The 288,358-nt window shown below is 39.8% G+C and overlaps 1 protein-coding gene across 1 annotated transcript; it reads left to right on the top strand.

Moving 5' to 3' along the window:
- Nucleotides 1-75,168: 75,168 nt before the first annotated feature.
- On the top strand, nt 75,169-229,227 carry NYAP2 (neuronal tyrosine-phosphorylated phosphoinositide-3-kinase adaptor 2). The gene is given in 9 exon segments (XM_088841221.1): nt 75,169-75,372; nt 105,106-105,410; nt 163,063-164,154; nt 202,216-202,466; nt 202,469-202,545; nt 205,450-205,525; nt 213,332-213,460; nt 218,205-218,379; nt 229,094-229,227. Coding segments are annotated over 9 exon segments (2,253 nt in total). The 5' UTR covers nt 75,169-75,358.
- The last annotated feature ends 59,131 nt before the right edge of the window (nt 229,228-288,358 follow it).

Genomic DNA, 288,358 nt, shown 5'->3' with positions numbered 1-288,358 from the left:
ATGGTGCTGGTGTATATACGCATTTTAGTTTGTCCCTGGAAAGTTGAGTAAGAATGTCCTAAAACTGACTTAATTGGTCTTCAATTTTTTTTTTTTTTCAAATGAAACTGGGTAAATAGCTTTCAAAAAATGTTACAGTCAAGCAGTATGAATCTTGATGTCAGCTATTTCATTAAGCTGTATTTTGCAAAGATCAGTATTTATGGAATCTAGAACTGACTGTGAATAGAGTGAGTGGGAAAAACATGCATCTCTATAACGATCAAACCATGAGCCAATATATTTTAATAAAATGATGACTGTCATTTGGCTGCTTGTGCGTTTCTCCCATCCAGTGATAAGACAGGGTCTGTGTGACTACTGAAGGAGGTGCTCTTTGTGTTCCCTTCAGAGGAGTGAGGGAGGAGAATGTGGCGAAGGCTTTCTTCTGTGTTGTATCGGATGCTACATAAAGACAATTGAGTACCCAAATGAGGATGCTGCAAAGGGTGGGATGGGGAAGATGAGCATTGCACAAGTGGCCTCGGGGACAGCTGCCACTCTGCCCTCTGCTACAGCAGCTTCCTAGGGAGGGCTTAAAAACTGCTTAGGAATTTCTATCAGTCTACAGCCACGGTAGGACCAGTCTTTCCACACGTAAATTAGGGGAAATAAACCTATTGCTTTCTTAAAATTCTAGCAGAACTTTGAGTGTTTTAGGGCAAAAAGGGTCTGTTCTTTGAGTTAGGAAGTGTGATCATGTGTTAAAAGGAAATACTTTAAAATATAATGCTTTAGGCTTCTATAATAGGAAAAGAAATTCCTTTATTTTGAAAATGTTTATGCATTCACTCGATATGGGTGGATTGTCCATTGGGTCCCTCTATTAATAGTAGACACTGGAGTGTACAGCATGAATTTGAGGTGCTGTATGAAGCCAGCTGGCATTTCCTGATAATGCATTTTTGTTGTGAACGCTTTCTTCTGAAGACTATGCACCCAGTTATTTCATAACAGATAAATGCACTGATGGTGCCATTGTTGTGGACAGTACAAGGCTATGTATTATAAATTAACATGTTTACTGTGCTTCTATAAATACATCCACACACACATGTATACATCTATACAGGTGGAAAACGAATGTTGGCATGATTAAAAAGCCCCTTGAGAACTTGAGACCCTTCAGATATGATCAGACTTGCCCATCTGTGCCAGACATCAACGCTGAATCCATCTTTTGTTGGGCGAAACACTATTGTTCTCAAGAGCTATCGAACAACCAGCTGAAAGTGCCCTCTGGGACAAGTCCAAAAGGTGTCCTGGGATATGAGAAGGTTATTGTATTTCACAATACTGCTCTTCCTGCATCCTGACCCACAGTTTGTGATTCTTTACTAGCCATATGTATATACAATATTGTTTCTTTGTTTTGCTTTTTTAAGAGACATTTCTCCTCTGATTTTGCAGCCCTGATAGTTGTTATTTACCCTCAAAGATCTTCTGTAATTAAAAGAACATTGAAAGTAAACTAAGCAGAGATAATTTTAGTATCATTTTATATTATTCAGTATATACAGCAGCAAAGGATTAGGTAAGAAAAGGAAAGTGATCTATGTAAAGAGATAAAGAGTAAAAGTTTCTTAAACTCAGTTGTCCTTGCATTATAAATATAAATGAAAAGTGAAAGTGTTGGTCACTCAGTCATGTCTGACTCATTGTGACCCCAAAGACCGTAGCTCCCTAGGCTCCTCTGTCCATGGAATTCTCCAGGCAAGAATACTGGAGTGAGTTGCCATTTTTTTCTCCACAGGATCTTCCCAATCCAGGGATTGAACCTGGGTCTCCCACACTGTGGGCAAACTCTTTACGGACTGAGCCACCAGGGAAGACTGTAAATGTTTAGAGTGCCGAAACCTGGGATATAAATGAAGATGAATTAAAATGAAGGACCTTGATAGTCAAATGATGTGTTACATATCAGTTAAGATCTGCAAAGATAGTAGTCAGAGTGGAAACTAAATGAGTTTAATTTTTTAATTTGATTTGACTGGTTAAATACTCAGACCTCCTTATGCCCATAGCTACAATCTGCTTATTGATTCAGTTTTCTTTTAACAGAATAAATTGTTTATCATTCCTAATTATTAAAATGCTTATGAATTTTCAACACATTGATATTCCTTTTACTAATTAATTTCTCTGTAAATTATCCACTTTAGTAACCCAAAGGGATGAATTTATATTATAGCAGTTGCCCTTTTTGGCTTTATTTCGCAATCATACTTATGCTCAGGCATACAAACACAGCACATAATCTGCATTCATTCAGCTATTACACGTAAATTTATTTCAGGATCACATATCATAGTGGTAAAGAACCTGGACCCTATAAACAGACAGATCTGGATTTAATATTTGGCTCCATCACTCACTCCTTTGGAGCATGACTTTACTCATTTGTAAAAGGGAGATATTTGATATTACCTCCTTCATGGGATGGTTGTAAGAGTTCAATGAGGTGATGCATATAATGTGCCAGGTATTAAGTACTAGTAAATGTAAAATTATTGATCACTTCCTAGGTGCCAAGCACTGGGACTTTCAGTTGTGCTATGGACTTCTTACTGGGCTCACTGTCTCTAGTTTGTATATAGTCAAATTAACATGTGCCTGCTCAGTCTCTCACCCAGTTGTGTCTGACTCTTTGCAACCCCATGGATTGTAGCCCACCAGAGTCCTCTGTTCATGGAATTTTCCAGGCAAGAATACTGGAGTGGGTTGCCATTTCCTACTCCAGGGGATCTTCCTAACCAAGGGATCGAACCTGCTTCTCCTGCATGGGCAGGCGGATTCTGTGCCACCTGGGAAGCACGAAATTGACATGCAACAGCCAAATTAATTGATCAGAGGAAGTCTCTTCCCTGGCATTTTTGTGCTTTCCTTTTGCCTGCAAAATAAAGGTCAAGCAATCCTGAGTCCAACATTCAACATAAATTCATTTACTAGGGCTGCTATAACAAAGTACAGTAAAGCTGGATAGTTTAAAAAATAGTTATCTCACTGTTCAATATCAAGATAATGGTGGTGGTTCTTCCTGAGGGCTCTGAAGAAGAATCTGTTTTGTGTTGCTCTCCTGGCTTCCAGTGGCTTGCTGGCAATTGGCATTTCTTGACTTATAGATGCATTACTTCCATCACTGCCTTCATCTTCACATGGTGCTTTCCGTCCACATTTCGCCTTTTTATAAGGACCCCAGTCATATTGGTTTAGGTGGCCACCCTTCTATAGGACCTCATCTTAACATCTTCAGTGATCATATTTTCAAATAAGGTCACAGTATGAAGTACTGTGGGGCTTCCCTGGTAGTTCAGCTGATAAAGAATCTGCCTGCAGTGTGGGAGACCTGGATTCTATTTCCGAGTTGAGAAGATTCCCTGGAGGAAGGCATGGCAACCTACTCCAGTATTCTTGCCTGGAGAATCCCAGTGGACAGAGGAGCTTGGCGAGCTGCCGTCCATGGGGTCACAAAGAGTTGGATAGGACTGAGCAACTAAGCACAGCACAGCAGCACATGAGGTACTGAAAGCCAAGATTTCAACACATGAATTTGGAGGTAGCACAGTTTAATTCATAATAAAAAGCGTGCCATAACCTGGCCACATATCAAAAAAATGCTGACCGACCTCCATACATACTATATTTGCCTGCCTTTTATATAAGCATAAAAGTTATCAAAGTGCCCTTTTCCATATTTATAGTTCTCAGGTCAGATTCTGCCTTCTTCATATGCATTCCTTCTCTCTTTCTCCATGACCCCTGCTATTCTGCCATCCCTTTCCTGCTTAAAAGACTCTCTTTCTCTGAACTTCTGTCATATCAGACCTTCATGCTCTTATTTGGGGTCTGCTAGTGGGGTTTAGAACCCACTCCTGTGTTCTTGCCTGGAGAATCCCAGGGATGGGGGAGCCTGGTGGGCTTCCATCTATGGGGTCACACAGAGTCGGACACGACTGAAGTGACTTAGCAGCAGCAGCAGTGGGGTTTAGGGAGAAGATACCCACAGGGAAACAGATGGCTTGAGTAGCCACATGATTTACCTCAATAAATTATCAGAATGAAATAGGCTATGTGTAGGAAAAGATGAAGTGAGCTGTGAAATGAAAAATAGAATTTAGCAAACTATACTGCACCTTAAAACTATAAGAACAATTATGTTATCCTGTGTCTACCGTCTAAAATGAAGCATCTGGGACTTAGGTTCTGTGCTGGGTTGGAACATGGGCCAGAACATTGGCACTTCACATGTGCTCCTCCAAAGCCACTTGGAAAGGCTTAGTGGTAGCAGTAAATGCTTTATATTTATGGAGAAATCAGTATATGACAAAGGAATTTCCTACTTTTTCATGTTCTAATTATCTAAAGATTAAAGCTGGTATGAAATATCAGTATTACCGTATTTGGGAGTAGATTTGTGTTAGTAGTAAGTAGTAAAGTCGCTCAGTCGTGTCCGACTCTTTGCGACCCCGTGGACGGTAGGTTACCAGGCTTCTCCGTCTATGGGATTCTCCAGGCAAGAATACTGGAGTGGGTTACCATTTCCTTCTCCAGGGGATCTTCCCGACCCAGGGATCGAACCCAGGTCTCCCGCATTGGAGGCAGACGCTTTAACCTCTGAGCCACCAGGGAGCTAAAAGACAGCTAGGTTGTCCCTTTTCACAAATAAAACCCAACATATCTAGCTGTAATATTTGAGGATGCTTAGTTCTCTACTCTCAGAACACACTGCTTGCAGATCATAATTGTCTCATTTTCTTCCCCCTTCAATTCACTAAACAGAATAAAAGTAATACTACAGGATAATTCTTTGAAATTCTCTCAGAAAAGAAGGGCATTTCACCACCATTTTAAATAAACTTAAACCAGCATGTCTGCAAGTCAAAATGAGATCTTTTCTCTAGACACAGACACTGGGTTATATGCTTCATATACATCATCAACTTTAGTCCACCTTCCAGACGAGGCTAAGGAGGTAAAGTAAGGAACCCAATGCGAAAGAACTAGTAAGTGTCAGAAAGTATATCAAACCTAGACCTGTCTGTTTTTAAGCATTGTTTCATGTCAACTCTATTCTTTTAGGTAATTTATGGGTGAGAATTTCAATCCAGATAACCACAGATGAAATGATGGTTGATAATGTCTCTTTCTTCCTCTCTCTGAACTTATGTAGAACATACATATGCTGAAGTAACCAGCTAAAAACATGATTGCTTTCTTGTGATTTCATGCCAACCTTCTTATTTAGATCCTGAGTATGTTCCTAAACAACAAGTTTCCCACCATATCTTAGTTTGTGTCTCCTCTTGGACCCTTTACAATGCCAAGTGCCAGAATGAGTGACTAGAAGGTGTATTCAAACTATGGGTGGGTTTTGAATTTTCAATTTTCCTGGGGACAAATGACTTTTATTGCATATGGATGAATTTCATCTGAAAACTACCACATTAAACAATGCCATGAATAAATTTGAGTATATATACAGTGCTATTACATTGATGTAAAGAAGCCGCCATAGAATAAAAAATTCTGGCAAGTGCATTTGCTTCATCAAAGATAGACCCAGGCTCCCCTTTTCATAAAGCACTGCCTTTACTATGGCACTACAATGGGAGGCTCATCCCTGAGCTCTAAACTGGGAATTCTAAGACCTTATTTGGCAAGAATTATAAAATCATTGACAAATGACTGATGGTTTTATACAGGTCTTTCCACTGATTTCATTCCTAAAGATAAAAATATCAAAATGTTTCAGTAGATAATAACTCACATTTCACATAATATCTTTCTTTGTTTCTAAATGAAAGAATTAAAGCTAGTAGGTATTTCTAAAATATTATCATCATACATCCAAGGGTGAAATAAGAAGGCAATCAAAATGATTTGTTCATTCATTTACTCATACACTCAAATCATTTGTTGAACACTGACCAGTTTTTGGCATTAAGAATTATGATAGTGGACTTCCCTGGCAGTCCAGTGGTTAAGACTCTGTTTTCAATGTAGGGAGCATGGGTTCAATACCTTCAATGGGTTCAATGGTTGGGGAACTAAGATACTGCATGCTGCGGGGCACGGCCAAGAAACAAACAAAAATAAAATAAAAACTTTCTTATTGAAACAAAAGAAAAAGAATTATGATAGGGTATGCACATGTTTTGGAAGGACATTTGATTGTGCAACCAGGCCAGAATTAGAGTGTCAAGTAAGTCTTCCTGGGAAAAGTAATAAATGAATTAAGACTAATATGGTGAGTAGAAGTTACCTAGGATAAGATTCACGTCACTTCAACATTTTGGGTTTCCCTTATAGCTCAGCTGGTAAAGAATCCACCTGCAATGCAGAAGACCTGGGTTCAAAGGGGAAAGGCTACCCACTCCAGTATTCTGGCCTAGAGAATTCCATGAACTGTATAGTCCAAGGGATCACAAAGAGTCGGACACGACTAAGAAACTTTCACTTTCATTTCAAGTTTACCAAAAGATTTACATCTTCTAGATCAGTGAAGGCAAGTTTGCCCAGACTTCTAAGAATCCTGCTCAGCTTGGGTAAATCTACGCCTTGTGTAAAGAACAATAGGAGAGCCCATTTCCCATTGCATTATATAAGAGTATGGACATTTAGTTAACCTGAGGCTATCACTGAGGGACACATCCATTCCTTGTATACAAACAGATGAGGTTCTGAGCCTGGAAGAGGAACAAAACCTCTTACCAGGGACAGGTTCACACCTGTGTGTAGGGAATGACATGACCAGGACTTGAGTGCCATTTGAAGGCCAAACTTCAACTGAAAATCTGCATTTGCTTATTGAGAAGTATCACATGGAAAGGATTCTTGCACATGACTGTGGGGAATTCACCAAGCATTACCAAGCCCTGCAATGAGGGTGTGTCTGGGCTACCGCCAGGTTTTTCTGGGATGATATCCTTCTGGATTGCCATGTGTTCATTAGGAATTTTCAGCTTTGACATGCCTACAGAATTAATCTGCATGAGTTCCAAATCTTGTCTTGGGTTTGTGCAGTGATTTTTAGATTAAAAATATAAGTCATTGATGCTTATGATGTGATATGCTGTGAGATGCCTCTCCCTAAAGCCTCCTTTGCTCACAACCCACTTCCTGTCTCTGTTCAAACTGGCACATAAATGGGTTGTTCCTGCCAAGTGACGCAGTTAAAAGAGGAACAATAATTAATTTAAGTGGACTTAAGTCGATGTCATTTCGGAAAAGGTGACAGAGTGCCACATGGGTGCTTGGCATCATGTACAAGTCCTGGGATTGCAGTTAAGAGACAATCCTTGTAGAAGCTGCATAATTCTTAAAATCAGATCTTCAATTCCAGGAACTACAATGCTACTTTCCAATGATCACTTGGAATGATTCACAGTTGATGAATAACTGATTTTTTTCAGACACAATAATTTTTAAAAGTTACAGCTTTTACAACACATATTAATTTTCTTAAAGTTACTAAGCTATTTACTGATAAAATATTAAATTCTAGTGAAGATAATTCATTCAGTGAAAGATATAAAAAAGGACATGCATAATGTTTGCATAAGAACTTCATGATCTTATGGATTAGAGACAGAAAGCAGGGAATTAGGATTAGGAAATGAAGCTAAGACTAAACAAAGGGTAGAAAATGAATTAAGAGAGGGGAATCAGTTCAGTTCAGTTCAGTCGCTCAGTCATGTCCAACTCTTTGTGACCCCATGAATCACAGCACGCCAGGCCTCTCTGTCCATCACCAACTCCCGGAGTTCACTCAAACTTATGTCCATCGAGTCGGTGATGCCATCCAGCCATCTCATTCTCTGTCGTCCCCTTCTCTTCCTGCCCCCAATCTTTCCCAGCATCAGAGTCTTTTCCAGTGAGTCAACTCGTCGCATGAGGTGGCCAAAGTATTGGAGTTTCAGCTTTAGCATCAGTCCCTCCAATGGACACCCAGGATTGATCTCCTTTAGAGGGGAATAGTTGGACTCAAACAAGGATCTAGAGTATGTCAAAGGTCATCTCAGTTCCAGAGATTGAAAAAGGAAATTCTAGATACCCTAGGTCAAAGGAAGGTGGCTGGTTAAAGATAGGGAGGTATGTTAGAAACCAAAAGATACAAATATTGACAGGTATCAAAGTAAACATTTAGAAAAAAATAGTCAAGGGCCTGTAAGTCAACAGGAATCCAAGGGCAAGATGGAATAAGAAGACTTGAATAGCAATAAATTAGGTGAGATTAGGACTGAGATTTCAATGAGAAAGGCTAGTTTCACCCAAGTACAGAGCTTCCACAAATCAAAGAATAAATACAGACTTGCTCAGGCAAAGAATGATCGTAAAAGAGTGCAGGAACTCAGAACCCAAGAAGTAAGGGAACAAGCTTTCACAATATGGCAGATGAGCTTCCAGACTGGAGAATCTAAGCTAAGTGGCCAAGTAACAGGTAGAGAGAGGGACAACAGAGTTTGTACTAGTGCAAGAGCTGTGTATGCCTGAGCTGCAGACTGCAGTTTCCTCTCTGTAACAAAATAACCTCAGAGTGTGCATAAGTTTAGTCTCTCAAGCAGATTCACCTGACTGATGTGACAGCAATAAGAGATGGCATTTTCCAAAGTCTGTTCTGTGGGATACTAGTCCTTTGGAAATGCTCTTTGTGTATAAACACTCTCTGATTTTTACCCTCAGGTGATGACACCGATACTGCTCTGTCTTTAGTATACATGATGTGGTTCCTCATATTAGAAGGTCTGAGAAGTTGTGTGGGGGAAAAATACACACACACACATTAACTATTAGGAAACTGTTTTTTGGAAATGTATTTGGATGGGAAAAGCCTGACCTTGAATTGCATCCCTGCCACTGATTCTTGGCAAATTATTAATTTTCTGAGATTTAGTTTCTTCACCTATGATTTCGAGGTAATTACTAATTTGATAGAGCTGTAGTAAGGCTTAATGAGATTTTACAAATGAAGGCATCCACCAAAGGTACTTAAATATCATTCCCTCTCCTTCCTAATGCATGTTCAAGCAGCATTTTAAAATGTGGTACATATATGCAATGGAATATTACTCAGCCATAAAAGGGAACAAAGCTGGGTCATTTGTAGAGATGTGGATAGACCTAGAGTCTGTCATACAGAATAAAGTAAGTACAGAAAGAGAAAAACAAATAATGTATCAGTTCGGTTCAGTCGCTCAGTCATGTCCGACTCTTTGCGACCCTATGAATTGCAGCACTCCAGGCCTCCGGGTCCATCACCAACTCGCGGAGTTCACCCAAACCCATTAATGTATATATATGGAATCTAGAAAAAGGTACAGATGAACCTATCTGCAGGGCAGCAATAGATGTAGAAAATGAATGTGTGGACAAGGGAGTGGGGAAGGAGATAACATGAACTGGAAAACAGATTGACATGCGTGCACTGCCCTGTGTAAAACAGATGGCTAGAGGGAAACTGCTGTATAATCCAGGGAGCTCAGCTCATTGCTCCATGGTGACCTAGAGGGGTGGGATGGGAGAGGCTGAGGGTGGTCTAGGAGAGAGGGGATATATGTATACATATGTCTGATTCACTTCATTGTATATAACACAACTTGTAAAGCATCTATATCCACCCCCTCCTATAAAAAAAGAAAAAAAAAAAAAAGACTTCAAGCACATAGCTCTGGGAGCAGACATAGTGTGCCAAGTGAGGGACCTCTCTGATGCTCTACAAGCAGAAGTTCCTTTACACATCGATATTTGTGGCATGAGTAGAATTAATTCTGGGTCTGGGGCAAAATGACAGTGTGATTCACAATTGGTGAATCAGAAAAAAGATAAATGTATAATCTCATTAAAAATAGAACTAGACCTTCAAGAAACTATCTTTAAAATAATAACTTCTTGTTTATCATTGTGCCATCTATGTTTGCTTAGAACTACATACAAATATTATACATAGAGTTTTGAATTTTCTCTTAAGGAGCAGCTGCATATTCATTTTTCCACACAATTTAGACCTTTTCCCCTTTGGACTGGTGAAGTACCTTTATGAAATGCTTCCTCAGACTTAAAAGCAACAATCACTAGCCATATAGATATGGAAATTACCTGGTGGCTCAGACCGTAAATAATCTTCCTGCAATGCAAAAGATGCAGGTTTGATGCCAGGGTCAGGAAGATCCCCTAGAGAAGGGAATAGTTACCCACTCCAGTATTCTAGCCAGGAGAACTCCATGGACAGAGGAGCCTGGAGGGCTACAGTTCATGGGATCACAAAGAATTAGACACGACTGAGAGACATCCTAGAATGCACAGTCAAGTGGGCCTTAGGAAGCATCACTACGAACAAAGCTATGGAATTCCAGTTAAGCTATTTCAAGTCTTAAAAGATGATACTATGGAAGTGCTGCACTCAATATACCAGCAAATTTGGAAAACTCAGCAGTGGCCACAGGACTTGAAAAGGTCAGTTTTCATTCCAATCACAAAGAAAGGCAATGCCAAAGAATGTTTGAACTGCTGCACAGTTGCCCTCATCTCACACGCTAGAGAAATAATACTCAAAATTCTCCAAGACAGGCTTCACCAGTACGTGAACAATGAACTTCCAGATATGCAAACTGGATTTAGAAAAGGCAGAGGAACAAGAGATCAAATTGCCAGCATCCGTTGGATCATAGCAAAAGCAAACGTGTTCCTGTAAAATATCTACTTCTGCTTTATTTACTATGTGAAAGCTTTTGATTGTGTGGATCACAACCTGTGGAAAATTCTTCAAGAGATGGGAATATCAGACTGCCTTACTTGCCTCCTGAGAAATATGTATGCAGGTGAAGTTAGAACTGGACATGGAACAACAGACTGGTTCCAAATCAGGAAAGGAGTACATCAAGGCTGTATATTGTCACCCTGCTTATTAAACTTATATGCAGAGTGCATGAGAAATGCTGGGCCAGATGAAGCCCAACCTGGAATCAAGATTACTGTGAGAAATATCAATAACTTCAGACATGCAGATGACACCACCCTTATGGCAGAAACAAAGAAGAACTAAAAAGAAGACTCTTGATGAAAGTGACAGGAGAGTGAAAAAGCTGGCTTAACTCAGCATTCAGAAAACTAAGATCATGGCATCCAGTCCCATCACTTCATGGGAAATAGATGGGGAAACAATGGAAACAGTGAGACATTTTATTTTGGGGGGCTCCAAAATCACTGCAGATGGTGACTGCATTCATGAAATTAGAAGACGCTTGCTCCTTGGAAGAAAAGCTATGACCAATCTAGACAACATATTAAAAAGCAGAGACATTACTTTGCAAACAGAAGTCCATCTAGTCAAAGCTATAGTTTTTCCAGTAGTCATGTATGGATGTGAGAGTTATAAAGAAAGCTGAGTGCCTAAGAACTGATGGTTTTGAACTGTGGTGTTGGAGAAGACTCTTGAGAGTCCCTTGGACTGCTAGGAGATCCAACAAGTCCATCCTAAAGGAAGTCAGTCCTAAATAGTCATTGGAAGGACTGATGCTGAAATTGAAACTCCAATACTTTGGCCACCTGATACCAAGTACTGACTCATTGGAAAAGACTGTGACGCTGGGAAAGATTGAGGGCAGGAGTAGAAGGGGATGACAGAGGATGAGATGGTTGGATGGCATCACCAACTCAATGGGCACAAATCTGAGTAGGCTCTGGGAGCTGGTGATGGACAGGGAAGCCTGGCATGCTTCAGTCCATGGCGTCACAAAGAGTTGGACATGACTGAGTAACTGAACTGAACTGAGACATAAACACTATCACTCTCACTTTCATAGAAAGATATGTAAGAGAATTAAACACTTGTAGAAATCACATTCCTGGTTTTGTGTGATCTGCTGGCTCCCAAGGAGTTTAATACATTTCTTTGCACCGTCTTGTGCCAAAGCAAGATGGCAAATGCTAGTTGGATTCAAGCGATCTCAATGGGCAGTTCATATTGGATGAGTTAAAATTAGTGGTAATCATCTTCTCATGTTATACTTTTTTCAGATGACCTTGGAATTATTTTAAAAGGTTTAAACTCTGTGTACTCAAAAGGCAGCCAACTACTCAGAATTATCATTCAATCCATTGATTCTCAGGGAAATTTGTTTCTTCTCTCAGTTATGGCATTATCAACACTTCCCACAGAAACTCCACAAACGTGCTCTCATGCCAACCTAGCCAGAATCAATATGAGTTAAATTATGTGCACTGGCAACTATGCCCATCCTGAGTTCAGTGTTTTTCTCTCTCAGCACACATGCTGTCTGTGTCCCATGCCATCTGTGGTATTTTTAAATGATGTGAACATATATGAATATTAAAATGTGATACAGACTGAAGTGCTTCTAAAATGTAAAGTCTTGCTGCAAAGATTTTCATAGAAGCCTATATACATGCCACAATTATTTGATTTATTATCTTTATACATATTCATACTTATAAAGGTGACACAGTAATGTAAAATATAGGAGTCAAAATTAAGAGAATAATATGTGTTCAATTTAATTTACTTGAAGTAAACTTTTTGAAGAATGTGGATCTCTAGAATTTTTACTCGCTTCCCTGGTGGTTGAGTGGTAAAGAATCTGCCTGCCAATGCAAGAGACACATGTTCAATCCCTGGGTCAGGAAGATCCCCTGGAACAGGAAATGGCATCCCACTTCAATATTCTTGCCTAGGAAATCCCATGGACAGAGGAACCTGGAGGGCTACAGTCCATGGGGGTGCAAGAGTTGGACATGACTTAGAGAATAAACAAAAACAACAGCAAGAATTTTCTGGTGGTGAGGAAGGAAAAGTGTATTTCTGAGTTTATTTCAGTCATAATGGGCCAAGTGTTACTGAAACAATATCACCTTCCTATAAATTTGGTTGCCAAGTTAAAATGATAAGGTGAAATAACACAAAACCTTAGCAACACAGATACTTTGCCAATCTAATTTGGTAATATATGTTAAAAACTGATACCACTTATTTGTGTTATTCATTGGCTTCTTCCATCAAGTTTCAAAAAGTAATTTAAAAAACCCGCAGCATTTTCCTCCTCTATCCCTATAATGGCACAAACCATATAGATTGAAAAGTAAAGTCATTCCGTGTTCTATGTTATTGACCTAGCTATGAGTTATGCTAATTTACGAAAAAAAATAGGAGTTTTGCTAAAAAAAATACAGAGGTATATCACTGATATGTTCTGCAGCAAAACATTAAATACATGTTTGAGTTACTCATAACATCTGCAGATGTTTCAACCACTCTTACTAGAAAATGTTGATGTCTTTACTATACACAGTTTTTCTAAAATACTACCTATACCAGATTGCTAATGTGTATCGAAATTTTGTTCAATATTTTAGAGAACAACAAAAATTGTACCAAATGAACATAAAAATGGCTCTCATTCATTGATATTTCTTGTGCTTCATTTGAGTTTGAATTTATATCAAAACAGCAAAAAGATCTTAGAATTAGGGAATAACTGAGTTTTAGGGGTACCATCTGGAAAAGACTGTGCTTCTCTCTTACTCTACTTTTTGACACTGGATGTGATATATTTATATATTTTAATCCAGAGTCATGTACATATTGGAATTTGAATTAACTGAATTCTGATATGAATGCTAACCTGTGGTTTATGTGACCTAAAGTGAGACTATAGAGAACGAGATGGTTGAACAGCATCACTGACTCAATGGACATGTGTTTGAGCAAACTCCAGGAGATGGTGAAGGACAGGAAAGCATGGTATGCTGCAGTTGGTGGGGTAGCAAAGAGTCAGACATGACTGAGCAACTGAACAACAAAATATATATACACATACATATATACAACACACACACACACACATATATATACACATATATATATGTGTGCATAACTTAAAATCTGAGTATCCCAATTTAATACTAGGCTAAAACAAAAATGAATTAGAATATCTTTTAAAACATAGAAAAGAAGGTATTAAGAATAAAACATTTTAAAGAGATGTATAGACATATATATGAAAGTTAATTTTTCCAAATATTTTTAAATAAAATATTTTATTTTACTTACTTATTAGTAAAAATATCCAGTCTTACCTTAAGCTATAGCCTTTTTCTGTCTAAATTTCCTAATCTATAAAATTAGTACCAGATGTACAGAATTATTAAGATAATTGCAAATAGTATATGAGACTAAGAAAGCATTATAGAATATTAGCTCCCACAATTTTCCATTTGCTCATTTATTTATTAACTCATTCATTCACTGAATCAATTATCCTCTACTGAATCTGGAACACAGAATCAAATTATTCTCTCCAGTGTGAATAACTAATTTTACCAGGTAGACAGAGATGTGAAAAAAAATTACTTGTTCACTTGAAAGTGAGAAAATATGAAGTTACCTGGAACCACAGAGGAAGAAAGTACTAGCTGAAGGAGAACCAAAATGAGAAGACCCAATACCATGGTGTTCACAAATATTAACCATTTTTAGTAGTGTTTCATTGTAAGATCCAATTACATAATATTGATTTATTAAAGAGGGCATACGTGCTCAGTCACCAAATCATGTCTGATTCTTTGTAACCCCATGGACTGTAGCCCTCCAGGCTTCTCTGTTCACAGGATGTGCCAGGCAAAAATACTGAAGAGGGTTGCCATTTCCTTCTCCAGGGGATCTTCCTGACCCAGGGATTGAATCCATGCCTCCTGCATTGGCAGGGGGATTCTTTATATACTTCAAGGCAATTAAAATTTCCCTGTTAAGATGTGAAGTAGTCAGTATACAGCAGCAGGGTTTTTAACAGCGTCACAAGGATTACTCCTGCAGCTGTTACCTTTGGCTGGTAAGGAGACAATGAACCCAAATGGATTCAGACAGTTTATTACACATACAGACCACAAAAGCAAGATCAGAATGGTGTTTGCTCCCCATGGTCCTAGTCCCAGAGAAAGCTTTGAATCAAAGAAGCCATATGAGAGACAGTGCAAGCTGGATCTTTTCCACTAAGAAAACAACACCAAGCTACAGTGAGTATTTCAGACCTTTACAGAATCTGACAGCTATAGCCCAGGATCAGTGAGGACATAGCAAATTGATGAGAAACTGCCTCATGGCAGCTTCTCTTCAGACTGCTTACCTCCAGTGACTGCAGCAGAAATTGAAAGATGCTGGGCCAAGACTCTGGGAAGACTGTGGTCCAGCCTTGACCACGTGGCCCCACTGGAGACATGCAAGGTCATCAGGACACCTCCTGCTGTAGATGTGCCCTTTCACCCCTGGATTGGCCCCATTGTTCTTTGGTTCCCATAACAGATAGCCCAGCCTCCCTCAGGTCTGTTTAAAAACAATTTTTACTATAAAGTCCATTTATAAATTATTTATATATAAACTTGTTAGTCTTAAAATATTATAACATTTGATACTAATATCAAAGAAATGTGAACTTCATTACCTAGAGAGTTCAATATTGAGACAATAAAAATTGTCTAAAAATGAAGTAATTTGAGTTGCAAACCCCAAACCTGCCGTGAAATGCTAGTACTGAAGAAAAACTCTAATAAGAGAACATAAATAAGGAGAATGTTGAGTACATTCCAAACATGAGGACTAGAATCTTAAATCTACTGTCAATTCTTTAAATTATATGGAATGGATGAAAAAAATTCAGGCAAAATGATTAGATAAAAGGGGTCGAAAGATCAAATACAATAAATCTATGCTGCTCAGAGCCCTAATCGAGAAGAAACTTGGCAATGGCCAGGGAACAGTAAAATCAATGTTTTCTACGATCCACTGCATCATTTGTGCTTAATTCAATATGAACAATTTGAACTTGTCGTTCCTTAACCAAGAGATTATAAACGAAGATTGTGCATACAGTGAGAGTAGTTCTAAACAGCTGTTCAAACAAATGTATTTTCTGAGAATGTTCTTGATGTTCTTTGGTCTGATGTTTAGTTTAAAAAGAACTCAGGTGGGGATTCCATTTGAAGTGGAATTTAGGAAGATTGAACTTGTGATGAAAAAGCAAATGAACCTGGGAAGCTGTCCCATTTTGTTGCCACCTGAGATTGGCCTTTTCAGCTTTGCTGGCAAAATACAAGCACACGGCCATGGCTGGTTAGTGATGGATTGAGCTCTATAGAAGAAATATAGAGTAAGAAAGAATTTTGGTAAGAGAAAAAGAAACAAGGGAGACTAATCTCTTCAGCTAATTAACACACCACCTCCTGCTTTTGAGGACACAAACTGTAATCCAGTGACAGTCATCAATAATTGTTAAAGATCTGGAAAAGTGACACCATTGTGGTGGTGGAGGGTCGCGCTGGAAAGAGATAGGAGGAATTATAGGCAACAGAGGATGATTGATTTAAATAAAAATATTCAGGGGATGAGGAGCAGGGAAGGATGCTAGATTGTTTAAAGTGTTAGTCATTCAGTCAAGTCCGACTCTTTGTGACCCCATGGACTATAGCCCACCAGGCTCCAATGTCCAAAGAATAACAGAGTGGGTTGCCATTTCCTTCTCCAGGGGATATTCCTGACCCAGGTATCAAACATAGATCTCTTGCATTGCAGGCAGATTCTTTACCATCTTGGTTACCAACGAAGCCCTAGATTATTTGAACAGATATCTTTTAATGAAATAATTTATGTGCTCATTCCTTCCTTATTGACTTTAAAAAGGTATATGAACAAATTTGTCCTTAAAAATAAATCTCTTGGGGATTTCCCTGGTAGTCAAGTAGCAAAGACTCCATGCTCACAATGCAGGGGGCTCAGGTTCGATCCCTGGCCAGGGAACTAGACCCTACACACTGCAACTGAGAGCTTGCATGCAACAAATAAAACCCAATGCAGCCAAATGAATAAACATATTTAAAAAAAAAAAACTCTTAAACTAAAATTACAGGAAATGAATTCTTCTGCTCTATTGATTTTTAGAACTCAAGTAATATATGTGTTCACATCTCTGGTGAATGGGCACAGGTGCATCCAGGTCTAAATATTCCCAGTCATGATGGTTCTCATTTCCTCCAAAAAGGCTCACACATTAAGCTACACCTTCCAAGCTATCAAATTATCATCACTGTTTAGAAGCACTGAGTGGTGACAAGCCATCATCTTTGTCATGCTTCAGAATCAAAATTAACCAGCAGAGATGCAGTGAGCAAGTTCTAAGTTTAGGTTGTTAATTTTCAAATTGGTTTGCAAACTGCAAGCTTCGTTTCTGCTTCGTTGGTGTCCATTCAGATCTCCCTCGATTCTGGTGAGTGAAAAGGACACATATGTGTTTATGACATAGCACTTCTACACCAATTGCATGATGAATTCCTTGGGGACAGTGTCTGTTATAGCATTTCATTGCATCTCATAGTATTCAACATAACATGCTGAACATATACTTTTAATGATGAAGAAAGAGAAGAGCCAAACAGATATATATTTGTTGAACATCTCCTATGTGACATATACTCTATAGGTCATAAAATGACAAAAAAGAAGAGTGGAACGTTTTATATTGTGATAATAGGTGTCCATGCACTAGCAGTTATTTATCTTTGAGTCTAATTACCTTGACTGAATAAGAGAAGTAATAGTACTGACCTCACAAGTAATGGTCAAATGAAAACAGTACGTATTCTAGATAGTATAAACTCTAATATGCTATGCAAATAAAGAGGGTTCTTATAATACTATCGAGATGAAATGTGGTCCACTGGGAAGAAAACTTTACCATATATTTGAAGATGTGAGAGCTGATTCTTGATACAGCAAAAAATATGCAGTGATGAGTCATATAACAAGGAGATCATTTAACGTATATAAGTAAAGCAAAAGCAAACTACAGTCTAGACTAGTTTCTTTACAAATGTATTTTCATTCTGAAACATTCTTTTCTACAGGAAAGGAGATCGTTCTCAATTCATAGCACCGAAGCCAGACCTCACATTTTTCTGTGTACCATAACCAGTTCTTACAATCTGATGCCTAATAAGTATTGTCCTACCAATTTTGTAGGACATACTGTGTGGAATCAGAGAAAGATAATATGTAGTCTTGTTCCTTACCTTAAGGACATTTTTGGGGAGGGACGGAAAAGAAGGTGACACAGACATTAGAAATAATGCAACACCATTAAGGAAAATGCTTGGTGTAGGCACAGACTGGAGGGTATGAGGAGAGTTATGTGCTGGAAATGTGGCTTCAGTAGGAATTACTCAGCTAGAAAAACAGATCAAGTGGAATAATTCTAACGTCAGTAAATATGAACCGTGAAACACACGAGATGTGCTTTTGTTTCTGAGGAGACTGGTCTGGATTTTGGCAATGACAGCAAACCCAACTCAAAATGTCCTAGTGGGATTCTCTTTTTGCTCAGTAAAATAAAATTCACAAAATAAAACTGGCTTCAGCTAAAAGGATGGTGCTTGAAGAAGCAGACGACAGTGATTAAGGCTGTCCTCCTGGAATCGCGTTTCTAAGGTTCAAACACCTAGTTCTGTTTCTTGATGACTGTATGTCTCTTCAGTTCAGTTCAGTTCAGTTCAGTCACTCAGTCGTGTCCAACTCTTTGCAACCCCGTGGACTGCAGCATGCCAGGCCTCCCTGTCCATCACCAACTCCCGGAGTTTACTCAAACTCATGTCCATTGAGTCAGTGATACTGTCCAGCCATGTCATCCTCTGTCATCCCCTTCTCCTCCTGCCCCCAAACCCTCCCAGCATCAAGGTCTTTTCCAATGAGTCAGTTCTTCCCATCAGGTGGCCAAAGTATTGGAGTTTCAGCTTCAGCATCAGTACTTCCAATGAATATTCAGGACTGATCTTCTTTAGGATGGACTGGTTTCATCTCCTTGCAGCCCAAGGGACTCTCAAGAGTCTTCTCCAACACCACAGTTCTTCGGTGCTCTTCTTTCTTTATGGTGTAACTCTCACATCCATATATGACCACTGGAAAAACCATCAGTTCAGTTCAGTTCAGTCGCTCAGTCGTGTCCGACTCTTTGCAACCCCATGAATCACAGCACGCCAGGCCTCCCTGTCCATCACCAACTCCCGGAGTGCACTCAAACTCATGTCCATCTAGTTGGTGATGCCATCCAGCCATCTCATTCTCTGTCGTCCCCTTCTCCTCATGCCCGCAATCCCTCCTAGCATCAGAGTCTTTTCCAGTGAGTCAACTCGTCACATGAGGTGGCCAAAGTATTGGAGTTTCAGCTTTAGCATCAGTCCTTCCAATGAACACCCAGGACTGATCTCCTTTAGAACGGACTGGTTGGATCTCCTTGCATTCCAAGGGACTCTCAAAAGTTTTATCCAGCACCACAGTTCAAAAGCATCAATTCTTCGGCGCTCAGCTTTCTTCACAGTCCAACTCTCACATCCATACATGACCACGGGAAAACCATAGCCTTGACTAGGCGGACCTTTGTTGGCAAAGTAATGTCTCTGCTTTGTAATATGCTATCTAGGTTGGTCATAACTTTCCTTCCAAGGAGTAGGCGTCTTTTAATTTCCTGGCTGCAATCAGCATCTGAAGTGATTTTGGAGCCCAAAAAAACAAAGTCTGACACTGTTTCCACTGTTTTTCCATCTATTTCCCAGGAAGTGATGGGACCAGATGCCATGATCTTCGTTTTTTGAATGTTAAGCTTTAAGACAGTTTTTTCACTCTCCTCTTTCTCTTTCATCAAGAGGCTCTTTAGTTCTTTTTCACTTTCTGCCATAAGGGTGGTGTCATCTGTATATCTGAGGTTATTGATATTTCTCCTGGAAATCTTGATTCTATCTTGTGCTTCATCCAACCCGGCATTTCTCATGATGTATTCTGCATATAAGTTACATAAGCAGGGGACCAATATACAGCCTTAATGTACTCCTTTCCCTATTTGGAAACAGTCTGTTGTTCCATGTCCAGTTCTAACTGTTGCTTCTTGACCTGCATACAGATTTCTCAAGAGGCAGGTAAGGTGGTCTGATATTCCCATCTCTTGAAGAATTTTCCACAGTTTGTTGTGATCTACACAGTCAAAGGCTTTTGTGTAACCAATAAAGCAGAAGTAGATGCTTTTCTGGAACTCTCTTGCTTTTTCTCTGATCCAATGGATGCTGGCAATTTGATCCCTGGTTCCTCTGCCTTTTCTAAATCCAGGTTGAATATCTGGAAGTTCACAGTTCATATACTGTCTAAGCCTGGCTTGGAGAAGTTTTTGAATGTTACTTTGCTAGTGTGTGAGATGAGTGCAATTGTGCAGTAATTTGAACATTCTTTGGCATTGCCTTTCTTTGGGATTGGAGTGAAAACTGATCTTTTCTAGTCCCGTGGTCACTGCTGAGTTTTCCAAATTTGCTGGCATATTGAGTGTAGCACTTTCACAGCATCATCTTTTAGGATGACTAAATACTAGGCAGTAAATGCAATGAGTTACTTTTGCAAGCTTGAAAGGGAATAATAAAAATAAATTAATTAAATTAAATAGGAAAGTTGGAATCAGGTTGTGAAAGTATTTGCTTCTTGGCATTGGAGAGAATAGGTGAACAGCAGGAGGAGATACTGAGGACAGGAGACCCAGCTGCAGCTGCCAGGCAGCAGAGAGATAAGGAATTTCTGGGATCCATTTGAAACCCTCCCCATGATCTGTTCTTGTCCACAGTGAATGACAAGAGCCTTATCTGATTTCTGATGCCCTTGACCTTTCAATAGTAATATTTGCCTTGTTTATATAATATGTATATATGTATGTGTGTATATATATATCTGGGAACCCAAAATATATCTATTTTTATGCAAAGAATAATTTCATTGCAGTTAAGTGAAATCAAAGAGGTTTTATTCTTACACTGTAAAGATTTAGATGTGGCCAAGCTCTGTCACTCTGTGTAACAGTAATTTAGAGAGTGGAAATTATTGCTCTTCTTTTAAAAATAAAATTGGAAACAGAATGAACGCATTTACTGGACCAAGCAGATGATGTCCACATTATGGAAACCATTATGAAGACTTTAATTTGAAGTACCAGATGGACCACTTTAATGCAGGCAGAAACCTCTGGCTAATTCTAGATCAAATGATCATGAAACCTCACACGGTGCACATTTCTCATTTTACTCAAGTACACATTTCTGTGGCATTTAATAAAAATAAGAAAAAAATAATGGACCAAGTAATGTTTTTCTTAGCTTCAAAACTCTGTTACATGATGTGTTAATATGAATGGAAAGTTGATTCTTTTGTACTTTCATTCACCAAACATTTTTTGAATTTATTCCAAACCATATGCTCCTGCATTGTTTTATTAATCCATTGACCTGTATGATCATCACAATAACTGTGCAATAAGTACACTAACCTCACTCTCTCCTTTCTCCATATATATATCCATACATAACTTGTAGTAAGAAATATTGAATGATCTGCTGCTTCTGCTGCTCAGTCACTTCAGTCATGCCCAGCTCTTTCTGACCCTAGGGACTGTAGCCCTCCAGCTCCTCTGTCTTCCATTATCTCCTAGAGTTTGTTCAGATTTATGTCCATTGAGTCGGTGGTGCTGTCTAACCATTTCATCCTCTACCGACCCCTTCTCTTTTTGCCTTTAGTCTTTCTCAACATCAGGGTCTTTTCCAATGAGTCAGCTCTTGGCATCAGGTGGCCAAAATATTGGAGCTTCAGCTTCAGCAACAGTCCTTCCAATGAAAATTAAGACTTGTTTGATCTCTTGCAGCCCAAGGGACTCTCAAGGATCTTCTCCAGGGTCTTCTTCAGTTTGAAACCATTAATTACCAGGAATCAATGTTCCCACTGAGGGGATGATGAGGTTCCGAATCCATCTTATTTCATTTGAAGTGTCTTGTAGCTCAATAATCTGAGGGACTTGGATTCAAATTCTGTCCCAACAACTCATTACTTCACTTCTTTTAGCCTTTGTTTAAAATGATGAAAACAGTACCCATCTTACACAATGGGGATCAAAGGAGTCAGAGTTGTCAGTTGCAATAGCACCTCACCAGCCTCTTAGGAAGGGCTCTTAGTAAGTGATATCTGTCATTAGTTATTAATCTTCCGAGAGAAACCTGAGTCCTCTCTGCAGCGCTTATTTCAAATGATCATTCTGCCTAAAGTTATACACTTAAGGCAGAAGAGAATTCATTAGCTCCCAGTCCAGCTCATTTCATCTTTAAACAGCTCTCTTGATGGTTAGAAAACTATTTCTTGTAAGAATAAAATCCTTCTCTGTGTACCTTCTTCACATTGATTTTTGTTCTGTCCCAAGACAACTTTCAAGTTTCCCACTGAATTTGTTTTGCTCTAAGCAATACTTTGGCCACCTTATGCGACGAGTTGACTCACTGGAAAAGACTCTGATGCTGGGAAGGATTGGGGGCGGGAGGAGAAGGGGACGACAGAGAATGAGATGGCTGGATGGCATCACCGACTCTATGGACATGAGTTTGAGCAAACTCCGGGAGTTGGTGATGGACAGGGAGGCCTGGCGTGCTGTGATTCATGGGGTTGCAAAGAGTCGGACACGACTGAGCAACTGAACTGAACTGAAACTAATAAGCAGCCCAAGAATGCCTGAGGTTGTTAGGTTGATTAGTCTTTTGTTATTTTTTATTTTGATTTGTTTCCTTTCCAAGTCCATGTTAAAAGGTAATAAAATGTACTAATGCACACGAATACACACACAGAAAATTCAGCTTCACTTTAATGTTACTCTAAAATCTTTTCTGGTTTTGGCTTTATCCTGGGCCTTTGGAAGGCAAAGCAGCAAGATACCTGTTTCAATGTAATCCCTAGAATTCCTAAATTTCTGTGTAATCAACCATTATGAGATATTTTATGATATTCTCAAATCCAATCAGCATACTCAGTTCAGAAATTGAACAAGGCATGCCATTCAGCTCTCCTGTGTATTTACCTCTGAATATTCACTTTCAAATGTAGGTAAGCATTCTGAATGTAACTCAGATCATAAGTCTTTTTCTTTCTTTATGGGCTGAAAATGTTATCAATGATGTGCCATGTTTATTTATTATTGTGCAAATAAAACTATGATTATGAAAGATGTTAATTTTATGCACAAAACATTAATGAAAGTCTTTTTTTATGGCATTTAAAATAGTTAAACAGGAAAACATATTGATAGCTAATGTAAATGTTTACAATAAGTAAGAAACTCTGCTGTATCAGTGTATCTCATGCTTTAATCTGCTGACAAATCAGCTGGGAATCTTATAAGAATTCAGATTCTGGTTCAGTTGGTGGACCCTAAGATTCTGTTACTTCTATCAAGTTTCCAAGTGATGCCTATTTTGAAGAATATTAAATCCTGTTTGGGGCAATGAATGCTTATAGAAACAAATATATATACATAGCAGAAAAACAGGATGAAATATCATAATTTTAAGAACATTCTTTTAATATTACAGCCAATGAGATCACTTTTGTTTGAAAATTTCAAGTTTATGGCGATCACATAGGCATGTTTTGGACAAAGTACTAGTCTATTACCTTTTTAAACAAATAAATTAGTGGTTTTGTGTTACAGTGCAAGACTTTTGAAACTTGACTAAGATTTTTTACAGTAAATCTCAATAAAAATTTGTCATGTGTGCATGATCAGTCGTGTCTGACTCTTTGTGACACTATGGACTGTGTGTGCATACTACCAGACTCCTCTGTCTATGGGATTTTCCAGGCAAGAATACTGGAGTGGGTTGCCATTTCCTCCTCCGGGGATCTTCCCAACCCAGGGATCAAACCTGTGTCTCCGGCACTGGTTGTCAGATTCTTTACCACTGAGCCACCTGGGAAGTCCCACTAATAATTATTTTTTTATAAAATTACATATTTATTCTAGTGTCTCAGGGGCTCCATTTTGATGATGATAATGGCTTGAACTTTATAGCACAGCCGGCAGAACAATGACTCTGCAGAAATGTCCGTGTCCTAATCCCTAGGGCTCATGCATATGGTATATTATATAGCTAAGTGGAATTGACTGACTGTAAAATAAGGAGATTGTTGTGCATTATCCAGGTGAACAGAATGTAATTACAGGAGTCCTTAAATGGAGAAGAAAGAGGCAGAAGTGTCAGAGTGATAGGACTTGAGAGAAGCTTCAACTCATTGCTGATTTTGAAGATGAAGGAAGGGCCATGAGCCAAGGACTACGAGCAACCTTTAGGAGAAGGAAAAGAAGGAAAACAGATTCCCCCCTAGAGTCTCTAAAAAGACCTTCAGATGCCTTGGTATTAACCAGCAAGACCTATTTTAAATTTTTGAACTCCAGAAGTACAAGAAAATGAATCCCGGTTGTGTTAGCCGCTACATTTGTTGTCATTTATTCCAGTAATAGTAGCAAACTAATATGCTCATCTTTGGCCAAAAAATTATTCTAATCCTTAGCCATGCAGCACACATCTAAAACATGAGTCTCTTCACATTCATAGTCTCAACAATACATTCTCTGTGCAAGGTACCACTCAATGCCCAAAACTCGAGAAACAATAAGTGGCATACACCCTTCAAAATACAGTCCAGTGAAGTTATCCTCACAATTAGTCATAAATTTTATCAGCAATGAAGTGGATAGAAAATGACCATGACTTTGTCTGAAACTCAGGTATAAATGTCCTTCATTTTACCCACAAGTGTGACTAGGGTATGTCAAGTGAGAATAAACATGATGCATCTTCGCAAAGCATTTTATTGCTTTTATATGTTCAAGTGACTATGTGATGAAGATGAAACAGGACCATAGATTTTAAGGGGAAATAAAGGGAACATTGGCAGGCTGTAGGGTCTCCTCACATTCCTCTTCCCTTCTCTAGGATGGTCATTTCACACTTCTCAACTCTTAAGGTTACTGGTGTAAACACTTAAGCAACTTACTTCTTTTGAAGGAGTTCGGAGATTGTCATTCCAAAATATGCCGTATTGATACATTGGATATTTTGAATTAAAGGCACTTGAGAAACAGCAGGTGGAATAAGAATACTCTGACCTTCCTTTTCCTTCTTAGCAGAAGGAGATACAACTCTCATGTGCAAGATGCTCTCCTGGACTGGGAGGTACAGTGACATTTTTATCTTTAAGGACAAGAAGTTGAAAGAATTCTGTACCAACAGACCTTGTTAAAATAATTCTCATCTTCTCATAGCCTCCACACATAGTTTGGTCATTTCTTCACAGTTGCCTCTCTTTTTGCATCCTATTAATAAAACAATTAGGTTTTCTCATTTCTTTAGGTTATTTCCTTATATGACAACACAATCTCTCAGTCATGTCCAACTCTTTGCAACCCCATGGACTGCAGCACATCAGGCTTCCCTGTCCTTCATCATCTCCTGGAGTTTGCTCACACTCATGTCCATCGAGTTGGTGATGGCATCCAACCATCTCATCCTCTGTCATCCCCTTCTCCTCTTCCCCTCAATCCTTCCCAGCATCAGGGTCTTTCCAAATGAGTCAGCTCTTCACATCAGGTGGCCAAAGGATTGGAGTTTCAGCTTCAACATCAGTCCTTCCAATGTACACCCAGGATTGATCTCCTTCAGGATAGACTGGTTGGATCTCCTTGTAGTCCAAGGGACTCTCAAGAGTCTTCTCCAACACCAAAGTTCAAAAGCATCAAATCTTCGATACTCAGCCTTTTTTTACGGTCCAGCTGTCAGTTCAGTTGCTCAATCGTGTCTGACTCTCCGCGACCCCATGAATCACAGCACACCAGGCCTCCCTGTCCATCACCAACTCCCGGAGTTCACTCAAACTCATGTCCACAGAGTCGGTGATGCCATCCAGCCATCTCATTCTCTGTCGTCCCCTTCTCCTCCCGCCCCCAACCTTTCCCAGCATCAGAGTCTTTTCCAGTGAGTCAACTCGTCACATGAGGTGGCCAAAGTATTGGAGTTTCAGCTTTAGCATCAGTAAGGGCACTCAAATCATGTAAAACTTATGTTAAATGAATTTGTATGCTCTTCTGTTGTTGGTTCATCTTTGTCAGTTTAATTTTCAGACACAGTCAGGGTCCCAAAGAAGACTGGAGAAAACTTTTCTTGTCTTCACTTTGGTTAGAGGCTCAGCTTTCACTAAGCTTATTAAAGATTATCAACAAATTCTTAAAATTTAAGCTTGATTAGGTAATACATGGACATCTTTAGAAAATAATTTTTTAAAAGTCTTATGATGATCCACTCTCTTAATCAGGAATTGCATGAGAAGTCCTGGGATTTTCAGAAGCACTGGTCCATATGAGATGTAAATATTTACCAGACAGGATGGGGTTTCCCGGGTGGCTCAGTGGCAAAGAATCTGCCTGTCAATGCAGGAAATGAGGGTTCTATCCCTGGGTAGGGAAGATACTCTGGAGGAGGAAATGAAAGCCCATTACAGTATTCTTGCCTAGAAAATCCCTTGGACAGAGGGGGCTACATTCCATGGGATGGCAAAAGAATCTGACATAACTGACCATGCGCACACGCACCATGCAGGTTAGTCTTCAAGAATCCAAACATTAAAAAACATTGTTTTCATAACGTTTTTGGAGGAGTTCTCAGATGAAAGCCTTTTGTCACACATTTGTCAATGGGTTTAATTTGCCTCTCAAAAAAAAAAAAAAAAAGTAGGTCAACCTGATCAGTCAGTTCAATCACTCAGTCGTGTCCAGCTCTTTGTGAGAGTTGGTGAAGCTATCTAACCATCTCATCCTCTGTTGTCCCCTTCTCCCACTTTCAATCTTTTCCAGCATCAGGGTCATTTCAAATGAGTCAGCTCTTTGCATCAGGTACTGGAGTTTCAGCTCCAACATCAGTCCTTCCAATGAATATTCAGGACTGATGTCCTTTAGGATGGACTGGTTGGAACTCCTTGCAGCCCAACGGTCTCTCAAGACTCTTCTCCAAGACCACAGTTTAAAAGCATCAATTCTTTGGTGCTCAGTTTTCTTTATAGTCCAACTCTCACATCCATACATGACTACCTTGACTAGACGGACCTTTGTTGGTGTCTTTGCTTTTTAATATACCATCTCAGTGAATTTGAGTCGCTCTGGGTCTGACTTTCTTCCTGAGACCTCATTTCCCGATGAACCATTTTGTCACCAGTATGTTCCTCATACTGACTTCATTTCATAGTGCAAGATCTAGTGCATGTCTGACTTGCACTGTGACACCTTCTCCTCTGAGATGAGAATGGGATTTGGCTTTGATTTCTGCCTTTGCCTTTCCTTCCATCCTCTCCTTCTTTCTTCCTTGATTCAATATCTATCGAAACTATCCTGCAACCAGGCCCTGGCCCAACACTGTTCCAGAGTGAATGCAGTGCACATCCTTTAAGTTTCCTAAGCTGTCTTTTGCCTCATGTGGATCTCTATTCAGCTCTGAAGGTATGGAGGGACAGTGTTTTATTATATAGATTTAATGACAGTTGTTAACATTCTTTTCAAGAGGCTCTCAGGTTTATTGCTGGATGGCTTGCTAATGTTTGTTGGTAAAGTGTGGAAGAGTCCATGAGGCCTGCTGTAAGTCTTTTATTGATAAAAGAAAAAAAAAATCACTTTGAACTAATCTCACTTTAACTCCTATTGTGGTTGCCTTTGTGACTCAAACAAAGGAACAAAAACTCTAATGCTATATTATAGAAACACCTGATGTAAATGCTACAAGCAAAATAGGAAAAACTGAATGTAATTATACCTAAAGCAAGGACCAGAACAACATCTTAACCCTTGAATCTGAAGAACAATATGGGCTCTCGTGAACTTCCACCAGGCTGAAAGTGTTTAGCTAATAATAATTATGATTGAACAGATGACTCAGTTATGCCATATGCCATTTTATTGGTCCCCAGAGTGTATTTGTGAATACACAGAGATAAATGTAATTCATTATTATGTTAATCAAGACCAAAGGTAGGAAAATGATAGTGCCTAATGAAACGTTTGCTTTTCTGTGTTCAACATCATGAGAGGATAACATTCTTAATACCCAAGTGAGTCAACAGTGACAACAGTGCTAATATATGAGGTTTTCTAGAACAAAAGTGTTTGATCAGGCAGAAATAATGTGGTATCATTTTTAGGGTTCTTTGGCGACTAATTTTTTGGACTTTAGTTCTCTCTCCTTTTACTTCAGTTACTTGATTAAGTGTTACAATAGAAATAATCTCCACTAATATTTAGGGAAAAAAAAAGCAACATGCAGAGTACACAGGAGATTTACTTAATGGATCTCTTAAGGAAATTCTTCTAGATTAAGGCATTCTCTTTAGCTTTAACATTTCAAAATGCAAATCAGTTTATAGGTAAGATTTGATGGTAAGTTTTTGACGAAATTAATGTGAGTATAGTTTTAATCTTTTCATTTAAAAAATAAAATCATTTAAAGTTTAAAAAATTTTTTTTTAATTTTAACAGAATATAACAAAGACTTAGATTTATCTGAATGCCAGAGTAATACTGCTTTGTTCAGGAGACAGAAGAGCTCTGGTTCATACTAAAGAAGAAAATTCTGCTAGATTTGTGTTCCACTGGAGCAGAAGATTCTGCTTTGTTTTACAATTTTTCACATATTTATACTAAAACTCTTATAAGTGGGTGCTCAGTTAAATGTTTCCACTGAATGTGTCCCACCATTAGCAACTACAAATTTAAATTTATGACTATTTGGTTTATTGGAAATATAAATGTTTACTTTGTTCTTACCAGTTAGTCAAGAATTTATAAGCTGGTTCTAAACTAGCTCTTTGTTGATAAATTTAAATCCATTTCTTCTTTATCTGCAGACACATGTGAAGATAATGAAGAACAGTCCCCTTTTTAGAACTAAGTAACACATTTTGCTTGAATTTCATTATTAGATTTTTATTGGTCATTTCTACTTCCAGTTTTACAAGCTTATATCTAGTGGCTTTGCAATTTCTCTTTAATCCTTTAAGAAACAGAAAGATGAAATTCACCCAAACTTTCAGGAAGTGAGGAGAGTAAGTGAGGGGGAGAGATATTTATAGTTACTCCTGCTCTTATGTGTTATAACCCCTACAAAAGAAAGACTCATCTCATATAGCTGAACAATTTAAGTTGTTGGTAGAAATGGTTTTAAATTATGTGTACTTTAAAAAAAGTTATTGGAGTATAGTTGCTTTACAGTGTTGTGTTAGTTTCTGCTGTAGAGCAGAGTATATCAGTTATATGTATACATATATCCCCTGCTTTAGATTTTCCTCCCATTTAGGTCACCACACAGCACTGAGTTAGAGTTCCTCGTGCTATACAGTAGGTTCTCATTAGTTATCTATTTTACACATAGCAGTGTATATATGTCAACCCCATTTTATCCACCCCCTTCCTCTGTTGGTATCCGTAAGTTTGTTCGCTACATCTAAGTCTCTGTTTTTTCTTTGCAAATAAGTTCTGCACCATTTTTCTAGATTCCACATATAAACAATATTAGATGATACTTTCTTCTCTTTCTGATTTATTTCTCTCTATATGACATTTGCTAGTTCTATCCATGCTTCTGCAAATGACATTATTTTTATTCCTCTTGATGGCTGAGTAATAAGCAAATGGGACTTAATTAAACTTAAAAAGCTTTTGCACAGCAAAGAAAGCCATAAACAAAACAAAACAAAAAATACAGCCCTTAGAATGGGAGAAAATATTTGCAAATGAAGAAATTGACAAAGGATTAATCTCCCAAATATACAAGCAGCTCACTCAGCTCAATATTAAAAAAAATAAACAACCCAATGAAAACATGGGCAGAAGATCTAATAGGCATTTCTCAAGAAGATTTACAGATGGCCAACAAATACAGATATTGCATATATTTTACTGTTTATTTTTTATTGAGCTATTCTACATTGTGCTATTGTTTTTGTTTTGGCCATATCATGGGGCATGTGAGGATTTTAGTTTCACAATCAGTGATCCAAACCCATGTGTATTCTGTCTTAATCACTGGACCACCAGGGAATTCCATACTTTGTCCTATTGTTATTCATATATGTCATCTTTCTCACCAGAATTTGGCCCCCTGGTGCCTCAAATGGTAAAGAATCTGCCTGCAATGTAGGAGACCCTGGCTCCATCCTTGGGTCGGGAAGATCTCCTGGAGAAGGGAATGGCTACCCACTCCAGTATTCTTGCCTGGAGAATTCTATGGACAGAGGAACCTGGTGGGCTACAGTTCATGGGGTTGCAAAGAGTCAAACACTACTGAAGCGACTTTGCTTGCACGTACACACACAAGGTAGCATCAGGATGCCCTGTCCATCTTTGCATTACCCAATGACTAATGTAAAACCCATCACGCCTCACCAGAATCTCACAGAACCTTATATTCTCTCAAGAGTAAGACGGCCAGAAGAGAAGATATCCTCATATCCTGGACCTTCACTTTTGAATTTAAAACTGGCATTTAGAAAACACAGGATGAGTACTTCGCTCCTGTGGAATGGATTCATTGTGCCAGGATAACTGGGATGACGGAAAGAGAAAGGAACTTATCCATTAAGTGAATAATGCTTCTTTTAAAAATGAACATTAGTGATTATTTGCACACAAGCATGGTGAAAGTTGCTTATATACTACTTCAAAATTGTTTTACCAATGCACACATTTCTTAAAGCTGAAAGATGACTCACCCTAAATAAATGTTGGAGGCACCTTATCTGTTTTTTCTATGTAAAAACTCTCACTAGGTTATCCTAGATTCTGTCCCTAAGAAGTCTGTGTCCAATTTTTCCAGGGACTTGAGAACGTATCACATTTTTTCCCGTCAAGTGGGTAGCTCTGAAATTGCCGCTCTGGCTATTGTATACAATTCTCCATCCATTTATTCTCATTGTCAACCATCCTTGTAAAGTGGCATTTGAACACTTCACTGAACATGAGAACTATTTTATGGAGGAAAGGATTAATTGCCAGATATGATAAGAATGGAGACCAGTAGAGAAAAATCTGTTCCTGGAATAGACTTTGGGGAGTGGAATTTGAAAAATAAGTTAGTTTTCCTGTGCTTTAAGAGATGGAAGTCCTTGCAACTTCCACCTTCACCTTTCATCACTGGGACCTGTATGTCTCTGTCCTGCTTTTGGCTTCATAGCTTCTACCATGTTTAATTTAGGGACCATCATAGGACAGTAAGGAAATACAAGAATGCTTCTAAAATTCCATTTATCTTAATGGATTGAAGATGGGAGAAAGTTCACTGACAGTGATAACAAGGACTATAGACTTAAAAAAAAAATTAAGCTGAGTGTTTACAATTAACTGAAGAAAGAAAATAATTTATGTACCTTTGTTGTATTATTTATTTGAGTTAAAACATGTATCTTCTTCTGCCACAGATTGCAGTATAATTAATGTGGGTCTCTCAACATCAACACTAATTAGTTAGAAATGTAAATTTCCAGATCGCTTGATCCTAATTAGAAAGTGATTCTCCCCCTAAAGTTTGCATGTAAATCATGTAAAAAATACTAATTAAATAACTTGAACATATAAATGCATATGATGCATCTATATGTTGTATCTTTGCACAGGTTACTTATCAATATACTATTTTAGTTCATTAGATTTGCTATTATACATATGTTTCTGTAGAGATTTCAAATAAATGCACAAGACACTGAATTATCAAACTTGAAAAAAGTCTGAAGGTTTAAGCCATGACAATGATTAAAAACTGGATATAAAGAATGAAATGAAAGGTACATTTCTCTCTTCTCTCTTCATTTTTCACTCTCTAGCCGTGAACTCTTTCCCTGGCCTCTCTGTTACTCCCATCATCTTTCTACCAGGATCTGACTTCACCGTTCCTTTGTATCTTGTTACGTTTTACCTGTTTTCCTGACCACTGCACCCACTCAGACTAGAAGACTCCAGTTTCCAATTCTTCCATCCCAATGAATGGCTTTATAACTTGGATGATGTTATATATGGGTCAGAGGAGAAACACATCTGCTATTCATCTTCTTGATCTTATTAGATCATCTTTTTCCTGGCCAGCTCCAAAGAAATTTAATTCCTCTTAAGTTCAGTTCAGTCACTCAGTCGTGTCCGACTCTTTGCGACCCCATGGACGCAGCACGCCAGGTTTCACTGTCCATCACCAACTTCCGGAGCTTGCTCAGACTCATGCCCATTGAGTAAGTGATGCCATCCAACACTGAAATCTCTGTCTTTGTAAATGCAGATGACCTGAATCAGAATTAAAAACAATTGAAGTATTTTTTAGAAATTCTGAGCTCTAGTCAGATCAGAATATTATTTGAGTTCCTTCAAATAGCTTCAGTTGGTGCCTTAAAAAAATCCACTTTATGTTCTAGTGGCCTGTGATTGTATATATCAAGAGCATTTTAAAATGTTGATTGAGATGATTTAATTTGAGCCATCTTAGTGATTGATGCATTTTTAAGTGGTAGTGATCAATTGGTTCCTATTTAAAAATGATCCGTAGCAGGAGGTTCAAATTTACCACCTACTGGGTCCTGATGTGTAAACTTACATAATGAAGCATCCCAGGTTAGAAATGAATAGATGAAGACTAGTGATCCAGTGAAGGATGCCCCGTATGTGTCTGTCAGTTGCCTCTCAGCCCTCTCTGAATAACATACAGTAAGTCCCCTACATTCAAACCTTCATGCTGAGAACTTTCAAAGGTGCAAATGTGCATTTGCATGTCCATTCACGTAAGCTTCTCCAAGTGTCTGGTGTACACCATCACACGAGAGCATCCTTTACAAGGGTTTGTGCTTTTGAGTACTTTATAGTGCAGCACTGTACAGAGCACAGTAGCATAGTATCTTTATGTCAAGGCCAGGATGTCCAGAAACAAGAGTAAAAGCAGCAGTAATGTAGCTAGTACTAGTATATTTTTCACGGTACTGTACAGTAAGAAGATGAGATGATTTGATAGCATCATGGACTCAATGGACAGAATTTGAGCAAACTCTAAGAGATAGTGAAGGACAGGGAAGCCTGTCATGCTGCAGTCCATGGAGTTGCAAAAAGCCAGACACGACTTAGAGACTGAACAACAATTGTTAAGATTACAAATGCTTTCTTTATCTTTTGTGTTTGTTTTTTACGTATTATTTGTGTGAAAAGTATTATAAACCTACAGTACTATACAGGTGATTGTGTTAGTTGGGTAACTAGGCTAACTGTTGGACTTACAAAGTTGAACTTATGAGCACACTCTCAGAACAGAACTCGTTCATATGTAGGGGACTTACTGCATGCATAGAATACGTTTCAGCACCACAAATTCCAAATAAACATTGCTGAGAAAAGGATTAAACTTGAACCTAAAAAACCTTAGGCTTGAATTTAACTGCCATCAATAGGGCCAAATCCTTTGGGTGGTCCTGCTGTTGGTACTGGGGTGTGGGATGGAGTGTGGGTTAAGGACAGGCCCAGTTCCGTCTCTGGCATTTGAAATGATTTTGCAGCAGATTCTTGAGTGGCAAACAAATCTGCAGAAATAATTTTGTTAAACTGAATAGGTCACCAGTCAATCAATCATACTTTAAATAATAAATTTGTAGTTTTGATTAGCATGTCATTTGTGAATAATAATTTTGTCCATCGTTCAGAATTTTGCCTACTTTAAAAAATGCATTGCTCAGCTTTATTTGTGACAGTTAACACTTCAGGGCGGGGGAATCTGCCCCTAGTGTACTCTAAAGTTACCAGAAAATTCATTAAAACAATGTTTAATTGTGCCATTTGGACAAATTGCTTTTTAGCCAAATCATTTGGAATAATTTTCCTGCACATCACTGTGCCCTTTCCTTTACACCCAGACTCCAAATCCCTCTGAAGGTCCTTTCCAGGAGACTCAGAAAGCACTCAGGTGATAGAGTGGCAGGCAGAAGCAGGGTAAGCAGAACAGTCTCTCTGGGCCTGTACACTCCAGCAGTCCTGGAGAACTCTGCTTATGTGGAAAGACAGCTAGATAGACCATCCTGGTGACTCTTCTGGGCTAACAAGGCTTGAGTCCGCCTAGCAGTTGTCCTAATATAGGTAGTGCACAGCAAGGACCCGTCAGTGTCTCCTTAAATATTAAATCAGGTGGGAGGGGCTGAGGGATGAGGCAGGTGCAAACTGGCCTCTTGGATGTGATTTGACAGACTTGTCAAGGAAAGGCTTGTCTTGCTGAGGGGAGTACAGTCAGAAGGACACAGCCCACATTCAGCAACTGTGAACGGCAGGGACTAGGCCAAACTTAGGACCAATCTGACAGCCATTTGCACTCCAGAATTCCTTGTGGGGTCAGTCAAGAAACCTTCAGAACCATGTTGCAGCTGGAACTTCATGACCTGATATCACAAAGCCTTGGGATAAAGCAGAGTGACAGGGCCTATTGGAGAAGGTGCTCATACATAGGAACATATTTGTTGCATCAGAAACAACACAGAGTCAAAAAACCTTGAGGGGCCCAGAAAGTAGCATGAGTAATGAAGTGTTGCAGGAAGGGGGACCCCTCCCAGGGCCTGGGAGTGGGCTCTTGTCTGACAGCCAGAAATGAATTCTCTGAGGAGAAGCACGTGCTGACAATGAGACTTTATTGGGAAGGGGAGCCCAGGCAGAGAACAGCAGCATAATGGAAACCAGAAGGACTGCTCTGCCTTGTGCCCCCAGTCTTAAGTTTTATGGTGATAGGGCTAGTTTCAGTGTTGTTTTTGGCCAATCATTCTGATTCAGGGGCCTTCCTGTGGTGTGCGCATTGCTCAGCCAAGATGGATTCCAGTGAGGAGGATTCTGGAAGGTTGTTAGGACATATGGACTGGCATTTCCTCTCTCCTTTTGACATTTTCTGTATGGTTCAGATGGTAAAGAATCTGCCTGCAATGCAGGAAACCTGGGCTTAATCCCTGATTTGGGAACATCCTCTGGAGAAGGGAACTGCTACCCACTCCAGTATTCTGGCCTGGAGAATTCCATGGACAGAGGAGCCTGGCAGGTTACAGTCTATGGGGTCGCAAAGAGTCGGACATGACTGAGTGATTTTCACTTTCACTTTTCGTATCATTCTGGTAGGTGGAAGTTTTGTCAATTCTGCATTTTTTACCAGGACCTCCTGTTGTAAGATAACTCATGCAAGTGGTTGCTCTCATGCCTGACCAGGGCAGGTGGTTTAGGTCAGTGGTTCCCCAAACAGAGGCATTCTAATTCTGACATTCTAATCCAACATAGAAGGGTGCTATCTGCAGTCAACTGGAGGCTCATACACCCTGCAAGGGTCTCACCAAACTCAACTCTATCCTACTTCTGCATCAGAACCATGTGATTTTTTGTAGACACACCTTCTTTACTAAAGGAGATGTCACAATTTTATTAATGTGAACTTTTAAAATTCTTATAAGTGTAGAAATTATGAGAAAGTGATCAACTTGTAGTCTTCTAACACTTTCCATCCTATAGGTGGTTTGGGGGAATGGTAAGTGCGTGGACTGTGAAGCACAGATGTCCCCTTATTTTGCACAGGGAAAGAGATGATCATTGGTTAAGCAGGTTCAAGAAACCAAGCAGTCTGACTAGCATCTGTAATTCTTGCTTCTTTCCCTTTTTGCTGCTTGTTCACTGCAGTGCTCTAGATCGCTTTGGGAAAGCATTTGTGCAGCAAAGTCAACATGGGATGAGTTATTTAAAGACTTTTAATCCGATTACTGGCAAAAGTTGTATTTCCATCTCGCCTTTAGATAGGGTATAAATTTAGAAATCCAATATGTCGAAGGCAATTAAATGCCATTTTTAGTACAGAAAAGAGCTGTTCCAGGGGGAATAGTGAATTTCCTTAGGTTCCCCATAAAATCAAGAGCAAAGGAATGAGCAGTGGGGAATGGACTTTCTTCACCAGTGAAAGCCAAGAAGTCTGTTTGCCTGAACATGGGATGGTTTCCTAAAAGTGGACTTTCTACCTATGCAAGAACGTGGTCCTGGCACAGGTAGGCCAATTTGTATCTTTTATCAACCTCTAAGCCTCTATGTTTCTACCAGAGTTATAGCTCTGAAAGAGACTTGTGAAGGAATTTATACTGTTGGGTCTTTCCTAGACCGGCATACATTCTAAACCTACTCTCTGTGTGCTTGAGAGATTTGTGGAAAAACATGTCTGACATGCCATGAATTCATTTCAGTGGACAAAAATCTGAACTCTCTTCGCAACCACAATAACCATACTTACTCTTTCACATGCAATCACTTCTGTCCATTGGGAGGATTCTTGTGAAATGCCCGGTTTCTCAACCATTCAGGCATTCCTTAAACACAAAATCACTGCACCCTTAAGAAGCAATCAGCAGGCTTATTAAGGCTCACCTGCAATTGAAGGCACCATGTTGTTTGTTAATTTGCATTGCAAATAAGGTGGCCTGAACCAGACCCTTTAATGGCTTGAGGGCTTTGTGATACAGGAAAGAGTCTGCCCTATGTGTGTGCTATCACACAATACTCAACTGAAAAAGCAAAAAAAGAACACAAACACAAATTTCCCAAAAGTACCATTTCCCCAAAACATTTTCACCTCAAACATATGCAGAAGATTTATGTCCACTTGACAAATCCTGTTTTCCCTTTCTTCATCTGTGATTTATGGGAATTCGTGCAGTTTCTTTTATTTCCTTTATTTTCTGTGGGTGGCATGGATGTCTGTTAAAATTTGCAGATATTTAATCAGCAGGGTTAAGAAAATGAGCATTTGGACTTACTTTTGGGATAAAGAGACTACTTAACTAAAAGCATTAATAGAAAGATGGAAATTGTTTAATTCTCTTATTTCAAGTATTCTTTGTCATGTTTACGACCCCAGGTGTGAGGCTTCTTCTGTTCCCCATTGTGAAGCTGATGAGGAGTTACGAAAAGTTAATAGTCAAGGCTGCGGGAGTTGTTCTTATGATTTTCTAGGTAAAATGCTACTTAGCAGTAAATTGGGTATATAAACAGATATTTGTCTTTTTTTCCTAATAAAACATACAAATGGAGAGAAAAACATATCATCAAAAAAAATCAAAACTTAAAGTCTGCAAGATATGTCCAGATGGTTATCTAAACAATTCTAATCAGCTAGATATCTGGAATTTTCTCTAATATTGAAAGACTTTGCATTTAGTTTAAGCAAAACATTAATCACCAGTCTATTTGGCTTTGCTTTCATCTCAATAGGCCTTTTCCTGCCTGAAATAGCCTTCCACTTTTATAAATGTCTCTAAACAGGCGATTGATGTCTCAGTGCCTTTCAATCAGATTTTTCTAGACCAATCAATTAGCAAAGCACTTATCAGATTATCATCTACATGGGAATCCTATGCTGGACTCTGTGACTCTGAAATTGAAAACAGGGATAAAACAGTGTCCTTCACATTCTTTTAGAGGAGCAATTAATTTAAATAAAGCAAATAACCCTAAGCCACTGGGTCCAAAAATAACTGAATTATATAGTATAAATTCATTTGCTTGTTGAATATAGTCTTTCATTCAACGAATACTTATTGAGTTCTTACTATTAATATGTAGCAGCCACTCCAACCTCCTCGAGTACAGGGATGAACAAACCTGTCATAGTTAATGCCCCCAGTGAATCAATCAATGAAAATTCGGGAAAGTATGAGCTGAAGAAATGAGAAGTGTCTCCTTGATGGAGTTGGGGCATATTTTGAGCAGTGAGAGATGGTATTTTCTGAGTTGAATTGTGTCCCTCCAAAAGATGGATTGAAGTCCCAACCTCCTGTGAATGTGATCTTAATTTAGAAACAGGATCTTTGCACACACAGGCAAGCTGAGGTGAGGTCGTCCTGAATTGAGATCTTAATCCAATAGAAATGATGTCCTTGTAAGAAGAGATGAAATCCAGACTCAGATACAGAGAGAAAACAGCCACGTGAAGGCGGAGGCAGAGTTTGAATTGATGGGTCTACAAGCCAGCAAAAGCCAAGGAGAATTGCTGGTAACATCAGGAGCTAAGAGACAGGTGTGGGACAGGTTCTCCCGGAGAGACTTCAGAGAGAGTCTGGCACTGCCAGCATGCCTGGATTTCTGACTTCTGGCCTCCAGAACTGCAGGAGAATTTCTGTTATGTGAAGCCATCTAATTTGAGCTATTTTGTTATGGCGCCACCAGGAAATTTATACAAGAAACAGAGGACAGTGAGAAAGGAAGGTTCAACAAACAGAACAGAAACAGAAAGAGGGGAAATATGATCGCTGGAACTACAGGTTCAATTCAAGTGGGCAATATATTGTAGAGACTATTGGCATTTAGATTAAGAAAGTGACTGAATGACAAACAGAAAAATTTAGACCTAGACAGTAAAAAAAATCATTGAGGAAATGGGATATTGGGATTGATGTAAGCACACTACTGTATATAAAATAGATAACTATTAAGAACCTACCCTATAGCACAGGGAACTCTACTCAGTACTCTGTAATGGCCTATGTGGGAAAATACTCTAAAAAAAGAGTAGACATATGGATATGTATAACTGATTCACTTTGCTGTACACCTGAAACCAAGACAATATTGGAAATCAACTATGCTAGTCATTTTAACAAATACCTGAACAACATCCACCATCCTAATAAGAAAGAAAGAGTAAGCCACTGACGACATGAAGAAGTCATAATGGAAAAAAGAGGAGGCTCTAGCCTACTTTGGTAATGAGTGATTTCGTGTAACCTATAAATTCAACAGCTTTGAGTATATGTTTAAATTCTAGCCTTGATATTTATTTATTTATTTATTTTTTAGCCTTGATATTTAGAATTTCTCTGTCAGATGGGTAGGTGGTACTTCAAAACTCTGATTTCAGACTGAAAAAATAAAGGGGGAGAAGTGCTAATTAATAGTTAATAGGTTATTCAGAATTCAAAAAAAGAAAAAAGGATCACTGCGGAAGGTGACTGAAGCCACTAAATTAAAAGCCGCTTGTTCCTTGGAAGAAGAGCTATCACAAAACTACACTGCGTGTTAAAAAGCAGAGACATCATTTGCCCACAAAGGTCCATATAGTCGAAGCTCTGTTTTTCCTAGTACAGATGTGAGAGCTGGACCATTAAGAAGGCTGAACGCTGAAAAACTGATACTTTTGGACTATGGTGTTGGAGAAGACTCTTTAAAGTCTGTTGGACAGCAAGGAGATCAAACCAGTCAATCCTAAAGGAAATCAAACCTGAATATTCATTGGTCTGATGCTACAGGTGAAGCTCCAATACTCTGGCTACCAACTCATTTGAAAAAGACCCTGATGCTGGGAAAGATTGAGGGCAGGAGGAGAAGGGGATGACAGAGGATAAGATGGTTGGATGGTACCACTGATTCAATGGATATGAATTTGAGCAAGCTCTGGGACATGCTGAAGGACAGGGAGGCCTGGTGTGCTGCAGTCTAGGGGGTGGCACAGAGTCAGACACAATTTAACAATTGCACAAGGTTATTCCAAAGATTTCACAATAAAATATGTTTCTGCTTTCTTATCTATTAGGCACTGTATAAATGGTAAATAATTGCATTGTGTGCTTCCCTTTTGGAGCCCACACAGCTTTAAAAGTTGGTGTGTTTTCCTAATGTTGCTTGTGACCTAGTTTTTTGTGGCTGAAGTAATATGTCTGGTAAAACTCTTCTCTTGAAATATTACCACAGAAAAATCCTGCCCTTCCTTATTGTCTAAACATCTCTTTATTTTTATATTATATGCAAACACATAAACGTCCATTCTCCTAGTAGTTAGAAATAAAATTAAAGCCCATTAAGTTTATTTGGACTTATTCATTAGCATCAATTGAAACCGCAAATTTCAGGACAGAAGTGAAGTCTGGCATGCATAGTATAGGCTCTTTTGAGTTTCTGTTAAGTCTTGCTAAAATCTGTGTCATGACTGAGAAAAAGTGCACTCAGCATTTCTCTTGGGTAAAAAACAATCAGAATAAAAACATCTTGGGTGGGAGGGGAGCCTGTTTAGAAATTCTCCTTTCCCATAGAATACAGGGCATTGTATGCTCTGTTTCACATGCATTCTAAAATAATGCAACCTCTAAAATAATAGCCAACCCTTTACTAGGACTGTAGTGAAAAACAAAAGCTTAGTGCATGTGGTGGCCTTGGCCTGTAAGGCCTATACAAATATAAGTAAAATTTTACATATATCTATATATATGTATATATACACATATGTGTAGGATCTTACAAGAAACATAATTTTTATTTGACAATGCAAAAAATGTTGCTGAATCTTATTATTTTGCATTCGCACCTTTGAAAATTTGACCACAGTATATATTAAAGCAATATGGAAGATCAACTTTCAATAGTGTGGAGGAATTTAAACAAATCTCCAATGTCCACGAAAATTAAACAGGCTCCTCTAACCATTCTGCTCTAAATGTCTGCCAGAAACCGTATCTGTATTGTTGAGTGTGCTATACACATGTTTGTTCCAAACAAAGATGCAGGAATCAGTTTAAAAACAAAGGCTGAACAGCTATTCAAGTCCTGAGTTGTGCATAACCATGTGTGTAAATGAATATGTGGGAAGCAGAGAAGTTTGGATGAATCTTAACGTGTGAACAGTGAGTGCTCAGTCATGGTCGACTTTTGCAAACCCATGGACTGTAGCCCCCCAGGCACCTCTGTCCATGGAATTTTCCAGGCAAAAATACTGGAGTGGGCTGCCATTCCCATCTCCACAGGATCTTCCCCACCCAGGGATCAAACCCTTGTCTCTTGTGAGTGAAACTCGCTCAGCTGTGTCCAACTCTTTGCGACTCCATGGACTATACAGTCCAGGGAATTCTGCAGGCCAGAATACTGGAGTGGATAGCCTTTCTCTTCTCCAGGGGATCTTTCCAACCCAGGATCGAACCCAGGTCTCCCAAATGGCAGGCAGATTCTTTACCAGCTGAGCCACAAGGGAAGCCCAAGAATACTAGAGTGGGTAGCCTATCCCTTCTTCAGCGGATCTTCCCGACTGAGAAATCGATCCAGGGTCTCCCGCATTGCACGATTCTTACCAACTGAGCTATCAGGGAAGCCCACATCTCTTATATCTCCAGTATTGCAGGTGCTAGCGCCATCTGGGAAACCTTGAATTTTAATAAGGAAGCTGCTTTAAAAAAGCCTCTGTGGCCTTGATCCTTGGATATTGCCGTGGTGATAGATTAAGAAAAATATATCTGAAACTTTTTGAAAATAATGCTTTTTTTTTCCTCAAAGATTTTTTGCATCCTCATGTACAAGAAAATGTTGAAGCAGAGTACTACTTAGATATTTTTTTTATTAACTTCGTTTACTCAAATTTGGAGTGGTACTCTAGATGTATAGTAATAACATGAATTAAATATGAATAGAAATAACCTGGAAAGTCACCCTGTGGAAACACTGCATGTCTGCAGTAATTTTGGTGAACACATAGAGCCGGTTTTCACAAGGTTCCAGGTTTTGGGTGAAGGCGCTATACATGCATTATCTTATTTAATTTCCATGCAGCCTCTGTGAAATGTTACCTCATCTGACACAGGAGAAAAGAAACTGAGAGGGCAAATGGCCCACAATCAAGGATGGTGAATAGGAAAACCAGGACTGAATTGTCTCTGTTAGCCTTTAAAGCCAGCCTCCACTCTTTTCTGCGTAACAGTGAAAATGCTTTCATGGAATGCATTAAAATGCAGCATAGCAACAGGGACACCACTTAAGTTGCTAATATTTTAACATATAGAACTTAACGAAGAGGTCAAAAATAATGACAAGAAATACCACTTAATGAGTGTTTATTATATTTCCTGCCAAATGTGTATTATCTCATTTAATCTCCCTACAGCTCTTTAAGGGAGCTACTGATATCTTGTTTTATGAACGGATTAACTAAGGATTAAAGAGGTGAAATAATTTGCCTAAAGTCATACATCTAGGAAGAAGCAGAGCCAGGATTTGAATCTTGAAAAACTGACTTCTAAGAACATACTGCCTCCTGAGAAGAAGAAAAGTGATCAAAATCAGCCAAATTCAATGTTCTAGCTCTGAGATTCATGCAGGTCTACTCAGACCCTCAGGTTCAGACTCTCACCTGGTTGTTCTTGACTTTCAATTGAACTTATACATGTTTATGGTAAAAATTTTTGAAAGTACATATAAAACAAGCAAAAGCATAAGAAAAATGATCAATGAAATGAATCAATGTATTCACTATATGTCTTTTGGAATATGTCACTCTGAGGAAATAATAAGCTTCCCTCATGGACAGTTTTTCGTTTTTGTAACAGCCAAGGTTTAGACTAATACTAAACTAAACCGACGGAGAAGGCAATGGCAAGCCACTCCAGTACTCTTGCCTAGAAAATCCCATGGACGGAGGAGACTGGTAGGCTGCAGTCCCTGGGGTCGCTAAGGGTCGGACATGACCGAGCGACTTCACTTTCACACATTGGAGAAGGAAATGGCAACCCACTCCAGTGTTCTTGCCTGGAGAATCCCAGGGACGGGGGGAGCCTGGTGGGCTGCCGTCTATGGGGTCGCACAGAGTCGGACACGACTGAAGTGACTTAGCAGCAGCAGCAGCAAACTAAACCGAACTAAGCCATTCATGGTATAGTGAACTGATGCTTCATTCACTTTTCTCAAACAGCATCATCTTCTCTTTGCTCCCATAATACTTGCTAAGTTGCTTCAGTCCTGTCTGACTCTTGGCGACACTATTGACAGGAGCCCACCTGGCTCCTCTGTTCATGGGATTCTCCAGGCAAGAATACTAGAGTAGGTTGTGTGCCCTCCTCCAGGGGATCTTCCTGACCCAGGGAACCTGTGTCTCTTATATCTCCTGCATTGGCAGGTGGGTTCTTTTCCGCTAGGGCCACCTGGGAATTGCATGATACCATAATACTTAAATTTCTCATTATTTTGTTAAGGATAATGCTGAGGTTGAAAACAAAAACTGACAGAAATAAGTAAAACTAATATGAGAATTGGACCATAAAGAAGGCTGAGCACTGAAGAATTGATGCTTTTGAAGTGTGGTGTTGCAGAAGACTCTTGAGAGTCCCTTGGACAGCAAAGACATCAAACCAGTCAATCCTAAAGGAAATCAGTCCTGAATATTCATTGGAAGGGCTGATGCTGAAGCTCCAATACTTTGGCCACCTGATGCGAAGAACTGGTAAAGACCCTGATGCTGGGAAAGATTGAAGGTGGGAGGAGAAGGGGACGACAGAGAATGAGACTGTTGGATGGCATCACTGACTCAATTGACATGAATTTGAGCAAGCTCCAGAAGTTGGTGATGGACATGGAAGCCTGGTATACTGCAGTCCATGGGGTCGCAAAGAGTCAAACACGACTGAGAGACTGAACTGAATTTTTATTGATTTATACATTATGGGTATAGATTCCAAATGCGGTAAGGAAAAAACAGTTCTACCTGAATTTGAAAAGCTAGAATGATGTTTTGGCATTTTCCTGTGTTTATGTTACACCCAGAAATCTAGACTAAGAAATCAGGTAGACATTCAGATGAGAGTTGCCGTTTGAGTAGGTAAGTTGTATATCTTAATAATGGATCTTTTCAGATTTCATTCAGCTATTTTGTCTTCGAGTAAATAGTACTAGAGAGTAAATCAATATTTCATTTATAATTCAAATCTCCTAGTTCAGTTTTTTGGATATATTTAAATGACAATGAACTGATTTCCCAATGAGAAACTAAAAAACACACTTATCCCAGTCTCTAATGAAGTACATGTTTAGCATTTTGAATATTTATGCATAAATTGATGAAAACCTATAGGGTGGATTACTTTAGTTTCTATAGATGTCTGAAAATGTTTTTTTACATCCAAAATGTGCCAGGTTTTTGTTCATTGTAGGAACATTCTAGTTCTAGTGTCTTCACCCAGTCATGTGCTGGTCAATATTCAATAAGCTTCTTCAGAAAAAGAAAACACATGTTAGTGTATGTTTTGTGATGTACCTAAAAAGTGATTTTTAAACTAAATCTTTTTCGTTTGGTTTCTTAAATTTTTGTACAAAATTTAAATCTTGCACTCCACTTAGTTATTACAAAATATTGGCTATATTCCTGTACAATATATCCTTGTAGCTTATATTATAATCAAAACTTGTTGCCTTTCACTCCCCTTCCACTATATCGCGCCCCACCACATACACACATACACTGGTGATCTTTAATTTGTTCTCTGGATCTGTGAGTCTGCCTCTGTTTTTGTTGTATGTACTAGTTTGTTGTGTTTTTTAGATTTACATTTAGGTGATGTCATGTAGCGTTTCTTTCTGTCTGACTTATTTCACTTGGCATAATGCCCTCCAAATCCATTCATGTTGGTTCAGATGGCAAAATTTTATTCTTTTATGGCTGTGTAATATTTAATTTTGTGTTTATGTCTGTGTGTGTATAAAAATACATATATATGATGTGTATATAAAATGTACATATACATACACATCACACGCATATATATATATATATATATACACACACACCACATCTTTTTTATCCATTCATCTGTTTTATGGATAAGACATACCTTGAAGTCTAATCTGCATTATTATCATTTTCTTCATCACTTTTCTAAATCTAGACAATCAAAACAATAAACCAAGCTCTGATTTATAACATTTGTGAATTTCCATGGCATAGATATTATTTTAATGACTGATATAAAGCAACTAACCAAAGGTTACTCAGTTGCAAAGGGACATACACATCATTATAAAGTATTACACCAAACAGGCATAATAGTTCTAAGTCACTTCAGCATAAATAGTAGAATGAGTAAAACAACTAGGAAATTATGAGTTTTTAGCATGTCATTTTTGTCCCCAGTATGATTTCCTCTTAAGTTTGTATCGTTTAATGTTAAGAATGGCTGCATTTGGCAACTATTTCAGAAACTTACTATAATTTTAATAACTGGATTTTGCTAGCTTGTATAAGCCAGTTTTAACCATCACTGCTTATGCCTTTGGAGGAAAGGAACTGTAAAAATTACACAATGTATCATCTTATATATTATAATCAACATGAGACATATAAATATATATGTGTGTCTGTGTCTATGGGTGTGTGCTTTTAAAAGTATAACTCTAAAGCAGCACTTCTCAAACTTTAATGTGCATAAAACTCTTGCGGATTTTGTAAAATGCTGATTCTGATCTAGTAGGTCTGAGATTCTGTATTCTAACAAGTTCCCAGAAGTTAGTGATGCTTCAGGTCCATGGACCATACTTTGGCCTCTCTCTATGTATAAATATACAGAGAGACTGATAGATATAGAATACATGCTCACATGTGATATGAAAGGGTCTACTCTCTCTGGCCCAGATAGAACAGTGTGTAATTAATTGTCACTCTGTAGAGAAAACAGGGGTAAAAATGAGAATTGGAAAAGTTAGGGATGGCCTAGTGGAAGAGGAGGAACTGCCACTGAGGACAAGTGGGATAACAAAATGCAAGCAAGAACCAGAAAATCAAATTTAAGGCCTGAGGTCAGAGCTTATCAATCCTAGTATTAAAGAAAATGTTTAAGGAAAAACCAAATCAGTTCAAGCTTGATGAGATTTTAGGACCTAGGAGGGATAAGAAAACCTTGAAATTCAGCCAGGATCACTTGAAATTAATGCTGTAGGCATTTATAAGAACATAAGTGATTGATGAAAATATATTTATTATGCTCTAGGAAGTTTAATCTTGTGCCATCCAAATTGAATACAAAGTAAACTTGGTACAGAGAGGTTGTTTGTCATAAATTAGGGGTAAGTGGTAAATGTCTGTGCTAGAGGGTGGAAAAAATACAGGAAGAATCTGGGTCCTGGGAATGGAGGATGAAGTGTATCAGATACTAAACCACTGTCACTGGGAACATGATAGGGTAGCTGATTCAATGGTAGCCCTGGGAAGAGAAGAAGCCAGTCTTTAATCTTTCTCTTTTCTTTTTAAGCTGAGAGTAAGGCAGAAGGCATTAACTCTGCTGGTTAATCCATGTTTTCTCAAGGTAAAGTAATTCTAAGGTGTACCTCATGGCAGGTTTAGAAACATGATCCTTAGGAAATTCATGATTATAAACCTCATGAGTTTGTGAGAAATCCGATATCTCTATTACTAGTCTGCTTTACAACAAACAAATTTTCTGAAAGGAAACCAAACAATGAGTTACAGTTTTAACCTGGAGGTGGGATATATACTTCTTATCATTTCATTGTTTATATTGGTTTTTTACTAAGCAATATAACTTTAAGTCTTTTTCAGGAATAATTTGAATGTTAAAAAAGATAATCACAAACTTTCATGAAAAGATGTGATTTTGAAAGATTCAGAAAGGAGACAGTAGAGTATTTCAGGAAAAGGCAACCATGGGCTTTACTGAACAGTAGAGGAGAAATGCTTATTTTAAACCCTTATGTGGGCTTCCCTGGTGGCTCAGAGCGTAAAGTGTCTGCCCGCAATGCAAGAGACCTGGGTTTGATCCCTGGGTTGGGAAGATCCCCTGGAGAAGGAAATGGCCGTGAACTTCCAGATGTTCAAGCTGGTTTTAGAAAAGGCAGAAGAACCAGAGATCAAATTGCCAAAATCCACTGGATCATGGAAAAAGCAAGAGAGCTCCAGAAAAACATCTATTTCTGCTTTATTGACTATGCCAAAGCCTTTGACTGTGTGGATCACAATAAACTGTGGAAAATTCTGAAAGAGATGGGAATACCAGACCACCTGACCGGCCTCTTGAGAAACCTGTATGCAGGTCAGGAAGAAACAGTCAGAACTGTACATGGAACAGACTGGTTCCAAATAGGAAAAGGAGTGCGTCAGGGCTGTATATTGTCACCTTGCTTATTTAACTTATATGCAGAGTACATCATGAGGAATGCTGGGCTGGAAGAAGCACAGGCTGGAATCAAGATTGCAGGGAGAAATATCAATAACCTCAGATATGCAGATGACACCATCCTATGGCAGAAAGTGAAGAGGAACTCAAAGGCCTCTTGATGAAAGTAAAAGAGGAGAGTGAAAAGTTTGGCTTGAAGCTCAACATTCAGAAAACTAAGATCATGGCATCCGGTCCCGTCACTTCATGGCAAATAGATGGGGAAACAGTGTCAGACTTTATTCTTTTTGGCTCCAAAATCACTGAAGATGGTGATTGTAGCCATGAAATTAAAAGACGCTTACTCCTTGGAAGGAAAGTTATGACCAACATAGACAGCATATTAAAAAGCAGAGACATGACTTTGCCAACAAAGGTCCATCTAATCAAGGCTACGGTTTTTCCAGTGGTCACGTCTGGATGTGAGATTTGGATTGTGAAGAAAGCTGAGTGCCGAAGAATTGATGCTTTTGAACTGTGGTGATGGAGAAGACGCTTGAGAGTCCCTTGGACTGCAAGGAGATCCAACCAGTCCATCCTAAATGAGATCAGTCCTTGATGTTCATTGGAAGGACTGATGCTGAAGCTGAAATTCCAATACTTTGGCCACCTGATGCGAAGAGCTGATACATTTGAAAAGACCCTGATGTTGGGAAAGATTGAGGGCAGGAGGAGAAGGGGACGACGGAGGTTGAGATAGTTGGATGGCATCACTGACTCAATGGACATGGGTTTGGGTGGACTCTGGGAGTTGGTGATGGATGGGGAGGCCTGGTGTGCTGTGGTTCATGGGGTCGCAAAGAGTCGGACATTACTGAGTGACTGAACTGAACTGAACTGAAACCTTTATGTAGAAAGAGTTATTCCAAACAGTATTACAAAAGAATTTCAAAATAGCTATTTCACCTTTTTTATAGTACAGAAATTGGTCTGGAAATAGTGGAAGGAATGGAAGATGACTTTTCACAGATAGTTTACAAGAAACATGTCTGAATAGTGAAAAAAGAGTAAAGAAGTTTGACTTGTTGAATTCAAGATGCCATCAGGGAATCCAGTTGTTGTAAAGAAACTAGGGATTCGGCATTCAGTGCCAATTTGTTTTAATAATATGATAATAGATTGACTATTGATGGAGCCACAGATGATTCAGGGAACAATGGATGAGTGCGAACTGAAGGAGAAAACAATACAAAAAGATGAAAACATTAATAGGAGATATGTTAAAAAGCAGTAGGTCTTCCCACAGTCGGAAGAGGAATTCAGGTAAATAAGTTCATTGTTATCAAATCCTTCCCTTAGAATTCAATATCATTTGCACAGGAATTTCTAATTCTTGCATAATCAGATCAGTTACTCTTAATTTAAAATGCCAGTTGTCCTAAATTAGTACTACACCTCAGTGCATTAGAGTCTCTTGATGTGATTCACTTATTAAGTGAATCTCAGAAAGAATACTTAATTAAAAAAAATAATCCAGACAATTTTCTGACCCATTGGGCTTCCCTGATAGCTCAGTTGGTAAAGAATCTATCTGCAGTGCAGGAGACCCTGGTTCGATATCTGGGTCAGGAAGATCCCCTGGAGAAGGGAAAGGTTACCCACTCCAGTATTCTGGCCTGGAGAATTTCATGGACTGTATAGTCCATGGGGTCGCAAAGAGTTGGACATGACTGAGCACCTTTCACTTTCAAATGACCCATGAGGATAGTTAAAAGACACTGTTTCCATATGCATAGCAGAAGTCCCTTAATAAAATAGTGTGGCACGCCAAAGCTTCAACTTTCCACAGGTTTTGGTGGTCCAGCCAAAATAACAACTTTTAATAGCTTTTTTGGATCTGTTACAATGCATTATGAAAACACTTAGATTTCCAAAGTACAATTATTTTCTTTTCCTTTTTTAATCACCAGTAATGAACAAAGGTTACTTGCTTATTCAATCACCTTATATATCTTATAGTATGATCAGCATTTCTTTAAGGGCAAACTTTAAATTTAGCTAGGCTGTTAGAATATGAGAAGCATCTCAATTTTTCAGAGTACAAAATCGAATTTCATTGAATTCCCTAAGTGATTTCCTTCCCCCAGTCCTGTTTTCTACAAAGAATCTTTCTTAATGCAAAGCATTATTCCATCTCTATGTTCCTCTCTTCAATTTCTAACCAATCCCAAAGGTGAACATATATTAAGAAATTATATTTCTTCACCTGTCTACTGACAGTGTCAGACTTCACCAACCATGCAACCTTGGTTGAAGTTAAAGCAATCAAAATAAGCATGACTTTCTAAGGAAATTTGAATCACTCTCATGTAAATTCCTAACTTAACCATTCTGATAGTCTGAGATAACCTTAAACTTTAGAAAATTATTTTCTAAAATCTATGTTCTTTTTAAGAAAACATTTTAGTTCATCAGACAATATTGAATGTCTACTATTTATGGATACCATATCAGGGCAGTTGTTATTGGGGGTGTCTGTGCAGAGAAATCTAGAAATTAAGAAAATATGATATCTTTCCCCAAAGTGCTTAAATATACAACATGGAACATAGAGATTTATATGGAAATTCTAATACAAAACAAAATATACTGCTAGGAATTGGAAGCCTGATGGAAACATGAAAGGGAGGAAGGTGGCAGTCAGCTAGATGAGTTTAAGTAATACTTCTTAGATACAAAAGCATTTGAGCTAGCCCTTGAAGAAAGGTGTGTTTTCAGTAGGGTGGGTGAACTTTATTTGGGATAGACTTGGAAGGGAAAGGAAATAATGTGAAGGAATATTGAGACCCAAGAATAGAGGTTCCAAACCCAGGTCTCCTGCATTGGAGGCAGACGCTTTAACCTCTGAGCCACCAGGGGAAGCCCTCTAGCACCACTAGTTTGTGTAATTGATTCATAGGATATATTGTGAAGTTTTGCATGGCAAAGGTGGCCCAGAGAATATCTAGAAGGATATGGAATGCAAAACTAAAAAGAATGGCAAAAGAGATCCATTGAAGATATTTAAGCAGGGGAATTGCATACCCACAGCTGTGCATGAGAAGAAGACTTAAAGCTTGTTTGATATAACAGTAGTGAGAAGACAATCTGAATTTCTTATACAATTTATTTTTTTTAAGTTAAAAATTTCTTTAAAAAAAGAGTTGCTATATTTTTGCTCAATAATACAGTCGATGTAATAAGTGTCTGCATTCAGTTCAGTTCAGTCAGTTCAGTTCAGTCGCTCAGTCGTGTCCAACTCTTTGCGACCCCATGAATCACAGCACGCCAGGCCTCCCTGTCCATCACCAACTCCCGGAGTTCACTCAAACTCATGTCCATCGAGTAGGTGATGCCATCCAGCCATCTCATTCTCTGTTGTCCCCGTCTCCTCCCCCCACCAATCCCTCCTAGCATCAGACTCTTTTCCAGTGAGTCAACTCGTCGCATGAGGTGGCCAAAGTATTGGAGTTTCAGCTTTAGCATCAGTCCTTCCAGTGAACACCCAAGATTGATCTCCTCTAGAATGGACTGGTTGGATATCCTTGCAGTCCAAGGGACTCTCAAGAGTCTTCTCCAGCACCACAGTTCAAAAGCATCCATTCTTCGGCGATCAGATTTCTTCACAGTCCAACTCTCACATCCATACATGACCATGGGAAAAACCATAGCCTTGACTAGACGGACCTTGGTTGGCAAAATAACGTCTCTGCTTTTTAATATACTCTCTAGGTTGGTCATAACTTTCCTTCCAAGGAGTAAGCGTCGTTTAATTTCATGGCTGCAATCAGCATCTGCAGTGATTTTGGAGCCCAAAAAAATAAAGTCTGACAATGTTTCCACTGTTTCCCCATCTATTTCCCATGAAGTGATGGGACCAGATGCCATGATCTTCGTTTTCTGAATGTTGAGCTTCAAGCCAACCTTTTCACTTTCCTCTTTCACTTTCATCAAGAGGCTTTTGAGTTCCTCTTCACTTTCTGCCATAAGGGTGGTGTCATCTGCATATCTGAGGTTATTGATATTTCTCCCGGAAATCTTGATTCCAGCTTGTGCTTCTTCCAGCCCAGCGTTCCTCATGATGTACTCTGCATATAAGTTAAATAAGCAGGGTGACAATACACAACCTTGACGTACTCCTTTTCCTATTTGGAACCAGTCTGTTGTTCCATGACCAGTTCTAACTGTTTCTTCCTGATCTGCATACAGGTTTCTCAAGAGGCAGGTCAGGTGGTCTGGTACTCCCATCTCTTTCAGAATGTTCCACAGTTTATTGTGATCCACACAGTCAAAGGCTTTGGCATAGTCAATGAAGCAGAAACAGATGTTTTTCTGGAACTCTCTTGCTTTCTCCATGATCAAGGAGATGTTGGCAATTTGATCTCTGGTTCCTCTGCCTTTTCTAAAACCTGCTTGAACATCTGGAAGTTCACGGTTCACATATTGCTGAAGCCTGGCTTGGAGAATTTTGAGCATGACTTTACTAGCGTGTGAGATGAGTGCAATTGTGCGGTAGTTTGAGCATTCTTTGGCATTCCCTTTCTTTGGGATTGGAATGAAGATGACCTTTTCCAGTTTAAATTTAAAGTAAACAACGCTTCTGCTTATTTATAATTACTTTGTTTGATGTATGGGCTATCTTATAATTCAACAAGAAATCTAAAAATGGAGATTTATTTTTTCTTCCTAATTCTTCTCTTAAGTTGACATCCCTTTGAAATTTCAGAATCATTCTTAATTTATGCACCATGAAATCAAAGGAAGAAATCAAGGGAAAATTGGCTGATGGCTATTGATCTCTATTTTTTCTTTATAACAAGAATGCCTTTTCTACAGAAATATTTGTCAATTAAAAGTATTACCTTATTTATAATTCATCATTTCTTGGGAAACAATCAGGTTATCTACTTCTTGTAACTTTGCTCTATCTAGGTTTGTATCAATGGTCTAACTTTCTGTGCTAAATGGGAAAATTATGATGATTATTTATTTTCTCCAATTAGTTACTGTCGATTCATTGAAGGCCCACTGTATTCTAGCTAATGCTTTAGAATGTAAATGTTGTCTTAATATAGTGAATACATTTTATTCCATTTATATTTTTTTCCTAAACTTCAGTGCTAATTTTTGAATGAAAAACTTTGTGATGTCCTAATACACAATTCGGAGAAGGCAATGGCAAGCCACTCCAGTACTCTTGCCTAGAAAATACCATGGATGGAGGAGCCTGGAAGGCTGCAGTCCATGGGGTCGCTAAGGGTCGGACACGACTGAGTGACTTCACTTTTATTTTTCACTTTCACACATTGGAGAAGAAAATGGCAACCCACTCCAGTGTTTTTTCCTTGTCCCTGGAGAATCCCAGGGACAAGGAAGCCTGGTGGGCTTTTGTCTATGGGGTCACACAGAGTCCGACACGACTGAAGTGACTTAGCAGCAGAAGCAGCAATACACAATTATTCAGTACAGTTCAGCTTAGTTCACTCGCTCACTTGTGTCCGACTCTTTGCAAACCCGTGAATCACAGCACCCAGGCCTCTCTGTCCATCACCAACTCCCGGAGTTCACTCAAACTCATGTCCATCGAGTCGGTGATGCCATCCAGCCATCTCATTCTCTGCCGTCCCTTTCTCCTCCTGCCCCCAATCCCTCCCGTCATCAGAGTCTTTTCCAATGAGTCAACTATTCACATGAGGTGGCCAAAGTATCGGAGCTTCAGCTTCAGCATCAGTCCTTCCAATGAACAACCAGGACTGATCTCCTTTAGAATGGACTGTTTGGATCTCCTTGCAGTCCAAGGGACTCTCAAGAGTCTTTTCCAACACCAAAGTTCAAAAACATCAATTCTTCACCACTCAGCTTTCTTCACAGTCCAACTCTCACATCCATACATGACTATTGGAAAAAACATAGCCTTGACTAGACAGACATTTTTGGCAAAGTAATGTCCCTGCTTTTTAATATGCTATCTAGGTTGGGCATAACTTTCCTTCCAAGGAGTAAGTGTTGTTTAATTTCATGTCTGCAATCACCATCTGCAGTGATTTTGGAGCCAAAAAAAAAAAAAAATTCACCATTGTTTTCCCATCTATTTGCCATGAAGTGACGGGACCAGATGCCATGATCTTAGTTTTCTGAATGTTGAGCTTTAAGCCAAATTTTTCATTCTCTTCTTTCACTTTCATCAAGAGGCTTTTAGTTCCTCTTCACTTTCTGCCATAAGGGTGGTGTCATCTGCATATCTGAGGTTATTGATATTTATCCTGGCAATCTTGATTCCAGCTTGTGCTTCTTCCAGCCCAGCATTTCTCATGATGTACTCAGCATATAAGTTAAATAAGCATGGTGACAATATACAGCCTTGACATACTCCTTTTCCTATTTGGAACCAGTCTGTTGTTCCCTGTCCAGTCCTAACTGTTTCTTCCTGACCTGCATACAGGTTTCTCAAGAGGCAGGTCAGGTGGTCTGGTATTCCCATCTCTTTTAGAATTTTCCACCATTTATTGTGATCCACACAGTCAAAGGCTTTGGCATAGTCAATAAAGCAGAGATAGATGTTTTTCTGGAACTCTCTTGCTTTCTCCATGATCCAGCGGATGTTGGCAATTTGATCTCTGGTTCCTCTGCCTTTCTAAAACCAGCTTGAACATCTGGAATTTCATGGTTCACGTATTGCTGAATCCTGGCTTGGAGAATTTTGAGCATTATTTTACTAGCGTGTGAGATGAGTGCAATTATGATACAATGATTAGTTCACAATAATAATAATGTAATAATAATGATGATGATGATGTCAAAATAAGGAATTGTTTTGTTTGAAGAGGGTGTTTGCTATGAAATATTTGTCAACTAAAAAAGTTACCTTATTTATAATTCATCATCTCTTGGCAAAACTCTCAGCCTTTGCTCTGCTTCATTTTGTATTCCAAGGCCAAACTTGTCTGTTACTCCAGGTATCTCTTGACTTTCTACTTTTGCATTTCAGTCCCTATAATATAAAGGACTTTTCTTTTTTTGGTGTTATTTCTTGAATGTTTTGTAGGTCATCAAAGAACCATTCAAATTTAACGCTACAGCATTATTGGTTGGGGCATAGACTTGGATTATTGTGATATTGAATGATTTGCCTTGGAAACGAACAGAGATCATTCTGTTGTTTTTGAGATTTCACCCAAGAGCTCCATTTGGACTCTTGTTGACTATGATGGCTACTCCATTTCTTCTAACAGATTCTTGCCCATAGTAGTAGATATAATGATCCTCTGAATTAAATTCACCCATTCCAGTCCATTTTTGTTCACTGATTCCTAAAGTGTTGATGTTCACTCTTGCCATCTCCTGTTTGACCGCTTCCTATTTACCTTGATTCATGGACCTAACATTCCAGGTTCTTATGCAGTATTGTTCTTTACAGCAATGGACTTTACTTTCATCACCAGCCACATCCACAACTGGGCACTGCTTTCACTTTGGCCCAGCCTCTTAATTCTTTCTAGAACTATTTTCCCACTCGTTTCCAGCAGCATCTTGGGCTTCTATGGACCCGGGGAGTTCATCTTTCACTGTCATTTCTTTTTGCCTTTGCATACTGTTAATGGGATTCTCAGCAACAGTCAGAACTGTACATGAAACAACAGACTGGTTCCAAATAGGAAAAGGAGTACGTCAAGGTTGTATATTGTCACCCTGCTTATTTAACTTATATGTAGAGTACATCATGAGGAACGCTGGGCTGGAAGAAGCACAAGCTGGAATCAAGATTGCCGGGAGAAATATCAATAATATCAGATATGCAGATGACACCACCCTTATGGCAGAAAGTGAAGAGGAACTCAAAAGCCTCTTGATGAAAGTGAAAGAGGAGAGTGAAAAGGTTGGCTTGAAGCTCAACATTCAGAAAACGAAGATCATGGCATCTGGTCCCATCACTTCATGGGAAATAGATGGGGAAACAGTGGAAACAGTGTCAGACTTTGTTTTTTTGGGGTCCAAAATCACTGCAGATGCTGGTTGCAGCCATGAAATTAAAAGACGCTTGCTCCTTGGATGGAAAGTTATGACCAACCTAGAGAGTATATTAAAAAGCAGAGACATTACTTTGCCAACCAAGGTCTGTCTAGTCAAGGCTATGGTTTTTCCCGTGGTCATGTATGGATGTGAGAGTTGGACTGTGAAGAAAGCTGATCGCCGAAGAATGGATGCTTTTGAACTGTGGTGTTGGAGAAGACTCTTGAGAGTCCCTTGGACTGCAAGGAGATCCAACCAGTCCATTCTAGAGGAGATCAATCTTGGGTGTTCATTGGAAGGACTGATGCTAAAGCTATAACTCCAATACTTTGGCCACATCATGAGACGAGTTGACTCACTGGAAAAGACTCTGATGCTGGGAAGGATTGGGGGCAGGAGGAGAAGGGGACGACAGAGAATGAGATGGCTGGATGGCATCACCAACTCTATGGACATAAGTTTGAGTGAACTCTGGGAGTTGGTGATGGACAGGGAGGCCTGGCGTGCTGTGATTCATGGGGTCTCAAAGAGTCGGACACGACTGAGTGATTGAACTGAACTGAACTGAATGGGATTCTCAAGGCAAGAATACTGAAGTGATTTGGCATTCCCTTATCCAGTGTACCATGTTTTGTGAGAACTCTCCACCATGACCCATCTGTCTTGGGTGGCCCTATGCAGCTTGGCTCATAGTTTCACTGTGATACATTCACTGGTGAGTTTTCTGTGATTATGGCTTTCATTATGTCTGCCCTCTGATAGATAAGGATAAGAGGCTTGTGGAAGCTTCCTGATAGGAGAGACTGGCTGTGGGGGAATCTGGGTTTTGTTTTGTTTGGGCAGGGTCATGCTCAGTAAATCTTTAATCCAATTTTCTATTGATGGGTAGGGCTATGTTCCCTCCCTGTTTTATGGCCTGGGGCAAATCTATGTTAGGGGTAATTGTGGTAATGGTAACCTCCTTCAAAAGAATTTATGCAAGGACTCTTGTATTCAGTGCCACTGACCCCGTGGCAGGCCATTGTCAACCCAGGCCTCTGCCAGAGATTCCTGGACACTCACAGGGAAGTCTGGATCAGTCTCTTGTGGGGTTGACTGCTCCTTTCTCCTGAGTCCTGGTGTGCACAAGGTTTTGTTTGTGCCCTCCAAGAGTCTGCTTCCCCGGTCAGTCCTATAGAAGTTCTGTAATCAAATCCCATCAATCCTGGGTGTTCATTGGAAGGACTGATGCTAAAGCTATAACTCCAATACTTTGGCCACCTCATGTGATGAGTTGACTCACTGGAAAAGACTCTGATGCTGGGAAGGATTGGGGGCAGGAGGAGAAGGGGACGACAGAGAATGAGATGGCTGGATGGCATCACCGACTCAATGGACATGAGTTTGAGTGAACTCTGGGAGTTGGTGATGGACAGGGAGGCCTGGCGTGCTGTGATTCATGGGGTCTCAAAGAGTCGGACACGACTGAGCAACTGAACTGAACTGAATCAAATCCCACTGGCCTCCAAAGTCAAATTCCCTGGAGACTCTCAGTCCCTTTGCCAGATCCCCAGGTTGGGAAATCTGTTGTGGTTCCTAGAACTTTTGTAATGGTTCAAGAACTTCTTTGGTATAATTGTTCTCCAGTTTGTGGGTCATCTGCTCAGTGGCTCAATGATGGGGCTGATAGCCACCTCCTCCAAAAGGACTTATGCCACATGCCTTGCCTCTCAGGTCTGCTGCAGTCAGAATCCCTGTCCCTATGCAGGCTACTGCTGACTCATGCCTCCACAGGAGACACACACTCAAAGCCTGGTCTGGCTTATTCTCTGTGGGGTCCCAAGGTCCTGGGGCACACAAGGATTTGTTTGAGCCCTCTGAGTGTCTCTGGCAGGTAGGGGGTTTGACTCTAAATGTGATATCACCTCTCACCATCTTGTTGGCGCTTTTCCTTTGCCCCGGGACATAGCACCAGATGGTCAATACTGAAATCAGATTGATTATATTCTTTGCAGCCAAAGATGGAGAAGGTCTATACAGTCAGCAAAAACAAGACTGGGAGCTGACCGTGGCTCAGATCAAGAACTATTTATTGAAAAAAAACACACTTAAATTGAAGAAGGTAGGGAAAACCACTAGACCATTCAGGTATGACCTAAATCAAATCCTTTATGATTATACAGTAGAAGTGACAAAAGGATTCAAGGGATTAGATATGATAGAGAGCCTGAAGTGTTATGGATAGAGGTTCATGACATTGTACAGGAGGTGGTGATCAAAACCATCCCCAAGGAAAAGAAATGCAAAAAGGCAAAATGGTTGTTTGAGGAGGTCTTACAAATAGCTGAGAAAAGAAGAGAAGTGAAAGGCAAAGGAGAAAAAGGAAAGATATACCCATCTGAATGCAGAGTTCCAAAGAATAGCAAGGGGAGATAAGAAAACCTTCCTAAGTGAGCAATGCAAAGACATAGAGGAAAACACTGGAATGGGAAAGACGAGAGATTTCTTCAAGAAAATTAGAGATAGCAAAGGAACAGTTCATGCAAAGACAGGCACAATAAAGGACAGAAATGGTGTGGACCTAATAGAAGCAGAAGATATTAAGAAGAGGTGGCAAGAATACATAGAAGGACTATATGAAAAAGATCTTCATGACCCAGATAACTACGATGGTGTGATCACTCACCTAGAGCCATCATCTTGGAATGGGAAGTCAAGTGGGCCTTAGGAAGTATCTCTATGAACAAAGTTAGGGGAGGTGATGGAATTCCAGCTGAGCTATTTCAAATCCTAAAAGATGATGCTATGAAAGTGCTGCACTCAATATGCCAGAAAACTTGGAAAACTCAGTAGTGGCCACAGGACTGCAAAAGGTCAGTTTTCATTCCAATCCCAAAGAAAGGCATTGCCAAAGAACGTTCTAACTACTGCATAGTTGCACTCAGGAGGAGAAGGGTACAACAGAGGATGAGATGGTTGGATGGCATCACTGACTCGATGGACACGAGTTTGGGCAAGCTCCAGGAGCTGGTGATGGACAGGGAAGCCTGCTGTGCTACAGTCCATGGGGTTGCAAAGAGTCGGACGTGACTGAGTGACTGAACTGAACTGAATAAAGAATTGAATGAGTTAAGAATAAAAATGGGGAGAACAGAATTTTGGGACCTGTGTTATTGTTTGTTTAGTCAATATATTAGGTCTGACTCTTTGTGACCCCAAGTACTGTGCAGCCTGCCAGGTTCCTCTGTCCATGGAATTCTCCAGGCAATGATACTGGAGTGGAACGGTAACCCACTCCAGTATTCTTGCCTGGAGAATCCCATGGACGGAGAAGCCTGCTAGGCTACAGTCCATGGGGTCGCAAAGAGTCGGAGACGACTGAGCGACAGAATGGAACGGAACGGGTTATCATTTCCTTCTCCAAGGGATCCTTCCCACCCAGGGATGAAACCTACATTGGCAGGTGGATTCTTTACCACTGAGACATCAGGGAAGCCCGGTTGGGACTTGTTACTAATTTATTAGGTTTTCAACCTCAACTGACTGATTTAAATGGATAGTATTGACTTGTGAACCAGGTCTCTCCTTAAACAATGTTGTAAATTAAGTGTGTGTGTGTGTGCGCACACGCACACTCAGTTGTGCCCAACTCTTTGAAACCCCATAAACTGTAGTCCGCCAGGCTCCTCTGTCCATGGGATTTCCCAGGCAAGAATACTAGAGTGGGTTGCCATGTCCTGCTCCTGAGGATCTCCTGACCCAGCGATCAAACTCATGTCTCTCGTTCTTCTGCATTGGCAGGTGGATTCTTTACCACTGCAGCGCCTGGGAAGCCCTGATGTAAAGTAATATGTCTCAAAACTTGGCCACAGAGTGTTTTCTATACTGGAAAACAAATATGTGAAATAAAGTTTGTGATGTTCTGGTTCAGAATGGGCCTTCGAGAGCAAAGTTTCACTCTTAAGCATTTGTTTATCATGTATTCAATACATGTTTTTGATTCCTAATTTGGCCAAACATTGTGCTCAGTGATTCAGATTGAAAGTGAGAGACATCAACATAGTAACAACAAATACATATATACACACAAACATTCAATGGCAACTGTATGATGACTGATAAAAAGCAACAACACAGAGGGAGTTTCCCTGGTGGCTCAGTGGTAAAGAATTTGCCTATAATGTAGGGGATGCAGGAGCCATGGGTTTGATCCCTGGGTTGAGAAGATCCCCTGGAAAAGGAAATGATCTCTCACTCCAGTAATCTTGCTGGGACAACCCCATGGACAGAGGAATCTGGTGGCTTACATTCCATGGGGTCACAAGGAGTGGGACAAGACTGAAGGACTGAGCATACATGCAATGATACATAGAATTTGAAATAGTGTATAGGGGACTGGAATGCAAAAGTAGGAAGTCAAGAAACACCTGGAGTAACAGGCAAATTTGGCCTTGGAGCACGGAATGAAGCAGGGCAAAGGCTAATAGAGTTTTGTCAAGAGAACGCACTGGTCATAGCAAACACCCTCTTCCAACAACACAAGAGAAGACTCTACACATGGACATCACCAGATGGTCAACACCGAAATCAGATTGATTATATTCTTTGCAGCCAAAGATGGAGAAGCTCTATACAGTTAGCAAAAACAAGACCAGGAGCTGACTGTGGCTCAGATCATGAACTCCTTATTGCCAAATTCAGACTTAAATTGAAGAAAGTAGGGAAACCATTCAGATATGACCTCAATCAAATCCCTTATGATTATACAGTGGAAGTGAGGAATAGATTTAAGGGACTAGATCTGATATATAGAGTGCCTGATGAACTCTGGACGGAGGTTCGTGACATTGTACAGGAGACAGGGACCAAGACCATCCCCATGGAAAAGAAATGCAAAAAAGCAAAATGGCTGTCTGAGGAGGCCTTACAAATAGCTGTGAAAAGAAGAGAAGCGAAAAGCAAAGGAGAAAAGGAAAGATATAAGCATCTGAATGCAGAGTGCCAAAGAATAGCAAGGAGAGATAAGAAAGCCTTCCTCAGTGATCAATGCAAAGAAATAGAGGAAAACAACAGAATAGGAAAAACAAGAGATCTCTTCAAGAAAATTAGAGATTCCAAGGAAACATTTCATGCAAAGATGGGCTCGATAAAGGACAGAAATGGTATGGACCTAACAGAAGCAGAAGATATTAAGAAGAGGTGGCAAGAATACACAGAAGAACTGTACAAAAAAGATCTTCACAACCAAGATAGTCACGATAATGTGATCACTGATCTAGAGCCAGACATCTTGGAATGTGAAGTCAAGTGGGCCTTAGAAAGCATCACTACGAACAAAGCTAGTGGAGGTGATGGAATTCCAGTTGAGCTATTTCAAATCTTGAAAGATGATGCTGTGAAAGTGCTGCACTCAATATGCCAGCACATTTGGAAAACTCAGCGCTGGCCACAGGACTGGAAAAGGCCAGTCTTCATTCCAATCCCAAAGAAAGGGAATGCCAAAGAATGCTCAAACTACCGCACAATTGCACTCATCTCACACGCTAGTAAAGTCATGCTCAAAATTCTCCAAGCCAGGCTTCAGCAATATATGAACCGTGAACTCCCAGATGTTCAAGCAGGTTTTAGAAAAGGCAGAGGCACCAGAGATCAAATTGCCAACGTCTGCTGGATCATGGAGAAAGCAAGAGAGTTCCAGAGAAACATCTATTTCTGCTTTATTGACTATGCCAAAGCCTTTGACTGTGTGGATCACAATAAACTGGAAAATTCTTAAAGAGATCGGAATACCAGACCACCTGACATGCCTCTTGAGAAACCTGTATGCAGGTCAGGAAGCCACAGTCAGAACTGGACTTGGAACAACCGACTGGTTCCAAATAGGAAAAGGAGTGCGTCAAGGCTGTATATTGTCACCCTGCTTATTTAACTTATATGCAGAGTACATCATGAGGAACGCTGGGCTGGAAGAAGCACAAGCTGGAATCAAGATTGCTGGGAGAAATATCAATAATATCAGATATGCAGATGACACTACCCTTATGGCAGAAAGTGGAGAGGAACTCAAAAGCCTCTTGATGAAAGTGAAAGAGGAGAGTGAAAACTTTGGCTTGACGCTCAACATTCAGAAAACAAAGATCATGGCATCTGGTCCCATCACTTCATGGGAAATAGATGGAAAAACAGTGGAAACAGTGTCAGACTTTGTATTTTTGGGCTCCAAAATCACTGCAGATGCTGATTGCAGCCATGAAATTAAAAGACGCTTAGTCCTTGGAAGGAAAGTTATGACCAACCTTGATAATATATTAAAAAGCAGAGACATTACTTTGCCAACCAAGGTCCGTCTAGTCAAGGCTATGGTTTTTCCCGTGGTCATGTATGGATGTGAGAGTTGGACTGTGAAGAAAGCTGAGCGCCGAAGAATTGATGCTTTTGAACTGTGGTGTTGGAGAAGACTCTTGAGTGTCCCTTGGACTGCAAGGAGATCCAACCAGTCCATTCTAAAGGAGATCGATCCTGGATGTTCATTGGAGGGACTGATGCTAAAGCTGAAACTCCAATACTTTGGCCACCTCATGTGACGAGTTGACTCACTGGAAAAGACTCTGATGCTAGGAAAGGTTGGGGGCAGGAGGAGAAGGGGACAACCGAGAATGAGATGGCTGGATGGCATCACCTACTCGATGGACATGAGTTTGAGTGGACTCCGGGAGTTGGTGATGGACAGGGAGGCCTGGCGTGCTGTGTTTCATGGGGTCGCAGAGAGTCGGACACGACTGAGTGACTGAACTGAATAAGAACAAAAATAAAACAGCAGTATACAAACATCTTATCCTTATATGGGATATGTGATGATAATTTCTTTTCCATTTTCTATTTTTTAAAATAGAATTCTTGTCATGAAACTCTTTAACCATCTCTACGTACAACTTGACAGAAAATGTTTCATTCAAGAATGTTTCATTACAAAACATCTTTATATCTTTTTTTTTTTTTCTCAAATTAAAGTTCGGGGCAATTTTGTTGGGCTGCTTTTAACTTTGCTTCTGTGTATATGGTGACTGATGTAAGAAAGGAAAAAGACTGAAAACAGAATGCTACATGCTGGGGTTGTAGATCCTGTTCATCCCCGAAGCATGCTGGCTCTTCTGCTGTTTCTCCCCTTCTTGGCCTTCCTTGCTGTCATTATGTAACATACCAACTAACAGGCCATCTAATATTTTTTCTTATTCACTAGGTCAGCAACAGTTTAAAAGAATAATAAAGGAAAATGTAGCTCCTAACGATGGATAAATAAGTCATTTCAGTGGAAAGGTGGAGAATGCTGAGCAATTGGGGAAATTCATATACACACCCCTTCTTCATTTCCTCTTTATTCAGAGGCAACAGAAAACTAGACCTCCCAGAATGTAATTTTATGTACTTGCTGCTTCATCTACACCATGCCTATTTGGTCTATTGCCAACCCCTGACCCCCCTTCCCTTCTAGGGTCATCAGTTCTTTAAAATTCAAGTTCCCTCCTCCAGGTCTCTTAGCTGGAATCCCTAAGGTGGTTTCTTTTCCCCAGCTGGCCCTACCCAAGCAAATGACTTAGGTAAACAAATGTGCAGTCTTGCTGCAAATGGGAAAAACAACAGGGTGAGAGAAATGGATGAAATGGTGTTTAGAGGAAGGCAGAAGCCTGTGCACTCATTGTTTCCGGGATTCCATGGACTGTTCAGGACTTCTTCAGATAGCTGGTAAATATTTCATCTTTTGTATTGAGAAGAGATTGGCTTATGTTTACCTTAAAGAATATGTTGCTATGGTCCACCTGTGTGACTCTTCCATGTTGGTAACTTGTATGTAGGTATGAGTACTGTGAAATTCTTTCATTTATTTTTACTTGTTTAAACATGAAGTTAATCCACCATTATGCAACGTTCCTGCCCTGGTGGGAGTAGAGACTTCAAAAAGGAAAAGTGTTGGTTTCATGTTTACTTTTTTTTTTTTTTGAGAACTGGGAAATGCTGGGTAAAACACTGGTTAGAATTCTATTTTTAATAATTATTTGTAATTTTGACAAAAGGTACTCAAAGAAATGTTATGAAGTATATACATACATATACGACATGTATACACTATTAAAATATATTATGAGTAAAACTATGCCTAGGAAGAATATTGATTCTAAGTAAATATTTAACTTAGTGCTCAAAATACTAGTTAAAGTTTTGAGTTTTACACAAAGAATGGAAATAATTTTATAAATGTTTGAGTCCCTCCAAGTTTTATGTGGAACTAACTTGGTAACAATTGGTAAATGAATAAAAATGTTATAGCCCATTTCTCTATTTCAGGCTCAGGAAAATAACTCTTGAAAAGTGTACTTTAAGTCTTTGTAAATTCTATCAAGGAACAAACCTGTTCGCTTAAGGTATCAAATGCATGATAAATACATGTAGGGAATTTAATGTCAAATTTTAAAATAAATGCAATTTTTAAACTCAAAGGACTCACATCTTCCAAGATGTATTTTGGGATTGTGGTTTGCAGGGAAAATTTGAGGGTCAACATTACTAAAGATCTTGAGAAAGTATGATCCTCCATCATAGAAGTTTTCCAGCTTATAAATCCCAAATGAGCAATAGTACTGGGTTGGGAACACAGCCCTTTATTAGGACTCAGCCACTGTTCAGGCTAGTTGCAGAATAGTAAGCATTCTTACATCTATTTGTATCTAGTGTCACTATTTATCATTTAAAAAAAAATCTCATTTTGTAGTCTCCATGACACTGTGAAGTAGATAAGGCAAGTATTTCTCTCTATTGAAAAGAGGAAGCTGAGGATCAGAAATTAAATGACTTCCCTAAGATTACTTCGGAGAAGGCAATGGCAAGCCACTCCAGTACTCTTGCCTAGAAAATCGTATGGACAGAGGAGCCTGGTGGGCTGCAGTCCATGGGGTCGCTATGAGTCAGACATGACTGAGCGACTTCACTTTCACACATTGGAGAAGGAAATGGCAACCCACTCCAGTGTTCTTGCCTGGAGAATCCCAGGGACGGTGGAGCCTGGTCGGCTGCCGTCTATGGGGTCGCACAGAGTCGGACACGACTGAAGCGATTTAGCAGCAGCAGCAGCAAGATTACTTAGTTCAACTAACTTATAGGTTAAGGCGCCCTCCTGTCTAGAATTCAGGTGCTATGATGTGACCTCCTTTACTCTTTCTACCTGACATTAAGCCTCTCGCTTACTGTTGAGTAGCTTAATGCTGAGTTTCCTCAGAGTTATCGCTAAGGTTAATTACTGCTTTAAATTGTTATTTGTGAATCTTAATGTTTGATCATGAGCTTGGGAATCAGACTTGGCACACCTAGTCCAGTGGATCTCAATGTGTGGTCCCCAATGAGCTGAGCCTTAGCGCCACTTGGGTGCTGGCTATTAATGCAAATGACAGTTTTTGGGCCTAACACCAGATCTACCAAACCAGTAGCTGTAAGGGTAGGGCCCATTCACTGGGGGCTCAACGAGCCCTCCAGGTGATTTTGAGGTCCTCTGAATGAAGTTTAGGATCACTAGCCTGGCCTATTCAGACTCCTGTTGATGTACTCGCCTTAGTGGGTCACTGACTCTGAAACTTTAGTAACATCTCTCCTGAGTTAGCTTTGTACTTGCTTTAACCCAAAAGTTTTTTTTAAGAAAGATTACTGGAGATGGAAGCAGAGTAAGATGTCTATAAGATAATGTACTCTATTTATGATATTTTCCAGAGGACTGTTTAAAAGCAGCAGAGCAGTAGCGAGAAGTAGATGGTACACAAGTATTCACTTGGCCAGTAAAAGTCCATAGAGTACATACAGACTTAACTCCCTCTCATTGAATTCAATAGCCCCGCACTTAGGGCCATACTAGGAAGAAGAAGATGAATATTTTCCAAACTTCTGAAATGACGAAATGACAGACATGAGAGGAGAGCACTACCTCATCACCTTGAAAATTTTCAGAACACTGAGGTTACATTATCTCAGCAGCGGCACAGTTGCTACCTTTTCTTTAATTAATTTTTATTGGAGTATAATCACTTTACAATGTTGTGTTAGATTTTACTGTGCAAGAAAATGAATCAGCTCTAAGCATAGCTATATCCCCTCTTTCTTAGATTTCCTTCCCATTTAGGTCAGCACAGAGAATTGAGTAGCGTTCCTCATGCTATACAGTAGGTTTTTATTAGTTGTCTACTGACATATATATGCTACTGATTTGTTGCTGTTGGTTAGTTGCTCGTCATGTAAAACTCCTTTGCGACCCTATGGACTGTAGTCTGACAGACTCCTCTGTATGTGGGATTTCCCAGGTAAGAATACTGAAGCAGGTTGCCTTTTCCTTTTCAAGGGGGTCTTCCAGACCCAGGGATCGAACCCACATCTCTTGCATTGGCAGACCAGTTCTTTACCACTGAGCCACCAGGGAAGCCACACTGTTGGTACTATATATAAAGTTCAGTTCAGTTCAGTCGCTCAGTCATGTCCGACTCTTTGCAACCCCATGAATCACAGCACGCCAGGCCTCCCTGTCCATCACCAACTCCCGGAGTTCACTCAAACTCACCTCCATTGAGTCGGTGATGCCATCCAGCCATCTCATTCTCTGTAGTCCCCTTCTCCTCCTGCCCCCAATCCCTCCCAGCATCAGAGTCTTTACCAATGAGTCAACTCTTCGCATGAGGTGGCCAAAGTATTGGAGTTTCAGCTTTAGCATCAGTCCTTCCAATGAACATCCAGGACTGATCTCCTTTAGAATGGACTGGTTGGATCTCCTTGCAGTCCAACGGACTTTCAAGAGTCTTCTCCAACACCACAGTTCAAAAACATCAATTCTTTGGCGATCAGCTTTGTTCACAGTCCAGCTCCCACATCCATACATAAAGTAGAGAGTTGCTATTTCGGACTAGATAACTCTTTGCTATGGCAGCTGTCCTAGGTAATGAAAATCTTTTAACAGCATCTCTGGCTGCTACTCACTAGGTGCCAGGAGCTAGCCCTGCTAGAATCATGGCAGACAAAAGTGTCACTGGACGTTGTTACTAGGCCCCTGGGGAGCAAACTTGCCTCCACTTTGCTTGAGAACTAGTGTCGTAAGGTATCCGCCTCTCACTTTTCCCATCTCACAGTGCCAACTCTGAGCTAAGTGCATGGTACCCTGATTGAAATAGCCATCACCCCTGAGACTTCCTTCTCCTTGCCATTATTGCAGGACCAATGTAAAAAGAGAAGAACCAGATTCTTGAGAAGCTTTGTGGCTGTGAATGGAAAATAAATGAGAAGTAGGAGGGAGATGGTGAAGCCAAGATGGTATTCACTGATCTGATACTCCTGTTGACAGCCCACTTTGAAAGAATAGCCAAGGGTGGGAGCTAAGGAAGAAGAGGAGCTTAAGAACTGCAGCTATTAGCACTTCTGCAGGAAGTAAACGTTCCAGGCTTTGATGCTACAGAGAATTCTCTCAAGGCCTGTGCAAACATCTCGATGGGTGATCCCGAGGAGTACGCAGATGGAGGCACTGAGCCTTGCCCGCTGCTGAGCTGGGCTTATGGTATTAGGTAGACGTGATCTCCACTTTCAAATGCCACGCATTTCCTCCACGGAGACATTTGCTTCTCATCAATAACATTTTGAAGTAACCTTTGGCTTTATTTCCTGGCACTGTTCACGTAAATTCATTGCTCCCAGACAAAAGCATGTGTGGCTAGTTTAAAATACAGAAGAAGAACCCACATCAGGGCCCACATGGGAGGTAGGTGTGCCGGCTGGAGATGACGCCCTCCTTCGGCTCTGAGGATACTTTCTCGTCCTCAACCCTGTTCCCCTCTCCACCAGCACAGCCCAATCTCTCTGGCCCTGCCCCTTTGAGGAAATGGTCTGACAGCTCCTCCCCCGCATACATTTAAGTCCCAGTTCTTCCTCAGAACCCCTACATTTAAAAATATTCCTAAAGGAAAGGCCTTTCCAGTTAAGGGAACTGTAGCCAGCTGGAACCAGTTAAATCCACACAGCAGAAACTTTAACCAGCAGTGTGGGAGACCGGAGAAGGCAATGGCACCCTACTCCAGCACTCTTGCCTGGAAAATCCCATGGATGGAGGAGCCTGGTAGGCTGCAGTCCTTGGGGTCACTAGGAGTTGGACACTTTCATGCATTGGAGAAGGCAATAGCACCCCACTCCAGTACTCTTGCCTGGAAAATCCCACGGATGGAGGAGCCTGGTAGGCTACAGTCCATGGGGTCGCTAAGAGTCGGACACGACTGAGCGACTTCACTTTCACTTTTCACTTTCATGCATTGGAGAAGGAAATGGCGACCCACTCCAGTGTTTTTCCTGGAGAATCCCAGGGACAGCGGAGCCTGGTGGGCTGCCATCTGTGGGGTCGCACAGAGTCAGATACGATTGAAGCAACTTAGCAGCAGCAGCAGCGGGAGACAATGGAACTGGGTGTGGGATATATATGACCAGCGCTTCAGAAATCACACAGAGACAGAAACACCAACTGCATCTGGTACCCAAGGCCAGCCTCTGGCTTCTCTCTTTTCTGGCTTCTGTCCTCTTGGACGCTTTCTGGGGCTGACGTCCCTTTCTCTCTGGGAAGGAGCATCTCAGCACATTCTCTGCTTTTGCTCTAGGAATGATGGAAGCGGACAAGGCACATACTTGGGTGTGACCTTCAAACCTGGGAGAATCCTCAACTTCCCCTCGACCTCTAACTCAGCCTCAAACTCCTTTCTTGCTTTCTCATAGGTAACTTTCAACTGGACAGAATATAATTTTTTAAAGTTAGTTTCCATAGACCAGTTTTACCTCATTCTATAAGACAACATGCAGTATTTCTGGTGGTACTATTTAGAGGCATTTTCAGATCGTTCAACAGTCCCTTTTCCATCAGTCTCACAAAGCCCTCCCCCCTCCCCCCACACACTTATATCTACACCCACAGGAAAAATTGCATAGACAGCATTTTAAACTAATCTTCTTTCTCTGTGTATGGTAACACATCTTTGGCAGTTCTGGCAGAAGCTTGGCTGACATTCTCAGGGTGCTTGGGAGAAGAGGAGAGGAAAGGTCCCATCAGGGACTGGCGAGGAAAATTTGTCCACAGCATTCACAAAGCTCTTTTTGTTCGCTTAAGTTTCCTCTGATCCATATCGATTGACCATCATAGGACTTAAATCAAAATGCTATGTTATTTCCATTTCTTAATCCTGCTACTGCTTGGAAAAAGGAATAACAGAGGAAAAAAAAATCTTTATTGTTCTCCCAACAGAGCTTGAAGGAGAACAAACATGCTTGGCAGCATATGCCTAACAAAGTCATGAGTGCCAGGAAAAGAATGATAATCCTTGGCCTTTAGAAATATAACAAGCAGATTCTGTGTATTTAATTTAAGAAAGAAAATCAGACTGCTCATTTTGTAAGCCAATTGTGGAAACTTAATGGAATTTTTATATCATCTCTTTGATATAACTTTTATTTCCCAAACTTTCTGAGTAGGCAGATTGCATCTTCATTCTTCTCATAAGGAACATTCTTTCAGGGTGGATTTTAGCCTTTTTCCGTGAGGGTCTACAGAGCCCAGGAGAACAATTGTCATGAAATGAATTCCACTGTGATGGTTGCTAAGTCACTAGCATTGAAACAAGCACTTCCCTTTAAGAACCATCTAGCTCAAAACCGCCTGGCAAGAGGGAAATGAGCATATTTCCAGGTAAGGAAATGGAGGCTTTCCAGCTTAACTTTGCTAAGAACCCAGGGAGGAGAGGGGTTCCAATTTCATCTACAAAACTATTCAATGACTGAAGATATCACCTCCCAACTGAAATAAAGTTTCACTCAGCTGCACACCCACTCCAAAGTCTGCATCATACTCATGTTTTTCTATCTGCTTCCTCGTAGACTAGAAGTTCCCCTTTTTCTTTCAAACATGTGTTGTCCCATTTGCCCATAGCTGGTAATTAATCATAACAAAAGCCAATAGATTCCTGTTTTCCTTTCTTATTAAAAGTCTAATAAAATTTTTATTATCCTTTTTAGAGATGAAACAAGTGCTTATGTTCACCATGTTCTGAGATTCCCAACATTTACGATGGTCATAAAATCAATATGGGCTCATGCAACCAGAGTCTAGGTGTGTAAGTAAGCAGGCTTCCCTCACCTCTAAAGTATAGAGGTTAAACTCACACAGTGCAAGGCTCCTCAACCCTAACTTGCCCACTAAGAGACTCTGGGGAGCTTCTGAAATAGCAGAGCCAGGGACCTTGACCCAGATAGCATAATAGTTCCTTCCAGGGACTGATCCCAACCCTAAATCTCCCCAAGTGAATCCTGTGCAGGTTGAAAATCACTAACTATAAGTCCATTCTTCAAAGGATGCTCATAGCCCTACGAGATTCTCAGAAAATCAGATTGGAAAACACCAAAAACCATAAAAGTTTCTAGGATGGTCACAGTACACATTTACATGTTGTTTATCCTCATGACCTGCAGGTAAGAAAATTACTGAACTGTCTTTAACTTGGCTGCTTTTAATAATTTGATTATGAAGCTCTTTTGGACTTCCCTGGTAGCTCAGATGGTAAAGGGTCTACCTACAATATGGGAGACCTGGGTTCGATCCCTGGGTCGGGAAGATCCCCTGGAGAAGGAAATGGCAACCCACTCCAGTACTCTTGCCTAGAGAATCCCATGGATAGAGGAGCCTGGTGGGCTACAGTCCACGGGGTCACAAAGAGTCGGACATGATTGAGTGACTTCACTCACTCACTCATGAAGCTCTTTTAACTCACTGTCACCCATTAGAGGAGCTTCTCTTTGTCAGAGAACTTCAGGAAGCAGGTTCTAAGGATTTAGGGTAGCTTCTAGCTCTGAGATTCATTTCCATTCAATCCTGTTCTGTTCTGTACCATCCAACATGCAGTGTTGTCCCAAAGGTATCCGTTTGATTACTTACAACATAAAACTCTTGTTCAACTCCCTTAGCAACAACATGTGAGACCCATAAACATTATCCTTTGAAGAGAAATTTTCAAGGCATCTCCATGAGCAAAGCTTCAGAGCAGTGATTTTAAATGCTTGTTGCTAAATGAAGGGGAAGATTAGTTTTGAGGAAGACTGGGGATTTTCCTTGTAGATGCAAATACTTCTGCCTGATCTGCTTTGTAAGTTAAACATTGAGAGTAGCATCTTCTGTTCCTACAGTGAAGTCTCCTGGGTAACAGAAATGTCAAGGAGACTGGGAAAGGCATAATGCTTGAGAGGATTAAGTAGCCACAAACCAAGATTACCAATCCAGAGCCCCAAAGAGGAGTTTATGCAGGGCTGAATCGGAGAGGAGTGTTAGACAGTATGGGTCCTGAGAAGACAGAGAGAACTAGTTATGTAAATTAAAATTTTGATAGACCTTTGTTTTCTCTCAAACGTGGACTTCCTACATTTGTCCAACAGTTTGCTGTTAGCCAAGGAATCTCAAACACGTCTGGGTACTTGTGTGGTGAGTAGAACGACTAGTTTCTGTTAAGAGGAATTGAGATTCATATTCACCCACCTGAGCTTTACACTCTCTACTGCCCTCATGAGATTGCTTGTTTGGTTTGTATTTAACCAGAGCTTCTTGAAGGCGTTCCAAGTAATATCCTTGACGCTGGATTCAGATTGAGAGTCAAGATGAACAAAACTTAGGGTCTCCTGAATACCATCTGGCCCATCCAATATCCCTTCCTAATGGTGCCTGAAGAGTTCTTAACTCAGGATTTTAAAAGTAGGGAAAAAAAGTTAAAATTACCACATTACAGAATAATTATGGTTTATGGTCATGTATGGATGTGAGAGTTGGACTGTGAAGAAAGCTGATCGCAGAAGAATTGATGCTTTTGAACTGTGGCATTGTAGAGGACTCTTGAGAGTCCCTTGTACTGCAAGGAGATCCAACCAGTCCATTCTAAAGGAGATCAATCCTGGGTGTTCATTGGAAGGACTGATGCTAAAGCTGAAACTCCAATACTTTGGCTACCTCATGCAACGAGTTGACTCACTGGAAAAGACTCTGATGCTAGGAAAGGTTGGGGGCAGGAGGAGAAGGGGATGACAGAGAATGAGATGGCTGGATGGCATCACCGACTCTGTGGACATGAGTTTGAGTGAACTCCGGGAGTTGGTGATGGACAGGGAGGCCTGGCGGGCTGTGATTCATGGGGTCGCAGAGAGTTGGACACGACTGAGCAACTGAACTGAACTGAACTGAACAGTAGCATGATTATGTAAGCGGTGAACAAATTGGTTGTTGTTCAGTCACTAAGTTGTGTCCAACTTTTTGTGATCCCATGGACCATGGACTTCCAGGCTCCTCTGTCTATACACTACATGAAATATGATGCAAGGAATACATTTCAATCAACTTGCTTTCTAAGGAGGCAGTGATAGTGAATCCTTTGGCTGGACTGTGGTTAAAGGGAAGGTCCCATTGCTGATTCAACCCATCTCTACTTCCTCAGGTACTGTGGTCCTACCATTCTTATTACACACTCATCACATCTCCTGTTGAACACTGGCACCCCACCTGTCTGAAATGCCTTCTTCTTTCATTATAGGTTTTATATCAGAGAAGTTATGTGTCTCTGATTTTATTTTATATCAGAGAATTCATTTTATATATTTATTTTATATCAGAGAATTTATATTTGTACATTTAGAGTCTCTCAGCAACTCCTTGAAATTCATACTTAACTCTAGAATCTTCACCAACTGTAATTCTATAATTTTTACTACAGTCTGTCTTTAGAAAGAACTTAGTAAAGTTTCCTCCTCCTTTAATGCGTGTACTGCAAGGCCATCTGCTATTGATGACTTCTTCCCAATGGGTGGAGCAGGGGTCTTTTCTTTGTAGTTAGTGATGTTTCAAGCCTTGAGAGATGCTTGTAGCACTGCCGATTTTTGCAGGAGACATTTCCAGATTGGGTATGATCTATGGAAGGCTCATCTTCACTGTAAAATTCACTGACTCTGTGACACTTCCTTCAATGCAATAAAAGATTTCCTGCTGCTGCTGCTGCTAAGTCACTTCAGTCGTGTCTGACTCTGTGTGACCCCATAGACAGCCTCCTACCAGGCTCTGCCAATCCCTGGGATTCTCCAGGCAAGAACACTTAGCCTGTGAAAACTCATTACTTAACCTTGTATTTTTATTATGTATTGTCTGCATATTCTCAGGTAGTAAAAGATTAGAAACCTATATCCTGTCTGGCTATGGAACAGGGAATGATGAATAGACGAAATGGAGGAGGTGGTGGTAAGGATCAAAAGGATGTGGGCGGAGTCCAGGAACCAAGTGGAGCAGATCAAGGGCACAAATGTGTCCCCCTCACATATTGACTATGGCCAATGGGACTGGTGTGTGACAGGAGGAGCAAAGTTCACAGGTCACACCAGCAACCGCTTTGCCTGTTGATTATTAGAAGCATCTGTATCAGGGCCATCAGAGGCCACACTATTTTAACCACACATTATATTTTTATCTATGATTCTATACTTAGAGTTTTTCTTGTCCAAACCCCCATGATCCATGAGTCATAAGCCTATGCACAAATTCTGGGGACAGGCAGACCTGGTTCAAAAGCAACTTAGTTGCAATCTCTAAAACCACATACAAATTATTAAGCTCCTTTAAAGGTCATATTCCATCTGTAAAACATTGACAGTTAATAGTCCCTAATTCATAGGGCTTTTTGGAGATAAGTCTTATATATTGGATCAATAAGTCATGTGTAAGTCATGTATAGGATAGTACCTTATATATAGATGATTATGATTTCAATATCCCTGGTGGCTCAGAGGTTAAAGGGTCTGCCTCCAATGCGGGAGACCCGGGTTCGATCCCTGGGTCGGGAAGATCCCCTGGAGAAGGAAATGGTAACCCACTCCAGTATTCTTGCCTGGAGAATCCCATGGACAGAGAAACCTGGTAGGCTACAGTCCACAGGGTCGCAAAGAGTCGGACGCGACTGAGCGACTTCACTTTCTTTTCTTTTTCTTTTTCATCATTATTGTTACGGTAATTTAATCCATGCACTCACTTAACACACATCTTCATTAAATGAAGTACTTGGGATCATTATTCTTCAATTCAAATGTGAGCCATGTGACTCCACACAGGACACAGAGTGTTGTAGAAGGGATATGTTTCAGAATTGACTCTACCAGTCCATTTACCAATTGGGGTGTGCTTCTTTATTCATAAAGCAGGTATAATCATACTATATGGCATATTTACGAGGACACTGTGATAAGCATATCACTTGAAGAATAAATGTATCTTGTATAAATGTAAAATACTCATAATTTGGATGCTATTTCCACAATGTATTCTGTCAGTATGGTGCAGAGTATAAAGTAGGGTCTGCTGAAATAAGAACATTTTAAAAAATTTATTTCATTGAAGTACAGTTGATTTACTATGTTGTGTTAATTTCTGCTATACAATAGAGTGACAGTTTTACATATATATATTCTTTTTCATATTCTTTTCCATTTTAGTTTATCACAGGATATTGAATATAGTTCCCTGTGTTATACAGTAGGATTTTGTTTATCTAATTTATATATGCTAGTTTGTATCTGATAGACTTGCCTGACAACACTGGGAGCAGAGGTGTCATTATCCACTTTTGTAGTTGGCAAAACTGAGAATCAGAAAGATTTAATGCCTGTCAGAGCCAACACCAGAAGTCAAGAGTTCTTGATCTTTAATTCAGAGATCTTTCTTCTACCATGATTTAGGAAAGGATAATGTAGGGAGGCTGCATTTTATGAGAGATTTTTTTGACATTGTCACTTAGGGGGAAAATAGCATTTTTTATAACTTTTATGTTTTTTAAAAAGAGTGTTTAAAATGCATTTCCAAAGCATATATTAGTAAAGAGTGATGTCATTATACTCGGTCTAAGTAAGAAGATGGATTGGTTCAGGGGTGAACTGAAAGTTGAAGAGTAACATCTGCTCATAGCTATGTTTACCTAAACATGGTGTACAGAAAGGCCAACATAAAAATAATGGGAGATTTTATACAAAAGTATTTTTATACTTTCCCAACATGACTAATAGAGTTGTTTTCTTAACAGCAGATTTGCAAGAGAACTTCTCTTTCTCTATCTATGGTCACTACCCTAGCTCAAGTCATTTGGGGTCCCTCCAAGATTAGCACAATGTTCTGACCATTTGATCTATCTCACTTTATTCTTGCTCTGGGGCTTCTCAGGTGGCACAGTGGTAAAGAATCCACCTGCCAATGCAAGAGACACTAGTTTGATCCCTGGGTCAGAAAGATCCCTTGGAAATGGCAACCCGCTCCGGAATTCTTGCTGGGAAAATATCCTGGACAGAGGAGCCTGGCGGGCTACAGTCCATGGGGTTGCAAGGAGTCAGACATGACTGAACACATACACACGCACACACACACATTCTTATCCTTCAACTCCCATTATTAACTTGGAACTTTATACCATCTCACTCTTTTGTTTAAATCACCAAAAACTTTAACAATCACCTGGACAAACAAACAAGCCAAAAGAGCCTTGATGGGTGACATTTGCTAAGTTCCCCCTGTGTAAATATTTCTACTGTGACTAATTTCAAACTAGCAACGTGAAGTCACCTTGGAGTTGGGAAGATAAGTGCAGGAGATGTTCTGCCTAGCCAGGATAATCAGCTCCACGTATAAATGGAAATCTCCCCAATGACATCCCAAGCCACTCAAAGTGGAATCCAGTAGCTATGAATTATGCCCATGTTTCCAGTTACCTCTTTAATCTCACTTCCAATCCAAGTCTCTTCTTGTTAGTTTCACTCTTTATTACTCAGTTATTTAATTGGTAAAATGGGGATGTGCTTGTGAGGACACATCACATGAAAAGTATGACAGCATTCAGTACTCTCAAGAAGGCAAATATTTTATAAATCCAAGTTGGTGGGAACACTGGCAGTTCCCTGAACATGAGGGAATGTGACACATACATCACTGACATTCACTGAGCCAGACAAATTACTCAATGACTGTGTCTCCCCACAAAACTGGATGTGAACCAAAGTTTCTGTCACCTGATTTTCTGTGAATAGTCTCTAGATCTCTGGGTGAAAAAGGGAAGTATTAGTTTGCTTGCTTTGAGGATGATTTCAAAAGGCAGGAATGAATCATTTGCTGTGATGCATACAATCACATCAAATCCTCTTCATTTTGTAGGTTCAGTCACTAGTACTTTACTTTGAAGTGACCAGTTTGGCTGGATTCACCTTATTGTCTCAAGTAGCCATTCATTTCTGCTCCAGAACCTGCTTGTGGTTCTTGAAGGGAAGATACCAGAAATCAAGATATAAAATTTCATTCCTTCCAAGAAACTATGTCTCAGAAAGGGTAAAAGAGGTTTGAAAGAAATGGTTTGAAAATAGACCTTCCACATGTATCTGTCAAGGTATGACTTTTTTTTTTTTTTGTATTATCTGAACTTGGTCATATTGTGTAGGGGAATGGTATTTTCTATTTTTGTTAATGATGCCTTGGGAATTGAGGTACAGTGGGAAAAAAGGTGAGGAGATATAGCCCCCGGAGGAGGGCATGGCAACCTACTTCAGTATTCTTGTCTGGATAATCCTATGGACAGAGGCGCCTGGTGGGCTACAGTCAGCAGGGTGCAAAGAGTTGGACATGGTTGAAGTGACAGCACAGCACAGATTGCTTTCTGCTCTTTGAGCTTGTATACACAAGGTAATCACTTCTTTACTTACGTCCTTATTCGGGTGGGGGAGAGCAGATCTTGTTAGCTTAGATTCATAAGAATGCTAAATATATGCAGCTTGTTTATATCTATATTTCTTATACCACTGTCATTAAAGCTAATAATACCAACCCAAAACAATGCATCTTTATCTAAACTCTCTAAATTTGGCTGGGAAAAAAATTGAAAGTATTTATTTGCTTATCACACAGAATTAAATTAATACTGCTCATGTAACTTCTTCATTGTAAAAATTCTACACTTGTACTTATTTTGATAATTTATAAAGAAATATTGGTAGATCAATTTTTCTGTCAATATAGTCCTCTAAATTTTCAGGACTGTGCTAGGACTTATGGGAGCTAAAAATAAGCATAAGAGACAACACTGATTCTCTCTTTCTCACTTTAGGAACTTCTAATTTATTTAGGAACAAAAACTCAAAATTATGAAATTAATTGGGGAAAAAATCTGTTATATTTGCACTTCTGAGGGCTAAGAAAGTGGAGAAGCCTAGAGAAATCAGCTATTAGTGAGAGTGAACTGAAGGATGAATAGATGGTATATTTTAAAGGACATGTAGAATTTGAGGAGGTGGAAAGGATATCTTCTATGAAGACCGAATTATCCCCTCATCCCCCGTCTAAAGCAGGTCCTCTCCACTTTCTTTCATCACATCTTTCACTTTCATTCTATTTTCTTCCTTGCTTGCTGAGTTGTTTTAGTCGTGTCCGACACTGTGACCCCATGGACCGTAGCCTGCCAGGCTCCTCTGTCCATGGGATTCTGGAGTGGATTGCCATGCCCTCCTCCAGGGCATCTTCCCAACCCAGGGGTCGAACCTGCATCTCTTCTGTCTCCTGCATTGGCAGGCAGGTTCTTTATCACCTGGCATTAGTCTTGATCACCTGGTTCTGCTAGTCTCTTAAGTTTGGGCAAGATAAACAATCTTGGTCTCTGTTGAAAGACTGGGGCCTAGTACACTAGCTGGCACAGATAGGTTTTCAATAATTGTGAGTTTAAATAGCAAATTATTAATTAATCAGGTATCTGTGTTTTTGAAGGGGGCTTCCCTGGTGGCTCAGAGGTTAAAGCGTCTGCCTACAATGTGGGAGACCTGGGTTCGATCCCTGGGTTGGGAAGATCCCCTGGAGAAGGAAACAGCAACCCACTCCAGTATTCTTGCCTGGAGAATCCCATGGACGGAGGAGCCTGGTGGACTACAGTCCACGAGGTTGCAAAGAGTTGGACAGGACTGAGTGACTTCACTTAACTTATCAGCAAAGAAAGGATATTGAGAAGTAGAGTATCAGAAAATAAGTTTGAATGTGTATGGTATTGTCACATTAGAAAATATTTTAAGATCAAATTCTATTAGGGACATTTGAGCAAGGGAGTGTTCCATTTAATGGATCTTCAGTAGACTGACCTAGTAATGCTCTGGGAGAACCATGAGAGAAGAAGGCTGCAGAGTAAGTCTGGTTCTTTGCTTGAGGTCATCTGCATGTGATGATGACAGCCTTGCTGCTGTTACCCAGAACTGACTGATCATGACTTCTGCACTTGATACACGCATGGTCATCATATTAATACTACAGCACAAGGACAAGGGTGTTGAGGGTAGTTGCCAAGCAGTGATAATAACAATTGTTCAGAAAACTTAAGCTGCTCGCAGAAACACAAGTTTTACAGCAATTGAGGAGGAACACGGAGATGATTTCAAGACCAGTAGACAAGAGGTTTCAAAAAAGTGACAAAGGAGATTTGAGATTAAGCAAACAGAGGTAGTGAGCAAAAAAAGACGGGTGTTGGTAGTCAATGATGCAGATGCTTGAAATTAAGGTTCTGGAGGGAGTGATGGAGAAGGAAACGGTAACCCACCCCAGTATTCTTGCCTGGAGAATCCCATGGACGGAGAAGCCTGGTAGGCTACAGTCCACGGGGTCGCAAAGAGTCGGACACGACTGAGCGACGGAACGGAACGGAGGGAGTGAAGTTACTGGTTATTGAAAGGATAGGTTCTGACTATGAGAGAGGAGGCTGAGGTAGGAAGAAAAAAGGAAATATATGAGGAAAAGATTTCAAAAAATTGAGTGGCCAGGGAATGTGCATATATTTAACACTGTGTCTTACATATTCCTAAGTTAGCCTAAAATTTACCAATTTTTCCAGTTTTTAAACTAAATGATTTGCAATGAAAATCTCTTTTGGTGATTCCAATCTGGAATCCAAAGTTTGCAAATGCTTAAAAAACCTTAAAACAGATGCTCATAAATGACAGTTATAAATGCGGTAAAAATCAACCTTTGCCAAAGAATCATTACGTTAATTGTCCTCCTTAAGTTGAGCCATTCCTCAGAAAACAAGAAACTTCCTTTTCAATAAGGCAGCCACGAAGTCACATGTCCTTGCTCCCCTTAGATGTGCATAAGAAGAGTTTATTTCAATAGGGTAGATCTTAAGTTCAAATGTGCTTTCCATTAAACTGTAAACCCTGGGGGCTGTGTATTTTTCACTATTGTGTAACACAGGCAATAAATAACAGATGATAAATATTATAATGAGGCCAGCTAAGATACCGCATCCATTATAATGGGGAAACTGTTTCTTTTTATTTTATGATGCACTTTGGGCATTAAAACTGTTTCTAAACTGTTGTGATAATAGCTTCTAATTTGTTATGAATAAAGATGTGTAGGAGAGGATGAGGTTTGATCAAAAGCAAATTTTTAACACTGGACCCTGAAGCCCTTAAGGGTTGCACTTTAAAGTAAAAAATCCAAGTGCATGCATTGACAGGGAGCATTCGGTTCAATCATTTTGTCTGAAGGAAACCAATCTGGGAAATTGTTCCCGGAAAGTCATTCTAGAAAAGTAGAGCCAAGCTTCTGACCTCTGCATAGGCAGTCTACGGCATTCATATTTCAGTCTTTTATATTATTACATTTGGGTGCATTAAGCAGATGTAAACCTGATGTGTATAAAGACAGCACACTGGCCACTCCGTTTAGAGTAACTAATGCATCTATGAATGAGTGTTTTGTTCTTAAGCAGTATTTCTAGTGATTCCATTTACAAATCACTCATTATATGGATGAGAGATAGAAGGTTAGATTTTAAAATGGCAGGCATTTTTTTTTAATGAATTTAAAATTAAAAGCTTCTGCATAGCAAAGGAAACTATAAGCAAGGTGAAAAGACAGCCTGCAGAATGGGAGAAAATAATAGCAAATGAAGCAACTGACAAGGAATTAATCTCAAAAATATACAAGCAACTCCTGCAGCTCAATTCCAGAAAAATAAACGATCCAATCAAAAAATGGGCCAAAGAACTAAACAGACATTTCTCCAAAGAAGACATACAGATGGCTAACAAACACATGAAAAGATGCTCAACATCACTCATAATCAGAGAAATGCAAATCAAAACCACAATGAGGTACCATTTCATGCCCGTCAGAATGGCTGCTATCCAAAAGTCTACAAGCAATAAATGTTGGAGAGGGTATGGAGAAAAGGGAACCCTCTTACACTGTTGGTGGGAATGCAAACTAGTACAACCACTATGGAGAACAGTGTGGAGATTCCTTAAAAAATTGGAAATAGAACTGTCATATGACCCAGCAGTCCCACTCCTGGACATACACACCAAGGAAACCAGAATTGAAAGAGACACATGTACTCCAATGTTCATCGCAGCACTGCTTATAATAGCCAGAACATGGAAGCAACCTAGATGTCCATCTGCAGACGAATGGATAAGAAAGCTGTGGTACATATACACAATGGAGTATTACTCAGCAATTAAAAAGAATACGTTTGAGGTGGATGAAACTGGAGCCTATTATACAGAGTGAAGTAAGCCAGAAAGAAAAATACCAATACAGTATACTAATGCATATATATGGAATTTAGAAAGTTGGTAACAATAACCCTTTATACGAGACAGCAAAAGAGACACAGATGTACAGAACAGTCTTTTGGACTCTGTGGGAGAGGGCGAGGGTGGGATGATTTGGGAGAATGGCATTGAAACATGTATATTATCATATGTGAAACGAATCGCCAGTTCAGGTTTGATGTATGATACAGGATGCTCGGGGCTGGTGCACTGGGATGACCCAGACGGATGATATGGGAAGGGAGGTGGGAGGGGGGTCCAAGATGGGCAACACGTGTACACCCGGGGCAGATTCATGTCAATGTATGGCAAAACCAATACAATATTGTAAATTAGCCTCCAATTAAAATTAAAAAAATAATTTAAAAAAATGCCAAGGAATACAGTTCTGACTTACCAGTTTGCCAAAATAGTGTGTTCAATAGAAAAAAAAAATGTTTTCTGTTTTTAAATAGGAAAAACACTTCATGAATATAACCTGACTTTGTTTTATGCTCACACTTTAATGCCACAAATATCATGGATGATTGCTGGGTAAGGTATTATGATACTACCCTAGTGGTAGGTGAAAGAATCTATTTGGACATGATTTCTCCAGTGGCCTTATGGTCATTTGGTGATGTCTAAGCAGAGCCAGAAACAGAAATCTCTCAATAAGGGTGGAAAAAGCATGCATACAGTGTGTGTGCGCATGCGTGCGTGTGCGTGCGTGCGTGCGTGTGTGTGTGTCTGTCCATGTGAGATTTATAGCATCTTTTTCTGTAAACGCAATGATTATAGATTTTTTTCCACTTTATCAGTACTTCCTAGAAAAATAATGGCTTGATTATTTATTCAGTTGTAGACCTTGAGCTCAGTCTTCTTTAGAAGCTGGGAATTTCTGGAAAAAGTGAAACTCTCTAAGCTTCACTTTACCTCTTCAGTTCAGTTCAGTTCAGTCGCTCAGTCATGTCCGACTCTCCGCGAACCCATGAACCACAGCACGCCAGGCCTCCCTGTCCATCACCAACTCCTGGAGTTCACTCAAACTCATGTCCATCGAGTAGGTGATGCCATCCAGCCACCTCATTCTCTGTCGTCCCCGTCTCCTCTTACCCCAAATCGCTCCCAGCATCAGAGTCTTTTCCAGTGAGTCAACTCGTCGCATGAGGTGGCCAAAGTATTGGAGTTTCAGCTTTAGCATCAGTCCTTCCAATGAACACCCAGGATTGATCTCCTCCAGAATGGACTGGTTGGATCTCCTTGCAGTCCAAGGGACACTCAAGAGTCTTCTCCAGCACCACAGTTCAAAAGCATCAATTCTTCGGCGATCAGCGTTCTTCACAGTCCAACTCTCACATCCATACATGACCACGGGAAAAACCATAGCCTTGACTAGACGGACCTTGGTTGGCAAAGTAATGTCTCTGCTTTTTAATATGCTATCTAGGCTGGTCATAACTTTCCTTCCAAGGAGCAAGCGTCTTTTAATTTCATGGCTGCAATCAGCATCCGCAGTGATTTTGGAGCCCAAAAAAATAAAGTCTGACACGGTTTCCACTGTTTCCCCATCTATTTCCCAAGAAGTGATGGGACCAGATGCCATCATCTTCGTTTTCTGATGTTGAGCTTCAAGCCAACCTTTTCACTCTCCCCTTTCACTTTCATCAAGAGGCCTTTGAGTTCCTCTTCACTTTCTGCCATAAGGGTGGTGTCATCTGCATATCTGAGGTTATTGATATTTCTCCCAGCAATCTTGATTCCAGCTTGTGTTTCTTCCAGCTCAGCATTCCTCATGATGTTCTCTGCATATAAGTTAAATAAGCAGGGTGACAATATACAACCTTGACGCATTCCTTTTCCTATTTGGAACCAGTCTGTTGTTCCATGTCCAGTTCTAACTGTTGCTTCCTGACCTGCATACAGGTTTCTCAAGAGGCAGGTCAGGTGGTCTGGGATTCCCAACTCTTTCAGAATTTTCCACAGTTTATTGTGATCCACACAGTCAAAGGCCTTGGCATAGTCAATGAAGCAGAAATAAATGTTTTTCTGGAACTCTCTTGCTTTCTCCATAATCCAGCGGATGTTGGCAATTTGATCTCTGGTGCCTCTGCCTTTTCTAAAACCTGCTTGAACATCTGGAAGTTCACAATTCACATATTGCTGAAGCCTAGCCTGGAGAATTTTGAGCATGACTTTACTAGCGTGTGAGATGAGTGCAGTTGTGCGGTAGTTTGAGCATTCTTTGGCATTCCCTTTCTTTGGGATTGGAATGAAGACTGACCTTTTCCAGTCCTGTGGCCATTGCTGAGTTTTCCAAATTTGCTGGCATATTTACCTCTTCACTTCCTTCCAAACCAAACTTCTATTTTAACAAATTATCTTCCAGACTTATTTATTGAAGAAATTTCTAGACAGTTTTAATCCTTTAATTTAATATACACTTGGAAATACTGAGCTAAAATAATTTACTCTATATTCATTTTCATTATTGTCTAAATTTACTTTAAATTCCTAAACATGTACATGTTACTTTCTATGTGCAAAGAAGCATACCTGACACTATGGGAGATGAAGAAATGTACAAAATTTGATCCCCATTCTCAAAAAATTCTAGAATCTCATGTTTGTGTATGATAGCTATGTGGCAGAAAGTGACAAAAAACACACAAGAAATTCAAGATAGAGGAGAGACAGTATTGATAAGAAGGTTCAGGGAGAATGTGGCACTCAAGTTAGGCTCTGAGGAACATGAAATTTATTTTTTTTTTTAATGGAGATATAGTTTGAAGAGGAAGCAATCCCAGGGAGACAGAATTATGGAGTGGGTGGAAATGAGGTTGGGCCATATGTACAAAGTCTGAATTGCCTTACAGATAAACTAGACTCTATTCTGGGTAGTACTGAAGGCTCTGTAGAAGAAAGAGGTGATCTGATTTCTTTCTTTTGTTTCTAGGATCACTGTTGAGGTTAGTGAATATTGAGGTGGGATTCAGATAGAGAATCTACTTAGTAGCCAAGACAAAAGTTAATTAAAGCCTCATTGATGATTTGAAAATAGAAGACCAATGTGAGAGCCAAAGAGAAGAGGAAGGATTGGCTGACCAGAATGTACATAGGAAGACTGTAGGTGTGGTGCTATTGAACACCAAGTTTCAATAGAAGGAAGTGAGAGGTGATGCTGAGTTGGTTTTGGAACGTACTGACCTTGTGTATCAAAGGGACATCCATTTGAAAATACCCAGCATTTGTGGGGAGTGCAAGTGTATGTCTCAGAATTTAAGAAACAGTAAAATATTTAGAAATCATGTGAATAGAACAGAATGTTGAACTCTTGAAAATTGATAGCTGTCAAGGACATGTACAGAGAAGGGACAATAATGGAAATAGAACCTTGGTTTATACTGTAGCCTGAGGGCAAGAAGAGAAATCAGTAAAGATAACAAGCAGGAGCAACCAGAAAGATGAAAAAATAACAGAGGGCATTTTCAGGGAAGCCAAGAAAAATGGGACATTCTAGACAGCAGCTATGGTCTAAAAGAGTGAAAACAGCTCTAAAGAGACCGACAAGAATCTAGACAAAGAAAAAAGGAAATCTCCTAGATTATAGACTTTGCAAGGAAAGAGTGTTTTTAAGGAAACCATTTCAGTAGACTTCAGTGTCAGAAGTCAGATAACAATGGACACAGAAAGGGTGTGATCTGTGGATCAGTCACAAAGGAGGCAGACTTTTGAGAATTACGTCCTGTTTCAAGGTGTATCTTCAGCAGCTAATGACGTTTTGGATGCAAAAGAGATGCTCAGTAAATGTTTGCAAATTAAATATACATTAATGACTTAATAAGGCAGGAAGGTAGAGTAAAGGGGGAAAGAAGAAGGGAGGGAGGGAGGGAGAGAGGAAGGGAGAAAGGAAAAAAGAAAGAATGCGAGAGATGGGCAGGAGCTCACGCAGGTTTGAAGGAAAGTGTTTCTAAAGAAAGGGGAACCTGGAAGAAAGGGGAGCCTGGAATCTTCTGGATTGTCGATGAGATTTAGCCAGCAGAGAATGCAGAAGAAGAATGAATGTATGTCAGAAAACCCTATGAGAGAGATTGAGTTAGAAAACCAGAGGAAGAGTATATAGCTAATGATGTGAAGAGAATCACAGATGAAGAAGCAAGGGTCTCCTCATTAGAGGGTAACAATCTTCTCAGTGAAAGAGACTTTGAGGTGAGCTCTACTGAGGGCCTGGGCTTGGATTTACCAAAACCGGGGTGGCCTAATCAGTCATTATGCCGTGTACCATTTGTCAGTATAATATTATCTTAACCTTTAGGGAAGTGGAGAAGGGAATGGCAATCCACCCCAGTATTCTTGCCTGGAGAATTCCATGGACAGAGAAGCCTGGTGGGCTACAGTCCATGGGGTCGCAAAGAGACAGACACAACTGAGCGACGAACACACACAACGTAACATACACGAGGTGTCCTAAACAGTCATTATGCCATGAACCATTTGTCAGTATAATATTATCTAAACATTTAGGGAAGATAAACTTAATTGTATTTGGATAATTTGAAAATGTTATTTAGGAAGACATGATGATTATTGGTTTGATACAGAAGATGAAAGAGCGATATCTTTCTATTCACTGGCAGCTCATTTTTCACAATTATTCTAGAACTTAAACTTTCTGAAGTGTATTATTCCCTTTCAGCCTCATAGCTCTATTTAAACTGCACAATATTTCTGAGACCTGAGCAAAACAGTTTGCAAGTAATACTTCACTGTGTTCAAATACTCTGCATTTGTAGGTACTTTCCATAATGCTTTTGAAGTTTCCTTTTGCCCAAAACATTTAGAGCATCATTCCATTAAATTTTAAGATGCCATTACTGACAAAAGAGTATATTTCAAGTGATTGGAAAAGGTGAATGCCTTATGTCCTTATATTTAAGACAGAGCTGACACTACAGCTTTTTTATTCTGGTTCCCTGATTTTTCTTGGCAAATTGTATCACATCGCTTGTAGAAGTTCAGTGAATAGGTAGGTGGTTTTGTACTTGAGAACTTTACAGATTCAAGGAAAAATTATTTTGGGGGTGTAAAATCATGCAAAAAATAACTTTGCACTGTACAAATTCCTTTTTGCCAATATTATGGATAATACAGACTCGCCAAAATGTGATACATGTTTTGCTAGTTTTGAATAAAAAACAATAGCAGAAACTTTCAGTGGTGATGTCAGCATCTAATGTGATGTCATGAATAATGGTTTGGGCTGGGAAAGTCATTAGGTACTCAAATGCTGATTTGTACCTTCTCAGAAGAGAAAATATCTTGAAATGGTACTGAAGAGCTTGACATCTGCTGCTTTCTTGAATTGTCCAGTTCTTGGGCTTCCCTGGTAGCTTAGTTGATAAAGAAACCAGCTGCAATGCAGGAGACTCTGGTTGGTTTGATTCCTTGGTCGGGAAGATCTGCTAGAGAAGGGATAGGCTACCCACTCTAGTAGTCTTGGACTTCCCTGGTAGCTCAGCTGGTAAAGAATCCGCCTGCAATGTGAGAGACCTGGGTTCGATTCCCGGGTTGGGAAAGTCCCCTGGAGAAGGGAACGGCTACCCACTCCAGTATTCTGGCTTGGAGAATTCCATGCACTGTATAGTCCATGGGGTCACAAAGAGCTGGACATGACTGAGCGAATTTTCACTTTCCTGAATTCAGGGCAATCCTTTGTATGTCATCACCACTAGGAAAATATGTTCTACCTCCAGAGCCATTTCCAAAGTGCCTTCAAGAATGTAATTGTTCAAATAATTTTCTATGAGTAAATTAACCTTTTACATTATTTTATTGACTGTGTAATCGACTGTACACAGTTCTACCTGAATAAAAATTTAACTTCCTGTAGGTCAATGGCTATCTCCAAAACAACTCTCTTTGAATCAATTATCTTTGAGTCTTTAGTGGATAATTTTGTGAGATTTTTTTTTTGTAGGGAGGAAGGAAATCAACATTTTTTGAGCTTTATCTAAACTACTGTATGCCAGGCTATTTGCTTGATGATTTTTTAATAGAATATAAATATAGAAGATCTAGATCTAGTATGATTGGGACTGATTAATCAAAATATTGAAAAATTGGAACAATATTTTTAAAAAAGGAACACATAAACCCATATAAAACTCTTTCAAATGTAAAGTAAATAGACACTGTTTCCTAAATTTTGAAATACAGTCTTTGATTTGTGTGTGCTTTCCCTAATTGGATTTCCATATAATCTTTATGCACAAAATGCATCTATTAGTTTTCACTTTTTAATTTAGTTTTTGTTTCTTTAAAGCTGAGTCCAGATTTAAAGACTTTTGGAAAAACAAACAAATAAACACAGTTCAGACTCCTTTTAGATTTAACAAATTTACCATAATCTCACCACATCCAATAACACTATTTTTTTTTTTTTTTCAGAAAACTCCTTATATTGAGTATCATAAAAACCATTGACATAGTTTCTCAACAAAGTTTTTGGAGAAACTCTCACTAATTGTTCAAACTCACATTTCTTTGGTTTATATACTATTTGGTAGTATAGTTACAGAAACAAATACAATTGACATAAGCAGTTATGAGGGCAAAGTTAACTGATTGTGCATACAATTCAGTCTTCACAGCATCAAGGCCAGGGACATTCAGAGTGCTGTGGCTGTTAGTCAAAATGTTTTACAAAGAATAAGAATTCTATGTAACCCAGGGATTGGTTAAATAAAAATTAGTTCTCTAAACTTCCACTGCATCATTTCAGGTATCCAGAGGGTCTATACACAGTATGACAGGTGACTATTAGAAACCTTTGTTTTGTTTGAACAGTGAAAATAATTATTGGATACTTGAGTTCCACAATGTCCTGGAAAACTTTGCTTTCTAATGATAGTTCGAAAATGCTCAAGTCAAAAGAGTTTTTAAAAAGAAAGACTCTGAAAATATCAAACAATTTTTCATAGATCATATCTTTCCCGCCCTTCCATTATCTCCACTTAACTTTCCACTTGCTGCAAATAATTCATGGTCTGTCCCTCACGTAGCCCACAGGCGAGAAGCGATCAACTCACAAATGACAACTGTAGAGTATCTTGAAGGAGGCACTCTGATATGGAGAAGGACAGAGCCTTCTGTCAGCCAGAGAGGCGTGGCGATCAAACTTGAAAAGACTGGCTCTTAATACAAAGGAGCCTGGCAGACTACAGTCCATGGAGTCACAAAGAGCCGGACATGGCTGAGTAACGGAGCACAGATATAATATAAACCTTCCTCAAAAAAACCACCTCTGGATTGCTTTTTTTTTTTCTTTTTGGCTACATGGTGTATGGGATCTTAGTTCCTTGACCAGGGAACGAAATTGCGCCCCCTGCAGTGGAAGTACTGAGTCCTAACCACTGGATGGCCAGGGAAGTTCTTGAATTACGTCTTTAAACATGATTTAGCCAAAGGTAGAAGCTCAAGCAGAGAGAGCAGTGTGACTGCTGGCTGAGATCACAATTTAACCTGCCTGTGTCCTCAAAAGTCATTGCCACCCTTTGTCACATAGTCACTCTTGAATTCTATCCCTGGATCAACCATCTGGAACAAAGTTAAGGCGGGAACACCTTGTATTCGGGTGATTTTAAGGTCAAGGGGAGAAAACATGGCAGATGAGATTTGGTATAGAATCGAAATCTGAAAAAACCTTGAGTGTCACATAAAAGTTTGGATTTTTAGTCTGAAGACATGGAAAAGCTCTCACAGGGTTTTAATTTAGGGAGTGGCATGAGCAAATCTGCATTTACAAGGATAAATCCGGCAGCACCGTGGAGAAAGATCCGCTAAGAGGCAATTGCATTAATTTAGCCCAGAATTGATGAGCACCTAAAACCAAGCAGGCCAGGGGAAATGGAGAGGAGGGAATTAAACTGATCCCTGCCTTCAGATTACTCTTATAACAGGGACAAGAATTAATAGCGTGTGAATATTCACAGATTTTTACTTTCTCCATCATAAACTAGAAAATGGCCACTGAAACAAAGGAAGAAATAGAGCAAAATGTGTGTGCTAAGTCGCTTCAGTTGTGTCTGAGACCTCATTGACTGTAGCCTGCCTGCCAGGCTCCTCTGTCCATGGGATTCTCCAGGCAAGAATACTGGAGTGGGTTGCCATGCCCTTCTACAGGGGATCTTCCCAACCCAGGAATCAAACCCACATCTCTATGTCTCCTGCGTTGGTGGCAGGTTCTTTACCACTCGTAATACCTGGGAAGCACATAGAGCAGAATATTATTAAGTGTGCTTAAGAAATCTGGGAGTTATTCTTGAACTATGCCCAATCATACACATATTACTCCATTCATTTCGCTAATAAATACTTACTGGGTTTCCTTTTTGAGCCAAGGACAGTTCCATTCATTGAAATATGGGACTAACAGGTCCAGTGAAGTTCTGCCCAAATACCTCCGTAATTTTTCACTTTCTCTTGATTTCAGCTCTCAGTACACACATTCTCTTCTCTCCACTGCTATCCCTTGTCTGTGTCTTACTCATGCTCTGCCTGCCTGGAGAGTCACTTCTTCCCAAGGGACTTCCCAGACCTTCAGCCATGGTTGAGGCCCCAGGACTTGTGCTTCCATTGCACCTGCCTCGTACTTCCCCTGAAAGAACATCTGATCACATGGGGCTGAAATCATGCTGGTTCAGTAGCCTGTGATGCCCTGAGAACAGGGACCTCTCCTCTCTGGTCACTGCCCAGCCAAGGGTAGGCACTCAGATATTCATGAATAAATAATGTGTCAATGAATTAAGTGGCTCAACACATACAATTTTTCCTTCCTCCATAAAAATGATACCTTTCGGAAACCAAACTTATCCTTATACTTTAAACTGGCATTATGTTAGTCTTATGCCCAGGAAGCCCAAGGCCATTATATGTTAACATTCTATATTTCTAGCCTCTACTTCTAGATTGAGAAATGAGCCACATATGGTTAGCTAAACTCATTTGTAAAAACTTGGCATGTTCTCAAACCAGATTCAAAGCTTATGTTAGTTTTAAAGATACAAATAAAACATATATCTTCCAGAACCTCCCCTTCTTCAGTTGAATTTTTGGAAAAGATCTCCCACGTTGTGAACTTCTGTAAACTATATTCTAAGTTGAATCTGAATATCATTATTTGGTTTGAATTTTCCATACACTCTTATTCAAGCCATGGCACCTTAAGAATAGAGAAGTCTTATTTGTGTATAGGAATAAGGACTGTTTTAATTTTAGATTTCAAAGTACCATAGATAATAGCATATGTTAATCTTAAAAGCACTTGTCATGTTTCAAGTAGAAATAAGTCTCTTAAAGATGTTCCATAGAATTTGTTATGCCTTTAATAAGCATTAGATTTCAGTTCTGTCTTTTTAGCCTCAGAAGTGAATAATAAGAACGTTGATAAAGTTTAAAAAAAATCTCTACCCCCCCATTCTAAGTTCTTCACTTTGTGACCAATCAATGGGCCATAATATCACCTTCAAACTCCTGGCAATAAGCACTTATGATAAATAATGACATATTTGTTTTTCAAGCATAACTCACTTGCCATGACTACCTTAAGCCCTAACTTTCATAAAAATCTTAAGCTATCATATTTTTTACAGAAATAACCATAAAATCCATTCTAAAGATCTGCTCAATTCTGTATGATAGCCACTTATAATTATGACAGAAAATATAAATTATTTATTTTTATTACTTTTCCATTTTCAAGCAGGATCTTCCCCTTCCCCCCAATTTGGTCTTGGGAGTATATTGCCTGATGAGCCAAAGCCCCCTTAGAGAAATAAGCAAAATGTATTTTTACCCTTAAAGTGTTTTTTCTTTTATGGTGCCAAATAGTGGAAATGTACTTGACTTATACAGGGTAACTTGCTAGGTGTCTTTGACATATTTGATCTTTTTTAACTTATAATAACTCTGGAAAGTATTTCATACCTCCCTAAAGATAAAGGTAATGGAGGTTCAGAAAGTATGTTTCACCCATCTAAAATTAGATAGCTAGTCAATGGTTGATTACACATTTAATATTCTTTTCGAGATACGAAATTTTAGGCAGAGTTAAAATATCTTTTAGTAAGAAGAAATAATACAGTTGTTGCTTAAGTATATTGGTTTTAAATATAATATCTGAAGTTAATAGAAACTTCTTCCTGTCTTTTTGGGACAGGTTTCTTTGTTTGCCATTGTTTTGTTTTGCTATTATAAGTCACCACAGCAGGTAATAAAAAGATATGTAATGATCCCATTTTTAACACTTGACCTTAAGACCCAAGAAGCATCAATAAACAGCTAGACACAGGAAATTGATGTCTGGAAAAAAATGTGAGAGAGTTAAGATATTAGTAGCACAAAAGTAGGAAACAGATATCACTGAGGATATGAAGTGGTGAAAATGACTGTTTGAGCCTAAGGCAAGAAATCCACATGTTATGGCTCTGAACAAGCAACTTGGGCTCAGGGAAGACATTAATGGTAATGGTGAGTGAACAATTTGGAAGAAAATATGAGCACAGTTTGATGTTACTGGAGCCCAGTTTCCACATCAAAGTGTACTGCATGAGTAAAAACATACATTTGGTGCAAACATATTCAGTAGTTAACTACTTCCACTTATATTGTTAAATAGAAAGGGTATTTTCAAGCAACAAATAAAAATGACACATTAATTTCCTGCCTTGTGTCATTCCTGGTCCTTTCCTAATAGCAACTACATTTCTGAGATGTTAGCCCCCACTAACATTTATTTAGTAATTGCTGCATTGTGATGGTTCATTTAGAACTGCATTACAATGTAAGTGCCAGAAAACCCAACTATACTGGGCTTTAACAAAAGGGAATTTAGTATTTGACAAGACTGATGAGTCCTAGGATTGACATATGTGGTCAGTTGTATCTGATTCTTTGCGACCCCATGAACTGTAGACCTTAAACTAGTAATTCTACAGGAGAAAGGGTCAACATCAGGATGAATGTAACAGAGAAGATACTAGATGGACACTGAAACTCATTCTAACACCATTTTGTCCAAAATTGGTCTTACACCCGACCTCTGTGTGTGTGTGTGTGCTCAGTCATGTCTGACTCTTTGCGACCCCATGAACTGTAGCCCGCCAGTTCCTCTGTCCATGGGATTTTCCAGACAAGAAAACTGGAGTGGGTTGCCATTTCTTCCTCCAGGGGATCTTCCCAACCCAAGGATCAAACCTGTGTCTCGTGCATCGGCAGGGAGATTCTTTACCACTTAGCCACTCGATCTAGCTGCAGACATATCTAGATCCAGGTCTGCAATACCTCAGACCTGGTTCCACTAGTCTCCCTTTGTACCGGCAAGAGGGTTGAGGCACGTTTGAGCTGCTACACAGTACCTGGGTTTACTGTAGTTCAACCAACTTGAGGAATTTTCCAGGCTCTACAACAGTCACAGTGGCCACAGGGATCTAGCGGTTGATTGGCTGAGTAACATGTTAGACTGCGAGGAAGAAGACTGATCTCCACAAGGAGTTACCATTGCCAGGAGCAGAGAGAAAGAATCCCAGGGAGGCACAGATGACACATGTTCAGGAAATCCTCTAAGCCATCCCCCTCTCACCCCAGAGTGGACTTACTTCCTTTCTTCACATTTTCCTTCATAAAACATGAATGTTTGAGCACTTGTAATACGATAGTGTTTGTAGCAGTGAGCAAGAAGACAAGAGTCTTGCCTGCATGAAGCTTGAGATGAGTGAATGTGAAGAGCCTCTTGTACTCATCAAGGACTAATAGAAGTGTGAAGATGAATTGTATGACAATTTCCATCCATCAAAAATTGTAGAAAATGTAATCAATCATGCTCTCTCTTAAAAGTCTAACTATGGGTTGGGGCATATTGCTGTCAAAAGAGGAAAAAATATACCAATCTCTTGGTTCTTTCTATTTCTAATTTTTCATATGGTCAGGTTGTTTTAGTGGGAAACGATGCCTACAAGAGGCCATTGCTGAGGGGGCGAATGACAAGTTCTAGAGCAGGAGCCCTCTGGCAAGTGGGATAGTGGGGATTCATGGGGCAGCAGAGGGTCATTAGCTTTCGGCCCCATGTAGCTGTGGAGTAAGTAAAAGGAAGACAGCATCAAATACAAACTTTTTAAGTAATTATTTTATTGAATAAAATATTAATTTCCTTCTATTCATTCATTGTAAAATGCCTAACATGAGAGATTTGAATAGTTAGCAGATAACAGTGGTCAACTTGCCCACAGGTAAGTTTTATCATCTCCTTTAAAGATACAGTCTTCATTTCCCTTTCAGACTTTCGCCATTTATTTTATGATTTAATTTTCCTTCTCCCTAATATGATAAGATCATCTTAAAAAATCAACAGAAAAAATTCCAGGTGGTTCAGAATTTTGCAAAGGTAAAAATACACTGGATCGTGCATCAGGGTCAGAGATGGATTTTTGAGCTTATCTTCACAGGACTGTTTGACTCTTTGTGACCCTATGGACTGTAGCTACCCACCCCCCGCCCCCCTGCCCCAGGCTCCTCTGTCCATAGAATTCTCCAGGCAAGAATACTGGAGTGGGTAAGCATTCCCTTTTCTAGGGGATCTTCCCAACTTCCCAATCCAGGGATCAAACCCGTGTCTCCTGCATTGCTGGCATATTTCTTACCATCTGAGCCACCAGCACCCTGGGTCAGGAAGATCCCCTGGAGAATTCCATGAACAGAGGAGTCTGGAGGGCTATAGTCCATAGGATCACAAAGAGTCAGACACCACTGAGCAACTAACTCTTTACTACAACACTTTTCACAAAACTGTTACTCCCCCCCCAAAAAAAAAATTCAAGCAAGCAAACTCTTAGGTAACCCTTGAGTTTGCATCCCAACTTCCTAGATATGCTTGAAAGAGGAAACATATGAACTAGGGTTCTATTTTTTTCCAGTCTTCCCAGGAAGACTCTACTATGAGATATTGGCATGTTTGCTTCAAAACTACACAGAGAAGCAATACCTCTGTCACTCTTAGAGTTGACATCTCACCTTGGCAGCTCACCCTTCTCAGAGGTTGTGTTTCATCTCTGAAAAGAGTCATTTCTCGGAAGGAGATAAAAAAATATTAATGCTGATGGATTTTCAAGAAAACAGCAAGACAAGTAACAATCTTTGTTGAACAGTGTTATCAAAGCAGTTTTAAAGTTTCTGTTTTGTACCTTTCTTTGTCAGTCTTGATCAACAGGTACTTCAAAAAATCGAAGCAAAGTATTGAAGAAAAAGGCTAGATTATTTTGAGTTAAATGTAAGATTCTGTTTTGACTTTGTGTGAAGTTTTGTTGAGGTTATGTGGTACCATACACTTTTTAGAGATGTAGGCTAACACTGCAAATGATGATCCCATAAACAAAATTCTGGAGGATTGGACTCAAAAGAAGGAATTGCAAAGCTAAAATTATTGACTGGGTATTATATGTCAGTGCTGTGCTTAGTCACTCCTTTGTGTCTGACTCTTTACAACCCCGTAGACTATATCCTGCCAGGCTTCTCTGTCCATGGGGATTCTCCAGGCAAGAATATTGGAGTGGGTTGCCATGCCCTCCTCCAGGGGATCTTCCAACACAAGAATTGAACCCAGGTTTCCCACATTGCAAGAGGATTCTTTACTGTCTGAACCATGAGGGAAGCCCAAGAACATTGGAGTGGATAGCCTATCCCTTCTCCAGGGGAGCTTCCCGACCCAGGAATTGAACTGGAATCTCCTGCATTGAGGGCAGATGTTTTACCAGCTGAGCTCCCAGGGAAGCTTATTATATGTCAGACTATGTGGTAAATGCTTCAGTGTAGCATTTCAGGTTAACTTGATAATAATTCCATGGGGCCAGTACTACTATCTATCTCTTAAGGAAATAGTCTTTGGGATCAGTAGCCTAAGGAGAGGTGCTAAATGATGGAGCTGAGGATAGAAACCACAACTCAGTGATTCCAGAGCACATGTCCAGCCTGTTCATAAGCCAATAACTTGTTTGGAGAAGTATGCAAATATTTTATCCATAACTTCCAGGAAAACAACCTCCATTGATTTAAGTAGTGCTTTATTTAATTATTAATTATTTTATAATAGAAAAACTAACCAACACACAATTAGATCTCGCACCATCACCTTCATTGAGTGAGAAAAGTGTACTTGTTTAAATTCAGGGTTATGAAACTTATTTGTATTTTTATAACATGAGATGTGTCAGGCCTAGTCTATCTTGAGCACTAGAGTCTCACTGCAAAAAGACTCTGCCTTCTTCAGCCCACATAACTTTCACTTCAAGCCAAGTATTCTGGTATTGGAGTTGGTTCTTACTTCCCTAACCAGCATTTAAATGCTCAGTCTGAGGCAAGAGTCTGCCCTGTTTTCACATGCATTTCTTATTTCTGGGGTCTCACTTCTGTTTTTAGGCTTTCTCCTTCCTCCTTCATTGGTTTCCAAATGTCAGAGATTATATGATTGTTCCCAAGTATGTCAGTTCATGCCCTCCAGGATGCAGGCACCAAGATAGATGGAATTTAGAATAAGAGATTTATTGAGGAGGATGCCTGAGAGAAGAAGGGAACAGGAAAAGGCAGGAAGGCCTCAAGCCACAGTGTAGCATCACACCTGTGGGAGGAGAGGAGCAAGGAAAGATAACTGGATAGGAAGAGCCTCAGATCACGCACCTATGCACCTATGGGGCAGGCTCAGCGAGTCCTATGGGAGAACTCAGACACAAGGACTCCCACACTAGGCAGAAATAGCCAAGTCTCATACCTCAACATGCTCAACCATTAGCCAAGAGCTTTCCATGGGCAGAGTGGCCTTGACCTAAATGCTGCAGCCGATTTGAAGACTCTGTGGCTGGTGGCTGGCAGCTCACCACTGTCCATGGAGAAATTTTATGGCTGCCACAATTGAGCCCTTATGCTCAGCAGATGCTCTTCTGCAGATCTGGAGACGAGCTCTTTCACGGCTCCCATTGGACACTTCCTTAGGGGAAACTTACAAAGGAACAGTTGGTATGATCAGCTATAGGCCCCTTCCCTCCAGTTCAAATGCATGCCAAGTCACTTAAGTCATGTCCAACTCTTTGCAACCCTATGGACTGTAGCCTGCCAGGCTCCTCTGTTTATGGGAATTTCTAGGCAAGAATACTAGAATAGGTTGCCATGCCTTCCAGGGGATCTTCCCAACTCAGGGATCGAACCTGGGTCTCTTATGTCTCCTCCTCCAGTAGGTTCTTTACTACTAGTGCCACCTGGGAACCCCACTCATTTCATATAGGGGCTGCAATTAATTCTCATTATCTCCCTCCTCCCACACTTATTCTAAATTCACCTCACTCTCACACTCAGCTAATACCTTTGCTGGTCTCTGTCACTCACTTAGTAGTGAGACTAATTTAATGAGAGGTTGGGATGTCTGGTAAACAAAACCTTCTCTTGCTAGGTTGCTGCATGTGACCTTTCAAAGCCATACTGGGCAAGGGAGTATTCAAGGATGTCCCACACATTTTTCTCTCTGCCCTGTCTTGTAAGAGTAGGTGCACCTTCTCCTATTGATTAGGGTCCATGACCTCTTCCATAATGGATACCTTGTCTTCTCGCCTGCTGGCCAGTATACAAAGAGAGCTCAAATTACTTAGGAGGCAGCTTTGATGTTCCATGAGATCCTTACTGTGTCGTCTAGAAAGAGTGCCTTCTTTGAAAACCAGAACTTCTAACTCAGTAAAGACCAGAGTTATGGGGGTAAGAAGCACAAAATCCCTCAATGGGTTGCTGGTTGTCAGCTACCTTAATTCCTAACGTCAAGTCTCCTCTTGAAGACAGATCTCAGAGGCATATACCACAGGTGCTGTACCAGTGCTTGGCCCTCTACCTCGGAGAGGATTATACGTCCCCATGTATGGTCACATAATTTGCAGTGTTTTTCTGTTGTGGAGATTCAGTCCTCACCCCATCAACATCAAGCTTGTCCATAAGTGCTTTTAGCCAATGAATGTGAGTTCATGATATATACCCCATCTGAGCAGAAGCTTTGAGAGACACTGTGTGGTTCAGTTCAGTTCAGCCGCTCAGTTGTGTCCGACTCTGCAGCCCCATGAATGCCAGGCCTCTCTGTCCATCACCAACTCCCAGAGTTTACTCAAACTCATGTCCATCCAGTCGGTGATGCCATCCAACCATCTCATCCTCTGTCGTCCCCTTCTCCTCCCGCCTTCACTCTTCCCTAGCTTCAGACTCTTTTCCAATGAGTCAGTTCTTCGCATCAGGTGGCCAAAGTATTGGAGTTTCAGTTTCAACATCAGTCCTTCCAAGGAATATTCAGGACTGATTTCCTTTAGGATGGACTGGTTTGATCTCCTTGCAGTCCAAGGGACTCTCAAGAGTCTTCTCCAACACCACAGTTAAAAAAACATCAATTTTTTTGGCACTCAGCATTCTTTAGAGTCCAACTCTCACATCCATACATGACTACTGGAAAAACCATAGCTCTGACTAGATGGGCCTTTGTTGGCAAAGTAATGTCTCTGTTTTGCAATATGCTGCCTAGGTTGGTCATAACTTTTCTTCCAAGGAGCAAGTGTCTTAATTTCATGGCTGCAGTCATCATCTGCAGTGATTTTGGAGGCCAACTGTGTGGTTCAGTGAGTGTTTTTCTCTTTCTGCCATGAGAACATATCCCAGTAGGGGTTAGTTCCTAGAATGAAGAAGACATGTGGAGTAGAGCCACAGCTGATGCACAGCCAACCCAAAGAATACAAGCAAAAAATAAACCTGTGTTGTTAAAAATAACTTAGTTAAAAATGACTAAGAATTGGGGATTATTTGTTACTTCAGGATAACCTAACGAGATCTTACTAACGCATGGTACCTTGTCTTATCTGTGATATTTTCCCTGGTCTCTGGCAAGTCACCTTTGCTTGATTTCTAATACCTGTGTCTCCCTCCCTGTTTCTAACTAACAGACATCTATTATAAATATCTCTAAGTATTGTTCTTAATATTGCTGGGGGTCTTCAGATTGACTACATCAGAGACATCTGGATATAGTTTTTAAGAAATTATTGGCTACAGAATTTGGTTCATTGGCTACAGAGATACTGATTCAACAAATATTACTCAGTAGTTGTCATTAGTATGGGTCCAGAGATTTGCATATCTTAAAAACTACACATAGTCCTCTCATACATTCAGGAGTTAGTTGTATGTTATATTCCATAGTCTTCAATTTGCTTTAGACTAATTGTCTTTGCCGGTCTCTTGAACCTAAATGTACCATAACTTTTATTGCTCAACTTTAGCCTTGGATAATGGCCTTTCTATCAGACTTATCTTAGCCCCATATCTTCATCCTGCATTTACAGCCTGGTCAAATGAAATGTGACCTGAGACCTACCATTGTGTAAAGCATACACTGGGTTTCTCTTTGGAAAAGTTGTTAGTGTGTATGTGTATTTGTGTGTATGCATGTGTGTCTATGTGTGTATACATGACATACATGAGCAAAAGGGTAGAGAGTTAGAGAAAACTGTATTATGCTGAAAAAGGTAATTTTGAAATGAAGCAGCAGAGCTAATTATCTGTCTGGGAAAGGTACGTATTTAGGTTTTGAGCTATTTAGGTCAAAAGTAACAGAGAAATTGCTGATACAATTATTCCTACATACAATAATTCCTGATACAATTATACTCTCATAAATGCCTGTGTGCATTAACACATGCATAAATCCCCTCACGTGGATATGTTCCTGGGAATGACTGTCTAAATAAATCCTCAAAGTACCTTTTGTTCAGTGATATGGCAGTGGAAGTAAGGAAAAGACGCATAGAATGACTGAGGCAAAGTTAGATGAGATCAAATGTTTCATCTTCCATGAGAAAGATTAAGGTCACAATCATCACAAACCAATGACAAACCTTCCCATTCCATCACACCCTGATCCACCCTCTACCACTTCTGCCTTAAATTTTTACTGATTTTTGACAAACTGTTCCATTTGAATTTATTCTTGCTTATTTTTTGACTGATGTTCTAGAAGAAAGCACAGAAAGTGAAATGCATGATGACACTGAATGGATTTAGGAGACTGATCACTACGATGTGAAAACTTCCACCTAGTCATTTGCTTGATTTCATTCATGTTTGTAGATATCAACTTCTCTGGACAGTACACTGACATTCCTTTATTTTGTTTTGCAAAGACAGTGTGTCTAGAGTCCATCAACTCAAAATACTCAGAAAAATATGAAATAAATATAAAAAACATTTTTGACTGAATAGCAAATTGTGATCAGAATTAAATGCCAGAATCAGAGTCACATGCACTAGTTGAATCCTTTCTGGCTCTATTCTCAAGGGTCATATAACTGTCATAACTGCTTCACTGAAGATGGAAAAAAGGCTCATTTACCATTATTGTTCCTACTGGAATTAAAATGTATGACAAACCTTAGAGTCATGAAAGATACAATGAAGAGACAACTAAAATTAAAATTAGGACTTCCCTGGTGATCCAGTGGTTAAGACTCCAACTTCCACTGCGAGGGACAGGGGCTCGATTCCTGGTGAGAGAAATAAGATTCTGCATGCTGCATGGCACAGCCAGAATAAATGAACAAATAAATGAAATTTAAAGAAATAAATTTTTAAAAGGCATAAATAAACTTATGTTTGGAAAGGTAGATTCAGGAGGCTTCCAAAATTCATATTCTCAAGGATACTTTTTATACCTCATACATGTCTAAGAATATCAAATATTTCTAACAATACTTCATTTTATTCCCTCTATTGATGAATGAGCATAAATGGGGAAAACTCTAGAAAAACATCTTTTAAAAATTCACATTGACATTTATGTCCTTTTTATTCATAAAAGAGTCAACATTACTTAATAGCATAGAAAAAGGCCTAAGGGTTATTATCGGGGTCCAGCCCCGATATGACCCAGGGTATCCTCGGGATGAACGGCGTCGGCGTCAGAGAGAGAGAGAGAAAGAGAGAGAGAGACAGGGGCTGATGATTCCTTGGTTTACGCTGGAAACCAATAAAACCCCAGCACGGGGCTTGCTCTGTTTACGTAGGCCGCAGGCGCCCTCTCGAATCACTTGAGGCACCCCACCAGGGCACCCCCTCGAGTGGGTCTTAGAAGCCCAGGCAGATAAGTAAACTCAGAGGGCCCAGTGCTCCAAGGATCTCAACCAGAAAAAGGAGAATAGAGAAAAGGATGGAAAAAGAGAAAGAACGACATGGGGAGACCAAGCTTCAGTGAGCAAGGCCCAAAACTTTATTTTCCAGTGCTGCTTTTATACCCTAAGTTATGCGCATAAGAAACAGAGAAAGGGAGGTATAGATTCACACCAAAATCGCGTGGGGTCAGCAGTCTTGACCCTTATCAGGATCAGGGCTTATTTTTGTGTGATAAAAGTTTTAGGTGATTTACATCATCTTCTGGCCAGGGGGCCTGCTAACAGTTTTATGGCCCTCTCTCCTGACAATAGGTTAGTTAGCAAGTAAAAGACTTTTCTTTTAAGGTGACTTTCCTAAAGTTAGGTGGTAGACACATAACAAAGTTACATTCCTATAAGGCACCGGTGTAGTGAGCTGCAAGAAAGGAATTTATTAGCTTAAGATCTGATGTGGTTAAATCAAAGGATTAATATATTTCCAAGAATACAATAGATAGAGGAAACTGCAGCAAGCATTGATTTAACAATGAAATCTTTTCTAGTACTATTCTAGTGATTTTAACTTCTTCAACAGATTCCTGTATTTTAGGAGCCCGGACAAACTTGTCATGCAAGTTAGAAAGCTATCAGAGGGGCTTGGATTGGAACACTCCTATTAAGCCGAGGAGAACTTTTAAACTACAGCTCTGAATTAATGTTTTCAGAGAAAGGTGGTTGGGGGGAAGCCCCTGTAAGTATTAGAGGACTTGGTAAGAGGCGTAAGATAGTAAAGCAGTCAGACTCCAGTTTTCTTTGGGGTAGATGCTCAGGTAAGTCCAGGGGGTTCCTCGAGCCCTGATTAGCCTTTGCCCGTCAGGCCTCTTCCCCAGTTGACCTTTGCCATGGGTAGGATTTCCCTCGCTGGCTCCCGGCAGGTTATTTTCTCTATGATGAGTTGAGCTTCAAACAGAGAGATTTCTTATATATTTTAAATTTTTTGTTCAAACATTCCTATGTAAAACTTAGGAACTAACATTTGGATACCTTTCATACTTCGGATGTTTATGAAGTATTTAGAACTGTTCCAGAATTGGATGAGATTTCAACTTCATCCCTTTATTTTATTCAGTGTGGCTAATTTATTAGTTCAGTTCAGTCACTCAGTCCTGTCTGACTCTTTGCGACCCCATGAACCACAGCACAACAAGCCACCTTGTCCATCACCAACTCCTGGAGCCCATCCAAACCAATGTTCATTTGGTCGGTGATGCCATCTAACCATCTCATCCTCTGTCGTCCCCTTCTATACCTGCCCTCAATCTTTCCCAGCATCAGGGTTTTCTCAAATGAGTCAGCTCTTCGCATCAGGGGCCAAAGTATTGGAGTTTCAGCTTCAACATCAGTCCTTCCAATAAACACCCAGGACTGATCTCCTTTAGGATGGACTGGTTGGATCTCCTTGCAGTCCAAGGGATTCTTAAGAGTCTTCCCCAACACCACAGCTCAAAAGCATCAATTCTTCTGTGCTCAGCTTTCTTTTTAGTCCAAGTCTCACATCCATACGTGACCACTGGAAAAACCATAGCCTTGGCTAGATGGACCTTGGTGACAAAGTAATGTCTCTGCTTTTTAATATGCTGTCTACGTTGGTCGTAACTTTCCTTCCAAGGAGTAAGTGTCTTTTAATTTCATTGCTGCAATCACCATCTGTAGTGATTTTGGAGCCCCCAAAAATAAAATCAGCCACTGTTTCCCCATCTATTTGCCATGAAGTGATGGGACCGGATGCCAGGATCTTAGTTTTCTGAATGTGGAGCTTTAAGCCAACTGTTTCACTCTCCTTTTTCACTTTCATCAAGAGGCTCTTTAGTTCTTCATCACTTTCTGCCATAAGGGTGGTGTCATCTGCATATCTGAGGTTATTGATATTTCTCCTGGAAATCTTGATTCCAGCTTGTGCTTCTTCCAGCCCAGTGTTTCTCATGATGTACTCTGCATATAAGTTAAATAAGCAGGGTGACAATGTACAGCCTTGACGTACCCCATTTCCTATTTGGAAGAAGACAGTTGTTCCACGTCCAGTTCTAACTGTTGCTTCCTGACCTGCATACAACTTTCTCAAGAGGCAGGTCATGTGGTCTGGTTTTCCCATCTCTTGAAGAATTTTCCACAGTTTATTGTGACACACACAGTCAAAGGTTTTGGCATACTCAAAAAGCAGAAATAGATGTTTTTCTGGAACTCTCTTGCTTTTTCGATGATCCAGTGGATGTTGGCAATTTGATCTCTGGTTCCTCTGCCTTTTCTAAAACCAGCCTGAACAGCTGGAAGTTCATGGTTTATGTTTGCTGAAGCCTGCCTTAGAGAATTTTGAGAATTACTTTACTAACTTGTGAGATGAGTGCAATTGTGTGATAGTTTGAGCATTCTTCTGCATTGCTTTTCTTTGGGATTGGAATGAAAACTGACCTTTTCCAGTCCTGTGGCCACTGCTGAGTTTTCCAAGTTTTCTGGCATATTGAGTGCAGCACTTTCACAGCATCATCTTTCAGGATTTGAAATAGTTCAACTGGAATTCCATCACCTCCACTTGTTTTGTTCATAGTGATACTTCCTAAGGCCCACTTGACTTCACATCCCAGGATGTCTGGCTCTAGCTGAGTGATCACACCATCATGATTATCTGGGGCATGAAGATCTTTTTTGTAGAGTTCTGTGTATTCTTGCCACCTCTCCTTAATATCTTCTGCTTCTGTTAGGTCCATACGAATTCTGTCCTTTATTGAGCCCATCTTTTCGTGAAATATCCCCTTGGTATCTCTAATTTTCTTGAAGAGATCTCTGATCTCTAGTCTTTCCCATTCTCTTGTTTTCCTCTATTTCTTTGTATTGATCTCTGAGGAAGGCTTTCTTATCTCTCCTTGCTATCTTTGGAACTCTGCATTCAAATGGGTATATCTTTCCATATCTTTCCTTTTCTCCTTTGCTTTTTGCTTTCCTTTTTTTCACAGCTATTTGCAAGGCCTCCTCAGACAGCCATTTAGCTTTTTTGCATTTCTTTTTCTTGGGGATGATCTTGATCCCTATCTTCCGTACAATGTCACCAACCTCCGTCCGTAGTTCATCAGGCTCTCTGTCTATCAGATCTAATTCTTTTAATCTATTTCTCACTTCCACTGTATAATCATAAGGGATTTGATTTAGGTCATACCTGAATGGTCTAGTGGTTGTATCCACTTTCTTCAATTTAAGTCTGAATTTGGCAATAAGGAGTTCATGATCTGTGTCATAGTCAGCTCCCGCCTTGTTTTTGCTGATTGTATAGAGTGTCTTCATCTTTGGCTGCAAAGAATATAATCAATCTCATTTCGGTGTTGATCATCTGGTAATGTCAATGTGTAGAGTCTTCTCCTGTGTTGTTGGAAGAGGGTGTTTGCTATGACCAGTGGGTTCTCTTGGCAAAACTCTGCTAACCTTTGCCCTGCTTCATTCTGTATTCCAAGGCCAAATTTCCCTGTTACTCCAGGTATCTCTTGACTTCCTATTTTTTTGCATTCTAATCCCTTATAATGAAAAGGACATCTTTTTGGGGTGTTAGTTCTAAAAAGCCTTGTAGGTTTCACAGAACCATTCAACTTCAGCTTCTTCAGCATTACTGGTCGTGTCGTAGACTTGAATTACCATGATATTGAATGGTTTGCCTTGGAAATGAACAGAAATCATTCTGTCATTTTTGAGCTTGCATCCAAGTACTGCATTTCAGACTCTGTTGTTGACTATGAAGGCTACTCCATTTTTTCTAAGGGATTCTTGCTCACAGTAGTAGATATAATGGTCATCTGAGTTAAATTCACCCATTCCAGTCCATCCTAGTTTGCTGATTCCTAGAATGTCGAAGTTCCCTCTTGCTATCTCCTGTTTGACCACTTCCAATTTGCCTTGATTCAGGGACCTAACATTCCAGCTTCCTTTGCAATATTGCTCTTTATACCATGGGGCCTTGTTTCTATCACCAGTCACACCCACAGCTGGGTGTTGTTTTTGATTTGACTCCATCCCTTCATTCTTTCTGGAGTTATTTCTCCAGTGACCTCCAGTAGCATATTGGGCACTTACCGACCTGGGGAGTTCATCTTTCAATGTCCTATCTTATTGCCTTTCCACACTGTTCATGGGGTTCTCAAGGCAAGAATACTGAAGTGGTTTGCTATTCCCTTCTCCAGTGGACCACATTCTGTCAGACCTCTCCACCATGACCCATCCATCTTAGGTGGCCCTACATGGATGGCATGGCTTAGTTTCATTGAGTTAGACAAGCTGTGGTCTGTGTGATCAGATTGGCTAGCTGTCTGTGATTGTGGTTTCAGTCTGTTTGCCCTCTGATGCCCCCTCTCAGCGCCTACCATCTAACTTGGGTTTCTCTTACCTTGGACGTGGGGTATCCCTTCAGGGCTGCTCCTTACCTTGGACATGGGGTAGCTCCTCTTGGCCACTGCCCCTGAGCTTGGGTGTGGGGTAGCTCCTCCCAGCCACTCCCGGCCGCTCTACTAATTTATTAGTAGAACTAAGTTGGGCTTCCCTGGTGGCTCAGAGGTTAAAGCGTCTGCCTCCAACGTGGGAGACCCGGGTTCGATCCCTGGGTCGGGAAGATCCCCTGGAAAAGGAAACGGTAACCCACTCCAGTATTCTTGCCTGGAGAATCCCATGGACGGAGAAGCCTGGTAGGCTACAGTCCACGGGGTCGCATAGAGTCGGACACGACTGAGCGATGGAACGGAAGTTACTAGTGTAATCAAAGGATTCTGGAAACTGAAGGGAGACTGACCATTATTTCACTGGTTTAAGCAAGTACTTCCCACCCTTTCTTTTTCTTCTTCCTTCCTTTCCTCCTTCCTTCCTTCACTTCCTCCCCCTTCCTGTCTCTCTCTTCTTGTATTCGTAACGGATCCCCCTTTGTGGTTGCTCTTTGTTCTGTTTTTCCCTGCATGCTAACTAGGTAAAAGTAGGGATGATCTTGTGAAGTAGAAAAGAGTTTCAATTGCTGCCCCCTCGACCTCAGTCATGCGTCAAAGGGCAGTCTACAACATATATGTACTAGTATATATAAGTGAAGTGAATGAAAATTGCTCAGTCGTGTCCAACTCTTTGCGACCACATGGACTGCAGTCTGCCAGGCTCTACTGTCCATGGAATTCTCCAGGCAGGCATACTGGAGTGGGTTGGCATTTACTTCTCCAAGTATATATAAAATAGATAACTAATAAGGACCTATTGTACAGCACAGGGAACTCGACACAATATAATGGCCTATACGGGAAATTAATCTTAAAAATGTGTGGATATATGTATATGCATAATTGATTCACTTTGCTACACACCTGAAACTACCATAACATTTTAAATTAACTGTACACCAAGAAAATTTTTCTGAAAAAGCCGTCTGAGAGTCATTGTCACAGATTCTTGTTTCCTTTTTAAGCCACTGACAAGATCTCAGTTCAGTTCAGTTGCTCAGTCATATCCGACTCTTTGCGACCCAATGGGCTGCAGCACGCCAGGCCTCCCTGTCCATCACGAACTCCTGAGTTTACCCAAACTCATGTCCATTGAGTCAGTGATGCCATCCAACCAGCTCATCCTCTGTCGTCCCCTTCTTCTGCCGTCAATCTTTCCCAGCATCAGGGTCTTTTCAAATGAGTTAGCTCTTTGCATCAGGTGGTCAAAGTATTGGAGTTTCAGCTTCAACATCAGTCCTTCCAATGAACACCCAGGACTGATCTCCTTTAGGATAGACTGGTTGAATCTCCTTGCAGTCCAAGACTCTCAAGAGTCTTCTCCAGCACCACAGTTCAAAACATCAATTCTTCTGCACTCAGCTTTCTTTATAGTCCAAGTCTCACATCCATACATGACTACTGGAAAAACCATAGCCTTGACTAGATGGACCTTTGTTGGCAAAGTAATGTTTCTGTTTTTTAATGTTCTGTCTAGGTTGATCATAACTTTTTTCCAAGGAGTAAGCATCTAACAAGATTTGCCTGAAAGTAAAGAAAGACAATTGAAGATAAAATGTTCTATGTGGTAGTTTTGGGCTTTTTTTTTTTTTTTTTTAGAATACTAAATTTTTGAGTGTCTGAATATCACAGAATTTCTGATTACAGTCAAATCATATTGCTTTAATATCATATTGAATGCAAAAGTATAGAATATGTTCACGCTGTTGGAAACGTTTCTTTACCAGTCTCCAGTTAAAATGTGAATTGCATCAGTTATAGATATACTTGTGCCCATGACATTGCCCATCTTGGCTCACCTGGCACCGCTTTCGTCTTTCTCTTACAGCATAGGTGGAGAAGTGGGGCGAGGCCACGAAGGAACTTACGTGGGCAAACATTTCCGCATGGGATTCATGACAATGCCCGCGCCCCAGGACCGGCTGCCCCACCCTTGCACCAGTGGCTTCTCCGTCAGGTCGCAGTCGCTGCATTCGGTCGGGGGCACAGACGACGACAGCAGCTGTGGCTCCCGGAGACAGCCACCCCCCAAACCCAAGAGGGACCCCAGTACCAAGCTGAGCACGTCATCTGAGACGGTCAACAGTACAGCGGCCAGTAAGAGCGGGAAAGGCCCCTCCGAGCGGACCGAAGGTAAAACCGGCCTGGCCCATTTCACCTAGAGAAAGGCTTCACACCAAATGTCCGCGTCCGCATACCCACCAGCATTTGCCTTCCTCCCTGGGTCACTTGATCTTGTCTCCTCCACCTTAAGTCTTAGAAAAGAAGAATCCAGGGGCGATGGCTATTCATTGGAGTGTTGCCAAATGACACCCCCCCCCCCAATATATTTAATTTATATCACCCAAAAAGGACGTGAGTTTTCTAGCCCCCTTTAAGGGGCTTTGAATCATTAGGAAATTATTTTGCCTAGCAGTATATCTAAAATCTATATTTTCTTGCTTTTATTCCTATTACTTGTATAATTATAGAAGTATCATGAGATTCCCAGGTGGTTCTAGTGGTAAAGAACTCACTTGCCATTGCAGGAGAGGTGAGAGGCAGGTTGTATCCCTGGGTGGGGAAGATCCCCTGGAGGAGAGAATGGCAACTCACTCCAGTATTCTTGCCTGCAGAATCCCCTGGACAGAGAAGCCTGGCAGACTGCAGTCCATAGGGTTGTAAAAGTGTGGGACACGACTGAGAAACTTAGCACAATTGCACGCATCATGAAATCATAACGGGGGGCTTTGTAATGCCAGAAAATATAAAAAAGAAAAATCATAATCATCTTTAGAAATATCATTCCTTAATCATTTTGGTGTACTTCCAGTGAATTTGAATTTATGCATGTGTGTGTGTACATCTGTAGCCTCAACTTCAATCCCTGTCTTCTGTTTTTACCATATCTACATTTTTTTCTCAGCCATGAAGTACATAAATCAAATATATCTTAGTCTCTTTGTTGGTCTATAATTATAAATTAGGTCAGATTAACCCCAGATCTCACTGGTACTTTAGCCTTGCTTGAATAAATCAGTTTCAGCTTTCCTGAAATTTTCCCGAGAGTCCCTTGGAAGGCGAATGGTCCCAAGTGAGTTTTGATACAAGTGCATTCAGATCGTTGTGTGTCAGTTGTCAAAGATGCTTCAGGGCGTCCAGTGCTGACAGTGACTGGCTTGAGAGCATGTCTCCTCCAGGTCCCATGGTCTTCCTCTTACCCTGTCTGTCCCTGACATTCTTCCCCAATGGCTCATGTGAGCACCTGGTATTCCAAGTTTCCCAATAGCTTGCAACAAAGACTAGACCCCAGTTGGTCCTTTCCTTAACTGGGCAGGTTGCTTTGTCACTTAGGCTCCCCAGTCCTTCACAAAAGCTCCCTCATCTTGTGGTCTAATCCTCCCACAGAAACGTAAACCTAGCCTACGGTATAGTTACCCATGAAGCATATTCCATCTCTTCTAATATCGTCATCTCTCCTTTCACCTGTATCATGTTCAAGGGCATATTTAGCCAAAAAGCAAAAGCTTCAGAGAATATTGAAAAATACAAATAAATGTCTGGAGACTGAGCTAACCCATACTTACTTCAGGGAAAATCTCCACTTAGGCTCAGTTTCTCCTACTTCATATACAGTCAGAAATACATCACAATTATGGGTATGTGTGCGAGATTATATGTGTGAATAATATGCATTTGTGCATATTTACAAAATTGAATTCCTACTGCACAGTTTTGTGCTTTATATTTTCACTTGTTTTCTTGTGATTATTTTCCATGGCATTCAGTTTGTTGGGAAACGCCATTTTTAAGGGAGGGCATGTACATCATGGTACTTTATGCAATTGTTATCTCTTTGATGAAGTCTTAGTTGGGCTTCCCTGGTGGCTCAGATTGTAAAGAATCTGCCTGCAATGCAGGAGACCTGGGTTCAATCCCTGGGTCAGGAAGATCCCCTCAAGAAGGGAATGGCAACCCACTCCAGTATTGTGGCCTGAAGAATTCCATGGACATAGGAGCCTGGCAGGCTATAGTCCATGGGGCCTCACAGTCAGACACGACTGAGTGATTAATACTCAGCACACCAGATTGGTTCCAGTCTGTTCTGCTGTAATCAGTCACACTGCAATGAAAGGTTGTGTGTGTGTGTTGGGGGGGGTGTCTATTTGTTTGTGTAAATTTTGTTCCTCTACGTTGAAACAGATTTGAATTCTGAGTCTTTTTTTCTCATGATTCAAGGTCATCAGTATGTCCTTCAACTTGTAACATACTGATGTTTTAGAGATAGTGTTTAATTTACTTGCTAATAAACTAAAAGGCTCTAGAGAGCTGCGCTTTGTAAATTTTAAATATTATTCTTGTTTTCCCTGATATTGATATATGGTGCCTTTCGTTTCTCTTTATAGTCTATGAGGTTATTTCCAGAAGTCACCTCTTCTTACTTGTACAGCCAGAAAACTACATAATCAATTACATTGCATTGTTTTCCAAAGCAAATTATGATTTAGAACAATGGTCTCTGAATGATGAGGGCCTGAATGTAATCTAAAATGATTCAAAAATAGAGGGGGGTAAAAGAACCATTGGAAGGGGAGGCAAAAAGGAATCAGACAAGGTGAGCAGCCAGTAAAGGGTGTGTTATCAGGCTAGGTAACGCTGCTGGAAACACTCCTGGGAGCAGTATAACATACACATCTCAAAATAGTCCCCTCCCTGGGGAGGGTAGCTTGGGGTCTTCAAAGTGGTCATGTGGAAATTTATGATTGTCCCACAGAAGAAACATTTGAGTGGTGATTCAATTTTCTTAAAGACAGAACTGATTACCATTGATTTGAGATGCTTCAGGTAGCTAAATCCTGAGATAAAGAAACTCATAAGTCTCTCAGATCCCTTCACCATCTCAAGCTCTAAGGCTCTAAATAGCTCGTTATCAAAGAGAAGACAGGAAGTCTGTTATCTTTATTACTTCTGAGGCAGAAGAGAAGACAGTGAGTAAATTAAAGCAGTAGCAAAGGCTTATCTCAGACTTGGCAAACTACCTTATGGTCGGTAAGGCTTATTAAACACTAAGTTCAAGTTCAACATCTCTCCTCAAAAGGACTTCTAGGGTGGTTAAAGAGCCTTCAGCTGTAGTGCCTCTTTGAGGATGGTCAATGGACCAGATGGACTATTAAGATTCAGTGCAGAAATGGTCAACTTTTATAGAAGAATTATTTTTCAATGCAAATTTCAGCTTCTCTTTGGAGCACCTAATCAAAAGGCAACTGCAGAACTGGATATATTCAAATCTCTTTTACCAAGGTATGACTTCAATAACAAGAGAGAATCAGAGCTCTGTTCAAAGATGGGAGAAATAAAATATCTTGAGTCCAAATGCATGCATTCATATGTGTGTACTCAAAGCCAAAATTATATAACTATGCAGATTGTTCTTTTATGAATCCTCAACTCTTTATAATTGTGATTTAACTGGACTTCATTATGGAGCATATGCTTTCTTTACAATTTTTCTAGCTTTCAGAATTATAACAGAGATGAAGAGTGACTTTTATAAATCTTAGTTTGTCTTTTCTTTTTACATTAAATGTCAGCAAAATCAAAATATTGATTCTGGGGCATTAGAATGATTTCCATGGTAACCAGCTTCTATTTAAATCAGGGATTATGACTTCCCTGAGGATGAAAGTAAAAAAGAAATGGCCTTGTAGCAAAACAGCTTTCAGAGTAGGAAAGAAATAGTTTAATGATGAACACAAACAGAAAAATCACATACCAGGAAAAGTATAATTTAGCTTTTAAAAATTGTAATTGTGTCATACTGAAAATATATATTTGCAATTCTATTTTAAAATCTTCCATAATGACACATTTCAAAATGTATACAGTAGAGAAGATAAATTGACCATAAATATGCAATAGATATTTTAATTGCTCTTTCTATTGCTTCAGTGTAATACCTGCTGAGTTTGAGGAAAGATTAGACGAAGTAAAAGGAGCTAACTAGAAAGGATGAGAGACCTGACAACTACATCTATAGGATGCAGGAAAGAGCAGTAATTGTGCAAACTCACATTCTCCATTCCCATTGTTGAGGTCAACACGTATTTCATTTCTTAATAGAGTCATTCACAAAGATGCTCTGTGGTGCAGGCGAAAGAGACTGCACTTAGAATCTATAAGCAAACATTGGCTTTGAGACAGTGATCTAATGAGACTGTTTCTTCACCTTTAAAATGATGATGAAGCACCAAAAACTAATCATATTCTACCACATTCACAGCCTTATGACCATACAGTTGGCTAATGCCCACAACCGTGCATGGTAAAAAGAAAGTGTTACACAAATGTAAGTTCATATGATCTTAAATATGTACTTACTTATTAACTGAACTGAACTGACTTATTAAAGGGCCAGAATAACACGAAATTTTGGTTTCATGTGCGTGCATGCTAAGTTTCTTCAGTGGCGTCTGACTCTGCTACCTCGTGAACTGTAGCCTGCCAGTCCATGGGATTTTCCAGGCAAGAATACTGGAGTGGGTTGCCATTCCCTTCTGCAGGGGATCTTCCCATAGCACATATATTAAAAATAAATGGGAGAAATATAAAGGTTGTTTCCCTCTTTGCCCACTTTCTGAAGAGATTTTATTATTAATGGGTGTTGAATTTTATCAAAAACTTTTTTTGCGTCCATTGAGATGACCATATGGTTTTTATTTTTCAGTTTGTTAATGTGTTGTCTCACACTGATTTGCAGATATTGAAGAATCCATGTATTCCCTGGATAAGTCCTACTTGATCACGTTGTATGATCCTTTTAACGTTTTGTTGGATTCAGTTTGCTAGTATTTTCCAGAGAATTTTGCATCTATGTTCATCAGTGATAAAAATGTTAGTCACTCAGTCATGTCCAACTCTTTGTGACCCCATGGATTGTAGCCTGCCAGGCTCCTCTGTCCATGGAATTCTCCAGGCAAGAATACTGGAGTGGGTTGCCCTTCTCTTCTCCAGGGGATCTTCCTGATCCAGGACTTGAACCCCCATCTCCTGCATTGCACGCAGACTCTTCCCCATCTGAGCCACCAGGGGAGCCCTCATCTTGGTCTGTAATTTTCTTTCTTTGTGATTTCTTCTTCTGGTTTTGGCATCAGGGTGATAGTGGCCTCGCAGAATGACCTTGGGAGTGTTTCTTCTTCTGCATTTTTTTGGGGAAAATTTTAGAAAGATAGGTATTAAGTCTTCTCTAGATGTTTCAGAGAATTCACCTGTGAAGCCATCTGGACCTGGACTTTTGTTAGTTGGAAGTGTTTAAATCACTGTTTCAATTTCAGTACCTGTTATTGGTCTGTTCATATTTTCTATTTCTTCCTGTTTCAATCTTGGAAGTTTGTACCTTTCTAAATTTGTCCATCTTTTCATTTTTATTGACATATAGTTTACAAACAGAAACAGACTTACAGACATCAGGAACAAACTATGGTTAATGAAGGGGAAATATATGTGGGGGGAGGGATAACATGAGTTTGGCATGAACATATACACATATGTATGATAGATAGCCAACAAGGACCTCTATATCGCACAGGGAACTCTACTCAATATTCTGTGATAACTTATATGAGAAAAGAATCCAAAAAAGAATGAATATATGTATGTGCATCACTGAATCACCTGAAATTAACACAACACTGTAAATCAACTACACTCCAATAAAATCGAATAAATTAATAAATATGTAAGACAGGAAAAGAAAAGCCATACACACACACCTTATATGTTAGGCTTAAAATTTTATGTAATGACCCAAATAAAGAAAGAAATATTCTCTAGTTGTAATAAACTCTTCATAATAGCATGACATTAATATATTTAGTATAATGAAGAAAACATTTTTATTAAATCAAGTATTTCTATACTTTCTGTTCTGTTCTGTTCCGTTCAGTCACTCAGCCGTGTTCAACTCTTTGCCACCCCATGAATCACAGCACGCCAGGCCTCTCTGTCCATCACCAATTCCTGGAGTTCACCCAAACTCATGTCCATCGAGGAAGTGATGCCATCCAGCCATCTCATTCTCTGCCATCCCCGTCTCCTCCTGCCCCCAATCACTCCCAGCATCAGAGTCTTTTCCAATGAGTCAACTCGTCACATGAGGTGGCCAAAGTATAGGAGTTTCTATACTTTAGACTCCATTAAAAAACTTAAGTTTTTTTTTTTTGAAGTATAATTAAGGTATACCATTATGTTAGTTGGTGCTTCCCAGGTGGAGCTAGTGGAAAAGAATTGGACTGCCAGTGCAGGAGATATTGAGACATAGGAAGATCCTCTGGAGGAGGGCATGGCCACCTATTCCAGTATTCTTACCTGGAGAATTCCATGGACAGAGGAGCATGGTGGCCTATAGTCCATAAGGTCGCAAAGAATCAGATACAACTGAAGCAACTGAGCATGCACGCATTATGTTAGTTTCAGCTGTACAACATATGGATTCAATATTTGGATATGTTGCATAATGATCACCACGATAAATCTAGTTAGCATCCATCACCATACATATTACCTACTTTTTGGTGATGAGAACTTTTAGAATTTATTCTCTTAGCAGCTTTTAAGTATGCAATACAGTATTATTAACTGTAGTCACCATGCTGTACATTCCATCCCCCGGACTTACTGGAAGTCTGTTCTTTTTAACCCTCTTCACCATTTCTCACGCACCTCCAAAACTAAGTGTTCTTAACTTTCTTTTGTTTTAAACTCTTCTTTCAAGTAATTCTCAACACTTAATTTATTATATTGCTTCATGATTATCTTCAGAAGACAATGAATTGGGATGGTTCTCCTGGTTTCTGATATTACCTTCTAGATATATTTGTTAGAGTCATGCCTGTGAATCAAATTTTGAAATACGTGCAGAAACATTTGGAATCACAACGTGTCTTCAAAAAGTTGAACTGTGAGGTTGAGCCAGAACCAAAGGAAGACTAAGTTCATTTTAGGGTCACTGCCTTAAAATTAAAAAAATGCAAATCCCTCTTTCAAGATTACCAAGGTTGATTACAGTTTTCAACTTTTCTTTTCTTTACTTATTCTGCCAATTCTTGGAGTGTCTACTTGGTTGTAGGGAAATCCAGCGGTGAACAAAACAGAAACGGTCCTTTATTTCATGTTTTTTGTATGTGCTCAGTCACTTTAGTCATGTCCAACTCTGCAACCCCATGGACTGTAAGCCCACTAGGCTCCTCTGTCCATGGGATTCTCCAGGCAAGAACACTGGAGTGGGGTGCCATGCCCTCTTCCAGGGGATCTTCCCAACCCAGGGATTGACCCTGTGTCTGTTTTGTCTCCTGCATTGGCAGGCAGGTTCTTTACCACTATTGCTACACGGGGAGCTCTTCCTTCATGTTACTTACAACCAATTTTGTTTCCAGTTCTCTAGCTCAGCCTGTTTCCCTCTATTTATGCCATGAGGTAAGCACTGATTTGTTGTTGTTCAGTTGCTCAGTCATGTCCAACTCTTTGTTATCCCCCTGTCCTTCACCATCTCCCGAAGCTTGCTCAAACTCTTGTGTCTGGTTCTAACTGTTGCTTCTTGACTTGCATACATGTTTCTCAGTACTGATTTACAGGAGTATTTTCTGGAAAACAGAAAATCTGGCATGACGACCACGTGAGCATCATCTGTGTAATTAGTTGTTTAACTCTGGAAGAAACAGTTTAGCACATTTTAATAATGTGTTTCTGTCCTACAAAGAATATTTGCTGTTATTTCATTGTTCAGTGCTAACAATTTAAAGATGCCTGTATCTGATTTTGTACTAATGTAGGCAACCTATGGGCATTTGAGGGGAGAGGAGAAACAAGTTGAATGTGCTTTTTATGTTGGGGAATTTACAAGTTTCCCAGGTCAGAATTCCAGTTTGGGAACTTGAATAAGTTCCAGTCAGAGCCAGCCATAAACTTGGTTTTGCTTTTTCTCAGTGACTAGCCCAGCTTTCTAATCCTTACAAGACATTTATAAAAATTAGAATGTGCCTTTTATGACTCAGCATGAAATATTGGAAAAATATGGGCTTCAGAGGGAAACAGACATTGGCTTCATATCAGTGCTGCCAACATTTAATACATTCTCACAGACACAGTTTTCTCATCTGTACAATGGGAATAGCAATACTGGTCTTAGGCGGTGGGTAGAATCTTGTCCAAGATTTTTATCCAGGATTCTCCATTCCCTGGTATACTCACCTTGGCTATTCCCTGGAACTCTCGTACCATTGGTGGCCTTAAGATCAAGGGGGCCATGTGGCAGGAACGTGTTGCTGTTTGTTGTTGTTCAGTCACCGAGTCATTTCTGAGTCTTTGCAATCCCATGGACTGCAGCTTACCAGGCTTCCCAGTCCTTCACTATCTCCCAGAGTTTGCTCAAACTCATGTCCACTGAGTCGATGATGCCATCCAATCATCTCATCCTGTGTTGTCCTCTTCTCCTCCTGCCCTCAGTCTTTCCTAGCATTAGGGTGTTTAAAGTCAAGGAGTGCAGGTGGTCTCTAACAACTGAGCATAGTCTCTGGCTAAAAGCCAGCAAGGAAACAGAGACTTCAGTCCTATAACTACAGGATCTGAATTCTGCCAACAACAATACTCAGCTTAGAAACAGAGTTTCTTCTAGAATCTCCAAAAATGTAGTCTGGCTGCCATCTCGATTTCAGCCAGTGGGACCCTGAGCAGAGATCTTAGCCTTCTGGGTTCTGGCCATGCCTAGTGAAAGTGAAAGTCACTCAGTCATGTGACCCCATGGACTACACAGTCCATGGAATTCTCCAGGCCAGAATACTGAAGTGGGTAGCCTTTCCCTTCTCCAGGGGATCTTCCCAACCCAGGGATCAAACCTAGGTCTTCTGCATTGCAGACAGCTTCTTTACCACTAAGACAGTGCTGGTGGTTTTCCAGATTTCCCGGGTCAGACTTATGAGATGATAGAAGCCTAGAAAATGCTGACATATAGGTCTCTTGAATGTCTGCTTAACTCTTTCTGAATTTGTGTGGCTCTTTTCCTGAGAGGATCTGTCCTTTCTTGCCAGCAGTTTTTGTTCTTTCAAAGGACTCAGTGATGGCTTTTTAGTGGTGTTTTCAATGACTCATTTAAATGACTGCAACTTGCAGGCTTAGTGCCTTTTTTTCATGTAACAAGTGGCACTTGTAGTTCACAGCAGGCTTTCTAGAAGTCTTCAAAGCTCCATTTAGCACCACACTAATGAAACACAAGAAAAGTGGAAAACACACTCTTGAAATCTTCATCACTTTGGCACTGGGTAGTGTTCTAGTGTATGTTCTCGTTTGTTTGATGGGATGAGATGTGGGGAATTGTCACTGAAGTCCCACATTCCTAGGTTTCACTTTCCAGGTTGACAGAATCGGAAGCTGCTAGGCTTCCTGGTGTAAAAGCCATCTGTCAAACCAGGCTGCTCAGACAGAGATAGAGTTGTATGACTACAGCGTGTGATCTTTTTCTAAACGTACCCCGAGGCCCATGAATGAAACTATTTGTAAGTCAAATCATCTTTCTCTTGGTCCTGCCTATTGATTCTAGTCCAGAGAAATATCCTGCCTCTTTCTGGTCTCACCCAATACCCTTTCAGTTACACTCTGGATTTGGTCTCAATGTCTGAAATTCATAAGAGGATTTTTATCCATTTTGTTGCTACTGATGGCATCTTCCACGAGAGACCAATAAGCTCAAACTTCCCGAGTATCTGTTCTGATCATGGCATTGATTGTGGAGTATTCTATTGATATACTGAACTTAGTCACTGAGTCGTGTCTGACTCTTTGCAACCCCATGGACTATAGCCTGACAGGCTCCTCTTTCCATGGGCTTCTCCAGGCAAGAATACTGGAGTGGTTAGTCATTCCCTTCTCCAGGGAATTTCCCAACCAGGAGCTTGAACCTGGCTTTCCTGTGTTGCAGGGAGATTCCTTACTGTCTAAGTCACCAGGAAAGCCCTGTTGCTGTACTCAGCTCAGTTCAGTCATTCAGTTATGTCCGACTCTTTGCAATCCCATGAACTGCAGCACACCAAGATTCCCTGTCCATCACCAACTTTGAGCTTACTCGAAATAATGTCCATTGAGTAAGTTATGCTATCCAACCATCTCATTCTCTGTTGTCGCCTTCTCTTCCTGCCTTCAATTTTTCCCAGAATTAGGGTCTTTTCAAATGTGTCAGTTCTACACAGCATATGGCCAAAGTATTGAAGTTTCAGCTTCAGCATCAGTCCTTCCAATAAATATTGAGCAATGAGTTCCTTTAGGATGAATTGGTTGGATCTCCTTGCTGTCCAAGGGACTCTCAAGAGTCTTCTCCAACACCACGGTTCAAAAGCATCAATTTTTCAGCTTTCAGCTTTCTTTATAGTTCAACTGTCACATCCATACATGACTACTGGAAAAACCACAGTTTTGACTAGACATACCTTTGTTGGCAAAGTAATGTCTCTGCTTTTTAAATGCTGTCTGGGTTGGTCATAACTTTTCTTCCAAGGAGCAAGTGTATTTTAATTTCATGGCTGTAATCACCATCTGCAGTAATTTTGGAGCCCCCCAAAATTAACTCTGTCACTGTTTCCATTGTTTCCCCATCTATTTGTAATGAAGTGATGGGACCAGATGCCATGATTTTAGTTTTATGGATGGTGAGTTTTAAACCAACTTCTTCACTCTCCTCTTTCACTTTCATCAAGAGGCTCCTTAGTTCTTCTTTGCTTTTTGCCATAAGGGTGATGTCTTCTGCATATCTGTGGTTATTGATATTTCTTCTGGCAATCTTGATTCCAGCTTGTGCTTCATCCATCCTGGCATGTCACATGATGTACTCTGCATATAAGTGATATAAGCAGGGTGAAAATATACAGCCTTAATGTACTCCTTTTCTGATTTGGAACCAGTCTGTTGTTCCATGTCCAGTTCTAACTGTTGCTTCTTGACCTGCATACCTATTTCTCAGGAGGCAGGTCAGGCAGTCCGGTATTCCCATCTGTTGAAAAATGTTGTAATCCACACAGTCAAAGGCTTTCACATAGTCAATAAAGCAGAAGTAGACGTTTTTTTTTGGAACTCTCTTGCTTTTCTGATGATCCAATGGATATTTGATCTCTAGTTCCTCTGTTTTTTCTAAATCCAGTTTGAACATCTGGAAGTTCACAGTTCACATATTGCTGAAGCCTAGCTTGGAGAATTTTGAGCATTACTTTGCTAGTGTGTGAGATGAGTGTGATTGTGTGGTAGTTTGAGCATTCTTTGGCATTGTCTTTCTTTGGGATTGGAATGAAAACTGACCTTTTCCAGTCCTGTGGCCACTGCTGAGTTTTCCAAGTTTTCTGGTATATTGAGTGCAGTACTTTCACAGCATCATCTTTCAGGATTTGAAATAGCTCAACTTGAATTCCATCACCTCCAGTAGCTTTGTTCACAGTGATGCTTCCAAAGACCCACTTGACTTCACATTCCAGGATGGCTGGCACTAGGTGAGTGATCACACCATCATGGTCATCTGTGTCATGAAAATCTTTTTTGTCTATTTCTTCTGTGTATTCTTGCCACCTCTTCTTAATATCTTCTGCTTCTGTTAGATCCATACCATTTCTGTCCTTTATTGTGCCCATCTTTGCATGAAATGTTCCCTTGGTATCTCTAATTTTCTTGAAGAGATCTCTAGTCTTTCCCCTTCTATTGTTTTCCTCTATTTCTTTGCACTGATCACTGAGTAAGGCTTTCTTATCTCTCCTTGCTATTCTTTGGAACTCTGCATTTAAATGGGTATTTCTTTCCTTTTCTCCTTTCCCTTTTGCTTCTCTTCTTTTCACAGCTATTTGTAAGCCCTCCTTAGACAACTATTTTGCCTTTTTGTATTTCTTTTTCTTGGGAATGGTCTTGGTCACTGCCTCCAATACAATATCACAAACCTCTGTCCATACTTTTTAGGCACTCTGTCTATCAGATCTAGCCCCTGAATCTATTTGTCACTTCCACTGTATAATTGTAAGGGATTTGATTTAGGTCATACCTGAGTGGTCTAGTGGTTTTCCCTACTTTCTTCAATTTAAGTCTGAATTTGGCAATGAGGAGTTCATGATCTGAGCCATAGTCAGCTCCTGGTCTTGTTTTTGCTGGCTGTATAGAGCTTCTCCATCTTTGGCTGCAAAGAATGTAATCAATCTGATTTCGTTATTGACCATCTGGGATGTCCATGTGTAGAGTCTTCTCTTGTGTTGTTGGAAGATGGTGTTTGCTATGACCAGTGGGTTCTCTTGGCAAAACTCTATTAGCCTTTTTCCTGCTTCATTCTGTACTCCAAGGCCAAGTTTGCCTGTTACTCCAGGTATCTCTTGACTTCCTAATTTTCATTCCAGTCCTCTATGATGAAAAGTACATCTTTTTCTGGATATTAGTTCCAGAAGGTCTAGTAGGTCTTCATAGATCCATTCAACTTCAGCTTCTTCAGTATTACTGGTCGGGGTCTAGACTTGAATTACCGTGATATTGAATGGTTTGCCTTGGAAACGAACAGAGATCATTCTGTCGTTTTTGAGATTGCACCCAAGTACTGCATTTCAGACTCTTTTGTTGACCATGATGGCTACTCCATTTCTTCTAAGGGATTCTTGCCCACAGTAGTAGGTATAATGGTCATCTGAGTTAAATTCACCCATTCCAGTCCATTTTAGTTTGCTGATTCCTAAAATGTCGATGTTCCCTCTTGCCATCTCCTGTTTGACCACATCCAGTTTGCCTTGATTCATGGACCTAACATTCCAGGTTCCTATGCAATATTGCTCTTTACAGCACCGGACCTTGCTTCTATCACCAGTCGCATCCACAATTGGGCATTGTTTTTGCTTTGGCTCCATCTGTTCATTCTTTCTGGAATTATTTCTCCACTGATCTCCAGTAGCATATTGGGCACCAACTGACCTGGAGACTTCATTTTTCAGTGTTGTATCTTTTTACCTTTTCATACTGTTCATGGGTTTCTCAAGGCAAGAATACTGAAGTGGTTTGCCATTCCCTTCTCCCGTGGACCACGTTTTGTCATAACTCTCCACCGTGACCCATCTGTCTTGAGTGGCCCTACACGGCATTCCTCATAATTTCATTTAGTTAAGACAAGGCTGTGGTCCATGTGATCCGATTGGTTAGTTTTCTGTGAATGTGGTTTTCATTCTGTCTGCCCTCTGATGGAAAAGGATAAGAGGCTTATGGAAGCTTCCTGATGGGAGAGACTGACTGAGGGGGAAACTGGGTCTTGTTCTGATGGGTAGGGCCATGCTTAGTAAATCCTCAATACTCTACTATGTTATTTATTTCAGATTTTTTAGGGTCAAGTCTATGGAATGTTGCTTAATAAGTGTTTACTGAGTCAATCAGGATAACAAGTTTAGAGCAGCTGAGGATACAGTTCTGAGGCCCTATTCTCCTGGTTCAGAGTCAAGCTGATTACAACACTTCACTTCAGAGACAAGATATCACCATAAATAATGACCTATTACAAAGATCAGATTAGCCCTGCCCTGGCTTAAAGTAGACAGTGCAGTCTGTCTTTGATAGGTTTACCAGAGTCTGACTTCTTGTGTGTCTGCATTGAGAGAATGCAGACCACCCTTCAGCAGGCCACCACTGACCCATGCCTCTGCCCGAGACTCTTGGACACTCACAGTCAAGCCTGGGCCAGTTTCTTGTAGGGTCACTGCTTCTTTCTCCTGGGTCCTGGTGTGCACAAGGTTTTGTTTGTGCCCTCCAAGAGTCTGTTTCCCCAGACCTGTGTAAGTTCTGGTGGCTCTATGTGGGGGTTAATGGTAACTTCCTCCAAGAGGGCTTCTGCCATACCCAGGTCTACTGCACCCAGAGCCCCTGCTGTGCTAGTGGACATAAATTTGTGGCTTAAACTGTACACCTTGATTATTTCACAGTTTCTGAGAGTCAGGAATTTCCACAGCATCTCCCAAGGCTTCAATCCAGGTGCCAGCTGGGGCTGGGGTCTTATCTGAGGCTCAAAGTCCTTTTTGGTTCATGTGGATGTTGGCAGAATCCATTTCCTTGTGGTTGTAGAAAATGATATCTTACTTCAAGGAAACAAGGAGAAATTGTCTCTCTCTCTTTGTTTCTCTTGCTTCAGGAAAGGCCTGCATCTTCCTTTAAAGAGGTAACCACGATAATCTCCCCTCTGATAAAAGCAGAGTCAACTGATTCAGTTCAGTTCAGTCACTCAGTCGTGTCCGACTCTTTGTGACCCCATGGACTGCATCATGCCAGGCTTCCCTGTCTATCACCAACTCCTGGATCTAGTTCAAACTCTTGTCCATCGAGTCAGTGATGCCATCCAACCATCTCACCCTCTATCATCGCCTTATCCTCCTGCCTTCAATCTTTCCGAGCATCAGGGTCTTTTCCAATAAGTCAGTTCTTCACATCAGGTGGCCAAAGTATTGGAGCTTCAGCATCAGTCCTTCAAATAAATATTCAGGACTGATTTCCTTTAGGATTGACAGCTTTGATCTCTTTGCAGTCCAAGGAATTCTCAAGAGTCTTCTCCAACCCTACAGTTCAAAAGCATCAATTCTTTGTTGACAAAGTAATGTCTCTGCTTTTTAATATGCTGTCTAGGTTGGTCATAACTTTTCTTCCAAGGAGAAGGTGTCTTTTAATTTCGTGGCTGCAGTTACCATCTGCAGTGATTTTGGAGCCCAAGAAAATAAAGTCTGTCATTATTTCTGTTGTTTCTTCATCTAATTGCCACAGAGTGATGGGACTGGATGCCAAGATCTTAGTTTTTTGAACTTTTCCACTCTCCTCTTTTATTTTCATCAAGAAGGTCTTTAGTTCCTCTTCACTTTCTGCTATAAAGGTGGTGTCATCTGCATATCTGAGGTTATTGATATTTCTTCCGGCAATCTTGATTTCAGCTTTTGCTTCATTGATCCTGGCATTTCACACAATGTACTCTGCATATAAGTTAAATAAGCAGGGTGACAATACACAGCCTTGACATACTCCTTTCCCAATTTGAAACCAGTCTGTTGTTCCACATCCAGTTTTAACTGTTTCTTCTTGACCTGCATACAGATTTCTCAGGAGGCAGGAAGTTGGAATAATTCAAATACCACAAGGCATCTAAACAATTGGTAAATAAGAAGGGCACAGCATCACCCCATTTCTGTCTTTTCCTTTTTCCATATAAAAGAAGTTATCCCTGTTGCAAAAGATTTGAATTATTATTTCAGAGTTGAAAGTGAGAAAATCTCATTTATTGTGGCTTCAGCCTTCCCTGGAAGACATGATAAAATATGCTCCAAGTCCAAAGGAATTCTAGAATATAAAGATCCACGTATTGACACCAAAATGGTACAAATAAGAAAAGTTGTATTGTGCATAATTATCAGTCTACTTGATCCTCCCTGCTAATTTTACTAGCTGGGGAGCTCTTTTGTTGACCCAAAGAGCTAGCTTGACCCAACACCGTAATTGTCTCCTAAAACATCAGATGGATGTGGGCTAGATAATCCATAGCATCTTTGATATAGCAAAGATGCTCCCCAAGCTTTGGCTTGTCGATTTCCCCAGAACCCCAGTATTGTAGAAATTAGTGGTTGTAATTTATACACAGTGATTTCCTGTCCTCTCTCTACCTGTTGAGTAGTATTTTGATGACAAGAAAAGATGAGACTGCATGTTTCTAAATTATGGAACTTTTCAACTGCAAAAATTTTATCAATTTAAGATTATAGGAACAAACAAAATAAAATAAAATTATAGGAAAACAGACTTCAGAAAGCATGTGTCCTCAATGAAGAAGATACTAAATGCAACCCTCAGTGCAACTTTCCGCTGAAATTTAATAGACTAATGTAAATACCACAAGACATTTAGATAATTGGTAAATAAATCTCTGTTTTTGTCAGGCCTCAAACTTGAATAGGGTTTAATTTCTTCTATGCATTTATACTGAAAGATTAGGAAGTAATGTGGTAAATTCTTAAATTACTAAGATTTTAAAAGGAAAATGAAGGACAAGAGTTGATGGCCTCTTCCTTCAATGGTTCCTACTTCCTTTTGCTCTCTTCTCTACAAAACTCTCACATCTCCTCTGCTTCTCTGTGCTTCAGTGTGGCCCCTACATTCTGAAGCTGAGAACATCATCCTTATAAGGCAATTCAGAACCTCCTTGCACTTACATAAACATGTTTCCTGCAAGTAACCCAGCCCCTTCTCAATCTTTCCACCCTCTGTCAGTGCATGTCTCAGGGTATTTCTGATAAAAACATTCTCTTCCATTTGGCTACATAAAGCATTTGATATAATTGAAATGTAATTTTTATTTTTAAAAAAGTGGCGTAATCTCCTTTATACTTGTACAGACCACCTCACAGATCCTCATAGACTGAACAGTCTTTGGAGGGAGTCTTTCCAACCATTGAACTTCCCTCAAGGTATGATGGAAATGAGATTAGCTCCTTTCAGGAGAATCTGACCTTGACTACTAGTCTTACCTACTTCTAACCTTGGCTTCGTGGCCTCTTCAAACCACAGTCCTGCATCTCTCTTTCCTTGTTGAGCTTGTTTTTTAAAAGGCCTTCTGCATGCCCATGTTCCATGGCCTCAATGTTCATTTGCCCCAGATCCACAATTTACTGCTGACTCCACCTTCACTGTCCCTGAATCCCATCTTGGGCCCCAGCTCAGTGACTTCTTTTTATGCCTGTCCTTTGGGATTTCTCTTCAGCATTTTAGACTGTTGATCATTCCCATGTTTCCTAAATCCACTCTTCCTTTGTTATTCATGCTTGGCTCCCTACTGGTTTTCTTCCTCTGGCTTCTAAGTATTCTTTGAGGGTATCTCTTGTTCTGCCTGATTTTTCAGTGATGATGTTTCTAGAGGCTTTTTCTAGAAATATCTAGATGCATCTAGATGATGTTTCTAGATTAATAAGATCGTTGGCTCATTAATTTAGAGTACTCTGTATTTGTTGAATAAGCAAGTGATGAATTTTACACACTCTCTGAGTGTCTGACTGTATCTCTGGACCCACATATGTCTGTAGATGTCACAGAGTTTTCAAACTCATCATATCCACATTAACCCAGCAGTCTCCTCCATGTTTCCTAACCTGATACTCAGTTTAGAAAAGTGAGAGTCTTATCAGATTTCTCTTCTTAGCTTAGCCCTGATATCTAAACAGTTAACAAGTGTAGCCAGTTCTGCTCCTCATACTTCTGCTGCCTGACCCTCTCCATTATCTGCACACTTTCTCTCCTATCTCAGACCATCGTCATTTCTCACTTGGACAACTGCTCAGGCACCTCATTGGTCTCCTTTCCTGCACCATCACTTTTTCAAGTCCATCATTTTTACTACATCCAGAGAGGACTTTTCTCACATACATACCAGATCACATCATTACTCAGCTCCTGATTTCATTGACTCATGTCCTGTTCTTCATTTACCTAATAAAATGACAACACTTTAGCATAACCCTCATCATCTGACCCCTGCCAGTCCCCAGAACCACATCGCCTAACAGTCATGCTTCTCACAGCATTCCCAAACCATGTAATTTTCTCTGAACAAAGTCAGCAAGCTTGTTCCTGCCTCTGTACCCTTGAGAGTGAAATCCCTTCTTTCTGTAACATCTTCTCCTCATTAGCTTCTATGGCAAATTTCCACTCATATATCAAGATCCCAATGTAACTGCTACTTTCTCTGTGATAATGTATGTAGGCACATTCTTCTGTGTAGTTTCTACAAAACTCCAGTATATCTATTGTTATGTGCTCAGTCAGTTCAGTCATGTCTGATTCTTTGTGACCCCATGGACTGTAGCCTACCAGGCTCCTCTGTCCATGGAATTTCCCAGGCCAGAATACTGGAATGGGTTACTATTTCCTTTTCCAGGGAATCTTCCTGACCCAGGAGTCAAACCTGTGTCTCCTGCATCTCTTACATTGGAGGCAAATTCTTTACCACTGAGTCACCCAGGAAGCCCATCCATTGTTATGTGCTGTGCTAAGTCACTTTAGTCATGTCCCACTTTTTGCAATACTATGGACTGTAACCCACCAGGTTCCTCTGTCCATGGGATTCTCCAAGCAAGGATATTGGAATGGGTTGCCATGCTTTCCTCTAGGGAATCTTCCCAACCCAGGGATCGAACTCATGTCTCCTTCATTGGCAGTAGGGTTCTCTTACCACTAACATCACCTGGGAAGTCCCTGTTTTATATCGTATGCTAAATAGTTGCCTAATTTTTGTATCCTAATGAGTCTAAACATGCCTTAGAAATGTGGACCTGTTCTTTTTGTCTTTGCGCTTTCAGTGCCTGCCACAGAGTAGGGCTTAATAGGTAATGTTGAAGGAGCATATTTTTAATAACACACTATTTCATTAATGAGTCTTCCAACAGGCTAATTGCCATGAAGAGTTATTGCACTTTCAAGCATCTTTAGAGTAAAAAGAAGTTAAAACATTTGGAGAGCTTAGAGGAAAAGCAGGGTGATTCATGATACTCAGGAAGCAAACATCTTGGCCATCCATCTACCCTTCAGTCCCAGCTTTGTTTACGATACGGTAACCACTCTGAATGATTTAAAAGATAAAATGGTTCTGCTTGCTCTTAGGTTAGGTTTGTAAAACCTTACAATATACTTCCTCCATTGTTTTACATTTCTGAATCTTGGTAGTATGCAAATTAATTATAGGGGGTGGTAAAAAATAGTTACAGGCTGTAATGTTATTATTGGCACCATGTACTTATTGGTTTATCTTCATGTTATAAATAAAACATATTCTGCTTGTGCCCTTCAGATAAGGTTTTTAAAAAAAGTTTCTCAAGTAATATGCAAGAGAGAACTGAGGTTGCTTTCTCTTAAATGACTTTTGAAAGTTGTTTTAGTCTTTCCTATCCTTATATATTTATGGGGTTTCCCTTGGTTGTTTATGTCATCATCTTAGGAGGCCAGATATGTTCGTCCAGATTAATTGTATTTTTCCATTCTATAGGCATGCAGCTTCTGAATAGTTTTTCACTCTACCATGAAGAAGCATGTGTAAAGCCATTTTTTAAGGCAGAGTGACTGCGTGTGTGCATAAATCTTGCCTTTAATTGACCTCGACAAAGCATATACTTATTGCAGAATGAGTGCCTTGATTTAATGGCCCTGTGTCTTTCCTGAGAGTTTCTAGAATATGTATTGCTTTCTACACTTTTTCTTGTTAAGTGGAAGGGCAGTGATTTAAGACAAGCTCTTTTTATTTTTTTCTATTAATATGTATTAAATTAAGTTGATTATATGGAGCAGAACATGGGAACACATTGCCCTTTGGAAATTCTTGCTTTCTGACAGCTCCATCTAATGAGAACAGCTGAAAACTAACAAGAATTTCTTAAAAAAAGAGCTTAGGGGAGCCAGACTTCTTGCACTAAGGCTTGTATACTTTTACAAAATATAAACTGCACATTTTTTTCTTTTTTTAAACTGGTATAAATTTGTTACGAACAATGAATGAGCATGGGAAAAGGAAAAGTAAGGATTGCTTTACTGATATTAAAGGAAGAGAAGCATTTAAAGAATGTATATATTTAGTATCAAGTTAAAGAGCATCAAAAGGCCTTGATTATAATTAACCCCCTTTTCCTTTCAGGGTTATTGTGATGGCCTGAGGATGTCATTTGTCGACAATTATTTATTAAGTATCTATCATGTGCCAGCTACTATGCTAGGTAACAGAGAAACAGGAAAAATGTGTTATCTCCCCTAAAAGACTTGACAACCCAAGGAGGCCCACTGATAATCAAACAGGCAGTCACGGTAAAGTGGGATCAGTTCCCGGGTTGGGGCGCAGAGTATAGGGCCCACTGTGTGAGCATAAATCAAGGGCACCTACCCCAACTTAAAGAGTCAATGGTGGGTTTTTAGAGGAAGCGTCATGAATGCTGAAAATAAGGATTCAAGATATTTTAGAAATCTGTGTAAAAATACTTAAAATGACAAAGTGTATTGCAACTGAATGAGAAAGCTCTTCTTCCTCCAGAAAATATGGCAAAGCAAACTGATTTACCTCCTTGCAGCTCTAAATAACCAAAACTCTACCATCAATATATAATTTTATTTGGGGAATTCGGATGTTTATTTTGTCTTGTCTAATCTTCCATCTCTAGGAGATATGAAGGGCTGAGTTATCTTTAAGAGAAAGGTAAGTGTTCACAGAGAGGAAATTCAAGTTGCAATACTCACTTCCACAAAATATTAAATAGACCTTGTACCCATAAGTGAAATATAAATAAGAAACATGAAAATTAGAACTGGCCTGTTTTTATACATTTTAATTTTATTTTCTTTCTCCTAACTGTGGATAATATGGCCATGATTGTTTACATGATGGGGCTTCCCTGGTAGCTCAGCTGGTAAAGAATCTGCTTGCAATGATATGGGGCTTCCCAATGGCTCAACAGTAAAGAATATGCCTGCAATGCAAGAGACACAGGGGATGTGGGTTTGATCCCTGGGTTGGGCAGTTCCCCTGGAGGAGGAAATGGCAACCCGCTCCGTATTCTTGCCTGGAGAATCCCATGAACAGAGGAGCCTGGTGGGCTACAGTCCATGGGGTCACAAAGGGTCAGACACAACTGAGCACAAGGCACAAAGTTTACATGATATATAAGCTTGAGGGATAAAGGGCATGCATGTTCTATCCATGCTCCCTGAGATCAAAGAAGCCAGAGCCTTGTAGATCTGTCCCTTAGCTGAGATGCTTTCTCCTGTTCCTATCCAACATTTAGATTTCTGTGGCTGGGAAGATCTTTGTTTTAGCAACATGTGCATACCAGCTTAGGGCTCCCGACATGGTACTAGTGGTAAAGAACCCACCTGCCAATGCAGGGGACATGAGACATCCATTCGATCCCTGGTTTGGGAAGATCCCCTGGAGGATGGTATGGAAACCCGTTCTGGTATTCTTGCCTTGACAATCCCATGGATAGAGGAGCCTGGCGGTCTATAGTCCATAGGGTCGCAAAGAGTCAGACACGACTGAAGCGACTGAGCATACATGCATGCACACCAGCTTGACAGTGGGTACTGGATTAACTGTAAAATTAATTGTCACATTAAAAATAGTTGAGTAAAAAGTTGTTGATTTGGTTGCAGTGGCAAAATGAGTGTTGAAACAACATTCTCATGTGGTAATAAAGAAAGAGCTATGTCTTAGGAGTGGAACAGAGAATGATGAAGAGCTTCTACAATTGTAATCTGGGATGTATGTAATGGAAGGATTACTGTCTTTCTCAGTCCCCAAACAATATGGAAATGCTGACTATAGCCACTGAAAGCAAGTTAGATTCCTCCATTATGGGCCAATATGTCCAGAGAGGCAACCTCTTGAGATCTATGAGATTGTTCTTTTAACAAATATTTATTGAGTACCTACTATATGCCAGTCACTGTTCTAGGAGTTTCAGATACATCCATGAACAAATTTTTGCAAAAGGTGCATGACCTTTGAAGTATTTATATTCTAGCAGGAGTAAGAAATTGATATATAATAGATGTACTAAACCCACACATTGGTTAGTATGTTATGTGTGTGTGTTAGTCGCTCAGTTGTGTCTGACTCTTTGAGACCCCATGTGCTGTAGCCTGCCAGGATCCTCTGTCCATAGGGTTCTCCAGGCTAGAATACTAGAGTGGATTGCCACTTCCTTCTCCACGGGATCTTCCCATCCCAGGGATCGAACACACGTCTCCTGCATTGCAGGCAGATGCTTTACCATGTGAGCTACCAGGGAAGCCCGACTAGCATGTTAGAATGTTATAAATGCTATGGGAGAAAGAAAAATCTAGACCAAGGCAAAGAGATCCAAGAGTCTGGGGCACCTTTAAGAAGAGAGGGCAGAAAAGACTTCATCTTGATTTTTGAGTTAAGGTATGCACTCCGTCTCATCAGAGGATGAGATGGTTAGATAGCATCACCAACTCAATAGCATGAATCTGAGCAAATTCTGGGAGATAATGGAGGACAGGGAAGCCTGGCATGCTACAGTCCATGGTCACAAAGAGTCAGGCACGACTTAGTGACTGAACAACAACAACAGCAACATTGACTGAACCTAGATCTGATCAGGAGAGAAAAACCATGCAGTTATTTGAACAGGGGATGCTCACTGTAAAGAATCACTAATTATAACTGAGGATTAGAGTAATGGTAATAGTCAGAAAGAAGTAAAGAAAATTGCAAAACTGCAATGACTACAGGATTGAAGATACAAGGAACAGTCACTGGTCCCAAGGCTGAGATAGAGTGCCCCCTCCAACCTGGGTGAGACCCATGCCTTGTTGGAAGGCATAGCTGTGGATTATTGAATGGCAGAGACATCACTGTGGTACAGAGGTACTCTTGCTGAAAACTCATCTTCTGGAACTTCCTGAAAAACCACCTTTTAAGGTCCTAGCGCTCATAGGAGTTTCTCATCAGTGGTACTCCACTGCCTGGGATTCGGCTTGCTGCAGGCAGCTGATGTTTTGGGAGTCAGATGCTAGTGAAGCTATCTGCTCTGCAGGGTGGGAATTAGATGTGGGAAAACCACTTTGTGTAGCAGAAGTTTGGCTAGTGAGCCCGGGAACCAGGAAGTAAATCCCTTTTCTGCTGTAATGTTCCTCCAGCATCCTCTGTAGACAAAGCTTAACATTGTGCCAGCTGGCCCAGGAGAAAATATTTAAAGGGCCTGAATTCCTTGTCACAAGCAGGAAAAGAGGATGTATTTGGAAGTGAGAGTTACTCAGTTGATAATTCATGTGGACAGAAAGGAGATAAGGACTCCCACTTAGGTGTGTGTCTTGAGGGATTGCGTTCCCAGTGGAGAAAACAGTTTCCTGGAAAGTCCAAAAATTGGAATTGCATAAGAAAAAAGTCAGTGTAAGGGGAGCGTTGTGGGTAAAAATGACAAGACCAGGAAGTGAGGTCAGAGAGGAAAAGAAGGTGAGACACTGTAGAATCTTCCTTTGTAGGTCTTCCTAGGGCTTGGTGGCCAAGGGAGCCATTGCAGGGGGAGGAGCAGAAGAGTGGCAGGATGTGTTTGTAAAAAATCTTTGTGGTGACTGTGGTGAGGATTAATTTATAGAGGTCAGATATAGAATCAGGAAGACCAGCCAGGATGCTTTTGCAGTCATCCAGATGAGTGCTTAAACCAAGGTTGCTTACCGGTGGTCCTCAACTTTTTGGCACCAGGGACTGGTTTGTGGAGGACAGTTCTTCCATGGACTGGGAATGGTGTGAGAGGAGATGGTTTCAAGATGATTCAAGTACATTACATTTATTGTGCACTTTATTTCTATTATTATTACATCAGCTCCACCTTAGGTCATCAGGCATTAGATCCTGGAGGTGGGAGACCCCTGGCTTAGACCAAAGTAGAAGTGGAATTGGTGAAAAATAGAAAAGTATTACCTTTTCTGTTGGGGCAGTTACTCAAAATCCTATCTCCATTCCTTCCTTACTAGTACTATAGATATAAATGTAGACACAGGTACAGATCTGGATGTAGATCTAGATACCTAGATACACTTAGGGTATACTTGCCCTAGCTGTGAAAACTTTTCCTTGAGAAAAGGATGCTAGTGCTCCGTATCCATGAAAACTCATTAAATGTGTGCTGTTGATTGCATTTTTTTTTCTAGCAATCTGAAATGTTGTAAGTCAAGAATGAGTTTTAATAAAAGATCTATAGATGCTTAAATTATAAACAGAGTAGACATGGCTAGTTCATCAAAGAAATAAATGCAAAAGTTTGTATTTATTTATTGTTCATGCTTTCAAAACACAAACATACAAAAGATGTTTTAAGGGCCGCCCTCTAGAGCAGCCCCCAAACCCTCTCCAGCTGTCCCAGCCTTGCGTTTCTGCTGCTTGGCCTAGGTTGTGCCCACACCTGAAGCTTGGGTTTCCCACCAGCTCTCCAAACACACCCGTCCTTTTCCTTGGCCATTGCTCTTAGCCTTGCCTGCATTGAAATGCCAGTCTACTTTCCCCTGGCCCTAGGAAAATCCCCATGTCCATCACTCTCCTGCCCCAGACTTCTTGGAGTAAAGACTCACCCAGTTCCTTGCAGGGCTGTCTTTCTTTCCAGAAATGTTTTGTTGTTGTTGCTTAGTCTCTAAGTTGTGTCTCCTGCTAAGTTGTGTTTTCTTAAAGATTTTACTCTTTGTATCCCTACTAAATTCCCCAAAGCCTGCTATGTTTAATAAATACATATTGAAATTGACCTTTATTTACTTGGAAAGAAAGTTGTAGAGATGAATACTAAACCTACTAACTAGAGATACACTGTCTAAGAAGAGTTGAGATCATTCTCACAAACTATTTTCCACCATTATATACCAGCTTTGATCTGTGACCAGTAATTACTCCCCTGGAGTATTGAACTGAGAAGTAATTCCTTGCAACAGTATTATCCATGGAATTTCCCACCTCTTCAGGTACAATGAAAGACACAGTTTATTAATAGTTTGAATACTTTTTCCTATGAACCACTATTAGTTTCTGTTAATTCTTGCTCTTCCAGGGACTATCACACTAGACAGATGAAACTGTCTGTGATCCTTAATCTTTTAGCACTTTCTGAGTGAACTATGATACATGAAATATTCACACACCTTTATTAATACTCAAACTGGCACCAAATGTAAGTACTTAATGTCTGTGTATTAAGCGATGTACCTCACTACTTAATTATATAATGGTCATATGTCTCTGGAGAGTAGGAGGTTTACTGGGGATGTCAAATTTCCTGCAACTCTGAAATTATGCTAGCTTGGAGCAAAACAAAAACGCAGAGAGAAAGAAATGATGTGGGTTTTATTGCCATAGTGTCTGAGAACACTGAAGGAAAAATAACTTGAAGACATCTGATGAGGACAGGAAGAATCAAATTCTATGAACAATGAAAATCCACAGCTTGACAAAAGTTGCTATTCTAGAAAATGCTTCTGAAAACATTTACTTCAAGACTAAGAACTTTCCATCCTAAAGGATAATTAATTGTGAGCTAAATTGTTTAGTTACTTTCAAGTAATAAGCCAAGCAAAGTACTGAATGGTTCTTGTAATGAGAGCAAAATTTTTCAGAACTTGGCTATTTGAAATAGTTTTCTCCATTCCTAGAATAGTACTGAAATCCTATTTTTTCTGCTTATACACATATTTTATCTGGTCTCTTCTATCACAGTTTCCTGGTTGCATTATAATTATCCCTTCACATCTGTTTTCAACTCTAAGCAGTGAACTCCTGTAGGATAAGAATCACGTTAATCTAACACATGTTTGGTGCTAGTAAGCGCTCAATTAAATATGTGTTGGAAGAATAAGAGAATCAAATACAACTCTTATGACTCTAGATTGAGCAAATGAATATACCATGGAGTCATTACCACAGTGGGAAAGATCAGGGAAGAACTGAGTTTCAGGCTGATATGCTTGAAAGATGTCAATTAGAGAGAAAAGTGAATAATTGGATATAGTTCTCTGGGGAATTGAGGTAGGGCTATAGATTTGGTGATCGTTAGAATAAAGACAGCATTTAGCCACTGGATCCGATAGTCACCTTGGGAGAGAAAGATGACAATCAGAGGGTCTAAAATCATCCCATGTGTAACTCAGATTCAGGTAGGTATGAACGAGGTCAAGAAAGAAAACAGAAAAAGTAGCCAGTAAGTTATGAGAGAAATAGAGTAAATTAAAAGCCAAGGGGATTTAAGTTATAAAGATATAGTGATGAATGGCAAGAAGCCATAGAGAGCTTAGCTAGGTGGAGGGCAGAAGTGTGCCTATTAGATCCGGCCATATAGAGGTTGTTGGTGATCAGGACAAGAGTAATTTGGGGACTGAAGCGGGTAGAAATTGAAATTGAAAGGGGGTTGCAGGGAAAATGGACTAGGAAGAAGTGGAGAGAGGGCAAATATTTTTTGAGAAGGCAGGCTATGAAAAGGGATCGAGAAAAGGGATTGAAGCTGGAAGGAAATGAGAGATAAGGGTAAGATACGTGTGTACATGCTTGTATGAACTAGAGGAGGAGTAAGAATGTGTTAGGAATGGTCAGTGAGGATCCAGAGAAGAGGGAAAGACTAACAGTCATGAGAGAGGAGTTAACCAATGGAGGAAAGCCCCCCCCAGCTGAAACAGATCATGGGTACGCTTAGGGCTTTCACCTCTGTACCCACAGAAAATGAAGATGGGTATAAATTCTGGTTTGTGTCTTAATTTTATCTTGAGACTAAAGAAATTTCTCTCTGGTGATGTTCCAGTAATCTTTGGCTACTTAGCAAACCACCCCACAGCTTTGTGGCTTGACAGTGATTTATTGTTGCTCATTCTGGGGTTTGACCAGACTCAGCTGAGTAGTTCTGCTCCCATATAGTGTCACTGAGATCACTCATGGTACTGTATTCAGCTGCGAGCTTGGCAAGAAGATGGCCTCCCAGCCTCCAGGGGTTTTTTTCACGTGGATTCTTATAAGTCAGTAGTCTATCATTATAGCACGGCAGCTGTCTTCCAAAGGCAATTATTTCTACGAGGACACATTTGATATTCAAGTATTCATACTGATATTCCAGTATTTATCTGCTTGCATCATGCATTGGCCAACAGATCTCATGGTTAAAATGAGAGTCAATATGGGAGAGGCTTTACAAAGCCATTCATGCCAGGAGGTGAATTCATCAGAAGGCACTCATTTTTCATTGTTATGGACATAACCATTCCATTAAAGGGTCCGATATCACAAACTCTCTAAGCCTTCCATTTGGGCTTTAAAATGGGGTGAAAATTGATCAGATTTTATCAATAATTTTGAAAGTATTTTCTAAAAAAGACAAAAAATAAGCATTTAACTAACTAACCTATGATAATCTGAAAGTGAAAAAGTTCGCTTAAAACTCAACATTCAGAAAACTAAGATCATGGCAGCTGATCCATCACTTCATGGCAAATAGATGGAGAAACAATGGAAACAGTGAGAGACTTTAATTTTTGGGCTCCAAAATCACTGTAGATGATGACTGCAGCCATGAAATTAAAAGACGCTTGCTCCTTGGAAGAAAAGCTATGACCAACCTAGACAGCATATTAAAAAGCAGAGACATTACTTTGCCAACAACAGTCTGTCTAGTCAAAGCTATGGTTTTTACAGTAGTCATGTATGCATGTGAGAGTTGGACTGTGAAGAATGCTGAGTGCCGAAGAATTTATGCTTTTGAACTGTGGTGTTGGAGAAGACTCTTGAGAGTCCCTTGGATTGCAAGGAGATCCAACCAGTCTATCCTAAAGGAAATCAGTCCTGAATATTCCTTGGAAGGACTGATGCTGAAGCTCCAATACTTTGGCCACCTGATGAGAAGAACTGAGTCTTTGGAAAGCACCCTGATGCTGGGAAAGATTGAAGGCAGGAGGAGATGGGATGACAGAGGATGAAAGGTTGGATGGCATTGCCAACTCAATGGACATGAGTTTGAGTAAGCTCCAGGAGTTAATGATGGACAGGTAAGCCTGGTGTGCTGCAGTCCATGGGGTCATAAGGAGTCGGACACGACTGAGCAACTGAACTGAACTGAACTGACCGAATCTGATCCTTGTCTCTTAGCCCTCACTGCTATTCCTTTTTTTTTTTTTTGTACTAGAATTTTTATGTTTCATTGGTAATAAAACAATAAGCAGAGAAATTCATTCATTTTTTAAAGCAGCCCATGGTTTTCTTCCTGGTGTGCTCCTATGGCCTTAATAGAAACTATTTGTAGTATAAAAATATTCCCCAATCCAAAAACAGCTGTAAAACCATCATCTGAAAACACTGATCTTAGTAACAGTTAATGCACAGATCATGGGAATTTTGAACACCACTTGTGAAATAATTACAGTTTTCTAAATGCAATATTATAGCAGCTTATAGAAAATGGGAGCATTTTCCAGTTTTCCTTTTCAATTTTTTGTCTTTATGTATTTTCTATACAAAATATGTTAGTGCTTTTGGGATGGTTTTTGTACACCAAAATAATCATGCTTGAGCTTTATTCCAGAAGGATTTATGTTTTGACCAGCTATTTGGAAAGAGGTGTGAGCAAACAAAGTAAATATAGGCTAGGGTGGGAGGAAAAAAACAAGAATTTTGTTTCTGATGTTTTAAAAATACATTTCATGCACTTCAGCTGGGTTTTTACTTGATTTCCTGTTCCTTCCTAGTTTCAAATTATAGACAGAACAAGGTCAGATCAAATCTGGGCTGATCAGTGAACAATTCTCTTTTCCTTTTCCTGGATCTGATCTATTTACTATTGCCCTTACAATAAAACATTCTTTGCTGTTAAAGTCTTTTAGTCATAGTCTTATGTTAATAATAAGATTTTAGGGGTCACCAAACCCTCCAGACTTAAGGTCTATCCATTCAGTTAACAATGGTAGATAGTGTAACTAATAGTTCTGGTCCATACATCACTGGATGCCATAGGGGCTTTCCTGAGGACATGGAAGAATGCCTTTATCCTATCCACAGAGGACCACTTCCATACAAACCAGTCTAATCCTGATTAGTCCCCTTTTCTGCCTTTGCTTGATAATAATAGTCAAAATCATTTAGAGCTGATATAAGGACAGCAGAAGCCTCAAGAGTTTCTAGAGTCGCCCTGACAGCTGGTGAGGGATACAGATGGAAACCTTGTTTGGAGATGTTCCTCTCTCCCCTCCATTTTTGCACACTGTAGGTAGGGATCATCTAAATATTAGTTAAGCATTTACTCCTCCTGGCTTCCCTGGTGACTCAGTGGTAGAGAGTCTGCCTATAAGCTAGGATAATCCTCTAGGAAGAAATGGCAACCCACTCCAGTATTCTTTCCTGAGAAATCCCACAGACACGGGAGCCTGATAGGTTACAGTCCAAAAGGTCACAAAGAGTTGGACACGACTGAGTGACTGAGCCTAAATGATAGACCCCTCCACACACATAATCACACAAATCCTTGTACTTCAGTCCAACAGTCCTTACCCTGCTATCTGTTTCTATTAGCAGTTATTACCTTCTAATATACCATATAATTTATTTATGGCTATATATTGTCTGAGTGCTATTAGTATAAAAACTCCCTGAGAGCAGGAATCTTTTCACTGATGGGTTCTTACCAGCTAGAACATCTAAAGATTTGTTAAATTTCATATGTAAATAAATGAATTTAAAATGTGATAATACTGGAAATCTGGCTTTTATAAAATGAATATTCTCTTTTGAGGAACATTCTCCTAAGCAAACAAAAAACTTTTTCTCATGCTGAAATAATAATCCTGTGTATATGCTTTCATAATTATGCAGTGCATATAATTTTGGTGCATGCCAAACATATTACAGAGGCCAAGATCAGTGGTTATAAGCTAAATTTTAGTAGCTGAACAAAATAGAAATTTTGTTCTTGATTACATCATAGTCCAAGTGTGGGTGCTTATGGTCTAGTGTGGTGTCCTCATATATGGTAATTCAGACACACAAACTTTTTCAATGTGTGACCCTCCTGTTTGTGGGACACCTCAGTCATCAATGTCCAGCTGCGTTGAGGGGAAATAGATGGATTTGTAAGCATCTTGGATTTGAGGAGACACACCTCATTTCTGTTGATTCCATTTCTTTAATCAGAATTGTCACATGACTCCACCTGGGTGCAATAGGATATGCAGCCTCTGGACAGCTCCTTCCTATGCTCTACACTATGGTGTGTGTGTGTGCGTGTGTGCACATGTGTGTGTGCATGTGCGTGCTCAGTCGTGTCCAACACTTTGTGACCCCGTGGACTGCTGTCCTCCATGTTCCTCTGTTCATGGAATTCTCCAGACAAGATTACTGGAATGAGTTGCCATTTCCTTCTCCAGTGAATCTTCCCAATCAGGGATTGAACCTGTGGCTCTTGAGTGTCCTGCATTGGCAGGCAAATTCTTTACTACTAGTGCCACCTGGGAAGCCCCTACACTATGGAAGGTGAGAATGAATTTTGATGAACTGTTTATTATCTCTGTTGCAATTCCTGACCAAGCTCCTCTGCAGCTTTACTTCCCATTAACAGGTTTACTATCATAATATTGCATGGTAACTTGAAGAATATGATGGTTGACAACATTGTCCCTGGCTCTGTCCAACTTCGGACTACAGGTCAGGTTCAAGCATGCGCCAGATATCTTTGATGCCAGGACATAAACTAAACTCTTAGCATTGGTATTGGGGGCAGATTTTCTCATAAGTATGATTGAAAGAGTCCAACTAAAACCACCCATATCCAAACCCTCTTCTGAGCTATAGAATAGATTGTGTACATGCTCAGTCACTCAGTCTTGTCTGACTGTTTGTGATCCCATGAACTATAGCACTCCAGGCTCCTCTGTCTGTGCAATTTCCCAGGTAGGAATACTGGAGTGTCTTTCTGTTTCCTACTCCAGAGGATCTTCCCAACCCAGGGATCAAACCCACATCTCCAGCATTGGCAGAAACAGATTATTTACCACTGTGCCACTTGGGTATCTCCATAGAATAGACTGCTGCTGCTGCTGCTAAGTCACTTCAGTCGTGTCCGACTCTATGTGACCCCATAGACGGAAGCCCACCAGGCTCCCCCGTCCCTGGGATTCTCCAGGCAAGAACACTGGAGTGGGTTGCCATTTCCTTCTCCAATGTGTGAAAGTGAAAAGTGAAAATGAAGTTGCTCAGTCGTGTCCGACCCTTAGCGACCCCATGGACTGCAGCTTACCAGGCTCCTCCATCCATGGGATTTTCTAGGCAAGAGTACTGGAGTGGCTTGCCATTGCCTTCTCCGATAGAATAGACTAGGTCTGCACGAATTTCATTGACCAGTGCAACTCACATAGCTAAGCTCAACAAATAAGGAAGACTGTTGCACTTGTAGCATGTAGGGTATGATAGGGAAGTAAATATCTGATGACAGATTACATCCTCCACAGGCTTATGTTGAACAGATTCAAACATAGAACTAGAGGTTAGTATGGCATCTCAAATGGTTTCACCTGAGAATAGAGGATGCACTGAAGTGAGGGATTCTTAATATTCAGAGATCACGGGTTAGTAGAGGCTCTTTTGAATGAACAGTTCCCAAAGATAACTTCCCATTTTCTCATGATCCTTATATATACAGTAATCCCAGCTTTTCTTTGGTCCAACACTGTCTTTATATTCCAGTCTTTTCAAGCTAGTTCCTGTGTGCGTCATACACCAAAGACATTCTCTTCTGGTTTTGGCTAGTATTATTATTTGCATGACATCTGTCACCTGGAATTCTTGCTTCCTCTCCATCTCTTTTAATAGCCATCCATTGAAGACTTAAGAGATCTTATCATTTATTTGAAAATTACTTTCTGGGCACTGACTGACTTCTTTCCTCTCTGCTCCATGTATCCATCCATCCTTTTAACAGTATTTAATGCTGCCTAATATATATCAAGCACTCTTTTACAAAATGTGAATCTAATAGGAATAAGATAAAGAAAAACTTCAGTTTTGTGGAGTTTATATTTTAGTGGGGAATGTAGAACCAAGACACAAATATAGTTTTAAATCTGTGAAAATGAATCTATGAAAATGAATCTCTGAATCTCTGGAAGTGGGAAAATATGACTTTATAGGGGGAATGAGCAACATTATATAGGTGGTCAGGAATGACCTTCTCAATATTTGAGCTGAAAACAAAATAGCCCATGCAGCTATAGTCAAGTATATAATTCTAATCAGAGTCAGCATACCAAAAGTATTTGTCAAGTATTTCCTTAATCCCCACCCTGGCATCCATTTCTCATATTTAATTTGTTGGGTGAATACAAAAAGGGCCAAGTAGAATAGGCTAGGCTGTTTGCCAGGGTCTATAATTTGCTCAATTATTTTAGAATTAGGTTAAATTACCTTGTTTTAAGGGTCTTATTTTTTTTAACAAAGCCATAGTTGAACAAATACGGTAGAATAATATTGCCTACTATATTATGACTCTACTTTAAAAGATCCAGAGAAAAATTAACAAATGTCCTCGTTCATATTATTTTCTTACCCTGGTTTTCTTGTCCTCAGTTTGTATTGTTTTTGGTGTTGACTGGTTTAATCCCAATTTTCCAAGGAAGTGATCTGACTGTGGAGGGAGGACAAACTTGTCCCTATCAACACTGAAGGTATTTTGGATTCTGATTAAGAACTAAGCGGTGATGTCGATAATAAAATAGGGATTTGAGATTTCCACTGTTTGCTTCATATTAGTTTCCTACTGCTACTATAACAACATACTACAGACCTAGTGGTTGAAACAACATAAATTCATTATCTGATAATTCTGTCTGACATGAGCCTCACTGGGCTAAAATCAAGATGTAAGCAGGGCCGCATTCCTTTCTGGAGGCTGTAAGGAATTCTCTCTTTCCTTGACTTTTCCAGCTTCTGTGTGTTAGTAGGCAAGGAGATCCAATCAGTCCATTCTAAAGGAGATCAATCCTGGGTGTTCATTGGAAGGACTGATGCTAAAGTTAGTAGGTTAGTCATGTCCAATTCTTTGCAACCCCATGGACTGTAGCCTGTCAGGTTCCTCAGCATGGAATTCTCCAGGTAAGAATACTGGAGTGGGTTGTCATTTCTTTCTCCAGGGGATCTTCCCAACCCAGGGATTGAACCCGGGTCTCCCACATTGCATGCAAATTCTTTACAGTCTGAGCCACCAGGGAAGCCCTTTCCAGCTTCTAGAGGACACATAAAGTTTTTGGTTTATGACCCTCTTCCTCCAGCTCCAAAGCAAGCAATACCTGGTCGAGTCCTCATGACACGTCTCTCTGACCAACTTCCATCATCACACCACTTCCATTGACCACAACCAGGTAACAGATCCTCTGTTTTAAAGGTTCATGAGATTCAGTGCACTCACTGGCTAATCTCTTTGTCCCAGAATCCTTTAGCTTAACCATATCGGCAGAGTTCCCTTTGTTGTATAGGATCATGAATTCTAATTTTCAGATATTTTAGGATTTGGGCATCTTGGAGTCTGCCACAATTCTCCCTACCCAGCTTTCTTGAAATTAATGAGTGACGCCCATGAACGTGGGCAGCCTTTCCAGAGAAAGCCATTCTTTACTGATTCCTGGGAATGCATAAGGTTAATGAAAGTGTTTTCTTAGCACTGTGACACCACTCAGCTTCTGACCAAGAACTCTTTGTGACACGTTATGGGAAAACTCCCACCTGTTTGGCTTCTGTAGCTGGAATTTGAATCACACTCTGCAACTGTTCTATGACAGCCTGGAGAAATTCTATTACATTGGGAGGTCGAAGCAGTCTTCCCATCCCCTCCTGCAATGTTTGTGTTTTAGCATCATCCCCTTCTTTCCTTTTGATGGATTCCAAATTGTTCCTGGGAGGAAACTCTGGTGATAATTCTAATTTCAGCAGCTCTTGCTCTGGGGACTGATCTGGGCCTGTCTTTGATATTGTGCTTCTCTAATCATAATCCTGACTTTCTGAAATATGAGTGTCAGTAGAGAAAAGGCTTGCCAACCCCATCGCTCATTTATCACTGAGACGATGCTTTTAAGGAAGGTCTTAAATGAAGGCATTGTACAAATGCCAAAAAAAAAAAAAAAGAGGCACTATGTCTAGGGATTAGTGAAAGCTTCCCATTGTCTGACCTCAATTAGAAAAAGCAGAAACATTTCTAAGGATTGCTTTTGAGCCGCCTAAAGTGGCTGGCTGGATTGGAGTTAACTCTCTCCTAAGTAGAAGCTCTTTGCCATTAGTGATCTAGGAACCTCATTCCTTTACTTCTTTTCAGAAACTCCTCAAGAATTGATGTAGGGCCCCCCCTCAGTGACGGAGGCTGGATTTAAACTCATGCAGACTGGAAGTGATGAGGGGTAATTGTGTGCAAAACAAGGGAAGAAATTTAAATATTTCTGAAAGGATATATAAACATACAATTAAAAAATGGGGGTCGGAATGAAGTGGAATTCCTCAAGCATTTTCTCATTACTGTCTCTATAAGGAGTTTTCCTGTTAGTGGTAAAGAACCTGCCTGCCAATGCAGGATACTTGAGATGCAATTCAGTCCCTGGATCAGGAAGAACCCCTGGAGGAGGGCATGGGAACCCACTCCAGTATTCTTGCTGGAGAATCCCATGGACAGAGGAGCCTGGTGGGCTACAGTTCATGGGGTCGCACAGAGTCAGACACAACTGAAGTGACTTAACACACATGATCACAAGGAGTCTTCTAGACGTAGTCATCCTCACTGTCCACCCTCCCATGATATTTTAATACCACTGATAACACTGTATATCTGATAATGTGTGATATGTCTATTCATGCTTTATATGTGAAAAGAGTAGGATATTTTCCTCCTGTGCCCAAACCAATGTTTGTCTCCTTGAGGAAGATGTTGCCATGTTGTAAATGTTTGATAAAAATTGAAAGTATACACTTAAAAAAAATATCCTCACCATTTTTATAATATTACAATTATTTTAAAAGTGAAACTTGATTTGACATAAATATATACAGATGGAAAAACATATACTTGTACATATGCTTTTCCATACACTTATAGGTACAGCCATACTACTCTAAGTCATTCGAATATAAATATATAAAACTTATAAAAATATAATTTTGTAAACATGGCTATCTTTCCATATCAGTTTCTATATTTGCAGAGTACTTCAGTATTTATTATAATGTCTTCTAATTTAGCACACAGTACTTTTGCTGGATATTATGTTGTTTTTAACTTATTTTGACAGAAATAACACCATGATACATGCATATTCTTGTATGTATCGTTTCATATGTGACTGGATATTTCCTTGGAATCCATACCTACAAGGACAATCTTCCAGCAAAGGCACTTCCCAAGGCATTTGATACAGGATGCTGAATTACTCAGAAAACTGCATGGTTCCTTTCAAAAGGCCATAATCATAGCAAAATGTGTCTGAGATCTGGGTAATTAAGTGGTATATTTCCTCCCAATAAAATATTACATTCACAGCCAGATGATTGGGCATATTTTTAGAGGGTATAATTGTTCAATTGGAGCAGAAATTCTCTTGCAAGCAGGCACTGGCAGGAGATTTGTGACGTGTACAGAATTTTCCATGTGTAACTCAACTGTGCAAAACTATAGGGGATTTTGTGAGAAATGGCCAGGAAAAATGATGATTATCCATGCTGCTTTTAGTTTGATTCCTTCTAATATACTTTCTTTAAAAAACCTTTTAATTTTGCATTAGGATACAGCCAGTTAACAATGTTGTGATAGTTTCAGGTGAACAGTGAAGAGACTCAGTCATACATATATATCCTTTCTTCTTCTTCTTCTTCTTTTTTTAGTATTTTAGAACTATCTACACCTTTCAGCTTAGCTTTTGTGAACAGATTTTCTGCTGAAGTTTTACATGGTAAAGATGCAGATTACAAAGGTAGTATCTTTCCCAAAATGTTTTTTGTTGCTTCTCATGACTTTATCAATTCAATATATATTTCTTGTGCAACTGATAGATGACAAGCACTTCTACAGGCCTAGAGGAGACAGCCTTGCCTACAAACATTTGTAGGTTTATGTTTTAGGGGAGGTAGACTGTTCTACTTATTCCAAGCAGATATAAATATTTAATATAACGGTAGTTAATGATAAGTACTATGAAGATATAAAGTGAGCAGTGGTGGGGGGTGAAGAGGCAGGGGGATGACTATTTCAGATATATAAAATAGATAACTAATAAGAACCTACCCTATGGCACAGGGAACTCAACTCCATACTCTGTAATGATCTAAATGGGATTCAGTTCAGTTCAGTTCAGTCGCTCAGTCGTGTCCGACTCTTTGCGACCCCATGGATCACAGCACACCAGGCCTCCCTGTCCATCACCAACTCCTGGAGTTCACTCGAACTCATGTTCATCGAGATGGTGATGCCATCCCGCCATCTCAATCTCTGTCGTCCCCGTCTCCTCCCGCCCCAGAATCTGAAAAAGAGTGTTGTGCACACACATATGTAATGGGAACCCTCTCCAATGTTCTTTCCTGGAAAATTCCATGGGCAAAGGAGCCTGGTGGACTACAGTCCATGGGGTTGCAAAGAGTCGCTCAGTCATATGAGTGACTGAACATAGCAATATACACATATATATATATGTAATTGATTCACTTTGCTGTATAGCACAAAACAAACATAACTTTGTAAATCAACTATGCTCCAACAAAGAATATTATTCCAGTGAAATTATATAATCAACTAATTAAAAAGAAGGACAGATAAAACCCTTTGAGCAGAATTAAAATGAAATGATGGAACAAGCCTTGCAGTTATCTGGAGGAAGATCATCACAGATAGAAGGAAGAACAAGTGCAAAAGTCCCAAGATCAGAAGATGATTGGCAATTAGGCAGACAAAGGAGGTCAGTGTGGCAGGAGCAGGGTGAGCAAGAAGGACACAGGTAGGAAAAGAGGTTGGGGAGATAGACAAATATTTTGGGTAACGTATGGCATTATGAGATACAGTGAGAACTACACAGCATCTCCAATTTTGAATCATTACAGCCACTTGTTCAACAAATAGCTTAAAACTTCTGCTTCATGCCAGAGCCCTGGCTAGACACTGGGTATGTGAGATGAAGGCAGGCAGGGCTCTCACTGAAGGAACATTCCAGGGTGGAGTGATCTCCCTACTTGTACACCCCTGGCCCTGAGCTCCTGTGGAGTTGTCTTTGTTGCTCAGTCACCCGTTCGTGTCCAGCTCTTTGCGACCCCATGGACTGCAGCACACCAGCCTCCCTGTCCCTCACCATCTCACAGAGTTTGCCCAAGTTCATGTTCATTGCATCAGTGATGCCGTCCAGCTGTCTCATCCTCTGACGCCTTCTTCTCCTTCTGCCCTCAATCTTTCCCAGCATCAATGAGTCGTCTGTGCGTATCAGATGACCAAAATACTGGAGCTTCAGCATCAGTCCTTCCAGTGAATATTCAGGTTGCTCTCCCTTAAGATTGACTGGTTTGATCTTGGTGTCCAAGGGATTTTCAGGAGTCTTCTCCAGCACCACAGTTCGAAGGCATCGATTCTTTGACATTCTGCCTTCTTTACAGTTCAGCTCTCACAACCATGCGTGACCACTGGGAAGATCATAGCCTTAACTATATGGACCTTTGTCTTACCTCCTCCTAAACTACCATCTTAGCTTCGACAAACTCGAACCACATCTCTTGTCCTGTTCTAATCGTGACTGTTTTTGCTGCTCTTCATACTATTAGTTTCTTCTACATGGGTCACAGATAAGATGTCTGATGATGAGACAAGGTCACCACTTACTACTTCATTGCCAAATATCTTTGAATTGAAATTAATAACAAGTGTTTAGAATGAATGAGAACCATGAACATTTACATTTTTTTCTCTGCAACCACAGAGGCAATTGTGGTTTATTATGATAGGGCTGTCATGGGTGAGGGAGATGGCATTAGCTGGAGCTCAGTAGGAGTTCACCTTGTAGTTGTTTATCCCCTAAGTTGTGTCCAACTGTGTTGTAACCCCATGGACTGCAAACCATCAGGGTCCTCTACCCATGGAATTTTCCAGACAAGAATACTGCAGTGGGTTGCCATTTCCTTCTCCAGGGGCTCTTCCTGACCCAGGTATCAAATCTACATCTCCTGCATTGGCAGGTGGATTCTTCACTGATGAGCCACTGGGAATAACCACCAGGGAATAATTCACCCATACAGCTGCAATATAGAAATCAGTTTATTTTTAACAAAACAATATTTTCCATTTAGTAGCCTTCACACATCATTTTACTGTTGCACACATTAAGTTACTGTGCTGTGTGCTCAGTCGTGTCTGACTTCTGCGACCCCATGGACTGTAGTACACCAGGCTCCTCTGTCCATGAAATTCTCCAGGCAAGAATACTGGAGTGAGTTGCTATTTCCTACTCCAGGGGATCTTCTGGACACAAGGATCTATTGAACCAGAGTCTCTTACGTTTCCTGCATTGGAAGGCAGATTCTTTACCACTGAACCACCTTGAAAACATTTAGAAATTAAATGTAAGTCACCTTCTCACCCACCCCCAAAGGACTGGGGACCCCATTTTTTCATCTGTTTCTTTTCATTCAGCTCTCTGTCTGGAACAGGCTTTCACCACAGTCATGGCAGTGAATGTAATACTGCAGAAGGAATAATTAATGTCTGGCTTCCTGCTTTTGAAATGTTCTGGGCCTCACTGGACCATAGTGAAAAGATTAGAATGTTATGAAAAGCTCACTAGAAATCTGCAAGACCTGGAAGACGGGGTGGGGCAGGAAAGAGTGGGCACAGCAATTTGTATTACGGGTGCTTTTGCTACTTCTTTTGTCAGTTGTGAGTCTCACTTGCTGGTAAATACTTAGAAATTATATGTGTTTTTGTTTCCCCTTTAAATGGTACATTCGCTGGGGGAAAGAACAGTTTCTGCTATGGCTTTGTGTGGGTGGGTGACAAATGATACATAAAGGAGGAAAATGATTCTTCTTTGAATCTGTTCACAGAAATACAGAGAACAGTCTGAGAAATCCAGGGCATGTGGCTTCCTGCTCATTCTAAGGGCATTTGCCACATGTATCCAATATCTCAAGTATCTCTGTGACTCCGGAATTTCAGTTATTGTTTCAAGTAGTGTGCTGGCATACCCCACTGGAAAGCTCTTATGCTCTGGTCTAAGTGCTGTGTGCTTTCGGGTAATTGTCAGAGGTTTTTGGGACATGGGTTTGATTGCAAAGGAGCCTCATCTCCAAGGTAACACCGACATTCCTATTGGCTGGGAACAGTTTGTCTTCCCTGTTTGGGTCTTTGTGCTATTTGAAAAGCATCATAGGAGCAAATTTACTTGAGAATGTTCAGAGTCCAGGAAATGGAAGAGGCGGCACTGTTCTCAACTACCCTGTGTGCGTGTTCTGTATAGCTTGTACCTGCTGAGTGACCCAGAACATGACCCCGAACCTTGTTCCTGTTAAGATTGACTTCTCATTTGATCTTCCCACTTGCACATCCCCAGCACCAAGCTCCTGTGTAAGTGTCTTATCTCTACCTAAACCACCATCTTAGTTTGCATAAACGTGCACCACATCGCTTTCCCTGTTTTAATTGTAACAGTTTTTGCTGGTCTCATACTATGATTGGCTTCCCAGGTGGCTCAGTGATAAATAATCCACCTGCCAATGCAGGAAATGTGAGATATGTGGGTTCGATCTCTGGGTCGAGAAGATCCCCTGGAATAGGAAATGGCAACCCACTCCAGTATTCTTGGCTGGAAAATCCCATAGATAGAGGAGCCTGGTGGGCTACAGTCTATGGAGTCGCAGAGTCAGACATGACTGAGCACACACAGGCACATACTATGATTAGTTCTTTCTACAGGGATCATGGATATCTGATGATGAAACAAGGTCTACCCATTTATCTACTTCATTGCAAAATATTTTTGAAGTGAAATAAAAATAAAATAGTTTTTTGTTCTTTACTTAAAGGTTTCTATGTCTAAAGTTACAAGGACATACAAGAAAAAAGTAAAGTGAAATGGACATAATAGCCTGGGGTGGGGAGAATAGGATCTTTTTCTTAGGAGTTGGGAGAGGGTTAGGGTAAAGCCTAGATTATTTTTTTTTATTTATTTTTAATTGGAGGATAATTGCTTTACAATGTTGTATTGGCTTCAGCTGTGCAACAATATCCCATCCTTCTTGAGCCTCCCACCCATCCCCCATCTCACCCCTCTGGGTCGTTACAGAGCACCAAGCTGAGTTATACAGCAGCTGCCTGTTTTACACATGGTAGTGTGTATATGTCAATTCTACTCTCTCAGTCTGTCTCACCCTCCCCTCTGCACTCTGTGTTCACAAGTACATTCTCTACGTCTGCATCTCTATGAGCACTATGAAATTTTACATCCATTTCTTGGTAACTTTGCAAAAACCTTAATTTTGTTCTAAAACTTGCACTGTGCTTTGTGCTTGGATCTGGGGCTTAAGAGGTGAGGAAAACCAAACATAATTTTCCTACCTAGGGGAGAAGGAAGATATGAAACAATCAGTTAGGTAATACAAATAGGCTTGCACCTAGAAATGAGGACACAAAAAAGAGAAGAGTTCCAGAAGAGGTTATTTTTAGATTGAATTTCCTGGAAAGAGGTCCCTGAGTGAAAATCAAACTAAGATTTGAAGTAAGGGGTGGTGAAGTGGGGAAGGGTGCTGGGAAGGGCATTCTGACTATAGGAAGTCCTTGATGGAGACTCATTTTCCTGATCTGAATCACTGAAAGAGAAGCCTCTGGCTGAAGCAAGTTCTCAAAGGGATGGGCACTGCAAGGTGTGGTTGGAGCAAGAGATTTGAGCCACATGGTGAAAGATCTTATTTATTACAATGATTATGAGGAGTCATTGCCAGATTTTGAGCAGGGGTTGGGGAACGGGTTCATGGCATAGTCAGAGCTAATTGATTATCATCGTTACAACTGTATAGGTAAAGGATCTGATCAGGCACTTTCATTATCACAAAGCAGGGCATTTCTGGGTGTACAGGGAATAGATAGACTCATAAACGTATATATGATAATATGCTACATCAGTTCAGGTCAGTTCAGTCGCTCAGTCGTGCCCGACTCTTTGCGACCCCATGAATCACAGCACGCCAGGCCTCCCTGTCCATCACCAACTCCCGGAGTTCACTCAAACTCATGTCCATCGAGTCGGTGATGCCATCCAGCCATCTCATTCTCTGTCGTCCCCTTCTCCTCCAGCCCCCAATCCTTCCCAGGTGAGTCAACTCGTTGCATGAGGTGGCCAAAGTATTGGAGTTTCAGCTTTAGCATCAGTCCTTCCAATGAACACCCAGGATTGATCTCCTTTAGAATGGACTGGTTGGATCTCCTTGCAGTCCAAGGGACTCTCAAGAGTCTTCTCCAGCACCACAGTTCAAAAGCATCAATTCTTCGGTGCTCAGCTTTCTTCACAGTCCAACTCTCACATCCATACATGACCACTGGAAAAACCATATACATACACTTACATATATGCATGTATATATGTACACACACATATACATGTGAATATGTGTACACACACACATAGAAATTCAATTTTGAGTTCGAAAGTACACTTTGAGACTAAGAACATTTCTTTATATTCCCACTATTATTGTGCAAAACAACTATGAGTTGAAGTTTAATTTGTAGATTAAAATTACAAGCTCATGTTTAAGTTAGATGTCTAAGTTGTGACTTGAATATAGGAAAAACTCTCATGGGAAAATCTGAAGACTATAATCTAAGAATAATACAGACTGGGAAAACCATCATGTCTCTTTATTTTTTCTTACATTGTAGGTTCAGAATTCATATCAACTTGATGACTTTATTGTAAAGAAAAAAAGTGAATCTAAATCTAAAACTGAATCCGCTGTTATCATACTGTTTGAACAATAAAAGGCTAGATTCACATGTAGCCCATGAATTCGTTCAAGGTGAGAAAGACTGTGGTCTCCTCTGCTATGTTACTTCCCATGGCACACTGTTGGCCTGCCTATAGAGCCCCAACTCTGAAGTTACTGTGGGTTAAACAGAACTGCCAAATCAAAGGAGAAATAAGAGGCAAAACTGATCTGAGGCCTCAGGTCCAAAAGTCAAGGCTTACATTCTCCCACTGACAATGCTGCTTCAGTTTGTACTGTGTTTTCAGTGATCCTTAGGAATTCAGAATCAAAAAAGACCAGTATCTATTCCTCCTGGTCAATGAACATGTGGCCTGGGTCATGCCACTGAGTCCCCAATGGAACCATTTTCCTCATTTGAATTTCTAGAAAGATAAATATGGACCTTATTCAAAGGGCTTGCTAAAGAAGAATTATAGAATCATCAGGATCAAATAAATGTTGTGCACAAACAAAAAGAAATCATTTCACTTTTCCAATCCTCATCTGTAAAAATGGAGAGTAGACTACACAGGGATAAGTGAAAGTCGCTCAGTCGTGTCCGACTCTTTGTGACCCCATGGACTATACAGTCCATGAAATTCTCCAGGCCAGAATACTGGAATGGGTAGCCTTTCCCTTCTCCAGAGGATCTTTCCAACCCAGGGATCAAACCCAGGTCTCCTGCATTGCAGGCAGATTCTTTACCAGTTGAGCCACCAGGGAAGCCTGCACAGGGATAAATAAGTATCTATAATATCCCAAACTGAATTACATAAATATTAAGCAATCTACATGCTCATTAAATGCATAGAGCATAAAGCAATAAGATGTTCTTGAGATGAGCCACTTCATCTTTTGGAAATATTCTTTCTCTTTTTTAGAATCTAGTCCACACCCTTCTTAAATTTGAAGCACAGAAAACTGCTCCAAATGTCATTTTGCAGAACCTGGAGAGTATCTTTGTGGTTTGGAAAAAGGAGAGTTTGAGTAAAAAGTATTAATCTGTTGAATTTTCTGCATTGCCGCATGTATGCTGTGACTTCCATCCACATTTTCTCTTCTGTTTTGATTTTTAATTGCATTTTAAAATTAAAACTCACTCAAGAAAAATCATATTTAAAAAAAAAATAAGCTATTAAGCTTGAAAGAAACTAAGAGTGCCAACATTGAAATGATAATATCCAGAAAATTCCAAAGACTATATATCTCTAAAGGAAGGATTACATCTTCTCAAATAAATTCACTTCTATTATGTGGCTATACATAAGATATAACTCTAATACTGAAGGAAACTGAAATATTGATCTCATAGTTCAATGAACATAAAATCTATATTTATTTAGGCAATCACTCATTTTACAATTTCCCAGAACTTGTAGGCTTGCTGGCATTGGTGCCATTAATTTTTATAGCTCAGTGCTAAATAAATGTGAAGTATGCGTGAAAGCATACATTCTCATTACATATCTTCCAACATAGAGACACTTTTTATGAATACTGAAAATAATGGATAATGATATTGGCTTTACTTGTTAAGCCCTTCCTGTGGCCCGGGCAGTATGCTGAACACTTCAGTACAGTGTCTTTTTAAACTCTTACAACATCCTGCAAACAAACATCGTTATAGTCACTTAACAGTTGAGTTCAATGAGGCTTAAAGAGATTAGAGTTGACTTTCCCAATTGGCACTTGTAGTTTAGGCTAATCTGACTCACGAAAGAGTTTTGTTAATGTTTTTTAAAAATTGTTTAAAACTCCTTAACTATATATTTGTAAAAAAAAAAAAATGCATCATCATATATAAAGGCAAATTATTCTTTGACAGTATGGCACCTAGAGTCAGATCACTGGGTTCAAAGCAAGTTTCTGCCACTTGGTCAAGTAATTTATTCTCTCTATAATGTAATTTCAGTGCCCATAAAATGGGTTTTATAATAGCATTACCTCCTAGCGATGTTGTGGGGATTAAATAAACTTGTCTCCCAAAAGCACATTCAGTTCAGTTCAGTCACTTAGTTGTGTCTGACTCTTTGCGACCCCATGAACCACAGCACGCCAGGCCTCCCTGTCCATCACCAACTCCTGGAGTTCACTCAAACTCATGTCCATTGAGTTGGTGATGCCATCCAGCCATCTCATTCTCTGCCGTCTCCGTCTCCTCCCACCCCCAATCCCTCCCAGCATCAGACTTTTTCCAGTGAGTCAACTTGTCGCATGAGGTGGCCAAAGTATTGGAGTTTCAGCTTTAGCATCAGTCCTTCCAATGAACACCCAGGATTGATCTCTTTTAGAATGGACTGGTTGGATCTCCTTGCAGTCCAAGGGACTCTCAAGAGTCTTCTCCAGCATCACAGTTCAAAAGCATCAATTCTTCGGCGATCAGCTTTCTTCACAGTCCAACTCTCATTGCCTGTTACCAAAAAGATCCATTTGATACATGGCAGCCTCCTCCTCCTCTTCCTCCCCTTCCTCCTCCCTCTTTCTGTTATTCCTATACTTTCACTACAGATGTTAGCACACATCAACACAACAGCTTCAGTGAAACTGAAGGAGATGTTTCATGGTTCTGTAATTTCATGCTGCTTCCTCTGTGATCTCAGATACTTTAAAAGATCACAAATATTTCTATCTTTATATCTCAACCAGCACAGATTTACAAAGGATAATCCTAGCAGACTGCATCTATGGAACTGCAGGGAATCAGCTTCTACAAAGTTGGCTGCCCAAGGGACAGGGGAAAATGTTCTAACTGTTAATCGGATTTTTCTCCCATCTTACTTTTCTTTAACATAGTATCCTCCTGGGTTGAATCTAAATTAACTGAGCTTCTGTTGGATCTTCAGCATCATGCATTTTCCATGGCTCATTTTTCGTTTTTGCTCAAGACTCAGGAAATTAACTTATTTGCTTACTTCCTTACTCCACAGGTAGTGATGTTGCAACTGATAGCTACTGTGAACTAATAAAGATTGCTAAAATATTTGGGCAAAAGGATAAAGAGCTATAACAAGTGGTTTAATAACTCAGCTATATTAAGTTTTAAATATGTGTATTACTTTCTATGACTTGGACTTACTAAGTATCATTTGGTTGAGCACTGGGTTGAAGTGATATGTTTGCATAGATAAAACCAAGAGAGATTTTGGTTTGGGGAACCTGTAGTAATATAGGCACAGAGTTTTGTTCAGGTTCTTTTTTAAGATATAAAACTAGTCTTTAAGGTTAAGTATGCCTAAAATCTCTAAGGAGGTCAACTTTTATTTAAAAAAATAGTAAAAATGGAGGAAAGAATGATAAATACCTGAAGGAATATATAAGAAAGAGAATTGAACATTTTAAATCATTATGCTTACATAATAAAACATCTGAGAAGCAAACAAGAGAGATATCCAGTGTGATAAGTACTGATTGGATGGTTATAGAAGACTTCCCTGAAGAAGTGACTTTTTTTCTGAGTGCTAGGAAGAAGCTGGGCTTCCCGGATGGTGCTAGTGATAAAGAATTTGCCTGTCAATGCAGGAGGCATGAGATGTGGGTTCGACACTCGGGTCAGGAAGATCTCCTGGAGGAGGACATGGCAAACCCACTACAGTATTCTTGCCTAGAGAATCCCATGGATAGAGGAGCCTGGAGGGCCACAGTCCATAGGATTGCAAAGAGTTGAACATGACTGAAGTCACTTAGCATGCAAGCACAGGAAGGAGCCAGCCGTGTGTAGTTCAAGGATATCAAATAGAAAATAGAACTGGACAGTAAATGGTAAAAACAGATTTTATTTAGGACTATTGCAGTAGGGAATGGAAATATCAAACTGGATATTTGTGATAAATATTATAAATAGAGGAAATAGCAACCTACTCCAGTATTCTAACCTGGAGAATTCCATGGATAGAGGAGCCTGGTGGGCTATAGTCCATAGATTGCAGCATCGGACATGACCAAGTGACTTTCACTTTTATTATAAATAGAAGGTTGTGTCTCCTTAGGAATGCTGGCTGGCTCTCTGAACAAATTCCCATGCAATGATGTTACTGTGTAAAGTGTGTACATGTGTGCTAAGTCTTTTCAGTCGTGTACAACTCTTTATGACTCTGAGGACTATAGCCCACCAGGCTGTTCTGTCCATGAGGTTCTCCAGGCAAGAATACTGGAATGGGTTGCCGTGCCCTCCTCCAGGGGATCTTCCTAACCCAGGGATCGAACCCGAGTCTCTTACATCTTCTGCATTGGCAGATGGGTTCTTTACCACTAATGCCACCTAGGAAGCTCTCCCTGGTAAAATAATGCCCTTTAATCTATAAACACAGAAAATCCATCATTAAAGGTCTAATAACCAAGATGTCAAAGTTCAGTTCAGTCAGCTGAGTTGCTCAGTTTTGTCCAACTCTTTGCAACCCCATGAACCGCAGCACGCCAGACTTCCCTGTCCATCACCAACCCCTGAGTTTACCCAAACTCATGTCCATTGAGTTAGTGATGCCATCCAGCCATCTCATCCTCTTTCCTCCCCTTCTCCTCATGCCCTCAATCTTTCCCCGCATCAGGATCTTTTCAAATAAGTCAGCTCATCAGGTAGCAAAAGTACTGGAGTTTTGGCTTCAACATCAGTCCTTCCAATGAACATCCAGGACTGATCTCCTTTAGGATGGACTGGCTGAATCTCCTTGCAGTCCAAGGGACTCTCAAGAGTCTTCTCCAACACCACAGTTCAAAAGCATCAATTCTTTGCCACTCAGATTTCTTTATAGTCCAACTCTCACATCCATACATGACTACTGGAAAAACCATAGCCTTGACTAGATGGACCTTTATTGACAAAGTAATGTCTCTGCTTTTTAATAGTAGCCAAGCTCAAAAGTGTTGGTACATGTTTCTCTTTAGGCTACTATAACAAAATATCGCAGACCTATGAACAACAGAAACCAGTTTTCACAGTTCTAGAGGCTGTAAGTGCATGATCAGGTTCCAGGCTGCAGACTGCTGACCTATTTGACACCCTCACACAGCAAAAGAGGCCAGCGAGCTCTGTGGGGTCTCTTTCCTATGATGTTTAATCCCCTTCATGAGGGCGCCACACTCATGAACTAATTACCTCCCAAAGGCCCATCTTCTAACACCGTAACATTAAATGTTAAGATTCTATCTTGTTAATTTGTTGGGTGGGGAGTGGGGGGACACAAATATTCAGACCATAGCAGTGTAGGAAACCAGTATTCCACCTTGCTGGTTTCTTTTTTTTTTTTCATTCATTCATTTTGGTTGCACTAGGTTTTTGTTGCTGTGCTCAGGCTTGCTCTCATTGTGGCGAGTGGGGACTACCCTTTGCTGTGGTGTGTGAGCTTCTCATGTCGGTGGCCTCTTTGTTGTGAAGCATGGGCTAACTTAGGCATGCAGGCTTCAGTGGTTGTGGCACAAAGTCTTAGTTGCTTCAAGGCATGTGGAATCTTCCCGGACCAGGGGTGGAACCCATGTCTCCTGCATTGACAGGTGGATTCCTATCCACTGCCACCACCAGGGAAGTCCACGCCTTGCTGGTTTCTAACATGAAATACTGGCATAATATTTTGGATATTCAGTTCAGTTCAGTCACTCAGTCGTGTCCGACTCTTCATGACTCCATGAACCACAGCATGCCAGGCATCCCTATCTATCACCAACTCCCGGAGTCCACCCAAACCCATGTCCATTGAGTCAGTGATGCCATCTAACTGCCTCATCCTCTGTCATCCCCTTCTCTTCCTGCCCTCAATCTTTCCCAGGATCAGGGTCTTTTCAAATGAGTTAGCTCTTCGCATCAGGTGGCCAAAGTATTGGAGTTTCAGCTTCAGCATCAGTCCTTCCAGTGAACACCCAAGACTGATCTCCTTTAGGATGGACTGGTTGAATCTCCTTGCAGTCCAAGGGACTCTCAAGAGTCTTCTCCAACACCACAGTTCAAAAGCATCAACTCTTCAGCATTCAGCGTTCTTTAGAGTCCAACTCTCACATCCATACATGACCACTGGAAAAACCATAACCTTGACTAGATGGACCTTTTTTGACAAAGTAATGTCTCTGCTTTTTAATATGCTGTCTAGGTTGGTCATAACTTTCCTTCCAAGGAGTAAGCATCTTTTAATTTCATGGCTGCAATCACCATCAGCAGTGATTTTGGAGCCCAGAAAAATAAAGTCAGCCACTGTTTCCCCCATCTATTTTCCATGAAGTGATGGGACCGGATGCCATGATCGTAGTTTTCTGAATGCTGAGCTTTAAGCCAACTTTCTCACTCTCCTCTTTTGGATATTACTCTTATTAAAAAGTTCCTTGATGAAACAGAAGTCAAAGAAGGAATGACTCACAAGAATCATATTGTAGTAGCTTTAGACTCTTATCATTGTGCTGGGCCAATCCCCACAACAGGGAAATAACAGAGTACCAGGTTCCGCAGACATTGGTGCAGAGGCCACCATCTTTTGCTCTGTGGCTTTCCTGGTTTGATAATCCCTGTGGCTCAAAAGAGTCCCGCTAGTTGTTTTTCCTTTACATGTGTTGATACCTACACTCTGATTTCAGTCCAGTCTTTTTGACCAGAAAGTATGTAATCTCTTTTTATATCTCTTCTCTGAATCATCCCATGGTGACTTTGTAATACTCAGAAAGCAATCTTACTTCTTTAATTTCCCTATTCTTCAAGGATGCTTTCTGTTTCCTCAGGGTGCACAATGTACTCTACTTCTACGAAAATAACAATAGCATTTTCTGTGAGATAGCTACACAAACAGGAAATTAATTTTAGGATTTTTTTTTCAGTTATCTATGGTGTGCAATAAACCAACCCAAAATGCTGTGGCTGAAAACACTAACAATTTATTACTTATTCTATGAGTTGAGCTGGCTTCTATGGGTAATTCTTCTATTCTGTGTTTCATTGTTTGGGGTCTCTCATTTAGCCATACTCAATTGGCAGTCAGGATGAGTTGAAGGATCCAACAAGGCTTCACTCACATGCCTGCGTGGTCTTTCTCCTCCAGGTGGTCTCTTCGCATATTTGCATTGAGTTTCTTCATAGCATGTTGGTCTAAGAGATTTTACATGGAAATTGGCTTTTGAGATACAGGCAGTGAAAGCTGTCAGTTCTCTTATATTCAAGACACATTATCACTTCTGCCACATTATATTGGTCAAGGTAAGTTAAGGCCTGCCTTGATTTAAGAAGGACATAGATTACTTACTGAAAGGTGGAATGCATACAAGGAGGGGAGGAATTGAGTGTGGCTTTCTTAGAAGTTTATCTATCATAACTTGCCTTCTAGTCCCATTGTTTTTAATAATCAAATATTGATGAAAAGTTCCACTGAATTATACCATCAGCTTGAAATCCAGGATTTTATCATCTAGATCATGGCCTTATGGTTCTTGGGTGCAATTCGTTATATGCAGAGGTCTTTGAATTAAAATTACAGTTTATCTGCCCTACAAAACTTGACACAGACTGGCAATTCAGGAGCAAGAAAAACAGTGTACAGTCTTGTTCAGAGCAGTAGGGATTGGAGGCACACAGAAGTCACTGCAATTAAGTGACTAGTGCTATAACATAGAAGTCATAGCAATTTGGGAATTTGGGAATCCAGTTGTGTACATATGTACAGTTCTCCGTGGACTGCAGCATGCCAGGCTCCTCTCTCCTCCACTATCTCTCAGAGTTTGCTCAAATTCATGTCCACAGAATCAGTGATGCTCTCGTCCTGTGCCTTCCTCCTTCTCCTCCTGCCTTCAATCTCTCCCAGCATCAGGATCTTTTCCAACAAGTCGACTCTTTGCATCAGGTGGCGAAAGTATTGGAGCTTCAGCTTCATTATCAGTCCTGCCAATGAATATTCAGGGTTGATTTCCTTTAGGATTGACTGGTTTGATATCCTTGCAGTCCAAAGGATTCTCAAGAGTCTTCTCCAGCTCCACAATTTGAAAGAATCAATTCTTTGGCACTCAGCCTTCTTTATGGGCCAATTCTCACATCCATACACGACTACTGGAAAAACCATAGCTTTGACTAGATGGACCTTTGTCAGCAAAGTGATGTCTCCAGAAGAATTTATTGATTAGAGCCCAGTTCTGCTCCCCAGTTTGAGTTCTGTAATTTTTATCTCTGAGCTCTTAAATCTTCCCTCTGAGTCATCTTTCCTTGTTCACAAGAAATGCCCTGTATCTAATTTAAGCCAAGACTCTCAGTCCCACTCAACTTTAAGACTATAGTGTTGAGCCAATTCCTCGTCTTATACTGTTTCAATCCAAACTTTGATCTGAGTCTTGTGTTTCATTGTTGGCAGATCTAGGATGGTACAAATAGCAAAAATACTACAATTCTAAATCTGATCCTTTCTGTATATTTTCACACTTTCTTGGTCCTACTGTAAACAAACCAAGAGTATTTGTAACTCCCTTCCCTTTATAAACACCTTCATTTAAAAAAAAATAAGAAAAGAACAATTTTGTGGATACTATTATGGGGTTGTGAGTGTGAAAATAAAATATTCTTAAAACTCATTCTGAGTTGTTAAAAGACAGTTATTGTGAGCAGAATTCTGCTGAAAGTGGGAAATGTGTCTCTCACCTTCTAGAATCAGCCAATTCAGTATCTTGTAATTTGGCCATAACTTCTGTTCACTGGCCATTCATTTCCCAGTTTGAATGACCTAGTTAAATATAATTTTATAACCAGAGCTATTTAAGTATACCTCTATAACCAAACCACACAATAGTGCCATTTTAGCATGGGTGAGGACTACCTTTCTAAGTGATAATTTTTGCCATATACAAAGTAATGAATTTTAGAGTTTTTTTCCCTTTTTCCTTTCCTTTGTTTTAAAAGGTATAAAAGATTGAATTGATTTTGAGTTTTTTTAAGTAGTTGATAAGGAATTTATATTTCTTCATCAGTAGTATGTGAAGTTTGATTTGGATAATCTCTAAGACCCTTTCAAATTCTGGGAATCTGTGATCAAAGAGACTTTTCATCAGGGGAGATACTCACCTCTGTTGTCTCTTTTCTTACTTCTTGCATCAAGAACGTGCATAGACACTAAAGCCTGGTTATTCATTACTCTTATTTAATAAGGGAAAAATATTTCCGAAGGATAGTTTGACAAGGGACATGGTGGATTTCCAAAATTAACTGTGAAAGACAGATCATTTAGGCATGACTGAAAGCCATACATAATCTTTGTGCTCAGATATTTCATTTCAAAAATGTCACTTTCTGCTTATTCAATGCTACTGTCATTATACTATTTTAAGCATAAAGTTTGTGTTCTGGAGCTGAACAGGGATTATTGCTTCTATCTTTGGTCTTATTAGAAATAATTTACAATTCATTCAAGTGCAATAAAAGTCACCTTTTTATTATGGTTGAATTAGGTTAAATGTTGAATTCTGCAATGCAATTTTTATTATCATTTATTAGTAGAATTTCATCATCTATGTATGTAGAACAAGACTATTTTTAAACACCTTCTAAAAAATAATTTTTAAAACATGAATTTTTAGTTAATTTTTAGTTCTCTAGAGTGAGGTTAAACTAGAATGAATCATGGGACAATGTTGCTAAAAATTTCAGTCTTTTCCTTCTTTGGGTAAGCAAACAAACAAAGCATGTATGACAGCTTAAACAAAATTTCATTGCTCAATGAATTATTTACTCAGTACTTGGAATAAGGTGAAACCAGATGATAAGCTGCAAATGCAGAGAAAAATCAGTTCATTAGAGATGAAATCATTCCCTCTTCTGACTTTTCAGAGAGAACCATGAGGTTGCAAGGGGGATATGTGGTGGTAACCAGACATTGCCTGGAATAAAAGTCTCCTGATATTGAAGCAATGAATCTGTTCATCCTGATTGACTGTAATTTACTTATTGCTCTACTCACTAAATAATCCTCAATTCTCTCATCTTGATTTGAATCAAACAAAGGAAGAGGAGCAGGAAATAAACTGTGTTTGAATTATATGAATCTGCTTGCCTTAGGCTCTTTTCACCACACAGGGAAAGGGGGAGGGAAGAAGCTTGTCCAGAAAATGAAAGAGTCTCTGGGCAAGGATGGCTGGAGAATTGCTTTCGATGATGGAGAACATACGCAACCCAGTGGAGCAGAGAGTCTATATGCCACAGCTAGCGACAACAAAGAACATCTAGAAAATGGGTCTCATTAAATAGCATGACATGTGCCTTGACATAAATCAGAGGTTGGATTATCAGACAGAGAAGAACCAGAATAACAGGCAGTGGGCAGGGAAGGATGTTTCTGGGTGGGTACCTCAGATCGGCATCTGTGTATTCAGCTATAATATGCTCTCTAACGTGGCTTCAGTGGTTGAGGAGTATTGGCCAAGGGAAGGTGCAAATTATATCCAAAAGAATTCTGCAGGCAAGAACATTGGAGAGGGTAGCCATATCCTTCTCCAGGGGATCTCCCTGACCCAGGGATTGAACCCAGGTCTCCTGGATTGCAGGCAGATTCTTTACCAACTGAGCTATGAGGGAAGCCCAGAAGCCTGGGAAAGAGTTATATTAGTTCTAAAAGTAACAAAACTTGTTAAAGTATTACAATGCCAGAAGATGAAAGAGTGGGTGCTTGAGTGTTAACTTTATAGGGTCTTTTAATCAATCAATAATCAATTCAGTCCCTCAGTCATGTCAAACTCTTTGTGACCCCATGAACCGCAGCACGCCAGGCCTCCCTGTCCATCACCAATACTGGGAGTCCACCCAAAGCCATGTCCATGGAGTCAGTGATGCCATCCAACCATCTCATCCTCTGTCATCCCCTTCTCCTCCTGCCCTCAATCTTTCCCAGCATCAGGGTCTTTTCAAATGAATCAGCACTTCACATCAGGTGGCCAACATATTGGAGTTTCAGCTTCAAAATCAGTCCTTCCAATGAACACCCAGGGCTGATCTCCTTTAGGATGGACTTGCTGTATCTCCTTGCAGTCCAAGGGACTCTCAAGAGTCTTCTCCAACACCACAGTGCAAAAGCATCAATACTTCGGCCTCAGCTTTCTTAATAGTCCAACTCTCACATCCATACATGACCACTGGAAAAACCATAGCCTTGACTAGACGGACCTTTATTGACAAAGTAATGTCTCTGCTTTTTAATATACTGTCTAGGTTAGTCGTAACTTTCCTTCCAAGGAGTAAGCGTCTTTTAATTTCATGGCTGTAGTCACCAAATGCAGTGATTTTAGAGCCCAGAAAAATAAAGTCAGCCACTGTTTCCACATCTATTTTCCATGAAGTGATGGGACTGGATGCCATGATCTTAATTTTATGAATGTTGAGCTTTAATACAACCTTTTCACTCTCCTCTTTCACTTTCCTCAAGAGGCTTTTGAGTTCCTCTTCACTTTCTGCCATAAGGGTGGTGTCATCTGCATATCTGAGATTATTGATATTTCTCCTGGAAATCTTGATTCCAGCTTGTGCTCCTTCCAGCCCAGCATTTCTCATGATGTACTCTGCATAAAAGTTAAATAAGCAGGGTGACAATATACAGCCTTGAACTCCTTTTCCTATTTGGAACCAGTCAACCAGACAGTTGTTCCATGTCCAGTTCTAACTGTTGTTTACTGACCTGCATACAGATTTCTCAAGAGGCAGGTCAGGTGATCTGGTATTCCCATCTCTTTCAGAATTTTCCACAGTTTATTGTGATCCACATGGTCAAAGGCTTTGGCATAGTCAATAAAGCAGAAATAGATGTTTTTCTGGAACTCTCTTACTTTTTCCATGATCCAGCGGATGTTGGCAATTTGATCCTGGTTCCTCTGCCTTTTCTAAAACCAGCTTGAACAACTGGAAGTTCACGGTTCACATATTATGGAAGCCTGGCTTGGAGAATTTTAAGCATTACTTTACCAGCGTGTGAGATGAGTGCAATTGTGCGGTAGCTTGAGCATTCTTTAGCATTGCCTTTCTTTGGGATTGGAATGAAAACTGACCTTTTCCAGTCCTGTGGCCACTGCTGAGTTTTCCAAATTTGCTAACATATTGAGTGCAGCACTTTCACAGCATCATCTTTCAGGATTTGAAATAGCTCAACTGGAATTCTATCACCTCCACTAGCTTTGTTCATAGTGATGCTTCCTAAGACCCACTTGACTTCACATCCAGGATGTCTGGCTCTAAGAGAGTGATCATACCATCGTGATTATCTGGGTCATGAAGACCTTTTTTGTACAGTTCTTTTGTGTATTCTTGCCACCTCTTCTTAATATCTTTTGCTTCTGTTAGGTTCCTACCATTTCTGTCCTTTATTGAGCCCATCTTTGTATGAAACATTCCCGTGGTACTCTCATTTTCTTGAAGAGATCTCTAGTCTTTCCCATTCTATTGTTTCCCTCTATTTCTTTGCATTGATCGCTGAGGAAGGCTTTCTTATCTCTCCTTGCTATTCTTTGGAACTCTGCATTCAAATGGGTATATTTTTCCTTTTCTCCTTTGCTTTTTGCTTCCCTTCCCTTCTTTTCACAGCTATTTGTAAGGCCTCCTCAGACAGCCATTTTGCTTGTTTGCATTTCTTTTTCCTGTGGATGGTCTTGATTCCTGGCTGCTGTACAATGTCATGAACCTCCATCCATAGTTCATCAGGCACTCTATCAGATCTAGGTTTAATCAATATCCTGTTGTCTAAGTCATCTCAAGCTGACATAACATAGTTCCACGGACTAGGTGGCTCAAAAAGCAGATATTTATTTTCTCATAGTTCTTGAGGGCAGAAGTCCAAGATCAAGGTACTAACATAGTTTCTGCTGAGAATACTCTTCCTGCCTAGCAGATGGCAATCTTTTCACTATGTCCCCACGTGGTGAAAAGAATGAGACAATGAAAATGCTCTCTGGTGATGGTTCTTATAAGGTCACTAATCTCATCCACCAGGAGGATCAAGCCCTCATGACTTCATGACCTAATTATCGCTCAAAAGATCTCCCTCCAAGTAACATCACATTAGACGTTAGGACTTCAGGAAAACAATTTGTCGGGGACACAGTTCAGTCCATAGCAATTGTCAATTTTGATTACCTCAAGTTCATCACTAGAGTCATGTATATAATTCCCCTTGTCAGATAATATCTGTACTTGGTTTGGTATTAAAGTTTTCCTCACAGCACAAATAAATTATCTAAATTCCTTCGTAATGAACTCTTTTAGTCGCTAAGTCATGTCTGACTCTTTTGTGATCCTATGGACTGTAGTCCTCCAGGCTCCTCTGTCCATGGGATTTCCCAGGCAAGAACACTGCAGTGAGTTGCCCTTTCCTTCTCCAGGGGATCTCTTGACCCAGGAATCAAACCCACACATCCTACATTGGCAGATGGATTATTTATCACTGAAACACCTGGGAAGCCCTCATAATGAACAGTTATCTTAATTCTAACTATGTTGCATTCTAAAATAGAATCTTTTTCTTCCTTAATTCATAGATATGGCGGGTCTTTATTTTATTTCAATTTTTTCTGTTTATTTTGGCAAACAAAATTAGCGTCATTAGTTTATATCTTGAGGGCAACCCAAGCATTGGTCTTGCTTGTTCCAAAGGCCACCTCCTAATCTATGTGGGAAGAAGGATGTTGGTTCCAGGGAAGAGGCTGATGCTTCCACTTCCCTGAATATCATGTCACTTTCAGCTCTACCCTGACCTCTAGGTTTCTGGGAATCCTGGGCTGTAGTATTCCCTCAATGCAGTGTCTCTACCTAGGTTTGGGCTCAGTAGATGCTTGTGTTCTTCTTGTCCTGTTAATTCTCTCCATACAACTACCCAAGTCTATGTTGGAATATTAGAATTTAGAGGAGGGTCAAAAAAAATCAGCAGTGAATTATAATTTAGGGCTCAGAAAAATGAAAATTTCATTCTAAGTATGATAATTCTCAAATCATGAAGTTGTCCATCTCATGGGCACACATTCATTACTAACTTTGATTAACCCTCAATTTACAGAATGTCTTGCTACTTCCCACGCCATTCAATTCCTAGAACTCAATACTCAGTGGCAAGTATTCCTAGAGGGTGAGTTACACAGTCTAGGATGACAAGCTGAGGTGGAAGATGGCAGGAAACAAGCTACAGAAGAATAGTCTGGGTAGACTTTTAAGTCTTGGCTCTTTCCAAGTTCCTTCCAATTCAAAGTCAACCTTGTTCCTTAATGTATGGTTTTACTTTATTTGGGCTCAGATTTTTGTATATAATTGGATGATTTATTTAAATCATATAAAGTGAACATGCATGGCAGATTTCAAACCAATAAAAATTTATTACCAGCAGGAGATACAGAGAGGAACTATTAGTCACTTTGGGTCCCACCTAAAGAATTTTCTGGGTAGTTTTCATCCCATTACGTACCTAGACTTTTCTTATTTGACATGAAAAGGCTCTACTGCTGTATCACTGACCACCCTACCTCCCCCCGGAAATGGCATCTAGGTTTTTCCTACTGTAAGTTAAAGGAAAAGTCTACGTAATATTAAGAAACTTCCCTTCAACAAGCTGTTTTATTGTAGTGAGTGAAAAAATCACCATGGGATCAATGGAACAGAATATTTGAAAGCAGGAGTGACCTAGAAAAGTGAGCAACATAGTCACTGCTAGAGTATTTGGTCGGTTCTCTTTCTCAGAAGGTATGATTGATGTTTAGAGAAGCCACCTAAATAAACTTCGAGCACTTGCTTCTCCTATAGTAAGTTTTAGAAGACTTTCTGTGTCATAAGTTATACTAGTTGAAAAACAAAACTAAGGAAATTTGGGGTATTTCCTGTTTTGTGCCTTGAGACCTCCTCTCCCTTCAAACTGCAAATTATAGAGAAGTCTGCTCTTTTCTCATAGTTTTATACCTATAAACTATACTGTCAACTTACATTGTATGCTATCATTTACCACAATGAACTACATTCTGCCACATTGGATAAAATGATAATAATTATAATTATGTATCAGCACAATGCAGTAATGAGATAATAACAAGACTTCAGTACCTTCCCTGCATGCTAAACAAGTGATTGCAGTCAAAAGTGACTGTTCAGCCTTCCTGGATGGAGTCAGAAGTTCATGCTCCATTACAAGGAGGACTTCCAGCAGGCTGTGGAATATACTTGTATGTATATCTATTGTGAGTTTCCAGAAGTTATTCTTGAAGTTTGCACATCATTCTCTGGATTATTCTCTTGTAAAACTCTCTAGGGGCTTCTGATGTGTCAGGGCAATGTATTCATTCCAAGACAGCATTTGGAATATCATGAGAGACCTTCTGAACAAAAACAGATACACCATAATCAACACTACCTGGAGATTTGGAGATTAACTTGTCTAGCCTCATAAGACGTTCACATCAATTTCCCCTGATGTATCAGCCCCATCTGTATAAAAGTTATTTATCTGAACCAAGACAGAGATTAAGTCTAGCAGGCTGGAACATTTTTATCCCAAATGAAAGCAAGATGTGATCATGTGTAATAGCCATATCATTAAAAGGGCACAGTCCCCATGGTGTTATTATAAACATTTGTTCTAATAGAAACTCTGTGGGTTTTTTTTTCTTAAGTTTTCTTTGTTGCTTAATTGGTGGAGATTGATTTTTATCAAATATGTGATTGTTTTTATCCAATTTGTGTCATCTGAAAGTTTCTATTTAGAAATTCTAAGACAGTGGTGAATGACTTCACTCTCACTTTTCCCTTTTATGCATTGGAGAAGGAAATGGCAGCCCACTCCAGTGTTCTTGCCTGGAGAATCCCAGGGATTGGGGAGCCTTGTGGGCTGCGGTCTGTGGGGTCACACAGAGTCAGACACGACTGAAGTGACTTAGCAGCAGCAGCAGCAGCCAGACAGTGGTGAAGAGTTCTGGTCTTAATGCATTTATCAGTGTTGGATTATTAATATTAATTTGAAGATAAATATTACTAGGGTTTTCACATCATGGTTCTCTAAATATTGAAATGTTTGATTTTTGTTGGATTTTTTAGTCTATGCCTCCATCTAGAAATGATTCAGGTTACCCCTTCCCTCAAAAGTTTAGAGTAGTGAAGTGTTAGTGGCTCAGTCATGTCCAATTCTTGTGACCCCATGGGCGATAGCCTGCCAGGCTCCTCCATCCATGGAATTCTCCAGGCAAGAATACTGGAGTGGGTTGCCATTTCCTTCTCATTAGAGTAGTAAAGCCACCTGCAAGTCATATTTGAAAGTTTTACTGTTGTACTCATCTGTTTTACTGTTTTTTTTTTTTTCCTTCTTCTTTAAGGGTCAACCAAACCAAGACCCCACAGTGATGAATATTCAAAGAAGATTCCTCCTCCCAAACCAAAACGGAACCCAAACACTCAGCTCAGTACATCTTTTGACGAAACATATATCAAAAAGCACGGACCCAGGAGGACCTCACTCCCGCGGGACTCCTCGCTCTGCCAGGTCAGCAGCCCCGCAGGGGACCCCGAGGAGGAGGAGCCCGTGTACATTGAGATGGTGGGGAACATTCTCAGAGACTTCCGGAAGGACGAGGAGGACCAGAGTGAGGCCGTCTACGAAGAAATGAAATACCCCATTTTTGACGATCTAGGCCAAGACTCAAAATGTGACCTCGACCATCACAGCTGTTCTTCGCAGTGTGCTACTCCCACGGTGCCTGACCTGGACTTGGCCAAGTCCTCAGTGCCATGTACTCCAAAGGGTTTGCTCTGTGACATCCCCCCGCCCTTTCCCAACCTGCTGTCCCATAGACCCCCGCTGCTGGTGTTCCCCCCGGCACCGGTGCAGTGCTCCCCCAACTCGGATGAGTCTCCGCTCACCCCGCTGGAGGTCACCAAGCTTCCGGTGTTGGAAAACGTGTCTTATATGAAACAGCAGGCCGGGGCCTCTCCATCCTCCTTGCCGTCGCATGCCTCCGGCCATGCGAAACTGGAGAAGGACCAGGCTGGCGCCCTGGGCCCGGTTCCGGCCGCCTCCGTGCTCTCCTCGTCCCCTCCCCCGCCCTCCGCTCTGTACCGAACGCAGTCTCCCCACGGCTACCCCAAAAGTCACTCCGCCTCCCCGTCGCCCGTCAGCATGGGCAGGCCGCTGACCCCGCTCAGCCTCAAAAGGCCCCCGCCCTACGACGCCGTGCACGCGGGCGGCCTCTCCAGGAGCTCGCCGTCAGCGCCTCACCCCACCCCCAGGCCGCTGTCGGACGGGGGCAAGACGGCCAATGCCGCGGTCAGTACCTACGGCTCGGCTCCCAGCGGCTCCCGCTCCAGAACCCCCACGAGCCCTTTGGAAGAGCTAACCAGCCTCTTTACCTCGGGGCGCAGCCTGCTGAGGAAGTCGTCCAGCGGCCGCCGCTCCAAAGAACCTGCAGAGAGTAAGTGCCCGCACGCTGTGCTTGGTGACTTGCGTGCAATGAAGCCCTTGATGTACAGATAAGGCACGTGGTATGGGAGCTTGGGGGAGCCTCCCACGTGGCTCAGTGGTAAGGAATCCTACTGCAAATGCAGGAGACTTGGGTTCGATCCCTGGGTCGGGAAGATCCCCTGGCGAAGGAAATGGCAACCCACTCCAGTATTCATGCCTGGGAAAGCCCGTGGACAGAGGATCCTGGCGGGCTACAGTCCAAGGGGTCGCAGAGGACAGGACTTAGCGACACAGCAACAAAGTGAGCTTTGGTCCTTTTAGTTGAAAGCTCAAGATATTTCCTCCACACCAAAGGAAATAGTGCCTTCTTACAGGTCCTTACAAGTGAAAGACAGAGGCAGGGCCGTTTGAGTCAGAGAGATGAACTTGCGGGTTTTGAGGATGGGGAGGGGGCTGTGAGCCAAGAAATCAGGAAACCTCTAGAACATTGAAGAGTCCAGGGAACCCATTCTCTCCTAGACCTTCGGAAAGAATGGGAGCCCAGCCTATAGGCTTGCTTTCAGTCATATGAAACGCATTTCAGACTTCTGTCTTCTAGAATTTCGAAGTAGTAAATCTGTGTCATTTTTTAAAACCACCAGAACAAAAAAGGAACTAGTGTGTTCTGAAAGAACTGAAAGTGGTGGTCTCCACAATATAACATATTAAAAAGAGGAATCTGTTTTAAATTTAAAATAAAGTTTAAGATCTCAATTCTTAAGTGACCCCTGGAAGTCTAACAAAGAACATATTAGTATAAAAATTTTTAGGTACATCTTGATTTGGCAGGAAATTATTCATTCAAACATGGAATTGGTAAGTGTTAAAATTACCTTATATTAAAAACCTGCTTGAGCAAATCTGTAATAGAAAGGCTTTACTGGAAAGAGAGCAATTTGAATAGAATCATTACTTTTTAAAAAAACAACGGAATTATTCTCTCAGCATACTCCATGTTGCTACATACTTACCTTCCTGCTAGACCAGGCTTGCTGTTTCCCTTTTAAAGCCCTTGGTAATTAGCAACTTATTCCCTTGGTACTTTTCCTAGATCTATCAACATATAAATTACAGAAAGATTGTTAATGATAAATAGGTGGGGAACATGATATTTACCACTGAATTTCAAAGACTAGGTAGGGATTGTCTCTATCTGAATGACTAATCCTTTTGTGAGATCCAAATCACTACTGTAAAGATATTGTAAAGTCAAAACAGATCCCAGTTTTCTCAATGTTCATTTCATTAAATTACAGTGTTTTCCTTTATTTAAAAATGCCTTAGGGCACCTAAGCTGAAAAGTAATCGTTTACATCTCAAATGATGCCATCACAGGATTCCTAAAGAATCCACCAGCCAACACAGGAGACGAGATGCAAGAGTAGGAAATGGCAACCCGCTCCACTGTTCTCACCTGGAAAATTCCTTGGATAGAGGAGTCTGGCAGGCTACAGTTCCTGGGGTCAGGACTGAGTGACTGAGCACACAGGCATTCATGCAGTTACACTGAGAAACTTCTTTAAAGGAAAAGAACTCTTCAGCATGTCTGATGAAGATGGTGATGAAATTCCATAGATAATTAATATTGATTAGTGGTTATAAGCAACTTATCTTTTCCCTCTTTAATCAGAAAGATTTATGAAAACATTAACTTCTTACTACCAGACACATTCACAACTGAGCGTTGTTTCCGCTTTGGCCCAGCCTCTTCATTCTTTCTGGAGCTATTTCTCTGCTCTTCCCAGTAGCATTTTGGACACCTGCTGACCTTTGGGGCTCATCTTCTGGTGTCTTGTCTTTTTGTCATGTCTTCAACTCCGGATGATTGATTTGGTTTAAACATAGATCTAGTAAGCTTTTTGGAAAAAGGTGGAAAAAATTATGGAGAAGATTTTACTCACAAAGTACATGCTGGTTAGTATGAAATTAGTAGAATTGGTGAAATTAGCCGGTGTTTTCCCTACCTACCAGTTTCTTTGGAGGTTTCTTAACAGCTCCAGCTGGCAGTTATACCAATTAACTAGAAAAAGTATATGTAAAAAAAGTGATTAACTAATGAAGTTATTTCAAGAAAAATCCATCTGTTAGAATCAGACTATGTGCTATATGTCACAGACTTTCCTATTCAACTCCAAAATGAGCTTTGTATGCTTCGAAAACCAATCTTATACATGGAAAAGTGATCTAGGCTCTTTATAGCTTTTTAGAGATCCGAGGTATAATTCCTTTCCATATGTTATTAATGGTGCATCAGCTCTTCAGAGGAAGGTCATGCCCTGAGTTATATCAATTCCAATGTTTTACTTTATCATACGGAAGGGAGGAAAAATTCACATAGGATTTCTAATGAGTAATCCAGTGCCATATTTTTTTTTTTTGACTCAGGAAAAATAGAAAAACATTGTCTGATGTTAACACAATCACAGGGGCTCTCAGAATTGTCCTGTGATTCAAAATATAGATCCAAAAGTGTTGATAGCTGAGAGTTTACCTACAGTTACTGCTGCCCTCAGTGATACAACTCTCCCCTTCCCTCTTGACAGATAGGATTTGTAAACACTTGCCCATAACACGGGGAGAGGATAAGTGATATGAAGTAGTATACCATTCATGACCCCTGAGTCACATTCTTTTTTTTCTTTTGCATTTCAGAAATAAAAGTAAGACTTGTATTTCTGTGCTCCATACCCCACTAAATTTCACTAGAAATGTTCATTTCACTGATATTCTGATATTTAATTCAAAGCAAATATAATCTTTTGGCTTTAAAAATCTATGTCAAATAAAATTTATCCCTTCAACTCTTATTTTTAATAATCTCTAAAAGATACACCTAATTTAATAATTTAATATCTTAAAGGCTTATAATTATTGATGGGGATTGGGAAATAGGAAAGAGTTAAAATAAGACAGTAGTGTTAGACTATGAATCAATTTCATTTTGTTTCACAGTTTTCTAAATACAGCCTTCATATTAACTGAAGCATGTTTTTCTAGGAAGCATTTTTTTTTAAACTCAGAAGCATGCTTTTCCTAGTTGATCTGGCATAATTTTGTTATTTAACTGTGCATGAGCATAGTAATGATAAATTTATGTAAACTGGTTCTTATTAGTATTTGTAAAACTTGTGTAGTGCTATGTGCTTAGTCGCTCAGTTGTGTCCAACTCTTTGTGACCCCATGGACTGCAGACTGCCAGGCTCCTCTGTCCATGGGGATTCTCCAGGCAAGAATACTGGAGTGGATTGTCATGCTCTTCTTCAGGGGATCTTCCCAACCCAGGGATTTAATTCAGGTCTCCCGCATTGCCGACGGATTCTTTACCATCTGAGCCACTATATATCACCTGTATAGTGATAAAGAAGATAGCAAACATATTAGAAGTAATTAACATGTATTTTATTATTGCACATTTCTTTGTCTATATGAGAAGTAGGTGAAGTATTGCATTGGTCAAAAAATTTGAACAAACTTTTGGTCAACCCAATACAAATATGTTTTGTGGTGAATTTTCTACTTATCATTTTTATCTTCCTTTTACACATTCTTTTTGTATATATCCTTTGATTAGAATCTAGAACACGTAGGTCATGAACAGGCCATTTTGTTTTAATAAATCAAAAGTCCTGAATCATAGAAACTATTATCCAGAATCAAGTGAGAAAAAAAGAAAACTCTTTTATCCCCTCAAATAAATCTTTTAAAAATAAAGTTCAGCCTATATTTAATGTAAATGCATGAATGTATGTTCCTATGAAAATGTATGAGGCATAATGAAGGGTATAATTAAATTTATGATATACTTGAGGGACAAAATGCAATAGAAAAGTGAAAAGTGGAAAAGTGTAAAGAGAAACTTTAAAGAAAAAAATAGAAACATGAAACAGCAAAGAGAAGCAACAAATTAAAAAATACTGAGGCAACAAGAAACATACACAAAAAATGCACACATCAAGTCAAGTGGTCATATAAACAAATATAGGTGCCAACCAATGAAACACATACAAAGGTATACAGAAAACCAGAGAAGAAACACCGAAACACAGTCAGTGAAAGATCAAAGAAAAAGAAAGATGCAAGCGCATTCTTCTGGTATTGTTGATGAGTGCTAAGTTGCTTCAGTCGTGTTCAGCTCTTTGTGACCTTCCAAACCTTAGCCCGTCAGGCTGTTCTGTCCATAGGATTCTCTAGGCGAGAATACTGAACTGGGTTGCCATGCCCTCCTCCAGGGAATCTTCCCGACAGAGGGACTGAACCCACATCTCTCACGTCTTCTGCATTTGCAAGCAGGTTCTTTACCACTGCCACCACCGGGGAAGCCTATGAAAGCTAAAGTCACAGTCATGTGCGACACTTTGCGACCCATGGACTATACAGTCCATGGAATTCCCCAGGCCAAAATACTGGAATGGGTAGCCTTTCCCTTCTCCAGGCGATATTCCCAACCCAAGGATCGCACCCAGGTCTCCAACGTTGCAAGTGGATTCTTTACCAGCTCAGCCATAAGGGAAGCCCAAGAATACTGGAGTAGGTAGCCTATCCCTTCTCCAGTGGATCTTCCCAAGCCAGGAGTCGAACCAGGGAATCAATCCAGTATCAAGCAATTCATATATATTTATTTATTTATTTATTTTTTCCCATCCCTTTAATAAGACTCCCTTTTAAGACTTTTGGATATTATGTTACGTATATACAATTACAGATATACATATGTCCTTTGGGTCTGATGACACTCAGTTGGGAATCAGATGTAACTTTTGCCTTTCCACTCACTTTCTTAAACAACAACAACCCCAAACCATCAAACAAGCAAAATAAAACCAAAAAAGTACCCCATGCCTCCCACCTCCCGTACACATGCCTTTTTCATTGTTTAAGTAGCTTAAGGTCAAGTGATTCCTAAAATATTAGGCATTGCAGGTAAAGCAACTGATCCAATTGACTCTTACTAATTGAATTAAAAAATAATTTTAAATTAGAAAAACAATGATTTTGGAAGGTTGTATGTATATCCCACTTTAAAGAAAGTGTTGTATAGTATTCCACTTTAAAGAAAAAGGAAGGGTATACTAATATCAGGGTGTTTATGATTCAGGGTCACTGTAGTGATCATCCCTGTGTGTGTACTCTGTGCTAACACCTGAGAAGGGTCCAGCAAGATGACCTGAACAAGGGAGGCCTCATGCAGGGGTGGCCATTGTTGTCCTGCCATTTGTAGTAGCAGTGACGGTATTGATAGATTAGCTGTGATCCTGAGGTCTCCTCCAGTGGGGCTATTTGAGGTTGGAGAGCTCACTAGTCCTCTATAGTTCTACTATTTAAATTCACTTAAATTCTTCTGTCTTGTCTCTTGTGGTTTTCCTGCCTCCTCTGGCTTGCAGGTAGTTTTATTGATGTATCTGGCCTCTCCTCCCCTCCCCTTCTTCCCTCTTTTCCTTTTGCGCTTTTCCTCATTGTATTATCACATCATTAATCAGTTTTGGACCAGGAAACCAGATATCCAAACTTGTCTGTGGAGCTTCTCATCTAACTTAAGAATTTGACCTGCAGTGTAAGGACTTTGTGACCTTCACTTTCAAAGGCCACATGAATCCATTTGCTTAGTCTTGGATGAAGTTCTCAGATTCATGCCTGAGATGCTCAGGGGTGTCCACTTTCTGAGAACTCCTCTGTCCTGGGAAACATGAAACTAATGTTAACTTACACATTTTGTTTAGCCCATTGGAAATATTTTTTCCTAGTAAAATCTGGCAAGCACACTAGCTAAGGACTTTATTTTTCCCTTCTGTTTATTCCTATGAAAGTAGAGACTGACAAAGAGTAGGTTGGACAGAGAAACTGAGGGGAAGGGTGGGCAAGAGAACCCAGGAGCCTGAATCTTGCATTTACTGTGGGGATCGGGTGAGCCTTCATCCTGTTACTGCCCACTACCCAGCATGCTGACTTTGAGCAGAACTTCTCTTTGCATGGTGACCAGAAGCCACCTGGCCAGTGTTGAAGGGTGAAACCTGGAACCTCTGGAACATACAGATCTTCCAAAGGCATTTAGGAGTGGTAAAGAACCCACCTGCCAATACAGGAGACATAAGGGATGTGGGTTCAATCCCTGGATCGGGAAGAACCCCCTGGAGGAGGGCATAGCACCCCACTCCAGTAATCTTGCCTGGAGAATCCCATGGACAGAGGAGCCTGGTGGGCTATAGTCCACGGGGTTGCGAAGAGTCGGACCCAGCTGAAGCAACTGAGCATGCATGCAGAACAGTTGAAGAGATATCTGAGGATATAGCAAGGAGGTTTCCAGAAGCTCTGGCAAGAACAGAGCCTATAGGTTCTGCTAAACTTCTTAATCTAAACTTTACAATCCTTGTCAGGTTCTTTTCCTGCTGTTTATTGATTGCCCTCCTGCTCAAAGTCCCACACTGGCCTCAGACTGGTTTCTGCCTTAGCAAGACTCCTTCCAGTAGCTCAGAAAGAAAATTGAGCTCTCCTCTGGATTATAACGATGTCCCCAGGCCAGGACTGTGAAGACATGCTCCCAGGAATATCGTTAGGTCATTCAAAGTACAGTGGGCAAAGGACCTCCTGCATAATTTTCACCTGCCTGTTAAAAATACAGATTCCTAGGCTTTATCATAAGTAGACCTGTTCAATTAAAAATTTTGGAGCTTGGACCTGTGATCTTGACTTTTTGGTATCCTCAGTAGTATTTATGGCTGTACATACACACTAAGTCACTTTAGTCATGTCTAACTATTCGCAACTTTATAGACTGTAGCCCTCCAGGCTCCTCTGTCCATGGGATTCTCCAGGCAAGAATACTAGAGTGGGTTGCCATCCCCTTCTCTGGGAATATTTATGGCTAATATCCAATAATAACTCAGGGGTATATGGCTAAATATTAGCAATGCTCTTTACTTGTGTGCAAGAGAAACCTGTAATACATTGATACTTTGAGTTTGCTTTCTAATAAACACAGGCGGGTTGGGGGGGAAGGAAAGGAGGGAGGGAGAAGTAAAATTCAGATAACATGAAATGAGTGAATATTGTTTTTCTTTCCTTAAGTGAGTTGCTGATTAGTTGACAGCTTGCAAAAAAGACAGTCAGGGTCATTTGATTGAATCAGCAGGGAAAACAGTTTCACTACCTCCAGTTTCTCCTGGAGACCTTGAGAGTTTAACATTGTATCAGGTAGTGTGCCATGTGTGAAAAACATCCATTCTTGTTCTTAAAACCTTCTTCTTAGTCATGCCAGGTATGTGTCATTTCTTCTCTTTTTTTAAATAATCTTTATTGCAGTATAGTTGCTTTACAATGTTGTGTTAATTTCTGTGTACAGCAAAGTGAATAAGCTGTATGTATACATACATTCCCTCTTTTTAAGATTTCCTTTGCATTTAAGTCACCATAGAGCATTGAGTAGAGTTCCCTGTGCTATACAGTATATTTTCATTAGATATCTATTTTATCGTAGTGTCTATATGTCAGTCCCGATCTCTCAGTTCACCCCATCCCTTTCTTCCCCTTCTTGGTATCCATAAGTTTGTTCTGTACATCTGTATCTCTATTTCTGCTTTGCAAATAAGTTCATCTGTATGTGTCATTTCCTTCATCCGAATTTCTTGACTCTTAAATTTGAGAACCACTGTTAAGAACTGCTTCAGAAAGGAGTTGTTTCTGTTGGTTAGACAGGCGGGAGAATTTGAGACTCAGGCCAACAGCTGTCTTCACCCCAGAGGTCTGTTGAGATGGGTCTAGACCATTCAAACTCTGGGAGTTGGTGATGGACAGGGGAGGCCTGGCGTGCTGTGATTCATGGGGTCGCAAAGAGTCGGACACGACTGAGCGACTGAACTGAACTGAACTGAGACCATTCAAGGGGGAGGACTGGACAGAGCAGAATGGTACCCACAGATGGAGCCATGATACGCAACGAGGGTGTGCTATCCAGGGGGGTTCCCCAGGCCACAATCCAGCAAATGTCGGAGAGCAGCACAAGAGAATGGGGTCTTCCTTCTGGGACACTGGAGGGGGTGATGAGAGCAAGGAGGAGGTCTAACTGTCATAACTGGGCCAAGCATCTCAGTAGTTAGAGCTAACAATATTAATGGGGAAATGAGGTGATGAGCTTCTTGGGAAACGTTTCTGCCTCAAACAGGTTTGCCTCAGAAATGACTTCAGCATGAACTAAGCACGATGGAATTCATCTGAGAAGTAGTGTTGAGGACTCGGGGAAAGAATGCAGCCCTAATCTTTTCCTTTAGAATGCTTCCAAACCAAGAGTAGGATGTACTTGCTTTTATACCATTGCCTCTATGCCATGCAGAGTTCTAAGCATTTTACTTGTATTCCACATTCACTGTAGTACTTGGAGGTAGATGATATTGCCACTGCCATTTTAAAGATAGGAGAAACTGAGGCATAGCTTACCCAGAGTCACATAGGGAGTAAATCTAAGACTTGAATTCAGATTATTTGACTTCAGAGTTTCTGGTCTTAATGATACTTTATCTATACTTGTCAGTCTCCCCAATTACTTTCCCATCCAATTTCCTTAAAATACATCAGTTACCATCAAAAACTCCAATGTCTCATACTGCTGTTGCTCCCAGAGTTATCTGCTGGATAAGAGAAAGGCTGGATCTATACCTAAATGACATGGACCACTTCATATTTGTTATCAGCTTAAGAAGGGAGAGGAAGACCTTTTCAGGACCCTCCAAAATTCACTTTGGATTATCCTAGTCACTCTGAAGGGATTTTCTGGACCCCAGGCCTCTGAGATGTCCCTGAAAGACCATGGTCTGCCCAGTGGGCCTCACAGTCACCTAAATGGCCTGGCAGAGAGACCATGAGCACTCATCTCAAAGCCTTTAAGCATAACTTAGGGATGTTTGGGCATGTTTCTTTGGGTTGAGATGTTTATAGTACTGAGCTACCAACTAGATGATTCATCTTCCAGGAATATAGGGCTTTTGCCCACACTTCCTTGCATCTTGTCCATAACTAAGCAGTATCTTGGTGGCTCAAGACTGCCCCAAGGGGAAAAAAAAACGCTCCATAGATTAAAAAAAAACAATGCCCAAAGGGAATGAAAGCCTTAGCATCACTCACCTAGAAAATGATCTAGTGAAACAAACAAACAAAATCTCCTAAAGAGGCCCTTGTAAAATGCTTCTTGGCTTGAATTCTTTTCTCTTCAGATTTATGTTAATGTGTACTTGGCAGAATCAGACACCAGTCTTTAAACACACACACACATGCAGTTCTTCAAGAACACACTGGCCTATTTAATTATTATGATTTTTTAAAGCTAAACAATTTTTTTCAAGATAATGAGGTTAAATAATACATAAGTAAAATCCCTTGATTTTGAAAATGCATGTGACTCCTTGGCTAATTGGGACCATGACACTGGCTGTTTTACTCATTCAGTTTCTCTTAGGTTTGCAACACAGAATCACTGAAGAAGACATAATTTCATAAATAATTGCTCACCTTTCTGGGAGTAGACTGCAGCTGTCTTTGATTGATGCAGGCAGACATGTTTATTCCCCGTGTTTATGTTCTCTGGCTGCTGAATCTTTAAGTGCAATTTCTTGTCAGCAATTTAATCAGCAATTCTCTCCATTAAGAAGAACCCTCCCTGCTTTAGGCTTAAAAAATGCAGAAACATTTTCAATTCAGACATAAAACTAATCTATTTTTTTAAACCAGGATTTCCTTAGTTTGTATTCAGTATACTAGAACTGATTTCCTTTTCTTCTGTTGAATTATCTCAAACAGAAAATTCAGTTTCTGATTTGTATTTGATATCATGTATTTTCAACAGTTTGACATCTATGAAAAATTAAATGTTAGGTAAAAGTAGAGTGAATATTCATTGGAAGGACTGTTGCTGAAACACCAATAGTTTGGCCACCTGATGTGAAGAGCCAGCTCATTGGAAAAGACCCTGCTATTGGGAAAGATTAAGGGCAAAAGGAGAAGTAGGCAACAGACGGTTCGATAGCATCACCAACTCAATGGACATGAATTCAGGCAAACTCCAGGAGATAATGGACAGAGGAGCTGTTGCCCATGCTGCAGCGCATGGGGTCACAAAGAGTCGGAAATGACTTAGCAACTAAACAACAGCAACAATAAATAAAGGGTTTCTTATCAGTCAGACCATAGTTCCTCACGTGTGTCCTACATTTTCATATGATCTAGAAGGCTTGGCAGGGCCTGGACATCGTAACAGATGATTTTTTTCTTGGCTGAACCATTTAAGGCACTTTGACACTTTGGATCAATCACTTCAACTCTTAATGCCTTAGTTTTCTCACTTTTCAGATGGGACTATTAATTGCTCAAACTGTGAATCTCTTTGGGCTCTGCTGTTTGATATATCTGTGGATTATTGAATGAACTGTAGATCCCCAAACAAATGACCATTTCCTTCCTCTGAAGCTTTCTTTCTGATGCTGTTTTCTCTTGCGGAAAGGATTCCTCCAATAACTTCATAAAACAAAGTCTAATGCTTGGATCATGGCTTGCATCTTCATTGACTTTTTCTTATGTTATTGTCTAGAAATAATCTCTATCTCAGTTCTGGGAGCGCTCTATACATCTGTAATGGTATGTGTCTTATTCTGACCTGTTGTAAAGTTGCTTTTTTTTTTTTTTCTGTTTTATTCCCCGTTAAGACATATGGCTAGGGAGATCAAGGGCCATACCTTTTCATCATTTTGTTTCATGTAGCACTTGGCTCAATGCAGTCTTTCCCAAAATTGATACAGGATAAGTATTTATTGAACTTGTTGAAATAATAGGCATAGAGATTTGAGAGAGCTATTGAAGAAACAAAAGCCATAAGAGAAATGTTTGACCATTAAGTAAAAAAAAAAAGAAAAAATCAGATCCTATGACTTAGAAAATTCCACACTGAAATCAATATAGTCATTCAGCCAAAAAGGAACTATGCTAAATGCTAAATTCATTGCTTCTGCACTTAAATATCCTATTTAAAAGAATGCCCATTTTATTCTAGGCAGATTTATTAGGGGAAAGATATAAAGATTATAGCCATAAAGCATTTAAATGTGGGTCATTTTGTAGATGTCAGATCATCACCAGTTCCTGTAAAAATGGATAGCTGAGAAAAATTGATCACGTCTCAACATTTGGAGATAGAGAGATGCATTTTTCATGGAGAAATAACAGAGACTAACATCTTAAACGAGGAATTCCAATCTGCTTAACATTATGCATTATTGAACTCAAATAGTAAAGAGAGTAAGAACACATTCAGCTAAGTTATTTTACCTCCTTGGTGAAAAAGCACTGCATAAACCCAGGGAGTTATTATTATGGGACCACTAGTCTTAAATGAGTGTGTTTCCAGGTAAGAATTTGTTTAAATTATAAAATATTTGAAAAAGTTTTTTTTTTTTAATTTTCAGAAAGATCAGTTTTCAGAATTCAATAAATGGATGGCAGTTCTGAATTTAATGAAGTGTCTGTAGTGGTGCATGGTATTTCTCAGCTGAAGCAAACTCATTATTGTTGTTAGTTGATGGGAGCTGGGTTAATTAAATGTTCCACTCCTGGTAGAATAACCAATCAACTGAAGAATCTGGGCTATTACTATTCCCAAATGAAAGGAGTAAAAATGCCATAAAGAATCTAAGGGGGGGAGGAGGGAGGATTAGTAACATGGATTTGGAAGCAGAATATCCTGTCTAGCCAGATATACCCTGAACATATGAACTGAAAGGAAAAAATTCAAATACAGAAGTCTGGAATAGTCTTGTAACAATTGAAGGTAGAAAGAATACTTTCCCCAGATTTTCTTCTGGTCAAATTTCAGTTACATTCAAAAATATATAATTTTTTAAAATGTTTTGCATCTGTGCCCTTGTTACAGATGGAACTGATATAATTAAATTGAGAAAGAAAAAGGATAGTAAAACTATAGAATCATAAAGTAAAGATTGGGGGTATCCATGTATTGTCCAATCCCAGATCCACCCATGTCGCTATGGGTGGGTAATTCTAAAGCAGTCTCTGTTCCCGTGACACAAATAAGAAATCAGTATTTCTAGGAACTTGGAAACTGGGAAAAGTTTGAGATGTTAGGAGCCCCCAACAGAAGGGTCAGAGCTGAAACAAAGCATTATTCTCTTTACATTATCAGATTCTGAATCTCAAAGTTACCTCTTTCATTTTTTGATTGATAAGTTATTAACTACTTATGATTAAGGACAAGAGAACTCTGTCAAAATGATGAAAGCCTTTTGTCAAAGAAACTTGACCAAGCTTTTGTCCAAAAGAACTTTCAAATCTAAGAAATTAAAACAGATTGCCTGAGAGTTGTCCTTCTTTGATTGATTGCTAATCTCACTCGAAGCCTGCAAAACTCACTTTGACTTCTAGAGCATGCTTTGTTTGTGACCACTGAATATAAATGATGATAAAATTATCCATCTATGTTTCAGAAAAAGCATCTGGATTCTACACCCAGCCGTGATACTCCATTTCCTTTTCATGGCCAAGACATTCAAGTGAATGTTTACTTGCTGCCTTCATTTTCTGTCTCCCATCCCATCTTGCATTTCCTACAAGCTGGCTGCCTCTTCTGCTCACTCCAGAGTCCCTAAGGGCTTCCTCACTGGCCTCTGGCTCTGGACCTTTCCTCTTTTGGACGAGGAAACATCACAGAACATTTGATATTCTTAATTCCTCCATCTGAGGGCATTCTTGGTTCTCATGCAATATGATGTCCGTATTAACAATTAATTTTGAACTCTATCCATTCAACTTACTTTTTGCCTTTTCAACTAAATGGTCAGGATCCAGAACCTGAACAATTAGCACATTTTCTGGCACAGAGGACATTTTTGTCAATACGTGTTCCTTGAATGATCAAATGACTGGCTAAATTGAATGACTGTATGTCCAGTCGCTACAATTGAATGATTCATTTTTGAGCAGAAAGATTATGTGTGTGCTGTGTGCTAAGTTGCATCAGTTGTGTCCAACTCTTTGCAACCCCATGGGCTATAGCCCGCCAGGCTCCTCTGTCCATTGGATTCGCCAAACAAGAATACTCTAGTGGGTTGCCATTTCCTTCTGCAGGGTATCTTCCCAACCCAGGGATGAAACCTGGGTTTCCCGCACTGCAGGCAGATTCTTTACCGTCTGAACCACCAGGGAAGTGAAGCACATTTACTATCTATTTTCCGGAAGATGATAAGGAGTTTCAGAATGAATCTTCATTTTTCATTTGTTCTTAAAAATCCTTTTGTTTGACCAACTTAAAAAGCCATCTTGGTATAATGCAAGGTAGATGGGAGGGGGATCACTTAATGTATATAAATGGAAAAGAGACAGGAATCAGATATCATGGGGTCAAAAGATGAATTTATCACTGAACAGTTGTCTTTCAGGGCAAGTCAAATCCTCCCAGTATCAGCTTTTTCATATTCACCTCAGAGGATCATTGTGTAAAATGAAAGAAAAATTGTGTTCTAGAAAAGACTTCGTAAAATATAAATAGCTGTGGAGCTCTAAGGGGTGATTATTTGATTTTTAGATGTCTGGGGAAAAAATAAATATTTTATACAAAAAAAATGCAGCAAGGTCAAAATGAATTAAATTTTTAGGGAATCCACTCTGTTCCCACAACTCTCTTCAGTTCGGTTTGGGTAAAGGATCTGACATCTTAAGTGGATCCCACACCTGATATAAAGGAGCATATAGCACTCGGCAGAAAGTTCCCTCTGGAGGCAAGTTGTTTCAGGGTTGCCAGATGATATCTAAGCCTGGAGGGTGGAGAGACATCACACCTGAGAGAGCACAGTTACCCTGACCCGAGAAAGAACAGTGCTGAGAACAAAGAGCTCTTCCTCATTGAACAAAGGGCAGAGAAACATGGCAACATGATTGTGAAAGATGATTTCTTCACAGAGGAAAAAAATTCAGTATAGTTGGGTTGTGGTTGTGTTTTTCAAATGTAATGAATATTTTTCTTTTCCTGGTTATGAATTTAAAATAAAAATCTTGCTTCCAAAAAAAGTATAAGTATTAATATTAACCAATGAATTAGTAGAAGCCAAAGACTCAAAGTGTTTAATATAAAAAAATATTTAGTATGTGGATGGAGGACTGTTCGCAGGGTGATATGTGAAGTGTTGTTTCTAAGCAGATTCAAAAAGAATCTCTTTTCCTTCTAAAGTGATTGGTCAACATGCAAATGGATATGAAATTTAGCATTTTTAGAAAAAGCAACATCAGAAAAAAGCAATAAGAAACACAAATTTTGTATAAAAACATGTGTGCAACCACAGGTAGAGGAATAATGCAAACCTCCTAAATACAGATTAACTAGCATCAACAGGCAGAGCATGAGGTGACCATCCCTATACTTCTCGTAAATGAAAGGCTACAGACACAAAAATAGCTGTCGAAAGACTTCATTGTCAGTTTTTTCATTTTATATTAACTTGTGTGGCTTCCCTAGTAAAGTCTTTATCCAGATGCTAATTAAGCAGAGGTTTGCTTTTCACATCAATTTTTAATATTCCTTCCACATAGCTAAATGAAACCTGCAGCGTGAGGCTCCTCTAGTTAAAAGCAGTCCTGACCTACTTCCATGTGAAATCAATGGATGACTTAGAGAGACTCATGAGTAGCTGACATTTAAGGAGGCCAGCTCATCATCCGGGTTGGTGTAAAATGTGTTTCCTTGAGCTTCAGCATTCTCTCCCTTTTTATTCATTTTAAAAGTCCTTCTAAGAATAGAGAGGACCGTGGAAGCTATTGAGTCAGAGAAGTGGAGCCAGACCTGCATTTTGTGCCCCTGGGAGATTTTGAGCTCCTGTGTCAGATATGTCTATAGTGGCTTCAAATTAGCAGAAACCCCTAGTTCTGGGACTGAGGAAGGGAAAGAAAGGTCTAAAAGGCCCCCACTTGCACTCAAATATAATCCACAGAAAAGCAAAATTGAATCCACCAGAATACGGTCTTCAGACACCTATGTTTCAGTTTTGAAAGTAAGAATCCAGGGTATATGACAAACCTTTCTGAAGACTAGTATGTTAAGTATCTGAATTGTAGGGTATGAAATAGGAACAGGAATCAAAACCAGCTCGGCAGAGGATCAATAGTCCCTTGGGGTATGGAAGAGCACAGTGGGTCTCCATCTGGAGAGGGACTTCTATGAAAGATCAGGTAAGTTCCTGCCAAGTGTTGACATGAAACCACAGAAGGGGTCACTGTGCAACCTGATGGAAGTGGAGGGTTGGCTGGCTTCACGTAAATTCCAGAGTTCTAAGCTAGAATACTGAGCTAAAGTGGAGTGAGCTAGTAAAATTAGTGGGAGAAGTAGTGTTCAGTGTACATAGCTTTTACTTCTTTGGTTAAATTTATTCCTAAGTATTTCATTCTTTTCAGTGCTATTAATACATAGTGTTCAAACCATGTATATGCATTCACTCAGTCTTTCAGTCATTCAGTTAATGCTTATGAAATAGCTACTCTGTGCCAGGCACTATTCCAGGTGCTAGCGTGTCTATTTTGAAGTGTCAAACGATGCCTGTGTGGCTCAGTCGCTTCAGTCATGTCCAACTCTTTGCGACCCTATGAACTTTAGCCCACCAGGCTCCTCAACCCATGGGATTATCCAAGCAAGAATACTGAAGCGGATTGCTATGCCCTTCCCCAAGTGTTGAACAGTAAAACCTAATAATTCAAATGAAGATGAGGGACCCCTTTATTAAGGGAGAGGATTCTTTTTGAGCAGAGCCTTGGCAATCAAAAACACATTTTGGGGACTTCCATGGACTTCCCTGGTTCAGTGGTTAAAACTCCCCACTTCCAATACAGGAGCCTGGGTTCAATCGCTGGTTGGAGATCTAGATCGCACATGTTGCAACTAAGACCCAGTACAGTCAAATAAACAACATATTGTTACAAAGACATAAATAGTGGAGAATACTCTTGAGAGTCCCTTGGACTGCAAGGAGATCCAACCAGTCCATTCTAAAGGAGATAGGGCCTGGGTGTTCATTGGAAGGACTGATGCTGAGGCTGAAACTCCAATACTTTGGCCACCTCATGCGACAAGTTGACTCACTGGAAAAGACTCTGATGCTGGGAAGGATTGGGGGCGGGAGGAGAAGGGGACGACAGAGAATGAGATGGCTGGATGGCATCACCGACTCTGTGGACATGAGTTTGAGTGTACTCCGGGAGTTGGTGATGGACAGGGAGGCCTGCCTGGTGTGCTGTGACTCATGGGGTCGCAAAGAGTCGGACACGACTGAGCGACTGAACTGAAATGAAGCATTTAGAACTGAACATTTTAGAAAAAGGCTCTGTTTCTCTTTCTCCCTTAGCCTTGCATTGTGCCATTCTGACCCTCCTGGCTTATGTCACAAGAGTTCTGTAGGTTCTGAAGGTCATAAAGGCCTGCACACTCTGGATTCACTCCAATGGACTGGCTCTGGTGACCCTCAGGAGATAAGTGGGTTTTGTTTGAGGCATAATCATGGCCTCAACTAAAGAATCTAGTATTGCAAATATTGCTCTCTCCTTATCCTCCTCCTAATTTTTTCCCCGTTTTTCTTTTTTTTTTTTTTTTACTTATGAGTCTAATCCAGAACAATGGATGTTGGAATTCCCTGGCCTTATTAATCATTTAGATTGGTTTTGGCTCAAAAATTCTGCTACTAAATAACTTAGACAACTAGTATCACAGTAATGAGTATTGGTAACATCAGAAATAAGGAATGACATCCAGGTTTAAGGATTTTTAAATTTAATTCACAACAAATGAGAAAGGTACCTCTATCCGAGGTGCTTTGTGATTAAGGAGTTCATACATGATTCATATGTGTGTTTATGTGAAAGTGTGTGAAGATGTTGACCAGAGCTGAAAAGAGGGTACAGGTGACTGACTTAAGCATCAATGGCAGAGGTACCCAATTCAAAGATGTCTATCTTGAATAAATGTGTTGCTGGCCACAGGACTGAAGAGCCAGACACGCCCACTGCCTCCAAGTTCCTTTGTTGTAGAGATCTTGGTTGGTTTCATAACTGACTGTTTGCACCTACTTGTTTTCTCTCTCCCTGGGCTTCAAAATTCCTGCAGCTGCTATGTTTTAAATTCACCAATAAAGAGTGAGCCCATAAAACCCTAAGCTCCACTCTCAACCCTGAACTGGTGATTTTTCTTTCTTGTGTGTATGGTACCATAGGACTTCCCAGGTGGCTCAGTGGGTAAAGAACCCACCTGCCAAAGAAGGAGACATAAGAAATGAGGATTCTATTTTTAGGTCAGAAGATCCCCTGGAGGAGGGCACAACAACCCACTCCAGTATTCTTATCTGAAGAATTCCATGGACAGAGGAGCCAGGTGGGCTACAGTCCATAGGGTAGAGTCAGACACGAGCATAGCAACTTAGCCCCCACACACTGCCATGCACTTTTGGGGACCTGTGAGCAATAAACTTTTTTTTTTCTTCAAGGTTTCATGATGGTTTTTTGCTGAAGGTGTCTTGCAATCATAGAGCTACAAGGGCTGATCCTATGAGGGACTGGTTACTATAAGTTGGTACAAAAGTAACTGCAGTTTCAGATTGTGAATTATAAACCAATATAAATAAGCTCAAACACATCTTTATTGATCAAACTAGGAACCATTACAATCAACACATTTTTGCCAACGAGAAATAAGTTTGTTAACTCCTACAGCATAAAAATCCATGCTTTGGGAGTCAACAAAGTCTTGGAAAGCATTTTCTGCTTCCTGCTGGTTGTGGAAGCCGTTTTTCCTGCAAAAAGTCGCGATGCTTAAAGAAGTGCTAAGTCAGCTGGTGAGAGGTCAGGTGAATATGGCAGATGAAGCAAAACTTTGTAGCCCAATTTGTTCAACTTTTGAAGTGTTGGTTGTGCTATGTGTGGTCAGGTGTTGTCCTGGAGAAGAATTGGGCCCATTCTGTTGCCCAATGCCAGCTGCCAGCATTGCAGATTTCAGTGAATCTCATTGATTTGCTGAGCATACTCCTCAGGTATTAATGGTTTTGCTGGGATTCGGAAAGCTGTAGTGCATCAGACCAGCAGAAGATCACCAAACAGTGATCATAATAATTAATTCTTGTAAATTTGGCTTTGGGAAGTGCTTTGGAGTGTCTTCTTGGTCCAGTCACTGAGCCATTTATCATATACAGTCCAATTTCCGTTGCAAGTCACAATCCAGTTGAGAAATGGTTTGTCGTTTGTTGCATAGAATAAGAGAAGATGATGCTTCAAAACAACATTTTTTTTTATTTGCAGTCAGCTCATGAGGCACCCATTTATCGAACTTTTTCAGTTTTCCAACTTGCTTCAAATGCCGAATGACCACAAAATGGTCAACATTAAGCTCTTTAGCAACTTTTCATGTAGCTGTAAGAGGATCAGCTTTGATCATTGCTCTCAATCAGTCACTGTCAACTTCCAATGGCTGGCCAATATGCTCCTCATCTTCAAGACTCTTTGTCTCCTAGGCAAAACTTCTTGAACCACCTCTGCATTGTGTGCTCATTAGTAGTTCCTGGGCCAAATGTGTTGTTGATGTTGCAAATTGTCTTTGCTGCTTTAAGACCCATTTTGAACCTGAATAAGAAAACCACTTGAATACTTTGGCCACCTCATGCGACGAGTTGACTCACTGGAAAAGACTCTGATGCTGGGAAAGGTTGGGGGCGGGAGGAGAAGGGGACGACAGAGAATGAGATGGCTGGATGGCATCACCAACTCTGTGGACATGAGTTTGAGTGTACTCCGGGAGTTGGTGATGGACAGGGAGGCCTGGCATGCTGTGATTCATGGGGTCGCGGAGAGTCGGACACGACTGAGCGACTGAACTGAACTGAGCTGACTGAACATCATTTCTACAGTCTAAAATAAATATAAAATAAACAATAAGTCATTAGCAAAATAAAATTAATAATAAAGCAAGAAATGTGCGTTAAAATTATATAAAATAACCACATTTATTTAAGCATGTCTTCCAGTATAAAACTGCAAGGTACAACAATGCAAAACCACAATTATTTTTGCACCAACCGGTTAGATTGGCTGAAACTGGAACAAAATAGAAAGAAAGGGAGTTAGGGAAGGAAGGAATGAAGGGAGGGAGGGAGAAAGGAAGAGAAGGAAGAGAGAAACTGAGAAATGCAATGATGTTGCCACAGGAAAATTCCAGAGAAGAATTTTTATATCTTACTTTTCTTGGCTTCAAAAAGAACAAGTGGAGAAGAAAATCATTGATTTTCTACTCTCTTGTTGTTAGACCATGAATCACACAGTACGTATTCGATAAAAAGTTTGCTGGGTCTTAGAAATAATCTTATTTAATTACATAAAACAGACAAACTAAAATACAAAGAGGTTCAATTCAGTTCAGTTCAGTCACTCAGTCCAGCTCTTCGCAACTCCATGGACTGCAGCTCGCCAAGCTTCCCTGTCCATCACCAACTCCCAGAGCTTGCTCAAATTCATGTCCATCGAGTCAGTGATGCTATCCAACCATCTCATCCTCTGTCGTCACCTTCTCCTCCTGCCTTCAGTCTTTCCCAGCATCAGGGTCTTTTCCAATGAGTCAGTTCTTCGCATCAGGCGGCCTAAGTATTGGAGCTTCAGCTTCAGCTGCACCATCCAATAAATATTCAGGACTGATTTCCTTTAGGATGGACTGGTTTGAACTCCTTGCAGTCCAAGGGACTCTCAAGAGTCTTCTCCAACACCACAGTTCAAAAGCACTGATTACTTGAGCAAAGATTTAATGTTGTGTAGAAAAATAATCTGAAAAGAATTTCAGCTTTTTTCTGTGTCCTCTAAATATTAAGAAAGCAACATTTACATATATTTCTACTGGTTTACTTCTAGCATTACTTCATCTTCTTGACTAACTACATTAAAAATAACATTTTAGGGGGGAAAATCAAACCTAGATAACTGATAATATCCCCAAACAATTTTTTTTGTTTTCTCTTTTCAAATTTATATGTATATTTTCCCCAAGAATACAATGCAAGGTTATTCAACAGTGTTTCCCAAACATAATTTCTGTGTGTTTAACTAAAGACTCTGTGATTTAAAATCAAGAATGTACAATATACATTCATTTCTATATCCATCTTATATTATCTTTAAAAAGATTGCTATTCCTACCATGCTCTTCTTATGAAACTTTAATAGCTAACTCCTTTAATCCCCCAAATATGGCTGTTAGTAGCTGTGGTTTCATCAATACTCTTTTGCATTTATTTAGATAGAAATTAATTATTCTTATTACGTTTTTTGATGAAGAGATTATTCTTCATACCATCTAATGTTTGCTTCAGAAATATTTATGAATGTGTTTTCAGAATTATACCTTTTAGGAAGAATAGAAAGTATATTTTTCTCTTCCCATGCATTAATATTTTTAGTGCCTGAATGCCTCTGTTACTTTAAAAGAAGACTGAAGCATTTTTCCATCTGCCTGTTAAAATGATGAGTCTTAATTAAAGTCATTTGCACCTGTGCATATATTTGGCTACCCACACATCTCCCACCTACTAGTGAAAAAGCTTGTATCTCCTTCAAAAATAAAAACGGGAACTATGATCTTTAAAAAAAATCATAGAAAACAGACATACTTACACTGAGAAGTAAGTTATGATGGTTTTGGATATCTTCAATTGATGACTTTTTAATCTTTTAATATTGTTTAGCGGGTGATATAAAATGTTGGTTATATTCCTTAAATTGCTGGTTTCTGTGTCATTTGTAAGGCAGCCTAGCTGAGAAAGTCAAGTAAGGGAATAAAAATTCATCAGCAAATTCTCACCCACTCGCTGGTTGCTTGTATGTATTGTTAGCTTTGGCAATTCAGTCTTTCCTCATTTATGAAGATAGGAAATAATCATAACCGAAAAGGAGAAAGAGAGAAAGAAAAGGAAAGAAAGGACAGAAGAAAGATATTTTAAAAAAAGGAATCATCTAAAAACTTGACGTGATCAAATATTTTTCTCCACCTACAAATTTTTTCCAAAGAATTCTAATAAATATAAAACAGATGAGTGTCTTTTTTCCAGCTCTTTTTCATTTCTCTTGGGTAAAGAAGGATAATGAAAATGCTTTCAGTCAAAAATATGTGAAACTGGGGAAATAAAGGACCAATCTAGTCTATAAAAAGAATGCTGCTTCTGCCGTTTAGTCCCTTAGTCATGTCTGACTCTTTGGGACTCCATGGACTGTAGCCCGCCAGGTTCCTTTGTCCATGGGATAATCCAGGGAAGAATACTGGAATTGTTTGCCATTTCCTTCTTCAGGGGATATTTCCTATCCAGGGACTGAACCTGCGTCTCGTATATCAGCAGGCCAATTCTTCAACACTGAGCCACCTGGGAAGCTCACAAAAAGAATAATGGAAAGTATATTAAATGTTGCTTTAAAAACAAACAAACATTCAGTTAAGTATAGAATAGTGACTTTGAACCCCAGCTTTACTTTCAAAACTCTTGGGGAGCTTTTAAAAATGATTAAGTTCTTGGCCCCACACTCAGTGATGATTTAATTGTGGCCCAGCCATGGATACTTTTTAAAGTCTCTCCAGGAGTGTCCAACAGGCAGTCAGGATTGAAACCTCCTGTATAGAGAGTATTCTGTATTTATCAATAGACTCCTGAACCTGACGATCTCTGAATTCAGATGCCTCATTTAAAGACAAGCAAATAGGCTCAGAGGGGAAAATGATCTGCTCAAGGCCTCACAGTTAATTAGGGACTTAGTTTGAACTGGTACCCAGGGTCTCATAATCCCAAAGACAACTCTGTTTACACTGTAAAATGCTGTGACTGAGACGTCCCAGATCATGACATTAAGAGCTATGAACCTCTGTACTTGGTTTCAAAATTGCTGGTATGAATCCAGGCACTGCATTATTAGTACAGATTTTATATCTTCCAACAACATTCAGGCCATTTCTCTAAAAATGTGGTAATAACCCATGTAACAGGAACTTCCCAAATGTCTAATAGTAATTTCCTATGCACATTAACTCAGTCTTGAGGACACATAAAAATGTTCTATATTACAGAAGTCCTCCCAATCTTCCTATGTCTGGTAACAGAGTATGGCTTGGATCTTTCTAGTCATTCATTTTTTTCTATTGTTCAAAAGGTTATTCTGACCTAGCCATTTAAAAATAGAAACAAAAATGGTAGATGCATGACTAGAATTCCACATTTTTCTTTCTTGTACCAGAAAAAGTTAACATGGATTCCTTGCATCCAATAGGTAACTGGTCTACTTTCTCCCAGTGGCCTTAATGGGCAGAGGTTCTGCTCATAAAGCCACATCCTCTTGAATATCTCATAAAGGGCAATTCAAATTATAGCCGTGGTTTCTTTATTCTACTCTTCCCATTGTTACTTCTGATTGGACTTGGCATCATTTCTTCCACATTTTGGCTGTGCGATTCTTCATGCTGTCAGTAGAACCTAAGGATATTTTGTGTGTAAGACCTCCCCTCTTTTGTTGTATACTAAGGTATCATTAATTAGTTTGAAAAATCTCTTTAAAACAATCCCCGATCATATTTTAAGAATATTGTTCTTCAATAGTGGGTCATTATCATCAAATAGCATTTTTGTAATGTATTTCCGTGCACATGAACCCTATTTCACTTCAAACAGGAAACAAGTGCATGATTTTGGACTCTTTTTCCATTGAATTTCAGATTCAGAAGGCATCTTAGAAATGCTGTGCTGTAAATCCTTCATTTGAGACTTGAGTTCATAGAAGCAGGGAAAGTAAAATAGCATACCTAATGTCACCTTGATGGCAGAACCATTACCTAGGCCAAGTCTCCCAAATAATTAGATCCACAGATCTCTGTTCTGTGCCAGCCTCTATTCAGCATGACTGTGACTAGGACAGTAGGAGGAGAAAAATGTAAAGCTAACATATGTTCGTGTCCCTGTGGCCTGCTTTCTTCAAAAAGATTCTTTTTTAGATTGTTAGCTTTATGGTAATTTGCTGCCTTGTGTCCTACTTAAACATGACACTAGTGTCAGGTCTGCTATAACTGCGTACGATTTTGGAGTTTGTCAAAAGATATAGATAGCTTAAAACATCCTAAGCCAAAATCTGTGACTGATCCAGGTTTAAAGATTTTATAACCCTAGAACTCTGTATTTTAGAATTGTCAAATATTTTAGTATTCCCTTTGTCCTCTAAGAGATTTTATTGTAGCTTCTCTATCCAATATGTGAAGAACTGGATGTAGAGGGAACTAAACTGAGCTGCAGTCCTGTCAGATTTTAAATGGGAAGGAAGAACGGAAAGACCTCCATTGACATTATGGGTGCTGTAGAGAGCTGTGGGCATAAATATTTAATGTAGTAAATTATAGGGAGACATTTGCATTTTATGCAGTATTCTGAAGTAAAAAGGATTGTTGAACAATAAGGACACTTTCCGTAATTATGTTTCATTTTTAATATGCAGAGAATTGACTCTGGGTTCAGAGTAGTTATTTAATGAAATCTCAAAGTAACCTTGTCTGGTATTTCTCTCTTTATATCTTGACATCAGATTAAGAGCAGACAATGAGGTTGATTTAAAAAAAAATGATTATCTTGTCATTGAACAGATGATATATTTTGAATTAAAAAATTATCTTCATCTGGTAGATAGTCACAAATTCATCTGCTTTGTATGCAAACTCTAAAGATTTTTTATAAAAAATAGGCAACGAAGTAGTTTATGTTTCTGCATCTTTGTAACTGTGTCTGAACAATTCAATGAAAAAGATGTTTAAGAAGTTGGTGACATCAGAATGCTAAGATAGTGATCTCTGGAGTTCTGGGGATTTCCTGTACCCAGAGATAAGATGGTCCTGATTATAAGCTACTGACCTGTGAGAACTCCTTACACATTGTTCTCTGGTTCTTGCACACTTCTCCTGGAGAATCTTCCTTTAATACTGATGGCATCACCATTCCTCCTCTCCTCAAAAATAAATACAAACTCTGAAGGCTGTCACTCAAAACCCTCCTTCCTTCTTCTTTTCTATGTAAAGTCAGTCCCCATTCTTTCCTAATATAAGGCCTCTCTAGACAGATTAAACTTATTATAGAACCCCAAACATTGCTCCTGTTTACCCTTTGTTGAAAGTATTTGCTTGTGCTATTTTGTCAGACTGAAAGTTTGTTGTTAGACGGGATCAGTTTTGGGGAGGATAGCCCCAAGGAAAAAGGCTGGAAGCCATCTTGGGGCTATTAACACAAGAAGTTCAGAGGTTCAAGGTGTGTGAGGAAAGTTCTAGAAGGGGAGGATGGAGGTTCTGGATGGACACAGGCTCTTGGCCTCCTGGACCCCTTGCCATATGGTGAGAGTGCAACAGGAGGAGAATCAGAATGAGATCCTCCAAGGAATAGTGCCCAGGACAGGCCCCCTGGTTGCCCAGGGCTAAGGGTGACACTGTCTTTATTTAAATCTGCTCCAAATAAAAGACATAGAACTCAATGGTATTAAAATGTTAATAACATGATGGTATGTGAGATTTGGAAATGTCCTTAAAAGTGAATTTATATTGCATAATGCGTGCATGTTCAGTTGCTCAGTCATGTCCAACTCTTTGCAACCCTGTGTACTATCAGGCTCTTCTGTCCATGGGATATCCCAAGCAAGAATACTGGAATGGGTTGCCATTTCCTCCTCCAAGGGACCTTTCCAACCTTGGGATCAAACTCATGTCTTCTGCATTGGCAGGAGGATTTTTTTTTTTTTTAAACCACTGAGCTCCCTGGGAAGCCTATTATTATACTGACCAGGGCTTTATGGTTGAGTGATAAATATGGGCTTCTACTGATCATATTCACAGCCCACACTTCCTCTGTGGCAGATAAGAAAGACAGTGATTGCCTTCATGAATAATTCTTATTGAACAAAGCAGGCCACAGCATTGGCTGAAGAGAAATGCCTAAAACAGTCATTTCTGAGGGCTGGCGTATGTACATCATTTATCTTCTCTGGCCCAGAGTAAGTGAACAGCATGATACTCACATTTTAAAAATAAAGACGATTTCAGAAAGAGAATGTGCCACACTGGGAGTCAAGACAGTATTCAGAGTCAGACAGATTGGGAATCACATCTCAGCTTTATTATTTACCGGTGTGTACTGGTTTCTTTATCAGTAAAATGAGAATTATGTAATCACAGAGCAGTTACTCAACAAACATCTGTTTTCTTCCACTCATTTCTTCAAATCTCTCCCTACCTTAAGAAAAATCCAGAGAGTGATGGAACTAGATCAAGATTTCATGTACAGTCTGTATGTTCGTCTTCTAGGGTTACCATAACAAAATATTACAGGTAGGGCGACTTGTAAACAACAGAAGCTTATTTCTCAGTGTTCTAGAGGCTAGAAGTCCAAGCTCAAAGTATCAAGAGGTTTGTTTTCTCCTGAGGCCTCTCTCCTAGGCTTGCAGACAGCCACCTTCTGACTGTGTCCTCTCGTGGCTTTTTCCCTGTAGGTATGTATCCCTGGTGTCTCTTCCTCTTCTTATGAAGAAGATCCCAGTCATATTGGATTGGGATCCCACCCTTATGACCTCATTACCTTAATTACTTATTTAAAGACTGAATCTCCAAAGATAGTCACATTCAGTGTTAAGCTTCAACAAATGAATTGAGGTCAGGAGAGGGCATTGGAGAAGACCCTGATGCTGGGAAAGATTGAAGGTATGAGGAAAAGGGGATGACAGAGGATGAGATGGTTGGATAGCATCACCAACTCCACGGACATGGTCTGAACAAACTTCAGGAGCTGGTGAAAGACAGGGAGGGCTGGCATGCTACAGTCCATTGGGTTGCAAAGAGTCAGACAAGACTTAGCAACTGAACAACAGGGGAGGGCACAGTCTGCGTTCATAGCTGTGGGAGCAGAAAAGAGATGGAAAAAAGTAAATAACTGGAAATTTCAATTACATACCAGAGTTTAAGTTTTTCTCTAAAAATGTGTTATAAGATGAGATTGACTCTGAATTTCTACTTCATCTTTACCAACAGCAGACTGTCTGGGGACCACCCATGAATTTTCCAGAGTGCCTTCTGTGAGGCTGAAGAACCCATGAGATTTTTTTCTGGAATAGGGGAAAATAAGCAAGCAAGCAAACAAATGCTCTAAAAAATAAGTTCAAGGAACTCTGCAGATTATACCAGCCTCCTAGACAGGGACAATGTACAAAATTTTATTAAAAGACCTGAAGAAATCTTAAGAGAGCAAAGCTATTTAACATTGTTTAGTCCAGCATTTTCCCAGCTTATTTAACTGTTGAAACATTTTGTTAATAATACCTATGGTCTATTAAGAGTTGTAGGTGTTTATGGCGTGCAGAATTTGTGTTTCACCTGTGTGAGCACATTTGTTGACAGAGTTTGAGGTTTCAGCAAGCTGATTGGTGTTGGGATGCAGAGAGAGGAGGAGCTGAGCTAGAAGCAAATTTTTAGAATATGTTGTACACAGAAATGAAATCTAGGCTGGGGTAACATTATATCACTCCAGTAGGAAAAACCCTAATTTCCATGAAATTTACCTCTTCAGATTTTTTTAAATCAAGGACAAAGAATTAATTAGAAGACTAGGCATCACTCCCTCCTCTAAGCTGCAACTAGCATAATATTTTATGTCTTTAAATATATAGTCTATCCCTATAAAAAAAATGTTCAATTGTTTTCTTTTGCTCTCAGAATATGCAGTGAAGCGCTTTCCCTCAGGAGATCTTGCATATCTGATCCAAGTTTCTCTCACCACTTCACTTAGTATTGGGTTGGTCAAAGACTGTTCAAGTTTTCCATACTATCTATGGAAAAACCTAAGCAAACCTTTTGGTCAACCCAGTAACTCTCACCTCTTCTCCTCTCTGCTCTAGCTATGCAGACCTTCCTTCCCTCTTTCAACTTGCGTGGATACTGGACAGTTAGTTTACCCTGGGCTACAAAACTCATCTAGCCCATCCTCACCCTCCCCTTTACCACTTGTTGAACCACTATTCAATCAAGATTTCTTGATCACTCTACTAAGAAAATGTGGTGTCAGGCCCTTTCATTAGGCCCCAGCATCTCTCCTTGTTCATACCAGAGCTCAAATACCACCTCTATTAGTTCATGTAATTTCTTTCTCTCTCTCTCTCTAAGAGTAGGAGCCCCATATGGGTAGAAGTCATGGTGTTTTAGTTTGCTGTCGTTTTCTCTCACTGTCACAGTGCCTGGCATGACAATGTCTATACAGACCAAGCAAGACATGTACATTTCATCACTGATTGAACAAAATAAGGAAAAATATGTACTTTACTTGCCACTTTTTTTCAAAGCAATCCAAAAAAATATTTCAGAGTGAAATGCTCAAACCACTCTTAGAAAATGGCACTTTCTTTGACTTTCTGACTTGTTTCAGTGTAACTGATAAGTATCTCTTAATAGCTATGGTTTACTAATACAATCTACATTCCATCTGAAAACTACTGTTAACTTCTTTATTACTTGAATGTTGATATCAGAAGCTGAGTTGTTTGCGCATGCTTCCTGTCTGACTCCTTGCCACTCTATATGGACTGTAGCCTGCCAGACTCCTCTGTCCATGGTATTTTCCAGGCAAGAATACTGGGGTGGGTTGCCATGCCTTCCTCCAGGGTATCTTTCCAACCCAGGGATCAAATCTGAATCTCTTGTGTCTCCTGCACTGGCAGGTGGATTCTTTACTACTACTGCCACCTGGAAAGCCCTGAGTTGTTTGTAATCTATACTATTTAGATTGACAACTGATTTCTCCCAAATATAGTCAGTGGATTTTCTACTTATACAATCTCCAAATTTCTGAAAAGAAAATTATTGATTCTTTTTAAATAAGGTAAATAAAATAATCCTCCTTATAGGAATTCAAGCAGAAGAAAACTAGACAAAGCTGTACTGGTGACCTGTTTGTTCAGAGAAACCTGAGTTCAAATCCATAGTATTTAAAACATTTACTGCATACTCAATAAAGATGTATTTATCAGTTTTGTAAAGTGGTTTTTATTATAACTAGAGCTCAGAGAGAAGCATTGCTTTCTGAATTCCTATACCACATTTGGCAATTTAACTCACTTTTTGTCCTTCTTTTTTCTGTCAGTATGCCAATAAAAATATTGCCCTCATTAGAAACTCAAAGACCTTTTGTTTATTTATTTTTGGCCACGTCATGTGGCTTGTGGAGTGATCTTAGTTCCACAACCAGAGATTGAACTGGGGCCTCAGCATTGAAAGCACTGAGTCCTAACTACTGTGCCCTGGAGGAATCCCCAAGAACTTTATACTTAGAATATATTTTACAGGAGACAAAATGAGAAATACTGTCTATTGAAATCTGAATTAAAGTAATCTACCTGTTACAGCAAGCAACTCCACAACCTCAGTGGCTTAGTAGAGTATGACTTATATCTTGTTCATGGCATGGACCACAACATACGTCATAGACACGTGATAATGAATTAATGGGTTCAGTGGGAAATGGGCTATTTTCCCCCTAGTTATTGGGAATTTTCCTTCTGGTGGCTCTCTGGCACTCAGGACCTCATAAAAAAAAAAAAAAAAATTCCCAATCAGCAGGAGAGGGATATAAGAGAATGAGGATTCTGTGGGGAGTTTTAGGACTAGAACTGGAGCTGACATACGTCACTTCCACCCACATTCTAGTGACCAAATCTCAGTTGTATGGCTCTCCTTGACTGCAAGGAATTCTGGGAAGTATGATTTCTCGAGGTTCTCAGAAAGAACAGTTTGGTCAGCATCTAGCTAGTCTGTGCCCTCAGGTCCATTTGGCTTCTGCATTACAAGAATAAATAAAAGCATAGATTACGTTATTTGAGGGGCTTCTCTGGTGGCTCAGTAGCAAAGAATCTGCCTGCCAGTGCAGGAGTCATGGGTTCAGTCCCTGGTCTGAGAAGATCCCACATGCCATGGAGCAACCAAACCCTGTTCTGCAACTACTGAGTCTGTATTCTAGAGCCCAGGAGCTGCAACGAGAGAAGCCACCACAATGAGAAGTCCCTGCCCCACTACTCAAGAGTACTCCCCACTTATCACAACTAGAGAAAAGCCTGAGCAGCATTGAAGACCCAGCAGAGCCATAAGTAAAATAAGTAAATCTTACGTTACATACGTTGAGAAAATTGTCTCTCATTGGCCTGCAATGCTAGACAAAATTGTCTCTCATTGGCTGCAATATTTTAAAGAAAGTGTTACTAAAATCTGTCAACATTTGCATTATCCCTGATGACTTCAGTGAAGGTTTTTTTGGTAGAGAAAATCTCTTGATGAAAATTGAGTAATTAAATCATGTGGACATTTGTTTGAAAGTTTTTAAAGACCAAACACAGCCTTTAAAATTCTATTTATTATTCTGCCCTATGAATAAGTATCATTCTTTTCAACCATAAAATAAATAACTTTTGAATATAAGTCAGTATGTGAGTTTCTGTGTCTTAGGGTGAGAGTTACCTGCTGGGCGGTGGTCAGGAAAACTGTGGCTTTATCAGGTCTTTACTAATTGCCATTTGTGTGACCTTGAGCAAGCGGTGTAAAAGCTCTGACCTGTCTTTAAGTGTGTAAAATAATTAGGATTCTTTGCATCGTCTCTCTTAGTTCAGTACGTGTCATCTGTTTTATTACTTTATTAAATGGTGTATGTGTGTGTGTGTGCACTCAGTCCTGCCTGATTCTGCGACCCCAGGGACTGTAGCCTGCCAGGCTCCTATGTCCATGGAATCTCCCAGGCAAGAATACTAGAGTGGGTTGCCATTTCCTCCTCCAGGGATCTTCCCAGTCAAGGATTAAACCCTTGTCTCTTGCACTCCTGCATTGGCAGGCAGATTGTTTACTACTGGCACCACCTGGGGAGCCTACTTATTAAATGACCTGCCTCATCTATTTATTAAAACTAAGCTCTTACTTTACCACTCTTCTTGACACAAATATAGGTTTTGTTTCTGATTTTATTTAAAACCATGGAATCTCTAGCTGCTTGAGCTATTGTCATTCTTTCTCTCTATACATATTTGAAGAGAAGGCATCCCTTAAATGTTAGAATTGACATAACTGACCCCAAGTGACAGGGTTCACACGAGAGAGAAGCAGTCATAAAAAATTTAAATCTCACCTCTGCTCCTCAGTGCCCTTTCACTGTGCAGACACAGGAGCCTTTGCCCTGTTTTCCTTGGAGACCTGGGAGGTGGAATCATAGAAGGGCAAGGGGAGGATCCCAGAGCCCACCTGGACTCCTAGGTAAACCATGTCAGGCTGTCTGGCTCTGATCAGTTCCAGATGGCACAGTTTTAAAAGACACAATGACATGCAATTACTGTCCAGGACAGAGAGAATGGGAGAGCGAGAGTTCTGGATATGATATGACCAAGGGGAGACAGACTCCCTGCTCTAGATTCTAAAGGATGTTTACTTAAGAACAGAACCAGACTAGCTCTCTGAGTTGTTGCAGAAACAGGATGACCAACAACCAACTAATGATGGTGCTTGGAGAGAGCCAACTTGAGCTCTGAATAGGAGCTTTCTAGTACTTAAATATGTTTCCTGTTGAGTCAAGCTTTCCCATGAGATGGGAACCCTACCGTCCTGGGATACCTCCCCACTGGGTAAGATGGCCATCAGCAATTCCATACACTCACACCCTCCTTTTGATGAGTTGCTGTGTTTAGGATATCTGAGATCTCTTTCAGTTCTAAAATTTGATGCCTGAATCTAATACACATCTGATAATGTAATTTAGTGTAGTGCTTCCTTTAGAGTCCAAATGCATTGTCTTTTCTGCCTAATTAAGTTGCCTTTATCACCTTTCATTATTTCCATGGTCCAGCAGTGGGAATAGAATGGAGAGACTTCAATCTTGAGGATTATACTAATATAAGGGGATAATTCTAAAGCATTCTTTATGCCCATAGCAAACTTGAATTCTCAATGGGCAACATGAGCTTTGGTCCCTGTATTTCCAAGCACTATTAAGTAGGTATTTGGTATCTGAAGGATCCCTGTGTGAAAGTGTGAAATTTTGAGTATAATAGCAGTCACAAACCACAAATTTAAAAGTCTCTTGTCTAAGTCTGAATCATGCAGATGTTCATGGAAGCAGTTAAGTGACAAGGTAAATTAATCTTTTTAAATATTGCAAAAAAATCAAAATAAAGTAACCTTATGTCTCCCCAAGAAAACAGAGTTTACCGGTCATATTTACAAATAAATATTCATTTACTCAGATTACTTATTTTCTGGTCTATCATTAGCAAGTCAATAAAAAACTTGTATGGGTTAACAAAAAAATAATAATTTTGGCTACAGGAATTAACTTTTGTTTGTCAGTGAGGGTTATTGGTTCCTGCCGTGGTCCATGTGCTGGCTGAGTTTGGAAAGGTTGGTGGGGAGGCTGAGTCATGGTCTAAGATAGGATTACATCTGGGACTTAAACGCTAATAAGCTCACTGTCTTGAGTGAAGAAACAGGGATGCATTCATTCATCCCCTTGATTTTCATTGATGTCTATTCAATATTGAGTACCAACGTGAAAGATGTAGTCTTTAGTCTTAAGAAGTTTATGATCTGGTGGGAAGATATATGTGTAAATTAGTAATTACATGACCTTTCCAACCTAAAAAAAAACTTTGGAGATATGATAAAACTGTCCATTTTAATCCACTGTGGTTCCCCAGACAGCCATAGATAATGGTCCATCAGAACAAATTGTTTTCTTTGTCTCTAGAGCTTGAAAGGGGTTTTTAGGTGGTGAAAATTTGTAAGAATCTTTAGTGCTCTGTCACTGTTGAGAAATTGAATGTTGATGAGAAAGAGTGAGCAAAGATTCAGGGAAAACTCAGTGTCTGGTGGGCAGCAGATCTGGGGAAAGCCTTGAGACCCATCCAGGGAGCCTTGTGGCTGCAGGTAGCCCAGGGCAGAAAAAGGAGAGGAATGAATTAGAAGCTGGAGAGATAAAGATAGGCTCAGAGACAACATAAAATAAAAGTGAAAGTGAAGTCACTCAGTCGTGTCCAATTCTTTGCGACCCCATGGACTGTAGCCCACCAGCTTCTTCCATCCATGGAATTTTCCAGGCAAGAGTACTGGAGTGGGTTGCCATTAGATGACATAAGCAGCAGAGAAATGGGAAAAGTTTGAGAAAGGACTTGAGTTAGCAGCATGAAGAGTGATGGACTGGCATCCTATAGAGAATATGTTGGTCGTGAAATGATGACTCCTGATCTTTTAACCTTATTTATCAGTCTTCAACCAAAACACTGTAAAATGTTTAAGACAATAATATGTAAAACATGCAGTCTGAAAGACCAACGCAATGCATTAATATATGCTTTTATATAGCAAGATGAGATTTCAGTGTGAGAATCAGGTGTTTCGATCAATAGTCAATACCCCGTGGTAGAGGATGAGCAATTTCTCTGTGGTTGACTTCTTGCTACATGCTGGAGCTTAACTGTGATCACTGAAAGAACTTAGTGTCCACATAAAAATGTACCATGGTACCTAAGATTCACTTTGTTTAGGAAAGTTTGTTACTAAAATCAATTTTGTTTTCAATAGGTGTTAAGAAAACATTGAGAGATATGGATATGGATAAACACATCCTTATTCCTCTGAATAGATTTCTTTGGGGTTCAGTATTTCTTAGTCTAATTTTCTACTTTTCATTTGTCTCTGCTCAACAGCTATTTTAAAGATTTGTTTTTATTTTATTTAGGAAATGCATTTTGTAGGAAGCTGTTCTTGAACATCTATGGCAAACCTGGTTTACTCGCCAGTAAAATGCTCAATAATACATTTATGATTTTCCTACTGATTTTTCAGATTTGCCTTCTACTTAGATGTGAAGGTACAGGGCCACAGGCTGAGTAGTATGATTTCTGCAAGTTTTTTGTTCAGGTTTCCCTAAATATACCTGCCAAAATTCACTAAAGTCCAACCTCTGGGACTTGAAAACAAAGAAGGAAAAAAAAAAAAAGCCCTTTTGGTTCTCAAATCTGTATTGGGCTTTTATTTAGTTGAGGTTTGAAACCTTAGTGACACTTCCCTGGTGCCTGTAAGCGAGTAATTTGAATGAGAACAAAGAAACTGAGATTGGTATAGGGGGAGAGGCTTGACATACATCCTCAGCCTTTCGTATTTAAAATAGTGTCCAAACCTGTAGGAACAGTATTGAACCCAATGATGAATTAGAGCTTTTTTTTTTTTTTTAAGTTGGTTAGTTTCAATTCCAGTGGTAGAAGACTCGTGTGTGTGTGTGTGTGTGTGTGTGTGTGTGGACGTGCGCGCGCGCATGTGTGCACGAGAGAGAGAGAGAGAGAGAGAGAGAGAGAGAGAGAGAGAGAGAGAGAGAAGAAAAAAATTTAACTGCTTAATGATGGTAGGGGAATAAAACCTAGAAAGTGATAATAAGGCAAACATCCCAACGTTAAGTCTGAAATCTGGAAGAAAAAGTGAGGTGAAACAGATGGGTCATTAGGTTCTGAGGCTGTGACATTTGGAAGCCAGTCACATTTTCTTTGAAACTGTGAATAAACAGCTTGGAAATAGTTTAGGATGTTCTTTTCTGATACTCGTTTTATTCCATTTGACTCAGGGCACAGAAAAGCAATTGTTGGTTAAATTGTCTTGCTGTAATTAATTGCTGGGATGTATTAGTTTGAAAATATTTTTTCTTATGTTTGATTTCAGTATAACTGGAACTTCAGCTTATATATGGGTCCAGGGATCTTTCTGAGATTGTTTTTATGGAACTGCCCTCCTGGTTTACGTTCTGTCTCATAGAATTATATTTTTGACAAGTGTTTATACAACTGCATAGCATCTTGATGCTGGAAGGGACCTCAGTAATGTGGAAATGGTGAAGACCAAACAAATGAGAACACACGGGGCTATTTATTCAGACTTTGCTGTAGCAAGGTAGTCAGCCACCAGGACTGGCAGAGACTCAAGGCAGGGAGAAAGTGCAGAGCTTTATAGTGGGAAAAAGGGACTGCTTCAGGTATGCCCCCAGGGGAGGCAGTTGGCATAGGCGAGTTGCAGGCAACCTAACCTAGAAACAGGGTTGTTGTTTCGTTGCTAAGTCCTGTCCTACTTTTTGTGACCCCATGGACTGTAGCCCGCCAGGCTCCTCTCTTCATGGGTTTTCCCAGGCAAGAATACTGGAATGGGTTGCCATTTCCTTCTGCAGGGGATCTTCCCGACCCAGGGATTGAACCCGTGTCTCCTGCATTAGCAGGTGGATATTTACCACTGAGCCATCTGGGAAGCCCAGAAGCAGAGCATTGTATGTTGTTGTTAGGGGAACATATTTGACTTTCTCTGTTTGGTCCTATGTTAAAAGCAGGGATAAAAACTGGGGAAGCTGACAGTTTTTAATCAAATCCTGTCTGTTTTGGGCCAATTCTTATACAGGTTACAGTTACTAGAGATAGCAGTCCAAAGTCTCTACAAGTCTGACTTACGCATTGCAGGTTAGCTTTCTAGACTGATTACTATAGATAATCAGCTAGAATTCTATTTTTATGTGTGGTCTGGCAAGTTTACATCTGTATCTTCAATCTCTCAGTGATTATCCAAAACAAACGTAGAAAGAATAAATAAATTCATGAAGGACAAATTGCCACAGTTTTTTAAAATGAGTACTACTTTTTACATGTGTGGCCCTGTTTCATTTTTAAAGATTAAAAATGTAGGATATGATTAGATCCTTCAAATTAAATTGGGAAAGTTAGGCAGGACTGGTCTTCTGTCCATTTTGTAGTTAAGCAGAGCAGAGCTCCAAAAAAAAAAAAAAAAACACAAGGGCTCAGTGTCATGGGTCACCAGCCATGTGTCCACAGTGGCTAAGGATTCCAGCTAGGCCTTTCAGATCCCTCTCCTAGCTGCCTACTATATTACAAACTATTCTATCTCTGCCCCACAGATTCAAATAACAGGGAACCAAAGTATGACATTTGTCTTATCACACTGCTGGAAGATGATGAGTGTTTGAACTTACATGCAAAGAAAACAAAATACAGATTCTCTGAACCTGTTCTGTCACTGTTCACTATACTCTTTCTCGAAGATTCTTTATTTGAATTAAACTTTCAACCTGGCAAGTTTTACAGCTTGTGATTGTCAGGTAATTAGATTTTCGAAAATACTGTTAGCTCTGTGCCACCTGAATACATTTGTATCGCTCACCAGATCCCCTTATTCCATTAGGAATGCTGTATTTCCTACACACATTGGAAAGATGCCAGAGGATTTAGGAAAACTACTCCCTAAATGAGTTAGTTACATACCCACTGAGCAATATGCTAAGAGCTAGAGGCACCAGTGGAAAAAAAAGCAAAAATCAACACTCAGATCCTTTAAAGAACTTGGGGCCTTTTAAGAAGAACAAGTATACAGAAAAAAATGATACAAGACAATGTCAGTACAGAGATGTTATCCCACCATGGGCTGTATATGGGGTAGGGTGGCTTCAAAGGATACTTAAACTGAATAAAGATGACTGAGGAAAGAATTCTCCAATGAAAGGAAAGAATATAAGGGTTTTCAATGCAGGTGAGGTAGGAGATAGTAGCTATAGAAACCAGCATTGTTTTCGTTGGAGAGGGAGTTGAGAGGAAGAAGCCACAGCTAATTTATTGATGTTTCTTGAATACAGTGTTCAAGTAGGAAGTGAAAAAGTTAAAGAGGCAAAGAGTGAGATGGAGAATCATGTGAGTCATAGGGAGCTTAGACATACTTCTGTAACAGGAAGCTTCTGGAAGGATTTTAGCCAGTGATACCTTATGAATAGATTTGCATTTTTTTGTTTTTTGTCTTTAAATACTTTTCTATGTGCACTGCGGAATGACTATCATATTAGTTCTCTGAAATAACATTATTCTGAATGTAGCAAACTGGTATCGCTCCTAAACCATATTTATTTACTACATGTGCTCTTTTAAAAATTAGGAAGTGGTTATATTTTTAAAAAATTTCCCATAGGCTATTTTTTTAAAAAATTGAAGAGTAGTTTATTTACAATGTTGTGTTAGTTTTATATGTGTATAAAGTCATTCAGTTTTATATGTGTCTATACATTCTATACATAGAAATTTATATATGTATATGTAATTTATATACATATATACATTTATATGTGTCTATACATTTCTATATATAGAAATACATATGTATAGAAATGTAAACATATATCCATAGAAATATATATGTATAGAAAAGTTTATATACATTTCTATGTATAGAAATGTGTATATATATATATATATATGTATTTCTATATTTGTTGTTTAGTCGCTAAGTCATGTCTGACTCTTTTGCGACCCCATGGTGGACTGTAGCTGACCAAGCTCCTCTGCTCATGGGGTTTCCCAGGCAAGAATATTGGAGTGAGTTTCCATGTCCTTCTCCATGGGAATCTTCCCAAACCAGAGATCAAACCCACGTCTCCTGAATTGGCAGGGTTTTTACCAGTGGACCATCAGGGAAGCCATACATATAAAATATCTATCTATCTGTCTATATATTAATATATATATTCTTTTCAGATTCTCTTCCTTTATAGATTATTACAAAATATTGATATAACCCCCTGTGCTATCTGGTACATCCTTGTTGGTATCTATTTTATGTATAATGTATATAATATTATAGTACTCTATAGTGTCTATCTGTTAATTCCAAACTCTGTGTGCTTTTAAATACTAATGTCTATGGCTTACAGAATGGCTATCACATCTAGGCCCTGAAAAACACTTGATCAAATTTGCATTTTAGACAGATCACTTTGGCAGTATATGGAGCTTATTTTTTGGGAAGTCAAAGACAGAGTCAAGGAGGTAAGTTTGGTGATGATTAGAGCTTGAACCCGAATAGCTGAGATAGACATGATAGAAAAAGCAACAGAAGGTAAAGCAAGATATTCACAAATAACATCTGTAGAACTTGCAGACTGATGGAGAGTAGCAGTTAAAAAGGAGATAGATAAGTCTCTAACTTGGATGGTTGGCAGAACAGAAGGAATCATTAGTTTAGTTAGAAATGGTGTCAGCACAGTATGTGAAATGTTAAATTTGTTTTGTCTAAGGGACATCCAGATGGAGTCATCAGTAGACAGTAGGAAGAATAAGTCTACAGATCAGCAGAATGATCCAACCTTCCCATAAACTATTTAGAAACCACCAGCCGTCAGACAATTGCTAATAGAATCCTGGAGGATGAAATCATAGAAATAATATATTCTTTCAGGTTGTGACTGTATTTTTTAGTCAACACAACCCAAATGGAAGGGACACTTGGAGGAAGAGAAGGTGTGAACGACACAGAAAAGGTGTTAGACAACACACCGCAGAAATATGGTCATCAGTGACACCAAGAGAATTGAAAATATCAATAAGAGAGTAATACACAGATTAATCTGATTACTCTCTTACTGAAATGATGTAAAGAGAGTGGCTTAACAATGTCTTCTAAATTTGCCAACTAGAAGGCACTGGGTGATTTTAGCAAAAGCACTTTGGAGTAGAGTGGCTGGGCTAAATTTATGTCCCAGAGGGGTAGCAGAATGAACGGAAAATGAGAACGTAAAGAGAAGGAGTGTAAAAGAGCTTTTTATGAAATTTCCTTGAAGATTTGCACCAGGGAGAAGTTATTGAAGAATACTCAAGGTTCATTGAGGTTCTCCATTCCAAAGGTATAACTGTTTCTCATTGATGTTAACCTGCAAAGCTCGGAAAAATGGGCCCGGGTGATGTGTCCCTGATTTATTTAAATGTTATCATCTCCAACGCACCTAAGTTTCCAAAAATACATGAAAATATTTTATAAAATATTAAATATTTTCTAGAAATTAGAAAAACATTAAATATTCTTTAATTTTTAAAGGAATCTGGAGAGGATGTGACTTTTATTTAAGAGAATATAATTCTGGTTAATACACAGAATCCACAGAGGAGCTGAAGGTTCGGAGCCACAGCACGGAGCCAATACCAAAGTTGGACAGCAAAGAGAGAGGCCATCATGGGGCATCGTCCTCCAGAGAGCCTATCAAAGCTCAGGAATGGGATGGGACCCCTGGACCACCTGTGGTCACCAGCAGACTGGGAAGATGCTCCGTGAGCCCCACATTACTAGCAGGAAACCACAGCTCAGGTAAGAAAGAGAGTAATCCCCCGAATGGTAAGTCCTCATGGCTCTAGAAACTATTTTTATGCAATTATCCCTTAGAAGACCATAACCGCAGGTATCTCTGTCTCTACTCATAGAGACAGGGTAAGTAGCCCTTCGCCCAAAAGGAGGGAACAGTATGTGGTACACTCCAGGGAACATTCTTCACGTGGATGATGGAGAAGTGAATGGTGCTTTTCAGAGCTGTACAATGCAGCAAACCTGACAATTCCAACCGTCTGTATCAAATTTCTTAAAAAAACAAAACAAAAAACCCCTAGGGGCTCATCTAAAGCACTTTTCATTTCATAAAGTTGAAGTAATTTAGAGTTTATGCCACCTTTGCTTCAAAAAAGATTTTAGACTACTGGGAAAAATGAATAGGAAATAACATGGAGAATAAAAATGTAGCAAAGATGATTGGAAGGCAGTAGAGAGAGTAAATATTATAAGGCATCTGATGTCATAAGATGAAGACAGTAACTGGTCATTGAGCAAGGTTCTATGTTTCCATATAAGGTGAAAGAGTTACAATATTATAATGTAATACATCTGAAAGTCACAAGTTGAAATTAAAATCTGAAATGCAATTTTGAAATGTTAATTGTTATTGTTTAGTCACTAAGTCCTATCTGACTCTCTGCAACCTTGTGGATTGCAGCAATATTAATAGATAAATATTATTAAAAACATTTTTAAAAATACGGAATATATGTGCTTTGAATTGATTGATTGACATGGTGGATTCACAGAGAACTGTCAACTGAAATAAACAGCAATCAGGCAGACGCCTGTAGTTTTCAGGTTTCTATTCTTTAAGAGTGTTAGGACTCTGAAAGAAAAGACCAATCCTTTAATGTTCTTTCAACTCTGATAGTCATCTTGGAAAGCAATTAGCATGAATTTAGCCTGGGGTCACGCACAAGTTAAAATTGGAACAGGATGAATGATATATGTATTGGGAAAAGGATGCTTCCAGAACATTAGCCAGGCGAGGCAGAAGAATAGCTTCCTCAGACTTAAATGTAACTAAAAGCTTTGGTGATATTGCCATATCACATATCATATGGGTCATCAACTTAATAGCATGAGTTCAAATTTCAGAGAAGGGGCATGTGAATTTAGTAGAAATCTAAAAATAGATTTTTGATCATAAAATATAAATGTCTATAGGTATATGAGAAGATATCTATTCATTTTGTCATGAAGAAGAAAAACATAGGAAACAAATGGAATTTTGTAGGATAAAAACCACTCCCCAAAAAGGTTGACATCACTATTCTGTTGGGATTTGTGATTCATTTTAGTTTATTTATTAGTGTATTATTAAGGTATATTTTTGGTTACTTTGTTATTAGTATATTATTAGTTGTATTGTTTTTAGCTATTTGGTTATTAATATATTAGTATCAGTAATTTTTTTAATTATTAGTATATTTTTAGTGAAGAAGTTTGTGCCACCATCCAAAAAAACAAAACAAAACATGTATAGTATTTGGTCCTGTTGTGACCACAGATATTTTATAAAATCCAGAAGCATTAGCTGAATGTTTATTATGTAACAGCCAGTCTGAGGATCTGTGAGTACAGTGATGAGTAAGACATCTTCATACTTGGGGCCTCAAAGGCAAATGCAGGACAGAGAGTGGATCATTGCAATAGAATGTATTGTATGCAAATAATATGCAAACCTAGTAGGGAGAAATAAGTTAATTTTTCTTGGGAGGGTATGATTTCAGGGAAGACAATGAGAGGCTTTTGGTGTATAGATGAAATCATCATTGCTTATAGAGGTAACACTTTGAGCTAGAGCTTGAACTGTCAAAAACCTGCTCACCAGGAGGACACAGAAGAAATGTCTGCCTTCTAAATGAAAATCTGAAATACTGTAGGATGGAATCTAGCATGTTTGCTGTGACGATTTACAGTAGGTTTACTGAAGAAACCGCAAAGTAGGTTGGGACCAGAATGCAAGAATCGTGAAGGGCCTTGTGCTTTAAGCAGAAATTCTTTCAGTCACAGAGAACCAATTAACAGTGGCTAAAGTAACCCTGGGCTTCCCTGGTGGCTCAGAAGTTAAAGCGTCTGCCTCCAATGAGGGAGACCCGGGTTCGATCCCTGGGTCGGGAAGATCCCCTGGAGAAGGAAATGGTAACCCACTCCAGTATTCTTACCTGGAGAATCCCATGGACGGAGAAGCCTGGTAGGCTACAGTCCACGGAGTCGCAAAGAGACAGACACGACTGAGCAACGGGACGAAACGGAAGGTAACCCTGGCTTCTGTTAAGACCTCGTAGCCCTGGAGCAGGAGGTAGGCGGTTTCAGGATTCTTATAACTGTTTAGTGATATCACCGAGGGCCCAGAAACTTTCTGTCCTATAACTCTTCTCTTTTGCTACCCTGGATGGTAGCTTTGTGATCACAAGCTGAGGAGATGGTTCTGAGTATCATGTTCCGGCAGACTCTCTTTTTGATCTACTTGGGCAAATCTGGGAAGCATCCTCTAGATCAATCACTGAGTGAAGAGGAGGGGACTTCCACGAGCTTATAGAGGGTCTTTCTTTCCCTTACACAAAGAGACCTCTGCTTTATACCTGAAGATGAAATCAACAGTCTATTTGCAGGGAGTGTAGCATAAGCAATGGACAGTTATCTGTCCCATTGTGGTTAGGTTTGGCACATTATGTGGTGGACTTTTGTAGTCATTTGTATATTCTTAAGATATATAAAATATAAATTTACTTTTTATCATGAAAAGCCCAATGATAACGCCAAGGCTTCAGGCACTGGTGACTGGGAGGCCCATTTATTCAGACAGAGATAGCATTGTTACTGAGTCCAAGGTTGTACTACTCACTGCATGACAGGTCAGTAAATTGAGAGATGAGTTGTTGGGGCAAGGAATAGTGACTTTACTTGTAAAATCATCAGACTCAGAAGATGGTGGACTAGTGTCCCAAAGAACCATCTTTCCCAAGTTAGAATTCTGGCTTTTTTTATTCTGAAAAGGGAGGGAGTGTGGCTGGTTGCTGCCAGCTTCCTGGTGCCAGAATCCTTTGTACTTGCAGCTGTCCAGATAGGTCTGGTAATGTGTTCCTACAAACCTCCAATAAGACAAGTGTTATTTTGTGTTCTATAACTTTTTACCTTTGTAGGAATGGGAAGCTGTTATCAGATACTTGAAAATGTCCTATCTTGTATATATATTTCAGGCTATAGGCAAACTTGGCTTCCCGGGTGGCACTAATGGTAAAGAACCTGCCTGCCAAAGCAAGAGATATAAGAGACCTGGGTTTGGTCCCTGGATCAGGAAGATCTCCTGGAGAAGGGAATGGCAACGCACTCCAGTATTCTTGCCTGGAGAATTCCATGGACAGAGGAACCTGGGGGCTACAATCCATAGAGTCACAAAGAGTCGGACATGACTGAAGTGACTTAGCACCGAGTATGTTCGCCTCATGGGCAAAATTAGTTTACAAAAGGTGCAGAGTTAGCGTGACTGAGCACAGATGGCAGAACAGAGCACAGAGCTAAAGGAGTAGATCCAGTGCATCAGGCTTGCTCTTCTCTGTTACACGAGATGTGGAGCAAGGTTAAGGCGGGAAAGCCAGTATTTACATTCTGATGATGTTAATTTGGAAATGCTCTGGGTCGTCTAACTGAGAAGTTAGCATACAGCTGGAATTGTACGTCTAGAGCTAAAGAGATTTAGTGATGTTAGAGAATGAGACTAGGGCTTTTTGACATGGCTGGTTCTGTAAAACTGGATGATTCTAATCTAGGAGGGAAGGAAACTGAGATGAGCAGGAGACTGAAACTGTACCCTGGGGAGTCCAAACCTTTCTCAGTGTGGGCAGAGAAGGAAGAACCTGTGACACAAATGGAAACAAAACCATTAAATAATACACAAATGAAGTTTTACTGAACAAAGCATGTTGCATAAAAATGGGTCAACTGTAATATGTCTTTGACACTCTGACATAATTCTTCTACGAGATTCAGAGTGTACACTGAATTTATAACGTGCTTTCACTTTCTTCAACTGAAAACTCCTGAAGCATCTCTTTCAGTTGATGGCACCTAAAAATCTCCTCTTCTAGGTCCTTAAGCTCTGTTTGTAGAGTGATAAATTGACTACTGACCAGAAGAAAAAGCACAAATAGCTTTCGTTTTGCACACTCTCCATCTTTGATTATGGAGGAAGTAAATAAGGTGGAAGAAAAGATTTTTGTTACAATTTTGATAAAGACATTTTTGTATCCCTTTTACAAGAAATGTGGAAATGCAGGGGCAAATATAGAGTTACATATATGGTCGGTGTCCATGCCAATTAAGACTTCTTCAGTGATAGTGAAACATATTAGCATGATATAATGCTTGAAAGAACATTACAAGTATTGAACTTTTAGAAGTTCATGCCTCCCAAATACTGGGTTAGCCCAAAAGTTCATTTGGGTTGACTGATGCTAAAGCTGAAACTCCAATACTTTGGCCACCTCGTGTGACGAATTGACTCACTGGAAAAGACTGATGCTGGGAAGGATTGAGGGCGGGAGGAGAAGAGGACGACAGAGGATGAGATGGCTGGATGGCATCACCAACTCGATGGACATGAGTTTGAGTGAACTCCAGGAGTTGGTGATGGACAGGGAGGCCTGGCATGCTGTGATTCGTGGGGTCGCAAAGAGTCGGACATGACTGAGCGACTGAACTGAACTGAACTGAAGCTATTACAGAACAAACATTTTGGCCAACCCCGTAGATCATTGAAACCCTATCTGTCAGCCTACTCGTATTCTAATTTTGAGAGGAAAAGTGAAAGTTGCTTAGTCATGTCCGACTCTTTGTGACCCCATAGACTATACAGTCCATGGAATTCTCCAGGCCAGAATACTAAGGAGAATAGGAAAATATTTTTTATGTTGGTAGTTCTAATTTTTCTAAAAAGAAAGGACCTAAAATGTGCCAATTCTATATTAGAAAAGGGTATAGTTCCACTAGCAAGGAGAGGTTTACTATTTGAATTATTAAGTTCACTCACCTTTGGGGTTTTAAACAAATGGGACACTCCTTAAAGAATCACCTCCATCAGTGAGATGGCCTTCGTCCAGACTAGGTAAATAGGTATGTGAATAGAGCATGTTGGACTTTCTATTTTGGAACAGAGGAGAGTGAGTCAGTATTTACGCTTTATCCCTCTTCTCCTCACACTTCCTCTTCATTATTGTATCCTTGACACGGGGCCCTGGATGAGGAATATTCCTGCACTACACTAGAACTCTAAGTGATCACCCTCCTCCCTAAACAAGGAATTACACAACTCCACACCTGACACTCAAAAGGAGTGAAAATTCCACCAGTTCCAACTTTAAATCCCCCCTCTCTGTGTCAGTCAACTTTCTGCCTCTGGTTCTTTCTCTCTTTCTCTCACTGACACACACACATAGATACACACAGACACACACACACACACACATGCACACAAAGACACACACTGCTACCAGTCACAGACTATTTGCTTTAACAAAAGTAGTTTAGCCACTTGAAATGGTTGTTCTTAACAGCTCTTCTGAGGAATAATGGAACTGCTGAAGTAAAGCAGATGAGTGTGTCAGGAGATCTTGGTTCTAATTATTGGCGCCACTCTTTGCTGTGGCACTTTTCTCAAGTCACTGTTGTTTAGTAAATCAGAAATTCCCCAGAGGGGAGAGTCTTGATGGTAGTGGAGAACTGGGACCCCAATGCTCATGAAAACAATGAGAAAAAGTAGAAATTATGCCAGTATATATTGTATTGACAGCAATTTAGATTTCAAAAACTAAATCAATCAACAAATAGTTTCTAAGCTTGTATCCATCTCTGTTATGTTTTCTGGGGGACAAACACATACACACATTATAGGATATATAAAACATAAACATGGTCTCTGCCACTCTGAAACATTACTATGCTTCTTTTTGACACAATACTACTGAACGTAAATTAATTAGATTATAATTGAATGTATTATTTTTCTTATTATCTCTACTTTAAAAATGATTCAGAGAACAAAAAATGAGGGCAAGCTAGAAAAAGGATGGAGGGATTAATAGGAGACATTGAGTCTTTAAACAGGATTGTATCAGGTCTTTTGAAAAAATCACTTATTATTAATTGAGTAGAAATCTAGAATGAGGACTTTCTACATGGGATGAAGAAGATAAGTAGCACATCAGACTTCCCTGTCCATCACCATCTCTCAGAGTTTGCTCAGACTCATATCTGTTGAGTCGGTGATGCCATCCAACCATCTCGTCCTCTGTTGTCCCCTTCTCCTCTTGCCTTCAATCTTTCCCAGCATCAGGATCTCTTCCAATGAGTCTGCTCTTCTCATTAGGTGGCCAATGAATTGGAATTTCAGCTTCAGCATCAGTCCTTCCAATGAATATTCAGGGTTGATCTCCTTATAGTCCAAGGGACTCTCAAGAGTCTTCTCCAGCATCACAATTCAAAAGCATCAATTATTTGGCCCTCAGTCTTCTTTATGGTCCAACTCTCACATGCGTATGTTACTAATGGAAAAACTATAGCTTTGATTATATGGACCTTTGTCGGCAAAGTGATGTCTCGGCCTTTTTAATACGCTGTCTGGGTTTGTCATAGCTTCCCTTCCAAGGATCAAGTGTCCTTTTCTACTCTACTTCATATTCTAATCATGTCTTTGAAGACTGAAAAGACCACAAAAATGTGAGTGTTCTAGCCAAAGGCCTGAGAGTATATAGGATATCTGGGAAGAAGATTTGGCAGAATGGGAACCATTTAATATAAGCAACTGAAAACTAGGATTCAAGAAAGGGAACTATATACAATTGAAGCCAAGAGTATAGTCTTTGAAAATTGATGATTAGTTGATTTATAAGAAAGATGCTTTCCTCTTGAAGTTCTGAAACATACTTTATTTGATAACCTGGGATAACTGGTAACTTTGCTGATAAACCTCCAGGTAACCATAACTGAAAAATATTTCTATCCAGAAAGTCTCATGTACACAAGTTCAGAGAATGAAAAACATGTGAGAAGCATGCACTGGGCTGCAGGACTGAGGATAGTGGAATAGTATTTATGACAATAATTCCTGGCAAACCATAATAAATCAATGTGGTCTTCCCTCTTTGTTTATATAAACCATGCTTTACAGTGGTGTTAATAAATTAATATTTTGGTGTTAATAACTTATAATACTGCTATGCCCAGTTTATAGAAAAGATAAAGGGAATCTCACCATGTAGGTTGTTATGAGGATTAAACTCAGAAATGTATAAGAAGGTCTGGTACAAATCTGACTTGTAATAGCTAGGAGACCACGGTTTATTCTGTTCCCATTCAGTTTTATTAGAAAGATCTCCAATTCTTTTTTTCTAGGACAAAACCTGAGTATTTCCTTTGGAAAGCTCAACTAATTTCAAATATAAGGTTATCTTGAGTCACACAGAATATAATTGGCTATAGGACTCACCGGAAAAGACTCTGATGCTGGGAAAGGTTGGGGGAGGGAGGAGAAGGGGACGACAGAGAATAAGATGGCTGGATGGCATCACCGACTCTATGGACATGAGTTTGAATGAACTCCGGGAGTTGGTGATGGACAGGGAGGCCTGGCGTGCTGTGATTCATGGGGTCTCAGAGAGTTGGACACGACTGAGCGGCTGAACTGAACTGAACTGAACTGAGGACCACTACTATAGGAACACTACCGCAACAGCTTTCATTTATTTGTGCATTTCTGACAAAGCCTGTAAGTCAATCTAAAGGCCATTTTTGGAATCTCTTGAGTCTGCATTTATGAAATTTGGATAAAGTATCATGTACAGGCTTTAAAATTTGCTTGCTGTATTATACACAGTTATCAAAAAGTCATCTTAAACTCTCATAGTGTTTATTTTCTGCTTTCTAGCAATGAATGAAATTTAAATACACAGATTAGCAAGGACATGGGAATCACAAGAAAACACTGATATACACAAAGGTACACATTTCTTTAATAAATACTCAACTTGACATTCATTCATCTATTAATTCAGTCATTCATTCCCTTTGTGTATATTTAACAAACATTTATTTAGCATCACTCTGTGATATTCAGGGACTAGGTGCTGGGGTGCAGGGTAAGTGGGGTAGACCTGATCTCCCCCGTCCAGAGCTCATATTCTAACAGGAAAGATGGAGCGTAAAGTTTAACAGATTTTTATAAATGATACGAGGGGGAAATTCTGGTCACAGTTCAGTTCAGTTCAGGCACTCAGTGGTGTCCGACTCTGTGACTCCATAGACTGCAGCATGCCTGGCTTCCCTGTCCATCATCAACTACTGGAGCTTGCTCAAACTCATGTCCATTGAGTCGGTGATGTCATCCAATCATCTCATCCTCTGTCGTCCCCTTTTCCTCCTGCCTTCAATCTTTTCTAGCATCAGGGTCTTTTCTAGGGTCTTTTCTGAGCACAGTCATATGATTTTATTCACCTAAAAAGGAATGTAATTCAGACAGGCTTCCTTGAGAAAGTGATATTAAGTTTGGTACTAGCATGATGAGTAAGAACTAGGCACATAAGAGGGGATAAAGTGCTCTGTGCAACTCACTCACTGATGGGTGGATGAAAAAGATTTATTGTTAGAAGCTGATTAGTAGTAAGCTGTTTAATATGGCTGTGTAATTCCCAAACTTTATACTCTTCTCCATATTTTCTTATGACTTGACGCCTTATAGTTGCAATAATGGTCCTAATCGTTCCCATCTGCCTGAATGCACACTCTTCGCAATGTGCTTTAATAACTCCTTATCAAATAGTAAGGTCTATTTCTTACCCCTTAAATCTGGGTTATCGTTGTTTCTTGTATTGACCAATAGGATGAGATGGAGGTGACTTTGTGTCAGTCATGAGCCTCAGCTTCAAGAGGCCATGAATGCTTCCAATCCTACCTCCACCATGAAAACAAACCTGAACTGGCCCACTGTGAAATGGGATACATATGGAAGAAAACCAAGAGTCTTCAGCCTTCAGCCAGCCAACTCCCAGGCATGTGAGAAAGCAGAGCATGAAACAGCAGAAATGCTTCCCTGACCCAGAGCTGACCGTGGATGCATGAGTGAGCCCAGTCCAGACCACCCAACTGATCCATAGACTCAAGAACAAAACTCAGTGAGTGTCATTTTAAGTCACTGGGTTCGGGTGCGGTCTGAAATCCCGAACTGACTGTAGCTGACAGTCTGTTTCAGTTTTGCTGATTTTCCATCACATGTAAATATTAAATTACTATTATTTGATTGCAGTATGCTTCTTGAAAACCCAAAAGTCACAGAAAAAAGTGAAAACCCACCCACCTTTTGCTTTACCATTCCACTTGTCAAAGCATAATTTTTTGATAATTATATTTATTTATTTTTAATTGTTTGATGATTGCTTTACAGTATTGGTTTGATTTCTGTTATGCATCAACATTGAATTAGCCATAGGTATATCTATATCCCTTACTTCTTGAATTTCTCTCCCACCTGCAACCTTTTCCCATCCCTCTAGGTTGTCACAGAGCCCAAGTTTGAGTTCCCTGAGTCATACACCAGATTCCCATTGGCTATCTATTTTACATATGGTAGCGCATATGCTTACATGCTACTTTCTCCATTCATCTCACCCTCTCCTTGCTGTCTCTAGCCCTTTCAAAGCATGATTTTTAACTGTCAAGGTTGCATCACTGTTTGGGGCCTGTATATAGATAGAAACTGTCATTTCTATTATTTTCATTGTTATTATGCAACAGGAACCACAAACCAGTCGGGTAGCATTCAGGTCTCATGGTGATTCGGGCTTCACTGTAGGATATTGACTAACTTCCTGCTTGGCTCTGCATGGGCCGCAGGCAGCTGTAGGCTTCAGCGTCTATGACCCTCAAGGCTGCCATTCTGTACTGTCAGCTCAGGCAGCAGAGCTCAATTCCCCACATCTGCTCTCCTTTCCAGTTCTAATTGGATGCTGGGTTATTTCCTCTGGGAACACTGGCCAAATCCGGTTGCTAGGTTCTGCTGGCTAATTTCACACTCCAGAGTTTAATGCTCCCTTTCTGAATTCTAGTAGTAAACACATAACAGAATTCTCACGTGGAGAGTCTTTGGAGAGTATAAGTCATATTCCCAGTTGTCCCACTTTCACTTCTCTGTAGAAACCTGTGACTTCTGGTTGCTAGAATTTGTGTTCACCAGAGAAATGGTTTTATTTGTCTTTCTCTTGATACTGGTGATACAGCTTTGAGAAACAACCAGGACAGGAGAAGTTGGTCTTAACCATTGTAAACAGCCCAAATGTGTCTTTGTGGGGTTCGAATGTGCAGCGGGCTAATTACAAAATGATAGAAGGTGATTGCACTCACATTCCAAGGCCAAAAGCTAAACCACAGAAGCAGAATTTGCAAAGGAGGTGATGGAAGTGAGTGTCCTTAACTGAACTCCTTTCTGTAGCCTAGGAAAAGGGCTAGAGGCTGGGAGGCTAGAAACCAGCTGTTAGAGAGTTTGAGATAGAGTGTGTGTTTGTGTGTGTGTGTGTGTGAGAGAGAGGGGCAGAGGCAGAGACATAGAGGGAGGGACAGAGAGATGAATCTCCATTCCTCATAGAGAAGGGAAGAGAAAAGTGTCTCCTCCAGTGAAAAACCAAGTGATAGAGACTTTCACGGGACCACCTGGAAATTTTGTTATTTTTTTTCCAGTCATTGAAGGGACGCCGTTAAGGAAAAAAAAAAAAAAAAGTACAAGAGGTTAGCTGAATAACCTGTGACCACAGAGCAGACAGCTGCCTGGCAAGTAACTCTCCAGCCACTGATGATGGGTTAAAGATGTGTATAAAGTGTGTTTTCTATGGACCAGATCAAGCCATGGAGAGAAGCCCATAGAGGTCGTTTAGCTCATGTGACTAGCCAGAGTGGCAAGGATTCTGCAGGACATGGCTCAAGGCCCATCCAACAGGATGCCCACTGGGCAAACAGGAGATCTCAGGTGAGAGATGGCCAGCCATATGGGCCTTTCTCCACCACAGTATGAGGCACACCAGCTCGTGCTAGCACCAGGCAAGAAGGCTTTTCTTATCCCTTCACCTCCCCTCTTTCCTCCTACCTCAACCATTGTGAAGACAGACATAGTGATGATCAAGTCGGGGGCACTAGGGTTAGACCCTTATCATTCAAAATGACAGTGTGTGCCGGGAGCTGACCAGAAAGGACCAGGAGAGAAGCGTCTCCTTGAAGCAAAGTTCAAAATTGTAATCAATGTAGGGAACTAGGCATTTAAATAAATATTCCAATGAGACTTTGTGACTTGAAGAAACCAAAGGATTTTAAGGTTCTTTATGTTCAAGTTAACAGCTGAATGAACAAGTTCAAAAAAGAAAAACAGAATCAGATGTAATTACAAAATTTTCTCTAAGATTATTGCTGATTACATTTATCCCAAGTTATGAAATTTCAGTTTATCACCTTTGTTGACTATCTGTGACCCATTTAAAACAATGGTTTTCTCTGGGCTCAGACAGAAAGAATCTGCCTGTAATGAAGGAGACATGGGTTTAATCCCTGGGTCAGAAAGATACCCTGGAGTAGGAAATGGCAACCCACTCCAGTATTCTTGCTGGAGAATTCCATGGACAGAGGAGCCTGACAGGCGATAGTCCATGGGGTCACAAGGAGTCAGACACAGTTCAGTTCAGTTCATTTCAGTCGCTCAGTTGTGTCTGACTCTTTGCGACCCCATGAACCGCAGCACACCAGGCGTCCCTTGCCATCACCAACTCCCGGAGTCTACCCAAACCCATATACATCAATTCGGTGATGCCATCCAACCATCTCATCCTCTGTTGTCCCCTTCTCCTCCTGCCCTCAATCTTTCCCAGCATCGTGGTCTTATCCAATGAGTCAGCTCTTCACATTAGGTGGTCAAAGTATTAGAGTTTCAGCTTCAATACTGGTCCTTTCAATCAGCACTCAGGACTGATCTCCTTTAGGATGGACTGGTTGGAATTCCTTGCAGTTCAAGGGACTTTCAAGAGTCTTCTCCAACACCACAGTTCAAAAGCATCAACCCTTCAGCACTCAGCATTCTTTAGAGTCCAGCTCTCACATCCATACATGACTACTGGAAAAACCATAGCCTTGACTAGATGGACCTTTGTTGATAAAGTAATGTCACTGCTTTTTAATATGCTGTCTAGGTTGGTCATAACTTTCCTTCCAAGGAGTAAGCGTCTTTTAATTTCATGGCTGCAATCACCAACTGCAGCAATCTTGGAGTTCATAAAAATAAAGTCTGACACTGTTTCCCCATCTATTTGCCATGAAGTGATGGGACCAGATGCCATGATCTTTGTTTTCTGAATGTTGAGCTTTAAGCCAACTTTTTCACTCTCCTCTTTCACTTTCATCAAGAGGCTCTTTAGTTCTTCCTCACTTTCTGCCATAAGGGTGGTATCATCTGCATATCTGAGGTTATTGATATTTTTCCTGGCAATCTTGATTCCAGCTTGTGCTTCCTCCAGCCCAGCGTTTCTCATGATATACTCTGCATATAGGTTAAATGAGCAGGGTGACAATATAGAGCCTTGACGTACTCCTTTTCCTATTTGGAGCCAGTCTGTTGTTCCATGTCCAGTTCTAACTGTTGCTTCCTGACCTGCATACAGGTTTCTCAAGAGGCAGGTCAGGTGGTCTGGTATTCCCATCTCTCAGAATTTTCCACAGTTTATTGTAATCCACACAACTGAAGGCTTTGGCATAGTCAATAAAGCATAAATAGATGTTTTTCTGGAACTCTCTTGCTTTTTCCATGATCCAGCAGATGTTGGCAATTTGATCTCTTGTTCCTCTGCCTTTTCTAAAACCAGCTTGAACATCTGGAAGTTCACAGTTCACATATGGCTGAAGCCTGGCTTGGAGAATTTTACGCATGACTTTACTAGCGTGTGAGATGAGTGCAATTGTGCGGTAGTTTGAGCATTCTTCGGCATTGCCTTTCTTTGGGATTGGAATGAAAACTGACCTTTTCCAGTCCTGTGGCCACTGCTGAGTTTTCCAAATTTGCTGGTATATTGAGTGCAGCACTTTCACAACATCATCTTTTGGGATTTGAAATAGCTCAACTGGAATTGCATCACCTCCACTAGCTTTGTTCATAGTGAATCTTCCTAAGGCCCACTTGACTTCACGTTCCGGTATGTCTGGCTCTAGGTGAGTGATCACATCATCGTGATTATCTGTGTTGTGAAGATCTTTTTTGTACAGTTCTTCTGTGTATTCTTGCCACCTCTTCTTAATATCTTCTGCTTCTGTTAGGTCCCTACCATTTCTGTCCTTTATTGAGCCCATCTTTGCATGAAATGTTCCCTTGGTATTTCTAATTTTCTTGAAGAGATCTCTAGTCTTTCCCATTCTATTGTTTTCCTCTATTTCTTTGCATTGATTGCAACTGAATGATTAACACACATTTAAAATAGTGTTTTTATTTACATACCATGTGTTAACTTTTAAAATAAGTGCTATTTCATTTGATCTTCACAAAAACCCATACATCTGCAGATTAGTGTTATGATCCAAGTTTATTAGGTGACCAAACTGCAGCTCAAGAGAAATCAATTAAACAGCCCAGACCCATCAGTAAGTAGTAGGTTCAAATCAAGAATGGGATTTCAAGTTTCTGAATCATTGACAGCTCCCTTCCCATGACTGAATTAGGTTGTTTCCCCACTTCCACCTCCATGTTCGTGAATCATTTATTTATCTATGCATTCATTTATTCTCCTATTTTTCGGGTGTAAAGTTCCCAGGCACTGAGCATGAGCCAGTGAGGGAGACCACTATTAATCACAAAAGTTAAAAGTGTAATTACAATCTGTGACCAAAGTCACCACGGAAAATGACACCACACTCCCTCTGAAGTCGTAGGGCCTTCTGATCCCTTGGGAGCTGAGATCTCGCATGATTTAGGAGAAAAACTAATCCAGGGAGAGGTCCCAGGAGGTGTAACAACTCTGGAACTTGGGAGCATGTGTGAGAGAGTGGGCAAGGGCGGCTGCCTGCCGGTGTGAGGCTGAGATGGCCACGTCAGTGATTTTGCTGCTGCTACTGCTAAGTCGCTTAAGTCGTGTCCGACTCTGTGCAACCCTGTAAACCACAGCCCACCAGGCTCCTCCATCCCTGGGATTCTCCAGGCAAGAACACTGGAGTGGGTTGCATTTCCATCTTCAATGCATGAAAGTGAAAAGTGAAAGTCAAGTCGTTCAGACGTGTCCAACTCTTCCTGACCCCATGGACTGCAGCCCACCTGGCTCCTCCGCCCACGGGATTTTCCAGGCAAGAGCACTGGAGTGGGGTGCCATCGCCTTCTCTGTTGCCAGTGATTCTAGTCTTACCTCAAAGTGCCAGGAAGCCGTTTATGGATTTTAAACTCCTGGGATTATAAACTCAGGGATCAGGTTTACAGTCAGCTAATGTATTTTCATCCTAAACCAAAGGGAACCGAATTATGAAGATAAACACGCTGCCCCAAATAACCTGTCTTATCAATTCAAAGAAGTGTTTTCTCTTCTCTCTAGCCCGTGAAATTTCCCTGTTCTTCTGACGGAGTCAGAGTTGTTCATAACTGTTTGTTTTGCTATATCTAAACATTAACTCTCAAGCACCTGAGCAACTGTGTCATGTGCATTTTTTTTTGCTAATATAATAGCAACATGATCTGTCTTTGTCTTTCTTTGGTTCAGCCATTTACTCATCCATCACGCTTGTGAGAATACCTGTTTTTGAACAGCACCCTTATAGGTGGTGACAAGTGACCTCTGCCTTCAAGGAGTCTATGCTAGTCTATGATGGTGCTTGAGTTTTTACGAGAGGGCATCACTGTCCCAGATTTAGAAAGAAAGGACCCTGCACTTTGTTTTTCAGTGGTTTGTAAGGATTTCCCTAAAGTACTTACATTCTTTTTCTCATTTTTTTTTCCTAGCAAGATGACTTGTTAAAGCTATGGGAACAGTTCTGGAGTCAAGCAATTTGATGATTTTAATTGGTGTATGTGTGTATGTCTATCTATAGTTACTTATAGATTTTAAACTTGAGTTTTATGTGGTCTGATTTGCAGTCATCTAGCTAGTGACTATATCGGAGAAGGCAATGGCAAGCCACTCCAGTACTCTTGCCTAGAAAATCCCATGGATGGAGGAGCCTGGTAGGCTGCAGTCCGTGGGGTCGCTAAGGGTCGGACACGACTGAGCAACTTCACTTTCACACATTGGAGAAGAAAATGGCAACCCACTCCAGTGTTCTTGCCTGGAGAATCCCAGGGACGGGGGACCCTGGTGGGCTTCCGTCTATGGGGTCACACAGAGTTGGACATGACTGAAGTGACGCAGCAGCAGCAGCTTATTATCATATTCTGTACATAACCATGTGACTACACACATATACACACACATAAAGTTCCCTTAAACCTGATTTCTAATAAACGCCATGCATAGACCATGACATTGCATACCATGCAGATACCCTAGGAGCTCCTGGAAAAAATCCAATTTGATAGTAGTTCACTTTTATTAGAGAAATTCAGAATTTCTACCTACTCTCTGTTTGATTCTCTTGGGGAAAAAAGTCATTTATCAGGCATAATTCAGAGAATGCAGAAGGTACCTTCACCTTACTCTCCTCTCAGCAGGATAACCCTGTTTGAGCATCATGATGACACTAAGCTTGAGTTCTGACTGCAGCGCCAGCTCCTCGGGTCTTTCACTGCAGGAAACCTGCCCCACCCTGTGCCCCCTTGGGGAGAAGTGGCTCTGACATCTCTCCTGGTTGACAGTTGGCTTTCTTTGGAAAAGCGCTGTGGGTACAGCACACCACCAGTTTGCACAAAGCATGTTCTTTCTGCATCTGTGAAAAGCCGTAAGAGACATGATAGAAAAGAAGGTTCTGTCTGACTTATGCTGGGAGTGTACAGAAACTAGTTCTGGGAGCTTGTAAGCATGCCAGAATACATATCAAACTGCATTTGCACTGCCATCTCCTGTCCAAGACAGGCATTGCAGTTTCCCCATCATGAGTTTTTTCTCAAGTTAAATTCAGCTATAATCTGGCCAATACAGGGTTTTTTTTTTTTTGCCTATTTCATTAGAATCTCGGGAAAGATGAAGCAATGGAAGAACATGTTTTCTCAGAACTTGGAGAAATACACAAAGAAGTTATCTTTTACACTGGCTTCATTCTTTAAAATATGGTTTAATGATTCATTTAATAAATACTGCATGAGTCCTTATCAGGGATTAGTTTTCCTGTTGCTCAGGTGGAGAATGAGATGGGCATGGCTCCTGTCCTCACAAAGCATTCAGTCTAGTAGAGAAGGAGATGGAGGGAGGGAGAAGGAACAAGTGTGCAGGCAGAGTGAGCAGCATGATTAAAATTTGAGAGTAAGGGACACATGGACCTTTAGGAGAGTTCACTGCGTATGCTGATTGCAGCCATGAAATTAAAAGACACTTACTCCTTGGAAGGAAAGTTATGACCAACCTAGATAGTATATTAAAAAGCAGATACATTACTTTGCCAACAAAGGTCCGTTTAGTCAAGGCTATGGTTTTTCCAGTGGTCATGTATGGATGTGAGAGTTGGACTGTGAAGAAAGCTGATCGCCGAAGAGTTGATGCTTTTGAACTGTGGTGCTGGAGAAGACTCTTGAGAGTCCCTTGGACTGCAAGGAGATCCAACCAGTCCATTCTAAAGGAGATCAATCTTGGGTGTTCATTGGGAGGACTGATGCTAAAGCTGAAACTGCAGTACTTTGGCCAGCTCATGCGACGAGTTGACTCACTGGAAAAGACTCTGATGCTGGGAAGGATTGGGGGCGGGAGGAGAAGGGGACGACAGAGCATGAGATGGCTGGATGGCATCACCGACTTGATGGACATGAGTTTGAGTGAACTCCTGGAGTTGTTGGTGGACAGGGAGGCCTGGTGTGCTGTGATTCATGGGGTCGCAAAGAGTCGGACACATCTGAGCGACTGAACTGAACTGAACTGAATGCAGTGTGAGAGGTGCAAAGTTGCAGGTGAGGCTGGCTATGTAAGCTGAGCCATGTGTACCATTGAGAGGGAGCAGTTTAGACTTCTTTATATTATAAGCAAACTGAAAGATCATGTGTGCTTTAAACAACAAAATAAAAAGAGCTAACATTTATTGAGACCTTATGACATGTTGGCCACTACAGTGAAATCCACACTTATGTTATTTAATTCCTTAAATAATGTTCGGAAGCAGCTACCTTTATTTCTCCCATTTTACCTGTGAACAAATGGAAGCTTAGCGATGTCAAGCAAATTGTCCATAGTCATTCAGCTAGTCAGTGATGAGAGCTTAGCATCACTGGTAATACACCTGTCCCAAGAGCTCCAGCAGAACTGTGAAGGCAACTCTCATTGGCTGCCTTGGGTCACGTGTTCAATCCTGAGCCAGTCAGTGAAGCAAGGGGATAGAATGATTGATTGGACAGGGCAGAATCATCTGGCCACTTCTGGAGCTCAAGTTGGAGTCAGCCCCTTATAGGGAACCATGAAACTTGAGATTACTTATGGTTGTGTTCTCCAAAGGGAATTCATACTATTCCAGAATAAACTATAAGTGGATTCTCGATAGGTGAAATGGAGAAGGCAATGGCACCCCACTCCAGTACTCTTGCCTAGAAAATCCCATGGACGGAGGAGCCTGGTAGGCTGCAGTCCATGGGGTCGCGAAGAGTTGGACACGACTGAGCGCCTTCACTTTCACTTTTCACTTTCATGCATTTTAGAAGGAAATGGCAACCCACTCCAGTGTTCTTGCCTGGAGAATCCCAGGGATGGGGGAGCCTGGTGGGCTTCTGTCTATGGGGTCGCACAGAGTTGGACATGACTGAAGCGACTTAGCAGCAGCAGCAGATAGGTAAAAATGACGGATGACCTTCATATCTTCTCAATTTTATTTTTAAATACTTATTTTTATTTAATGTTTAACCATTTGCTGCCAAAACTTTCACCAACAATTTTACAAATGTTAGGACATAGCACACTTGAGTTATGCATAATCCTACCAACACTGATACAGAAATTAAGCACAGAAGTTTTTCAGTTCTTCTGGATCTCTCCATGTGTAGGTGTTATTAAACTTTGTTTGACAATAACTATCTAAATAAATAAATAAGTAAGAAAGCATGAAAAGCAAATCAAAAGGAGGCGTAAAAAAAGTGACTTTAGTAAACTAACTCACAATCAATCAAGAGTATTTTTGAGGTCATTTCAATGATTCCAGCAGATTGAATTTATGAACATTCAAGAATCAGTGATTATGTAATAATTATTCTAATTATAAGTGATGAAAAAGCACCCTGAGAATTTGAATGGCTTCCCTCAGGTCTCACAGGATGGTAATAGCCTTTCTTAGACATTGCTGTTGAGATTTTTCTAGGGCAGCATTTTACAACTAGTGGTTCCCAAATCCTCTGGAGTTTTCAAAGATTTTCCCATGTCTGTTGTGCTTCAAAATGATATTTTCCACTGTTTCAAATTTTTGTTTTTCAAATACTCAAATGGATGATTAATTGGATAAAAATTGACCCTTTTAAGAGAACTCTTTGGGGGGTTCAGAGTCCATAGGAAACAACAGTACTTAAACTCTTCATTCTCAGAACCCTTTACGTTCTTCAAAGTTATTGAGAACCCTAAAGACCTTTCCTTTATCTGGTTTAGATCTACTATTGCTCATGCTAGAAATTAAAATTGAGAATTAAAAATTATCTGTTCATTGAAATAGTAAACCCATTATACATTAACATAAATTTTTTTCTCATGGAAAATGACACTCTTTTCAAAAATTGTAACAGATGTTTAGAAGATTGACATTTTTTACATTTTTACAAATCTCTTTGATGTTTGACTCAGTAGAACATAGGATTTCATCTATGTTGGATTGAGTCTGTTGTGATATGTTGCTTTGGTTAAAAGTTATCAAGGGAGTCTAGACTTAAACATATGTGAAAGAGGAGGGATATTTTAATAGCATTTTCATATAATTGTGGCTATTTTTTAATGTTTTCCCCAAATTCAACAAACAACAGTTTGGTTAAGGTTAGCTACGTATCAATAAACTCATTATGCTCTGTTACATTAAAATACCTTGGTCCATCTTAGACTTAAGTGTATCTTTATCGGTGAGTGATTTTAGAAAAATCATAGGGCTTTTAGAAAATGTGTCATGCAAATCTTCCATAGGTTGACACATTTTGTTATAAAAAATCAAAAGCAACACATTCATTAATATAGCCACTGATCTCCTAAGCAAAGTCGTTAAGTATAAGGGTTCTGTCAAGCTCAGAGTGAGAAATACAAGTGTTTCAAAATTTTACTTTTTGCTTGAAAGCTCAGATATATCATTGTCACCACATGCTGCCAGTTGTCTTCCTTAAAGCAGTGAGCTAACTTCATTCATTTTTTGGAGAAGATGTCTGCCAAATATGAAAGTGTGTGTAGCAGTGGAAAAATTCATAATTACTAGTACAATTTGGTGCTATTGTTTAATGTTCTGCTGTGTCAGCGGACTTATCCAACCTTGTTTTTGTACTTTCAGTGTGTTTGTCAACACAGTAGAGAAGACCAAATAATGTCTTAGTATTTTTATGAAAGCAGTTTTTACCTTATGCCATCCACCTCCTCAAAGGGTGTTAGAGCCCTTCAGACGTTCTGCTATAGAGAGAATAAACATAACCATTGCTGGAGATCAGATTGAAGTCCCTGCCATGGAGATGTCAATGTAGAGTCTTACAGTCATCTTTTTTTTTTTTAACTGGGGTATAGGTAATGTTGAGTTAGTTTCTGCTGTACAATGAAGTGAATTAGCTATTTGTCCACATATATCCCCTCCCTCTTGGTCCTGCCTACCATCAGCCCTCTATGCCGCCCCTCCAAGTCATCACAGAGACCAAATTGAGCGCCCTGTGTTTTATAGCAAGTTCTCACTAGCTAGCTATTTTACACACGGTAGAGTCAGACGCAAAGTGACTTAGCAGCAGCAGCAGCAGCAGTGTGTATATGCCGATCCCAAGTTCCCAATTCACCCCATGTTCTAAGACACATATAGTTTAGTTTATGTCTGTAACAGACAGTGTATTTAAGGTGAAATCATAAGAACATTGTATTTATATATAAAAATAAGATTGCATTTATATACATAAATATAAATATTTATGTATATAAATATATATAAATGCAATAAGAACTTTGTATTTATATATATAAAGAGCATTGTATTTATAGTAAAACATGCTAAAAGACCACGCACAATTTCAGTATCTGGTTCCCCTTTGTCGCAGGATATTAGCTCTTTTTTAAACCACAAAATCAGTGGTATAAAGAAGAGTCACTAGTATTATGTCCAATTTTGATTGTCATTTACATTAATAAGGTGAGTGATACACAAAAATTTAAGCCTGGAATTTCTTTCTTTTTTGCATTTAGAAGTAATATATCACATATTATATAAATACATGAGGTTATTTATGCCATGCATTAATTCCTGATATCAGAGGATGAAAGAGTTTTGTTCTAATTTTGGTTTGTTTATTCTATTTTTGACATCATAACATGAAGTTAAATTTTTATTCCCATGGTAATAGTTGATCCTGTATATCAAATGCCTTTTCCTCTATTTCTTGGCAGATGAATTTTTATGAATAATTTTTAAGATATTTAATTAACAAATATTACTTCTTAAATAGATCCAATATGTTCCTTTATAAACATATGCTTTAATTCTCTTTTATGTGGAATCAAGCATCTTTTTTTAAAAAGCATACTTTCATATTCAGCTAAGGTGATAAAGATCTTATGGGCATTTCAGAAATCATGTGTTTTAATAAAAGAGGCTATCAAATTTAAAAAGCTGTTAATGCTACAATATGCCATGTTCCCATGTAAGAAACTAACCATTCATTACAGCGTCGGGGGCATCCATGTGTATGAGCAGTGTGATTTAAATTCTCTCTGCATAAGAAAGTGGAAGCAAGGGAAAGCCCAGCCTTTAGATACTCAGAAGGAATACAATGGGTCCTTCTAACCCCAAGTGCATGGGATTCTCTTTCTCCTGTATGTAATGGATTCTTTAATTTTCTACTTTTGCCATTGGATCATCTATTTTATCCATCAGGTTGCCACCTCACTTTTATCTGGGTTCTAGATCTTTAGCAGAATTCCAGTATTCCCAAGGAGAATCACCAATTTCTCCAGCATCAATACTTTCAGTATCGGACCCTTCAGTTAGCTCTGGAATTGGTCCATAACTAAAGGGTGCCGGGAGTCATTCACTACTATACGAACCTTGCTTAGAGGAATTCCCCTCAGGGAGATGGAGAGAGAGAGGCATGTCTACTCCCAGGACAGAGTTTTACACTTGATGTTCTTTCTCCACAGTCACAAAGTGATCACGTAAGTGAGCAGGTTTGTCTCATCTCTCAGCATCATAGCGACAGTGTCCGGGTCTGTGGGCCCCTGGGTTCTCATGGATCTATACAGATGCTGTTGTTCAGTCACCAAGTCATGTCTGACCCTTTGTGACCCCATGGACTGCAGCAAGCCAGGCTCCTCTGTCCTCCACTACCTCTCAGCGTCTACTCAAATTCACACCCACTGAATCGGTAATACTATCTAACCCATCTCATCCTCTGCCACCCACTTCTCCTTTTGCCTTCAGTCTTTCCCAGAATCAGGGTCTTTTCCAATGAGTTGGCTCTTTGCATCAGGTGGCCTAAGTATTGGAGTTTCAGCTTCAGCATCAACACTTCCAATGAATATTCAGGATTGATTTCCCTTAGGATTGGCTGGTTTGATCACCTTCCTGTCCAAGGGACTCTCAAGAGTCTTCTCCAGCACCATAGTTCAAGAGCATCAAATCTTCAGTGCTCAGCCTTCTTTATGGTCCAACTCGCATCCATACATGAGTACTGGAAAAATCATAGCTTTGACTATACAGACCTTTGTCATCAAAGTGATGTCTCTGCTTTTTAATACGTTAAGTTTGCCGTAGCTTTCCTTTCAAGAAGCAAGTCTGTTTTAACTTCATGGCTGCAAATATTTGATACTTAAAAAAAAATAGTAGCACCAAATTCCAAATGAAACTGCCACATTAGCATGAATGAATATTTAACTAACTCAATATAAAATGTAACATTAAGTCAATTTAATTAATTGTTAAGTTTAACATTAAAACAGTTTCATTACACCTGAAAATAAATTCCAGATTAGATTGTCTAATGCTATAAGGATTCCTGAGTGTGCATGATTACTGTCTAGAAATCATAGCCAATCATGAATTAATTGGATTATTCACAGTCCGGTAATTTCAAAGCAAAATTATAAAAATGTATTCCAATTTTATGTAATAAAATTTACATTTAATGTAGGTCATGAGGGCATCAGATATGTTTGCTGTGATGTGTGATGGAAGCTTGAAAATAAAACATTTGAAATCTGTGAAGGTTTTAGCATAGTCCTGGCAAAACTGTGCCTTTATTGCTCAGGCATCAGTTTATCTCAAATAGCAAATGTGTTATTTAAAAAAAAATGCCTTCCCCAGAAGTCAAAGTAGAGTTTGCAATCAGCATACCTTGGTGTATTAAATAAAAGGCCTTTCTGTGACCTCCATGTAGCACAAAGTCATCGATTAGAAACTTACAGCAGTGTGATTGACTAGGGAAAATCATGATATGCCTTTGCCAGTAGAGAAAAAATATTGTGTACAGGAAAAATAAAACAAGATGGAGAAAAAATATGTCTCCCCAGAATTTGACTGATCTTATTTCTTTGACGCTAGATGAAAGTGTTTTCTTTAGTGAAAATGCACTAATCTCTTATTGCTGTGTAGATCCAGAGGTTGAGAACAGTCATTTGTCTCTTCTTTCTGAAAGCAAAGAGAACTTCAGTGCTCACACTCGTAGCTGTGGATGCCTTGGGGATTCTCCTGTAACAACACCAAGGAACATTATCCTGAACAGAAATTAAATTCACCCTAAAGGGAAGATGAAAAATGATGGAGAAATTACCATCCTTTAAAAATGCAATGAAAGATTGTATCCAATAAGAATAAAAGGAAAGATACTAGTTCTTTCTTCTTAAGTAACAAAGTCCAGTTGGCACTCCCTTAATATAATCATAAGATGATGATGAATTACTAGCCTGGAAACATCACAGAATAATATCTTGATGATAGTTTATTTTAAGGAGTTAAAGTTAATGTCTTCTTTCTCCTTCCTTCCTCCATCCCTCCCCCTTCCTCACCGTCACCTTCCTTCCTTCTCCCTTTTTTTCCATTTTCCTCTTTCATTCTTTCTGTCTCCGTGTATCTCCCCCTCCTCCTTCTTTCTTGTTTTTTATATACTTGACCTTCACTGCTGCTGCTGCTGCTAAGTAACTTCAGTCGTGTCCAACTCTGTGTGACCCCATAGATGTCAGCCCACCAGGCTCCCCTGCCCTTGGGATTCTCCAGGCAAGAACATTGGAGTGGGTTGCCGTTTCCTTCTCCATGACCGTCACTAAAATTGCGCAGATAACATCAACTTTTACCTCTAGGTTTTTGGTAGTTTATTACACAAAGACAGGTTTTTCCTTAGGTGTACAAAGAATGAGTAATTTCTAGCTCATAATGAATCTCTTAATGAATTGAGTTCTTTTTTTCTAAGGGGAGGAAAGCCGCATCTTAGATCTCTTTTGAGGCATATGTCCATTGTTTGTGGTCCTCTAAAGCCTTGGAAATTTTTTATATTAACAAAGTTCAGGATGAAAACATATTGTTTTCAGTTCTATAGATCCTAAGCCCCACTGTTTAAGACTTAAAGTACAATATTTCCAAAGGTGAGTGAACTGGGCAATTTAACTTTGATATCATAGCTCTAGAGAATCTCTAAGAGACTCAGTTATAAAAACAGTATCTTTTCTAGGATTTTCAAGACTTTTTCAGAACATTCTTTTGGCCAAAAAAAAAAAAAAACAACGTTGGTGGGTCCAAGATCTAAATGGTTTGTTTCACCAACCTGGTCTCACAAACACCATAATAGATTGCAAATGCATTTAAGTGAAGGACCAGGTGAAATGGAAAACAAGAGTGAAACGAGTATGCTAAAGATAAACCAAAAACTCACAATGAACAAAACTGTACCTATGACTTGATACCATTAAGCAACAGTAGAGTGTGTATATATGTGTGTGTGTATTGTAAACACAGAAATGTGTTTATTGTCTGTATATGCATGTGTGCATAATGAATTTATAAGTAGTCATCTCAGCCTGTCACTACCACTGCAGGTGAAGTCATAACCCATACGAGCCATGTTGGGATTGGACTTTAAAGCCACAGGATGGCTGGTCAGTAAGGGAAGCCACCATGTGTGATGACTGGTTAATGGCTAAATTGCAGTCCCTAAAGGGGTGATACAGCACTTTCACAGCATCATCTTTCAAGATTTGAAATAGCTCAACTGGAATTCCATCACCTCCACTAGCTTTGTTCGTAGTGATGATAGTATATTAAAAAACAGAGACATTACTTTGCCAACCAAGGTCTGCTAGTCAAGGCTATGGTTTTTCCCGTGGTCATGTATGAAGGTGAGAGTTGGACTGTGAAGAAAGCTGATCGCCGAAGAATTGATGCTTTTGAACTGTGGTGCTGGAGAAGACTCTTGAGAGTCCCTTGGAATGCAAGGAGATCCAAACAGTCCATTCTAAAGGAGATCAATCCTGGGTGTTCATTGGAAGGACTGATGCTAAAGCTGAAACTGCAATACTTTGGCCACCTCATACGATGAGTTGACTCACTGGAAAAGACTCTGATGCTGGGAAAGGTTGGGGGCGGGAGGAGAAGGGGATGACAGAGAATGAGGTGGCTGGATGGCATCACCAACTCTGTGGACATGAGTTTGAGTGAACTCCGGGAGTTGGTGATGGACAGGGAGGCCTGGTGTGCTGTGATTCATGGGGTCTCAAAGAGTCAGACACGACTGAGTGACTGAACTGAAGACATGATCTGAACCACTGTCCAGTAAGGTAAGGCAAGGCCTTTCTGGGTCATGATGAAATTGGGAGTTTGCTTGGATTTTGATAAGTCTCAGTCTGTGCATTAGAGATATCAGCGTCTATGCTTGAAATATGCTAATTAAGTCAGAGTCTGACTGGAAACCTAGCAGGGGAAATTAATCCATCGGTACATTGGGTAATATGAAAGGCATGGGATTGTGTCACTCATCGGATAATCTCTTCAACATACACTTTAAAGGAACCTCATAGTAAACAATATTATTTGCTGTCCTTTTCAAGGAAAAAAAATTGTTTAATTTTCTCCATGTACCTAAATGTGTTAATGTCATAAAGGGTTATATAGAAACATTGGCTCATTATAGAAACATGTCAACCAGGATTCCAATATATGCTTTACTTTTACCTTTATTTTATATAATAAAAGATGATTCTTTAAGACATGCAAGGACTTATGCCTCCTGGGAAGTTAAGTTCATTTATAAGTAAGAGAGATAGTTTATGTCAATGTGTGGTACACTTAGATTTGAACACTCATATTTTTAAGAGTGGGTGTGTAGATACTAGAATCACCTGCACAATACCCTCAAATATGTCTGAAAATTAGTGTCTTCTGTAGACCATACTTTCTGCACTTCTTGGATGAAGGGAACTCTTTCCGTCCCCCAAATTCTAATCTCCAGAGTATCCGGACAATGACCTAGGTGGCCAATCTAGGTTCCTTAAATAAAGGAAGAGTTAGGAGAAGGCTTTTTAATTTTGAAAAATAATATTATTATGAAAGATTGCAAAGGTCTTAGAAGTATCTATAAACTTAAAAGCAAATGAATTTAAATTAGGGAAATGATACATTGAAAACATTGTATCATAAAAATAGCCAGAATAATACAACTTGAAAATCAGAAAGCTATAAAATAGAAAAAGAAGGAAAGAATAAGAGAAAGAGGAAAAGATAAAATGAAAAGAGGGCGGGATAGAAGAAAAATTTGAAGAAGGTAGAACGACATTTTATGACATAGGAGAACCATGGACCAAAGCAGAAAATGAAGCACCAAAAATTGACTTTATTCCCAATGGGATGTTGTGTTGGTCATTTCAGTTCAGTTCAGTCGCTCAGTCGTGTCCGACTCTTTGCGACCCCGTGAACAGTCGTGTTCAATTCTTTGCAGCCCCATGGACTGTAGCCTGCCAGGGTTCTCTGTCCATGGAATTCTCCATGCAAGAATACTGGAGTGGGTTGCCATTCCCTTCTCCAGGGGATCTTCCCAGCCTAATCACTCTGTAGAAACTCATTGTAAATAGGGTCAAGTGCACAAGGGAACAAAGCCTTGAACTTAAATGATTTGTTCTCTATTCCCAGGAGCTGATCCTCATAAGCAAATTTCATTTTAGTCTGTTGTTGTGAAATTGTTTCATCACTTGCCAGTTATTAGCATACATCAGAAGAATTCAGTGCATTAAAAGAACCTGCTGCAAAACCAAGTGAAAGTCTGAGAGCCGGTTCATCACTGCAGACTTTGCTCAGCTAATGCTTTGTCTTTCCTCCTTGTTGACAGAACCGAAAGTAAGCTGCAAACTAGGGCGGTCGGCGTCCACATCAGGTGTGCCCCCTCCATCTGTTACTCCTCTCAGGCAAGCCAGTGACCTGCACCAGAGCCAGGTACCATCATCGTTAGCCAATCGTGATTGACTTCCTGTGATGCGACATGCCAAACGCTTTCCACCTCTGTCTGTCGTGTGTTGCTGTAACGACTTTTGCATCTGCTTTTATTTTTCTATGTGTGTGTGGGTGGGGGTCGGGGTAAGCTGTGGCCGTCTGTGTTTTCATCTAAAAAGGAGAGTCCTTCTTCCCTGTGATTGGTGCAACTTTCTTTGCTGTTTGTTATCAAACCGTTTTTGTCTCTGGTTCCCATCATTCTGTAATATAAATGTAAACTTGTACTATATGTACTGGCTTAGTGGTTGTTTTTTTAAAATTCTTTCTCTCTTCCATGTTTTGTGTACTTTTATACTGTCTCTGAAAATTTATCAACATTTGATAAATTTATCAACTTTGTTTTCTGTAGATTTCTTTTTAAATGTTTTGTCCACAACACTCGCACAGATGTTGTCAATGAATTTGTACATATTGTTTAGTTCTTATCCTATGATACTGTAATATTTGTGGTCATTTAACTTTTATTTTTATTTTGCTTGGAGCATGATTGTAAGATACAATGAATATTGATGTCCTTATAATTATTCCTATAACCAGTCATTTGGATTGAACATGGCAGCTAGTCTTTTTTCTTCGGTCATAAGAACAAACTGACCACCGACTTAATCTAGATACTTACCAAAAACTGTAGACAAGCAAGGCAATCTTTAAATAAATTACTTTCTCTCTTATACCAACAGTATCAGAAATGTTCTCAGTAAGGGAATTTAAGTGTTTATGCATGGTAACTGAGACCTCTATTATCATTGGAGAAAAGAGACAAGAAATAAAGACATAAGCTACAATATCATTTAACCCTTTATAGTATAATATGTTGCTCTGATGTTCACTTGGTTACATGACTCTGTATGGGAAATTTAGTATTGGGGGAAAATCACTACACATAAATTCTCTACCTATAACTCATCCAATAGGAATTCAATACAATGACTTAATCTGTGAAGCTTAATTGTGGTTACTGTTAAATATTATGGGTGTTAAATAGGATAATGCTATCCTGGAGTGGTTTTTCTCTGCTTCTTAGCTTTAATCTTCACTTTCATAAAACTCTCTGAAATTGTAAATTAAAAGACTAATAATGATACCTCCATGGGAACTGTCCATTACTGATTAGAAAATTACATATCCATCAATTATGTAAAATGTCAAGCTATTTTAAAAACATAACCAAGCAAACTAATTGCATTTTTTTCTAATGGAATACAGGGTGCTTTTTTAGTATTTTGGCCTCACTTAAGTAGTCACAGGATTTGATTTATGACTATATGTGATATCTACAAACCCAAGAGATGAGAGGTTTCTCTCAAGGGGGTGTCTCAAGTGCCACTTAGAATTTTTTGTGTCTTATTTAAAAGTTTAAATGCCTTTATAACTAAATGAATCCACCTCAAATGCTTTTGGGGTATAAAAGATGTAGAAACAAGAAGACAATGAATAAATAATTAAGCAAATAACACAACTAACCTCACTAAGATAAACTGCCATCTTAGTTGATTAAAACTATTGCAAAATATTACATTTGTTGATTTTTAATGCTTTAAATATTGGATACAGAAAGGAGAGAGCTTTAGTTAACTGGCAGAGGATTGCATTAATACAATCAATTTTCCAAGTGCTTGTACCTCAGTATTACATGACTTTGGTAACATAGAGAGGCTTTGTGGTTTTTGTTTCCGTTGCTTTTTTCCCCTTATTGTTTTTATTGCTGTTTCATCCTGAGCCCCTTCAATTCTCAGTGAAAGGGTTCTTGGGGGTAACTTCCAGAACAGAGACAAAGCTCAATCTTTGTGCCTTTGCATTATCAGCTCTTCATTTATCTGATGGGATGTTCTTCATTCTTCAAAATATAGCAACTAGAGAAAGTCCCTCTTGACACTTGTTTGCTGCACTTTCTCTTTCCAACCAGGAGAAATTCTGGCACACAGCCATGCCATAGATAGGTTGTCAGGACTGCAAATTAGAAGGCTGACCTCTGTGACTCTCTCCCGTGTCTTGTGACCAGATGTAGCATTCACCTCTTCCATATTCTGAGCTAATGAGGTGAACCTGGCTTAGAAGAACCCTGCTCTGCATTCCTACAAATTGGAACTGAACTGAAGTTGAGTACTTTTTGAAGTCCCTCTTCTCATCTCAGTCCCACGCTCTTGGCTGAGATGTCACCTTAAGTTACAACAAAGATGACCCTGTCCTTTGCTTAGTCACCCAAGTCCACCCTTTGCCAGTTTCACCCAAGGTGAAAGACATTTAAGCACACTGGATATTCATACACAAATCAGGAGATGGAACACCTAGCACTGTCACACAAATAATTACCCTGGTCACTTTTTAAAAAGTGTTTTTCTAATACCAGAATTCCTGATAGTTATTAAAACACAGAAAGCTTAATAGAAGATGGATAGACTTCTTACTAGAAAATTTTTGGAAGACCATGTGGTCTTGAACTTTCATCTTGTACTTTCAAGCAAACAAAAATAATCACCGAGCCCTGAAATAATTCCAGTTGTGCTTATCTACTGATGAACCTGGCTTTAAGAAGGGATGGGACCTTTCTGCTCATAGAGAAGGAACTGTGTGTGTTTCAGATTGTTAATACCTTACCTCTTTTCAGTTTCCTCAGTACTGGTTTTTCACTTACCACTTCAGATCATGGTTAGAGCTTTCTGAGAAGGATTGCAGGGGGAAACAGAAGGGCCTAAAGTTACTCCAGCAGAGATGGGCAGAGGTGACCAAAAGGGACTGACCCTTAGCCCTGGGAGCGTAGACCAAAGATGATGGACCACCTAAAGGATCTAGAGATAATAGTGATTGACTGACCCACAGAGGAGTATGGGGCCCTTGGTGGTTGCCCTCCAAGGCCTTTTATATAAAAAGTGGAGGTGGTGTTTGCTTGGTTTTGCAGTCTGTTTTGGCTTCAGGTAGTAAAACAGACACAAGATTTATAGAAATGTACTGGAACTTTAAAAAATGTTTAAAAGAGGAAATGGGAAACTCAGGAAAGAAACATGAGTTCCAAAGCATTTACAATTTTTACACAACAGATACTCTGAAGCTCAGAGAGATGAAATATAGATCTTTTCTTTCTTAATTCACTCTTGAATAAATAGAGCAGTCATGGGACAATTAGGGGAAAGTGACATTTCCTTGGAATTTCATAGCAAGGCAGCCACATATTTTGGCATTTGCCATAATGCATATCTTTGGAAATTAGATGGAATTTCTGCAACTGCAATGACAAAGCTATTTTCTTTTCTTATTGATAAGAACAAAACTGTATAGAAGTTATGTTTTGAACTTGGATATTATCACTTTCTCTTTTTCTTTCTTCTGTGGTGAAGTAGAAAGCCTGTGCTCAGAGGGAAGAAGTGTGAGCGCTATTAGAGACAGCAGATTATGTTCACATTATCCCTCCATCTCTGACCTGTGTCATCACTGACCCCCATTTCATTGGAAATGGGTCACCTCCAGTCTTACTGCAGCCGATGAAGGAATAGAAAATAAGGAGCACGACCATGAGAAAATCAGACTGTCTTTCAATAAAGGAGCAGCTAGAGTGTGTCTTCAGACAAAAGCACCCACTGTCTTTGGAAAATTGTTCCTAAGAAATGTTTGTACTTATTTTTCTAGGAACGAAGGAGTTGAGAACCACATTCTCCATCTCACACACACACACACACACACACACACACACACAAACAGACACACTTGCAACTCACTTATGCACACACATGCACACAAACTCTCACATACTCAAACACACACACACTGACACACACACCCCACACACATACCCACTCACAAACATATGCACTTTTTAATTAACAACTCCCCACGTCAAATCAGGGAGTCACAGAGCTAACAGTGATCTAAGTGTTGAACAGAGAACTTACTTTCTCTCTAAGGTTTATTGTTCTAAACTAGATCATATCTGATTTTCCTTGATGTTGGGGAGGGGGTGACAAAAGGCCATCTGTCATTTCCTTTGGACATACAGTTTGAAATCTGGAGGTCCCGAATTTCCATGGAAATTTAAAACTCATCCCCCAAAGCCATTATCTCTTGTTCTCTGGGCACGTGTGGGATGAGAGTTGGCTTCTCACCCTCCAGTCGAGCCATTGCCCAGACCGGGTCCTGCTGTGTGCTTACAAGCTGTTATCCAGGCAAACAAGCCTGGTCCCTTTCAACTTGCCCCTTCAGGATCATTTCTCAAACAGTTATTTCTTTTGATGCAGTCCTCTGGACTCCGCCCAACCTCCTAACATCCTTCTTGAGCTTGATGACCCTGCTGAGGCCTAATGAGAGCCTGCCCGGGTTGCCTGCTGAGCAGAATTCCTTTTCAATTCCCATGGGCTTCATGGCTGTGTCTGTATGCCGGCATCTGGCTAGGTTTCTGAGATAATGGAAGATGAATGTGTTAGCATCTACAGCAAGACGCATGTCCAGGTGTGTTTCTAGATGTCACTCATGTCACAATTGTTTTCTAGATACACTAAAAACGAAAGAACTTAAATCACCCAAAGATAGAGATCAGGAATCAGTACCTATGAAAGACCAGGATTTAGGATTTAAGTAGATTCTGTAACAAGGACTTTGCCCAACTTAGTGTGTGGCATTCAGTGGCTTTCGTTGACCTACTAAATACCTCTCTTGATAAATGTCTCTTTCTATATATCCTTGAAAAAATGTGTTTCTCACACAATCCAATATTATCTTTTCACTTGGCCTTGAATACCTTCAGAGTCGTGGGATGTTTCTGCTGGTCCCACAACCTCAGTGATGCCTTGCCTTAAAGCCTTGAGTAGACCCATGCTCTTTCTCAGACTGTGTGTAAGTTCTAGGCTTTCATTTAACTCTCAGACAATCAGCACATTTGCACACAGAACCTGCAGGAGCCTGGAGAGCATGAGGGAGACTAAAGACAAAGGAAGAGTGAACATAGTAAGATAAATACACAAGCAGGGGCATAGCAAGGAACTCTAGTTTCATCTACCCGGTGCCCACCCACGTTTCTCAATAATGTAAACTGAAAGGGTATGTTCTTAGTTAATGTCATCTTGTGTGCATTGAATCAGGTAGAAAAATGAAAACAAAGCTCTCGATTAACTGAAGTTAAAGTAGCCCACAATGTGAGAGCTGTAAGTTTTAGTTTTATTCAGGGACTTACTGAGAACTATATCCTGCAAGTTATAGCTACTCAGATGACTCTGAGGGACTACTCCACAGAAGAAAATGGAGAGGCCAGTACACATGTGATTCTACCAGAGGGGGAAATGCCATCTAGGAAACATCTCAGAAGAATGTTACTGCTAGTCCCGAAGGACGGATATCTCAGTTAATGATTTTAGTGCTTTGCTAAGAAAGTGAAGATGCAAGAATCCAGGTTCATAAAAAGTTTCTCTTTAAGTATTTATTTCTACGGGGCTGATTTGTCTGTTTTCCCAGGGCACAGAGTGTCTCATTCTGATCTTTACCCTGAAAACAATTCACGGTGTGTTTTAGGTCAGCGACAACAGTGGCCAATGACTTCATTGTTACATGGCAATACCCGAGGACGGGTGACATTCCTTGCTTCACAAGTTCTAAGAGTGGAACATTTTCAATCCTCTTTAGAATTCATGTGTTGCCATTAGTATAAATGTGGCTTGTTTTGCCAAGACCAAAATTCCTGCCCTGGATTCTGGAACATGTATGCCGTGAGATTTTGCCTGATCAGTTTCATATACATTGTTAAGTGCCCCTATCGAGTAGGTAAGGTTTTGTGTGCAATGGGAGAAAGACAGAATATGTTGGTGGAGAGCACGTGGCACCCCAACTTAACCTGATGAAGGGGCCCTTTTTCTACCATCCCTTGCTCAGGTGTTGAATGAGCTTTTCTTCTGTTTTTGAGACCCTGTAATTTTCCAGGTCCTATTAGACCTCTAAGAGAATGTTTACATTGCATTTGTATCTGTACACAGCTGGTTTGATTGTATGCTCAGGGATAACACCACAGTATAGAAATGGTAAAATAAAAAAAAAAAAACCAAACCCCAGCAAAACAGAAAGAAAACATACAATCAGGGGAAGCTGAACTCACTTCATTCTTTGCAGATAGCTCCCCCACCACAGAACCTCCTTCAGGCTGTACAGTCGAGTTTTAAATGACTCCTATTGTTTCTTTCATTCTGCATACAAGTTAACATGACAGTTATTTCCAAAGATGTTAAAGCCTGATGGGAGGTGCTTGGAAACCCCACTAAGTTTACTGTGCAATGTTAGCATCTTATTGGAGCAGGATTTATCTGTACAAACTGTAAAATAAAATGCCATCTTCATAAAGATTCTGTTACAAAGAATTTATCGTTATTTGTGATAATAATATTATTCACCAAAGAGATTGGATCTAGGCTTGTGAAAAGTGGAATAAATTCATGTGACAAATAGGAGTGTCAGTGGTTGTGTTGATCTGTTGCTGTATGTTAGAGCATCATTGTATTAAAATAACACGAGTGCCAAAAAGTAAACAAAAGCTATTGTGTGCCCTCCGCAGTCTTGCCTGGTTGATTTATAAAAATGGTAGGCTTTAGTGCTTTGTGGACCTCCCTAAATCAGTGTCATATTTAAAGAAGAAGACTTTGTCACTACCTTTCAATAACAGACAAATCCAGTAATCTATGTCATGAAATGTTGGCACGATTTAGCTTCCATTTTCATACAAAGAATTTAGAGGGCAGAAACTCAGATTGCTTTCTGCAGTGGACCACAATCTGAATTGAGAAATTTCGACATACTATGAAGGAATTGTGTGCTTGTGTATATTTCACATGACAGAATATTTAGGATCACTTTTTATAGGCCAATTGTCTCAAGACCAGTCTCTCAATAACCCCAATATTGAGTAGTATAAAACTAAAGAAACCCATCCTTTTGCCCCGATTCCAATCCCCCCACTCAGTAATCTTGCATTTACTCCCTTGGTGCAGGAGGCAGAGTATAACTAAACAGGAGAAGGTTCTCTGAGAAATCTTGAACAAATTGACAAGGAGAGTGAGGATAAGGAAAAACGAACTCTGAGAGTGCCTGCTACCTGACTTTGCCTAGATCCCCTTATCTGCATATGCCCTGCTCAGTGTCAAGGTTGAGGGCTACAGGAAAAGCTGTAAAGTTGCTTAGGTATATAAGCTAGCATTCTTTCACACATGGGAAGGATACAAGGACCTCTAGGGTTCTTAGATGAAGTCTGCATGATAAAAATTGTGTGCCATTTTGTCATTTCTGATGAGCTTCTCGTATGCCAGGACAGTGATGAGAGCCTTTGTATATTGTTGAAGGTGTGCTTCCTACAGCCCAACCTTGTGATCATCCCATTAATTTCAAATAAGGATACTAAAGTGAGGTTACTATCTTGTCCAGATTTGTACCTATTAAATGTCAGTCTGTGACCCCAACTGGTTCACAGTTGGTTAAATGTGAGTGGTAGCGGATGTAAAACTTCCATTGAAATCCTGCCTCCACCCCTCAGTCACTATGTGTCCTTGAATACATTGCTCAACATTTCAGAGTCTGTTTTCTCATCTGTAAAATGAGAGCAGTATTATCTGCCCGTGGCACTAGTGGTAAAGAATCCACCCGCCAACGCAGGAGATGGAAGAGATGCAGGTTGGATCCCTGGGTGCGGAAGATCCCCTGGAGGAGGGCATGGCAACCCACTCCAGCATTCTTGCCTGGATAATCCTATGAACAGAGGAGTCTGGTGGACTAGAGTCCATGGGGTCGCAAAGACTTGGACACGACTGAAGCAACTTAGCACACAGCACATGGTAGTTGTTGAGGGTTAATAAGATAACATATGAATGTAAAGTCCTGGACAGAAATTACCTGTTTGAAAAATAAGAATTCTTTCCCTTATAGCTTTCTCCTTCTTCCAAAATGCAAATATCCTGCTTGCTGACAAGTCCTAAGGAGAAGAGTCATTGTAGTCAGTGGAATTCCAAAACACGATGGGCATAGAGAGATGGTTCAGTCCACCCTGTATTGCTGACCTTGTATAGAACAGCTAGCATGTGGTAATAATAAAAAAGCAGACGGATTTTTTAGCGAGTTTTATTACTGACTTTAAGTTCTTTAGATGGTGCATCTCTTTATTACAGCATCTGAGACAGATTGGTTTCTCTACCACATCTAGATACACTTGATAGGATTAGCTTTGTCATTCCTTCTCCTCCAAATAGGGAATTAGATATTCAGTTGTTTACCATCTAATAAGGATGCACGTTATTAGATGGTAAACATCAAAAAGATGTCTTATGGTTTAGTTGCTAAGTCATGCCCAACTCTTGTGACCCCATGGACTGTAGTCTGCCAGACTCCTCTGTCCATGGGATTCTCCAGGCAAGAATACTGGAGTGGGTTGCCATTTCCTTCTCCAGGGGATCTAATCTAATAAGACGGTAAACATCTAATAAGGATGCATCTTATTAGATGGTTGTAGTTGACATCTCTTCTTACCTTGTAGGTGCCACATGTGATTTGGAAGCAAAGCAGGTAGAAGTTGACTAATGTATCAACTGAGAAATGTCAGGAGTCCTCTGACACTGCTTTTCTCTGCAGCTTGGGCTCAGATATGAATGAACGTAATGAAAATGCTTTGAGGTGCTTTCTTTTCCTAGCTGCACGTGTATTTGCCCACAAGCTTGCCCATTATGATATTTCATCCTATTATATCAATTTAACTTTTATATGCCCACTATATCGATGCCATTTGCTTTTGTTTTTCATTTTTATTTTTTTCCTTTTCAATGAAGAAAGCATTAAGGCTATTGCATTATAAATGTTATGGAAACAAGGCAGCCTGAATTTTAACAACATTCAGCCTTGCCAAGTGATTGTGTGCCAAATCTAGTCCCAATATATAGAGATCAGTTACCACTGTTTAGTATTTCTTAGGCAAAATCATAGGCAATGGGATTTATTTATTTTTTAACTTCAGTTCAGTTCAGTTCTGTCGCTCAGTCGGGTCCGACTGTTTGCGACCCCATGAATCACAGCACGGCAGGCCTCCCTGCCCATCACCAACTCCCGGAGTTCACTCAAACTCATGTCCATCAAGTCAGTGATGCCATCCAGCCATCTCATTCTCTGTCGTCCCCTTCTCCTCCTGCCCCCAATCCCTCCCAGCATCAGAGTCTTTTCTAGTGAGTCAACTCGTCACATGAGGTGGCCAAAGTATTGGAGTTTCAGCTTTAGCATCAGTCCCTCCAATGAACACCCAGGATCGATCTCCTTTAGAATGGACTGGTTGTATCTCCTTGCAGTCCAAGGGATTCTCAAGAGTCTTCTCCAACACCACAGTTCAAAAGCATCAATTCTTCTGCGATCAGCTTTCTTCACAGTCCAACTCTCACATCCATACATGACCACTGGAAAAACCATAGCCTTGACTAGACAGACCTTGGTTGGCAAAGTAGTGTCTCTCCTTTTTAATATGCTATCTAGGTTGGTCATATCTTTCCTTCCAAGGAGTGTCTTTTATTTTTACTTATTGTCATTTTTGGAATTCCTGTTTGTTCCTCTTCAAATGCCAAGGGTGGTGTAGTTAGCTGCTGCTGCTGCTGCTAAGTCACTTCAGTCGTGTCCGACTCTCTGTGACCCCATAGACGGAAGCCCACCAGGCTCCCCGTCCCTGGGATTCTCCAGACAAGAACACTGGAGTGGGTTGCCATTTCCTTCTCCAATGTATGAAAGTGAAAAGTGAAAGTGAAGTCGCTTAGTCGTGTCCGACCCTTAGTGACCCCACAGACTGCAGCCTACCAGGCTCCTCCATCCATGGGATTTTCTAGGCAAGAGTACTGGAGTGGCTTGCCATTGCCTTCTCCGGTAGTTAGCTAAGCTAACAATAATATGAATGTATCTGGGGAAGTGAAGCTGAAGATTTTAAACCCATTTACAGTCACATAAGTTTATGCCATGCGTTTTCAAGCTGATCTTTAAAGTTTCCATGTCATCTTTTTTTCTTTTTCAGGAAACAGAGGCTTTGGGAGGAAGTGGAAAATATTTAGCTGTTAAATTTATTCAAAATGTCAGTTGAGCTGAATGTGAAGCTTAGCTCCAAGTCTAGAGGACAAATCAAGAATTCCTAACTATAGGTCTGGTTTGAGTTGTACACAGAACTACTGAAAGAGTATTAAAATTATACAGAGTGAGAACTCCACTTGAGAACTAAATGCTATGCTTGTGCTCTGCTGTCAGTTTTATCAGCAGACATCACATCTTAGAAACCTTATCCAGAACAAACTCAAACCATTAACATGCCTATCAGGCTCTAGATGGGCGGCGGCCAACGTAGTTTGGGGAAAATAAAGTAACATTGAGTGTACCCTTGGCGCCACCTAGTGTCTAAAGTTCACTTTGCAATCTGTATTTACACAGGAAGAATTGAATTCAGCAAAATTGCCTTCTGTCAGAGATATTTCGCAGTTTGGGATTATGAACATAATGCTTATAGAAATCCAGGAAAAACCTTTGGACCTTGATTTGAACCTTTTTCATTACTTTACGTTTGTAATTTTAAGCTAAGTTTTAAATGCACCTTTCTCTACTTTTGTGTGGATAGGTGATGAACCACAGATAGTGGTGTCTGAGGGTTATATATTATTTATGAATCAGTTCAGTTCAGTCGCTCAGTCCTGTCCGACTCTTTGCGAACTCCTGAACTGCAGCACGCAAGGCCTCCCTGTCCATCACCAACTCCCAGAGTCCACCCAAACTCATGTCCATTGAGTCAGTGATGCCATCCAACGATCTCATCCAATGTCCCCTTCTCCTCCTGCCTTCAACCTTTCCCAGCATCAGGGGCTTTTCAAATGAGCCAGCTCTTCACATCAGGTGGCCCAAGTATTGGAATTTCAGCTTCAACACCAGGCCCTCCAATGAACACCCAGGACTGATCTCCTTTAGGATGGACTGGTTGGATCTCCTTGCAGTCCAAGGGACTCTCAAGAGTCTTCTCCAACACCACAGTTCAAAATCATCAATTCTTCAGTGCTCAGCTTTCTTCACAGTCCAACCAACCCTCACATCCATACATGACCACTGGAAAAACCATAGCCTTGACTAGACGGACCTTTGTTGACAAAGTAATGTCTCTGCTTTTTAATATGCTGTCTAGGTTGATCATAACTTTCCTTCCAAGGAGTAAGCGTCTTTTAATTTCATGGATGCAATCACCATCTGCTGTGATTTTGGAGCCCCAAAAAATAAAGTCTGGCACTGTTTCCACTGTTTCCCCATCTGTTTGCCATGAAGTGACGGGACTGGATGCCATGATCTTAGTTTTCTGAATGTTGAGCTTTAAGCCAACATTTTCACTCTCTTCTTTCACTTTCATCAAGAGGCTCTTTAGTTCTTCTTCACTTTCTGCCATAAGGGTGGTGTCATCTGCACATCTGAGGTTACTGATATTTCTCCCAGCAATCTTGATTCTGGTGTGTGCTTCCTCCAGCCCAGTGTTTCTCATGATGTACTCTGCATATAAGTTAAATAAGCAGGGTAACAATATACAGCCTTGACGAACTCCTTTTCTTATTTGGAAATCCAAATATTTCTGCTTTATTGACTATGCCAAAGCCTTTGACTGTGTGGATCACAATAAACTGTGGAAAATTCTGAAAGAGATGGGAATACCAGACCACCTGACCTGCCTCTTGAGAAACCTGTATACAGGTCAGGAAACAACAGTTAGAACTGGACATGGAACAACAGACTGGTTCCAAACTATTTATTAATAGATAAGGCTGTTTTCATTGGAATTTATGACATTTTCTGTGCATTGTTATTCCCTAAATCCATGCTGATCCTTGAAGAAGTGGGATCATTACCCCTATTTTGCAGACTGAAAAGTCAAGGAGCAGAGAAAGCCTGACTGACTGGAAGAATTCCTTCTTGATTTTGTTTGACATTTATGTGTTTAACCCTGGAGAACGAAATGGCAAACCACTCCAGTATCCTTGCCTGGAAAATCCTGTGGACCAAGAAGCCTGGTGGGCTGCAGTCCATGGAGTCTTAAAGAGCTGGGCAAGACTGAGTGACTAACACACAGCAACATGTTTAGTGCACCTGACTTAAGGTTCTTTCCTGAAAAGAGCAATCTCGTTTGACCAGTAGACGAGTTTACCTCTAACTTAAGTTATATGTGGATTAGCAAGAAATGTTTACATCAGGGCTCCCCAGCCTCTGGGTTTTAATGCCTAATGATCTGTGGTGGTGCTCAAGGAGATCCAAGCAGTCCATCCTAAAGGAGATCAGTCCTGGGTGTTCATTGGTAGGACTGATTCTGAAGCTGAAACTCCAATACTTTGGCCATCTAATGCGAAGAACTGACTCATTTGAATAGACCCTGATATGGGGAAAAATTGAGGGCAAGAGGAGAAGGGGACGACAGAGGATGAGATGGTTGGATGGCATTACCGACTCAATGGACATGGATTTAGGTGGACTCTAGGAGTTGGTGATGGATAGGGAGGCCTGGCATGCTGCAGTTCACGAGTTCGCAAAGAGTCGGACACGACTGAGCGACTGAACTGATCTGCGGTGGAGCTGATGTCATAATAACAGATATAAAGTGCACAATAAATGTCATGTGCTTGAATCATCTCAAAACCATCACTCCAACCCTTGGTTTGTAGAAAAAAATGTCTTCTACAAAACTGGTCCCTGGTGCCAAAAAGTTTGGGGACCATTGGTTCACACAATATTAATATTGATTCGGAGTTAAACTACACCTGACTCAGAATAACAAATATTATACGTCCACATTGTGAGTGCCTTACTCCGGAAATTCTAGTGTTAGTCACTCAGTCGTGCCCGACTTTTTACAACCCCATGGACTGTAGCCCATCAGGCTCCTTTGTCCATGGGTTTTCCAAGCAAGAATACTGCAGTGGGTTGCCGTTTCCTTCTCCAGCGTATCTTCCTGACACACGGATTGAACCTGGGTCTCTTTCACTGCAGGCAGATTCTTTACCAGCTTCAGGTTCCTCTACCCAGCTCACCTGCTGGATAAATCTTTGTTCTTTAATTCTGTATTTCAAGTATACATTAGCCTTCAGGTTGAAACCTCCTTACCCCAATAAAGCAGATTATTAAAATTGTTTTTATTAAAGGCTGATTATGTGCTTGGCATGGTGTTCAGAATGTTATATCCTACAATTTCATTGTCACAACATACTTAAGAAGTAGGTAATATACCCTCATTTCACTCAGGAAAATTGAGGCTGGAAAATCTGTTACCTGTTAAAGGTTTAGAGCTTGAAAGTGACTAGAAGGCCAGGAGGGTCTAGCTATTTATCTTCTGCTTTATTTTTGACTAGAAATAGCTGTCTCTCTGAATTTAATCTCTTTATAAAACTCACCTTCCTTCATTTTCTTTCACCCATTTGTTTAATCATTCTTTGATTTTCTTGATATTGCCTCATAACTTTTCTAGATTAAAGTTACTTGGTAGAGGGATGAATTCAATTAAGACTTCAACTGAACAAGGCATCATCAAGGCAGTGGATCTGCAAGAGTGAGATGGGGTTGGGACTGTAACTTCTGGAAGGAACTTGATGTCACTTATGGCGTCCTTCTCTTGAGGACCACAGGCTGGTGTTGTGAGAGCTCACCACACTGGTGTGTGTGCCAGTGTGCACAGGCATGCACACTTGAGAATATCAGCGCTTGAACACGTCTACCTCTCCCCACATTCGGAAAAGAAAATGCACCCCTCTCACAAACATGCACACCTAAACACCAGCATCTAGAATGTTCTTGTAGATTTAACCACAACACACAAAAGATAAATAATACATTGGACAAGATTTCCCTGGGCTTCCACAGCCATCCAATGAGCAGACACTTTAAAGTGGGGGTGGGGGGAGAAAAAGCCATGCTGTCACTCCAAAACCTCTGTTTTCTAAGGTAAATGCTGCAATCAGTTCAGTTCAGTTCAGTGGCTCAGTCGTGTCCTACTCTTTGTGACCCCATGGACTGCCGCACGCCAGGCTGCAATAGAGTTAGTTAATAATCCCTGGTTGTCATCTATTTTGACACGGGTGGCGTGTGGAATGCTGCATAGAATGACTTTCCTTCCAGAAAATGAGGAAGTTATTTGAAGCACTCAAAGGTATCAAAAGTCATCTTACCCAAACAAGTCAACATTGAAAGTTAAGTCAACTTTGAGTTAGACAAGGGCAGAGGCTTTTTGGGAGAAACCAGAAGAGCCAAAGCCACATCATTTAGGATACAGCCCAGGAAGAAACCCACTCTGTGCTGTCACTTGTTTATACAAATCTCAACAATGGAGCAGGAAGCCTTGAAGAAGCCTTCCATGGGACGCATTTACATCCAATTGTGGCTTTCCTGGGTTTCATGGAATTTCTAAGTATTTTGACTTCTATATCCGTGTGACATGAGATGATTCATATGAAAGCACATTTTAGCTAGAATGTCTAAATGTAAATGCCTATTTTTAGTCATATAGCTATTCAATATATTTTTGTTGTTGTTAAGTCTCTAAATTGTGTCTGACTCTGCGACCCCATGGACTGCAGCAGACCAGACTCCTCTGTCCTTCACTGTCTCCCGGAGTTTGCTCAAATTCATGTCCATTGAGTAGGTGATATCCACATTTATAGATGTGCATTGGAAATTGCAAAGAGGGGGATTTCATAAGTCATGCTTCTCAAGTATATTTGACCAGAGAAACCCTGTTTTAAAAAAATTTTTCCAAGGCGTAGCTCTTTGGTTATAAAGATGCAGACTACAATGGTTTTCATGAAGCTGTAGGCTCTTTGAGGGCCGGGCCGGAATGCATATTTTCACTTGGACATCTCTAGCTGTCAGTCTATGAAAGTGAAAGTGAAAGTGACTCTGTCTTGTCTGACTCTGCAACCCCATAGACTATACAGTCCCTGGAATTCTCCAGGTCAGAACACGGGACTAGGTAGCTGTTCCTTTCTCCAGGGGATCTTCCCAACCCAGGGATCAAACCCAGGTCTCCGGCATTGCAGGTGGATTTTTTTTTTTACCAACTGAGCTATCAGGGAAGCCCTGTCAGTCTATATATTTTTTAAAATTTATCTTATTGAAGTATAGTTGATTTACAATACTGCGCTAATTTCTGGTATATAGCAAAGTGATTCATATATATGTGTATACCTTCTTTTTCATATTCTTTTCCATTACAGTTTATCGCAGGATATTGGGTAGAGTTCCCTGTGCTGTACAACAGGACCTTGTTGATTATCCATTCTATGTGTAATACTTTGCATCTGCTAACCGCAGTCTCCTAGTTCATCCCTTCCCACTCCCCTTCCCCCTGCCCCTTAGCAACCACAAGTCTGTTCTCTATGTCTGCTGTCTTAGTCTGTATTGAATGAATAAATTAAACGGTAAGGGTGGAAACAGATATCTTCTCACCGTAATACTGTTACAACAATTTCCAGAAGCGTTTGGGCTCCTGACAGGCGGCTCTGTACACAGACATCCTGTGTGCTCACCTCAGCTAGTTAGTGAACTAGTTTTACCTTCTGGTGGAGGAAAAGACACAAATGTTAGAGAACCGAAATGCAAGTGCTTCTGGGAGAAGTAAAACCAAGACTGCAATTTACACTTAAAGAGAAACCTCTGTTAAACTCAACCCTAAACATTTATTTTTTTCTTTAAATCAGCTTTTATTAATAGAAGATGAAAGAGCATATCATGGAGATTGCTTTAGAAAGATAAACTCTAATGATGAAAGTGTATATTTAGGACAGGACATAAACTGGGATTGGAGCAGACTAAGACCTTTCACTGATTCAATGGACATGAGTTTGAGTGAACTCCGGGAGTTGGTGATGGACAGGGAGGCCTGGCGTGCTGTGATTCATGGGGTCGCGGAGAGTCGGACACGACTGAGCGACTGAACCGAACTGAAGACCTTTCAAAGCTGTAACAGAAGTGACTATAAAAAACCTTCCTCCTGTGAATAGATCAATATGTATTTTATCTTTTAAATGATGTAAAGTTTGCCTCACATCTGTACTTCTGGCACCAACCACAATGTGTGTTCGTCCCTTCACATTCTGATGTGCAGGAGTTTTCCCCCACACCACCCAGCAATTCTCCACCAGCCGCTGGGTGTCCCACAGTTCAACTCAGATCTGATGCTGTCTCCTCAGAGAGAGCCCCAGGTCCCACCAGTCCAGGTCCCAGTCCCGCAAGACTGCTCCCACTTCAGACATCAGCCAAAACCAGCTGCAAATCAGAGGTTCCAACAACTGTCTCCTCGAGTTGAATTCATATGCTGGAACAGCTCACAGAACGCAGAGAAACATTTACTAGCTCACCCGTTTATTATCAAACGTTATAGCTCACGAGCAGCCGGATGAGAGAGACGCACAGACCAGGGTAGGGGAAAAGGGTGTGAAGCTTCTCTGCCCTCCAAGCTTTACATCCTCTCTGAATCTCCATGAATTTACCAAGCTGACTGGTCTCCAAACCCCGTTTGTTTTGGTTGTAATGGAAGCTTTGTTACTTTCAGTTCAGTTCAGTCGCTGCATCCGACTCTTTGTGACCCCGTGGACTGCAGCATTCCAGGCCTCCCTGTCCATCACCAATTCCTGGAGTTCACTCAAACTCATGTCCATCGAGTCGGTGATGCCATCCAACCATCTCATCCTCTGTCTTCCCCTTCTCCTCCTGCCTTCAATCTTTCCCAGCATCAGGGTCTTTTCAAATGAGTCAGTTCTTTGCATCAGGTGGCCAAAGTATTGCAGTTTCAGCTTCAGCATCAATCCTTCCGAAGAATATTCAGGACTGATTTCCTTTTTTACTTAGGTGTGATTGATTCGATCATTGGCCATTGGTGATATAATTCAATCTTCATGCACTCTCCCCTCCCTGGAGATTCAGGGCAATAGGACTGGAAATTCCAAGCCTGTAATCATAGGACTGGCTCTTCTGGCAGTCTTCATCTTTGGCGCTGCCCAGAGGTAACCACCTTAAGGTAACCGCCTTAAGTTAACAAACAGCATCTTTATTGCTCTCATTACAGGAAAGTCTAAAGGTTTTTGTAGCTCTGTGCCAAGAACAGGGTTGAAGACCAAATATATGTTTCTTTTCATAAATCACAGTATTGTCAGGGAGGAGGAAATTTTCCTCTCCCCTTCTAGGTTATTCTGGCTGATTTAAGAATCAAGCGCACAGGAGAGAGATTTACAGGAGAAAATCAAACAGAGGTTTAATAACTTGTAAAGATGGGAGACACCAAGGGGAATGAGTAACATACCTAAGTGGCCGAAATCTTCATCTTCAATGTTGGCTTCGGCTAAAGACAGAAGAGGGTATTGGGGTAGTGATTTGGAACTTCAAAGGGGATGGAGGCAATTCAGGTGGCTATGGAAAAGCAACGTTTGGTAAATAAATGTTTTCTGGGTCAGGCAGAGACGATGGGACACAGAGAGAATTGTAACAGACTTTACTGGGTTCTTCTCTGTCTGCACACGTAGTTCATCTACGGCAGTAGCTTACATCCTGAAATAGGTCCTCTGTCTACATTCTTTAAGGCAGTTAGGGGAAATGTCAAAAGTTCTTCCTGAGTGTTTTAAAACTTGATTTTCTTCCTAGCTTGAAATAATCCACATGCCAAAGAGACATTTTGGGGTGGCAAATTTTGTTTCCCTACATATCACAGTCTCTATATGTTCTGCTGTATCTTACTTAGCTTCATTTAGATTTTCTCTGTACAAAATTTTATTTAAGGTTATTGAAGCTGAATTCTTATTTCGTGCTTTCTCTCTTTTTTTTCTATTGCTTTACTTCATATTTGCTGGTTAGATGCCCTAAACATAGGGCTTTCCTGGTAGCTCAGCTTGTAAAGAATCCACCTGCAATGCAGGAGACCCCAGGTTGATTCCTGGGTTGGAAAGATCCCCTGGAGAAGAGATAGGCTACTCACTCCAGTATTCATGGGTTTCCCTGGTTGGCTTAGATGGTAAAGAATCTGCCTGCAATGTGGGAGGGTTGGTAAGATAACCTGGAGGAGGGCATGGCAACTCACTCCAGTATTCTTGCCTGGAGAATCCCATGGACAGAGGAGCTGGCAGGATACAGTCCATGGGGTCACAAAGAGCCGGACACAGCTGAGCAACTAAGCACAGCACAGCACAGTCCTAAACGTATCAGAACTTGACCTTTGGGTGATTCACATGCCCAAAGAATTTCTACAACTAACCCTGCAGCCAAATGCATTAATACAGGGGCAAATAGTTAAAAACAAAATTTAAAAGATGTGAAAACCAAAGAGCTATTTGCTATTAAGGCATACTGAATTTAAAGAAAGTCTGCCTTTTTGTTGCACTGTCTTCGCAAAATGAGTTGCAAGAAAGGGACTGTTTTAACACAACTGCTTGATGTGTGAGGAGTTGTTGAAACTGCCAGTAGAGGGCAGCACTTCATCTTTCTTGACCTGCTTTAAATAAAGTGGGTCCAAGCAGGAGTGATTCATGTCAGTACTGATCATGGAGATGGAAAGAAATGAGGTGCAGTAATCTGTTGTCCCCGTCTCCTCCCACCCCTAATCCCTCCCAGCATCAGACTCTTTTCCAGTGAGTCAACTCGTCGCATGAGGTGGCCAAAGTATTGGAGTTTCAGCTTTAGCATCAGTCCTCCCAATGAACACCCAGGATCGATCTCCTTTAGAATGGACTGGTTGGATCTCCTTACAGTCCAAGGGACTCTCAAGAGTCTTCTCCAGCACCACATTTCAAAAGCATCAATTCTTCAGCGATCAGCTTTCTTCACAGTCCAACTCTCACATCCATACATGACCACGGGAAAAACCATAGCCTTGACTAGACGGACTTTTGTTGGCAAAGTAATGTCTCTGCTTTTTAATATGCTATCTAGGTTGGTCGTAACTTTCTGGACATGAGTTTGAGTGAACTCCGGGAGTTGGTGATGGACAGGGAGGCCTGGTGTGCTGTGATTCATGGGGTTGCAAAGAGTCAGACGTGACTGAGCGACTGAACTGAACTGAACTGAATGAGGTCAAGAGTCCCATCTGGAGCAGAACACATCATGTTTTTTTCCCCTCCTCGTCTTTGTCCATCATCTTTGCTCTCCCTTCTCACTGATGCCAGGGCTTTGGGCAGAGGGGTTGGACCCAATGAAACAGAATTCACTGAAAGATATTTCTAATAGTGATTTGACAGCCTTACATTTCACAGCTCTGCTAACAGCCACCTGGAAAAAGATAGTGTGGGTGAAATTAATGTTTGGCCATTTCCCTTTTTCTTCTCTTTCCAAGGCCTCTGTGCTCTAAATATCCTATAATGCTGTGCTGTGTGCTTAGTCGCTCAGTCATGTCTGACTTTTTGTGACCCAGGACTGTAGCCCACCAGGTTTCTCTGTCCATGGGGATTCTCCAGGCAAGATTACTGAAGTGGATTGCCATGCCCTCCCCCTGGAGATCTTTCCAACCTAGAAATCGAACCCAGGTCTCCCACATTACAGGTGGATTCTTCTCCATCTGAGCCACCAGGGAAAATATCCTTTAATACTTCACACAGGATTCTCCAGCTCCTGAGGCCCATGTTCCCTACATAACCTGCCATCTCTGCCCCACCAATTGAATGCTAATAACTAACCTGTACAACTGCCAGTGCTGACGCCTAATCCGTGTGTGACTGCCGCTGACACCTTGCAGGAGTTAGCATTAGCTCTTTGGTGTGGTGTTTTGCTGCTGAGTCATGTATGACTGTTTGTGACCCCGTGGACTGTAGCCTGCCAGGCTCCTCTGCCCATGAGATTCTCCAGGTCAGAATGCTGGAGTGGATTGTCATTTCCTCCTCCAGGGGCTCTACCTGACCCAGGGATATGCTAATTGTTTTCTTCTCTTCCCTCAACAAATGCTCATTGTCCACTTGATCAACAGTAGATGTTCTGACTGATGTTCAATAGTTGAAACAAATGCCTTGTGTTCAAGGGAACTTCAGCCCGGTGAAGGATACACACACACACACACACATACACACGCATGCACACACACACACTTGTGACTGGTGTAATTAAGAGGAGAGTGCACGGAAGACACAGGGGCTTGCTGCGTCTTGAGAGATGGCATTGAGGGTGGTCAAGCACGATTTTACAGATGAGGAAATGGCCACAGTTTCCCTGGTGGCTAAGACGGCTAAGGATCTGCTTGCAATGCAGGAGACCCAGGTTCCATCCTTGGGTCAGAAAGATCCCCTGGAGAAGGGAATGGCAATCCACTCCAGTATTCTTGCCTGGAGAATTCCACAGACAAAGGAGCCATGGTGGGCTATAGTCCATGGGGTCACACAGAGCTGGACATGACAGAGTGACTAATACTTTCACTTTCCCGATAGTTTAATAGAAGAAGGAAGAAAGCCATTACAGACAGGGAAAAAAGATTTGCAGAAAAATAAGATGTCTGAAACTACACGATGTGGACAAAAAATGCAAGCAATTTAGCATTATAGTAGTTACAAATGTTGAGGTCTGAAAATTTGAAGGAAGAATGATAAAAGGATGAATAACAAGTAGTAAAGTTCCTGGAGAATTCAGTATCAGAAGCATAATTATTCTTGTAATTCCCATTTTACAAATAGGGAAAGTGATCCACGCAGGGCAGAAATTTGCAGAGGAGCTATTTCTTTAAAATTCAAACTTGAATTACCTGAGATCATGTCACAGAAGCCTCAGATGAAGTGGACGTGGTTGTAGAGGACAGCCTTTCCTTGGACAATTAGAAATGCAAAGAGGAAACTGTCAACCCCAATAAATCTTCAATTGGAAAGCTAGCACACTTGTATACTTTTCAACACACGAATATATTTTAATCATGGCACTTCATCTCTAAGTAGTTAAACCTGTATGTCCTAAGATCAAGGACATTCTTCTAAACAATCACATGCAAAAAAGTCAACAAATTAGAAAGATTCAATATCACGTTTTTAAATAAAGCGCCTTTTCAAAAATCTACAAGTGCGCCAATATTATGCACCGCCCCTATTCAGGAAGGACTCAGTCAAGGATCATATATTATACTTGTTTCTCACAGTTTTTCAAACCAATCCCTTTAATTATGATTTTTTTCTTAGCCTCATTGATTTTTCAAGATTCTGAAGTTGTCAGACATAAGAGCAGGTTTTTGTTTTTTCCCCAGAAAAACCCTGTTTTGATGTATCTGATTGTTCCTTTGTGATTAGATTTGAATTAAACATTCTGATCAAGAAGATGACATGCAGAAGCCTTCTCAGAGGGTCACCTGACCCATGATGTTAGTTTTATTTCCTTATTGCGAGATTGATGTTTGATCACCTGTTAAAGGCTGTTTTTCCACTCAGTGTTCTAAGTACAATATCAGGAGGGAGGGGCCATGGAAGCTGCTGTGAGTGTTCATCGTAGGATCAAATCCATCGATTAAATATATTATGTCCTTTGTATTTTCTTTAAGTTTAAAAGCAAATCTAATTTTATTTGATCAATTTCTAAATGCTTTTGACTTAACATTTTCCATTGTGACTGTCACGATTTTGCAAATCATCATCATTACTCTGTTTTATGAGAAAACTGAAAAACAAAAGGCCACATGAAGTCTCGAGTTCATAGTTGTCAGTGGCAGATACGGGACTTGAATCCTCTGCAGTCACTCTTCCATCCATGGTCTTACCTGCAATCCCCTGGGTTTTTCAGGGCAAACCCTGCCGTTCAAGTGTCTGTACTGCTTTTCACCACTAGAGGGCGAGAGAGGTCCTTCAAAGTTAATATAACTGCATTTATTTAGACTAGAAATCTTTGACAGTTATCAAATTGAATGCTGAGCAACACTTGAAAAAATAAAGGGAAAAAAAGTTATTCTGTCCCAACTTAAATTTTTTGTTTGCTTATTTTAAATTAAAATATATTAAATGTGCATTAAGTACAGACATTATTGAATAAGAACAAGTATATGATTATTAACAAAGTACAAAATGAGTATATGGCTCTCATGTATAATTTATAGTGAGAGTTTAAGAAAAAATGTGAAATTAATTGTTCTTTTTCTATATATATATGTACCTGGAAGAATAAACATACTGCATGCACGCACGTATCATGAGTTTGTCCCTTCCTTTACAGACAGAAGATCAAAATCATTATGAAATGTGAATTTGGCATTTACTATACTGTGTTTTTGAAAAATTAAAGGCTCCTAAATGAGTCTCAACACATTACAACATTCCTTATCACACGTTTAATTCATTGTTTAAAAACTCACTCCCATAGAAAAATATGGAGAAAATTTATCTTTACACTGACTGGATTATAAAAACAAATCCTCTCTAGAGATCTAAGAGAAGGCTATTTTCTTAATCACTCGGAGTAACAATAACAATACAATAGTAATCATTCAGTGGGGGGAAAAACAGGAAAAAAAAAACACAAAGCCTTATGTCAATTCTATAAGATCTAAATGCACTGGGCAGACATAAGCTTGGTCTATACTTTGAAAACCACTGGGAAGTGCTAAAAGGAATAACAAAAAATCAAAGTTTATTAATATTTAAAGTGTTGAATGAGGAAAATATAAAATAGCTTTCAGTTCATTGATAGAAAAAATAAAATGCTAGACTTTAAAAGAAAAAAAAAAACACTTTAATTTCAGTTTTGTCCCATAGTTGACTTGCAAAGAGTAAAAACATTAATAGACAGTATTATTCAAAAATCTCTTGATTAAAATCCATTTTGAGTATCGCCTCTGATCAGAGTGGGAGTTGGTGTGATCACGTGCAGAGGTCGGGGGCATAGTGATCCACCTTGTATGCGGCACCTTTGAAGCCGTCCTCATATGGAGAGTTTTGCTTGGAACATCCTGGCCCTTTCAACCGCACCCTCTGCTTTGAATGGTGAGCCTCGTATCTGCAGGTTTTCCTCTGGGCAGACATATAGGTGACCCGGATGAGTTCCTCTGATTAAATCTGTTTCATAAAATTTTGATATGGCTCCTTCTTCATATAGTCACCTAGGAATAAAGAGTAGAGACCATCTGTTTCTGATCTCAACCGCAGAGGCAGGTTAGAGGAAATGGGTGCATGCTGTAGTGCAAAGCATTTTAATAGACCTGAGCGTAAGATCCTGGAATGTTTTACAGGGAGAGGTCATGAAATCGCCCCTTTGAAGACATTTAAAACCACCGCAGATTCCCAAGCAGATGAGTGTCCATTGCCACCAGGGGGTGCTATTGACTAGTGTATCTCTTCCAAACTGCTGTCAGTCTTCTCACTAAAAAGCCTATGTAATACTTCAGGTTTTCGGCAATCACTTTGGGAGCATCAGATAATAATTGGAAAAAAATTCTGTTTTAGGATGACAGACATTTGGATTAAAGTCAATTTTCCTAAAATACGTTTGGTCTGGTTATAACCTTTCTTTTTTTTAAGAAAAATAAACGTGGTTCTTGGGTTGTTACTATGAATCAGTAGAAAACTTCATTTTTCCCGGCACTGATAGGAGATATAGGCACTTGTGAAACAAATTCATGTCATATGCTGAGGGCATATAATGATGTTGGTAATAGATTTCTGGTACCAATGGATGAGCAATTATTAGACATGCAGGATAATCAGAAAGCTCAGTCTCCTTTGAGAACTAATTGTCAGTGAAACAAGAACAACTTGGGACACCAGCAATCTTTGCTCCTGTCCATTCGTTCTTGGCAAGGAGGGTGACAATGCCAAAGGGATCTTCAGCCATCTCTGTACGCACTACCAACAGTCCTCCTTTCCCCCTTGGTCTTGGGCATAATGACAAAGCAAGGTCAAGGCTGAGGAAGTCGGGTGAAGCCACAAAACTTAGGGTCTTAATGTTCCTGCGTTGCATGCCGTTGAGTTTCAGTAACTGGTTTTCTTGCTCTGAGAGCTGCTGGGCAGAGAGAGGGAGCAAAAGTAAATGAAAACCGTCTGCTTCTCCCAGCAAGACTTTGGTGAGGGAGCTAGTCTCTTGAAGAGAGTGTAACTTGCATAGAGTTCTGGGCTTTGACTGTATATTAGGTGTGTGGATTCAGAGGTTTAAATAGTATTCTGACATGCTGTGTTAAGAAGAGCTGTATTTTCTGGTTTTTGCTTATGCAACACTTTGTGAACCTAACATATAAATAATCGGACAGTTTATGAATCCCTCTTAGAAGAATTTATTATCCTTTTAGAAGTTTTGGTGAGGAGTGGGGCAGGTTAGTGCTTTTGGAATAACTGACAAGAAATATTTGAGACCACATTTGCCCCCAGGGCTGTTCCAGGTGCGTGTGCAGAGGGTAGCCATGAGTGATGGTGCTACAGTGATTCTTGGAAAAACCAGAGATGTGCAAAGCCAATCAGTGCACAGTGCAGGGTGGACAGCTGCCCTCAGCCTAGAAGGCTCATTCTATGACAATGACCCCTGACCTGTTATTGCTTTATTGCTGTGTCTCCGTTCGTTATTTGAGACCGGGAAGCCCCTGCCTATTTGCCATTGGTCAGTTGAGAATTGGAACATATGTTCCGTCCCATATCCTGAATCTGATCTCTTTGCAGGTTCTCATGGGAACAATCTGTTGACAGAAAACCAGAGGTTATATCTGGTCCCCGTGGATGTGCCCTGAAGATTAGCTGTTTGCCAAGTACACAGAGGTCACTGAGGTTCAGAGAACGTGAACATGGGGTATAACCTGGAAGTTATATTTCTAGTAACATAATGGTGTTAGAGTAGATTACATGTTAGTAAAGTGAGGGACAAAACATTACTACTTTCTCAAATCATCTGACAAGATTTGTTTTTCACAATCTACCTAGGTTCCATTAATGTCGTTAGTCGCTGTTTACAATGGATGAAAGTTTTCAGTTGTTCTTCTGAAAATTTAAAACAAACTAAGGGCTTTCATCTTCACAGGTCAAAGTCTTTCAGAAATTTTTCTAAAATTTCATGGGAAAGAGGCAATGTTTTCTTCAGCTTGCAGTATTTTATGAAGAAGAGAAACTATAAAGACCATTTATTTCTTTCATGATTCCAGTATATTTTTGAATTGCATGAAAATATGTAGGACATAAGCGTGGGGGGCTCAGAGAAATCTCAATCAGAATAGTCTCATTTATGGAATGCATGGCTCGTGAATGTTGTGAGATTGGATATAAATGTGCAGATGTGTGGAATCTTTGATTTAATCCTGGCTCAGTTATCCCCTGGCTGAATTTCATGGACACATTATTTAACTTCTCTGACTCAGGTGCCTTATATGAAAAATGGTAGCAATTAAAATAAGCTATAATTATAGTTCTAAAGGGTATACGATAATTGTAATATATGATGAAGTGGACGGCATCATTGGTTTTGTTATCATTACACAATCCTCTGAGGACAATGAATAAATTATTCTATTTCTATCCCAGCTAAGAGAAATATATTAAATATATTGTATGAGAAACTTGGCAAGTATGTTCAGGGAAAAAATGTAGCTTAACAAGTATGGACACCATTACAACTGCATGTTCTCATTTTTGAGGAATGTTTTAGAAAAGCAAGTAATTTATTTCTGTGGAGGAGAAGGTAGAAGAGAAACCATTAAAAAACATTGTATAAGTTGAAATATTGGTCCTAGGGAAAAACATACTAATGAGTGAGATATTTTGCATTATTTACCATATATGATACAGAGAGGGCATTGGTATTTTAAAACATTTTCTACAATGTTTATGAAAGTTTTAATAGTTATATTTGCATGGGAGCAAAAGTTGCCACCCCTAATTGTGCCTTTTTGGCAGAAGGATTAATTTGATTATTTTTAAGGTCCGAAAGACTCAAGAATCACCTTTGACCTTCCTCTTAACTGCCTAAAAGATTGCAGATTGAGGACTTGTTCCAGGAAGGGAGCTATCGCCACAGATAAATGTAATATGAAGTAGGTGTGCAAACAGGGAGGAACCCAACAATTTCTGTTTGTGTAAATTCTTCTGTTGTCCCATTGTCTCTGCCTGGCCCTGCAAGCATTCACTTGACACACATCTGCTTTTTCATCTCCATGTGAATTCCCTCCACAGGGTGCATTTTAGAAGTCCCAACACACTACTCCCTTCATGCTCTTTTGTCTTTAGCTGAAGATGGTATTTCAGGGGAGGGCTTGTGTCGTTTTGGTGAGTTACTCAGTTTTTCTAGATGTCTCCCATGTATACATGTTATTAAACTTACTGTTTGACTCTATCATACTAATCTGTCTCATGTCAATTTGATTCTTAGACCAACCAAAAGAACATAGAAGGGTGAAAGAAAATTTATTCATCCTCAACATATTGAATTAAGGAATTCTATTTATTAACTATGGCTTCTCTTGTGGCTCAGCTGGTAAAGAATCTGCCTGCCATACGGGAGACCTACGTTCGATCCCTAGGTTGGGAAATCCCCTGGAGAAGGGAAAAGGCACCCACTCCAGTATTCTGGCTTGGAAAATTCCACGGACTGTATAGTCCATGGGGTTGCAAAGAGTTGGACACGACTGATGTAACTTAGAACAATATTTAAATTTTGAAGACAGATTGGTAATCCATTTACATTTGAAGAGTGAAGTTTCTACTGGTTTTAATTTCCTTTTCAAAACTATTTTTCTATTGACTACTTTTTTTTTAATTTGAGAGAATACTTTGATAGGTAGAAAGATGACAGGTTGTAGAATCAGTCAGCCCTGACTTAAAACTTCTGTCCTTCATCACCTGGCTCTGGGACCTCAGTTTCCTCAACTGCAATATAGAGAAATTTACAACTACTTCTGTTGTTGTTCAGTTGCTAAGTTGTTTCTGAGTCTTTGAGACCCTGTGGACTGCAGCATGCCATGCTTCCCTGAGCTTCAGTAACTCCCAGAATTTGCTCAAACTCATGTCCATTGAGTTGGTGATGCCATCCAACCATCGCATCTTCTGTCTCCCCCTTCTCTTTCTGCCCTCAATCTTTCCCAGCATCAAGGTCTTTTCCAATGAGTCTACTCTTCACATCAGGTGGCCTAAGTATTGGAGCTTCAGCTTTGGCATCAGTCCTTCCAATGAATATTCAGGGTTGATTTCCTTTAGGATTGACTGGTTTGATCTCCTTGCTGTCCAAGAGACTCTCCAGCGTCTTCTCCAGCATCACAGTTCAAAAGCATCATTTCTTTTACACTCAACCTTCTCTATGGTCCAACTTTAACATATAGATGTGCATGACTACTGGAAAACCCTTAGCTTTGACTAGACGGACCTTTCTCAGCATAGTGATGTCTCTGCTTTTTAATATTCTTTGTCATAGCTTTCCTTCCGAGGAGCAAGCATCTTTAATTTCATGGCTGCAGTCACCATCCACAATGATTTTGGGGCCCAAGAAAATAAAGCCTGTCACTGTTCCCATTGTTTCCTCAACATCTATTCACCGTGAAGTGATGGGCCTGGATGCCATGATACTCATTTTTTGAATGTTGAATTTTAAGCCAGCCTTTTCACTCTCTTCTTTCACCCTTATCAAGAGGCCCTTTAGTTCCTCTTTTCTTTCTGCCATTAGATACCATTAGAGTGGTATCATCTACACATCAAGGTTATTGATATTTCTCCCAACAGTCTTGATTCCAGCTTGTGATTCATCCAGCCTGGCATTTGGCATGATGTACTCTGCCTATACATTAAATAAGCATGGTGACAATATTCAGTCTTGATGTACTCCTTCCCCAATTTTGAACCAGTCCATTGTTCCATGTCCAGTTCTAACTGTTGCTTCTTGACCTGCATACAGATTTCTCAAGGGACAAGTAAAGTGATCTGATATTCCCATCTCTTTAAGAATTTTTGGCAGTTTGTTGTGATCCACAGAGTCAATCCCTAGGTCAGGAAGATCCCCTGGAGAAGGGAATGGCTACCCACTGCGGTATTCTTGCCTGGAGAATTTCATGGACAGAGGAGCCTTGTGGGCTACAGTCCATGGAGTTGCACAGAGTCAGACATAACTAAGCAACTAACACAGACAGAGAGGACGCAGTCAAAGACTTTAGCATAATCAATGAAGCGGAATTTTATTTTTTTTCCTGGAATGCACTTGCTTTTCCTATGATCCAATGCATGCTGGCAATTTGATCTCTGTTTCCTCTGCCTTTTCTGAATCCAGCTTGTACATCTGGAGTTCCTCAGATATATCCTGTTGAAGCCTAGCTTGAAGGGTTTTGAACATTACCTTGCTAACATGTGAAATGAGTGCAGTTGTATGGTAGTGTGAGCATTCTTTGGCATTGCCTTTCTTTGGGATTGAAATGAAAACTGACCTTTTCCAGTCTTGTGGCCATTGCTGAGTTTTCCAAATTTGCTGGCATATTGAATGTGGCAATTTAACAGCATCATCTTCTAGGATTTGAAATAGCTCGACTGGAATTCTGTCATCTCTACTATACTTGTTTGTAGTAATGCTTCCTAAGGCCTTTTCCTGAGCAAATGCAATAGAATTATATTATGTTGGCAGGTATGAGGAGCCGTGGGAAGAGTAGTCAAAGAGGGAAGAAGGGATGTAAAATAACAGTAGTATTTTTTTTGGCCACTTCAATTCCATTTGAATTCTTCTGATAGCTGCAAATTATTACAAAACACCAATATCCTCTTGCTTGTCCTTGTCTTTCTGATTTTCATCCCCCACCCCAACCCCTTATTATTTCTGAGTGGCTTATTGGTTAAGTTTGAGTAAGAACTGGTTAGGGATGGGATATTTCACATAGCTTTTATGAAAGCATGGACTTGTAAAGTTGTATCAGTTATTTCCAAAGGCTCTTAGAAATGGGGCTCAGAGCAGCGTATTAAAAGTGATTCCTCATATTTTCTTTAAAATAAAAAAAAAATTATTTGGATTTGGCTGCACTGGGTCTTCCTTGTTTGCAGTGGTTTTCTCTAGTTGTTGTGAATAGGGGCTACTCTTCATTGCAGTGCAGAGGTTTCTCATTGTGGTGGCTTGTTTTGTGGAGCACAGGCTCTAGGGTGCATAGGCTTCAGAAGTTGCAGCACTCAGGCTTGGAAGTTGTGGCTTGAGGGCTCTCGTGTGGGCTCAGTAGTTTGCAGTGCACAGGCTTAGTTGCTCCTCAGCATGTGGAGCATCCCTGGACCAGGGACTGAACCCATGTTCCCTGTATTGGCAGGAGGATTCTTATCCACTGTGCGACCAGGAAAGCCCTCATGTTTTCAAAAGTAGCAGGTATGTCACCTTGGCCATCTAGAAATCTGAATTGAGAGCACTCTTGATTGAGAGAAATATAATACTCCAATTTGAATCAGGAATGGGGAACACTGCCACAAGCTGGAGAGAACCCAGGGTTCTATTAATAATGAGGGAGTTGTAGGCGATGAGATCATGAAAGTATATGTGGCCATTAGGTCCTTTCGTTTCAATGCATCCCCGAGTTAGGTAGACATAATTCTGTTGACAATGGAAGCACTTTGAGATTCTGGGAAGATAAAAGTCATGATTAAAGCAATTGTCTATGAACAAAAGTATTAGAACAGTAGTATTGATAATTCCCTCCCCATTCTGGTCTTCCTTGTCACTGTCGCCAGCATTATCCCTGTTGACTTGCTTTCCTTTCTCTGAAACCCCCAACTGAAGGACATTGTGATGACAAATGCTACAGAGACTTGTGAATGAGGGCAGCATGATATGGCAAAGATGCAGGGACAATCCTAGAACCATTTTCTGTATGAACAAAATAAAAATATTCGCAACCTGAAAGTTGAGAGTTTTTTGTTTGATGGGAATTTTTAGGACTTCAAGCCCAGGAAGCAGTATCTTAAGTAATCCTGGGAGAACTGCTCTGAGGAGGTGATGAGGGGAGACAGGTTATATGGCAGTTTTGCAACAAAGGACAGGTCGTCAAAGGATTATTATTAATTTAGGAAAAAAACAGATATCTCAAGTTAACGACTTTAATGTTTTGCTTTGTATGGGAAAATACAAGAATCTGGGCTCACTAAAGTCTTCCTTTGATATGCACCTCAGTTATCTGGGACTGATATCCTATTTTTCACATCCTGAGTTTTCTCAGGGCTCACCTTAGGGAGTGGCTGTAGTCTGATGGCTGCTAGATGGCAGGTATGCTTACCTTCCTGAGTCTCCTCAGGGTTCCCCAGCTCACCATCCATGGTGGCTGCAACCATTGATGATTGTGACATTCTTTGTTTACTAATACAGCAGGAAATACTCCATTTCTCACCCACAAGGATTTTATTGCTTTATGTTTTAACTTTGGTTCTACCTCTGAGCATAAGTTGTTCCTTATGTACAGTGGAAAATGATACAGCAGCGCATTCATGATTCTTTGAAAGACAGAAGCTGAGAAGATCTGATGGCAGAGCCATTTTCTAGGTAATAACTTTCAGGTTGAAAGAGTGTATGTTTTTCACAATTAGAGAACCTTTTGAATATTACTTTAGAAAAGGTACTTTTAAGTGAGCTGATTTCCTCAATTGTTATAACATAAATTACCACTGAATAAAAGAAATTTCTTCTAGTTTTCAAATGAGCAAAAACGATCAAATTGCCCTCCTGAGAAGTGAGTTAACAGCACATAAGAGACTTTAATTCTGGAAATCAGATTTCATGACTTTCAACTTGAGCCTCCACTGGAAGCCCTTGTTTGTTATCTTTGTAGAGCAGGGGTCCCCAACCTCCGTGATATAATGCCTGATGTTCTGAGGTGGAGCTGATGTAATAATAATAAAAATAAAGTGCACAAAAAATTAATATACTCAAATCATCCAGAAACTGCCTCTCACCCACCCCACCCCCCATCCTGCCCCACTCTGCTCCAGTCCCTGGAAAAATTGTCTTCCAGGAAACCAGTCCCTGATGCCAAAAACTTTGGGCACCACTTCATATCTTATAGTCCATGCCTCTTCCAGAATTCAGTTAGGTGATTCCATGACACCTTGATTTTAGCTGCCCTGAAGGATGTTTTCTTGGGCAGTCAGTAAGCAGTATGGGAAGCAGGATAAAAGAAATTGAGGTGGAGGACATGAATTGGGCAGCAAAGAAGGAAACTCTACTAAACTGTTGGCTTTGCAAGGAAACTGCTTGCTCTTAAGCTGATTTTGGGTTTCTTGTACAAGGTGCTCCTTTTTTCCTGCCTTTCCATACTGACTCTGTGAAGATTTGGATGAATTTGGCTAAAAGGAAAATGGCCAACTTCTTTTGAGGAAATCCAATTATAATTGGATTAGAGTCCAATTATAAATCCTTGTAATGTTGACCACAGAGTAATTGGAGTCTAATTACAAGGGTTATTTTGATTACTTGGGGCATAAGTGATGATTTTGAATTAGGATGAAAGGCCTTAGACTTTAGGTCCATATGGCTCAGACTTGAAATCATAGAATGAAAAGAAATTTATTTAGATGGTGAAGTTACAGAGTCATAGATCCCAATGCCCATAGCTGCCTAGGAGGCATTGGAAATGGGTACTTTCTCACTATGATAGAATCAACAGAACAGAAAATATTTTTCTATCAGATGAAAAGTACTATTCCTAGTGAAATGAAAAATGTCAACTGGTGCTTTGTCTCAGCTTTGAATTACATGTGACCAAGTTAAACTGGAGGCTTCCCTAATGACTCAGTGGGTAAAGGATCTGCCTGCAATGCAGGAGACAGAGAAGACACAGTTTCAAATCCCTGGGTTGGAAAGATCCCCTGAAAAGGAAATGGCAACCTGCTCCAGTATTCTTGCCTGGAAAATCCCATGGCCAGATGAGCCTAGTGGACTACAGTCCATCGGGTTGCAAAGAGTTGGACATGACTTAGTGACTAAGCACGCATGCAAGTTGAACTGGACAAACAAGCCTATTTAAAGAGAGAAAAGAAAACAGCCCTAGCCAATTGTTACCACGTTTCTCTAATTTTTCAAGAGAAGCCACATTCCAGGTGAATTTTCCCTGGCCTTCTGTTTTCCTCCTTTGTTCTCTCTCTCAGTCTCTTTCTATATAATCTAATGATTTTTTTATTCGCACAGTTTCAAAACTTTAAAATATTGTGCACTTTATACAACATACACCTGTGAACCTGATGCATCCTTGCATTCACATTTTGTGCCTCCCAGTCCCTTCTAACCTGAGGTCAAGACAAGTGAAGTGACTTACCAGAGCAAGGAAACAGCAAAGCTGACTTCAGGATGGAATTATTAGGATCTGCAACTTGTTTCTCGTTACACACCTATTGAGCAATGTGTTCTACAGAAGAAAAGTATATTTTACATACTTTCTCAGGTCTAGTCAAAGTTACAAGATGTGAAAATGATTGTTAGCTCTGCCAAGGATGTTTAAAACTGTTCTTTGAGGATCAGTGTATTCTGGTTGTCTCTGAACTTCGCTTTCTTTTGTTGGATAAAACAAATGTCTATTGAGATGTGACACTCCCTTAATTTATCTGTGGTCAAGTGCACATGAACAATTAAAAACCAATATTTTCTAATGGAATTAAACTCAAAATTAACTTAATGCTAATGTAAGTGATTAAGAGAATATACTTCGTGAAAAACATCAATACACTTGTTGTAATTGAATTTTATCTTGTAATACTGTTTGCTCCTTCAGGGAATGTCTTTTTAAGGCTTTCTACTTAGAAAGTTCTTGCTCATTTAGAAACATAAATTAATTCTGAAACCTGCTCAGAGGTTTTCTTATTACAAACAATTCATTTAATCAATTAGCAGCTAAAATTGTAGTCATTATTAGATTTAATTGCTGAAGAATATGCTGTGCCTTTTTTTGTTGAGAAAAATGTATCACAATTTTTCTATAGTCTTTTTACTTTCTAAGGGTAAAGAATTCATATTCATAAAGTAGTAAAAGTCAAATCAAGTTATATACATATATATGTCTATATATCTGTCTCTATATCTATATTTTAAGATAACGCGTCCTGCTTGCAGACACAGACATAATATTTTTGATATCTGGACATAAATAAACTTTCCTCTGTAAAGCCTCTTCTTGCATTTTGATATAGGAATGTCATATATCAAATCATATATCATTTATGCTTATATTACATGTCCTTTACAACTGTATACAGATTTTAATGTAGCAACACTTTAAGACAATTTCAGACATTTGACAACTATATCATAAATCAACTCTTTCTCATGCAGTATTATGAATATTTCCCAAAGTCATTGCATTTTTCTATACCCTACACAAATGAATCCGCTTAGGCTCTGTACATATGTATAGAGATGCACATACCACGTCACACACACCTGAATGGATGATAGCCAGTTTTTCATTGTGTATTTGACCATAGTCTTTGACCATAGTTCTGGCACATAGAACATGTATGTGCCAAATCACATTCAATTTCCACTGTGCATTTTGTATGTGTTCATAAGAGATACAAAGTTAGCATCCAATTTTGACAATTTGCTTTGCACATAGCTGACATCTTGTTATACAAAAATGTAATTTTTCCAGTTGAAATTTTATTCTTCTCAAATTTCTGCTACAGTGAAAAATCTATTAAATGATGGTTTGATGCAGTTAACATCTTCTTTCATGGTGTTATGAAAAACCACCTTTGGTCTTTTGCCTTCATGCAGTGTTTCTTGGACTTTTCCTCTTAATGCCACTCATTGAATCAGCTAACCCTTTTATGTAACTCAATAAGGAGACACTAACATTTTACTATACTTGTGAATATACTTGGAGAGGTATATAAATATGTATAGAAAGACTACTATACTGTTTGTTGCCATGAAACTGAGGGTAAAGATGCTTACTGAAATGAACCTGAGTTGTGGTTGATGAATAAAAAAGAAAATACCTTCAGAGGGCTTCCCTGATGAAGTGCACAGAGCAGGTAATATATTCTCAAAACACAAACAGAAATACAACAAGTGAGTAAGTTTGAAAATGAGATGAGATGGAGGTATTTTTATATAATGAGAAAGGAGCACTTCTTTTTTTTTGTGGGTTCGTGGGGCATGCTTCCTGGCTTTTGGAACTTAGTTCCCTGACCAGGAATTGGACCTGCACTCTTGGCAGTGAAAACATGGAGTCCTAACCACAGAACCACGGGAATTCACCCATTGTTCTTAATCATTAATGAAATTGTTACTATTCATCACTTGGACACATCTCCAGTCAGCGTGCTCCATCCATTAGATGTTTGAGTAATAACTTCTTTAAGAAGGAAGGCAGGAGGGAGGAAGTGAAGACAGAGAACTGTCTTTGCAGTTTATCTCTGTGATATTGCATATAACCAAGTGAAAATATTCTGAGGATGAATGGATGTATTCCTGTGGATTAGAGGCAAGGAACCTGAGCTGTGGATGGAGGGTCCCACCCAGGAAGAAGATGACATGTTCTACTCTATTAATAATTTTCGTTCACATCCATTAAGGAATCTGTCCATGTGTAGAGTCTTCTCTTGTGTTGTTGGAAGAGGGTGTTTGCTACGACCAGTGCGTTCTCTTGACAAAACTCTATTAGCCTTTGCCCTGCTTCATTCCGTGCTCCAAGGCCAAATTTGCCTGTTTTCCAGGTGTTTCTTGACTTCCTACTTTTGCATTCCAGTCCCCTATAATGAAAAGGACATCTTTTTTGGGTGTTAGTTCTAAAAGGTCTTGTAGGTCTTCATAGAACCGTTCAACTTCGGCTTCTTCAGCTTTACTGGTTGGGGCATAGGCCTGGATTACTGTAATATTGAATGGCTTGCCTTGGAAACGAACAGAAATCATTCTGTCATTTTTAAGATTGCATCCAAGTACTGCATTTCGGACTCTTTTGTTGACCATGATGGCTACTCCATTTCTTCTAAGGGATTCCTGCCCACAGTAGTAGATATAATGGTCATCTGAGTTAAATTCACCCATTCCAGTCCATTTTAATTCACTGATTCCTAGAATGTCTATGTTCACTCTTGCCGTCTCCTGTTTGACCACTTCCAATTTGCCTTGATTCATGGACCTAACATTCCAGGTTCCTATGCAATATTGCTCTTTACAGCACCGGACCTTGCTTCTGTCATCGGTCACATCCACAACTGGGTACTGGTTTTGCTTTTGCTCCATCCCTTCATTCCTTCTAGAGTTATTTCTCCACTGATCTCCAGTAGCATACTGGGCACCTAGCGACCTGGGGAGTTCCTCATTCAGTATCCTATCATTTTGCCTTTTCATACTGTTCATGGGGTTCTCAAGGCAAGTATACTGAAGTGGTTTGCCATTCCCTTCTCCAGTGGACCACATTCGGCTGTGGTCCATGTGATCAGATCGACTAGTTTCCCGTGATTATGATTTCAGTGTGTCTGCCCTCTGATGCCCCCTCACAATATCTACCGTCTTATTTGGGTTTTTCTTACCTTGGTCGTGGGATATCTCTTCACAGCTGCTTCAACAAAGAGCAGCCGCTGCACCTTACCTTGGACGAGGGGGACCGAAATCAGATTGATTATATTCTTTGCAGCCAAAGATGGGGAATCTCTATACAGTTAGCAAAAACAAGACCAGGAGCTGACTGTGGCAACTTATTGCCAAATTCAGACTTAAATTGAAGAAAGTAGGGAAAACCACTAGACAATTCAGATATGACCTAAATCAAATCCCTTATGATTATACAGTGGAATTGAGAAATAGATTTAAAGGACTAGATCTGATAGAGTGCCTGATGAACTCTGGACAGAAGTTCGTGACATTGTACAGGAGACAGGGACCAAGACCATCCCCATGGAAAAGAAATGCAAAAAGCAAAATGGCTGTCTGAGGAGGCCTTACAAATAGCTGTGAAAAGAAGAGAGGCGAAAGGCAAAGGAGAAAAGGAAAGATATAAGCATCTGAATTCAGAGTTCCAAAGAATAGCAAGGAGAGATAAGAAAGCCTTCCTCAGCGATCAATGCAAAGAAATAGAGAAAACAACAGAATGGGAAAAACAAAAGATCTCTTCAAGAAAATTAGAGATATCAAGGGAACATTTCATGCAAAGATGGGCTCGATAAAAGACAGAAATGGTAGGGACCTAACAGAAGCCGAATACATTAAGAAGAGGTGGCAAGAATACACAGAAGAACTTTACAAAAAAGATCTTCACGACCAAGATAATCACGATAATGTGATCACTGACCTAGAGCCAGACATCTTGGAATGTGAAGTCAAGTGGGCCTTAGAAAGCATCACTATGAACAAAGCTAGTGAAGGTGATGGAATTCCAGTTGAGATATTTCAAATCTTGAAAGATGATGCTGTGAAAGTACTGCACTCAATATGCCAGCAAATTTGGAAAACTTAGCAGTGGCTGGAAAAGGTCAGTCTTCATTCCAATCCCAAAGAAAGGCAATGCCAAAGAATGCTCAAACTACCGCACAATTGCACTCATCTCAAACTCTAGTACGGAGAAGCCAATGACAAGCCACTCCAATGCTCTTGCCTAGAAAATCCCATAGACGGAGGAGCCTGGTAGGCTGCAGTCCATGGGGTCGCTACAAGTCAGACACGACTGAGCGACTTCACTTTCACTTTTCACTTTCACACATTGGAGAAGGAAATGGTAACCCACTCCAGTGTTCTTGCCTGGAGAATCCCAGGGACGGGGGAGCCTGGTGGGCTGCCATCTATGGGGTCACACAGAGTCGGACACAACTGAAGTGACTTAGCAGCAGCAGCAGCAGCACATGCTAGTAAAGTCATGCTAAAAATTCTCCAAGCCAGGCTTCAGCAATATGTGAACCGTGAACTCCCAGATGTTCAAGCAGGTTTTAGAAAAGGCAGAGGTACCAGAGATCAAATTGCCAACATCCGCTGGATCATGGAGAAAGCAAGAGAGTTCCAGAAAAACATCTATTTCTGCTTTCATTGACTATGCCATAGCCTTTGACTGTGTGGATCACAATAAACTGTGGAAAATTCTGAAAGAGATGGGAATACCAGACCACCTGACCTGCCTCTTGAGGAACCTGTATGCAGGTCAGGAAGCAACAGTCAGAACTGTACATGGAAAACAGACTGGTTCCATATAGGAAAAGGAGTACGTCAAGTCTGTATATTGTCACCCTGCTTATTTAACTTATATGCAGAGTACATCATGAGGAACGCTGGGCTGGCAGAAGCAAAAGCTGGAATCGATTGCTGGGAGAAATATCAATAATCTCAGATATGCAGATGACACCATCCTTATGGCAGAAAGTGAAGAGGAACTCAAGAGCCTCTTGATGAAAGTGAAAGAGGAGAGTGAAAAGGTTGGCTTGAAGCTCAACATTCAGAAAACAAAGATCGCGGCATCTGGTCCCATCACTTCATGGGAAATAGATGGGGAAACAGTGGAAACAGTGTCAGACTTTATTTTTTTGGACTCCAAAATCACTGCGGATGCTGATTGCAGCCATGAAATTAAAAGACGCTTACTCCTTGGAAGGAAAGTTATGACCAACCTAGGTAGTATATTAAAAAGCAGAGACATTATTTTGCCAACCAAGGTCCGTCTAGTTAAGGCTATGGTTTTTCTCGTGGTCATGTATGGATGTGAGAGTTGGACTGTGAAGAAAGCTGATCACTGAAGAATTGATGCTTTTGAACTGTGGTGTTGGAGAAGACTCTTGAGAGTCCCTCGGACTTCAAGGAGATCCAACCAGTCCATTCTAAAGGAGACCAATCCTGGGTTTTCATTGGAAGGACTGATGCTAAAGCTGAAACTGCAATACTTTGGCCACCTCATGCGATGAGTTGACTCACTGGAAAAGACTCTGATTCTGGGAAGGATTGGGGGCGGGAAGAGAAGGGGACAACAGATAATGATATGGCTGGATGGCATCACCGACTCAATGGACATGAGTTTGAGTGAACTCTGGGAGTTGGTGATGGACAGGGAGGCCTGGCGTGCTGTGATTCATGGGGTCGCAAAGAGTCAGACACGACTAAGTGACTGAACTGAACTGATGGAATCTGTCTCTAGAGATGGCTAAGTGAGCTTTAACCTCTTCTGAACTTGATCTTCTCATCTAGAATATAATGATCACAGGGCTATTGTGAGGCTAACGTGAAATGAAGCAAGCTGAATGTTCACACAATGCTTTGCTCACTGAGAAGCAAGGCTATGGTTATTGTGCCCATGATCTTGGTAATAATATAGATGAGAGGATGGTATGATGACATTTATGACATGTATAACAAGTAATAAAATCAGAGTTTCACCCCTCCCCCAATGTTTTGATAGTTTATAAATCCTCTAATATTTCAGTTGCAAATTTTACCACCTGTATTTAATACAACACAATTTTTCACATGTTACTGGCTATGTGAAGTGAGAATACCCTGACGATTTTTCGTGTGTGTGTGTGTGTGTGTGTGTTGCCAGTGTGGTTCACTGTAATCAGAATTAGCTGTGAGACAATCCAGTGTATTAATAATGGCACAGACTTAAGCATTTGGTATATTTGGTTTTGAATTCCAATTCTAGTTCTGCTTTCTGTTAGGAATATGATTCTATACAAATTATTCAACTTCTTTAAGCCTCAACTTATCATCTAACAAATAACAAACTTATGTAGTTATTAAACTCTATAGGAATTGATATATGTGAAGTGCCAGTCTGGTGTCTGGGACATAGTTTATGTGTAATAAATAATGTTTGCTGCTATTATTACATTGTTGATGTTCTTATGATTAATACTTAGATTGTGACAAACCTTCATTCGAAAGTCACTTGATCAAAGGTTAACATAACTTGCTAATTTATTTTTGAACTTTTGTAAAATCATTCAAGGGTTTTTTGAGATCATTCCTTGAGATCAATCAAGAATCTTAAGATATAATATTTTATTAACTTTAGCATACTATTTTTTTCTTCAGTAACGTTGTTATTGTTTAGTCGCTAAGTCATGTTGAACTCTTTTGCAACCCCATGGACTGTAGCCTGCCAGGCTCCTCTGTCCATGGGATTTCTCAGGCAAGGATACCAGAGTGGGTTGCTATTTCCTCCTCTAGGGGATCTTCCTAACCCAGGGATCGAACCTGAGTCTCATACATTGCAGGTGAGTTCTTTACTACTGAGTCACAAGGGAAGCCTTTTAGTGACATTCAGTTCAGTTCAGTTCAGTCGCTCAGTCGTGTCCAACTCTCCGCGACCCCATGAATCACAGCACGCCAGGCCTCCCTGTCCATCACCAACTCCCGGAGTTCACTCAAACTCATGTCCATCGAGTCGGTGATGCCATCCAGCCATCTCATCCAGCCATCGGTTGTCCCCTTCTCCTCCCGCCCCCCAACCTTCCCAGCATCAGAGTCTTTTCCAGTGAGTCAACTCGTCTCATGAGGTGGCCAAAGTATTGGAGTTTCAGCTTTAGCATCAGTCCTTCCAATGAACACCCAGGATCGATCTCCCTCAGAATGAACTGGTTGGATCTCCTTGCAGTCCAAGGGACTCTCAAGAGTCTTCTCCAACACCACAGTTCAAAAGCATCAATTCTTCGGCGATCAGCTTTCTTCACAGTCCAAGTCTCACATCCATACATGACCACTGGAAAAACCATAGCCTTGACTAGATGGACCTTGGTTGGCAAAGTAATGTCTCTGCTTTTTAATATATTATCAAGGTTGGTCATAACTTTCCTTCCAAGGAGTAAGCGTCTTTTAATTTCATGGCTGCAATCAGCATCTGCAGTGATTTTGGAGCCCCAAAAAATAAAGCCTGACACTGTTTCCACTGTTTTTCCATCTATTTCCCATGAAGTGATGGGACCAGATGCCACGATCTTTGTTTTCTGAATGTTGAGATTCAAGTCAACCTTTTCATTCTCCTCTTTCACTTTCATCAAAGGCTTTTGAGTTCCTCTTCACTTTCTGCCATAAGGGTATTCTTTCAGAAATATTTTATTATTTTGTTTTTTGAAACCCATAGGTTTCAATAATTTAGTCATACTTGTCTATACACATATGCACAAATACACAGATACATACTTATACACAAAAATGTATGACCTGTACTTTTATTCATATATACATACTTATGTTTATGACTATACATAAAATGTGTACATATATATTCATGTGTGCATGTGCTTGATCATATGGTCAGATGCCAGACAACTTCAAAACAGATTTTTATTTTCTTTTAATGAAATGTAATGATTCTTTTTGAGAATGAAATGGCAACCCACTCCAATCATCTTGCCTGGGAAGTCCCATGGACAGAGGAGCCTGGTTGTCTACAGTCCAAGGGGTCGCAAAAGAGTAGGTCACAACTTAGCGACTAAACAATGACAAACAATGATTTTTTTAAGCATTATTGCTGAATATTTTCCAAAGTGAAACACTTCTGAAGACTTTGGTATAATACATTGCAACCTGTAAAACTATATTTTTCCATTATATGAATCATTTAAAGCCAGAAAATGAAACAGAATAGTTTTTGCAAAAGATGAATTGTATATATATATATGTGCATTCATATAAATGTATGTTTCAAGAAGATAACGATTATAACAGGGTAATTTGAAGAGGAGAAGTAATTTTTTTTCCCTTAGACATTATTTTCCTTAAGGTAGAACTGATATACAGATTGTAGTGATTGAAAGTTTTATATCAGCTACTACCTTATAAAATGAGATTATAGTACAGAATTTTAAAAATTGAAATATGGCTTAACCACTATGATGGATATATACATATATATATATATGCTTGAACAATTGATTAGATACATGAAATAAATAAAAATGGATTCGCACCTCATGAAAAATTAAAATGCAAAATTTGCCCTTTTATTGTTTTACCTTTTATATCATTTTTCTTATTAAATATATTTTCTCTTCATAAGCAATGTACTTTTGGTAACAAAGAACATAAACAAATGAAGTAAAAGTGAATTCAAGAATACAATAAAACCAAAAACTCTGAAAAAAGTAAGAGTTATGTTTATATGTTATCAAAAAGTCAGGAAATTTGAAGAATAAAAAATGGAGAAATTTTGAAAAACTGATTTTACTACTTAAAATTAGAAGCATATGTTAGTAATAACATAAACGACTAATTTAAAAGTGTTAAACATTGGATATTATTAATATAAATAGTATATAAATACCTAAATTAAAATATAAAAATTAGTAAGTAAAACTATCTTATAGAAAAAAACAGAAAATAAGGCTATGGATAAACTCTTCTGTTATCAAGCATTTGAGAAATATCCATATCCATTCAACTTAATATTAGTGAAAGTAAATATTAAAATCAAAACATTATTTTAGACACATAAAATGCAGAAAAAAATATTTTTGTTTGTTTCCTTGTTTTTTGTTTTGGTAGTCCGTGAGGTTGCTAAGGGTCAGACACGACTGAGCGACTTCACTTTCACTTTTCACTTTCACACATTGGAGAAGGACATGGCAACGCACTCCAGTGTTCTTGCCTGGAGAATTCCAGGAACGGGGGAGCCTGGTGGGCTGCCGTCTATGGGGTCACACAGAGTCGGACACGACTGAAGTGACTTAGCAGCAGCAGCAGCAGCAGCACAACTCAATGCAAATAAAGATGTGGTATGAGTACCATCCTGCTATGGGAATGGAAAATAGTTCAACTTTCCTGGAAGACAAATAGGCTATGTCTATATCCAGAGCCTTAAAATGTTTTGACCCTTTGACTTGAGAATTACTGTTTGAGTGGCTTCATGGCAGAAAAAAAATCATAAAGCATTGAAACATTATTTATTGCATTTAACAAAGGAAAGTCAATCAAATGTGAGCAATTATAAAATGACTAAGTAAAGATATTCATAGTGAATAATTTGCCTTTATTAACATGTCTTGAAAAAAGTATTTAAGACTCTAATAATGGGGAAAGTGCGAGGATATAGTAATACTGTATAATCTCAAGTTTAAAAAAAGATATTTTATACATACATAAATATCCCTATTAAAAAAAAAGTGAAAGTTAGTTACATAGTTGTGTTCGACTCTTTGCAACCCCGTAGACTGTAGCCCTCCAGGTTCCTCTGTCCATGGAATTCTCTAGGCAAGAGTACTGGAGTGGGTTGCCATTTCCTTCTCCAGGGGATCTTCGCGACCCAGGGATTGAACCCATGTCTCCTGCATTGCAGGAAGATTTCTTAGCAACTGAGCCACTAATCATTATCAGTCAGTCAGTCAGTTCAGTCGCTCAGTCGTGTCCAACTCTTTGAGACCCCATGAATCACAGCACACCAGGCCTCCCTGTCCATCACCAACTCCCAGAGTTCACTCAAACTCAGGTCCATTGAGTTGGTGATGCCATCCAGCCACCTCATTCTCTGTTGTCCCCTTCTCCTCCCACCCCCAATCCCTCCTAGCATCAGACTCTTTTCCAGTGAGTCAGCTCATCGCATGAGGTGGCCAAAGTATTGGAGTTTCAGCTTTGGCATATGTATATATAATTTATGTGAAGAAATATGCTACTTTTTTGTATCGTGGTATCAGATAATTTTCCTTGTTATATTATTATTACCCTCTTTTGTAGAATAGGCATATATTACCTTTATAATCAGAAAAATGTAGTGAAAAAAATGTGTCTCTCAAACTAGTCACTTTGAAATATTATTTCAGTGAAGTTTAACTATTTAAAACATTGTGGGATTTTTTTTCAGCAGTAGTAACTCAGGATTCTAGGGTTACAAAAGTAGTGTGAACAAGATCTCCGCTTTTCAGAAGTTCAGAATCTTGTACAAAACTTGTAATAAACACAGTATTCATAGCATGGTGTAAAAGGGCTGCTGATTTCAGTAAGTGATGAGTGAATGAGTAGACGTACTCCAGCAATAAGCCAGCCTGGCAGTGAGTCACAGAAGATCTCTCAATGGATTCTTGCTACATTTAGCTCAACTTTAAAAGCGTCAGTGGAATTTCACATAAAAGATGAGGCTGCAGGGAGAATGAGAGTTCCAGAATGAGGAAACAGCTTGAGCTAAAAATATGATCAAGTAGTGTGCCTGTGGTGTTGGGTGAGTTTTGAGCGCTTGCTTATGACTGGAGCATGAAGCAAATGGATGGGGCGTCCCTGGGGTTCTGCGGTAAAGAATCCGCCTGCAATGCAGTGGACGTGGGTAGGACACATGGGTTTGTTCCTGGGCTTGGGAAGATCCCTGGGAGAAGGAAATGGCAACCCACTCCAGGATTCTTACCTGGAAAACCTCAATCCACTGGGTCGCAAAGGGTAGGACATGACTGGGCAACTAAATAAGGTCAACAACAAAATAAACTGGCAAAGACCACACTGAAGCTCATTGTGATGGATGTGGGGCATTTACTATTTTGTGTAGGTAAAGGGGGAAGCATTGAGTTAACATGACACTGGGGGGGCTTTGCAGGAAGCACTTGGGCAGAAGTGTGGATGGTGGATGAGAAGCAGACAAGAAATGGAACATTAGAGACAATCTTATTAGTCCAGGAATTGAACTGAGTCCAGGAAATGACCTGAAAATGTACAAGATGATGGCAAATTTGAGAAAAATTTATGGAACAGAATTAACTGCATTTTGGGACTTTTGCATGCAGTTGCCTGAAACCCGCCTTATCTAGAACTTAGATTCAGGATCTCTAGGTATAATGCCTAAGAATTTGATTTTAATGAATTCCTAAGGGGAGCTGAAAGTATATTAAGGTTTACGGAGCATCAGTTCATCATTAATATGAGCTGAAGTGTCAAGGATTCTGAGACCCCAGAATTCAAATCCTTGAGACCCTAAGGATTCAAACACCACAGAGTGATTTCAACTATAGAACACCCAGACTGTGACTCACATGACATAGAGGGCTGAATTTAACATTAGATGATTTCTGTGGCTGAAAAACCCCAGGAAATATATTCTTTTAACTTTGTAAAATTTGGGATATTTATTGGATTCAGTTGAGCCAAAGTGAAATCAAATCATTCAATAAATCAAAGATTTCCAAAACTCCTTTCCTGAAATAGGGCTTCCCTGATAGCTCAGTAGGTAAAGAATCCGCCTGCAACGCAGGAGACTCTGATTCAATTCCTGGGTAGGGAAGATCCTCTGGAGAAGGAATAGTTTACCCATTCTGGTATTCTTGGGCTTCAATTGTGGCTCAGCTGGTAAAGAATCCACTTGCAATGCAAGAGGCCTGGGTGCGATCCCTGGGTTGGGAAGATCCCCTGGAGAAAGGACAGGCTACCCACTGGAGAATTCCATGAACTGTATAGCCCATGGGGTCACAAAGAGCTGGACACGACCGAAGCATTAGTCTTCTAGTTATCCACTTGCTTATTCATTTGTCCCTTGCATGAGTTTTTATGACATACTTCCTTGTGCTAAAGGCTAAGGGTGTGGGGATTTACTGTAGAGCCCTTCCTTGCCTTCAAGGAGCTCACTAGCGGTGTCTGTACTCAGTCTACTAGGGGTGTATGTGCTCAGTCGCTAGGTTGTGTCTGACTCTGTCCATGGGATTCTGCTGCCAAGAACACTGGAGCACATTGCCATTTCCTACTCCAGGGGATCTTCCTGACCAAGGAATCGAACCCGCATTCTTTACCACTGAGCCACCTTGTAGAGGAGCTCATATTTTTATGTCCACCTTGAAGTAGATGTTAACTTATTACATGTGCTTCTCCCAACAAATCTAAGGTCTTATTATTTTTATTTCAAAGCTAAAGAACCAAGGTCTCAGGAAGACTATATGACTTATCCCAGATCTCACAAGTAGTAAGTGGTAAAACCAGGCCATGATATTCATTTTACCCACTTTGCTGTCGCCTAAGAAAGAAGAAAATCAAACATGCACACAAAAATTGTATTGGTGTTATTACAGAAGGATGCACAGTGTATTGGTGGAGCTTGGGGACAGCTGTGATTGCCATTGTTTAACAGAGTAGTTCAGACCAACCTCTGTCCTTACAAGTGACCTGTGGGTCTTGTGTAGAGGGCATCATAATAAAACTGAAGAGTTAGATGTTTCCCTTGTTTTGTGGGCGGAGAACATGAACAATCTATATTAACTTGAAACTCTATTTATAGACTTGCAATTGTAAGGCTTATTAACTTACAATTTAAAAATCTTTATGATGAGTGAGTTTTACATAATTGGTCATAAAAACCAGCATAGATTTGTAAAATAGAATATATGGTTTAAAATACCAACATGTGATGTTTCTTAGAGCTGATCAGAGATTGTATACTGAGACAGATCTTCAGATCTAGAAAAAGAAGGGTGAAGATTATTCTAATTTTATCAATAGATATCTCAAAGCTAAATTTAGACCATTTTAAATAAAACCTGAAATTTTTGCATATACCTTAGGTGTACACTTTTTAAATAACTCTTTCATATACCCTAGGTTCTAAATCAACAGTGCTGATAAGTGAGGGAAGAGTAGAAAGGAACAATTTAAAAAATAATATATCAGAGTTAAAGATGAATAAAAGCATAGGCATAAAACTATGGAAAATGCTTAAGTTATCCCAAGGGTGCTATCATTTCAAATACTGTCATAGAAATTTAAAAGCTAGGAATGTTTCAAATATAATCTTTAATTCTCGTAATATCTCAAGCAAGAGAACCAGACAAGTAGCTTGCACATCACCAAGTAAGATTGAAAGTCAAGATAAAATCCAGGTCTATGGAACTGACAAGTACCTGCTTTTTTGGTTTTGTAAACTTACATTGTCTGTGTTTTTAAAAATACTGCACATCTACATTATCCCTTCTTGTTTTGCACACTTACGTTTTTGTTGTTTTTTCACTTTTGATATTTCATACTTTCCTGTTCAGTTAACTTCATTCCAGCCTTCATGAAAAAAGAGAAACAAATTCATTTAGGGTGGAATCATCTTCCTGACCTTGAATTTGTAATTTTCAAAGTAGAAAGAATAGTATTTTAAATTATAGGCTTCCCTGATGGCTTCGCGGTAAAGAATCTGCCTGCAATGCAGGAGCTACAGTAGATGCAATTTGATCCCTGGGTCAGGAAGATCCCTTGGAGGAGGTCATGGAAACCCACTCCAGTATTCTTGCCTGGAGAAGCCCATGGACACAGGAGCCTGGCTACAGTCCACAGGGTCACAAAGAGTTGGACACGACTGAAGCGATTCAGTGTGCAGCACATAAGTAATTATAAAGTCACATGGATTAATTTTAAAATTTATTTTTAATTGGAGGACAACTGCTTTACAATACTGTGTTGGCTTCTGCCATACAACATGAATCAGCTACATATTTACATATGTCCCCTACCTCTTGAACCTTCTCCCACTCCTCTACCCCCATCCTACCCCTGAAGGTTGTCACAGAGCACTGCATTGAGCTCCCTGTGTTATAGCTATCTAGTAGTAACTTCCCAGTAGCTATCTGTTTTACTTACAGTAATATATATGTTTCAGTACTACTCTCTCAATTCACCACCCTTCTTTCCCCGCTGTGTCCAAAGTCTGCTTCTCTATTTCTGCCCTGCAAATAGTTCATCAGTACCATACTTCTAGATTCCACATAAATGCATTAATACAGGAATAGGACTACCATATGACCCAGCAGTCCCACTACTGGGCATATACTCTGAGAAAACCATAACTGAAAAAGTCACATGTATCCTGGTGCTCATTGTAGCACTATTTACAATAGTTAGCACATGAAGGCAACCTGGATGTCCTTTGACAGATAAAGGATTGGGAGGTTTCAGTGCATGTGTGCCATGGAATATCACTCAGCCATAAAAAGGAACACATTTGAGTCAGTTCTAGTGAGGTGAATGAACCTAGAGCTTGCTATGCAGAGTGAGGTGAGTCGCATTATTTGATGGTACCATTTAAAATTTACCATAGAAAATTCTGTGATGTTGGGTCACCTCTATGTGCTTTCAATTATTTTTCACAAATACATAGGCAGAGATGGGTAGATGCATGCATACATACATGAGTAAGCCTTACTAAATCAAAGAAAAACACATTTTTTCCCATTCTGTATAATGGTCAAGGAACATGGATTTGATAACTTGTTATTCAATAAGTAATAAAACAATTATTGAATTTGCTGACAAGTGCAGATAATTATAACCTTTCCGATTTTTGTGTTATATCAATTTCAAAAGATTTATTTAGGGTCTATGTTGCTGCCTATGCTATGGAAGGCTGATCCCTTCTTTCTAAAATATGTTTCTGGTCTGTTCTGTTCTGTTCCGTCGCTCAGTCGTGTCCAACTCTTTGCGACCCCAAGGACTGTAGCCTACCAAGCTTCTCCGTCCATGGGATTCTCCAGGCAAGAATACTGGAGTGGGTTACCGTTTCCTTGGAAAAGTATAAAAGAAATACAATTCACCAAAATATTATTTAAAAGTTCTCTAGGCAACTTTTATATGGAAGTTCAATCACCAGTGTGACATATCACAGACAAACAAATAACCACTTCAGGGTTATTAAAAGAAAAGTTTGACCTTATAGTAAATCTCTTATTGAGAGGATTTAAACTAAATTATCCACTTTATTTCTTTTATTCCAACATTCCTCTTCTTTCTTATAATGATGAAATTGTAAAATGTGTAGTCAGTGGGCCCAAATAATTTCTTTAAACTAGTTGTCAGAGCTGATTTTAAATCTGTCTAATCCATTATGATTCACCTAATGAGCCATATTTGATATGAAAAGTATTGTGAGTGTATATGAGTCAATGCTCTTGATTTTGTGTTAGCCCTTTTATAGTACTAACATTGATTTTATCTTTTTTGGTCTCTTATCAAGCATTTCTTAGGGTTAATATTAGGCATTTTAGGCATTCTAAGGGTTAATTGGACATTTACTTAGTAACCTAGAGAACTTTTTCTTTAAAGAGTCAGACAATAAACACTTTAGCCTTTACAGGTCATGTGGTATGAGTCCCAACATGTTGTTCAGTTGCAAAGCCATGTCTGACTCTTTGTGACTTCATGGACTGCAACACACCAGGCTTCCCTGTCCTTCCCTATTTCCCAGAGTTTGCTCGAATTCATGTCCATTGAGTCAGTGATGCCATCCAACCATCTCATCCTCTGTCACCCTCTTCTCCTCCTGCCCTCTATCTTTCCCAGCATCAGAGTCTTTCCCAATGAGTCGGCTCTTCACATCAGATGGCCAAACTATTGGAGCTTCAGCTTCAGCATGAGTCCTTCCAGTGAATATTCAGGGTTGATTTCCTTTAAGATTGACTGGTTTGATCTCCTTGCTGTCCATGGGACTCTCAAGAGTCTTCTTCAGCACCGCAATTTGAAATCAACAATTCTTCGGTGTTTAGCCTTCTTTATGGTGCCAACATGTCCTGTACTGAAAATGGCAATGGGTTTTACTTGGGAAATGTGCTGTAGTTGACCAATCTCTGTCTGTTATCCTGAAGATATATGAAAAAAATCCGTGCTACTTGCATGTTTATTCTACATACATGTGTTAAATAATGAATCAATCTCTTTGCCCACTAAATGGGAGAGGTAGAATGTTTTCAGTGAGAGCACTGTCACCTCTGGCTGGTCTGTGACTCCGAAGGACAGAAGCAGCAAAGGTGAAAGTGTCCTTCTCCCTTCTGTAATTCCTGAAGAAGTCGCTTCCCCTTCTCAAATCATACCGGCTGGCCTCATGCCTGCTCTTCCTCAATGCTCCATTGATGTTATCCATGCTCTCCTGGAGAAATTTCCCTCTAGGGTAAAGAGAAAATTCAGAGAAATTTGGTAATTTAGCTTCCCTTTCAGCTAGACTAAAGCTTATACTACTCATACTAGAAACGGTTATTTCTTTTTTTTAATTAATTTTTTTGGAGTATAGTACTACTACAGTGTTGTGTTAGTTTCTGTTGTAGAGAAATGTGAATCAGTTAAACATGTGCATATATCTACTCCTTTTTAGATTCTTTTACCATATAGGTCATTACAGAGTTGGGAACAATGATTTCTTAGAAAATGAGCTACCCAGGTAGAAGAAATTGGGACAAAGAGAGCAACATGAAACTGATAAATCCCCCTCTCACCCCTGCACCAGAAGTTTTGGAAATGGTGTTGTGTCTGTTGTTTCAAGGAATTAAATTTAATTCTCAAATCTTCAGGCTTATAGCCAAACTTTATTTCAAAGCAAACATCACACCTGCTCAAAAATCTTCAATGATTTTTTTAACATGTTTATTCATGAAGCATAAAAATCAAAATCAGTACAGATAGATATGCTTGCATCAGCTTAATTCTTGTATCATTTTTAATATTGAAATGCTCAATGTGTTTACTCAGAGTATTATTTTCTCTTATGGCTTACATGTTTTGAAAAATTGAATAGTTATTTTTTTATTGGATAGTCTCACTATTTAGTATTTCTTTTCTTTTGAGATAAAATGTACTCAATATCAGGAAGTACTTGATTGTTTTCTTTTCAGAGAAAGTAATTATTGAATTGAATTAAAATTCCTCATTTATGTTATTCTTGATGCATCGAAGAATCAGTAGATAAGATCATGAATGATGTATGGGACTTTACTGTTTTTCAATTTCTTGCATGTGTTAGTTAACTGCCTCCTGTAACCTTGTGCAATGTGGTGCATAAATATGCATAATATATATATATAAAGTATATTCAAGTGTACATGCTGTGTATATATGAATTATGTACATATATACATATATAATATATATAGGAAGTACATACAACTTCAGAAAGACACATGACTTTTCAAGGTCACACAACAATCAAGTCATTCTATTGTACCACATTGCTTCCCTCTAAAGAATGAAAGATAGTTACTTATTCTTTGGAAAGAATGTGATTCTATCATGTCATTTCTTAAAATACATATTTTTTGAATTTTAGAATAGTTTTGAACTTACCAAAAAGTGGCAAAGAACACACAGAGGATTCCTGTGTACCCCACACTCAGTCTCCCCTTTTATTATTACCTTACGCTATTATGGTGTTTCTGTCACAACTAAAGACTCAATATTGATACCTTGTTATTAAAACCATACTGTGATAGTCTCTCAGACTTTCCTTATTTTATGTGACCTTGACAGTTTTGAGGATTACTGGACTGGTATTTTGTAGAATGTGTCTCGATTTGGGTTTGTCTGGTGTTTTTCTCATGATTCTATTGGAGGTACGCTTTAGAGGAAGAAGGCCACAGAGATAAATGCACTTCTCATCACGTGATATCAAGGATGCATTCTCTCAACATTACTGATCAGTGTGGATGACCGGTGTGGTGTAGGCAGTGTTTGACAGGTTTCTTCATGTAAACTTCATCTTCTCCTCCTTTCCACATTGTACCCTTTGGAAAGAAGTCATGTGTACAGCCTACACCTGAGGGGTTTATATTTATGATTCATCTTCTTGAGGAGGAGCTTCATTTGATTTGATCTCTATGAAATTAGGCAAGAATACTGTCTCCCTTGAATCTTGCTAATAGGAAAATCTTGTCCAAGATATATAAGTGTGTTCATACTAACTGAATAATTGTTTCCCAGAGCAAGCTTACTTAATTGTGTATTTTTTTTCTTTCCTTCATAGAATAAATGCCTTTGGATTAAAGATAAGAAACAAACCACTTGATTAAATAACTAAGGAAGGGTTAGTCACTCAGTTGTGTCTGACTCTTGGTGACCCCATAGACTGTAGCCTGCCAGGCTCCTCTGTTCATGGAATTCTCCTGGCCAGAATACTGGAGTGGGTAGCCGTTCCCTTCTCCAGGGGATCTTCCTGACCCAGGGATTTAACCCGGGTCTCCTGCATTGCAGGCAGATTCTGTACCATCTCAACCACCAGGGAAGCCCCTAAAGGACTAAACTACTAGAGTTTATTTACTAGGCTTGGTTTTAAATATTAATATTTATAAATTGGCATAGAAGTCTTTCAACTATAGTATGAAGTGGAATGGAATTTTACACCTAAACTTAGTTTAAATATGAAGAATTAGATAACAACAAAAAAAATGGGAACGTCTCAATACCTTTCATGGAGAAGGCAATGGCACCCCAGTCCAGTACTCTTACCTGGAAAATCCCATGGACTGAGCAGCCTGGTAGGCTTCAGTCCATGGGGTCGCTAAGAGTTGGACACGGCTGAGTGACTTCACTTTCACTTTTCACATTCATGCATTGGAGAAGGAAATGGTAACCCACTCCAGTGTTTTTGCCTGGAGAATCCCAGGGATGGGGGAGCCTGGTGGGCTGCCGTCTATGGGATCGCACAGAGTCAGACACGACTGAAGCAACTTAGCAGCAGCAATACCTTTTATGGGTAGGAGTCTTAACACACTTCATATAATGCCTAAACATGCTATTTGTTATGCCTAAAGTAATGAATTAACACATTCTATCATAAGGAGCCTGGTGGGCTGCCAATCCATGGGGTCGCTACTAGTCGGACACGACTGAGCGACTTCACTTTCACTTTTCACTTTCACACATTGGAGAAGGAAATGGCAACCCACTCCAGTGTTCTTGCCTGGAGAATCCCAGGGACGGCGGAGCCTGGTCGGCTGCCGTCTATGGGGTTGCACAGAGTCGGACACGACTGAAGTGACTTAGCATGCATCATAATGAAATATAATTTTTGGACACACTTAGGGGGAAGGGATTTGGCCATGTCAATAGGCATAGAAGTAACACTGAGTTTTGACCTGGGGATTTAAAAACAATGTGTACTCTTCAGGAAGATGTTTTCAAAAACATGTGTTCTTTAAAAGTAAATATAAGAAGCAGATTTATTTCCCCCAAACTGAATCTCATTCTTCATTTAATCATAGTATTGCAACATAATAACAATTTGGGGCATTCATGTCAATATAATATTGTAAAATAATTAGCCTCCAATAAAAAAAGAAAAAAAAAGTTTGATAGCAAATTTAACATGAGACGATTCTGTACCAGACTTGTTAGACTTGTTAAACTTTAAAATTAAAAAATGAATTTTACAAGAGTGATTGTCTACTGGTACTATTCTGAAACGTTATATCTCAATCAAGTGATATATAAGTGTTCTAAAATAAAAATGCAATGAATATGAAAAAGCATATTTTATAACTCAATTCTTAAACTCTTATTCTTTAGATTTTTAAAGAATGGGTCATTCTTAATAAGTTGACATACCTGTATAGCATAAACTACTAATTGACTGAAAACACTTATTCTTAATAATATAATGCATTTATCAACTGTAATGACAATTATGAAATGAAATGAAATATAATGAAATATATTGGTGGCACTGTTAGAGGAATCCAGAAAAAAATTATTTTTCAGTTACATGTACTGATTCACACCCTATTAATAAGTGATTTAATGTTTGTATGGACAAGTAAATACCATGCAAATATTGAAGTGATGCTGTAAATATCTTACCTTAAAGAAGATGGGAGGTTTTATGATTTCATTGGGATCTGTGAAATCCAGTGAGAATTTACTAAAAAGGAAATTATCTTGAGAGTTTTCTGAGAATAGCAAACACTGTACAGTGATGGTGGCTTCACTCCATTTCTAAAACTTATTGAGAGCTAAATGATTCTGTTCTGCATGTCGGGGCTACTGTGTTGGATGCTATTTGGTGCTAGCCCTCTGAGAATTCTGTATTATAAATTCTATTTATAACAGTTTATAGTCACTCAATAAATTTTGCTTGTATTTCCACCCAAATAGAGTTATTGTATTTTTATTCCATAGATTATCATGTTATAAAATATTACAAATCTTTTGAAAAATTATGAGCTACTTTGACAATATCATGTTGGGACAAAAACCTGTTGGTTGTTGTCCCAGAAATTCACTTAAAAAGTGAACAGCCATGGTCATGGCCCTCTGTGATTGGGGCCAGAGGACACCAAAAGGTGTCAAATACAGCCTATCCTTTCAAGAAACTTTATGTCAAGTTAAGCTTATTACATACAAGATATTTACCCAAGAGAATCATCCTCTGGAATCTAAGCCATTGGCTAATCAATTCAAGCCATTGATTTCATTTATTTGACAAGCAGTTTTTATTCACTCATAAGGCTATAAATATATTTGCATTTTTGAATAGCATCTGGAAATGGTAGTACATACAACAACAACTATTATTATAATCTCTAAATAATATTCAGGATATGGAGCTTGCTGTAGTAGAAAGATGATTTACTATGGAATCAAACAGATCTGAATTTGATATAGACTTGTATCAAAGCCAGTACCCTATGACCTTCCTTGAACTAGTTCCTTAAGCTTTCTGAGACTTGTCTTTCTCACTTGTGATGTGTAACTAAACCCTAACTTTCAGTGTGGCTGGGAGGCTTTAATATTAATATAACATATATAGAGCTCTTTCCACATGAATAGCATAGAGCATGCATGGAAAACTGTTGCTAGGTATTTGTCAGTATTAGGATAATAATTCTAGGGCAATGTTTCACTGTTTTTTTTTTTTTTAATTACTTCACCTTCATTACCCAATCTAATTTTTAAACTAACTTCTGAAATGAAGATGTTATCAATTCAGTTATTCAGATAAAGAAACTGAGAAAAGGAGTGACCAATGGAAACTCGTCAAGTTTCAGAATTTGAATCTTTGATTTCTAGTTCAAGATCTTGTCCTTTCCATAAAGAATTAAGAATTGTGAGAATTCAATTTTGCCTTGTTCACATCAAAACCTACCTGCCTGGTTTGGACCAGATATATAAATTCTTGAACTCTTAGCTTTCTCACTCATACTTGGAGGGTGTTGTACTGACTTGTCTCAATCCTTTCCAGTTTCACATGCACTAGAACCAGTAGCATGTAGTTTTTAAGGGCACAGGTGCTGAGATAAACTCTTGGGTTCAAATTTGACACTGTCATTTGTTGGTTCTGTAAGCTTAGGCACATTACTAATTTCTCCAAGTCTCATTTTACTCATTATGGGATAACAGGGGCTTCCTTGGTAGCTCAGATGGTAAAGAATCTGCCTGCAATGCAGGAGACCTGGGTTCAGTCTCTGGGTCAGGAAGATCCCCTAGAGAAGGGAATGGCAACCCATTCCAGTATTCTTGCCTGGAGAATTCCATAGACAGAGGAACATGGTGAGCTACAGTCTATGGGATCACAAATAGTTGGACATGACTGTGTAACTAACATACACATGGGGTAATCAATAGTACTTAATTCAGAGCATTGTCATCATGAGGAATAAATGCATTAAACTATGCAAAGTAATAAAAATGGGTTTTGGTATAGAGTGTTATATTGTTGTTTAGTGGCTAAATCATGTCCGACTCTTTTGCAACCCCATGGGCTATAGCCCACCAGGCTCTTCTGTTCACGTTTCCCAGGCAAGAAAACTGGAGTGGGTTGCCATTTCCTTCTCTAGGGGATATTCCCAACCCAGGGGTCAAACACATGTTTCCTGCATTGGCAGGCAGATTCTTTACCACTGAGCCACAAGGGAAGCCCCAGAAAAAGTGTTTGTCAATTATTTCCTAAGATTGTATCATTAAATTTAGTGCCCCCAAGTGAGCTATTTTAACTCTCAAGTCATACAATAGATTTGCTCAAATGAATAAGTGCAAGCATCTCCATCCTGGATTCCTGTCTCAATCACAGTGCTCTTCTGTGACAGATCCAACCTGCTAGCTCTGTTTTAAAGAATGGTTCTGGTGGACATAGTCACATACGCCTGGAAGCAGTGTTCACCTGTCCAGTAATAGATGTATGTGTATCAATTTACAGTCATCACTGAATCTTCTCCTGATATCCAATTGACCTGATGAATCTGGTTCTTTGAAATTCTGGAACTATTCAGGATCTGGCTCAGTATGACTGTAGAAACCAATGATTCTAATTAAACATTTGCTGCAGCATCAAGTTGTATAGTGAAACTTCTTTACAGAATAATTATTTAAGTGTTTATATTCCAAGCATTGGATGTACATTGAAATTCATTTTGGTAGAAGAATAATTAAAAGTTTAAATTTCATGTTATTTATAAACAAATGTTAAGCTTTAATTCACCAATAAAAATGTTCATGAAAGCATATCACGTTCATATAAGATCTCTCTTGAAAGTAGTGCTAATAATTGAACTTAGACTATTGAGACTTATAAGACGATGGAGTCAACATAAAAATAATAGCCAAATATTTGGCAAATGGCTAAAAAATTTACAGAAGATTTTAGTTCCACAGCATGGACTTTTAGAACATGTTGGTAAAATATTCACTCCTAAATTATTGCTTCATAATATCTCAATGTTTAATAATATAAGTACAAATTTTTGGCACTTCTATGCCTTAATTTTGCTTTGTAAGAATTTGAAAAATATAAACATGGCTGACATTTTTCAAACATCTACTAGGATAGTGCAAAACAAATCTGCTTTCTTTCCATTTTTTTTTTCTGTATTCACTCTTTCTTTTTTGCTAGGTGGCATGCATGCAGTGGTTTCATGGAGACCATACAATGCTTGAGATGATTGAGAAAAAGCGTTGCTTGTGCAAGGAAATAAAAGCTAGACAGAAAACGGAAAAGGGGCTTTGCAAACAGGATAGCATGCCTATCCTGCCCAGCTGGAAGAAGAATGCAGGTGCAAAGAAGTACAGCCCTCCACCCTATTCTAAACAGCAAACGGTGTTCTGGGATACTGCCATATGACTGTGTGCAGGATGGCGTGAGCTCCACGTTACTTAACGCGAAGAGGGAGGTCGACTCGGTCATGTGATAAGTAACTGTTACATATCTTCTCAGTCAGAATGGAATGCCAGTGGTTCCCTGGAAAGCCCATGGGAAGCTGTGCCTATTCGTGGCGAGTTCAAGATAAAATGCGTATTTCCTTGCATTTAAGGCACATTTATTTATCATGGATTATTTTGAATCCAGAAGATATTGAGATGTAAATATTTTACTAGTTTATGGGTGACACCTGAAATAATACACATTATACGTATATAAATGATAGAAATACCAAGAGTTTTACTATATGATACAATTTCGGTATTTACTGGTTTGTTATCTCTTTTATATGTCCCTTGATGCCTTTAACTATTAATTTTTGCATTTAAAATGTTTTTCTTTCTTCCTACATTTGGTTTCTGTACACTAGCTCATGTATGAATTATGTTCAATCACATAATATATGACCTGGTGCTAGTAATGTAGAAGTTGAATATCACATCGTTAAGAACATCTGTTTGTTGCTTTGTACCTTTTTAAGGGTTTGATGGGAAATGAATGCCAATGTGATGCTGAATTTGGACATCCACATTACATCAACACCAATATTTTTGCCACATTGGCTTTTTAAGAATTTCTCTTCAAATGTCGTCTTGTTTATACTAAGCAATGGTGAGTCAGACTCCAGAGAAAGTTACTAGGGTATATTTGGACATCCCAACATAAAACATTTCTTTCGGAAATGACTTTAGGGACACATGTCCTTGCATCATTGATCTGATTGGAGGAGACCAGGGTTCACTGTGACAATGGAAGGGACAAGGAATAGAAGGTGAAACAGCACGACTGCTTTCAAGAAGGTGAGACCAGTGGCTTTAGAGCTGCTGCAATCACTACTTTTGAGTAACTTTTCACGTGTATGTTTGTTTCCCCTAGAAAATGATCGATTAACATTCAATCAGATGCGTTTGCATATTTCAGTACACTAAATGCCAAGCTTTCTCAAAATCTAGATGCCTGAATGGAGTAGTATTTCATGTTAACTTTTCAACGAGTTATCACCCTATTTGGGGGGTTAATTTTTTGTGCATGTTCATCACATTCTTACCGATGATGACACCATGACCAAAGAATTATGACCAGTTGTTTATTTTATTTTATTTCAAGGAAGAAACAGGAAATGCAGGGGTTGGGAGATGGGGTGGATTCAATTTTTGTGGTGGTAAAGTTTAAGTTAAACAAATCATATATATCTTTTAAGAGTAACTTGTTAGTTGAATATAAATTACCCCATGGAGGAATAAAAAGGAAACTATCATATATATTTTGTATATTTAAATTACTATTTATGCTTCCAAAAAATGGACAGTATGTGATTCTTCTTTAACAATCAATTTAGTATTATATTTCTGAGAGAAAAGGTATGTGTTTGAAGTTGTTGTCATAGTGGTTTTCCTTGTAAGGGTTTTGACAGCAATAGTAGAGTGCTGCTCAATATAACCAAATATAACAGGAAATAGGGGAATTTTGTAATCTATATTGCTAAAGACCTAGTAATGCTTTATCAGTAATAGTTTCTTTCAAGCCTTTGAAATGTTATAAAATAATTTTTTAATATTTTATAATTAATGTATATTTTGATGCCCAACTAGAATTCTGAGGGAATAAGGGAAATAAGGTGAGTGGGAGCATGTGTATCTGTTATGTGTGTGTGTACACTACACGTGAATGAGTACTCAGTGGGGAAGCTGTATACATAAAATGCTTACTGATGTTTTCAACTTTGCTTGTATCGTTGAGGTGGAAAGAAAACAAAAGTAGAGTCACAAGTTAGTACATGAAATCATGGAGAGATCTTAAGTAGCTTAAAGAGATCCTGCTGTCATATTTCACCAGTTATAGATTACGTTTCAAACCCCAAAATCAATGGAGTACAAATCTAAGAGTGATGAAAATGTGTTAAGGTAAAACTCAGAATTGACATTAAATGTGTTTATGACCCAAATTATTATCCTGATTTAAGTTATTATGACCACATATACTCAAGCCCATGAATTAGATATGTAAGCCATCAATGATTAGCATTTTTATGATGATCTTGATACACATACATACATATATGTCATATGAATATGTCAAGCTTGATCTAATTACAATTGGATGATTCCCCTGAAATTTTCATTTAGGTAAAACACACAGGTGTGTTTTTCAAATGCCCATCATTACCATATCTCTCTGAATTAGGCAGAAGATATTTTTTAATGCTGGCCACTTGTCAAGAAGGAAATAGAGTTAATAAAATGATTTGTGTTGGGTTCAGCCATTTCCATTTGTTCTGCCAAATGAATGCTGTTGCCAGGTTTCGTACACTCCCTTTTCAAGCAAGTTATTTTCTGAGAAGGAAGCTTGTTTGAAATTCTGAACTTAGGCAACCATTTCCATTTACTGTCTCCAAATCTTGCCTTCAGTGGGAAGTAACTGAAAGATCTGGAAAAGCAGCTTCACTGATATTTAACTTAAGAAATGATATTCTATACCTATAAAACTCTTCACTGTAGTTTAGCCTATGTGGCAAGAGCTATGATATAATTAATTTCCTTTTTGTGCAGCATTTCTTTGTGTGGAAAAAAAGAGGTCATTAGGATAAAAAAGAAAAACTTACTCTCTGATGGTGGCCATTTAGGGCACTTATACCTATGAATTTAGTCAAATGATAAAAAGTTCCACCTACAGCCAGAACACTATGGAGTGATAAAACTCCATATGCTATTTTTTTTTTAAGCTGTGCCAAAGAACAAATCATATCATTGTATGGTTACCAGTTGAAAGCTCAGCCCTATAAAAAATGATCGTTTCAGAGCAAATTTTATAGAAACAGAACTTTATTGGCTGTCAGCAAGATGCTTTTATATGTGAAAAACTTCTTAGAAGACACACATTTCTTTAGAATTGATGGAAGGGAAATATCAAACCCTGCTTTTCTATCCAATCTCAGAAGCCAGCGTTTTCTAAAGTATACAGTAGAGTAGTTCTTTAGGTAAACACTGCCAACATTTCCACTAGTGTTGATACTACGGAAGCAAGTCTGAAGCAAAAACTGATTGATTTGTGGAAAAGGTAATGCCCACTCCCCAAAAATAGATGTTAAAATGAAGCAATGCAAAATATTAAGAGATTAAAATGTATAGTTTCAAAGACTGTACGTATTCGGACACACGGTAATTGAATGGATATAGCCAGATACAACTTCGCTTTTCAAAGCAGTGACACTGGACTTCAGAGACCCCAAGGTCCGAAACGGGTTTCTTTCAATTTTTCTGGAGAGAAACATTTTTCTTATTACATTTTGGCTTAGGCCGCATCCTTATATCCAAAGTGGTTTGACTCTTATGAGCGAGTTTGGTGATCAAATTAATAAAACTAAACAACTCTATTGTTTTATTGTTTTAATTAAATGAGACATCAGAACAATGCACATACAATGCAATTTCAATATTACTGTTATGTTAAGTTGACTTACCT

Source organism: Moschus berezovskii, chromosome 2 (assembly GCF_049115385.1).
Source record: "Moschus berezovskii isolate FMDL1 chromosome 2, NW_MosBer_1.0, whole genome shotgun sequence".
NCBI lineage: Eukaryota > Metazoa > Chordata > Mammalia > Artiodactyla > Moschidae > Moschus > Moschus berezovskii.
The sequence above is the reverse complement of the archived record's forward strand: the minus strand, read 5'-3'. Positions and strand labels throughout refer to the sequence as shown.